General features: G+C 36.7%; 2 protein-coding genes and 1 long non-coding RNA gene across 9 annotated transcripts; 2 read left to right on the forward strand and 1 right to left on the reverse strand.

Annotated features, from left to right (window-relative positions):
* Positions 1-29,030: 29,030 nt before the first annotated feature.
* Positions 29,031-156,482, reverse strand: MCPH1 (microcephalin 1). Of its 3 annotated transcripts, XM_082756683.1 has the most exons (14): positions 156,395-156,482; positions 154,413-154,504; positions 151,913-152,031; positions 147,706-147,781; positions 147,007-147,127; positions 146,579-146,719; positions 144,654-144,746; positions 142,236-143,240; positions 136,261-136,373; positions 123,261-123,298; positions 120,160-120,322; positions 113,370-113,447; positions 32,303-32,540; positions 29,031-29,259 (listed from the first exon to the last, which is right to left on the reverse strand). In XM_082756683.1, the coding sequence occupies exons 1-14, from the start codon at positions 156,411-156,413 to the stop codon at positions 29,204-29,206; spliced, it is 2,352 nt and encodes a 783-aa protein (XP_082612809.1). In that variant the 5' UTR covers positions 156,414-156,482; the 3' UTR covers positions 29,031-29,203. The 3 variants fall into 3 exon arrangements, with proteins under 3 accessions (XP_082612809.1, XP_082612811.1, XP_082612810.1); XM_082756684.1 differs by lacking the exons at positions 29,031-29,259; positions 32,303-32,540 and adding an exon at positions 110,194-110,852; XM_082756685.1 differs by lacking the exons at positions 151,913-152,031; positions 154,413-154,504; positions 156,395-156,482 and adding an exon at positions 147,253-147,302 and having other exon boundaries at positions 147,706-148,129.
* On the forward strand, positions 65,205-110,189 carry ANGPT2 (angiopoietin 2). 4 transcript variants are annotated; one of them, XM_082756687.1, is made up of 9 exons: positions 65,205-65,964; positions 88,457-88,612; positions 90,743-90,864; positions 92,665-92,897; positions 95,369-95,496; positions 103,071-103,172; positions 103,677-103,843; positions 107,292-107,422; positions 108,879-110,189. In XM_082756687.1, exons 1-9 carry the CDS (start codon positions 65,680-65,682, stop codon positions 109,037-109,039), a joined length of 1,485 nt encoding a protein of 494 aa, XP_082612813.1. In that variant the 5' UTR covers positions 65,205-65,679; the 3' UTR covers positions 109,040-110,189. The 4 variants fall into 4 exon arrangements, with proteins under 4 accessions (XP_082612813.1, XP_082612815.1, XP_082612812.1 ...); XM_082756686.1 differs by having other exon boundaries at positions 65,215-65,964; positions 95,366-95,496; positions 108,879-110,183; XM_082756689.1 differs by lacking the exon at positions 88,457-88,612 and having other exon boundaries at positions 65,214-65,964; positions 108,879-110,183.
* LOC309876430 lies at positions 142,849-188,669 on the forward strand. Of its 2 annotated transcripts, none has more exons than XR_014317174.1 (3): positions 142,849-142,945; positions 143,041-143,146; positions 188,498-188,669. It is a non-coding gene; the product is annotated as an uncharacterized lncRNA (long non-coding RNA). The 2 variants fall into 2 exon arrangements; XR_014317175.1 differs by lacking the exon at positions 188,498-188,669 and adding an exon at positions 158,564-158,684.
* Positions 188,670-288,358: the final 99,689 nt, after the last annotated feature.

Genomic DNA, 288,358 nt, shown 5'->3' on the forward strand with positions numbered 1-288,358 from the left:
CCCGCGCTTAGCGGTTGTAATTAGCACTCATTAGAGCCCAGCGTAGGGTAAATGAAGCTCTGTCTGCTCCGGGGATGGGCTTGCTGCCCCCAGCCTCTGGCTCGTGGTGAGCCCCATAACATCAGCTGCACCAGCTGCCTTAAAGAAAGTGCACGGAGTCTCGTAGAAAACAACTGTAATAACTTTGCCAGAGGAAGTTTCACATTAAAGTCTAGTACACAGAATTATTTACTCTTTTTATTTATTTATTTATTTTAAAGTACATTTTATCCTGGAGCTTGCGAAGGGGTATTTACAGAAACAGGGGTAGTTACGAGGTGTAAGGATCCTTACAAAAGAAATGGATGCTCAGTACCCTCTGTTCAGATTCTGCTTCCTCTGCCAGACTTTAACTGGGACAAGCTTTGTCCTTGGCGGCTGTTTACCTCACGCTAACAGCTCTTTAACGTGTGTTGAAAATTTTAGCCGAATAGTCCAGCAAAACAAGACTGGGGGAAAGATGCTAGGTTGAAGTACTGTGGCAGCCTTTCTCTGAACCACCTCAGGGCTTCTGTGCTCTATAGGGAGAACTCATATTTGGCATGCACCATAGCGTTAGTGTCCCTCACAAGATACTTTATTTCTTTCTCCCCTCCAAAAGGGGAGACTTTCTGCCAGGGCCCCTGGCCTGGTCAGTATTTATATTTCTGTCCCCACTGAAAGCACTACCGTGGCCTAGGACTACCAGAAGAGAGGCGCTTCCCCCATCACAGCCTCTTTCGGCAGGCAGTCTTTCTGGCTGGCCAGAAAATTGAGGAAGAAGCTTCTGTTTTATGATGCCTGCAACATGGCCACGTGGAAGAGAAAGTAATTCACCGCGGTACAGGGTGGGGAATGTAATCCAACTGAATACAGGGAGGGGAAAGCTGAGGCCACGAGGACAGAATCAGGTATGCAGGAACGAGCACTCTTGTGGGACTGGAACGGTAGGGCAGACTGGAGAGGATCCAGACATGCTGCTTGAAAACAGTGTGAGCTTATGTGATGGCATTAAAGTCCCAGTGAACAACCTGAAGAGATGAGTTGCTGTGAAAGGAATAAAAGTGTTTATATAAAGGAATGAACTTAAGGCCTCTGATTCCATATATATAAAATCATATCTTTCCTTACAAGACCATTGTGAGGTTAAGTTCACTCAAGCTTCTGAAGAACTTGGATGCTATCATAATTACAAAATCTGCAGAAATGAACAATTCTGCCACTGGAGGATGGTTTGACTACCATGTAATAAATAAGAACTGAAGACACACATTGAAAAAAGATAAAGGAGATAAAATACCAAACTCATCAAGACATAATGCACATTCTGTGTACTGAATGCAATAGTAGCCTAGTGGAAAAGCGGTACCAAATCTCATAGCTGAACTCAAGCAGTCTTAATCTGACATTTCCTGACATAGTTAAGTGCTTGACTTCGCAACCATAATAATATTCTTTCAGTTTAGGATTTCAGGGGGCCTTTTGTGTGTGTTTATATACATTGTTCTACATGGATGTGTGTGTTTATATACACTGTTCTACACTGTTCTATATCTGTTCTACATGGATGGCTATTCCTATCTTCAGTCGGATTTAGTCCAGTGATAAAATTGAGCACTGATACACATTGAAATCATTATATACTAAAAGGCATGTTTTTACCAGCATTAGAGTGGTTGCCCCTTGGTTCCTTTGAATGTCTTTTCTGCTGTATTACAAATTAGTAATAGTTACAAATAAGACTGCTTGATCTTTGCTGTATTTTACATTCTGCCTGTTTTTAACTTGCCCCCTTTTTCCTTTTTTGTTACAGTAATGTTCAAATTTTTATTTTTTTCTTCTATTTGCTGCTTTTTCATCTTCTTAATCTGTCACCATTCCACACCAAGTGCACACACACACAAGCACATGCACATGTTCACATAATTCATTTCTGCTTTTGATCATTTTATATTTTCAACAGGCTCTTTTAACACAGATTCTTCTCGTTATCAAGTCTATGTTATCGAATGGGTAAATGCAGAGGTCACGAATTTAGTTCTTAGTCACAAGAAAAGTATATGGTCCCTTGTACTATGGTTTTGGACTTTTTAAATTTCCTAGCATAATTATGTCAATATGATGTGGTATTATGGTGTTGAAATGTCTGCAACTGAGTGAAACCCAAAATTTTCAATTCAAGAAATTGCTGTGCCACAATAATTAGATCTAGGACACTGCCTTCTTCCTTGCTTCTCTTGATTCATAGGTATTTTTTATCCTAGATCATTCTGAATTGAACCACAGGAATGTGGTCTTACCACCAGGAATGTGAGACCACTGGTCTCTAGACCACTAGACTACAGAGCAAAATAAGAAAAATGCTCTTACCCTCACTACAATTCTTAATGTCAGCTGACTAAATTCCTAGGCATTTTACTTTCAGCTGAAAGAAGCGAACACACCACATTATGAAATTAGGACTCCAAACTTGTTAAGATATTTCATTTTCTTCTTCAGAACGGTCTTGAAATTTGAAAAAATTGAAACAAGCCTGTAATGCTGGAAACAGGCATCTGTCTGCCATGCCTGAGGGTCTGAGTCTGTTTGGTGTGAACCTAACTATTTGGTGTGAACTTAATTATTCTTGTGTTAGGTTCTTCTGCCAGTGGTTGCTGCCTCTAAACTGGCCAAACTCACCAAACTCTGGAAAAATACCAGACTTCCCTCTTATAGTGAAAAATGACAGCGATTGTGCCTCTAAATACCAACATGGAATGTTAAGAGATTTTCTCATACTTAGTCCCATGGTGGTATTTCACAATTCTGTCACCCACTCACTGTAATCATCAATTAGACTTAGCAAAACCAGATAACATTAGATACAAGTCAAACAGCCTCGAGGTTTAGAATTTAAACCTTTGTAGATGGTCTTATCTTCAACAATATCCTGTGCGATGATTTATTGATATTACCTCCATTTACGTATTGAGAAATAAGGCACAGGTATTAAGGCCAAAGGAGGCCTTTGATCCAGATAAGGATTCAAGCATCTGAATTCCTGGAATCCACAACTCTGAGTGGATACCTAGGCTTTCTGTGCATGCAGGGAGTGAAGCAGTGCAGAATACAGTATACAACAATTAACAGCTAGAGCAGGAAGTTAATTAAAATTAGCAGGCTCGATATGTAGTTGTGTAATGTCAGGTAAAAGGAAAGGCTGAAGACAGCTCTGTGCCCTCAGAACTGCCTCTCAGGACCTAATTCTGAATTTCAGAAACACTACCTATACCCTTGAGTTTCACAACCCAAAGATCTCTCTCAATGTGCTTTTCCTAAAATCCCTTCTTGAGGGTCCGTCTGTACTTCCCTCTACAAGTCAATAAGAACAGTAAATACATGAAGGAGTAAGGACAGGTCAAACCTCTCCTATACTCTCCAGGCCTTCTCCAAGTCCATTCCATTTATAGCTTAGGATCTAGACCCAGATCTGAGTTCTATATATACATCAGTAATTGCCAACAGATGTATGTTACATGTACCTGTCCGTCCATTTTCCCTTTGCCCATATAGGCTTCTAACCTCCACAACATTCTTTGTCAAGCAGTAAAATCGCCCCCTTTTGTTTAAAACCTGGCTTTTTGCATTTTATTTAAAAAGTTGCATTTTATTTACCTTGAAGCTCATACAGAAAGAGACAGAAAATGCCTTTCCTCTCTCTTTACTGTGCCACTTATGAGTTTATGACATGTCTATAATATCCCCTCTAGACTGTCTGTTTTCCAGACTGAACGTTATTTGGTTTTGCCCCATATGAAAACTATTCTACATCTTAAAGGCATAGCCAGCTTTAGCTATGGCATTTGCTAATTTTTAATGTTTCACTTTGCAAGTGATTCTTCTTTTAACCAAAAATTAAATACTGAGATTTTGTGAGAGACATTATTTTCATTCTCATAGGATTTATCCATAAAAATAACTTTCAGATTCTCAGCTATAGGTCTGGTATAATATGACTCTGTTTAATTAAACCAAACCAGTAAAGGAGGGGGAACACACTTTGCTAATGGTTCTAAAACATATTTGAGGACTCTAGAGAAATGGTGATTCTCAAGACTCCTTATAGATCCCGAAGGAAAGAGTGCTTTAATGAACACAGACTTTTTTGCATTGTCTGGATCTGCATCACCCTTAATCAGCCTCCAAAATTTCTCCTTCTGTAGAGGAGTCCTTACCCTGTTTCCAGCCTTCACCCTTCAGACTCTCAGTCTCTCTTCCAAAATGCATCCGGTGTTCTCAGCTCCGCTCTGTCTCTACATGCTGTTTTCCAATCTCCTTCCCAGGCAAACCTAGCTATTTCTACTCCCATGACTCCCGTGCATCCTAGTCTCATTTCTCACACAGTGTCAGTCTCTTTTTCCTAGTGAATCCTACTTTGCTCTAAATTTCCCTCGAGAACTCCTAATCCTGTTATCCCTTCTTCTGTGTATCAAAGTCCCCTTGCTCAAGCAATTCTAATTTTTACTTCCTGCCTACTTGGTCACAGTCCAGTCTTTCCTTAACAATTCTCAGTTACAGTTTCATTCTCAACCAACCGTTCCACTTATGTCTTTTTTTCCTCATTTGGTCAAGCTCTCATTTCCTTTGTACCTAACTTGGGAGGCCTCTTCCTTTGTGTGGTGCTCAGGTGAGGGCAGAGAGAGCACTGGGAGAATAGCAGAAATAAAGTACCCTGGCACAACCTTAAGGGGAAGCAGCATGCTGTGTCTCAGAACTACACCATCTCTTCATCCTGGAGCTGAGAAGGACTCAGGCATGGTCTGCGAGAACGTGATTTGTGTGTTTCAGTGGGGAAACTTGGGAGTCTCTACTATGCACTTCACATGGATGTATCAAAGTCCTGTGATTTAGCCAAGTCTGAGCAGATTTTCACAGCAGCAGCAGAAGATACACCCATAGCACAAGTGCTTCTCATTATATAGTCAAATTTCAAATTCCTGTTCAAAGACCAAAAGAGTTAAAAATGACCAAGTTTACCAGGATACTAATACCAGCAGAATAGCATGTTTTCCCTAGCTACATTCCCTAAAAGAACCCTGTTTAGGAAACTTCAACCCCAAATTTTCATGGAGGCAAAAATAACAAAGAGAACTCCTGGTATTTGAAATCAAAGCCTATTAATAAAAGATTGTCTGACTTTAACATCAGGTGACGCTACAGATGCCTGGAGTTAAGGTTGGGTTCAGAGTAGAAATCCAGCTGAAGGACAGAGTTAGTATTTGCATACAGGAGCCCAAGAAACCTGGGATCATAAAAGATCTGGGAAAAGAATTTATGTGGTGTGCCTAGGTATCTGCTGGTGCTCAGCAGAGCCAGGAAAGCCAGTCAAACTGCATGTATGAGTTTTTAGGGAAGCACTGGTTACCTCCTTCTAGCTGAAGTTTTAGTTTGGTACTACCCACAGCCGCATACAAGGGCTTTATTCATAATAAAACTGTGTTTCTGTATGGAATACAGCTTCAGAGTAACCAGACTGTAGCACAGAAGAATTTTGCTGTAGGAATCCAAACCATAGTTAACGTGGTTATGTAACTAAGGTCCTCCACCAAGACTGTCTATATGTTGTCTCCGGACCTTGTTGCAGTGGTTTTACCCTGCTCAGCAGCTGAACTGCACCACAACCACGAAAATGCAATGGAAAGGGCTCAAGGGTTGAGGTAAGGACAGGGAGATCTCTCAACAATTATTGTAATGGGCAAAACAGACTCAGCATAGGGATATTGATATAATATATTGCCTATCACTACGAGACTAGACCAATGAGAAAAAAAGGAAACTACACTTTCACCTCCCCATCCACCCTCTTCCACTTCCTCCCCCCAAGCAGAGCAGGGGAACAGGGAATGGGGTCTGCAGTCAGTCCCTGACGCTTCGTCTCCTCCACTCTGTCACAGTTGCTCTCTGCCCCTTGCTCCCCATGGGGTCCTTCCCCACCTCTTCAAGAACTGCTTCCACACAGCTCTGTACCACGGGGTCCACCCCCAGGAGAAAACTGCTCCAGCACGGGTCCCCCCCACATAGGGGACTCCCTGGGGGGCTCCCTGCTCCTACATGGGCTCCTCTCCATGGGCTGCAGCTCCAGCCCGGGGCCTGCTCCTGCGGGGGCTCTCCATGGGCCGCAGCCTCCTCCAGGCCACATCCACCTGCTCCACCGGGGGCTCCTCCACCCATGGGGGAGCTGCAGCGTGGAGATCTGCTTCATGTGGGACCCATGGGCTGCAGGGGGACAGCCTGCTCCACCAGGGGCCTCTCCACAGGCCACAGGGGAACTTGTGCTGCGTGCCTGGAGCACCTCCTGCCCTCCTGCTGCACTGACCTTGGGGGCTGCAGGGCTGCTTCTCACTCCTCTCTCCCAGCTGCTGTAGCACACCATTTTTCCCCTTCATTCAATATGTTGTCCCAAAGGCCCACCCAGTGTCACTCCCTTGCTCGGCTCTGGCCAGCAGTGGGTCCCACTTGGAGATGGCTGGAGCTGGCTCTGATCTGACATAGGGCAGCTGCTGGGCCTCTGATCACAGAGGCCAGCCCTGCAGCCCCCTGATACCAAGCCACGGAAATCCAATATATCCATATCCATATCCATATATCCAATAAATCCATGAAAGAAAAAGGCAGGCTTGATAAAGCTTAGCAGCTTTAGAAACATTGGGTTCAGGTCCTGGCTCAGATACAGGCCTTCTATTTGCTGTTGTACAAGTTATTTTGGTTTCCCTCTTATGAAATGAAAGTAATACTTATCTCACATGGTCATTGTAATGGCAAATTAATTAAGTTTAGAGGAAGGATACTCTTGCAATTAAGGGACGGCATGGAATCTAAGTTTGCCTCCTGTCTGTGGACTTTCCATATCACCTGGCATAAGTTACTCCGTATCTTTGTGCCTCAGTCCCTCTGGTGTAAAATAAGGACAGTATTTCCTCCCCACACCTCTTATTTGTTTAGATTGTGAATAGAGCTGGTTGGAAAAATTCTGACATGTTTTTAATTGAGCATTTGCTGAGTCATCAAAATCTAGTGTTTCAATGAGAACCCTACCCAGCTTCCTGACAGCTTGCTGACCTGGTTCCTTGGCAGAGATCTGGGAAGTGCCGCGGGCTGTGGCTCTCAGGGCTTCCAGGCTCATTCTTCCTTGATAGCTGGAGCTCTCACTGTCCACAGCTGTGGGGCAGCCCGCTGAGTGGGGACTTCCGTGGCTCAAGGCTCCAGGGCAGTCCACCTCGTGCAGTTCCTTGGAGCCACAGATTCATGTTCTTTTTCTAAATAGAGGGTTGTTCCCAAGCAGAAGGAAACCATATTCTGAAATATCACGGTGTTCTGCAAAACAAATTTACCTTTCTCCGTTCAGCTTGTTGGAGCAGGACTGTCTGTTACCTTAAGGATGGTGCACTCAGTAAGACAAGGAGTATAGCCCTTTGTTTAGGAAGCAATAAACCACGCAGAAAGAAAACTGACACAGTAGTTTCAGTTAATCCTTTCACTGCCTCCCACAACGCTTTTATCACAGTTCCACTTGCAGAATACTAGATGCATTTCTCAAACCATTTGCCTACTGATGGGAATCTGGTGCAAAAGCAGAGATGGAGGAGCTGGCTGATCTTCATTCTACCTATTCCCATTCCCTGTAAAGGGAAGGCGATACCTTTGCCTTTTACAGTGAGGGTGATATCCTTGTCTGACAGTAAAGAAAAAGGGTAATGTACATAATAGTTTAATAATACATCTACCATCAACAAAACTAATTGCTGTTCATCTCCATCCTTTGGAAACCTACAACAGTCAAAAGCTTCATAAAAGATGCACACACACAGTGTCATAATTCTATATATGCTCACCTATAATCTGTGAATGAAGAGATTTAACTGGGTGGAGGGTTTCCCCCTCTCTGGCTATAGATCATCTTTAGCTCTGTGTATTGCAAGAAAGTACTCAAGAAAAGAAAAATAAAACAGTTTATATACAGATATATGCATGAAAACAACCATCTCAATGCTTTAAGACACGAATGGGGAAATCTCCAGGTCCGAAATGTCTGTCAGTTGCAATGGTAATGACTTACTGTCTTGAGACAAAAGCATAGAAATGCAAAACTGACAGATCTCAGGAGACTATCTATGGCAGACCTGTTGCATTAAGAAAAGCTCAAACATACCTAGTTAATCTTTTGCATTTTTATGAAGGTTATTAACAGACTTCATCCCTAAAGTCTCTTCAGTCTTCCTTATTCTGGAACAAACAAATCTACTTTCTTCAGTCTTTTATTTTTTTTCAGTCCACATTTTCTAAATCTCTTCTCACATTGCTTGCTTTTTCTTGACTATCCTCCTTTTGTCAATATCTTCTTAAAGTCCAAGCTTGAAATCCTCCCCTAACCAGAACAGAACAGATCAGAACAATTTATAAAGCAGCCAGAAAGGGAGAATCGAAGTGACACACCACTTCAGTTGTGGTGAACACCCAAGACCTCTGGTATTCTGCCATACCACCAGAGAAGACATTCTGAAAGGAACAGTATGCTAAAAATAAGTAAATAAATAAATATATTTTTAATTGTGAAACTGAGGACATGATACGCCATTGAGGACATGGTATGAGGACATGATACATCCTAGACCTACTCTTTATGACATCTGCCTAGCTCTTCCTGTCAGACATAATCATTTAAAGTATCTGTTGGAAAAGAGAAGTAAAAAATGTAGCTGGGAATCAACACTGCAGACTGCAGAAATTGTGGTCTTGCTCCCCAGGGCCCTGAAGGGAACTGCAACACCGATGCCAAAACGATTGGTAATGTAATCCAGAGTAAATGCAAGTAAGTAAAGTTATCCAATTCTACTTTGGGCAATATAAAATTTATTCATTTCTTATTAATCTACTTGAAATGCCTGATGGAGGAATTTATCGACTTTTTAATTACTGCTCTTCTACCAACAGTGCTTTCATGGTCTACTGAGGGCAGGCAGAATGTGCTGCGTGCACGAAGAAAACAGACAACATTGATTCGGCAGCTTGCAAGGTCTCAATTACATCAATACACTGTGCTTTATTTAGGAAACGAATTCTGAATAGTCTGTCCGTCTGACTTCGCAGGACTTTAAAATCTATTTTTGAAGGAAAAAATGATTAAAGACACTAAATGGGCAATTAGCTGTTAAAGCTGAAGCAAGCTAATGTTCTGTGCAGACATCAGGAAGCACATCTCTACTGCGTGGGTGACAGAGCACTGGCACAGGCTGCCCAGAGAGGCTGTGGAGTCTCTTCCTTGGAGATCTTCAAAAGCCATCTGGATGTGGGCATAGGCACCCTGCTCTGGGTGGCTCTGCTTGAGCAGGGGTTGGACCTGATGGGCTCCAGAGGTCCCTTCCCACCTCAGCCATTCTGTGATTCTCTAAAGTTGTTCTGAAAGAAGGTAAAAATACAAAATGCATTTAGCAACAGTAGCTCATGTCAGACAAACTTGGTATCTTTCTTTAATAAGGTAACTGATAAAATGCAATAGAGCTGTCAGCTCCTGTAAAGGATCTTATGCAGTGCCAAATGGAAAATTATTAGCTAAGGTGGTGAACCTGAAAATTAGTGTTAGAGCTGCAGGCAAGTTGAGGAACTGGCTAAAGAGAAAAGAGAACTAGTGTAAAAGCAGAGTTCCTCAAAGACTGCTCTCGAAGCTGATGCTGTTAAATGCCTTCTGTAATGATTTTTCCACAGAAAGTAGGACTGTGCTAGTGTTAATTCCTAATGAAATAAAGCTGAATAGCTGGGTGAGGACAGAGGTCTGGAACATATTTCTGTGGTGGCAATGGCCCCTCAGACTAGTGTCTGGGCTGTACTGATTCTTTTTGCTAGGTTCATATGTGGACACAATGAGATTGTTATGAAACCTACAGGCCTATTTATAGAGAAATTAAATGATCATTTATTTATTTTTCTAAATTGCTTATCTTGTTCATTTTGACATAGCTGACAGTTAAGCCAGAGGTAAAGTTTTCAGAAACATGGTTGAGGAAAAGCTGTGGAAAATCAGACTTAAGTTTTTATCAGTTTTTGTTTGTTTGTTTTCTAAGGATCTCTTAGCCATATTGATTCTTTAATTAATATATTGGGTTATAAGTATGTTGGTTAATATAACAGAATTCTTTTTGGCTACACAATTACATTTGTGAAAATTACCTCAACACTATAATCCTGTGGTGATGTGTTATTGCAATTTAACTTTCCTCTTCCCTTCTAGCAGAAGACTCAAGCACTCTAATTTAACAGAAAAGGTGGGCAGGCTTTCCTTTTTGAACTGACAGACAAGGTCACTGTCACCTTTAGGATAGTAGAGTAGTTTCTATTTATCAGCAGAACTGTAATGTAGTTCTTGTCTATCAAATAAACTTCTTAAATTTATACTCTTCCTGATGCAGTTTTGTAAAGGCAAAATGCCTAGGGTTAACTGGGTGGATGAGAACTGCAGAAAAGGAAGTGGGATTAAATGTAATCACTCAAAATGCAAGTCTATGCACTGAAGGATTAATACTAGGTATTTCTGTTAGACGATAGAAGCTTATCTCTGGGAAATGAGAGATTTCCAGTGGGTGTAGGGGAGCAACAAAGTCTAAGTAGGTTTAAGATGGAGGCTGATAAATTTGTAAATGGATTATGTGACACAGTCATCTCTCTCAGTGAGAGAGATTAGCAGACAACTGGGATTTGATGATCCAGGTGGTCCTTTCCATGTCTGTGGTCCTTTCACAGCAGTGTTGCTGCTTTGGAAGAGCCAATAGTCCCTGGCAGGAAAGAGAGAGGAGAGGAGCATATGAGAAGCTGTGAATTCCTCTAGCAAATACAAGTTTCACATCTTTTTTTTTTTTTTTTTTTTTTTTTTTTTTTGTTGTTGTTGTCTGAAGAACTAGGGACTATACAATACCCCAAAGAAATAAAGTTTTTGGACATATGTGAAAGAAGAGGAGTTTCACAAGTTAGGTCTGTGCTGTCCTCGTGACCCATGTCAAGGAGTGGGTTTTGGTCCATATGCTAAACAATCTGGGAAAGCAAATTAGAGGTCCTTGGTGATGAGCACCAGGAGGCTGGCTGGTGTGGTGCTGGGTACAGAAAATCTGAGTAGGTGATGGGAGAAAGTTTTTTTCTAAATCAAGGTTTGAAAAGTTAAGCTCTTCTTACGTATAAAGGATAGTCAAATCTGCAGAGATTCACAGATCATTGAAAAATATCTGGCTGATAACCAAAGGATCAAAATGTCTGAGTCACAGGGATGGGATTTGTACATGATGCATATATAAGCTGTTAAAAAAATCAGAAGTTTAATCTCTCAATTACTTGGGGCAAAAAGAGGAGAAAGAAGTCAAAGAATCATTTTCAGAACTAGAAATCCTTAGCTTTTGCAGGCAGGGCAGCAGGATTAAGATTTGCTTTCTGAAATATATTATATCTACCACTTATCCAAATTTATCTTAGGACATGTGCTAGTGGGCTATAGTAGCCTATTAAGTATCAACAAAAATATACACATGAGAGTTCCTGTTTTATAACTTTTTTTTTTTTTTTCTGTTCTAAAAATTAAAGGACAGTATTACATTAATAGATACTTGAAGTCATGCCATTTACTTCCATATAAATCCACCTTATTTTAGTAAAGCAATCTTTTAAACAACATGTACATCCGTTTAGAGTAAGAATCCAAATATTCTGCCCCAAAACCAAGGAGCACCAATATTCTCATTACTCTTCAGTTTTGAAAGTGAGTAATAATATATGTCTCTGAAAGAGACAGACCTTTTAGGAGAATGCGTTGTCTAACATTCATGAATTAAAACATTCAAATGAAGAAAAGAATGAATGGAATTCCTTTCACGCAATTATAGTGCCATAATTAAAGACAGAATATATATTAATCATTTCCTTTAAAACCAAAAAGGAACTTTGAAATCCCACAGGTCATTAAGTTGGCAACTCATTAAAAACAAGACATTTCCCATGCAGCAGCACAAGTGTGCTTCTTGGTTTCACAGAACCCAGTACTGTAAATCTAAAGTTAGATTCATAAGGAAAAAAATGCTGTCAAAGTGCAGAATACAGTTAAATTTCTATCCTTCTCTTGTAACAAGCATGTAGGTGTATGAGCAGATAATTTACAAGATGTTTCATCAGTCAGTACCAATGCAGTAGATAGCCACTATTCATCCAGTTTTCTCTGACAACAGAAAGAAAGGAAAAAATATCAGCAGGTCATGTAATATCACATTTCCAACTGCAGGGATCCATTTTCAGTATTACCTGGTGATTTCTTTATTTTTGTCACTGCAAAGAATAATGGCAGCGTATTCCAGCCTGAGTAATTTACCAGAGTCCTGAAAATTTAACCACAGACACTTCTCTCATGGAACTTGTTTAGGGACTCTCCAAAGTCCTAATTATTTCAGTGCAGACAGCCTCTGTGGTTACACTACCTGCAAGAAAATTACAACGGCTATTAATGTATCATTGGCCAAAGACCAGGTCAGGAAGACATTTCTCCTTGATCATACGCTTGCAGGAATTTATGTAAGTAATGTCCTTTTCTCGGATGTGTTTGGCATCGGTCACAAACAACAATTGTGAATTGAACTAGATGTCCATTGGGTTATTTGGGGGTTTTTCCTTACAGGCAATTTGACCAAGACAATCATTTTAAATAGAGTTTCATTAGAAGTACTGTGACACATTTGGATCGCATTCACAGTGGAGAAGGAATGTCCCTTTTCTTCCAGTTGGGATGAAGCTGTGAGTGCCCTGCTCAGAGTGGGGGCTGTGGGAAGTGGTTAGTTTCGCTGTAGCTCAATTATTAAAAGGCTTCCCCTGCTTGAGCAGGGGGGGTTGGACCGGATGACCTCCAGAGGTCCCTTCCAGCTTCAACCATTCTGCAATTCTGTGCCAGCAACACTGTGACTTGGGTGACAAGGATGTGGCAGGCAGAGCAGACCCACTGAAAAACCCTTCCATGGGGTTTGTGGGGTGGGATAGATCAACACGGCAGCCACCACACCCACTGATAGGCCTCCCAGTCCTGTCCACCAGGCTTCAAGGGCTTTGCAGCTCCAGGGCAGCACAGATCCCTCCTCCACGGTCTTCTGTGGAGACTTTTTCACCATAGGGCCAGGTGGGAGGAAGAATGTGTTCTGAAACAAGTTTGTGTTGCTTGTATTGAATTAATTTTTCCCACCCAGTTTTCAATGACAGGTGTGCTGTTTAGGAAAAGGGCTGCTCAACTATCTAATTAAACGCACCCTGTAGAAACTCATCGTAGTCCCTCAAGGCCTAATGCTGAGGCTTTTGATCATTCTTTTATCATGAGGCATTTTCATATTATGCCTCATCTGATGCAACTGGATGGAGTGGGCCCACTCCCCTCAGTTGTGTGTTCACACACTGCTTCCCTGGCGTGGGATTGAGATGATTTGTAGCTACAAGTTGAACCTGATTCCAGAGGAGAAAAAAACAAAACAAAACAAAAAAAATGTAATAAGGGTAATAATTCCACCAAATGAGCAATGTGGCCCACCTCAGTGTGCTCCTATGATGTTATGCTCCCTGAGAGGAGGTGGGACCACCCTTTTTGGCAATGATCAGCCCTCACACTACAGTGCAGTCTCACTCCTCTGGCTAATGGTTTCCTTTGAAGAAGCAAGAAGTTTAGGTTCCTCTCCACCTGCTGTAGATTTTCCAGGGAGGCTGATGTCCACATCCCTGTTTTACTGAAATCATCAGCAAAAGCCCCATTGGTGCCCATGGAAGTGCATTTGAGTTTCAAGACAGCATGTCTTGTAACGTAGAAGAGTGAGGAAGAAGTAAGTGACCTTTCTCCTTCAGAGTAGGAAACAGTGGAGAGTGCGATGTGACAGAAACAATTACAAATTAAATGCAGTTTTAAGAATAGGCTTTGAATTTTCTGGGGTTTCACCTTGACTATATTATGAGGTCTTTGACAGCGGTCATGCTTAAATGTTTGTGGAGATTCTCCTTGTGCTGAGGGAAATTTGTATTCTGTCAGCCTGCTATCACCCAGATACATTTTCCTTGCTCCATTTTGCCAATTTGAGTTTCCTTTTTTGCATTCAGACAAAGATTTCTTTCTCTCTAAACATTGCTTTTACTGCCTTAGGAACATTGCCAAGCTTGTGCCCTTTTTTATTCTTTGCAGCTAGGCTGGAGCTTTTAATTCATGATATTTAAATAACATTTCAGCCTGATCATTTAACTCCTTCTTAGCTCAGCTTACGTCCACGTTCAGCTGTAGATTGGAGCTTACCTAAAATAGCGCTAAGGCTTCTCCTTGAACCAAGCCTTTCCAGTGTATTACTTTGACTTGTAAATCGTGTGTTTGGCCTTTGGGCTCAGCATTTTGAGTTGAATACATTAGAGTGAACTGAATTATACCCCACAGAGATAGGGACATGCAAACGTAAAACCCTGTACGGAAGGGAGATGAATGAAATTGCTGTTTCAGGGCCATGGCTCATACTATGACTATTCAAATGAATGCTTACCAGTAAAGGAGTTCCACTTGAAAAACAAGACTGTAAGGAAAAAAAAAAAAAAGACTGAGGAACGTAAATGCTTACAAAGTACTTTGTGACAGTAAGATAGAAGCTATACCAATTCTCTCTCTCTCCCCCTAATTATTTATTTTTAAATTCACACAAATATCTGAGATTGTCCCAGGTAACTGTAATGCTTGGTGCATTCTCAATGCTCTTTCCAAGGAGGGAGAAATGTTGTTTATCAAAGTTTTGGTTATTTCTCCAGCTTTATTTGGGGCTTGTGTTCCTACCATCAAAACAGAACTGTTTCAGTGCTCTGCTGGCACAGGCATCTCAACGCTGATTCAGAATACCCTGAATGAGAGTACGAGCTGGCCACTGCCTTTTCTTCCTGGCCAAGAGATTGGGCTTGTCTTTTATCATTAGCCATCGAGCCATTGCTTCTCTTTTCTTACAGTTAAGCTTAATATAGATATAACCTGTGATGAACAGAGTGTTTTAAGCAGACTACAGAGCACTCAGTGGTCCAACGACTGCTTTTTGGTGGATCAGCTGTGATACATACAAATATATATATATATCTTTATATGTTTACATATTCCGGCTGCAATGCATCCAAGAAATAACATTCAGTCCCCTCGACAACATGCAACTTCCAAATCCTTCAAAAATGTTTTGAGAGGGGGCTGTGCTCTCTGATCCTATGCACAGTCAGATCTTCTCTGTTATAAGGAGTTTTCCAATATTTCATCAACTTTTTATCTGGACCAACTAAAACTGAGTCAATGAAAAAAGAGGCATTTTTGAAGTGTTTGAGCATTTAAGTGGGTGCCAAATTTCCACACCATGTAACAAATTTGTGAAAAGGCTGTGGTAGTAATACTTGTGGAAGCATTGGATCTTTTTAAGGAATCAGCATCTTGGTTTGGTTGTAACACAGGCAATTTGCATTCATTTTGTATACAACTTTGCCACTGCATAGATAGACATTAAAAACTAAAGCATCAAAAGAAAACAGGTTTGGATTTCTGGAGGCATCACAGCTTGATTTTATCTATGCTGTAGACCATTTCACTGTGCTCTTAGTTGTCATGCATTTTACACCTTACACTGTGGAGGTTCTCTGAGTTGCTGGAGTCCTATGGGGTTAGGACTTTCTCTTCTCATGCTCTCTGTTTACAGAAGTCATTGCCATCTAATATTAGGAACTCAACATCCCTGCCAGTTCCTAGGCCCAATTTAAAAAATGTTTGTTTTGAATCTGGTCTTTCATTACTGCTCATCTAGATTTTTGTATACATGTAAGACAGGCATAAAATGCTCTCAGTAAGCTGTTCTGTATTTTGGAAAGACATAATGGCATCTGGGATTTTCTTTTTTCACATGAACGTTTTTCGGGGCCACTCAAAGTAAACGGTCCGTGTCTCTGACCTGAGCTGATCTGCTGATATAAACTTCCTAATTCTGTGGGTGTGTGTGGAAGCCATTCCCTGTAGCTGCATCTTGCAAATATCTGTCTATTAGCATGATCTGCTGTCCCTGAGCAAATAATTTCTTATAATCCTTCATAGCATCTTATTATCCTTCATAAATTCCATAATTGACTCCACATATCTTCACCTCAAGGGTAGAATAGATTGCGGAGGTTTTAGACCATTTTCAGTGAAAGAACTGTAGGGAACTAAGGCAAGATTAATAGAAGAAAAAAAAAGGCAACGTGGAGGGAACGAGGGATGAATGACAGACGTGTCATGGAGTCAAACCATCTTTTCCCCCCGCTGCAGACGGAGGAGCCAGCAGAGGGCAGCGCCGCGCAGCGCAGGAGCGCGGAGGGGCGCGGAGTGTGCAGACACCATAGGAAAGGCCCCTTGGAGCTAGGGTCCCATCCACGGCCCTGGCACCCCGGCTGTGCCCACTTTGGCTCGATGGTTTGGATCTGACAGGCGCCTCCGAGAGGCTGCTGAAGTCATGCGTAAAAATAAGTCGAAAGGACGTGTTCTGCTTCGGCGGTTAGCATGCCAAGCGCCGAACACACACGCACTTCAAGTAAATACAAATAAACCCTGACATCGCTTCTGAGGCTGGAGAACAACGAATTCCTTGCAAAAACAAACAAGCCCCAAAATACCCTTTATGGGCTAAGCGAGGAGACGAACCACAAATGGCCGGCTTGAGCGGCCTGTGGTGCATGGCGAATATGAGCTTGTTAGAAAAGGTGCTTGACCCTTTCCTTGTGCAGAATTAATTGGAGAGCTGCTGTTAGCGACTTCGTTAGCTCTGTTTTGCTCAGCTCTCCTCATATACATATTTTCTGAGCTGTGATCTAGCATTATTCCCAGGGGCTCTCCAAGAAAGGAAGTGGAGAATGTTCTTTTCAAAAGCATGAAGTGGGAAAATGTTTAGAACTATTTATAGCTGCACTTAGGCTGTGGAAATCCCAGACATTATAAACTATTTATAGTTATTCTTTGGGTTAAAAGGGTGAAGCCAGAAATCTTATTGAAGAAGTCGCACATGCATTTTTACCCACTGGTTATATTAAATGGCAATTTCGAGCCCAGGATGGGGCTAGGCGAGGTTTCGGGAGCAGCCAGAGACGAGCTCGAGGCTCTAGTATGGTGCAGGGCCAGGCAAACGTGTGCTTCGTGCTGTGAAAACAGGAAATGGCTCCCGCACGGGGCCTAGGCCTACCGCTGAGCACCTGCCTGCTGCACCCGGTGCTGAAGGGTGTCAGGCCTTCCCTTTAGCTGTGGCCATTTACAACAAGCTAGCATCGCCCACTGCCACGTGTTTTTTTGCACTGTTACTACGTTAGAGCCACCATCTTGTCCCTTTGCATCTGCTGAAACTTTTGGTGCTTTAAATCCGTGGAGGGCCGTGCACGGGACCTTCCCAGTGAGCTCCCCATGGCACCAGCCGGCCATCACCGGCTGTGGTATTTTGGCTGTGGTATTTTGCCACGAAGGCGACAAGTCTGGCTCCTTGCACCCTAGCCCTGCGGCACTTTGGCGACACGTCAAAAATAAATGCTCTCAAAAGCTTCTTGTGCTCTTGTCCAAATCCCAGATTGTCTGGAATAAGTGAACTTGCCATAGCAATTCCAGATCCTTCAGAAAGATCTCTCTGTTGATCTGCTGACAGCTGAACATAATCAGCAGATGTAAGCTGACATCTAAACTGACATGTCCTGTGTGACCTGACAAAGACATTGAAAGCCAGCCTATTAGTCATATAAAAATGTCATAGAAAATAACACTGTTAATGTAACTAAACATTTAAATGGATGTTTTTAAACTAAAAGAGGGCAGATTTAGGTTAGATGTTAGGAGGAAATTCTTCACTCAGAGGGTGGTGAGGCCTTGGCACAGGTTGCCCAGAGGTTGTGGATGCCCCATCCCTGGAAGTGTTCAAGGCCAGGTTGGATGGAGCTTTGGGCAACCTGGTCAGGTGGGAGGTGTCCCTGCCCATGGCAGGGGGCTTGGAACTGGGTGATCTTTAAACCCAAACTACACAATCTTCCAACCCATTCACATTCTGTGATTCTGTGGATCTGATTATCTGATTCTATGTTGTGGCTGCTGTAACCTGCAGAATGGCTAATTTGAAGTTGCAGTGTTATGTGCTTTTCCACTGGTGTGCTTCATTGATAAAATTAGTGTTCAAACTCAAGTCTGTTTCTTTAAAAGTCCCTGAAATTGAACCTCATAAATTATTATTATTATTATTTAAAAAACTTTCTCAAAACTTCCAACACTTTTTACTCTGCCTATAATCTTTCATTAGCATCAGTCAAAAATAGGTTATTTCAAGCATTGAAAGTAGAATCTCTTAGTAAACACTTTCTGTTCTTTGAATAGAGGATTGAGATGCCTCATTTAAAATAAGAGTCATTGTGAACTGCTACATTTGGGCACAGGAATTCCACTTCCATCAAATTTGAGGATGGATTTGGTTTTCAGTGTCTCAGACTGGTTCACTCAGAGAAATGACACAATGTCCTGCAGTGTCCCAAAATCCAGCTGAAGGAGTTCACAGCTGTGAATCAGTTTGATTGACACTTGTCCTGAGTGGGACAGTCATACTTGGTGGGTTTTGCTGTGATTGTTCTCTCTTTCAGAGAGTTGTATTGTAAAAGGTTTTGCTAAACATTTCTACTGCTATAGTGAAAAAAATAAAGCCTTATGGCATTATTACTGCAATTTTACAAACCATAGCATTGTTACTTTTATTTTTCTTCTAAGTCAAAATATCCCGTGGTGGAAGCTTATTGCTGAATTTCGTATAAGTGTCTTTAAGCCTTGTATTTGCAATTTGTCGTGGTTTTAGGATCAACAAAGAGCTGCTGCTGCATGGTGATGCCACTAACCACGTAGGTGCTAACCTTTTAATTAAAACAAGTTTTACCTTGCTAGTGCTCTCTTTGATCCTTCCAGCCCTTGGGACAAGCATATTTCCTTTGGGTGTCTAGCTTGTCTTATAACCTTGTCTTAGCAAGAAAACAAGAGAATTAAATGCTGTAGACGAACCTGTATTTTAATAGGCAGACTTACCAGATGGCTTCTTTTATTGGCAGTAATGCAGCCATTTACAGCCTTATTAGCAGCCATATGCATTATTACTCAAGTATTGTCTAAGACAATGCTAGGTGTTTTTAAATAGCATTTTCAGAGTTATTTCTCCAGACCACCAGACAGTTTTGCAGCAGCAGTGGGCTGACAGAGCCTGTGCTGATCCAGTTCTAACATTGGTCTTAACTCTATTAAGAAGACCACAGGCAATGGTCAAGGATGAAGTAACCCTGAGCCTCTCTGGTGCAGCCGTAATAAAATGTGAAGAGAGGAAAATTACCTCTCTTGTTTCTTTTGGAAGTTGCTGTTTTGGAAAATTTATCTGTCAGTCTTCAGATATTCAGCCAGCTGAATCACGGACAATGATAGTGGGATGGAGTACATTGTTAAAGAAGCAGATATCAGAACTTGCCTTGAGTTAAAAAGGGTCATGACTTCTAGGTACCCATATTGATATTCTGCATAAAGAGTTTATAAAGTCTGTAAATATAGCTATATTCAGTAGCTCGTTGTACAAGTTATCTCAATATCAAACCCAAAGCAAAGCAGTTTTACGTCACTGACTACCAGTAATAGCAACACAGAAGCAGAGGTGTTGAGTTTAAATGTCAGCCATGACCTGAAGCTCTTAGCATTTTCCCACACTTGATTTACACCATCCAGTTTTCCCGAGGGACCCCTGTATTCGTAATTTTCTTGTATAACTTGGGACTGTACATTCATACACATTTTTTTTTCTCTGCATTGGAAAGCAGCTTAAGAATATTTATGCTTTTTTACTATAAGGTAGTAATCATCTTAGTAAATCACTGGTTTTACAGAGTCCAGCTGCTAAGTTAGAATTGGAGAAAAGATAAGGCCACTGATGTGAACAAATTATGTTAACTATGAAGAGCTGAGCACTTCTTGCTGATCCACAAAGAACAGGGATTTTTCTTACCCCAGTAACTGAAACTAATTCTGCCAAAAATACAAAATCAAAGTTATCAACTTGAGATCAAGTGTGGCTCCAGATGTTTCTTTATAAGCTCAAACATTTTTGTTTGAACACTATTTTTGATTAATCCTAGTATTATATCAGATAGAAGGAGTAGTATTAAGCAATAGATACTAAGCTTGATAGCTACTAAGATAATGGCTCCAGGAAAAAACAAAAGAAAAAACAAAAAAAAAAGCAATCAAGTACTGAATGATTCCTAGCCATTACTAGGAAGGTTCATGTGTAAATAATTAAGAAGCAGTGTAGATGGAAATACTGTGTGTTTTGTTTTGTTTTTTTCCTATGTTGGTTCGTTAGGTCTGATTTCTTGATCGTGAGCACTGAATCATAGACTGTGTGGCAGCAGAAGCTCAGCTGTAAGGAACACACTTCCAGTGAACAGCAACAAATCAAAACAGCACCCTGTAGGGATTTCACACCCAGATGCTTGTTAGCTGTGTTGCAAGGCTGCTCTGTGCCCAGCCCATCCCTGCTCTACAGTTGGCAGCTCAGCACGCTGAGCGCTTTCAGCTTTCTCTCAGACAGCTGTTCTTGCTGCAGCAGCATGGACCATTTCTAATTACAGATGTAGAGATGGTTTGTGACTGTACTGAGAGTCCTCGTTAAGTAAGCAAGCTTTGCTAGTCACTGTATGCCACAAAGAACAGCTAGAGGTATCTGTGCAAAGAGTTAGTTAGAGCAGGCAGAGCCAACTGCTTTCCTGGTGGTTATATACCCACTTCATGACCTCTGGTTTAAGAAGAGTGAAAGATTTGTGCTGAAGATATGGTTTCTCAGCAGTGTAGGAAGGGGAAGGCACCTCTTATATGGTGCAGTCATGATAGGACCACACATTTAAGATTGCCAAGAGTATTTGGATGCTGATTTCCACCTCCAGGATTAGCAAGAAGATGGTTAGGCAGTGCAGCATTCATAAGACTCAGCCTACACTACCTCAGGGTGTCAGTCACAAAGGAAGTCATAGCAGACTTGGATGTCATAGGGTTCCTCAAACTGTGCCATAGCCACTGATGCAGCATATATCTTGTCTGCTCTCCTGACCAGACATGAAGGTTCGTCATCAGGAAGGAGGTTGTATCTCTGCAGTGTTGCAGGACATAGCAGATCATACCCATCACTTCTGACTAGTTTTGCAAGGTGCATTATATTTGATATAACTGCTGCCTAGCTGGTACTATACGAAAAGGCCGTCACGTACCTGGAATTGGTTCCATCAAGGCTGAGGGATTCACCAGGCCATTTAGCAGAGTTGCCCAGCCTCCAACAGTTCTTAGCTCAGGTACTTCTTGAGCCAAATTATTTTGATTTGAATTTGTCTGGTTCCTTTTAAATTCATGCAGTCTGCTAACATCCATCTTTTGGGTTACCTGTACCTTTAGCTATCTAACTGAGGCATGAGAGGAAGCTTTCAGAGATGCACATCTCTCTTAATGAATGATGTAATCTCCTGGAGAACTTCAGTTGGATATTCAGACTACTGTTATTAGGAATCTTCCAGCTTCTGCTGACTTCATGTTCACCTAGGTTTCTAACTTAGAAGCTCTAAATTGCATACCAGGTATGAGAAACCTTAATAAAGGCATCTAGAGAACTGGAGACTTGGGTAGAAAGCCCAAGATGAAAGCCTGGGTAGATAAAAGCCCATATCTCCCATGAGATTTTTCTGTCTTCTGGGTTCATGTATGGCTCACCACTGCTACTCTAGGCATACAAGAGTTTTTGAATGGGAAGACAAAAGAGATCTGTTTCTGCAGCTCAGTGGCTCTGATGCTGCTTAGGAGACTACTGGTTAGAGACTATTGGTATCAGCCTCTCATACAAAATTATTGCTCACACATAGTAGACAAAATACCACTACTAATAACAGTAAGGGAAAAAGAAAAGGGGGGTGGGGAGAGAGAATACCAGATAATGTAAGGGAAAAGTGAGTCTGAAGTTGGATCATTCTCTAAATCCAGATTCTTTCACTTGCATCCTCATGCCCTCTAATCACTTTTATATGGGTCATCCAAATATGTTCAACATCCCTGCTCTTATAAAGGACATTCTTCTCTTCATCAAGTAGGATACTGAATGTAGCTGGGAATAAAATAACAGTGTTGATTCCCAGACTAGAGAACTCTGCTTTTAGCGTCAATTTTTTATTCAAGCCTGTGTTGCCTGGGCAATGTCAGGGAAAATATAAATTCTCTTCTGTAGGAGGAAATGCTCTGCCTCCAAACTTCTGAAATGCTTATCTTTGTGTACAGCTGAAATATGATGAAGCATGTGTCCAAAAAAGTGTATTCCCAAGTCAGCATTTCAAGTGGGTGTGAATTTCAAGCTATTCAGAAATATTCAGTCATAGGCGGGGGGAGGAGGAACACCAGATTTCTTTAAGTGCACATTAAAAGTGGCAGAGTGACCAGCCAGGCTCTTCACAGAGGTCAAGTATCTGCAAGCCTTTAACACTGTTTCCAAGTGTCTTGATTTTCATCTGAATTGACACATTAGACTGTAATCAGAGCAGGTTCATAATTGTGCCTTTCTTAAAACTAAAACCTTTACCCCTCAAAAAAACCTGGGTTTGATCAGCTTAACATTTAAACAGTACAATGCAGAATTTTGGATGTTGCTGTATTTAGCCACATTGATGGAAGAGGTTTACCCATATCCGTAGCACAGAACATTTAAAATCATGTCATCTTTCTGTACTGCATATGTACAATTAATCCTGGCTTTAAAGCTCCTCTCTGGATCCCAGGGACTGCTTAGCAGAACTCCTGTGTGACTTCTCGTTCCTGAGTGAGTGAGCTGGCATGCTTCCCTCCAGAGCTGAAAATCCACAAAGTGCTTTTCCCTTTACCTCTCCCCGTACCTGTAACCAAGTCAACAACTAAAAAATCATCTAAAGGAAAAACAGCCCTACCTAATTCTAAAAAGGTCTGAAAATTAGTCTAAGGTTTAAGCATATTATGTATTGCATATGGTCTGAGTACACAGAGTCTTTCTGGGATAACGTTACAATATTTGCTATTTGTCGAAAGTAGGCATAGGGTTGTGCAAAGTACATAGCCTGTGTCTTACCTTAATACAACGGGAATCTCTTCTGTTATGACTCTTCCATTTTCATGGCAAAGCAGAGTGTGATGGTCCCAGGCACTTGTCCACGCCCAAACACATCAATGAGCTTGCAAGCTTCATCAGGGAACGTGCAAAGCAGACAGATGAACCAGAGGGCTGGGACAGAATAAGACCAACTAAATACATCAGGTATACTATTCTTAGCTCATCAGAAGTTCAGGGTTTAGATTTCTGCCTGCCTGGGTGCTTGTAGGTGCTTTACCACTACCTGTGGTAAAGAAGTGGAGAGCTCTGAAGTAGGACATGGAGAGGATGAAGAACTGCAGAATGGACTTCTACAGTAACTTGTAAAAGGGAAGACTGAAGACAGAAGTATGAAATAGTTATTAACACATGAGATTCAGTGCTTAAGACTTCAGTGAATCAAAACCGAGAATCAAGAAGTAGTTAGATGTCAGAGGTGGTAGGGAGTGTGGGACTGAAAACCTGAAAAAGATAGCAAGTTTTTTTTTTTTTTTTTTTTTGTTTTTTTTTGAACTGAAAGAATGAAACAAGTAAAGATGAAAATGGGGAAGGCAGCAAAGAACAGAAAACTGCACAAATAATCCTAGGAGCAGGAGTTTGGTGGATGAGAAGAGCTGATGCTGCAAGTGTCAACTGAAAGAAAGAAGACAGCAGTCAGGATGAAAACTGTAACTCTGGGCTTGGGTGGCAGTTCTGGCAGAAAAGAAAGGGAAGAAATGACGCATCTCGAAGTTTCCATTAAAACCAAGGTGCCTGGTTGAGGAAAATATGCTTTGGATAGGAGGGTAAAATCAGACACACTGTGTTTTATGAACTTGATTGACACAACACTATGGAATCCATAGGCACTATACAAGAAATAGTTATGTTAGAAGAATACGAGGGGGGGGGAAACATGGTGTCTAGTCACATATGAGTGTTTCTCTGCAGACAGTGCTTCACTGCCTAATGGCAAAGCCTGTGATAACCTCACCAAGGAAGTTTTCCCATTTTGACAAGTCTATTTTTTCCTTATTCACACTGTGCTCCAGGCTGCATTCTCTTGATTTTTCTGTTGAAATATCCTGTATTGTAATTTACATATGGGGCCATCTCTGTAACAATTCTTAATAAAAATCCATCTCCTTTTACAACTTTGAAAGTCCATTTCTTTAGTTATCCAAAGTTTTGAAAAAGCAGAGTCTTAAAAGACACCCATGTATGGCAGAAAACATCTCCTCACTGGTGAGTTTCCAAGTTTCAGCTTGGGTTGTTTGGCCTGTGTTTCAAAGATCACGTCACAATGACACCATTGTGCAACTACCTCCCTCTACAATCTACAAAACTACAGATCTAGTTTTTCTCCATCTCTTAAAAGCCATAAAAGTTCAATAAAATCTGTCATGAAGAAGGAAAAAAACAACCCCCAAACCTGTCTGGACCAGCAGTAGCAATACCTTTGCCACCTCATTCAAGAACAACATGAAAGACGTCCTGGGCACTGGTAAATCTTCTTGGGAAATTAACTCCACCAGCCAGTTCTGTCTCTGGTGATAGCTCAGGTGCTTTCCAGACACCAGAAGCTACCAGGCAAGCAACACAAACTGGAATAGAAGAAGTCATGTTAAGGTTCAGTTCCCATGACCTTGGGAGCTGCAGTGATGAGGACGGTGTGGACCCACCAGGAGGCTGGGTGGGTTCCATCTCCTGCAATGCACCACAAGCTACTGAAGACCCCTCTGAGGGTTGCTGACTCAGGCAGTCCAAAAAAACTGGCTATGCTGTGTCTGTCTGCTACCTATCAGCACCTCAGCCCTCTGCTGGAGTTTGAGCTGCTCCGTGATGCTTAGAGGCTTGTTTCACATCTGCATCAACAGGGGAAAAGCTGTGCCTTGCCAACTCTGAACAAAAGCTCTTAGCAGACACCTGTGCCGATAACCTAAGCACCAGCTGTTACTTATTTACTACTGACAGTTTTAAACCATCTTCCTGTGAGCTGCTGCATGATGCTGAAGTGAAGGTGATGCCCTTCCAGAGCCCACTATTTGGTCATATCGTGCAAAGAGCTAATTCTGAAAAACAGCAATAAAAGGAGATCAGAAATAAAATTCTGCTTAATGTAATAAGACTACAGTCGTTTGGGTTTCTGTTATTAGATCTGTCATTAAAGAAGTCAGACTCCTGGCACAGACACAGAGTTTTTCATGCTTTCCAGTTTTTGGTCTGAACAAATATTCCATTTTTATTATTATGATTTTTTTTTTTTTTTCCAGGGCCGTGAGTTGCTCCTGAGGAAAAAAATCGGTTTAATCAGCTTTCTAGATATTGTTTCTGGGATACCTCCATCTTATGCTCGAAGAAGTGATAGAAGAACAGCTCCACCCAGCCACAGCTCATGTGAGAAATACTCATTACAAACACCTTTGCAGTTTTAGGAACTCCACAGTTCCTAAGTTGATTATAGGCTTCAAAAAAAAAAAAAAAAAAAAAAAAAAAGTGCTAACAACTTCCTAGTGCTGAATATGCTGATAATGCTTTACCACATAATACAGTCATGCCTAAATTCTAAATTATCTTGCAGATATCTTATAGTGGAGCTATAAACAGAATTTTAAGTGATGCAATAGGTTTTACTGGTTATTTTTATTTAAAAAGTAACAACCTCCAAAGAGTTGTCCATGGATGAGTCAGGAAAATATCCGGAAACATAAAAGCAGTTTAGCAATCTGTAGTTTAGTAACCAATACCAGATGGCTCATATACTGGGATCATTGTGAATATTTAGAGACCTTTTTACTCACTAGATCATACAGATCATAAACACAGTTGCAGTCTAAAACTGATTGCAAAAAAAAACAGAGAAAGGGAAAAAAGAGATGTGTAATCCACCCACATTAAAAATGTACAGCAGTCTTGCTTTCAAACACATCCTTGCCTATTTTACATTATTAGTCACTGTGACAATACAGAAACTGTTTTAGATCCTAGTTTGTTTTTAAGGATATGCTGTTTGAAGAAGACACCAATTTTGCTGCCATTATTTAGTTGACACTGTCTAAGATACACATTATCCAACGTCATGCCTGTGTTTGTCCTAAGTACTTCTGCACTTGCCAATGTGAGTGTCCAGTGAATTATGCAAAGTGTGGTAAAAATTCTTTTTATCTATGGAAAAGGAAGAAGGGCAGGGGTAGTGGTGGTCTGTGCAGCCAAGTGATATCATCTGTACCACCAATGCAAGTGGAATGAGTTAAAATAGGACCTGTGCTGGGAGTTAAGCTACTTTTAGGAATGAACTCAGCCAGTGTGAATCTCAGGAAGGAATAATACTTATTTTGGCTTTTCTACTTATTTTTGGTTTAAACAGATTCCTAATCAAATTAGGCTAACTTAGAAAATTCTTTGATTATAGTGATGTGATTTTGCTGGAGACATCACTGAGCTGGGCTACAGGAGCCCTCTGAGGAGAGACAGCAGCTAAGTCGTTTTCACAAGTGAATGGCAAAAACACTAACGCGGGTTAAAAAAGCTAAGGTTGAGAAAACCTCTCTTCCACATGAAAGCCTGACATTAAAAAAAAAAAAAGGAAATTAAAAAAGAAGGTTTCCTGCTAAGGTGAGCATGATGCCATTTAGCACAGCAGTGTGCAGCAGTTTGTGTATGGCAGAACCTCAGTGAAGCACGGTGCTTTGGAAAGACTCCTGACTATAAAAAATGAAATAGTACTTAATTTTGCTGCCTGTACAACATGCTAATCTCTGGATTTAATTCTAATCACCCCTGTATTTGCAGTGTCCTCATACCAAGCAGCAGTCAGTATATATATATTCAGCACACCACTTACCAACAACGGGAGACCAAAATTAGGCATTTAATTTCCTGCTGGCTGCATTTACCTGCTGCTGTACATAGTACAGGAGATTTGTCAAGAGCAGCCAGCAGATATAGGGATTTTTATCAATCCACATAATTTGAGCTAAAATTATCTCAATTGATGGATTGCTTTACCTGAAACATTTCAATTAAAACAAAAAGTATATTAGGCTTTTCACTGTCAAGTCTGTTACATGTGTGACTAATAAAGACCAACAAGTTGATCCAAGAATTTACAATTTAAATAGTCGAGATTCATCTCAAGAAGATTTATGAGAAAACGGATTTGGAATGTTACATTGCATAAATTAATAGTGACAGATTTCTATGTGTAGTACTCTTAGAAAATGACTACAAAATAAACTAGGAGGTCGTAATATTCAAGGTTAAGCAATATAATTCAAACAAATTATTCTATTATTTACTGGGAACCGTATGTTCACATGTCACAACTTATTTAAGTATTTCTATTTTGGTCTGCAAGACTAGGCAACTAGTTTCTTAATAAAAGGTTTAGTAAGGTCAAGGATGAAGAGTGGTACCATGTTATCAGTGCTGTGCAGTAATTAGGTAAATAGTTTCAGTTTTAAACAGCCTGATTTGTAGAGAGACCTGATTACCAATTTTTGTATCAAACCTATAGGTAAGATGCTGTTAAAAATGTGCATGTCAGAAAACTAAGCAAGCATAATACTTCATTTAATTATATTTTCTTTTATATTTATAAAAAAGCTATACAGCACTCAGATCTCATCCTTTCAAATTAGAGCTGCTCACTAGTTCTGAAAATAATGTGAGTCTGATTTTCCATAAAATAATCATAATTTAGAGCTTTCCCATGAAGAAGCATGTTACGCATTTTACAGAGCAGCTATGCAAATGCAATTTATGCCTGGAGAAGATTGACACACAGACATTGCTGAACTTTTTCTGAAGGACAAAAATTTGTATACTCCTCAAGTTTAAAGAAATCGTGCAACCAAATCCCTTAAAAAACCAACAAGAGGTAATAACAATGCAAAAGAATGGCATCGTTTATAAGTTATTGAACTTTTTTCCATAGTATTCATTTGAAATTGCTATTTTTAGTACAGTTTCCATTGTTTGACGGTATTCAGGGGAGCATGGAGTTTGGAAGGTGTGAGGTATAAGCTGCCATTAAATTAGTGGGTAATACTTTATTCTCTATGATGATATTATTTTGATGAACCCTGCAAATTTGTAAAAGAGGTTGTGCATTTATAGCCAATCAAATATTTCACAACATAACTTATATCCAAATATTTATCCCTGCTAAAAACAAAAACTCATACTGAAGATGATTTTAACATTTAAAACATTTACGTACATTTTTCAAACATGCCTAAAGGATTTATTGAAGAGTTCCATTTTCAAGAGATTTGAGTGTATGAATGAATGACGTGCTGCCTTAACTCATTTGACTTGGGATCAGTAGCTGTTCATGGTTTCAGACTAGATGTAAGGCATTTGAAGGCATCTGAACATAATTACTGAGTTAGGATTACTTCTGAAAAATGAATTTAGAAGTTTACAAGTTTACACCAGGATGTGTGAGTTAAGCACGATAAACCACCTTATCCTTTTACTAAAACAAACTTATTTAGCTGTGGTCATGAAGATATGGCAACATGGGCCTCCAGCTGTCCACATGGGCGCTCAGAAGAGAGGAACCTACAGAACCCCTGCATTGGTAGCACAGCTCCTGCTAACACCAAAGCTACATGTAGCTTGGGCACAATCACCCACACTGCACGGACAGCTTTTAACTGCACTAGACAGGATCAAATCTGAGATTAGAAACCATCTTTCCATTTCCACCCAGCACACAATGATTCACTCAACTTCTAGGTCCAAAGGTCTTCAACAAATAAATAGAAGCACAATGACATTTATTTGGGAAGAACTTTATTATTACAAAAGAAATAAAAAATAAAATCATAAGATAAACAATTACACAAGTAATATTTTCTACAATATTTGTAGAAAACATTTCACAGTATATAAACATGCATTCTCTTAGAAATTTTATTCACAGCTTAGTTTGTTGTTGAAGCCAAACCAGGCTTGGTTCCTTGCAGCCATATGGAAGCTCTTGAGTTATCTCACAGCTGAAAAATGTAGTTTTCCATAGGACATATTGTATGCTGAGTGACTGAATCTAAAAGGAATAAAAAGGCAGGAGTATTTAAGATCATGTGCACAAGAAACAGATTATAAGGCAGCAACATACTTCAGAGTAATTTCTGTTACAAAACAGTCCAGTGGAGCTGAGAAAACAGAGAGAATAACCCTAAAATAAATGCAAACAGCCAGATAATTGGAAACACCATTTATTTAAGTTTAAAAAACAGTGTTGTGTTATATACCTATGGGCTTTTTATTGTGGGCAACACTGAGCGAATTAATTGGCATTTGGTCCTAACAGCAGATAAACGCAAACGAACTGGATTGCAACAGTGAAGTGTCAAAGATTAGACAAAACTTCAGATTTTATTTGATTTATTTGACTAAGATAGCAATTTGTAGGGACAGGCAGCCACTGTTTTAATTATTATGTTCCTGAGAAAGGGGCTAAGCTTCAAAGACCTGTACCCATTAAGGTACCGTATAGAAACACTTCTTTTATCTGAGTTCTGCTGATTCATCATTTCAAATCTGTTAGCTGGAGTTTCCATAACCATACCACATCAGCAAGACACAGCAACAGAAAAGGCAACATCAGAATGCAAAAGAAATTTGAGAAATTTGTAAAGGGCATGCAGAATTCAGATCCTTTATGTAATGTGTGGGACTCCTGCAGCCAGATACACAGCTCCACCAATTCACTGATGGGCTGAGCTTGGTCAATCCAGCTCTATGTAGTTTAGGAGATACTGTGGCCCAGATGCAGGCACTTGGCCTTGTTGAACCTCATCAGGTTCATACAGGCCAACCTCTTCAGCCTGTCCAGGTCCCTCTGGATGGCATCCCTTCCCTCCAGAGTGTTGACCGTGACACACAGCTTGGTGTCATCAGCAAACTTGCTGACGGTGTACTTGATCCCACTGTCCATGTGACCAACAAAGTTATTAAATAGCACCAGTTTCAATACTGACCCCTAAGGGACACTTCTTATTACTGATCTCCACCTGGACATTGAGATGTTGACCACAACTCTTTGAGTGTGACCATCCAGCCAATTCCTAACCCACTAAGAGGTCCATCCATCAGATCCGTGTCTCTCCAGTTCAGAGACAAGGATGTCATGGGAACAGTGTAAAATACTTTACGCAATGATGTCAGTTGCTTCCCCTATCCACCAATGCTGTAACCCCATTGTATAAGGCCACCAGATTTGCCAGGCATAATTTTCTCTTAGTGAAGCCATGTTGCCTGTCACCAATCACATCCTTATTTTCCATGTGCTGTAGCAGTTTCCAGGAGGATCTGCTCTGCTCCATGATCTTGCCAGGCACAGAGGTGAGACCGACTGGCCTGTAGTTCTCCAGGTCTTCCTTTTTTTTTTTTTTTTTTTTTTTTTTTTCCATTTTAAAAATTGGGTTATCTTTCCCCTTTTCCAGACAGTGGGAACTTCACCTGACTGCCATAACTTCTCAAATATGATGCATAGTGGCTTAGCAAATTCATCTGCCAGTTCCCTCAGGATCCACAGATGCATTTCATGAAGTCCCATGGACTTGTGTACCTTCAGGTTCTTTAGATGGTCTTGAACCTGATCTTCTCCTACAGTTCTTCATTCTCCCAGTCCCCATCTTTGTCTTCTGCAACTTGGGTGGTATAACTAGAGCACTTGTTGGTGAAGACTGAGGCAAAAAATGTCATTGAGTACCTCAGCCTTCTCCATTTCCTGCGTAACCGAGTCTTCCATTTCCTTACAGAGGGGGCACAGTTTTTCCTTAGTCTTCTTTTTATTTATTATGTAGCAGAAGGAGAAGGGTATTAAATTGCGTATACTATAAAATGAATTGCATGCCACTCTTGATTATTATATTTGTACACCTGAAATTAACCACTGAAATACTAGTATGTGAAACTTTTATGTTTAATTTACTATATAATATTTTTAGTCCTCTGTAAACCTCTGGTATCCTCACCAAAGCACTTTTTTGGCCACATTTGATCTTTAAAGTCTTCTTCAAAGCTAGAGAAAGGCACAGTAAACAATGCCTTCTCCTTGTGCATCTCTTTCAACTCTTCACAATTTTATCTTCAGATATCAAGTAACACTTGCATTTAGACAAGTATTTTTCTCCTATGGCTCACTTTACCTTTCTTCCTTTTGCGTTATTTTCTTTCAGGTTTAAGTCATGGTCTGATAACATTAACAATCAAGAGATTAGGACTTACTTATGTAGTCTCATATAACATCGATTTGTGCTGTACAGTTACTGCCAGAGTTTGAGTGGGGTACTATCTAGAGGAGTTTGATGTGACATAGTGTATGAGGAAATTTTAATTTAAAAATTTTCTAGTATGCAAAAGATCCCTTTTTGGAAAATACCCTTTTCTTGCCTGAAAATGGGAGTGTCAGACTGGAAGTTGTGAATCTGAAGGAGATTATCAAAGCTTTTCTTTGAGAGTGAGGATACTGCAATTTTACATCTGAATCCCTGCAGTGAGATAACCTTTAGAACTGTGGTGGAATAAAGGAAAAGCAATGGACTAATAGCTCTTAGGAAACTAACAGAAGATTTTAAAGATAAACTTTTTCCAATTGGAAATCAGTGTCTGCAGAAAACTGTCTGCCAGATGTATAATATATAATTCAGGACAGGTTATCAGAGAGTGCCTGTTACTGCATTTCAGTAGTGTTATGCCAGTTTATACCAGTTAAAAATCTTATTGTGTCTCAATAAATTGACAAACATTATTTTTTTAAAATAAATTATCCTGTAGTGTTTTCCATAATCTAGTTTGTTCTAAATGAGACAATCATATACAAGATAAATTTGAAAAATATATATATTTTTGCATTAAATTTGTTCTTCATTAAATTAAAAGGTGAGTAGCAGGATCATCACAAAGAAGCCTTAGTTTTAACAGAATGTTCTCATCACAGAGATAACCTCATTGAAAACATCACTGTAACAGTCTGTTCCATCTCCTTCTTCTCCATAACCTCGGTTTAGTAAACAATTTACGGTCCATTTTTGAATACATATTCCATAATATTTTATATGGGTTGAAGTATAGTGTCTTACCTAATATCCATTTTTCTGATAAACATTTTATTTCCTGGTACTTCTTTCCTGGGTATTTTCCTATGCAGATTTTTGCCTGACGTAAGGCTTTACAAACTTTTCCTCCTGACAGCTGTATAAGTTCAATCAGATTTTTGCAGGGTGGCTGACTGGTGGGAGATACAAACATTACAGGCTGGTTTGAAAAGAGATTCTGTTGGTAGTTTCCTGTTGATAGGTGACGCTGAAGTCTGCAGATCTGTAAGTGAGAAAACAAAGAAAATGATAAACATTGTGGTATATTTCCACTCAGAGTAAAACTAATCATTCTCTTCATTAATTCAGGAAAAAAAAAAAGAATAAGAGTACATGAATACAAACTTTACTTTTCATGTCTATCAAAAACTTGGGTAAAACACACAATGAATTTTCTGTATTTTATTATTTTACATGTAGTTATTTTGATACAGAAACTAAAATTACCATATATGATACACTTGACAGATATGAATCCAAAACCAGAGCTGAGACTCTTACATCATAGGCCAGATGGCTTACCTGTAAGACAGAATTATCTTTCACCATAATCCTGCATTCTTATAACAGTGCCATTACATAGACATTGTAAAGGATTTTCTAAATAATTAGAGTATTTTGGCAGAAATACAAACCATGAAAGCCTTTACAATATACACCGTTCATCAGCTTGTATCTGGGGGCTTTACAAATATATCTAATTGACAGTCTAAATGAAGTTGTAACCTCTTTGCCCCTCCTGTCTTCCTGTACCAACTGCATTTTCTCTGAGATACATGAAGTGACATAAATGTAACAGAACTCACAGTAAACTGACTGTTTAATGTAAACACTTTTGTCTCTACAAAAGCAAAAAAGGAAGTCCCCTGTGAATATAGCGTAACCTGTAATGCTATCCAATAAAAACCTTGATTTATATGGGGCAAATTTTCTTATCTGTATATATCAGGTGGGGCAGTGGTTCAACAATTAAAACCATTTCCTGTAAGTACACTGTGCATGAAAGCAGTGCACAGAACTAGTGTACAACCCCTGGTAAGCAATATAAAGTTTTAATACTAAAATAAATGAAGAATCAAGCCTGAAATTCTTAAAAGTGAGATTGCCATTGACCTGCCAAATTAATGTATTTGACATTTATGAGTCTGTATCCCTTGACAAAATTCAGAAAATAAATAATGGTCTAGGAGTAAGATGAGAACAAAAATAAAGGTTTCATATTAGGTGATGCTCAGATTTTTTCATACAGATGAGCAACATGAGCACACTACATAGCAAAAAGGACACTGTATATATATGGTTTACATAAAAGGGCTGAACTGCAGTCAGTGAAGAGGTGTAACCAGTAGCTGAAGAAACTACTTGTTGAGTGGATTCCTTCCTCCAGTGCTGGCACACCCAGTGCTGGCACAAAAGTACTGTGAAACCAGACACTTAAGATGTTAATGCAATAGTAGATGTGCTTTGCAGATGTGCAGCTAAAACAGTCTTCACCTGGTTTACAAGGTCTTATAAAGCCAAATACTTCAATGGAGTCTTCATAGATTCTTAGATGAAAGTCAAAATACATTGCCTTAGCACTTATGACCAATTAGGCAGGTCACTAGTGAAGCATGAAGTCCGTGCTTCACAGCTCGGGTCATTTCTGTGCCACTGTCTTATGTGCTATTCTTGGACAAGTCAATCCAAACCTGAATTCTGAGCTCTCCTCCATCAATACAGAATTCAGCTTTCTGTTATTGTTAGTTCCTTGGTTGCCCTCTTGAGAATAAAACCAAACCGATTCTTTGTATTCTGAATTCAGCAAGTTATAAAGACAGTGACTGCTATAGATGAACCAGGCCAAAAAAACCCGAAGCGCAATCCAAAAATATAGCCTATATTTTCTTCTCCTTTGCAAACTTAGATTTATGAATGACATGGCACATAATCTTGTCTCATGGAAGCCAAACAGCTTCTAAATAATTTTGTCGAGCACAGCATCAAAGCAGAGTTACATTGCAGAATTCAGAGGACCCCAGCTCAGTTCAGAGAAAGAGCATTAACTCTTGGCCAGACAAATGATCACAGGCAGAGAATTGTTCAACATTCGTGCGGTGAGCATGTCTGATTGCAATTGCTGTAAATATGTTGGCATGTGATACTTTACACATGTGTAGATCTGTTTTTGGACTTTGTATGTACCACCTTTCTCCATCTGAGCAGAATGCTCCTCTAGAAACATCTGGATGCTGGGCATTTTGATGTCATGAAATACCACAAACTATGCACTGTACAGTTTTAACATATGGTATCAGATTTAAAATTTGGTAGGAGTATCACTGGCCGATGGGCCTTGTGAGCCTTTGAGGCCATGATCAGTGGATCAGTCCCATCAAATGGGACTAGCTCAGGCACATAAAACACTTTGCAATCTCCAAGGGGTGTCTACGGAGCAGTGTGATGATTTTGGTATTACTGGGACAGCAATTATTCATTTTTATCATAAAAAATATGTGCAGTCATGAAACTACAAAACTGCTTGTGTTAAACATGGTCAATGAATTAAAGAACAAATTATAGTCAAGTAAAAATAGTAGTCCCTTTGCATCAACCTCAGAAAAGCTTCATGACAGATACAGTGTGATAAGAGAAGATCTCTGAAACTGTTTATTTGGATGAATCAGCTGCAATGAATGGAGGAAAGACAATTAGCAAGAGACTTTAATGTTTGTTTACCTTAAACAAATCAGGTTTAAGTCATGGAGACAGATGTTACATTGTTTTTGTCAACCTGGAACTCCACATTTTTAAAGACAAAAATGATTAGTTATAAGAAGCTGTTATCTTCAAAATGCAACAGGACTTGTTTTAGACAGAAGACAAAATATAATTGTTGCCATCCTGCTATTTCACATATTTTAAAGAATATGATTGAAAAGAGCAGTGTTCCCACTTCCTCAACCATTTTCCCTGAAAGCATTTCCTTGCTTCCGCAATGAAAACTGTGATAGGTCTTCATATAGGAGGAACTTCTGGATGAAGTTAATAATAAATGGAAATACATACAAAGCTAATCACCAAATCAAGAAACTCAAACTTTGAGCACCCAACAACACTTGCCTCAGCTGATGCTCACAAACAGCTTGATTTATTCTCCATGTTTAGTGTATATTAAAGGAATCCAGGACAGTGAAATTCGGACATGCTATAGAGATGATTTTCTTAATCTTCCATTACAATTCTAGCTATGTGTGTTACCAACTCATTTGACAAAATGATGAAGTAGGAATACAATACAGCCCTGATATATCAGTGAAGGAAAGCTTCAGCATAGAACTTCACACTTACTTTTCCTTCACCTGAACCACCACTGCAGCTGTGCTCAGATTTGCTCAAGCACACAGGATCTCCACACACATCTTCTAGCCAGGGAAAAGCAGTAGCATTGACGTTCAGAGCTCATGGAGTATTTTGGAAGGTTAGTTTTGCTTTCTGGCCCACTAACCTGAACAATATGGTACTCGCCAGTTGCTGCAGAGGCAGCTAGCCGACCACACACTGCTGGGCTGTGGGATTAAACAGTGCAATCTAGCTCGTACACTGAATTGACTCAGCTGCCTTTGCAACATCAAAGAGTTCACGGCTCTCCAGGAGCGCTACCAGCCCTTTGAAACCATACTGATTTTGGGTAAGTGGTGAAAAAAAATAAATAATTCCTCAGATGAGACTAAGCCTGGGAAAACTTCACACCCCCAAAAATAATTATTTCCACAAATTGTGTATGTATGAGTTGGTAGCTAAAGTTACAGATGTGTCAGTCTGTACTATAACAGAGAGCACCACTGCCTGCTATGATATTGGACAGTGACACCAATTTTCCTTTCTGATCAGATGCATTTGCAATGGTCAGAAAAACAGAATCTCATAGAAGAAGAGAATTTCATAGAATCTAGTATTTACTCTTTTTGTTAAAATTTTGAGTATTGGGATTCTCATTCTTTCACTAACTGGATGAATGGCAGGACGATACCTGTTATATGTACGCATGTCTCAAAAGCATACCATTAATATAAGTTTATTGAACTTACATTTTGAAAGGAAAAATTGCTCTTGACAGAAATAAAACTTATGGAGAATGTAAAATATAAAATACAACTTTTCTTCATTATAAAAAAGAAATACATTTCACTGACTCTCCTCTCTCCTATGATTGGTTTTCAATCCCCACAAACTGAAAGATCATGTATTAAAACAAAACAAAACAAAATAAAAAAAAACAAAACTTTGTAACTTTGCCTAGAACTTTATGAAAATAGCTCTTGCTGGGTGGGGTGCAGGAACAAACACAAAACCCCATAAAAGTCCAAGGATTTGGTCTTTGTATGATGCTCAGGAAGTAGCCATCAAGTTCCACAAAGGTATTATCGATTTGTTAAGTCAAGATCCAAATCTCATAAGCAAGAGAAGATGAGCAGAAGACAGCAAAAGAGGGGAAAAATATGTGATTGTATGCTTGCTTTTGCTGGGTGAAATGCTGGAAGTAATGGAGCCAAATCTGATTTATATTTTTCATAAGACATCAATCTTTTCTCCCCCCCCTTTTATTTGTTTTGTTTTATTTTTTTTTTTTGTGTGTGAAGAAGCTGAGCTCAAGAACAAGAAGGAATGGCACACAGTTCATCATCAAGTGAATCAGAACATAACTTCAAGGTTTAAGAAAACATTAAATTGGATAAGAGTTAAAATAAACTTGCCTTCAAATGTTAGTTTAAATTCCACATAAGAAAGAGTAATTTGTTTTCAGTAATAAATTATTTTTACTTCATGAATTATGTATGTACTTCTCCTAAGGTACATGTATATCTGATATCTGAACAGATACCTGAATTCAAGCAATAGAAAATGCAAGGAAACTAATCCTTCTGGAAGTACTTGGAAAATTTTCAGTAATTACACTGCTAATGTCCTATGGACAGCACATGATTTTCAGTGTACTTTTAATAAATAGCACATGGAGAAGTTTTCAGTTTAAAATGCTCTTAGAATAATAATACTATACAGAAATTAAATGAAGTATATGGTTCTGAACTATTACAGTTAATAGAAACTGTATTTGTAGGCTATAATTCCAATGTGCTAACATCAAAAAATATATAATGTAGCCACCTGATATAATTATAATTCATGTTCATGAATTATACAACAAATGTAAGTGTTATGGTAAATCTTTATTCTTTTATTTGTCATTTCTGTTATTCAACAGAGATAAAATATAATATGTAACCCATATAGGATCAGAAACCTTAGCAATACCTATTTGAACAGGTTATTTTTTATTATTTACTGAACTTATGAAAAGCTATAAATTACATACTGATTAATGTTATTAGCAAAAATAATAAATATCAAATGCAAGTAGAAGACAAAATTGCAGACATAAGATTGTTAATTTTATAGTTTTTAGGTATCAAAAGATAAAGTATTATTTCATTTGAAGTTGTTGAGAAATTACTTATTTCCACAAAGGAGAAAAGAATCTGACCTTTGGATTAGTTCGCCATTCTGCTGCTACTGTCATAAAAAACATAAAATTGATAAAACAAAACCTTCAGCCCTTATAGTTTGATAATATAAAACTTTAACAAAAGAGGCACACAAAACAATATATCCATTTAATATAGTTAGGTGATGTTGCTGGGGAAATCTGAAGCTCTGTTATATTAATATTCATATGATTTCAGTACAGATAAATGTATGGGCCAAATGACATTTGTGTTTCCAATTTTTGTAATTTGTACAGAGACCTTGAGAAGAACACACTCAAAGCTACAGCACTGTTAGGAAACATTACACTTGCATGATTACATGCATTTTCAGACAGTCCGTCATTTCGTAAAAATTTAAAAGGAAAACACACATGTGGAACCCCATGTACATTTAAAGATCAAGGGCTCACATACATACACAAAAGTGAAGCATCAGCCTGCTTCTGATAAAGAGGGTGTATTGCAGCGTGCAGACTTCTGAAAGTCCTGTTATCCTGCAGGGAGGAATTTGCAGAATCTGCAGGGCCCTACCGGGATCAAGGAAGTTTGTGTTAACAGTGCAGTAGCTCTCCTGCAGGACGAAGAAGAAATGCTCTTTTTCATCTTTCAAAATATCAGGTTTATTAGAAGAATGAAAACAACTAACCAAAACAGAAACTCTATTTTTGTAGGAAGAATGTGTGGCATACATTTTCTACTTCAATTAATAGCTCAACATTTTAGTTTGATTTCCGTGTGATTTACTTTAGCAGTTTGCTGTTTGTTGTTGTTGTTGTTGTTTTGTTTTATTTTTTTTAATCACATTGACAGTTTAAAAATTTACATATTGATTAAAATCTCTAATTAAAAATTACACTGAAATGCTGTACTAGATAAATAAATTGGTACTCTCCCATATAAAAGAGCATGTAAAAAACTACATACTACATACTACAGGAAAAAAATTACACTCAGCAAGCTGTTTCACACAGAAACAGATCTTTGGCTCTGAAAAATCTTTTGTAAATCAATGGAACTTCACAGAGATGCAGGACCCCAGCTGGATCAAGCCACACTGTCACACGAGTGTCTCAGTAGCACCAATAACCTTATTCTACAGTTTAGCACAAAATGCATTTATCGTTGATAGAGCTGCTTTTCATCCTCGGAGCAAAGCTCAATTTGAAGCATTCGTACAAATTATTTCCAAGTAGTGCATGCAGTGCATTTCTCAATCTTCATTGAAACAACTTTTCCACTGGATAGTGATAGCTTTTGGCTAAAACAGAAGCTCTCTATCTGTCAAATTTGAGAAGCATCAGCCAGACAGAAGTGAGAACTTGGTTCTTGAATGCTCATTCAAGCTACCTCATCATCCCTGCACATGCACACAGCCTGGGACGATGCACAGGCAGGCTCCATACACATCTGTGCAGTAGAAGATGCACTGAGCCCAGAGCCAGAAGCAGACAGAGAAACTTTTAAAAGATAGGGTGGAAAATTTGCTCCAGAAAAAAAAAAAGAAACTTTCTATGCCTGCTCTTGAAAAAGAAAAAGGAAAGTAAAAGAAGATAAATGACATACTGTAAAGACCCATATTATCTGGAAACTTCTTCAAAACACAGTTTCTTCCCCTCCTCTGCATAGTCCTTCATGTAAGTGTTTCCTGGCCAAGACGTGGGTGAAGGGAAGAAAGCTAGAAACCAGACAATTTAGCTAATACTGTTTCTTTCCACGATGTGTTGGCAGACAACCTTGCTTCTCTCAAATCCCATAGACTGATAAGAAAAGTTAATTTCACCAATTTATTCTCTGAAAGACTGAGTCTCACTGGGAATACTGTATGAAAACGTTTGGCAAATAAATCTACTGTTTGGCGGACATTCAAAATTATACTGGAAGATGTTTTGAACCATTTTTTCCGGCAGAGCAAATTTTTGCAGGAAAAAAGATAACAAATTCACTTATTTTTAGTTTAATTTCCTTGTTTTTCAAAGCTAGAACTATTTTTAAATGCTATGTAACATCAACATTATCAGCTATAGATTAATAAAAAACAAATTATGGCAAAACAATAAGTCTTTTCCCTGTTAAGCATGACATCTAATTAAGGAGCTGTATTCCAGTACACATCACTTAAAAACACTCTGTTAAGACTGTAAGATGTGGTCACTTTACTGTGACTGTCTTCAACTTCAAAAACATTCAGAATTCAATACATTTACAGTCAGTTTCAACACAAACTAATTCTTTTTGAAATTAAAAAATCCTCCAATTATAGACTAGCTAAAGAAAGAAGGATTTTTCTTCTGGATGAGAAAATGTTTCAGGGATGTCTCAAGAACTTGTCCACCTTAAGTGCTGTCTAATTTCAAGAGATTGAAACTCAGCTGACCATCAGGCAGTAATGAGACTGCAAACTGCAGTTGCAATTTTGTGTCAAAATTCTGCATATAATTACCACTTATAATTGGGTAGGTTTTTACTCACTGAAATATAAATAAAGCAGCACTGTGCCATGTATCCCTCTGAAGTGGTATAACAGTGTGCCACATACAACTCCATGCCATGCATCATTGGCACACCACTAGCTTACATAGACTGCAAGTGACAAACCCCCAGGAATCCCAATAAAATTCAAAGACAGAAAGTCTCAACCTCCATGCACAATCTATTCCAACGCTTATCTTCTCTTACAGGCAGAAAGCTTTTCCTAATAATATAACCTAAATTGCCTTTGCTGCATTTTGAGCCCATTACTTCTTGTCCAAGTGCCAACGGACATTGAGAACAATTTATTCTCTTCCTATTTGCAACAACCTTTTAAATACTTGAAGACTGCTATCATATCTCCCCTCAGTCTTCTATTCTCTAGACTAAACAAACACAGCTCTTTCAGTCTTTACTCTGGGGTCATATTTTCTAGACCTCTGATCATTTTGTTATTCTCCCCTGGATGCTCTCCAATTGATCTGCATCTTTCCTGAAGCGTAGTGCCCAAAGCTAGACACAATACTCCAGTGCAGGCCTTACCACTGCTGCATGTGCTGCAAAATATTTATGTATCTTAGAGCATTCCTGTTAACATATCCCAGTATGCCTGCTTCTTTCATCAGACACAGGTGACATTCGTTCTGTTTTGGATCTTCTAAAACACTTGCTCTTCTGGCAGCAATATTGCATTGTCAATCTCATTTTATATGTCTGCAGATGATTATTTCTCCTCGTACTTTGCACATGTCCTTGATGAACTCCATCATACCAATTTCTGATCATTCCTTATATCTTGTAAGGTTATTTTAATTCCAATCTTATCCTTATGCACATGAGTGATGTGACTGAACTCAATTAGACTATTTGTCTGTACAGAATTAGGAATTTGTAAAAGTCTGTGCAGGACTGGGAGCTTAAGTTTGCAAATAATTTAGCAAAATAATTACATGCTTTGGAAAAGGATAAGCAACATGAATAACTAACTGAAGTGAAGTAACACCTTTATATTCAAGTAGTCAAGTGAACAAAGTTCATGTAGACTGTGATAGGAACAGCAATGTAAATGGCTACAATTTAAAAGCAGTTTAAGATTCTGTCATCAAATCCATATTTTAATTTGCAATATTGATAACAACAAAGCTGGCTTTAAGAAGCTGGGCAGCAGATTATCACTTACAGAATCAATCTACAGTTCTACTACACTAGGTCATGTTTAATCAGATTTTCCTGCCTGGTAGCTTAGAAAAATCCTAGATAACACATGAAGGATATGGATAGGACAGCTGTAAAATTTATGCCAATTATTGACAAGTGTGCTGGTGTGGTGGCCTCATTCTGTGTATAATGAAGAGCTGATTTGAGTATACACAGATCATCTGTGCAGGAGATATTCAGTGAGCCTTACTGAATTCACCATTTTCTATCTGGCACTACTGGTAGGACTCTCCATCTGTCTGTTTATACGTTTATATGTCTCACAACTGAAAAGGAAATGAACTAAAACCAGAAAGTCTTTTCTCTTAACTTGGACAGCTGACATTTGAACAAATGCAGTTGAGCCAACACAAATGAGAAAACCCTCAGCCTCCCAGTGATTTGCATTAGACAAGTATCAGAAGCTTTAAAAGGTACGCACTACGTGCATGGACCTGGTTTTCTTCATGGTTGACAAAGATCTATTCTTGCTGGATATATTCTCACAAGACCTTCAGCGGAAAAGATACTAACATTCTCCCTGGTTTAGTTCAAGATGGGAGTGTAGTTTTGAAACTAATCTCTTGGTCACTCCTATTTACTGAACTTCTGGTTCCTGTTGTGGAGCAGCCATCAACTGCACAGGATGGGACTCCTTTTGGATGGACAGAACCAGAAGATGTGCACGGTTCAGGGGACCTGACTGGATCTCGTTCAGACCCCTGAGACAAGAATTGTGTGCAAGGTGCTCTCAGCACATCCACTCTGCAGATCCAGTCCCATTCATCTGCACTAGTGGTATGTAGACATTGATACAAATGAGAATGAAGTCACTTTGGGCAGATGTAACAGGGTAGTGATATAAGTATGGGATGCTTCTTTTAAACTGACTACTTACCTGCACATAAATAATGAGCTCAGCTAAACTTAGCCTTTTTATTTTTATTTTTTATGCTAACAGTTGTGACTTGTCCTTATTGTTATCTCATAGATCATTCTCACATGGCAACAGTAAGAAGCTATACAGATTTTATATAAAGTATCCTCTAGGCTTATTGAACTCTGAACCCACATAAGGCTTCTTCTTCTTCTTCTTCTTCTTCTTCTTCTTCTTCTTCTTCTTCTTCACATACCAGTACCTATAGCATGAAACCTTACCTACCTTATTAATACATCATTAATTTCAGTGAAGAAGTAAGGAATGAAGTATTAATGAAGGAAAGAGCCTGTTTAATCACATGGGAGTAAACATATCTGTATTTAAGCAGAATGAAATAGTACGTTTCAAGCTAAGTGTATTTCATTGGTGAAAGGATGTACTGAAACAGAAATTCCGTAAGATAACAACTGAAATCAATTTGATATTCCCCTAGTTGAATACTACGTAAAGTCAAAACATTCGGCACGGAAGACTAGTATTTGCCCTGAATACATTGAAAGGGATAACCTTACTTTAACTAGCTTAGACTTTTCAGATACTGAATCATTTTGGACAGGTTAACTTTCTATTTAATCAACACAGGATATTGTGCAGTAATATCTTCAAAAATGACATTTGTTTTGCTGGTTTAGGGATATGGAGAATCCTTCCTTTTGCCTTTAACAGTAAATGATAAATCCAGTGTTGTCAACAGATTTGCTATACCTGGCAAAGTGCAGATGAATAATGCTTTGATAAATAAAAGGGTTTTCTATTCCAGTAATAACAAAGTCAGTGATCTTGTTGAAAGGAAAAGCCTGGCAAATGTGAAGGGTTACACAGCTGTTCCCAAAAGGCTCTTTCCCCAAACAGTTGTGTTAACCCACAATAAAAGTAATCTTAGCATTAAAAAAATCCTTGTTTTATCTTTAAAATAAGATTATATGAGTCCTTTTGCTCTACCTCAGCTGACTGAAATGACCGAAGCAAAGGCAGAGTACATTCTTCTCTCTACTCTTCAGTTTTAGCTGAATGCCATTGCAACGCCCAGCAGTAACTCAGTGTGTGCCAAACATGAATATTTTTAAGCGTCATTTGAGTTTTAAAGGCTACAGTAAGTGATGGGAACACAATCGTCTTGGGAATCTACAAATAACTTTAAAAAAGCTCATAAATCTGGCTTTCATGGCTTGCTTTTCAACAGCTTTATGAAATATGTCAAAGCTTGAACATGATCAGTTCATTTTCCTTCAAATTTCTTAGGATTGACTTTTCTCAATCTTTTTTTTTGATATGGTTCAGCGAGACAAATAAGACAGACTTGGCTTAAAAAAAATAGGCATCAGCAAATTACTTATAAAAAGTTGCTTGTTTTTTTTTAATATTTTTTTTAAAGTATCAACAGAGGAAAACAGTACCATCTAAGTAGGGCAGCCTGAAGTATTCCCTCATTAACAAAAATATAAAATGCTTCTGTTCAGCAGCCAATCTATTACAACATAACAGACCACTTAATAATGAAAAAGCAGTGTATTTATTAATGAAAGCTTTTTTTTTTTTTTTTTTTTTCTTTTTCTTTTTTCTTAAATTGTTTAAAAAGTTGCCTGGTAATGACTGAGCACAGCAGAAGCCCTAAGAGTCACTTTCAGAAGTTGTATGGAATTTTCTGTATTTAGAGTGAAACACACGCACTGCAATGAAAAGTAGCACAGAATGCTTGGTTTTTAAAATACAAACTAGAAGCTCAGTTGAAATTACACTGATATTAACAGAGAAAAACCTTTAAAGTTGTCTAAGAACTACTAAAATAAACCCATTCAAAAGATTACTTGGCATCAAACAAATCAATGCAACCTATGGAATTCTGCAGGTTGCAAATAATATAACAGGTTTTGTCAACGTTTAGAAATTCCTGATAGAACTATGATCACCATTCCTTATGGTCTACAGTTTCCCTGATCAGCAGCAATAATTGCTCCTCCATGGCAGCAATAATTACCTGTGTGTAACAACATCTCTGCTTTGTCTAATTGTGTCGTGTTAGACAAGAAGATCCCATGGGAAGTATGGAAAGCAAAGACACTTTACCCTCTAGCACTAATGGAGCTGCCAGCACACACAGCTGAAAAAAGTGTTTAAATATCTGACCAGGTGCTTTTCAAATGAAAAGTGCTCAAGAAAAGATTTTTTTTGAGAGCACCACTTTCTTCATAGGTACTGAAGGAATGATACTGCAGAAAATGACATGTGTTCTATTTGAAGATTCCTTTAATGAACTCTTGAACATTTTAGCATGGCAGTAAATGTATGATTACCAAAGAAAGGACTTTTTGACTATGTTTTGACAGCAAGTTGTGATATTGTTGTGCATAGCTGAGGGATAATGAACTATGCTGAGGATACAGAGTAATTTTAGTGTTATGAAAGTTAGTAAGGTAGAGCCACTGTACCTGACACAGTTTATTTTCTCTGCACAGAAAGGTCTACTTTCTGTTCACTGCAAATGTAATCATTATTATTACTATTAGAAATGTTTTTATAAGTTCCCTATGAAATTTGCCTTTGTTTTAAAACTGAGATTGCCAGCTATGAAATAGTTAAAAACAGAGAACTAGACAGACTTATTATGGTAGTGGACTTTCAGTGACTTCTCATGGTAGCTGAGCGAAGTTTGTAGGGTCAGAGTGCTGACCCTGTCCTCCTTCTGAGTTCCTTTCCTATATTCTTACTGTTCTTCATCTAAGAATTAGGCTGGACAGAGAGACTACTGCTTTTTAGCCGATCTGATTTTATCTGAAGTGCTTCAGTAAGAGCAGAAAGCCTTTTCAAGAGGTTGTCATTGCACAAGCAAGCAGTAAAAATTCAGACCAAAAAATACGCAGCAAGTACTGTATCTAAACTATGAGCAATTGGGTTTTTGAGCTTAGATACAGGATAAATACCCTAAAGCACAAAAAGACTCAAACAAAATTACTGAAGTTATTTTCTAGTCAAACAACTCGATAGCTTAGATAGAAGACAAATGCTCAAGAATTCCTCCCCACCCCCACAGAAGACCATACACTTTTTTCTTTTTTTTTAAAGTAAAATATTGTAAATAAATATTTACTGCCTATGGCTCTATCCCAGTCCAGAATTCCCAGTAAAAACAGTTGGAATAAGGTAGGCATTATAGGACTACAACTTTAGTCCGATACAAACTACCATGACGGTAGAAGGTATTGTTTGCATGCATGTACACTATACTAAATTGTATACACTACTTAGGTGGAATGTATGGAGACAGAGAAAAAGATGGAGAAAAAGAATTTAATCTAGCTAGCCCTGCATAAGGCAAAGATTTATAAATGTCCTGTGCATTCACTGAACCATGTGTCTATTTTTGTTTTAAAGTTATATTAACTTTATAATTTAGGAGCTGACATGGTAGTCCTAATGTTACCCATGAATTTCTTCATTAAAACATTATTTCTGATTAAAGTGTTACTGCACTCATCCTTGTCTTATGGACAAGCATGGAGAGAGCTACATTACTCAGGCCACTGTTCGAGGAAAGGAGAATTTACTTTACAGTACCCGAGTACTTCTGGGGTTAAACAGAGGAACAATGATGATGGGATTTGGAGGGAATTCAATAAAATCATTCTCAATCAAAGAAGCCCAGTGTCATACAGACCTTTGAAGGAGGGAAAAAGCTGTCTTCTACAGAGAAAATACACACACAAATTCCCAAGTGCCTTTTTGAAGATTTCACTGCTAAACAAAACTACATGGTATCACCATGCTCTTTTCTGCTGCATACCAGACCTATTATTACAAAAAAATATGGCAATTAAAAAAATAAATAATAAATACTAAACTTAGACCTACTGGTTTTTATCAATTATCATCTTATCACAGATGATTACTTCTGCAGTTTGCTGTAAAGCTGAAATAAAGTGGGAGATCAAGAGGGAGAAAAATCAGAGTATTTTGATTAAACAAGCTTTACATTTTTTCATAAATGAAATACATCAGATTTCTTATACTCATTAAAAGCTGAATATATTCACTCAGACACAATCCAGTTGTACCAATGTCATACTCACAAGGCATGCACATCAGGGTGACAGCTAAAAAGCCACAGAGCTTTGCACATAATCTAAAACTAAATCTGTATGTAATTTCCTTCCCTTTGTTAATTGAAGATTAAAACTAAATCAAGGGGAAGCCTTCTATGAGACTACTTCCAACAACAGATGACTCAACTAGCACCTGAGAATTTGTTGTACTTCTGTGTACTGAGGTTCTGAACTTCCTGTTTCAATAAAATACCAAACAAGTTGTGTTTCCTTTACAAATAAGCTATTACATCAAGCCCTGTTCCTATAATTTCAGTTTTTGTCTGCATTCCAACATTTTCTTTGGCAAATGTAGAAACATTCTAATTAAAGAGAAGAGAAAAACAAGCATCATTCATCATGGTAAGAATGAATGCTCAAGAGAACATCCTTACTGGTTACTTCTTTCATTCAGTTTAATTTGGCTTTTGAAGTACACCTAATTATGGCATGCAGTTGTCTGAGATGAAAAACAGGTAAGAGGGTTTTCACTAATAGTGCCTCATCAAAGCTATTAAAAGCAATAATCAATTCCCCTAATGGCCTACAGACATAACAACATGTGTAAAGTGATTCAAAATCATTTTTAGAACACTAGAAAACTTGAAATATACCATTCTGTACAGCAATTTTCACCTATTATCCTAACTTGCTAGATCAAAAAATATCATTTGAAAATCTATTTTTTTTTTTAATTTTTTTTTTTTTTCCAAACAGAAATGATCCTGTGTTTACCTCAGCATGACCTACGAGGCAAGAGTTATAAAAATGCTTTACGGTGCCCTATTTCCTTAATTTTCAGTTTTTCCTAACATTTAGGTAACAGACCAAAGGTCTCTTTCTACTCAACTTGCAAATGCCATGAGAAAGACAACTTGCACAGAAAAGTTAAACAGCATACCTACAAACACAACATAATTGTCTGGTTAAGTACAAGATGGCCTACATATTATGGCCAGCATATGTGGTTTCTTTCCTAAATTTATTTAACCTTGAAACTGGAAGTGCTGACTCACCAAGACAGAAGTTCAAATGTAAAAATGGCATTAAATCAGAAACTATAATTACACACATTCCATTTTGGATATTACTAAAAAGTGTCCACGTGCATATTATATCTTCATGAAGCACTGCTTCTTTTGCTTATAAATCACAGATAAATTGTCAGGGAAACACAGTTAGACACACAGTCACCTAGTTAGGGTTGTGTGCCTGACAAATCTGGAATGCCGTAGAAAAAGCAGGCCCTGTAAATGGCTGAAGCCAGTAGAAAGTGCTGAAGACTTCTGATAAGAGAAATAGCCAACACCACATCTCCAACATTCTTCAAAGAGCATAAAACTAGAAATAGTCCAGTTAATCCTGAAAAAAAAATCATAAATTTGACAAATGATCCCAGAAAAGGCAGAATGCTTCTCCTGCTTTGTCTAATTATGTGTCAAATAAAACATCTCCTACATATCTCCTACATAAGTAAGCAGCAACTGGTCCGATCCACACGGCACTGAGAATGTGTCAGAATCACAGTGTTACCACTTAAAGAAAACACATATTTTGTTCTATAAACTTGTGCTAAGCCATACTGAAAACTCAATGGAATGGGCAAAACAGCACTTTAGTTTGTGCTGTTCCTATTTTTTTTGTTTTTTTTCTTCTAAACCACAATCAACCCAGGCATATAATTTCAAACGGCAAAGTTTTGCTCAAAACATTTTAATCAACATACACAGGGTTGTTTACATCCTTCATGTTGGACTAAACCCAGAATTTCAACACTACTACTCAATAAAACCTAAAGAGTTTGACCTTGCTTTGTGTTGAAACTGCAGCTCTTTCAGGAACTTGAAACTTACCTCGAATCACAGAGGAATGTCTGAGACTAGGCAAAACTTTTGATAGACTTCTAAAGTTTTTCAGTTGTAACTGAAAAAGTACCTCTTAAATTGATTCTTAAACATGCATTTCCTTTGATTTTAGGAAATTAACATTAAATAAAAATTTTACATGTTTTCTCTGGATTCTCCAAAACATATTACTTTAAAAGGTACTAATTAACAGATACTCTTAAAACAGCCAACAAAATTCAGCCCCTTTCAGACTACCCATAAAAATCCCCTCCCTCAGGCAAACATATTCCCATTAAAAGTCTCTCTCTTCAATAGCTTTAAAAATAGTCATGCCATGAAGCAAAGCCTTTTGAAGGTCATCAAAATCTGCCTGGAATCAGTTCCGCAGGTAGAAATCCCTTGTGTCAACTATTGCCAGAGTCTTCCACTTGAAATGAAGTTGATAATGCTGAAGGACTACAAATAAATTTGGTAAAACGGGATATGGATAAAGTGTGACCTTTCAGACTGGTCAGGAACAACAGAAAAAAAAGAAGGATGGAAACATTCTTCCTTAGATCAAAAGGTCATTGGGGCAGACACTATCTTTTGTTTTGGATTTGTATAATGTGCTAGGATGCAGAGTCCTGTTTTATGTTCACTGAAAAATAATGACAAAAGTCTACCTTTCTAATAGTGAGGCCCTTTTTTGATTACAGCCTCTGGGACCATCTTTAGGCAACTATTAAATAGCAGTGTTTTTAAAAATCATGAATTTAGATGATCTTTTAAATAGTACTGAAAAATAACTTCAATATACAAGACATAAATCATTATAAGAAAAACATGACAGTAGAACTTCTTGTCTTTGGAAAAGCCTCCAAGGTCTACAACAGAATCTCATCAACACATAATAAATCACAAAGCAGTAAGAACAAGAACAGACGTATGTCTATATATATATACATACACAAGCCTAGTAACAACACAAACAATGCAAAATAAATTTGCTGAAGATGAAATTTGATTCTGCAACTATCTTATGAATAAATTTTATAACAAACACATTTTTTTTTTCATGTGTTTAGATCAAAGGTATGAGAGTTAGGAATCAAGGTGCTTATTACAACTTTTATATTTGTGAAACCAGGACTAGAAGGACAGAAGTTGGCACAGGTTCATGTAGCATTTTTTTCATATTAGCTGTGAATTATTTTAACCTCAATTTCTGGAAGACAGAGCTCAACATTTAACACCGTACCTTAGACATGTTTATGAAAGAGCCTGAAAATAGAAGCTGTATCACCTAAAGTGTACTTTCTACTGCTCTCTGGAGATTAATAATATATTTTTTTTTTGCACTGTAACTGAGAATTACATTCAGAAAAAATATTTTATTGGGACTGTAGGCCATGATCCTACACTGTAGAGACTGTGCCATGGACTTCAGCGTCATAGGCTTTTGCAAGAACATAAGTAGAGTTGCAGTACATCCTGTTGCTTATGACTAAATGAAAGGATGGAACAAGGAATTTGTTAAAAATAAGAAAACTTTAATTGAGCTACTAAGATTCATTTATTCATTTTTGATGGACCCATTACATGACATTGTGTTTTAAGGGAGTCAAATTTACAACTAATTTTATTGCCTGGATATAGTGTACTACCATTACGATAAACAAAAACCACCAAGAGCACCACAGCAGCTGTCTCTACTAAAATTACTAGACTAGAAATTTTCCTTTTCGAACATAAAGACAGTTATAAATAGTTTCCAGAAACTTCCACCATATTGTGGCTTCTTCAGCACTTCCATCTAGAAATATGGTTAAATACATTAATGTTGGTATTAAAAGAATGATGAAATGTGTCTGTGTCGTATTATAATGGTAGGAGCACATAATTCAACAATTTTTTTCCTTTTATAAAACAATGCTGCTTGATATACACATTTTACTGCTCTACACAGAAGTAGTCCTTTATAATTTCACCATCTGAATAAATGGAATGTGTTTTGGACTGACAGCATTCTGAACATTACAGATAAACATTTCCTACAAGCCTGATTTATTGTTATGCAATAAAATGTACATAAACAATTTCCTTCTACCATAACAAGTGTGGGGATCATGTGAGACAAAGCAGGATTTCTGAAGCTTTAGCTACATAGCCCCAGTGGGGCTCCAATAGCTTAACCAACAAAAAATCATTCATATGCAGGAGCCAACAATTTTTCTACCATATACTGTCATGAAAAAATTCCTCTTTCACCTTGTTCCTGTAAGATGAAAAACTAAGTCTTCTGTCACTAACAGCCCTACAAATAAATTACCTTTCGCTCATGAGATGTTGAGCATAAACACAGAAACTGTTTCTACTGAAGGATAAAAGTATTTAGACAGCACTGGCTAAAAACAGCCATATCCTAGGAATTAGGATATATTACTATCAGTTTACCCTAGGAAAAAAAAAAAAAAAAAAGAAAAAAAAAAAGAAAAAGCTGAAAGCTGATTATTATTAGTATCAAGCATTATTGCAAAGTGTACGTGACCATCTGCTAGCAAGCTTGTAATGAATCATACAGGCAAACACAATCACAGTGTAACATCACCAGAAGAGAACAAACAGACAAAGGCATATAACTTTAACCAGGCTTTTGCTACTGTGGAAAAAAAAAGACCAAAATAATACTTGTGTTTTTAAATGATTATACAACTTCTACACAGCTTCTTCAAACCCTGACTTTCTAGAAGTTAAAGGTTACAGTTCAGAAAATAATATAGAAATACGATGTGTTACAATTACAACAAGCCAGAAATCTATCAAAGCTCTATCAGCAGGATAATACAAACCTTAATTTCTTCCTAGCAATGAATATTGGCTGCAAAGAACACTCAGCCCAAGTCTGCTCTTTTTAGTCTCTATACATTAATTTCAGTTTCCTCACTCCAAATTTTGCACGCTTTTCTGGTGACTTGTTATCACACTATTTCTCATACAAGTTTATGGAAACACATCCCAGTGTTTCTTTTCTTTTAAGGATCATCTCTCAAGACACTTGGAATAAAACCAAACAGCAAACAAACAAAGACTGTAGCTTTGGTTTATGAAATGTATTCTATGTTTATATGCAGAGAAAATTCTGGGTTGGAATCAGCCATCCTGTCAACACTTGGTGCCTTCGTTTAGCAAAAACTTCACATTCACTCATTTTTCATTTCCATGCTGTCCAGACCAGTCAAACACAGGGAGAAAACTGGTGGCATACACTAACATTATAAGCAAAATAACCAGTAAAAAGTTTTTTTGTAACCAAAGCACAGCAGTACATCAGGATTCTATTAGTGAGATCTGCACATCCATAATGCTGGAAGCAAGGGCAAGAAAGTGGTAAAAATGAATGGCAGACGCCGATTTTTATCATGGAAGATTAGATACATAGCTAAAACAGAACTAGCTCGTGTGACACACGTAAATCGTTACAGGACATGATCAAGTGCTCAGATACATAAATCATGTCCATCAGCCAGGGAAACCACACAGGTAGGTGGGCAGCTTTCCCAAAATAGGTTCCTGAGCAATCATCGGATGCATACATAAAATCTAACAGGTTTCTGAAACAGTCTTGTTTGAATATGCTACATACATCTTAAAAAACATTGCTTGGATAAAATTGGCCTTTTGACTCAGAATGTCTTTGTAAACTAACATTTAAAGGACACAGTCCACAAAAAAACTATGTCTTCCTCCTTTCAGTTTGAGCCAATTTCCCTGGTATGGAAGCAGGATGTACATGAAGTTCTCATGTCTTCATTGGTAATAAAGGATAAAATTAGTGCCAGGCTCAACAATCTGTCTTTATTAAATAAAAATAGTATTTGCATTCTCATCCTGAATATATGAAAGTTTTTTTCTTGTCTGCAGCAGTGAATCAAATGAATATAGGGATTATTCTGAGTTGCACAGATACAATGCAGACAGACTAACAGCAAGAGAATATGAGGCAGACAAGTAGCGTATGACTCGCAGAAAGTGGCAGTCTGATGAAATAATCTTTGAATTAGTATTTAGAGTGAGACCATGGCAGATATAGTAACTTACTTATTACTGAAAATATGATAAATGGAGATAGAATAGGATTCCTACTGATTGTGAGTCAAAATGCTTGGAAAAAACTGCATGTGCACTGGCTTTCATATTAGAAAATGTCCACTGGCAGCCACTACAGTGAGTTTTAGCTACCAAGTGTTATTCAGCTAAGCTTTCCAGTTAAACCAGGAAACACGCTGAACAACTATAGTGACTGTAACTGCAATCCTCCTCCAGTGCTTCTGAAGGCAGGGCACCCAATTCCAGTTGAAACTGAAGATTTCAAAGGTATTCAGTCAGATATATAAATAGATACAAGGAAAAACACTCAAGGGCAAAGTCAGATATATAAAATATTATCAGATTTTACATCATCAATTTAAAAAAAGTGAAAGAAAGGTCTTTCAATGAGGATTCCCGTAGAATTCACATGTTCAAGATTGTGAACTGCACTACTCAGAGATCAAGATTCTGTCTTCCAAAATCACACTAAAACCAAAATTACCATTTTTATTATTTTGTCGTCTTCTACTGATGCCTTGCAGAGTAACATTTTTATGCTTTAACCATGAGAAAATTTGTTATTTTCCTTAAATCTAAGCCATCATTTTTACTTTATCTAAATAGTTCAAAATCCAAGACCATCAACAGAGCAAAACAGCCAAGTTTTGTTTTGCAGTATTTTTGCACTGACAACACCAATGTACCCCAAAAGAAGGTAACAGTTGCTTTTTATCTTAAAACTGTTGAGAAAAGTTATAACAGCGCTAAGCTTTCAAATATAGCCTGAAGTACTCATGCACATAAGGCATTAACAGGATCATATATTTATCCGTGTTTATGAATCAAAGATACATTTGTTACCTAGAGATGCAAAGGGACACATACTAAGATTTTTGAAAGACTCAAAGCCTAGTAAGTTCTGACATGCTTTGTGTACCATCTTTGCAAATCTGACTGTCACTCACTTATGAAAATTAAAAACATTTTAAAGTTTAAACCATAAAAGATTTAATAGACTAGAAAGTAGAGAATACATCTTACTATTCTAGATACACAGTTTAGATATCACATTCAGCTCAGAGACATCATTAAAGATGGACTATAACAGCTGAGACCAGAGTGGAATATAAGCATTAAAACCAGAAAAAGGGCATAGTAATCACTTATTGCTCTGTTTCTGTTCTCTGGCCTGTATCTTTTCTTTCTGCAGGCTTGGCAGGTGTCCCACATAACAGGAGATGTCCTTTATTACGCAGCCAAGTCTTGTGCCTCATATGAAAAGCGTATGGCGCATGGCTTTCCATATATTTTCCTAGAAACCAGTACTAGTAAACTGGAACCATGCTTCCACAGATGAAACATGCATGTATAACATGCAGACACAGTACCAACCTCAGTGTATTTGACATTCATATGCAGAACAGTTAAACAGTCTGAACAGTCTGCAGGTGTCCTGAATTTCAACATTTAGTATTAAGGACTTACAATGTCACTTCCTACTTTTAATGAGAGAAAATTAACTAGGGAAAACAAAACAAAACAAACAAAAAATAGAGAAGATACTTTTCTTCCTTTATTTCTGATCTTATATATCTTCATTTCAGCTGGTCTTCTATTAATTTAAATTACTTCAACCCCCCGGTTTTAATAAGGGGCAATACTTACTACACCATCTGCCGTCTCATTTTCTGCAAATGAATGCCTCATTCTGACATGAAAGAGCCAGCCAGCAAAGATATGGGGTTTAATGAATGAACAATTAATGAATTCACAAACACTGAGAAATCAATGGGAGTGAATCAAGTGTCATTTACTCTACAGCCTGGTTCTTGTTTGGACCATCTGTGAAAGGCAGTATCTTAAGTAGTAGTGATACCTCTTGAAAAGACTTTCAGTTGTTTAACTAGTCAAGTGAGCGTTTGGTGAGAAATCTGTTTCTTAAAAGAAAAATCCTCACTGTGTAAATTTCATGCAAATGGCAACTGGTTAAGGATTCACACATTCTAGCTTACTTTTAAAATACACTGCTGTTTCAAATAAAGACAATTCTTGGCTACTGTTCATGTCATTAACAGCTTGAAAAGCCTTGGGCCATCCTCTGTGAGCAGACACGGGGTATTTGCAAATTACAGTAATGGAGACCAGACCCACATTTTGTCTACTTCAGCAGCTCCTAACCACAGTGCACACCACACACCTCAGAAAAAGCTTCTGCCTGATACTAGAAAAGCCTTCTAAATTAGAGGCCCACAGGTTTCCCTTAAAGCATCACCTTTTCGTCAGTCCTCCAGGCTCTTAGTTTATTGAAAGCTCTCTCTTAAAAGTATGTGCTATTTTTCTTTATTGGGTGTACTGCAGGCTAAAACTGTGCACCAGCAAAGTTAGGTGAGATGTAGGTGAGTGCAGTTTTTCTCCACTGTATTGCAGAACTGGTGAGGTAAAAAATCTGAATACAAGGGAGCCTGCTTCGCATAGAAGAAAACAAAGGTTTTAGAAGTCAGAACAGAGTCCGTTTCAAGTTAATAAAAACTGTCAGCAGTCTGATTTTAATGTAAACTTTATGGATCGTTATGTTGATAATCTCTGTGAAGCACATTTTTTTTACATTATTTATTTAAATAACTATTTTTCTTAAACCTGAAAACAAAAGTATCAATTAAGCAACTGATACCTGAGAATAATTTGGTTGCAAATTTCTATTAGTCAAGCAGGTTCAATTGTGGGAAGCAATACTCCATGAAACACAATCCCACTCAGTATTTTAGTAATAGGATTAACTATATTCTCTTAAGTTTAATCACTAGAATTAATAATATAAAATGCAGTTGTTCCACTATTGCAATGAAATTTAAACCACAGTAATTTCCAATATTAAACCTCTGCTGCTAATAGTGCTAATAAGCTGTGCTTATCAGTTTGCAGGCATTAATATTAACTTTTGGCTGATGGTTTTAATTTCATGACTGTGAGAAAATGGAAGAATTATTTCAAATATATTAATTATATTTTTATCTGAAGAGGGATATTTTTTCTATAAGCACTTTTCACATGGAGGTCCAACATAAACATTTTTCTTTCTTTCAACAAAGTGATGTGGTTTAATGAGAGAAATTAAAGATGAAAAAGCTTATTATGTCACCTAATTCTTACTGCTGCCAGTATAGGATTTTCCTTTACATATTTCAGTGTTTTGGCAAACCATATTAAATTACTCATGCAATGGGGATTCCATCACTTCTCATGAGAGGCTTTTCTACAGCTTAATACATCTTAGCCTCTGAAAATATTTTTGTACTTGGTATGAAATTAAAATGAAGTGTAAGCCATAACTCCTAACAATTTCCCTGCCTGTGGTAGTCCTGCCTGGAATACCGCACAGCTGCCTGAAAACTCAGTCCTTTGCTAGCCCATCCCTTCTCGCCATCTGTTTGGGAGGGCTGGAAGGGGGTTCTGGAACAGGCACTGTTTAAACATTTCAGCTGACATCTACCAAAGGGTATAATGCTCTTAACCTTGAAAAACGTGAAAGAATTATGAATAATGCAGTTAGACCCAATTTCTTTATGGTCTGCTTTTTAATCAAGTCATAGTTCAAGTGCTGAAAGAGAAAAAATAATAAAGCTGGGATATAATAGTCTGAAAATTGTAAGAAAATGAAAAAAAAATGGTGATAATATACTCATAATAACACTTCAAGTTGAGACAATGGGACACATCTCAAAACTGGAACAACCATCACTTCTTCGATAAGTCAAACCGGAAATTTTAACAATAGAAAAGAAATCAGGTGATTTAAAACTAATTTCTCATCATCTTTTGTAGAAAAGTGGTTTGCAAAAGGTCTTTCCTACGCAGTCCACAATGAGGTTTTTATAATAAGCATGAGGCCAGCTCTTGTAATGTGTAGTGACCTGCATGCCATTCATCTCACCTAACTTCAGATGCTTTCACCTGAGCTTGTTACTCAAGAGTCAATCTCCGTATGATCAATAAGGAAATCTCTCTGGCTCTGCAAGGAAGCCTTGGGTGATCTGATGTTTATACTTAATCAAAGAATACCACATTGGCACCTTACTCAAGGATACAATGTTCGCTGATAGAAAAGGAAACTATTCTAAGCTGGCTGATTTCTAATTGTCTTGTCATCATCAAGTAAATATTTTAAATTTAATGCAAACATTTTTATCCTTAAAAATGATATTTGAGTAGTCAACAAGCAATGGAAGACAGAAATTAGTAGAACAACATCACCCTGTTTATTAATTTTATGGATCAGATTTGATGTTATTAATATTTAAGAAAAATGCTGTTCACTGGACCCTGCTGTTAATAACATCCCACAGGCTACAGCTGAAGCAGTAACAACACCTAATACATCATTTTACAGAAAAGATGAAGACTTATTTGTTATTTAGAATAGAATTCAATTGCAGATTTGACTGAACATATTGACTTAAGAATCAAGTGAGAAGATACAGACCTTCTATAATCAAGTTTATCCTTAAGTTAGGAAGTGAAGATGTAACTAACTGATAATATTCATAAATACATGTTAGAGTTTGGCTATGGCTAGCCTGAATGTGAACTTATTTTCAGACACTAAAGACATCACCAGTGACTGCCACTGAATTTCATTTCTAGTGGGACAAAATAAAGATTTTTTCAATATTTGAATTTTCTCTACGTAGTGGAACTACTCAGTAAAAATTCAGATTTATATAAAGTAAAAGGGCAGTAAAAGGACTTCCTATTTAGTTTATATTTAAAGAAAAAAATACCATTTAAATGATAGGGTACTCATAAGAGATTTGATCTTCTGTACACATTCCACTGGAGATGGAGGATTATCTTTCCAGCAGATGATTTATTTGGAGAGATAAAGAACAGGCTGTTACTCAGCCAGTAGGGTACTTATGTTAATATTTACCCAGCAGTAGGAGATTCACTCCTACCATGTGGAGGTAAGTAGTCCACAAAGGAGCCCTACTCTTGGTATCAGTGTGCAGGTAATCTTTCTTCTGTTCTGTCCCAGGTTCTGATGCCTTACTAACAAGATGGAAAAAAAAAAATAATAAAAAAAAAAGCAAGCAAGAGCATGCTTATATTACCTTCCTTTGCTTGTGCAGCAGTGATATCAATGATAAAAAGAATCCCCAGTTTTTGATGCAGAAATAGCAAGAGGCTTGGTACTGTTTTTGAGACCTATTACTGGAAGTTTATTAGAATTGAAGTAAGCAAAGATTTATCTTTATGGAGTGCAAAAATAGTATGCAGCTGCTCTATCCTCTCCAAATTGCATATCCATAATACAGTTCAACAAATATGAATATATGAAAATACACTGCAAATATTTTTCTTGCACTCTCCATAAAAAGGTTAGCATATGTACAGTATTTTTTTCTTGAGGGAAACAGATGTCAGGAACTAGGTACCTTACTGTTGCCATAAATGTCCTTTCTCTCTGTGAAAGCTTTGTTTATTCCTCTTATACAGTTTCTCACTTCCTTTTCATTCTCTCTTTGACATCAGTTTATCTTTGAATTCAGAATCTTGAACATGCTCTTCGGAAGTATGACATGCTGTTTTTATCAATGAAGTGTGCTGTTACCAGAGGTGGGAACCTTCCACTAACCTGAATGACTGCTTACAGAAGAAAGGTTTAAATCACAAGGACTAAGGCAAGATTACCGTCAACTGCTTAGACATTTTAAAAATACATTCCTTTAAACAAATGGCATATACATTTTTCTTTAAGATGTCAGTAAGACAGATTTCTCATTTTCCAAAAGCTTTCTGGATTCTTTCACAGCCTACTGCCTTTCCACATCAACATAATTCAACACTCGTGTAACACGGCAAAAGTCAAAACCTTGCATAAAGATTCTAGCTTTAAAATGTCCAAATACGCAAAACTATAACTAAAAAATTTTCAAATGAGCATGTAAACAGTACATGAGCCTAAGTAGTATGAATATCTCTGTTAATCTTTCCACATACAATCCAATAAAGAAGGGTAAATGTGCATGTGCTACAGAAACAATTTTTAAAAACGTGTTTCTACACATTAGCACAGAAGCTTTTTAATTCAGCTTCAAACTGATGGTAACCTCTTTAAACAAGTGCTGTACTATACTTTGCCCAGTATGAGGGATAGACAAGGCACAGCACTTAAAACTGTCAAAGTTATTCAGCAGTCCAGTTGTGAGATCCTTGACATTAGCTGAAATTTCCATGTTAATTTTATACTCGTGTTATTCAACTTTAAGATATAATTACACTTGTTACCAGCTAAAATTTGCTGTCATCACATAACTCTGAAGAGAATGAACAAAGCCTTTGGGCACTATAGCCAAACAATACAAAAATATTAAGGAGGAAGGACATATAGCAACTATTCTTCATAATCATGGGACTCACTTCCTACTTCAGTATGTGGGTGATTCATCTTTTAAAGATTAAAATAACATTCATTATTAGAAAAATGTTCACATTAAGAAAAACTACCATCTGTGCTATGAATGCAAACTTCATTGATATGTTGTGAGGATCTTCTTAAATAGCTGCACAGATTATTTGTATAGATTACAGCTATATAGGTATTTGTACATTGTACTTTAGATGTTCCTTGAAAATTTGGAATGATAAAGAAAATCACTATTAAACTAACGAAATAGTAAAAAATACAAAGCATTTTGCATTTAAGAAAGTTCTGGAACGTGGAAGTCATAAGGACATAAATTTCAAAAAATATACATTCATGTTATTGTTGTTCTTTAAGATGAGATACCAAAAGTTATAAACTAAATGAACAAGACCAAATATATTTTATGTGTGGTGGCATCTACAGCATCCTAAGTGTATACAGATTTAAGTATGATATATATCTATAAAGTGTATGCAGATTTAAGTATGCATATATATAAAATTATGATTTATTTTAATGTAAATATGATCTCAAATATGATCTTAAAAAGCTCTGAACAGATGTTACATAACAAAAATGGAATATCAAAATAAGTCTATAAATGGTCACACAGTCACATGAAATGTCAGGTTAACCGAGAAGAGACATCCCAAGTGTAACCAAGACAGTCCAAAACAGTTGGTCCGGTGAGTGTCTCTGAAGTAAGCAATGAAGCTGACTTATTTGGCTGAAGAGATGAGCTTTTAAAAATGGAAACAAATTTGAGGCAATTAACTAGATAAGTGAACCTCTGACAGTTGTCTAACAAGTATTAGGTTGAGTATTATTTATTAAAAGGGGCAGAACTAATATAATAAGCATCATAAACAAGTCACATTTCAAATGTTATTGAGGAGCCAACCAGAACATATTAAGAAATTCAATGTGTTGATGATGATGATCAGCATAAGAATTTTATAGACATTTATGAAAGTGTAGAATCAAAAAAGGGAGAGAATAAAATACCAAAGTAACAAAGAGATATAAAGATAACTTGCAGATTATAGATTCAATAAACTGAAGAGTGTTGGCACTGCAAAAGAGAATACAGGGCTAGCAAGCAAGCATTTCCAAGGGTAGATATAAATCCAAGTTTTGGCCAATTCACACTTCAACTAATAGTGTAGCATCTAGGAAAAACATAATTTACTGAAATAATGCATTGGATGTTTCAAGGCCATATGGAAACAGACTGAGTCACCAAGACAGTGATAACTGAAATTTTCAGTGGATTAGATTACTGACCTCTTGTCCCTTCAAAAAAAAAAAAAAAAAAAAAAAAAAAAGCGCAATACGAGTATTACTTGGTAAATGACCTCCCTTTGTAAGGAAGGGCACTCAAAGGAGACATGGAAGAACATCAGAGACAGAACAGAGAGACGACTATGAATTCACAAGATGTTACAACAGATGTTCTGGATGATTAGAAATAATCAGCAGCTGAGAAAGTGAGTGGAATCCTGAAATTTTGTTAAACAAGTAATGAGAGACCAGTGGAGAAGGTCTGATGCAATAAAAAGAATAATAGGCAAGTGGTGGAAAGAGGAGAAAAGATTGGTAAGATATTACTGTTACTTTTAAAAGTACTAAAGAACTGAATTATGGGCCTTGCTAAAAACAATATGTTTTGGCTTAATGGAAAACATAATAATCTGGCACTTGTCTCATTCAAAGAGTTTAAGATCTCAAAACAGATAAGATTTTTAGCAGACTGAAAATCTAGTAGGGTTCAAGATACAGTTCCCTGTTTTTTAAGTTACAAGTTCACGAGTCTTGTCCTTGTTGACATTTGTTCCTGAGAACTATGTTAAAATACTCCCAGTGAAAGAAAATATTGTGAAGCCAACAAACAGAACTATCATAAACTAACATTAAAGTACCAGGAACCAAAGGTGGGGACTTAATATTGAGTGTCAAAATGTAAGGAATGTAAATACCAGGAATATATAAAATACTTTATTAAGTTATTCCAAGTTTCAGAATTATTTTCATCTCAGATTTGAATTCGCAGTTCTACATTCTCACACTACAGCATTTTCAGTTATATATGTAGTTCAAATATCCCTATAAGAATCTAGCACCAAAAAATGCTTGTTCTCATTGTTGTGCCTTTATTTTGCACCTATTTTGTTATGTATTTTTTTCTCTTGCTAAAACATGAAAAGTGCTGAAATGAGAACTCGCTTATCTACTAAATCAACACCTCAAATGTTTTAGGTGGCAAAGTCTGCAGATATAGCCTAAATCAACATTTTCTTATATTACATCCATTTTTATTTATTTTTTTTAACTTTTCTATCAGAGGTCTCACAAGATCTCTGCATTTGCCTGTCAAACAGAAGCTGTGCAGCTGTAAGTAAAATGATAATTGGAAAGATAATGTTAGTGGTATTCAGGCATCTCTCTCAAAGCAGCTTAGTCATATGCTGTATGGAATAAAAGCAGGGTTGGCTGAGTAAGGGAATTTGCTGTTTCCCAGGAAAAGCAATTGCCTGAAACACATCTGGCAAAACGCTCCAAATGTTTAGTTTTGACAAAATATACACTTCATCACTTCTTATAAGGTGAGTTCTGTAGAGTGAGTATCTTCTTTCTAAAAGGGGAAAGCTCTAATTTGTACTTTAAATATACCAAGCCAATATTTGCTATTTTATGTCAAATACTATATACACTCAGCTATAACACAAGCAGGAAATCCCAGATTAAGCATCAATATTTCATTTTGCAGAATAAATGTATCATGAATGCAAACATGCCACTCCGTATCTTCAGTACAAATAAAAGATGAAGAAAACAATGAACATTTAAAAAAATACTGAGATGAAGCAACTGGTCTGAATTAAAACTTTTTACTGAATTTTGTACTGGCATATATAAGATGCCATGCCAAATAATTTACATTCCTTCCTACTTTGACATGGCTAAGAATGAGATGTTTCTTTTCATAATTGACAGGAGACAGATCTTCTCTGTCATTCAGCTTTTCTGGAATAAGCCCTGCCCTGCAAGAAGACTTGTTATTATGCCTCTGAGGCTCTGCAAAAAGGCTGTATTCAAGCATCTTCCTTCCTCCTCCTCAGTATTCAAGGACGAAAATGTATTTAACTTGCCTTACTTTTCACACCAGTTTTCTAAATTTAGCCATTACTACTTTCTTTCCCCCTGAACTCTGCATGGCTTTGAGTCCCTGGGGAGGCAGAGAAGACCACTTCCTCCTCCACAGCTGGGAAAGCTGTTCCCAAAGGGATGGAAAGGGTGAAGGATCACAAACAAATGTTCGAGAAGATCCACCAAATACAGCGCTATCCCGTAGTGAAGGGTTAAAGGAACGTATATTTATTTTGTTGGCAAGGTGAATGCTCACTAACTTGCCTGGGCAGTGGGAAAGAGCACTTCATTAAAGCAGTATGAGTCCATCAGACCCAGATGGGGAAATAGCAAAATCCTCCCTCGGTTATGCGTGTGAATATTTGCATGTTGGGGGTTGTATTTCAGCTATTGCCACTGCAGCCAGGAAGTGTCAAGGAAAAATTGGGGAAAACATCACTACAGTGTACCTCAGGGTGTTACTCAAAGAGCTGGAGGAGAAGCACAGCACAACTGGCGATTCCTGCTGTGCCGGTAAGGGTCTTCCACCAGGCATTTGCTGGCATTTCACACAGGAATACCTGCACTTTCCATACTTTTTCCCTGACGTGCTGACAGCTGCCATAGCAACTGGCCACTCATTCATTCATTCAAAACAAGACAAAACAAAAAACTTAAAAGGTAAACTGATTTCTCTCTCCAGTATTCATACAACCACAGTTCTCCCTAGTGGAGGTCCAAGATAACAGCAAGCCTCGCAGGCAGCCTCCAAGTTCAGTTTTGTTCCTGGCCCCATTACTGCTCAAGGGCCTCCCAGGGTCATGTACTGGCCTTTCCTAAAGGAAAACAAACTCCAGACCAAACCTTTAGAGACATGCCAGTCTCTCCTCAAAAACCCAGCAAAACTGAGCTGCAAGCTTAGGCTGGTGATCTGACTCACCAGCGCGACACATGGATGGCAAACTTCATAGCAACTCAAAAACTATTGATCTCATCAAGCTTCTCATGGAAATTCTGTGTAACAGTTTCTCAGTATCCCTTAAATCTTGTCTCTCATATGTACAGTCCCTTGAATAGAGGCGTAATAATTAAAAAGAAAACTCCTAAGAGACTACACTGGTGAGTCTTGTTTTATCCTTTAATATCTCACTAAGGGATTAAAAACACCTTGAAAATATAAGCAGAAAAATTCAGATTATCTTCCAGTTCTACTTATTCATTCAATTTTCCTCATCCAGCTTTCAGGACTGGAATATACCTATTTGCAACATTATTTTTGCACAGACCCCATATTCCTTTGCCTAGCTGTGAGAAGAAAAGAAAGCAGGGAACAGACCAATTTAAGGACAGTTAAACACAAGTCATAACAGGAAACTCTCATTTAACTTAAAAATAATAAAAACTATCAGAATTAAAGACAAGAACAAATTTGAATGTCTGGCTAGATACCTACAAGTGTTTCAAGGAGTCTACTGTATAAAACTAATCCATAAATCTGTCTTCATTGCATAAGAGCAGGTTTCTCAACCTGCAAAAGGTTTTCAATGTGCAAAAGACTGCTATGCACAAGGAATTAAACATTCTTCCAAAAATTTCAATGTACTGAAAAGTGGAAATGACTATATAGAAAGGTTTTGAATCTTCTTTAACAATGCAGGTACCTGTTGCATTAATTTGCTTTGCTATTGCAACAGGAAGTTGAATGGATGGGAAATGTCTACTTTTTATGCCAAACCCTACAAATATCTACATTTTGTGGAAGGTATTAGTGACTGGTATAGTCAAGAACTCCAAACATCTCTTTCCATTTCCACTGGCTGGAAGGATGAAGGATGGCAGATGAACACCTCACAGGAAGCAAATGTGACAAATTAATTGCAAATGTCACAGTCCAGCTCCAAGCCAAGCCTTCCTGGGACTCTCCAGAATTGAATTTTAGAGATTTCCCTTTCCAGAGGTAACAACATGTTATGTAAAGAAATCCCAGCAGCTTCCAACAATGTAAGCAAATACATTTTAGCTACTACAACAGTTTTTGACAACCCCTGAACACAAATTTCATGATATAAAAAGTAAAAAAACCCCTACATTCATACACTAAATAGAACATAACAAATGTGTATAGGAAAGTCTGTCCTAAGAGATAATGAGGCACATGGGGATTTTCCTTGTATAAGAGGAATTTTGGTCTCTAATCCGTGTTAGCTGGACTAGTGTGACATTCCCTTTGTTTATTTTAATTATGAAAAATCTACAGCTTCCAGGCCCAAAGCTAGCAGAACTCTCAGGCAGTTTCTCTTCATTAATCAATATCCTATTCCAAGAAGCCATTTTCTGTAATAGAGAAAGTGAACTCCTCCAAAATTTCAGTCAAATCAGTTCTTTCCCAGGGTTTGGGAAGTTGGTTAGTAATTTTCTGCTTTTTCAAGATCACTGGGAGTGAGAAGGAAGGAGAAGCTCCTTTTTACAGCCTTTTTATACAGCCAAATATTTACTTTATGAGATTTTCCCTCACCTTTTCCAGTTATTTCCCTCTTCCAAGGGCCTAGAAAGGGGCTAGCAAAAGCTGACAGAATGACTGCTGTTCACCCATGCCACGTCCTGGGGAGTGCCTGACTTCCACTTGCTCTGTAAAGGTGTTCATTTTTCAGTCCCAGCTGACTTTTGATTTGCAGCTCTTGTTAATGTTATCACTTTCAGAGTTAGATGTTTAATATAGGAAAAAAAAAAATGTGCTTGAAAACATTTAGTTCTTGAAATGATTATAAATGATTATTCAGGTCAGAGATTCAGTGCAGAGGTTGCATTTGACTGAAAACTTTTAATTAAAACCCCTCTCTTATTCTCTTTGCAAGGATGTGCCCAAGCCTGCTTTTGCATGCCTAGGAGAGTGTCTTTCTCTGTAATTACACAACATATAAACCACAAGCTAAATTACATCTTGGTTCAGTGTAACAAAAAAAAAAAAAAAAAAAAATCCTTTAAGAAGAACAAACAAGCACAGGAACTTTTTTTTTTTTTTTTAGTTATTTTTGACAGCATTTAAGAATGATCACCGCTGCAAAGAGTTTACAAGCTCTGCAAACGTAGTTGGAGGCGATCGGAACTGATTTCTCAGCCGAGGAAATTCTTAATGAGAGCTGCTGCTGCTGCTGCTGCTGCTGCTGCTGCTGCTGCTGCGGGGACGCGCGGGGGTCCCGTAACACCCGCTCCTCCCCAAGGGCTCTCCGACATCCCACGCTGGGCTGCGCGCTCGCCTTTTATTCCGGGGGTGAGCGACCCCCCCGTCGGCAGACAGCGGTTCGGGAGGGAGGAGCGGAGCGCTCCACATGTCTGCCTTCCCTTATCAACTTATCATATAAGGAAAGGAGAGTGATTGATTCATTTACCGAGCGGTAAAATCAGGACGAAGCTGAGCAGAAGGAAGCGTTGAGGCTTTTTGGGGGGAAAGGAAGGCAGAGCTTGCAGCCACGGTGCGACTGCTCTTCCTTTTTGCATCTGACAGCTGAGGGCACGACTGGGGGGAGGACGGCGTGGGACTGGGACGGCCAGAAAGTCCAGCCCTCGTTCAGACGACACATGGCAGCAGAGCACTGAATTTCTGCACAGGTTAACTTCGGTCTGGGCTCCTGTCAGCACACCAAGGCGCTGCGGATCTGCTGGCTGGCCACAGGAATTAAAATGCAGCTGACTGTTTACTTCACTTGGAGCTGCAGCATTTTCCTAGCTTCGGGATACAACTCCTTCAGTAAAAGCACGGAGACTATTGGCAAAAAGCAGTACCAGGTTCAGCACGGGTCGTGCAGCTACACCTTCCTCTTGCCTGAGACAGACAACTGCCGATCTTCCAGCTCTTACGTCTCTAATGCTGTGCAGAGGGACGCACCTCTAGACTATGATGATTCAGTTCAAAGACTGCAACTACTTGAAAACATCATGGAAAACAACACCCAGTGGCTAATGAAGGTAGGATAATATTTCTATCCTAAAAATTATGTTTATAATATCTCATTATCTTTTTTTTTTTTTTTTTTTTTTATGTTCACAAAACACATGATCTAAACTAGCTTTCTGAATTGCTTTTCTATCCACAAGTTGTTTCAAAGTATGAGAACTTAATTTTACAGACTACCAAGGAACAGATAACTTCACTGCTCTGCAGAGTTTGTGCTTTAAAGTTTGTCATTGCATTTGAATTGCTTGGACACATAGTGATTACATAGGCAGTCAGACAGCAAGCACGTCTGAAAATTGTGACATGAAAGAGCCAGCTAGTAATTTATAATGAGCTGACAGGGGCTATTTTATATCTATTTAAGCAATATAGAACTTGCCTTTATCTGAGGCGGGTCTTAAAAATATATATTTGAAACTTGATCTCAAAATTTGCATGCAGAAATTAGCATATGTAAGCCACACTGACAAAGTGTTGTAATTCAAAGTGAAGACTGCAAGTCTGGCTTGCAGTGAAGTTAGCCTGGTGAAGTGACAGAACTTCAAGAAAGTTCATTGGCGGATATCCTTCTCATCCTGTAACACTTCCACTCAAGTATAAAATATTAATGGAAAAAAAATATTCTGGAAAAGGTGTTTTGGATGCCACATAGCTTCCTGTAATGCCACTCCATTGTAACTGAAGGAAAATAATATTGATTGCCAAAGGGGCAACGTGTATAATTAGACCTGAAACATCAGAAAAAAATCATACTGCATAAATTCTTAACGCTACCAGAAAATAAACCTGATCACAATTTCACATCTTTATAGGAACTCACTTGATCCTAAATGGTATACTATTCAATATATTTTGATTTAACAAATCTTTATTTGACTGGTACCTGAAAAGGTGCAATAGTATAGTTTAATTGCATCATAAATTCATAATCCTAAATTCGTGCCTTGTACCAAGATACTTATCTTCTAAGCAGTAAATATTTTGAGGACTGAACAGAGCAATTGACACAGGAACTGGAAACAATTGTTCAAGTGATGACATTTTTTTCTTTAAGAATGAAATATTTGTTGCAAATGGAGAGAATTCATAATTATCTGCAGTGAGTAGCCACTTTTTGATTCTAAGGTTGCTTCATTACAGAAACATTTTGCATTAGGGTTCACTTCTCCCATCATTTACAGAGGTACAGAATTAGCATGATAGAATCAAAGAAACCTGCTAGAGAATTTGCGTGAGAAACAGAAGCCACACTTCAAAGCAGAAACAATAGTGCTTTCATCTACCTGAAAATGAACCTTAAGGCTTAAATCAAAAATGCACACACTTGAAGCCTGAAGTGTGGGCAGTTAAATTTGTCTTTGTGGGCTTAGGATGCTTAATGGAGACACCCACATTTTTAAGTGTTGGGTAAAATGTCAGAACAGTAAGATCAGTAGTTTTTGTTGTTGTTGTTGTTGTTTTTTTTTTTTTTTTTTTTTTTTTTTTTAATTTCTCAGGCAAAACTTCCCTCCACATATGGGCTTATCTATCTATTTATTAATTTACAGTGCTCACTATTGTAGTGTTAAGACCAACATTAACAGATGTGCAGTGCAGGATGAAAAACACACAAAGTAAAACAGCCTAATCTCCCCAGCTGGTAAGCAATTTCCTAACATAAATAGTAAAATCACACACAACGCTTCAGTGCTAAATGCCACTTAAGTAGGCAAACACAGTACCATAAGTGACATCAGGTAAACAGAAAGTAGTAAGCAAATTCCAGCATCCTTATTTAGTAAAAACTATGCTTTTTCCTGTCAGCCTCTGGGAAGTCAGCTACAAGAGGCATAGGATAAGTATATCCAACCAATTCTTTGGGGGAATCAAAAGGCAGATTCTATTTTAAAAGACAGAGAAGGGTTTTATTTGAGCAAAGATTTCCAAGTAAGATGCTTTAAAATAGTCTGATTTTTTTTTTTCCTAGCCATTCCACAGCTAAACATCCTGTAAAATAACTACTGTTTGTCTTTTTCACTATTTTAACACCTGCTCTTTATGTCATCTGTTTTGTTCACAAAGAGGCTCCAACAAAAGTAGCTTTTCCTCAAATTTGCTTTGCTAGTGACACCTGGTCTACTAAGTGAAGATGAAAAGCAAACAATAACCTTTAAAGTTGCTTATTGAGTTTACTTGCTGTGGTTTTTATTCCTTAAGATCACTAATACACATTCCTGGGTTCATATTTCAACTTACCAAAATATAACACCAGATTTGTCAAGGCTTGCCAAAAAAATTTGTTCACTTAGTTTTTGTACTATACTGAAAGTGTAATATAAGATTGTTTTTAAAAATAACCTGATGCTAATTTCTCAGCAATTGCACAAAACCTGCTTTACGTCTTGCTTTAAAAAAAAAAAAAAAAATTTGCTTATTTAAGAAGCAGTACCCATTTTCTTTTGAAGTTTTGTAAAAAAGAAAAAGATGCAATTTTAGTGTGAATTAATATTTAAAAGTTGTTCCTGAACTGTTGCACATCCCAAAACATTTTTACACTCCTCCCCCCATCCTGCCTTTAATCCATCAACTAAAGGAAACATTATGTTTCTGAATGAACTCTAGGCTGTATGAATGGAACAGCATGGGAAGTGTGCGTTTTATCTGGTTAATGGACAAACACAATGGGAAGAAAATTTGTTAAGCAGGGCCAGGTTCTTTTCTGCTCTGGTCCTGCATACAGAGCAGAAGACTTTGTTCTGTCATTACTGCAAGTTCAATTGGTTGCTGCTTCATGAACACATTTTTTTTTTGTCCAAACAGTTTTAACGCCTTACACCATCACTGTACAGACGATACACTGTACAGACGATACACAACATTGGAATGTCTTTCAAAAGGAGATTACGTTTAAGCATTCGGATGACATATTAGAACAAACCACTGTTCCACCTAATCCAGTGTTTAGCAGTAAGCCAGTAAGCGATGCTGCAGAGCAAAGGCCAAAACTCTAGATCAACTGTGCAATAAAAAACCTGAAATGAACTTTCTTCTTTGACATTTGCTACTTTGGGATCAATTTGTGCAGACGTGTAAGATGTGTATTTCTTAAAGGGTGTGTATAGGCAGGGAGAATAAGCCTCTCGTTAATAAGATTTTCAGTTAATTTGAGAGGGTAGGAGGTTGGTATACAGATACGATACAAGACTGGAACTTTTAAATGTAGTTATACATGTTGAGTATTATCCTTGAGAATTTCTTTATATAAAAAAGCACTAGGTTTTCTAGAAGACGTGATTTTCATAAGGTCCACAATTAAAAATATCTCTATCTAAATTAATGGCAATGCTACCATTTGGATCATAGCAACTCTACTGCAGGAACTCCATTTTTTTTTTTCCAGATATTTGGCCATTGAAATAACTGAATGCTGACTTAAATTTACTTCTTAGTACATAAACTAGATCCTACCTTAGACTACAGGAGGTAGGACTCTGTCCAAAGCAATAGTGTAACAGAAATGGGTCATGTTTTGTCTTTCCCGTTAGAAAAAATTGAAAAGAATTTATGAACAAATTGTTGATAGTGTATGGCATATAGGGTAATTTATTTTTTAGTTTATCAGCAGGTCAAAAGACTAGAAAATGAAAGTCAGGAGTCAACATTAAACCTAAAGTCAGAACTTCACCTTGAACCATCCCAGCAGACTAGGAGGGGAACACTTTGCTGATAGAGATGTAGCATCTCTGAACTGAGATTTGTTTTTCCTTATCCTGGAAGCTAAAAACCCTTTGTCATTTTGAAAAATGTTTCTTCTCTAGAGGAAACAAATTCAGATGTTTTAAGATGTATGGGAGTGGATATGCATAATATTTTATGAATAAGTACCAACAAATGGTTATAATTATTATAATACAGTATACAGTGGTGGCTTAAAGCATTAAGGTACAGAAGTTCATATCTCAAATATGAAAAAATATTCTGACATGCACCATCCAGAAACATCTGCATGCAATGGACAAGGACAAATACATTGTACAGCGCTGGATTTTGAAATACGCAAGAGATGATTCTGACTCTGAATCAAGGGCTGCATTCCTTTCTTAAGTAATGCATCTGTTTTCACTTAAATGTGAAAAGTGCTTGTTTCTGTCTATCAACTATGTATCTGCGAAGCAAAAGAGTACTGGCATGACCAAAAAGAAAATACTGTTTTACTTTGAGATTAATACATGTTATTGGATAAAGTTTCCAAGCTAGTTTAGATTTTTTGACTCTGCAGTTTATTTTTATATCTCCGATAGGTAAATTCTTGTAAAAAGACTCCAAATGATACTTTTGCATGTGCTTAAAATTGTTGTAAATAATATTTCTAACACTCCACAAATTCCAAATTGATGGAACAGGTATGAAACAGTACAAAAACAAAAAAGAAGAGCAATAGATTTTCTTGTACACACCTACAAGATAAAATTGAATTTGAGAGCTCATCATCTCCAAGATGTGATCAGGAAAAAATATGGCAGACAGATGCCTGTTTTACTGAACCAGTCTCTTACTAGCATTCAAAATATATTTTCAAATGCTCTGTTTGTTATTAATATGATCACAAAATTATCATCCTTGACTGGTCCAAGGTCCAAACAGCAAACTGGGAGACTTTCTCCATTAATTATTAACAATAAATACTCTTAAAAAAAAAAAAAAAATATTTTCTGTTCCTTCAGGTGCACATATAGGAAATTAGCCTGGAGATGCTTGAGTTGACAGTTTCCAGTCCTTTGTGTTTTCCTACCCATTTAGCATAAATATACTGCAACGCATCACAGCATAGTTGTTAGAACATCTTAGAAACTTTTGCTGAGAGACTGAATTCCAGAATGTTTTTTTATTATTATTATTTATTTTTATTTTTATTTTTACAGACAGTCATCTTGTTACTGCACCTTATTTGTTGTTGATTATGAATTAATTCAATAACATGCTTCTCCTGTAATCTGCCAAGGAAAACAACTGATACCATTTCTTTGATTCCTAATCAGAAGAAACAAACTATCACATATATGTTCCTTAGAATACATTGAATTTTGCCTAACAGGCACAGATAACCATTTCTAACCTTCCAAATATGAAGTTTTCAATGGCTGTAGTGGAGTGTCCTTTTCATACTACAGTATTTGCATACCACATTTTACATTAGTCTATTTACAATACTTTTGACAGTAAACCAAGGTAACTCAGTAAATCACTAGTTATTTAACAAACTTTTACGCACTTTAATGCAAGAACCCCCTCTTGCATCTATTGCTTCATGGGATTTTACACAGCTCCAGCTGAAAGCCAGAATGGGGGGCAAAGACTCTGCCGAAATACCGTTATAGGGCTAGACATGCAAAGTGCTGCTAACTGATTTAAAAGATCTCAGACCTTAGATTAGGATCTGCAAGGAGAAAGGTGTCACTCCCTGATCCTTCTCTGGAGCTTAGCAAACCCAGAGTTTTGTCAGATGTCTCAAATGATAGGCATCATTAGTTTATGATAATGACATCATCATAATCAGCTCTCTAGAGTAAGTTCAGTCTGTCTTTTCAGCCTGGAAGAGAAAGCGGAGTGGAGAAGTGGAAGATTTACCAGCATTGCTAAAGAAGTTGCAAAAGCTAGCATGCTGCATAGCTCTCATCCTGGCATGCAACGCTGTCACTAAAGTTTGTAAACCCCAGAATCAAGAGACAATATGTGGAAAGTAGAAGCATGGATTATGCTACAAATATGGTACAAAATATATAGATAAACATTATGTATGCCATTTGTTAAAACAGCTTAGGAACAAGAGTTGAATCTGGACTGACAGCCTTTCCTTGGAGTTTGGTATCTCCCTCTTCCCACATCCTGACAGAATGGAACAAAAGATGCAAGTTGCAATTCAGAAAAAAAAAAAAAAAAAAGTGTTCTGGCATCTAGTAAGAGAATTACTGATGGGAATCTTAAGGATACAAACTTCAGATTTTCTTAAGCACGTAGGGAAAATGAGAGAAGATGGGTCTTGAACAAAAAAATATTTCATGCCTGTACTAGTATATGAAACAAGGATGTCACACAGAGAAAATATGTTGGCAGTCCAAATGCAACCTAGTAAATCTCTCAGCAGAAATAAGAGCTAAACTACTGAGAAAAAAATTTGTCAGTAAACTATAAATATGTTTATAATCTTCAAGAAAATGAGAGCTCCTATGGGACTGAATAGGAACCTTTAGAAATAAGCACAGTTTTTTTTTTTTTTTTTTTTTTTTTTTTTTTTTCTGTCGTATTTGAATTTCTCAGAGTAACTAAATATTAATTACAGGTGAAAAAATAATAGAAAAGATCAGATAATTTCACAGGGCTGAGCATCTGGAAAAAAGAAAAAAAAAAAAAAAAAGAAAAAAGGTATGGCACAGTAATTTAATACCCAGAAATGCCTTAGAGATATGGCACATTCCACAGTGGAACAAATTAAACCAAATAACCTCACACACACACAAAACCTGAAAAAGCACTTTACAACTGGAAATACTGTGATCATTTCATTTCCTTTGACAGATGAATCTCTAGGAAATGGGGTAGAGGAAAAAAGAATCATATTTATTCTCTAGGAACAACTCAAATACTGTTTGGTGAATCTAAGTCTATTCCAGGCAAACCGAGCACAGAGGAAATGTTAAAGAATTCTTCAAGTTACAAAATCCAGATCCATATTTTGTATAAAAAAATCCAACACCTAAATAGTTCTGCAAACACTCACTGTGTCAGTTTTCAAGCTTCCTAGGAAATTATACATTACTATTCTTTAAATGCTTTTTTTTTTTTTTTTTTTTTTTTTTTTTTTAAATGCTTACTACATTTTCCAGGCCAAATAATTACTGAAAATCCTATTAGTTTTCATCTGTCTGTACAACAGGTTAACCCTAAAATTAAGATGCTATTTACAAAGCTCAGCAAATGTATCCTGCAATTTGCATGATTGGGAGATAGCTGTCTGTTCTCATTCCAACTTCCACCAGTTTGTGGCTTAGTCTGGAAGGAGACAGAGGAACTACAGGAACTTTTCTAGTGTCTTTACACTGCCCATACCAAGCTTTATCACTTTATCTAATAATCTTCCAAGAGCCAACTGAGGTCACAACAAGGTCTTGCTGCTAAAAAAGAGAAGGTGACAGATTACACAACCTTCTCTCCATTAACTCCTCTCTCTGTTAGTAAAAGTATGAAAATCTAGTGTAATTCACAGAATAACATTATTCACAGAAGCTGTAAGGAGAGAACCATTTTTCTCTCTAAATGAGTGAATACTTCACAGTTCTTACATGCCATTAACTTTCTTTGCAGTCCATCTGTCTCTAGGGATTCCTATTAAACCCCAGCAGCATATACTGCCTTACCTTTGCTCAATATCTTTTTAATACTGTAGGGTAAAATAATCTTTTCAGCTTTGTATTTGTATTCAGGACTCCAGCAGCATGTCAGAGCATAAAAGATGAAAACTCTATAGTGTACTTTTGCTATCGGGGGAACAACATATCGACTTTCGATGCTGGTCAGTGATTAAAATCAATGTCTTGTGGTAAAACAGACGAGGCCTTAACAATTTTGTTGAACAGCTAGCTATAATATTTTATTATTTAAGTTTCCAGGAGGGGAAAATAAAAATAAAAAGAAAAAAGGAAAAAAAAAAAAAGGATTTTCCTGGATAGATCACAACTGTCTCAATGTTAGGAACTGAAATTCTTGAAGATGCATTACATTTTAGACTCTGTAGTACCTACTGATGTTGTAACTTCTGAGGTACTAAAAATGGTTACATGCATTTCAAAAGGTGTTCAAAACATCAAAACATACATGATAATATATAATTTATCATTTTCAGAAGTAACATGTTAGACAATTCTGTTGTGGGACAGCATAATCAGTTACACAACTGACATCATTTGAGCTATTTCAGAAACAATATTTTGTATGCTTTTTGAAAAAATTGTCTAAAATTCATGAAAACACACTAGGCAAATGTTTGATCTATACGCCATCTAATAGGACTTTTTGATGGGAAGAAAAACTAAGGTTCTCATATTTGGCTAAAGAAAAAATGTACCTGTAGGAATATATTAGGAACTTTAAATCTCTAGTATACTATATCAGCTTCATCACTATGCTTTCTTTTTGATTCAGGCCTGCACCTGACACCTGTGATCCTGGAAACAAAACCTCTTTTGTTCCATTCTGTCAGGGTGTAGGAATGGGGAGACACCCAGCTCAGTGGAAAGGCCATTTCCTGGGCAATAGTGACAGCCCTTACCCCACCAGCAGCTCCCCAGTCCCCATAGGTGTTAGGTGATGTCAGTGTACCGGAGGCACTACTTTCATCATATGACCTGATGTATATACAGTCTTACCCTGAGGCATATGAGTAAGCTGAGAGTTTTAATTTTTATAGCTGCCACCTAAAAAAACATTTTAGTTTTGTCTCCCTCTGAAGAACTTGTATGGATCATACCAAGATACTTCATGTACTTCCTTTAGGTCCTTTTGTTTGACGTCAACATTGTTGTGTATACTTGTTTTTATTTCAGAAACAGTTTTAATTCCCATTGTCCATTTGCAAGGTGTAAACTACCTACAAGATCCTACTTCAAATCCAGTTTCAAAGTGAAATATAAAGCAGCTCCTTAAAGAGAATGTCCCAACCAGTCAAGAAGTAATAGCCTATTTTTTCGCTTCTATTGGCCATCAACTGACAATCTATTTCAGTCGTGAAAAAGTCAAAAATCCAATATCACAAAAGCTGCAGATCAAGACTGAAATATATGTAACTATGGCAGAGATACTTAACATACTTTTATACTGCATTAACAGATAACCTATCCATTCAACCAGTTCAATATTAATGGAAATTTTCTGGTGAATATGTAGTGGAAAAAAGTTTCCATGGTTTTGCTTTTCTTCTCAGAAAGCCTTTCTTTAAACAGGGTAATTCAAATGTTCAAAGGAACAGCAAGTTTCATTTTCTTAATATAACTCTAAAGTGGATGAAGTAGGCAAAAGACAGCTTAAGTGAATGAGTGAAACCAGACAAAATCTTACATTTTTATGGTTTTAAGGAACTGACTTAAAAAAAATGAAGCTTCCTTGGATGAGGTCTGAACTTTGACCATAATAATTATTCTTTCATTTTTCACTTAATGTCAAACTTCCATCCTGATGCTAGGCTTTCTGTCTCATATAATGATTACCTATAAAGCAATAGTAAATGTTATATATATATATATATATAAAATATATATATTATAATTATATAATATATATAATAACATTTATATATATATAAATATATATATTTATATATTTATATTTATATATATTTATATTTATATATATTTATATATATATATATTTATATATATATAAATTAGTCAATCAAACAAGACCCAAACTGATGTGACTGCTACTGGAGCCGTATTGGGAATGTTTTGTGAAAAATACTCTGACATGATGAAGCAAAGTACAAGTAACAAGAGGGTAAACCCCAAGACTAGTAACCTAACCCTTAGAAGGGCTATAAACTGCAACAAATGTAAACAATCTGACCCCTGCTGAAAGCTTATCACATACAAAAAAGGATTCTGACAATATAGGACAAACAGTTAAACTGCTGTTTACTAGCTATAGAGAATGTTTAAATAAAATTTAGTAATAACCTCATATATATATATATATATATATATATATATATATATTCTGACACTTTCAAGTTTGATTTCATAGAATTATATAATGGCTTGGACTGGAAGGGACGTTTAAGATCATCCAGTTCCAACCCCTCTGCCATGCATGGGCAGGGACACCTCCCAATAGACCTTGTTGCTCAAAGGCCCACCCAATCTGGCCTTGATTTGTATCTAGAGAAAACGTATCCATGTCATGAGATCTCCTTCTTCCTTATGGCAAGTTTCATTATCTTAAAAAGGTTCTGAGGACAGCATAAAAAATCCTAAACTCTACTCTAGGCAAGTAGAAAAGTTACCACTGACTTAGTGAAACTGAGATTTCATTTGAGGTATCTATAAATTCATTTGTCTCAGAAGGCAAAATGCTTCATGCTTCTCCAGTCAAGTCCTTCACCCTCACCATTTTCCTCAGTATGTTTCCTTACAACTTCACCATGTTGTTTAAATTGCTCATAAGACAATTCCTGCCCTCAGCCAGCTTCAAGCTCAGTCTTCCAACCCTCTTTTACAGCTCGTTGTCTTTTTGAAGTCTTAGCTTTCCTTCACAACCCACCTAACAAATCCATTTTTAAGTTCCTTTTTTTTTTTTTTTTCTTCTTCTTCTCTTTTTGCCTTCTTTAAGACCATTCATCTTCTTCCTGGCTGTCCAGTTTGAATTCCCTTTTTGCTATGTTCCTTGCTCTCAGTTTTGGACTCTTTTGGCTCAGTTTTGGACTCTTTAGTTGTTGAATTTTCTTTTTGACCCTAACCTACATGCATAATCTCCTGAGTATTAAGACAGACCTCTTTTGTTTGTTTGTATATTTATTTATTTATTGCTGGCGGCATGCAGTGTCAACAGCCTTGTACTTTTTCTGTGGCTAGATCTGGTTACTTATCTTCGTAGTAGAGTCTTGCATCTAAGAGAATCTCTTGAAAGTGCATTTAAAAGTGGACCATCGGAGTGGACCATCCGATCAGATCTTGACAGACAGCTTCCTCTCCTAAAATACCCATCCTAAGTGCATAGCTTTGGTTCTCAGCCATTTTTGCTGAGAGTTCCTCCTCTTCTATTATAATCAATACCAATAGCTTTGTTTGTTTTGAGAGGATCTGGCTCCTGTTTCTGGTCTTCATAGAAAGGCACCGAGATGCAGCTGTCTGGCTTTAGGCTTTCAGGAGCACTGACTGGAACTCAGCTCAAGAGGTGACTTTCCATCACTAATTGAGTGCTCTGTGGGACACCAGAGATAAAGAGGAAGTTTTGGAAGCAATGGATGGAGAGGCTTTTCTTCTTCGTGCTGTTCCAATAAACTAAACGGCCTGCTTTTGGATAGATAAGCCTAGTTATTGAGGAAAAAAAAAAAGGATTACATAATTTAAAATATTTTTTCTCAAGCATCTGTGTCACGTTTTGTTTCTGCAGTATGCTGCCTATATGTGCTGATCTTATTTCCAAATATTTGTGCTTGTCCACTCTTAACACAGCTTCCTGTTTTATCTTTCAAGCATGGAATTCCTCAGAAGCTTTGCTTTTAAGACTTTTAACTGTGCTAACAGAACAACAATGGGAAATAAACAATTACCATTTGATGAGAACATACCAAGATGTTCAGTTTTTCTACTAAGCAGAGATGAACACCTGAGCTTCCTTTACTTAAGGCAGAACTTAGTGTTTTCTGTAGTCAGTCAAGTCCATTTTGGGTCCCGCTTCCCCTGTTTTAGAAACCTCAGGGAGGCTCTTTGGCAGCTCTGGTCTGCCAAGCAAGGTATTTTCAGACTGGTGATGAAATTTGGCAAATTTGTCAGACACATCACCTTCCCTTGTCTATCTAGTTATCAGAGATGGAAATAATGGAGATAAAGATGCAGCATGGCTTACAAAAAGAACTACAGCATGTGAGAGGAAATTTTTCTTTTTGGAAATGTACAGAAAAATCAGTTTGTGATATCTTAGTAGAGAAATTATATCCTCCCAAACTGAAATCAGCAGCTGATCTGTGTGCTGCCTCAGTCTTGAACATTCCGAAATTGGCATGTCTTCAGCTCAGATGACCAATTCTCTCTTAGTAGCATCATCATTGAGGCTTCTTCTTCTTTAAAAAGTCTTCTAAAAGACTTAAACTATATTTGGAACCAGTATGGTGCAAAGTTTAAGAACTACTTAAAATACTTTCAGTTTCCTTTATCTGTGAAGTTAAAAAAAAAAATACACTAATGATTTTTCATGCTGAAAGATGCTCTGTGAACACAGCTTGGAAACAGGAGACACCCAGTTTTATAGCTTACAAAAGGGACTAATTGTGTTCCACAGCTTCCTAACTAGTTTGATCCTTGAACTCCGAATCATTCTTCCTTCTGGTTGGAAGTGGAATGCAAGATGACTGCTTCCCTAGAAAGCAATGCTGAGAATGAGCTGTGAATGCCTAGCACTCTTTCACTTCCCTGATAGCATACTTTGAAAAAGAGGACCATGCTTCATTGTTTCTTCAGAAAATTGCACTATTATTTGCCGTTGCAAATCATAGATTTCATGAAGTGTTCTGTAAAATAGGCTGTCCTATAGAAAGAGGAATTTATAACAAACTTGAAATCATAAATTGAGAGAAAAAATATTTAAAAAATATTTAATGAAAAGTTTATGCCAGGTAAAAATTGACTAAAAAAATATAAAGTATATAAGGCTATGTATTTAAAAATATCATAAGTACCCCCAACAGCATATTTGACAGTAAGTTTATTTCAGCTGCCTGTAGCTCAATGGAATGGAGGAAAATCCTCAAATGAGAAAGGATTACTTTAGACCTGGGATAGCACCTGTGTTTATTCAAATGTGCTTTTACAGCAGAATTTCATTTTTATATGAGTCTGAAAAAGTCCCGGTTCACTGATGGTAGCATGAAAGTACAAAATGTGACTAAAAGCATGTAGGCTTGTCTCTAAAATGTTTGAATATCCAATCTGTGAAATTCTAGCTCAATGCTATAACTTAGTATTTCAAAAAATTAAGGATTGGCAATATTTCTTAAGCTGTTCATAAATAAGTAATCCTGTTTCTGAAGGTTTGTGGCTTGTTACACATAACGAGGAATATTTATATTCATTTCTGTGAATGGCAGAAGCATCACTGGCTTTTTGTCTTCCTGGCTTCAGTGCTACTGAACTTCGGCAAAATGCCATTCATGACTCAGACTATTTATTTATTTATTCTTTATTTTTAGACTAATGGGAACTTTATGAATTCCTTCCCTGATTTCTAAGAGAAATACCACTTCGCTATAATCTTGAACACAGCAATTTGTAATATTAGATTACTGCCTTAATGAATATCTGCAACTCTTAATGAGAATGGTTAATCACCAAATAATTGATTTCAGGTCTGAAAATACAGTTGTTAAATCTTACTTAAAATGATTTCCCTGCCCATACAGAAACTCAGACTATTAAAAGATTTGTGAAGATGGACATGTAGTTTCTACTAACAATATTTTTGAAAACACAAGAATATTTTTCATTTGCATTTTATTTACATCTCTTAAAAATGAACATCTGTGTGCCATGTAAGGTGTAATGCATCACATGTAGTATGAAGAACTTATATTGCCCTCCAAGTGACAAGCCACCCAAAAATACATTATGTTCAGTTAGGTGAGCAGTAGAGCGATATACATGTATATACAAAACAAGCTCAGAGGCTGGAACCATGGGAGCTCATCTGTAAGTTTGCCTTTGGGTTAGTTTCAGATCTCAAAGCCTCTTCCCTTTCCCTGTTTTGCTTTTTTTTCTGTGCCATAGCTTTAACTGTAACTTTTGTAGTTAGTTCAAAACACATAGAAAGTATGATGATGCCAGTGTTAGGAACAAAATACTTTGAGTCAAGAGCACACGATGAAAGTAATTCTTTATAAATATTTGTACATTTATTATGCATTTATTTTCAAGCAATATTAATGAAATTTTTATTTTTTATTCAAGTAGATTATTCCCAGTGAAGGCAGGGATTTTTTCCTTCTGCTAGAAAATCATCTTACTCTAATTGAGATGTAATTAGACATGAGAATAAGTTAGTAAGCTTTAAATTACTCCATAAATGGCATTAACTGAATCATCTTCTGCATATAATTTACTTCAAATTCTTTATTTACTATTCTAAGAGTTAGTATTTAAACCTTCAGTATTTTATTACACAATATTAACTTCAATATTTTCTAATAAATCACAGCTCACTTTCAGCTAGTATTCATTTATGATGTTACTTTCACCTTTTGTTTGCTGACAGGAAAACGAGATAAGAGAAAAATCTTAGCTGGAGGTCTGGACAGGCAGACATGCTTGATGAAGCGTGTAAAAAGCTAATACCGTAGAGACATCTCAAGCATTCCCATATACATTCCCAAAAGATTTTTTTTCCCTCTCTTGAGAAACAGCACATAGTCCATAGGGACTTCCTGTCCTAGGGGAAAGAAAAAGCAATTTAAATGTCTCTTTTCCAGACATAATCACTTCTGCAGTGCACTATTTTCTTCTAAAAGTTACAGGCTTCTGAAACTGATTACTGACTTTCAGAAGACATAGGAAAATATATGATTTTGATAGAAGATAATTTAAAATAACTGAAGGTCTGGTTGATGGGGGTTGATGCAATGACTTTTAAAATTTTTTCCCTTAGGTCCGCCAAGATAAATTAATCTTGGAAGGGATAGTTATTCTTCCTTTATTTATTTATTTATTTATTTATTTATTTTCCCCTAACTTTAAGCAGTTTTGGTAGCCAAGTATGAACAAGTATGAAAAGCTAAAAGAGAAAAAAACTATCTGCAGAATTGGAATTTTAATAGTATTCTGTCTTCATAACACCAATACATTGCAATGATATGGAAAGATATATATACACATACATGGAGAACCCCACTCCATTCATTACATATGTGCACATTAAGCAGCATGTGAGGCATATATATGTCTAACAGCTTCTTCTTGCCTCTGTGAACTGCTGCGATGAAGCTGCTGTGTTTACATTTAATTATACTGTTTTCTTCTCTCTAGAGAGTCTACCTTACATTTCACTGTTATCCACGTTCAACAGGATCCAAAAAGATCCTATCCAAAGAATCTTATCCCAAGTACACCTTTTCTAGTGTGTAAACTTCAACTATACTATAAATAAGCAATTTGTATATTTAATATTTTTATTGAAAATGAAGTCTGTTGAAAAGTCTTTGACAAAAGACTTGCATTTTGTCTTTATATACAGAAATTTATCTGCTATTCAGAAATTTAAGTATACATGGATGAGCTTCTACAAAATGACAGTTGCATATTTAGAGTCTGAAAAAAAAATGTTTCAAATTATGGGCTAAATTCTGCTTCAGATCACTTATGAGGAAACCAGACACGGCCAGAATCCAAAGAACGCTGCCACTCTGAAAGAAGAGCAGGCAACTAAGACAAAGTATGGATGGGTTAAATGTGACTCATGACATCTGGAGTATGAAAAGTAGGAAGGTATCCTCTATACTTTGAACAAATATTCAGAAAAAGAACTGAGGAGACTTATCATCATTTTCCTTATTTTGCCCTGTCATTAGAACAGAAATGGCTGCCTTAAGTTCATTTTCCATCTTGTTCACTTTTGTTTGTAGACTAAATATCTTAGGGCCCAAAATCTCAGCGTGGTGAGTACAGGTATTGAAAGGGCCAATTAAGTTCCTCTGGTCTAAATTCACAAAGTATGTTGTGGAAGCACAAGACATATTTAGATGTAAGAGCAACTTAACAAGCTTTTGACAACTGAATATATGTCAAACACTGTAGCTTTGATGCACATTTTAAAAATGCCTTGCTGTAATTGATGGTCCACTCCTTCCCCACCTTTTATTTTTTTTTTATTTATTTATTTTTTCTTCCCCTTAGGTTAGTGCATCTGGGCTTAGTCAAAAGTCCAGTGACATATGTGAGAGACACTTCAAGAAAGAGAGCAGGAACATGTGGTTGGGGGGCATGGAAGCATATGACCTCTCCATTTGGCCAGCCATCAGCTGTTAGATAGAATGAACTCTACCAAATGCAGCTGAGCTTCATGTACCACACAAAGCAGTTGCTGAGTTTATGAGGCTAATGACATTTTTCATGCAATAAATTTCCTGATTTAAATACAGGACTATAGAGGTATGACTACAGATAAATTTGACCTCTTTGTTATTTCTCCTAGCAGGTATAGTATTAGAAAGGATGCTTTATTATAAAAATAAAGATTATCTTGCATTTCAGTAGACAGGCTTTAAGAAAGCCTAAAAATGTACTTTGGGAATTTTCTCAGACTTACAGATAAGTCCCTGGAAGTAGTAAAATTCTTAGTCTAGTAATCTATATTTGATTCAAGGAAAAGATACCTTGATAGTTTCTAATGATTTTAGGGATGGATGAAAAGGATAATGCTGCCCCAGCCATCTACCTACTTCTTCCACAGGACACAGCATTACATAGAAAGTCGTGATTAATATTACCACTCTTTCTGAAAATTAATGTTACAGTTGACAGAACCAGATTATAAATACTAAAAAGAAATCACCAAACTTTCTTTGGAAAGACTGTTTGCTCCAATAACTGACAAATTCTATAAAATGAAACTAGCAGCCAGCGTTATTTGTACTGTTTATACAGGGTAGCATTTGGCAAAGAAGGGAAGTATGTACTCATATAGCTATGTAATTTCTACCAGGAACATGAGAGCTTAATTAGTGTAGACTAACCATTTGGCAGAAAAGAGCAAAAGCAAGACCTCCTTTAAAACTTTAAATGAAAAAGGGGTAAGTTAAAGTGTCTACAAAATGTACAAATAATTTGCTGATTCTTTGAAAAATCATTCTGTAACATGGACACAAACTATACAACAGAAACGAGGAAGGCTCTTCATTTAAATAAGAAGTGGCAAACTGTTGCTGTCATAAACAATTTATAACATCTCTGCCAATAGTTTGAAAACAAAGTGCTGTTAACACATACCCTACATGTTGTCTTTTCTTTCTTGCCAATTTAAAGCTTGATTTAAGGAAAAAAAATAGACAATCTTGGTTATAAAAGTAATGTTTTGGAATGGGCTCCAACACATCTTTTGGCAACTTTGTTAAACATGACAATCTGAAATTGAAATCCTTAGAGAATTTTGTCTTTTTAAAAATGCATCACAATAACTATGTTACTATTTTTTTTTTTTTTTTAGACTTACCTACCTGTTTTTGCTGTTTAAGCACATTTGGAAAAATGTGTCTTCTTCCCTCTGTGCTTTCATTTCATACAATTTAAGCAAAATATAATTTTTCATGAAAAATTCCCATGAGCAATCACTTAAATGCTAGGAATTACACAAATATATGCCCATCACACAATCTTCACAAGTTTCATTTACATCAAAAAAAGAATTCCCCACACCAAAATCAACATAACATTATCACAACACCAATGAAGGTGGAAAATTTACACACACTCCGCCCATTGTGCCTTTACACATTACAATACTGCATTCTCCATAATTACTGCATTCTGGAGATAATAAAATCACAAAGTCATAAAGGTTGGAAAAGACCTCCAAGATCATCTGATCCAACCCCTACCACCACTATCACCCACTAAACCATGTCCCTAAGCACCAGTTTCAACCTTACCTTAAACACCCCCAGGGACACTGACTCTACCACCTCCCTGGGCAACCCGTTCCAATGCCTGGCTACTCTTTCTGAAAAGAAATGTCTCCTCATTTCTAACCTAAACCTCCCCTGCCATGACTTGAAGCCACTCCCTCTAGTCTTATCGCTGTTTACCTGTGAGAAGAGGCTGACCCCAGACTCTTCACACCTTCCTTTCAGGTAGTTGTAGAGAGCAATAAGGTCTCTCCTGCGCCTCCTCTTCTCCAGTCTAAACAACTGCAGTTCCTTCAGCAACTCCTCATATTTCCAGGCCCTTCAACAGCTTTGTAGCCCTTCTCTGGACATGCTCCAGCACCTTGATGTCTTTCTTGAAGTGAGGGGCCCAAAACCGATGTCACCTATTTCTCCTTTCAAATTAGGCACTAAGCTATATTTCTGTCTCTCTCCTCTACACTTTTCTTCTGAGAAGATTCTTTGAATTTCTGAAGATGCTTCATTAAGAGTCAGCTATTAGGTTTTGACAATTATTTTGTCCAAAATAATCATCATGTAATGAAGGTTAACATATATTAAGACCAAAGTCTTATATTCAAGCTTTTTGTTGAATTAACAAGATTAAAATTTATCTTCCCCAAAGTAGTCATGTAACAAAGAAGAAATCTGACAAATAAACCCTGTTGCATCTTTAGAATTGGAGCAAAATATTGAGAAGACAGACAATATTTTGCTGCACAAACCAAAATACCAAGCTACCGAACTCTTGGACGGGAACTGGAGCACTTCATTCCTGTCCCCTTCCTTCTTGTAAATGACCCCAGCTATTCTCCCCTGCTCAGAAATTCTGAGTGTGCAACAATGCTTATAAATAAAGGAGATTGCTTGGCAGGAGCTGATGGAGAACACTCTGCAAAGAAGTGAGCACAAAGAAATTCACTCTTCCAGATGGCTGCAAATCCTTAATATTGGTGAAATTCAGTCAACTACCTTAACCAGAGCCCGTATCAAAATAGTCTTGTACCCACTTTCAAGGGAATACACCTTTATATAAAAGTATGCAAATGTTTTGCTCTCACTAAGATCAGGGGAAGAGGATAGGCATCTTGGATGAAAGTAACTCTTGTATTCATCTTAGAAGACGAAAGTAAGCACCTGCCTCTAAAGCAAGCAAACACACAAAAACAAACAACCAAAAACTACACACAGAATGAACAAAAAGCAAAAGAAATGTAGCTGTTAAGAATTCTTATTTTCTACAGTTTCACATTTTATGGCACAAAGGGAGTGGATTATAAACCAAGAGAGATGAGTGCATATCTTTATTCAGGTCAGGAAAAAATATTTTTATGATATGTACAAGAAGAGAATGCACAGAAGTGGAAGAGGATTATTGAATACAAAGAAAAGAACAGAGGAGTTTATGCAGGTATGCTTTATAGGATTTTTAGGGGGGAAAAAACACAAGAAGCTACAAAGCCACCTAATAGATCCATATCATTTTGATGCTTCATCTTGCTCTAAATTAGGATAAATGAACCAGATCATGAAACTGGCCATAAATTTTAAAATAAATCCCTTTTCCTGTTCATATTTCATATTAGTAAGCACTAATACCATATTTCCTAAATTATCATTATCATTATCCTAAATTATCATTAAATTATCATTTCTCAGTTGAAAAATAGATTTGAAGACAAACTCTTAAATTGGAGTCAAGAGAATACTTCAACAACTTAGAATGCATCACATGAATGATATATTATTTGAAAAAAAGAGCAAATGATACAAAGTTTAGATGTTCAGAGTTAAGCTTATACTTAAAGATATTCAAGTAAGATAAATTACGAAACTGCAGATCTGTTTATCTAAACAAAACTGCTTTCTAAGGTTGCAAGCACAATTATAAGGGGTATAAAAATCTGGCAACCAGAACCACCAGATGCCTTAAACTGTAATCACAGTTTTTGTGTACTGTAATCAGAACAACCTTACAGCTGTGGGGAATTGCCTAAGTGTACCTTAAAATGTTTACCTTACCTTTAAGCCCAGAATTAACTCTTTTTCTAGTAGTAGGTTTTGGAATAACTCAGTGATAACATTTTCAAAGAAGCCATGCAATTCTGCAATCCTGTTTGCAGATATTTGCAGATATCTCATTTTGACCACTATCTGTAGCAAACCTTGGAGAATGAGGTTTAACATCCACAATTACTTTCTGAGATATTTTGTTATTTTTAATGCAGTGGAAAAAATCAAAAATGTTGATCAGTCTTTCTTCACTGAACTACTCATTGTCTCCTTTATTTCTATTGTAGGCCTTTTTCTATATAAAAACAAACAAACAAAACCAACAATCAAACATAAACAAAACATATTTTCAATGCTTTCTCATATGGTAGCTCTCTGACACCCAAGATGCCTCACTGATTGATTGTTTTTCTGTGAACATGCCTTGATTTTTCAACATGCCTTCTAACCGTGGATGTACATTATGTGTGCCAGGTGAGGCCATACCTTTGATTTTTATAAAAGTGTCATAATACATGACTGTGGTATTGAAGGAGATAAAAAGCATGTCCTGTAATTTTCTCTTGAGAGAAGTGCATTTATAGTAAAGTTATTTTACAAGATGTCCTTGATGACATCCAGTTCTCCAGCTTCAACTCTAAAGTTAATTTGGACTCAAACTGTTTAATCCCCTTGTGTCTAGCCTCTTTAGGGAGACACACATTAATTGCTCTCAGTCTTCATGGAGCAGCATCTAACTTTGGTGAAAATGTTAATATTTTATTTATATAAAAGCCTTCAGAATCTTGCATATCTCCTTGGTCCATACCAGATTTTGGAATTTCTGTTGCACATTGTAGTTCACCAGCTACATAGACTGAATGGAGTGAACAAACAGATAGTGTTTGGAAAGTTTGGTCACACTGGGTGAAGAAGAAATAATGTTTGAAAGAATACGTACTAACTATTTATTATTAACTAGTATCCTCTTTGTAGGTCAGCATGAAGCTAAAAATTATTATTGTTCTCTTGCTCAAACAATGTGGGAATGATCTTGCTTATGTGGATTCCCTGAAGTACAAAGCCTATAAGTTCTGAGTGTCTAGGAACTTATTTTTGCTGTTAAACAGCAGGTAAAGTCAAATAATTTTTTAGCTGTATTAGAATACAAAGGAAATAACCCAGTGATCAATAATTAGTATATCAAAGAAAAGTTCATTTGTAGGTCTGGTATTTTTATAGCTCCAAGTGATGATCTACAAATACAGTATTTATTTCATAAAGAATGAGTACAGGTGAACCAGAAAGCTAGCTCATTTTATGGAGAGTAGAGAGACAGAAGCTGAAAATGAATTCCATCTCTCTACCCCTAATCAATCTTCCCTACCCCACTGCCATCCCAAAGAACCCTTTGCAACATGTTGCTCAGACAAGAAAATCCTAAACAAGACACTAGAAAGCCAAACATTGTTAACCTATATAATGAGATTATGGTTAACAATAACACATACAAGGATTGCTTTGCTATTTGTCTTTTAACTGTATTAAATTGAGCATCTGCCCCAAAAGTGCTAAAGCCTTGGCAAAAGTATGACCTACAAATGGGAATTTTTAAATTATTGTTCTGAAATGCTTCTGCTTGCCTCTCTGGAAATTTCCAAACTCTGGAAATTTGGAAATGCAGACTTAGGTTCTTTTTATTTTCAAAATAAAAGCCTTTCTTGACAGATTTTTTTTTTTTTTTCATTTCCCTTTTACAGATTAACAGTTCTTACATTTTGAAAGGGCACTTTTTGCTTTCCACAGCTACCGAAATCCTAATTTAGAGGATTTATATGCTAAAATGACTCCTTTTTACCTCCAAGGGTTCATTTTTTATTAAAGAAGGATCTGACTTCAGGTTTAGGCATATGTATTCTGACTTCCAACACTAAGAAAGAAACAAACACTGGATTCTAAGGCAAAACCACTGAATCTAGATCCCTAGAAGTGAAGCTGTTTTAATGTATAATCTAACTAGAAAGGTATGATCAAAAAGGGTCAAATTCCTATTACTGTAACCTGACTTAAGATTCCTCAAGGTTATTTTTCTTCAATGCTTAACATTTTCTGGAACCATTTTAAGTAACGATTTATTAGTACACTTGAAAAACTGAGTATACACATAATTTTGCAGACATCAGTGAGACTAAAACTTGAAAGTAATATACCCACAGAAATATGACATCACTGATATTTGAAATAGAAACTTGATTCTAGAAATTTACCATATCAACAACAAAAAAAATCATGTGGCCTGGATTTTTAAAAGAGTTCAAACATCTGTAAATGCAAGTAAAATTAAATATTTACAGAGTTATACAGAACATGATTTTAAAGAAGCATTAAGAAAAATCAGACTTTTTTGGATAATTCAGACACATGGAAAGAAGGACTTCATGACAGGCTAATGGAATTTTCTCCTTGGTTTCCTTGAAAGTAGTGTATTCTTTTATGAAATAACTAACAAAAAGGCCTCATTGGTTTAGCCACAAAAAATGACTTTGGAATCAAGTATTTAAAAGAGTTTTTACATTCTGAAATAATAGGAATTTAAAGTATTTATGGGTTTTCCTACTGTTTCATGTCTTTATTTGAATTCTCTCTGATAAAAATACACACATAACAGTGTTAAATGACATCCGACCTCCTCTCTGACTCCTAGTCATGTGATGAAAAATGCTTTTGAAAATATTTGAGTCTAGATACAGGAAGATGACTAAACTCCTAAGCTTTTGTCTTCTAAAAAAATTCCCATCGCTGCCAAAGCTGGTGAAGCTCCTCTAGTGGTTACAATGGTGGGAGCTCTAACACAGAAGAGGTTCCCAGTGTCTGCAAGCATTCTCACCGCTGTGCCTTCTATCTACCTCCAGCATATCTGTGTTCTTGTCTTTAGAAAATGGGTGGCCACACATTCCTTGTCATATTTGTCCTTCCTCTGACAGAGCTTAATGTTGGGAAGCTTCACATAAATGGATAACAGACAAGGACAAAAAGCAAATTTGTTTAGCAAGGCAGTCGGCAAGCTTACTGTACTGCCACCCCCCTTCCAACATTTAAAGAATGCAACTATCTTCTTCTCTCTTTCCTTTCCCATGTAGCTTGAGAATTACATCCAAGACAGTATGAAGAAAGAAATGGTAGAGATCCAGCAAACTGCAGTGCAGAACCAGACTGCAGTAATGATTGAAATAGGCACAAACTTACTAAATCAAACAGCTGAACAGACCCGCAAATTAACAGATGTTGAAGCACAAGTAAGTAAATTATTTCAACCTAAAAATGCTTCTGCTTCCCAAATACCTATAATTACACTTAACACAGTCTAGTGTTACACTCTGCAGTTCAGCAATTAAAAGTTAACCAATACCATCAACAGCTCTACCCCAGATTAAGAAAATAGTAAGATTTGGCAATTTATAAATCCATTTCAAGCTCAATGTTACCACTTGAAAAACTTCCATTATGGAAGGATTTGAAGTATGTCTAGAGAAGTATGTTTAAAGATAATGTATGTGAAAATACTAGTGTATGTCCAAGCGTGCTCTTAGGTAAGCATATGCTTTTATGCACCCATTGTGTATCTCTGTTCATTATTCATGTCTTGCCACCAGATCTTAGCTAACAGAGTTCCTTCCCACTCAGTCTTTTTTTTTTCATTTGCTAAGCTAACCTTTTTTTTTTTGTTTGTTTGAATTTTCTTTTGATTTTTTTAAACATTTCTTATACAAATTGTATTTTTAAAGACTCTTTTCATAGATGCTGTAAGTGGAATAACAGTTCATTGCCAGCACAATGCATTTTAATATTCTTATTTGACAGAGGGATAAACGAAACAACTAGAAATGAATCAAGAAAAAAAAAAGTTAGGAGGTAGCCACTGGAAATGTACATTCACACAGAAGTAAACTTTCCTACTGTGTATGTTATTCTCTAAACAATTTCAAACAAAAATATTAAAAAAATTATCTTTAATTATTGCTTTAATTGGAAAGTATTAATAACATAAGGTATCTTGTGAAATAAAATGCAAATTTCTAAGATGTTCTACTTAAGTTAAGGAAAAGTTCAATGAATGTAGAATGCTGTGTATTTGTAGTTTTGCTAAGTAGGTAGAAAAGTTCAGATATATAATTCCTAGACAAGTAGTGAAAATAGTACATAGCACATTACATTTTATATTTTAGAAATAGTGCATACAACCTAAAATCCTTGTTAGGCATTTTTATGTCTGTATAATTCATCCAATGATATATGTTTTTAACCTAAAATAAGCCTTTGTGCATTTTTTGATAAACTTACACTTCTCAGTTCACAAATTTGCTGAGTTCAACTTTCTGACTTTATTATTAGGGAGCCCAGTATTTTGCACATGCTGAGAAAATGTATTTTTTCATTGACAGTAATTATTTTATGGAAATTATTTAGTTATTTTCTGCTTACAGGAAGAAAACCATGACTGTAACTTTCCTTCTCTTCTTGAAATTAGTGGTGGCTGGGTTAAGGTCTTAATTAACAACATAAGGAAATTAACCAAACAATTGCTCTCTCAAGGACACTTACTTTTTGGCAATAATTTTCAATTACAGTTAAGTGTGAAATCATGTCCTGAATGACTGTTTAACATGAAGGACATGAGTAATCAATTCTTCCTGCCAACGAAAGCCAAATTCTACTGAATTAAAAAAAGCTGTTCTAAAACAATGAATAAATATTTCTAGAAAACAAGCCTCAAAGTAATGCAATCCAATACCAAACAAAAAGCACCTTCTGTGTTTCTCAAGTTCTTCCTTTAAAGATACAAATAGATTTAGATAGTAGAGAATACATAGAAAAACAGGTAAAATTATAATGCAAGGAATGAGTCAACAACCAAAGTGTGGTCACATAACAAACTCTTTAAAATGTAATTTGGGATTAAGGAAATTTGCTAAAAGGGAACCACTGAATTCAGAGGACTGGGCCAAGATTTCAACCAGTGGGAGAGACGCAAAGTGATTTCTTCCTACACTAGGTTGAGAAAACAACTCAAATTATTCTCTGATTAACAACCACAATAGTGCCAGTAATGAAATAAAAAGATTATAATGGGGGAAGCCATGACAGCAAAACTAACGTCATAGTAACTCTCAACCTCTGATCAGAAATGCAGAATAATATTGAAGAACTCCCAATGATCAATGGTAGTGTAACAACAAAATTCATGCAACCCTGTGTATTGTACTTCATTCTAATTTTTTGAGCATTTGTGCCCAAATGTGTTCAAAGAAAACTTTTGAATTAGAGACTTACATAGAGATTTGCATGACTTCTCAATATAAAGATATTACAATCAGTTTAAAAGATGTTATCTTGATCTGCAAATATTTTTTATAAATTTTATTTAGGTATTAAACCAGACAACCAGACTTGAGCTTCAGCTTTTGGAACACTCTCTTTCAACAAATAAATTAGAAAGACAGATTTCAGATCAGACCAATGAGATAACTAAATTACAAGAAAAAAACAGGTAAGTTGGCATATCAATTTGATAAAATATTTCCTAAAGTGCCCTTTAAATGGCTTTAGAATTGAATTTTATTTATATTTATATTTTTAACTTCAATGTGGATATTTAAATTGCTAATACTGAAATTGTTACTAACATTTTTCAATTTGTCTTTTTTAGAAACTGCAAAATGCTGATAAAATTTGTAGATTCTCATTCCTCAGTTATAACCACCATAGTAAATTCTTATTTTTGTGGATATCCTTCTATACAGCAGCATCAATTTTCTGTTGTGATAGGATCATTAATTTTAGTAAATTTAATTATTTCAGTTAAAATCTACATTGAAGAGTTCTTGAAGAGAATTTTTAAGTATCCTTGAATAGACAATTTGTGGTTATATTCTACACAGGGGAAAAAAATCTCTTGGTTCACAAAGGGACAAATGAGTTTAAGACTACTTCTGAAGAGTGTAAGATTTTTCTTTAGAACTGAAAACCCTAATTCTGTGACGACAGAAATTGATCTAAATACCAGGACTACTTGTACTGGGATTGGCACTGAAGGAAATGGTACTGAAGATTACCCTAAAACAAACATATCAATTCTTCGAGTCAGTTTAATTTCTGGTCTCAAACACCTCTTCTGTGAAACTGGAGAAGTGAAGAGAAAAACAGATTGTAGCTGCCCTTATTACCAGAAAAATGCATTTTATTGTCATGGCCACAGTCTTTTACTAACCTGGTGAGAAGAGTCAACTACTGCTCATATACAAACTTCAAAAGTAGTCAGTCATATGAAATTCAGACCAAAAGCCAACTACTTCTGCTACCCATTTCTGTACTTTACTTTTGGCAAGAAACAGTTTATAGTAAAATCCAAAAACAGAAATACAACAAAATGTAAGTTTTCTCCATCAGAAACGTGTTTCAATGAGAACCATACATGCAAGTGTTGTTTTTTTTTGTTATTATTATTTTTAAATGTAAACACAAATACATTATTTCTCACCTAATAAAAGATGATCTGATATTGCTTTAATCTGTTTGAAAAATAACTAAAAGGTTCAAGATTTTTTTCAATAACAGTAATGGAGTTTAGGCTAACTTCTCCTTTCTGGTCATGCATCTTTAACATTACCTCCCATGGTATGCATTAGAACCACTGCAATAACATTCCTGCCAATCACCTACTCATACCCGCTCCAGAACTGGAGATAGGAACGTCTTCAAGGAACTATTTGCACATTTCCATTTTTAAAGGCTAGAACATATTATAAATAATATATACTGCCCTATACAAATATAATATACTTCTATATATTTATATATAGAAATATATATTTATTATAACACAAGACACATGAAAAGTTCAAAGGTTCATCTTTAGAAGATTTTTTTTCCTTTCATAGGGTGAAAAATGTGAAAACCTTCACTAATACACTTAACCTCTGAGGGAATGATATTCAAGGCATAAGTAATAAGTAATGGCATAGTCATAAGTAATGGTCATAAGTAATGGTTACTTTGGCACAGTCATAAGTAATGGTTACTTTGGGTCTACATATGTTTTATACTGATTCTCCCCGTAGTTCTAGCATTACTCTTTTCAGGACTAAATTATATCATTCCTTTCATAATGTCAAGTCAGGACCCAATTGCTATACCTCAAAAGCTTGTCATAGAGACTATACCAGATATTATTATTTATTTACCAATTAGTTCTATAATAAAATAAAACATATATGCAACAGGCTTAATACTCTTTACATTAATTCAGAATTGTTTCCTAAGAGTCTAATTGTAGTTTTATTTTATTAAGCTTTCTAGAAAAAAGAGTTCTTGAGATGGAAGACAAGCACACACTTCAGCTGAAGTCAATAAAAGATGAAAAAGATCAGCTTCAGGTCCTAGTAGCCAGACAGAATTCCATTATAGAAGAACTAGAAAAGCAGTTAGTTACAGCCACGGTAAACAACTCTGTTCTGCAAAAACAGCAACATGATTTGATGGAGACCGTTCATAACTTGCTTACTATGATATCGACACCAAACTGTAAGTAAAAGAATACATGCTTATATAATTTAAGTTACATACCCCGATTTGCATACATTACTACCTCTAAAGCTCAACAACCATTTTTATTTTTACACTCGTGCTTCTCAAAACTTGTATTTTTTGCCTTAAATTAGGTTGGATCTTAGGAAGAACTTATTTACTGAAAGGGTTGTTAGACATTGGAACAGGCTGCCCAGGGATGTGGTGGAGTCACCATCCCTGGAAGTCTTTAAAAGATGTTTAGATGTAGAGCTTAGGGATATGGTTTAGTGGGGACTGTTAGTGTTAGGTCAGAGGTTGGACTCGATGATCTTGAGGTCTCTTCCAACCTAGAAATTCTGTGATTCTGTGTGATTCTGTGAAATTCTGCATCTGAGCTTACTGACTTATTTTTTTTTTTCTAGGGGAAATATATTTATGTTTTTTATTTTCATTATTTTGCTCATCTTCTGAGAGTTATATTGGCTTGCCTGCCCAGTTCTCCAGAAGTTCGACAAAATACGGTGATGCCAAGTATTCATCCAACATGGCATTCATTCATCTGTCAGTGCACTCTCCCTTAGCCACAGCTCTAGGCTAGACTACATAATATAAGATCGTAGCTTTGATTCCTGCTCACAGCTATTACTTCTGCCACCTTGCATTGTTCAAAATACACAGAGCTGAGCAAAGAAAGGACAATATGTAGTGGCTATTAAAGTCTAAATCATCAACACTGGCCCAGATTTTAGCATCTATGTATGCCCCAGACCACAGAAAGAACCAGCCCAGGACAGCAGGTTCTCCAGTCTTTCACTGAAACTTCCGTATTCATCCTAAAAATCAGTCAGCCTAACAACTTTTATAGGCATTAGCTTCATCCCTAATATGCTTGGCAGCCCAGCATCAAAGCATAAGCTTCCACTTTTATGTGGGTTCACATACTCCACAGAAAAACACATAGACCATAAGCTAAAGGTTATGGATAAATGTAAGTTAAAAGTGAACATTTTTTTCATCTTAAACTTCATGTCTGATATCAAATTTTGACAAATTTAGAAGTTAAAGATGTGCTACATAAAACAGCAATGAATCTATCATGTTTGCCTGTAATCTGGACTAGAAATCCGCAAGAATATAGAACCCCTAAAAACGGATTTAAAATAAAATACCAAGAAAATTTCACAATGGTTCCTATTACAACATAAAAGACAGTATGGATGGACTATACTGAATTACTCTAGTTAGCTCACAATAAAGGAAACGGGTGTTCAGAAGTGCTTACTTTTGATAGTGTCCTAAATAATATGATGATGTAGATTTTTCTAAACAAAGTGAAATCTCAAGTTTTTTTTTTGTGTTAGTAACTGGCACTATCCCCTTAAATAAATACCATTAGCAAAGCTGTACATGTTCCTGCTGATGTTATCTGCTATGCTAGTGCACAAATAAGTAAACAAGTCAAAGTTGCGTTGGCTACAACACTGTTAAAGCCAGAGTGGAAAAAATAATGAATGTTTGCCAAAAAGACAAAATTAGCAGGGAAAGCTTCTAAGACAGTTTACAAACAATAGAGTGTGGAAAAGCAATTAAAACACTGAATGTGTTATTTTTGTATTTAAGGCAAAACATGAAAACAGGTAAGTAATGAATAAGCGAGCTAAAGAGAACATAACATTAAGCAACAATAATACATGCATGTACTTATATAGCACCTAAAACTTTGTACAAACTGGCTGTGTTTCTTAGATTAAAAGGGAAAATACACAGAACCAACCCCAGAAGGGTCAAATATGAAATATCAGTCAACAGGCTAAATGCCAGGAAATTCCAACCTCCATAGTTAATAAAGAACTGAGGCAAAAAGATGAGCCTTAGATTGTTCTGTAAAACAAGACGGCTTAGGCATATTAAAATGTATTTTTTACAGAAACGAATTCCAGAAGGGATGTTTCCTTAGTGGGTTGGCCCGAACTGCCAAGCTTCAGCTTGGTACATGCAGCGTTGTTCCTGCTCAGCATGGGGCAAAAACCTAGCTAAAACTTTGCAGTTACTCCAGTCAGCTGAATTATAAAAGACAGAATAACTCTTCTGTTAGATTTCACAATTTTGGAGTACTGGTCAGCTTTAATACAATCAGTTTCTAGTTAGATATGTTTGTAATAGTTAATGCAGGTAGAAGTTGTCATGCAATCTAAAGGCAATGGAAGCTGAAAGATATCATTGCTAAGCTGAAAGATATATCCTAAGTTTTCTTATTCTTAATATTAATAGCTGTCATCACTTTTCAACCTATCATGCAGTCATGCTTGCATTGGAGTAATGTCTTTAAAGTAACACATAACTAATATCTTAATCTGACATTTCTTTCAGGACCAGGCATATTTTTGTTACTGCAAAGCTATAAATTGATTACATCAGTAATCACATCTTAGTAACTTTTATTCATCTCCTCTTAATGCCTTCCATTTCTATTGCATTTTTAGCAGCTAAGAACAACTTCATAGCTAAAGAGGAACAAATCAGCTTCAAAGACTGTGCTGAAGCTTTCAAATCTGGACTCACAACAAGTGGAATCTACACCTTAACAGTTCCTAACACTGCACAGGAAAAGAAGGTAGGATGGCTATAAACAGCTACCTGGGCACAGTATGTGTTAAAAAGTTATTTGATCTAGTAAATGTACTATTTTAAAGGCAAGGTAATAGTGAACCTAATAGTGAACCTTACTACTTAGATTTTGTTTGTTTTTTTAATGGGCATGACATAGATCTGAGTATCTCAAAGGAAGATGGTTCAGGTGAAATCTTGGCTTAGCTGAAATGAACAAGCATTGCTGTTGTTCACTTCAGCATGACAGAATTTCATTCTTTTCCACATAGTTTCCACATGGTTAACATGATAAAAATCAATACAGAATTTTATTTCTTTATCACATCTCTAACTCCAATAAAATTGCCCTACGCAATCAGTGGGACAAATCACATTGACTGCCTAAAATGCATGAAAGTCCTCAAATAAAACAGACCTTTCCTTGGAATATATTCCTGTCCCATGACCAAGACACACTAATGTATGTCAGGTGTGAGTATTTTATAGCCATGACATCCATTGACTGTACTGTAACAGCTAGTTTATTGTTGGATGTTAAAAGAATATAGTTTTCCATCAGGTATCACATTGAACTGGCTCTTCCTTTGAAGTTTGCTCAATCTCAAGGCCATAATATCATTCCTCAAAGAAAACCCAAAGTTAGCACTTGAGGCAGCCAGGAGGGCCAGCAATCTCCACTACTGTTCTTAGCTCCTTCACATGCCCAACTCCCTCCAGGTGGTGAAAGGAGGTAAAATCAGACTTCAGAAAAAGAGCACGCAGGGATGTGTACTCATATAAGCACTCTACTAGTACTGGACCCATGTATGGGATCCAGTTGTTTGTTATGGTGCTTTATGGGCAGTTGTGTAACAATTAGATTAGTAATCAGATCAGAACAGAAACAGGATAACAGCCATTTATCCTAGAAAACACAGCCATGATTAAAAAAGGTGAGATTTTGCAGTGCTTTCACAATAGATTAGTTTAAAATCCTCTCTGGATGCTTTTATTTATTTATTTTTGAAAAAAAAATAATGCATTTTTCAGTGCTTAATTGAATTAACTTAATTGTCAATTTAAGTTAAATCTATGCGCCATCCCTCCATAGCAGACATCTGAGTGAAAAAGGGCAGTGACTGGATAATACACTGGTTGCCTATAGAGATAGAATGCTCCATTTGGACATTGTGGACATTTGGATATTGTGGACATTTCCTTATAAAAAAGTAGTTATTTTAGGGAATTTAACAATGTGCTTGCAAAGCCATAAAGTTTTAGGCAATTTATATGATCTGAGAACCTACAGCAATTCACATTTCTACAAAACTAAAACCTGAAATACTCTATCTCTGAAACAAAAGTACAGTTGCAAATTTCTGAGACTGTACAACATTAAAAAGTTCATATTTGAACATAGAGGCCTAAAACATTTAGCTGACCCCCCAGATCCCAGCATTTTGACTGTTGGGTGATTCATTAGGTTAACAATAGTTTAAACTTATTTAAATAAATGCATAATTTAATAACATTTAATTATTTAAATATTATTCTGCCCACTTTGTATAGATCAAAAAAGACAATTAAAAAGAAAGGGAAAACTTTCCTTGCTATTTTAAGTGAAAATTAAGAGACTATAAAGCTCCAATCTGATGTAGATTTTTATACAAATACAAATGCATAAGTGGTGTTGTCAAGGGAAGTGAAGGTTTAGAGATAATCAACACGTTACACCATTTTCAACTGTTTATGGCCACTCAGACCAGGAAACAGAATGACCTTTTTTATTTGCCAAAAGTGCTGCACTGCTGTTTGTGTTTTCATCTTTTCCTCTTGTAACACCTTCTGACCTCTCAACAAGCTTATAAACAACTTCTGTGTAATCTGTGTAACTGATCCCACTCTACTAATTTGTCTCCCATCACAATACAAAACCAAAGAATTGAGTATGAGCTGAAAGGAGAACAATTATTTCATTCCATTAATATTTTCAAGCTTTTAAGCTTTCCTGTTCTGCAGCAGGACAAAAGCTAAGTCCCTTTAAAAACAAGGAGGAAAAACATCGGGAGACTGCTGACACAAGGAAAAATGGCAGAGGCAAACCCACAAAAGTCAATAGCTTCATGTTTACTGCAGTTACCTGAACCATTTAACCTCATTCTGTTAATTAGACAGACTGTCTGAGCCTGGGCGACCCCAATATGTTAATCTTAATCGTTACCGTAACTATTACCGACATAGTATCCCAAATCTTAAATCAGTGGCTGAGCTGTTCCTCATTCCCACCCCCCTCTGGGCAGAGCTTCCATCCCAGAACTCACTCACACACTTTCCAAGCCAAGGCCTGTTTTAACCAAAACTTTCTTGCAGAAAGTGTTATGTGCAAGTTTGAAGTTACCAATAAAACCAAACCAACCAACCAACCAACCAACCAAACAAAAAAACACCTTTGCACATTTTTTCTAACCAGTGATCATAAGAAAACTAGCTAGTCATTCCAAAGGGGTCCATCCCACAAGCAGTAGATCTAAAATACACATACACAAAATATTTCCAACCCCAAGCATTAACAATTAATCCCAAGCATTAAGTAGCTTCTCCAATACAAAACAGATGAGGAGACGTTTTCTGAGATTTGGAAGTCTCATCATCTTGCTCAGCTTTTAGTGGGTAATAGGCATTAGGTGAAAGTATATATATATAAATATATAAAAAATAATATATATAATGTATAATAGCATAGTATGTACAATATATATTTATTTAATTATAATAACATACTATAGTAGTATAAACTATGCATTTAGCTTTTTTTTTTTTTATCCAGAACAATGAAACTAAGGCTGCCATTCTTACCTATTCATATCCCTAGGACCTAGAGACAGCAGAGCACAAAATCATTGAGCATCAAAAACTATTTGAGAGCATCATAACTCAGAAGTGTTCAGAAAGCATTCGGAAGTAATGCAAAGGGAAACTGCACAGATGTAGCAATTGCAGCTGCATTGGCATAAAAACTGTAGTGGTTATTCATCCTGATAACCCAGCAAGAGTCTTACCATTCAGAAAGTAGGTCTGAAAACACTTATATCTTTGGAATGGGGACTATTTCTGGTTATATATCATACCTTACAATATTTTCAAAAATTGAGCACTGATCCTCAGCTGAAGGTGAAAAACAGCTGACCTTAGCTGTCTTGGTGCTACAGCTGCCAGAACTCTAAGTACTGAGGCAGTTTACAAGATAAATCAAATATACTCCCTGCCAATTTGTTGTAATTTGAGATGTTAATCTCTTTATTCTTTTTGGCATCTGTTTGAAGACTCCTGCTGCCTGTCTAATCTTGGTATCTATTTTTGCTAGTTCTATGAAATGTTGCATTTCTTCCTTTTGAACATAACCCTCAGCTAGGCTGAAAGGTCAGAAGAGTTGTGTTTTAGTAATAAGAGTGAAAGAAAGCCTCCTATGCATATCATTTTACTGGAGACTGAAGGTTTTTTTTTTTTTTTTTTTTTTTTAAGAAAATCTACAGTCCAAATAAATACTTCCTCTCCCTGCGTCTTTTGCATACATCATTAAGAATTTGTTCCCTCTGTGGGCTGACCCAGCAATTTATTGTGTTTGTTTAAACTAAGCCAATCTTTCCCTTAATCTTCAATGTACCACCTATCTCCATCCTTAAAAATATAGTATATAAAATTAATGTAATTATTTTTAGTAAAAAGTAACAAATCAACTTACATAATTATTTTTCTTTATGCAATCTTTGCTGTAATGTTTCTTCATTTACTGTATACCTTTCCAAATAAGAAACCAAGATTGTATGCAAAATTTGAAGTTCCTAGTTTCACAGTAAATATAAATATAAATTATTTATATATTTAATATAAATTCTTCTAGCATAATGATCTGGAGAACAAAGGAATGATTTTATGAGCAAAGCTAAGTAGGTGAGGGCTTGTGAGAGAGGGTTTCAGATTGCCAGTCAAGCCAGAAAGCAAAAAGTTTCACAGTGTGATGCTTACTTAAAGTAAAAATAATATTAACATTTTCGCTAGTTCAAGGGGGCAAAAGTACAACCACAAAATACAACAGTTAGAAACCATACACTGAAATCTCAAACAACAATTATCTTGTCATCTTTTACAACAGCTATTATGACATTAGAAGGAGATGATGTAAACCAATACAAGCCCTTTTGCTGTGCCACACTTTCCACATAATAAAGGAAAGGAAAGGAAAGGATTTCAATTTCGAACACCATATAACTGTCATCTTTTAGAAGCAGTTACAGATGACTAACATGATTTTATTTGGTGTGGAAAAAATACTATGAAATTTACCTAAAATTTATAAAATCATTATTGGAAAATCTACATGAGATTTTTATGGATGTCTCTTCTTGAATTTCTCATTAGGTATTTCAGTTCTTACTAAATTGCTTCCCCTTTCAGAACAAATTTTCACTACTACAGCATTTATCACAAAGAGACTATTGTGTCTATAAAGTCAGTTGTCTTGCCATTCACATGTAAAATATTTGTGTTATATAGCCAGTATCTATTTTCTGTAAGAAGTGCAGTTTGAGAGTATTTTAATCTCCTTAGGACTGAATATTGCACTATTTTAAGGCATTTATATCATTAAATTAATAATTTCAGTTGAAATGTAGATGATATACCCCAAGGAATTTGTATGTAACATTCAAAACATCAATTAACATCTACAACAGCAATATCAGACTGGACCATGTAAATTAATACCTGGTCTCTCCCTATAAGCAGTTAAAAACTACACATTTCACAGAAGGCTGAATCAGTTCTGTTCTAAATCTGGTTTACTATACAGTCTTTTCAGTGGCATGAATCTTCAAAATCAACAACTTTCTCTACAAACAATGACATTTGACCACTTTTTTGATCAGCATTTTATCTTACAGAGACACTTAATAAAAGTATCTGCATCAGCTTTATCCCATGCTTAGTAAACTTCTTCATAGCCTTTTGCGGCAATCAGTTTTCATATATGCACTGTACATCATAAAATATCTTTTTAAAACAGATCAACCTCTTTGTATAATACCTTATCTTTAGAATGTTATACTTTCCTTTTCAAGGCAATTTTCATTTTTATTATGTTCAATTTATATACTATTACCAAATCATTACCAGTCATTAAATACAGATGTTAGTTAAAAACAAAACAAATAAGCAAAGGAACCCCAGGCTTTGAGGTATAAGGAACTTCATGCAGCAGTACAAAATAAAGTTGCTGCTTTCAATTAAATTCTATTCATATGACATACTTTAACCAGTCCCTAATTCAACTCACTTTATTCCTTCTAAAATCTCTTTCCTAAAATCTCCAGTTGAATGTCTCACAATCCTCTGATGTTGAACAAAGAGTCTAGACACAACCTTAAAATACAGCACCTGCTTTAGATTTCCTATGTATTGTAGCCTACTGAAACACTAATATGTTTAATATAATCAGCTCTAAGGGCTTGCTTTCCTTTCAGAAACCTTTCCTACATGTCTACCAGTTCAAAGAACTAAAAACTGCTAACACCAAAAAGACCATCTCCTATAAATGGGGAAAAGAAAGACGTACAGCTTCAGTGACAGTCAGTCATGATTAGACACATTGTCACAAGCAGCAGTAATGAGTTATGCAAGAAGGAATACCACCAAGCAATTTATTTATTTTAAATAAAGGAGAAATCTCAAACTAATGATGAGATGCTCATGTATTAGATGCTCATGTATTGGAGAGTGACTCTTTGCTCAATCAGAAAATGACAGGACAAGGGGGAATGGTTTTAAATTAAAAGAGGGGAGATTTAGATTAGAGATTAGGAGGGAATTTTTCACTCAGATGGTGGTGAGGTACAGGTTGCCCAGAGAGGTTGTGGATGCCCCATCCCTGGAGGTGTTCAAGCCCAGGTTGGATGAGGCCCTGAGCAACCTGGTTTAGTGGGGGGTGGAACTACATGAACTATGAGGTCCCTTCCAAGCCATTCTATGATTCTGTGATTCTATGTTTGTTTTTTATTTTATTTTTAAATTTTATTTTTAAATTTTATTTTAATTAATCTTAACAATGAAATATTCTAAGTCTGAGAAGTCAAGTCTTGACACCACTACTGTAGATGGGAAGATTATATTTTGCTTATTTAATGATATAGCTAAATAGTTACCCTACAGGTTAAAATTTAATGCAGTTTAACACTGAAACTATAATTTCAAAACTTTCAAACTTGAAATGATTCTGAAGAAGTCTCAGAACTTCAATCTATTGGCAGAAAGTGCTAAAAACCACACACATAAACAAGCTTCCAAATAAGAGCACCTAGAGCATTAAAGTATGAAATCTCCAAACAGAAATACTTGTACAAGAACTTTAAGATTTTTCTGAGTATCTGTACTAACATCCAATATATGCAGATACTGATTTCAATATGACTTTCAATTATACTGTTTTACACCAGTCCTTTTCTATTGACTTCACACATCCCTTAAGTTTTGCTAGTTTCAGAAAAACAGAATTAAATGTAATAATTTTAAATCTTCATTAAAAAAAAAAAAAAGATCCTAAGTATTCACAGATTCTTCTTGTTAATTTATTCCCTATTTTTCTCAAACATGACTCAAAAATTACCTCCAAATTTTCAAAAGATTTTCCTTCCATCAGCATCTTCCCAGTTGAACCTTTTCTCTGTTAGAGTTCAGTGAGTATATACCAGTCATTTCCTGTTTTATTTTAGAAAGAGATCACCTGAACAAGTCACCTATAAATTTTAACTATGCTGTACTGGGGATGCATTTATAGTGTATTTTAATACAGAGTTCAGTAAACTTCCTACTATATGTCAATCCTTTCAAATGTACAGCAATAACTTGGTAAAGTCAAATATGATCTATGAATATTTGGAAACATCATAGTATAGTAGCTACATTTTAGTTCTGGAATATCTACAATACAGATCATTTGTTGCAGTCTGAATAACAGCATGGCTTCAAGATTTCAGCTAACAATTCTACACCTAGATTCATTTCTGGGGGACAGATAATCTGCAAACATATTGAACAAAGACAGTGGAAATAAAAACATTTTTCAGATTGTTCATTGTTTGAATTTAACAGTGTGTGTACTCTGGCAAACCATGGGGAATTTGAATGACTCTCTCCCTCAAAAATAAAAAAGGCTGAATAAGTAAAAGCATCTTTCAGGAGAAATATTTCATTGGGAAAAAATGTAAGTGCAAGAGGAAAGTACAGAGTCAGAAGCTACATTCATTTTTTGATTGAAAAGTCTAGATCTAAAGTTGATGACCCATTTAACACTAGCCATCAGCTGTTTTTAAGGTGCTTTTTGTGTTCTGATAAATGCGATGCATAGTGAGTTATTTGTGGACACCACCAATTATTTTATGAAGATTATGAAAATCAACATTTCTAGGTTAATACACATTGTACACTTTAAAACTTGCCACTACAGAGAATTATGCAAAGTATATGCTCTATGTTTTTTTTTTTTTGTTTTGTTTTGTTTTCCACAACACTGCATGAACTTAGACTGTTACATACTTACTCTGATAGGCCTACTGTGACATGGAAACTAATGGAGGAGGTTGGACAATTATGCAAAGGCGTGAAGATGGCAGTGTGGATTTTCACCGGACATGGAAAGACTACAAGATGGTAAACAATATTTTCTGAGGCTTTAATATTAGTTATTGTAATCTGAAATCTGATATTAAAGTATAATAGCATCCTTAGATGCTATTAGCATCCTTAGAAATCATGAAGAGTTTATAAATTGCCTTTATCCTTAGATGTTCATTTAAAAATGTCAGAGTAGTATAAATTGTTTTCTGACGCAGACTTGCAAGTGTGGTATTTGTTTTTAAAGAGTGACTTCACTTTTCATTAATAACTATTCCATGATATGTCCACATTTTTGAGTTATTTATATTTGTGTTGCTAGTGGCAACTTGCTCCAAATAATCTATTGATTCACTAATTCAGATTCCTAAAGTTGTCATTGCTGAAATCAACTTCTTGAAATATCCAGAACCTTCACAGACTAAAATTATGAGTTAACAGACTGTTAAAACGGATCAAGTGATCACTTCAAACACAAATAATAATAAAAAATCCACACACAAAAAACACAATTATTTAAATATACAACTTGAATTACAGGGATTTGGTGATCCTGCTGGAGAGTACTGGCTAGGAAATGAGTTTGTTTCTCAACTGACTAATCAGAAGCGTTATGTTCTCAAAATACTCCTGAAAGACTGGGAAGGAAATGAAGCATATTCTTTGTATGACCAATTCTATCTAGCAAATGAAGAACAAAAATACAGGTAAGCAGGAAAGTCTGATCTGAATAAAATAAAAATAAATAAATAAATAAATAAAGATCTGAAGAAAATTATTCTAAACTGTGTAGATGCATTATCTTGTTTCCTACAAATTATGTGCTTATTTTCCAATTCACTCAGAAAGTAGCGCTTGTCTTGTTTTTCACCTGTTCCCTAAAATATTTTAATATTTTTATTTTTCAAAGGAGAAAATGTACATTTTGCTAGTGCACACTGTGTGTGCGTAACAAACCAGATGCACAAAGATGAAGAGATAGTATGGCATAGTACAGGATACACAAACTAATACAGCAGATGGCAGTGCACAGTTTTCAGGTCAATAAGAACAAGTCTGTAGTTGCAGAGGAAAGAGGGGCATAAAAATGCAATTGTACATCCATCTTCTGCTCTAAGCATGTAGATTCATCTTTACACAGAAAAATAACTGCCATGTTCAAATGTACACATGGGGTAACTCTCAAAGCTCCGTAGTAGAAAGGTATGAGTGGGAAAATAGGTTTTATTTTATTTTCACATCACAGGCAAGTTTGTCAAAGAGAACTTTTAGACAAGTTTAACCTCTAGATTTGCTTTTCTTCTTGTCTCAACAAAATTTTGTATCTTGCAGCTGGGTAACTGTAATTGACATTTTAAAGAGAGAATTCCTAAAATCTGTTGATGAGTTACCTTGTCTTTGAGCAGACAGTTAAACAGTTAAATGTTTCTTTACCAAAATAACATTGTAACAATTCCTAAGTTTTAAACCAAAATTAACATTTACCATTTGTTATTTGAATAAAAAACAAACAAACAGGAACCATTTGCTGGATCAGCATTGCAAATGGCTTTAAGATTATCAAAGTCTATCAAAGACTTTGATATGATAATGGCAAGAGACTATCAAATCATGATTCCAGGGAACCAATAGATTTCTGAAAGGTGAGTGACAGATAGACAATGCTGCAAGGAGATTTTCCACTTCAGCCTTTCACCAGAAGTTCACTGCATACAGAGCTAATGCTACCTTCTCATTCTTTTAACCATTTTCTTGGATTCTCAAAGAATGAACTTCCTACCTATGAAACTGAGGCTAATACCAAATACTATCCCAACCCCTACAAACCATCCACTTTTAACAGGAATTTTAATGGACATATTTTTGCTTCCATAGCTCATTAAAATATAAAGCTTCACAGTTTTTTCTTACATACTTGTTCAAAAAAAATGAATAAACTTTTAATATTATCATAGCTTTTTAACATAGTATCAGCCACAACTGAATTATATGGGCAGTTCATACTCTGACAGGCTCTTTGTCTGCAGTAGATATTGTATGATGGTATATAGAAGAATTCAAGACTCTGCAGTATAACAGATGTTTTCCTACTACGTGGTCTGGGAAACATTTCTTTATATGAATCTTACAAATTCGTTGAGCTTTACCTGACTGGACAGAGAAAAATACCTACATTTAGGTCAATTTCTCCAAGGTCACTAGCAACTATTTGATGTAAACAAAGTCAATCTGACAGCCAAGAGAAATGAAGTTGTTACTTCAACTCGGGTCTTGTATGCAAAGCAATCTAACGCTATCAGCATCTCCCTCCCCCTGAATGTTAGATCTTAATGCCTTAGTAGTATACAGCTGTCTCATCTCCAAAGCAAATATTTTTTCATCTGGGAACAGTTAGAATCAACAGCAGAGATATTTTTTTTTTTAAAGTAATGCATTAAAATACTTGGTAAGACAACCTTTGCAATATGGGTCATTACCCTTGTCCATTTACATGATTAAAAAATGGTTACTGAAAACTAAGTTGGTTGTCTGTACATAGATATTAAAAAAAAAAATCCAAACACAGACTGCATCACAGAATGCAGTAGTTTAAAGAACATATTTAAAATTATTAAAAAAAATAGAAAGAGATTATTCAATCAAGAACAACTTTCATTATATTAAAAACATTAAGACTTCATTAAGAATGCAGTTGGTTCATAAAACTGACATTTCATAGAATAACAGAAAAAACTGAGATCAGAATGGACTCTAGCTGAGTCCAACTTCCTGATCTCAAAGCTATGAGGTCAGACTATGTGCCTTAGGGCTTTATCCACTTTGGTCTTCATTACCTCCAAAGATGGAGACTGTACAACCTCTTCCATTGCTTGTCTGCATGGTGAGGATTTCCTGACATCTAGTGATGAGATCAGAATCTCATTTCAATTTATATCCACTGATTCCCATCTTCTGTTGTAAGCCACATGTTTAAAAAATGATTCAGTTCTATGAAACTCTGCTTTATATTAAACTTCAAATTATGTTTGCAAATCAAGCTTAGACTCATACTCTGTGCTCAAAACCTTTAGTAATATGTTAGAAACTGGCTTACAGGGACCAGTGTTTAAATTGAAATTTTTAAACTTGCCTCAAGAAAAAAAACAACAGAATATTTAGCTTTTTGAGATTTTTGAGGAAATTTGTAATGAGCTAATCTTTTGAAATGCAAATTCATTCATTCTTAATATTTTTACATAGGAAATATAAAATGGGTTAAAATAACTTATCTATTAAATTCCCAAAGACAACTTCTATCATAATCAGAGAATTACATGGAAGACGTATTACATGCTTCTCTGGGGAGAAGCTGGTTCTCAGAGTCAGTTCTACTCCTTAAACAAAGAGAATAGCTCTGAGAAAGGTAAGCTATTGATACAGAAATGCAATCAGCAAAGGGTCATGGTGGGAGCAGAGGGTTTAAGTCCACACAGGTCAAGACATTCACTTTGAATTGCATAACATAGTCACAGCTGTGTAACTGCCTTCCCAGGTCAGTGCTGCAGTATCTCTTCTCACTGTGTCTGTACCTGCATAAGGAGATCTAAACAGGAGCAGCATCACTGAAAGCTTGACTTGCTAGGGAAATGAAACAAACTTAACAGGAAGAGGAATTTGGAAAGTGGAAAAGGAAATATTTAGAAAATCCTTAGTATCAGTTACTAGTTGGTAATTGAGAGTCCTGGTAATGCTCTTATCTCATAAATGCCACGTTGTAATGCTACATTGCAATAGTGTGGTAATAGCAAAATAGAAACCAAAAAAAAAATTAAAAAGATTTGTTTAAGCTTTTTAACTTGATTTTAAAAAAACGCACACAACTACTAACAGAAGTAAGAAAGCCTAATTAAGAAATTATATATGAAAAAATTATTATCTACCTGCTGTCATTTTCTTCTAATATGGCATGAACAAGACAGCCATCTCTACTAACGTGGACACTATTCATTAGGATATTGTGCTGACCATTTCCGCTCAGTACAACAGTGCATTAGCGAGAAGAGAACTGAACTCTTCGAACAGGATGCTTACTGCAAATTATTTCATCATTATTTTGTAGATCAACTGTCATTAACTTCCACAAAATATTTGTTTTTCCATTCCTCACTTCTGCAGGATCCACCTTAAAGGACTTACGGGGACAGCAGGCAAAATAAGCAGTATAAGCCAACCAGGAAATGATTTTAGCACAAAGGATGCAGACAATGACAAATGTATTTGCAAATGTTCACAAATGCTAACAGGAGGTAGGAATGTTTTTTTCTTTCTCAGTCTTCCTATTTTTATTGGCACCGAAATTGTCTATGAGATAAACAGTGATAATTTTGACTTACTAAATTTTGACTATTGAAGAAATCCAAAGCTGACAGAAATGCTAGAGTGGTGACTCCAAATGAAATATTTTACCATTTGACAAAAGTTAATGTAAAGCAAGAGAAGCTAAAATTGGGAAAACACACACACACACACCAGTCCCTCAAGCTGGGGTACAAGAAAGTCTGCAATTAAGAGTGACAGCAGATTCTTCCAAGAGTGAGTTAACAGTCCCAGAGATTAAAACACCTAAAGGCCTTCAAAACTTATTTTAGAGATCCAGTTGGTCAGTGAAATGGCTCCTGATTTTTAGACACAAACACATTTCCTAACTATCCAAAAGAGAAGAACCTCCCCAAACCTGCCATATGAAATATATGCTACGGAACGGTACAAGTATTTGTACTTTGAAGTGACATTGAATTGAAATTGAAATTCTGTATTTCAATATGATCCTGAAATGTCAATGCATGCATTTAAGATAAATCACTTAAGAGGCAAGTACACTTCTTTAATAATTGTTCACTATTTATTGGAGTTCTAGGTGATGTTTTGACCTTGAACCACACAAGTCATGCTCTAATTTGTCAATCTAGAATTCTATATTCTGAAATGTAAACAACTTCTTTTGTAAATTTGACTTCTCTTCCTGCAATCTCTTAAGAAATGGTTTGTTTCCCTATAGCACAAAAAGAGTTTCTGCTTATCTAAAAGGATAATTGGATTGCTGCCCTGTTAAACAGAACATGCATATTATCACCATCATAACAAAAGTATAAAAATATTATCTTATTAATAAAAATAATTTTTCCTTATGACCCACTAAGACCCACTAACAGGTCAGGACCACAAGGTTACAATATAAGTTTGGGCTGCTTTTTTCTCCTTCTTATCAAGTATCAACACAGTTTTTTGAACTTATCTGCACACAGAACTAAAACAGATAACTGAATTAATCCTCTAAAAACAACTGAAAAGGGAATTTAAATCTGCAAAGGACAGGAATGTACAAAAGAGAAGATGAAAAGCAAAGACAACTCAATATCATTACACTTTAAATAAAGTTTTGCCCTCAGATAGTCAATAATAATTTAATATTGATAATTAATTAACATAGCTTCAGTGTCTTCTCTATGCAACTTTAAACTCCAAAGGATTACATAAGCTTTAAGAACATGTAGTTAATACCCAAATACCTTTTCTTACTGGGTTGGAGGCAAATATTTATATTGACACTTTCAAACCAGGGGAACAAGAAACTGTTTTTAGATTTGTTTCTCATTTTGGGACAAAAAAAGAGTTTAATGTCTTCATATATACTATTTTGAAAATTATTTGTGCAGATATTTTTCATCTGCTGACATTTTCCTTTGTTTTCTGATCTTGCAGGGTGGTGGTTTGATGCATGTGGTCCTTCAAACCTCAATGGAATGTATTACCCATTACGACAGAACAACAACAAGTTCAACGGTATTAAGTGGTACTACTGGAAAGGTTCAGGATACTCTCTCAAAGCCACGACTATGATGATTCGACCAGCAGATTTTTAAATGCTTTTGCATTCTTATGTGAATTATGTATTGTATAGTCTTCAAAGACTTCATTTGCCAAGCATATAAACACATCTGCAACTTGTCTCATTTTCAAGCCCAGAAAACATGCGCTAATGTTCTGAAGGGATCAGTTCATTCCAATCCTTGAATTGCAATAGCCTTGATCCACTAAAGCTCATATTATTCAACTAGACACAAAGTCTAAAGCATCAACATGATATAACAGTTATTTGGCCAAATGACTGAATAAAAAGAATATCCAAGAAACTGTCAGACAACTGAAGGACTGTCTTTTACCGATCATTTATGTTATGTATGTGTTAGTAAATAACTGGAACTGTGAAAAATATCTAAACTAGTTTTAGCAATATGTATTTTGCCTCATCACTGAACTTCAAACATTACTCTAATATAAAACACTTAACTAGGTCTAGAACTATTTATCTGTGTGTCTGTTTGCCGTTATGTACATAGAAATTATATTCTGTAATTAGCTCAATACTGTAGTTATTACATTCTTTCCCCCATAACCTCCTGAACAATTTCTTACACTTATTCATTTTTTTCCCAACAGCCTGTATTACTTTATTTAACAGAGGACAAATAGCGTTTAAGTACTTTGCATTTATTCTTGAGAAATACCATGTACAAAAAACACCATTTCTTTCAGTTTGCACGTATTACAGTCACTATCTTTAAGTTACAAAAATCCCTGCAAATTATAGTGTTTCTTTACATTGTTATGAAAATTGCACTTTTTATTACCTTGTCATTTACCTGTAAAATAACTGACCAGTGTTTTATAAACTGAGACAACAGCATTAACACCAGATGTCTAGTTGTCTATGACAATCAGTCATGGTGCCGTAGTCCATCTAAATATTTTGTAAAAATAACCTATCTTAAAAACCTTATACATGTTATTTGATGAAATTCAATTTATGCCTGTGACTTAAAGAAATAAGTTTTGATAAAAAAAAAAAAGGGGGGGGGGGGAAATCTGAAAGTTACCAAAGGTCATACTATAATTTTATTATTATTATTATTATTATTTTTACAGTAAGGTTCTCCCTCAAAATTTTTCATGAAGAAGGTAGGCCCTCAGTGTATTACACAATGTGAATAAATGACTCTACCAGGTAATTTTTGACTTTTTTTTTTTTTTTTATTACATAATTTAATTCTCATGCTTAGTCTTTGCTTTAAAGTAATAATTTTTATAAATTTTTAATTTCAGCAGCTGACTGAATTAGCTACAAGACCTCATACCATTAGCTAACATTCCTCATACCAAAACAAAGCAAAAAGCCCAGACACAAGATTTCTGGAGGCTTACATAATAAAAGGCATTGTATCTTAAAAATAGTAAATGATTTTGAGAAAGATGGACGTAAACTTTTCATTTCAAACTGGCAGTCATTAAAACTCTGTTGGAGTACCCTACCGTTTACAACACCACCATTCTTTGCTGAAAATATATACCAGCATCACTGAAGAGCATTAGAGACAAAAAATACTTCTAAATATTACTTCATGACCTGATTTTAAATAAACCCAATGAATGTAAATTAAGTCATCATCTGAAGGGTTGTACAGTACAATTTCAATATATTTAAGATTACTCTAAGTAATTTATTTTTTCTCGTAGGAAACTTGTAAAGATACACCAAATTAAAAAGAATACTTCACAAAATTACTTTCATGAATTTCTACATGTCTTTAGTCTGGCAGAAGACTACCAATATAGTAAAGGGTTTGAAGCACATGATGTACAAAGAGAGCTTGGGAGAGAAAGCCTTTTTTCTTCAGCCTGGACAAGACAAGAAAAAAGGGAGACCTTACTGTTCATAACATCCTGACACAGAAGACGGAGGCAGACCCTACCTGTAGGTGCACTGCAGTGGAACAATAAGCAATGAACACAAATTAGAATTTGGGAAATTCCACTTAGATAGTTGGATTTTTATTTATTAGCATGAAGGTGGACCTGAAAAATCCCTTAGTATCCTGATCTAATTAGATCTGCTTGGAGCTGGGTACTAAAACCGTCACAGGTACTTTCTGGCTTAAGATATTTTATGATTACATGAAATTGAATAGAAATAGCATATTTCCTCCTCCATCGCATTTAATCAGATAAATAAAATACTCCCAACATTTCTGATAGTAAGTATATATAATCCAATAATAATCCAGTCCAATAGTCTAAAAAGGCTTCTTAAAAATTGTGATTGAATCTTGTACAATATGAATACTTACCTAGCAAAGAAAAATAATACTAACTTCTGGTTGATAATAACTTCCATTATTTTAATAAGAAAACATGATAGAATGGCTACTCTAGCCATTCTACGATAGAAAGTGCATGGCTACTTTCAATTTGCTGGGAAAAGAAAAAGTTTTTATAAAGCAAAAGGCTCTTTCTGATGACTATTCCAGGAAAATGATTAATGATACTGTGATAGACATTTAACAGATCAATTGTTAAATGATTTTTTAACATGGAGTTCATCATCAACATGAATATAAAATTATAGAGTGAATCTGTTTTAAATGATCTCATTATCTAAATGAGACTGCATGGATTAAGCTGCAAACAGCAAAGTGAAGTGAGAGGAGGGCAATTCAGACTGAATGCAATAGGAAAAAGAAGGCTGCAACCATTCCTTTGGTTTAATACAAATAATTAAAACACAGTGATAATATAACTCCCTTTAGATTCCTTCCTGTAATCTAAAAATAACCAGTACATAAAAGTAGAATGCCCTTCCATTTTCTCTAATGCTCGTTAGGAAGCAGAGAAGAAATAACAAGAAAAGAAAGGTAAACTCCATTCATACTCAAACAAAAATTCTATCTTTAAATATGAGGTATCTACACTATCTACAGTAAAACACAATAATGACCCAAGAATGGAAAGATGACAGAAATATCACTTTCAACACCGACTCTGTTTGCTGAAGAAGCACCCTGCAAACAAGTTTCTCAGCACAACCATGCCTCCTCCATTTTATCTCCTCATCATCTCTCCACTCCTCCTAGATCTACATTGGGAACAAAAACTAAACAGAATCTAAAAAACAACACCAGCAGGAATCATTTCCCAAGAATGCTATTTGAGTTGTTACTGATAGCATACTTGGTTATTAGACAAGGTTGTCTGAGAAGAAACTCAAAGCAGCTTGATCTGAAGTACTGCGGTAGGGTGGTTTTTTGTTTGTTTGTTTGTTTTTTGGTACAAATGCAGAAAAAAAAAAAGGACATGCTTATTTCTTTTTCACATGAAGCATTGCCATTAAAGTATTTGTTATATTAAAAGTTTGCTTCCCCCCTTTAGGGAAAAAATACTACTTTATAATGAACGATTAATTTCTTGGGACTTGTTTCAGAAAAAAAAAGTTACAGTTTCTCTTCACTTTGGGAAATTATAGCTTAAAATCATGGAGCTTAAAATCAAGTCTTCGTCTTGAACAAGTCAATTTACATAAACTATGGATTTAGATGGAAAGTTAAAAATGACTCCTTAACAGTCAGTACAACTATGGTAAAAATAAAGTTCAACCTCCATTAAATGTTCTGTCCTCAAAACCTGTAAGAAACTTTGAGAAACAAGTAACAGATAAGAATATATTTATCTAGCTGCAGTGTAAGAGAAATTGTGAAACCTTTTTTGCAAAACTATTGGAGTGATCAATCAGCAACATGCTAGAGTATTTTAAATCCAAAATGAAATTAGCATTTAAACAGTTACAACACATGGAATGCAGATATTTAGATCTGCACAGATATACCATGCCTCCACAAACACGCTTTTGCGTTAGTTTGCAACTCAGTACTTGAGCTCAGTAATGATCATTAAAGAAGGGACAAATGCTTCATTTTACCTACTAACTAGTGCTAGAAGTCCACAGTAATTTTACATTCTGAAAACTATTTTCAGACTGAAAATATTGACACCATGATGTGACACATCTTCTCACTAGACAATAACATTCCTTTCCAGTATATATATGTGTGGGTAGAAATTAGATATGCCACAAGTAAATTAAAGTATATTTATATTTAGGCAAGATGTCAGTTTATTCCATTGTTAATTGGTGAATTGATCTTTTGCACCTTCTGTGTAACGTTTTGCATAAGTTTCAGAAGTTAGTTGTTATACACACTTCAAAAATTAGTAGATGAAGGAGAAAATAACTCCTTATAGTATATTCTTTAACAAATACGTTTTTTCTTCATAGCATTCATGATCATTATACCTTTGTATAGGGTCAATAATTTTTCAGATAAAAGTGTGTTTATAAGTTTAAAGGGCAATCAAACTTACAGGAGCTGCAGGGAAGTTGGATGAAAGTTCATATGGTTCCTCTGAGATCCAATGGCCAGCTTCCAAAGACCACAGAACCTAAAATAAGTGAAATCATATGCAGAACTTTTATAATTTCTAAAATAGCAAAATACTTGAATGTGTAATTAGAACCAGCAGTGCAGTTAAAATAGTTGGTCTGATATTTCATTTACCCAAACCAAATGATTCTCAATAAATAAATAAATAAATAAGAAAATCAAGCAATCTGAAAAGTACAAATTTTACAAATAAAACAAACCATTAAAATACCTGTTATATTTCTATACATGGCCACGTTCATTTTCAAGGATATTAGAAGAGTCAACTTTTTGCATTGTGATACCAGAATAAAATTTTTAAACAGGCAGTCAAAAGGGAAGAACATCAAAAATTGCCATATTATATCAGTTCTGATCTCTTGATTCAGTTCATTATTGAACTTCATTTTTCCAGCCTGTCAAGATCCCTCTTGGCACACCCATCAGGTGTATTAAACACTTCTCCCAATTTTGTATTATCTGAAAGTTTGTTGAAGCTGCCCTCTGTCCCATCAGCCAGATCATAAATGAAGATTTTGAACAATACTGGACTTATTATCAACTCCTACAACTGTCTGGGATTATGAAATTATTATTTATACTACATGTCAGCCTGCAATGATGAATAGCTCTGATTCTGTTAGGTATCCTCCTCTGCCAACTGTACATTATAGATCACAAAAAAGGTTGCTAACAGAGCAGAGTACTGACTGTCGAGAAACTACATGATCATTTGTGTTCAGCCGAGCTCCAAAATCCTGGATGGACATGATCCTTGCAGACTTGTGATCCTGACACTGGACAACTTTCAGACTTCTGTTCCCATCAGGGCCATCACAAAATGGATAATCAAAGAGTACTTCAAATGTTCAGGGATATCTTTGCCTACATAGGGACTCCTCATTTTTACATATTGAAAACTGAAATATTTCCTCTGCCTGTCACAGAAATGATTTTCTATTGTTACGATGAGCAAATGAACATAGTGTTTGAACTATGATCTTACTCTAAGTGTCTTTTATATACTACTTCAAATAGGTGTATTTTCAACTTCTGAAGTGTACTTTTCAAAAAAAAAAAAAAAAAATCTAAAAATATTCCATCCAGCACTTTCTGTAGGTTGATTTTCTATGCCATTCTTGAAAAAAAAAAAAAAAATCATTATAAATTGCAGCTGGTAGACCATCTATAATTTTAAATCCTCATAAGGAGTGTTCAGAGACTCGCTTAACTGGTAAATGCATCATCCTTATGGGACCAAAGTTCCTACCATGGGGCTGCCCATAAGTCATATAAAAGATGTTTTGCTGCTAATTTCTAGATAGTTTAAATTCTGAAAGACGTTGATCAACCTCTGTTAATCATGAGTTTATTCTCCTCAATGACTTCATGAGTGTGAACTGAGCCATATAGTTTCCCACATATGTAAAAGACTGGTAAGCTCTTTGGAAGTTTTCCACAATCACACAATTCAATAACTTTCTCCTTTTACAGATATTTGAACTTTGCAAGGTACTTCCTGTAATTATCACTTGGCAAGACTTCATTGAGTCAAAAAAGCATCATTACCCACCAGTGACAGACAGCAGAGTTCATACACTCAACCTTAAAAACATATGCACCCAATACCTTGCTGCTCCTACAGCAACAGGTAGTATTAAGTTAACAAGAGGTATATATGTACAATCTCCAAAATGGTATACATGAATTTTGTTAGAAAGTAAATCTCTATATTTAGGATCATTTACCTCTTGCAATCACATTTTGCCTATATGGTTCTCCAGACTTTTCAAATATATTATGTCTGTTTCTCACTGTTACCGTAGCCATCCACCACTGTTGCCATTATTCACCTTAGAACAATCTGAATTTCACCAGTACATGAAAGTACCATCATGCTCGATTCACAGCTTTTTTTTTGTTTGTTTGTTTGTTTGTTTGTTTTGTTTGCCAAAAAATTATTTTGGATAAAGTTGTTTTTAAATCCATATATTATTAGTTTTCATTTAAATTACTTTATTCATAAAACTTCATAAGCAGTATTGTGAGATGTTCCCTTGGACAAAAATTGGCATAATACATAATAAGCATGATATGTTTATCCTTTACTATGTTACAGATCACAAAATGAAACAAGATTATAAACTAAACAGACTGATAATAAGCTATTAATGTAAATCTTATTTTCCCACATACAATTCTGTATGTGGGAAAAAGTCCATCTCTTAACTTTCCATAAAGAGTTCTTTTGCCCATATTCTTGCGCTACTGGAAGCAAAATGCAAACAATTTAGAAAGCAATCTTAGCATTATCAGAAACAAATTCTATAGTCTGTCGTCTGAAGTAGCTTTTGCTTGACAACTTTCAGGGGAACCAGCAATCTCTTATGAAAACTGCTGCAAAAGCTGATGCTTTGTGTAATATGGAAAATAGTATTTACTTGAGTGAGGAGCAGAGGTGTTCATTTTTGTGGGCTGTTGTTAGTGGACAGCAATTTTTTGTTGATAATGAAAAGTGGCGTATCTTCATACTTATTGTTGAACTTCATTATTACAAAACCAAAAGATATTATGTTTACTTTTATAAGACATAAAACTAAATATTTGAAAATGCAACAGCTGTACAGAGAAAATAATTTTTATAGCTATTATAGCATACCAAGCCTAAACATCAGTTAAGTACATTAATAAGTCAATCAACTTTAAAATAATTCTAAATGTAATGCATTGCTGTGTTTAGCCAAGTAAAGTGCAACAACTTACTAAAAACCATTCAATTAAGACGGCAACTTAAGATTTTAAGTTATAAATTTTAAAATGATACTTTTGTATACTTTTACAATTACTTGTTTACAATTTACAATGACATTATTGAAATCTGTTAGCTATACACTTATAGCTGTGTACATTTATTGCAAATAAACCTGTTAATCCAAGCCAGTTCTTTTAATGACAATATAAATCAACTTTAACTGAACCAAGAAAACTGCAAATTTTAGAGAAAATCTTAGAGATGTGCTGCATGAAAATAATTTTTTCACAAATAATCTTGAGCCAAGACAGATGTAACATATTCTATAACATGAACATCATGTCCGTATAGCACCAAAATGATGTTTGTACCAAGAGTAATTGGCAAACAAAACAAATAGATTAAAACATAAACCCAAAAGATTAGTTATGATTAAGTAATCCCATTTCATTTTCCAGGCCAATTTTACAGTAATAACGTCTATCAATCCTTGTAGTATTTACAGAATTTTGTTTAGAATTGAATTTTGTTTATCTTAACAGAAGATGGATTAATGCTTGTCTATCATGGCTCTGGAATTGAGTACAAAGGAATCATATCTACTTTCCTAGATAAAAAGTAAATTAGATACAGGGTTCATGAGCAGGTCCTGCAGTAAATTATTAAGTCACCACTCACTACAATATTCAGTTTTCAGTGACACAAAAGCAAGAACTCTCCATTTTCAGTTGCTAAAAATTTGTTTTTGACTGCAGCAAAGACCAGTTTTCAACCACTGTATTTTCATTGCAATAGGAAAAAAATGCTTCAAATTCATGTAGGGCAAAAACAAGTGATGATTTATAATATTATTCTTGAGAAAACTGCTTTTTATTGTTAAGCCATTATGTGTTCTTATTCAACTGTTCCTTCAGTAGTGGAAAGGAATTAAGAAAAGTTGTAATACTTAAAAATATAAGTGTATATATTGAAAAGAAAGAGCTGTAGAGAAGTTTTCTAATACACGGTTACAAAATAAAATGTAACTTAAAAAGTTATGGTAAAGCAGCACAGCATATCCACGTGTGCTGGATATAGAAATATTGGAAGTTATGAAAGAATAAGTAATAACATCTGACACATACTTAATTTCAATGGTAGTAGAAGGCAGTCTTGCTGATTAGAGAACACAAGAAAGGAGGAAATGAGGGAAGAAGAAAGTGGAAAGGCATGATTTATTCTGTGGACTTCTTATACTCTTAAAAAATGTTTCCCTTTACTTTGATTAAAAAGAGTCTGGAATCCAATCTTCTATTACCTAATTTGATTTTCTTTTCTTTTTTTTTTTTTTTTTTTTTTTTTTTTTTTTTAATCAAGCATGGACTATTTTATTTAACTCAGTAGCAGGCAACTTGTATGGCATGGAACATCATGAAGTGTCCTGCAGGTTTTAGAGCTACAAGGTCAGCATTGCTGCCAAATTTTCCTCAGCAAATCAGGTTGTTCTCTTATCCACACCATATAGGAAAATTTATGTCAAACATTAAGTTCTTAAGTGTCTGAAAACAATGTTTGACTAGTCATTATTTAAGGCCTCCCACTAGCACACTGAATCATCTTATATACATCTTATATACTTGAATAATTCATCTTGAAATATATGTAAAGGAAGTACTAAAAAGATTAAATGCCTAATGATAAATTTGATAGCTCTCCAACAATTGTATTTAAAAAGACCATCTTAAGATTTTTCAGGGAAAAAAAAAAAAAAAGAAAAAGCAGGCTAAATTCTCCCTTTATGTTACAAGTCAAAAGGCAATGAAAAAAGAAAAAAGAAGAAAAGAAAATAAAAAAAAGAAAAAAAAAGAAAAAAAAAAAAAAGAAAAAAAAAGAATATTCCAGTTAGTTTAAATTTTAAGGAAGGTCTTCTGCAAGACAATTACCTCTGTCGAAAAAAATGTCTTGTTTTAAAAGTACTAATGATTTCTCCAAACAGACCGATTATTTTAAGAATCCAATCTGAAGCATTTTACCAATGAGAGTACTTATGGTAGGATTAGCTACAGTATAGAAAGGCATTTAAAGGATTGAGTGTTTTAGTATTATAAAAAGGAAAAGATTATTTTGCTTAAATGGAATTCCCCTGACTCGTTTTCTGCAGAAATCCTCATAGTTCCTTTGATTAAAGTGTTCAGTCAACTACTCTGGGTAAAAAGATGGAAAAGCTATGCAAACAATTAGAAATAAGACAAGAATTGTCATATGTCATAAGGCATATTTTTAACCAGATTGTCTAGTTAGACCCCTTTTCTCAAGTTTGTTCTTAACACAGCCAAAGATGGTCTTTTTTTTTCCCCCAAAAGACACACTGTTGGCTCATTAGGATGACCTAAGATACAATACCTTTTTTTCAATGGAAAATTAATTATCAAAAGCTTCAACTTCTTAAAACCTCAAAGGATACCATAACAGCTTCTTTAAGATATATAATATATAGGAGAAACTTTTTTTTTTTTTTTTTTAACATGAGTAAGTGCCATACATCGTGAAAACAAAAAGGTAATAGATCATTTTGTTTTCAGCCCAACAAAAACATTTTAAATAATTTATTAAAAAGAAAAAGAAAAAGAAGAAAAATAATAAATAAGTTATTCTACAACTCTCTACTGTAGATGAATTTATACTTCCATGTAACTTCCAACGTTAAAGTTTTACAGATCTGGAAACATGAGGAAAGGTGAAGACTTGCCTTCTGTTATGCCAGATTAACTGGCTTGCAGTGGATCTCTATAATCATAGTGAGCAATTGAGATGGTTTGATCCTGACTGGCAGGTAAGCCCCCATCCAGTTGCTGCTCAGTCTCCAGCCCGCAGCAAGATGGGGGAGAGAATCAGAAGGGTAAATGCAAGAAAAAAACATCATAAGTCAAGATAAAGACAGTTTAGTAAGTGAAGAAGAAAAAAAGAAGTAAAAAAAAAAATAATCAAAAACAAGCGCTGCAAAAGTACAAGTTATGCATGAGCATGTTGATGCCCAGACAGTCTGAGCAATATCTACTTTGGGAAAACTTCCCCCCAGCTGAGCATGACATTATACATGTATGGCATGGAATATCCATTTGGTCAGGCTGGGTCAGCTTTCTTGGCCTCTTTGCTCCGAAACTACACGTTGGTGGGGATAACTGAAAAGCCAGAGAAGGCCTTAATGCTGTGCAAGCACTGTTCAGTTAAAACACTGTTGTGTTACCAACACTGCCTTGGTCACCAGTCTAAAACACAACACCATATGGGCTGCGATGAGGAAAATTACATAATTCCACCCAAGCTAAACCCAGTACAGCAATTCATGATTATCTTCTCTTTACAGTAACAGTCTGGTAACTTTATGTGGTAGTCCACAAGAAATTTTGAGGAAATACAATGTTTATTTGATCTGGGCATCTGGGAATTATTTCTGTAAATTACAAAATGTCCAAACTACTCATCTACGACGTTTCCTTTATTTTTTTTTTTTTTAAACAAAACCAAACAAAACAAAATGTTTTCCCACAATGCAGCAAAATATCTAATAACTTCCTCTTATTTTTATTAACCAGTTCTGAACACAATACATATTTAAGGACAAAATAGAAATGTATTAAAATAGTACACAAAAATTCAAACTGAATAAAATAACTTGGCTAACATTGAGCAGAGATGCTTTGTTTATCCTCTAATCTGTCCAAAATAATGCATTTGTCATGAGATGAAGAGTCTTCAAGCATTTCTAAAATATACACTGAAGTGCAGTACACAAATACAGTGGTTAGAATAAGTACTGAAAGACAGTATTCAGGGTAATGCAGAGCTTCAAACAGACGAGTTACCTCTAATTGAGCAAACTCTTTATGGAAACTTGAGTATCTGAACACTGCACATAGCGTGGACATAAACATGGTTGATATTTCAGCTATACAAAATAAATTAAACTTATTTTGTACTAAAAATGTATATTTCTTACCCATTCATAAGAAACAATCCAACATCCCCGAGCAATTCCCAACATAATATTCAAGGTACGACGAGGACTCCCTGTAACTACATGACTTGTTGTTTCACATACAACATCTGAGAACAAGAAGTCTCCAAGTTTGTTCACCACCTGAATTACTGTATTTTGTTCCCTAAAAAGAACAGAAGGAAAAGAAGACATGTTGAATGGATATGTACGATAATACAAGCATATATGCACAAAACAAATTAACTCAAGTTTTCTTACATGTCCACCTCTTTTCTTTCCTCACCAATCATTTCTTATCCTTTTACCCTTCAGACTCTATCCATTTACTAATCCAAAATTTATTAGCCTTTCCACAGAATCCAAACAGACCTTTTTTTTTTTTTTTGTCAGCACACAATCATATCTACTTGCATATCAAAGCTCTTTTGTACCCCACATCTATCTCGTTTGTTTAAATGAAAGCTTTTTGAGTTAGGAATTATCTAACATACTGTTTGTGTATAATGCCCAGTACAACAGAGCTTTGTTCTTGGTTGCTTCTGCAGTACTATCAAAAAAGTGTTAGTAAGAAATGTAAACAGTTAGACACAGCACTCTTCAGAGGATGTCATTAGGAAGTATCAGATTTTCATCATTTGAATAAAATGCTATGTTTAAATTTAGAGAGAAGTCTTAAAGTTCTCTCTTGCTACCTACACTGTATCTGAGTCGATATTTCAATTAAAAATACAGTTACCCTTAAATAAAACTGCCACCTTATGGACTGTGTATAAAATACAGAATGGCCACCTACAAGTGGAATTTTAAGTTGAGTTCTCTACATAGCTACACTGAAGCACATGAATACGTCATCATGAAAACAGTGAGATCTTGGTATCTCTAGAGAAAAGCTGTTGCATAAGAACATACTGTTCTCATTTGTGATCATTGTTATAAATGAACAGTAAAGATCTGCAGAGAAAAGCCTGGTTCCCGTGCCTTCTCTATTCGCCTCAGCTGACTTCTTGGAAATGTCTATGGCATGCTACTTAAGACAAAAATTTAAGCACAACCTTGAACAAAGTCTTATGTATCTCAGTGATGATCTTCTAAGGTAAAACATTTAAATTAATTACTGACATAACACAAGCAGTCAGAACATCTCCTGAAGACTCTGGGATTGCTTCATTCTCACTACATTTCACTTCACAGAAAGTAATTCAATTGTAATTCCCCAAATATCCCAGCTAAAGCAAATACTACTTAGAGTAATTCTAACAAAACTTGTGAAACATTCTTCACAAAGAAGGCAGCAATTTGCTTTGTTGATTTTTTTTTTTTCCCCCAAGAAATTTCAAACAAATAAAGGAATAGTAAAAACAAACTGGATAGCTAATTATCTTCATACAAGTCAAAAGTGTACATGGACACACTTAGAAATGGAACCACTGATTAACTGCCTAAATCCTGCCACTGGTTACTGTGAACTCTGGCCTTGGCTATGTGCATAATATCTTTTAAGTTACACTGAAAACTCACTAGTTTATATATTGGTCAGCTGAAAAAAACTTCCAATAAGAAAAAAAACAACTGGATGCAAATTTACAGCAAAATTTCACTGAATTTGGGACTGAGAAAAACAAGAAGCTACTGGCTGTGAGCAGCATTTAATATCATCACAAAACCCAATGCCATGAAACCACTGAATTCATGCATCTTGACATTTAATTTCAAAGGAACTACTTTTGTAGCTGTAGTTACTGAGTAGTAGAATGGGATTTTGGCCACTGGGCTGTCCTTTGGAAGACTATTTTCTACTTTTTAGTTCTTTCAGAAACATGTCTTTCCTTCCACCTGCTTACAGGTTGATGAATCCCTACAACTGTACAGTGCCAAAAGCACAATCTTAATGAAAAAGTTCTGAAGAACAGCAATTTTTAATCACCAGATACTTTCATTTTATGAAATAGTATTATATTTTTAATTTATTTAATTTACTTATTTTTAGAAAAGTCAACATATGTTAACAGAAAATAAATAACATTAATGACCTCTTTCAACAAAAGAAATTTTCTCCCCAGCTGCCAGGATCTGTTCTCTTCTTTGAGGCACATCACAGCCTCTGTTTTCAACTACCCTTTTCTGCACTGGAGTTATTATCTTTCCCCCCCTTGCAGTGATCCTGTACTGCATGACTAGCAAAGTATATTTACAGTCTTGGTGTTATCTGCATCCACTCACATTAAATACAAGGAAAATACTACTACCATTTTGCCTTTCTGACCTATATAGTAGTATATTTGTTAATTGCTATTGACAACCATTTACAAAGAATTTCTAAAAGTACAGCCACTAAGTGCTGTTTCTGAGTGCTTGCTATGCAACTGTCATGATTTAATTACTTCAATCCTGAAACAGATTTGAGGGTAGTAGAAATATCCTGAGTTTTGAAAAACAATTTTAAAAACTGTAAGCAAATATAGTATAAAATATGGAATTGTGTTTTTCTTGGATATCTTTATGCTTTAAGAGTTTTAAGAGAATGATAAGAGCATGCCAGAAAAATATTAACTCTTCCCAAATATGCAGTGGCAGCTGCTTCTAATGTTTTGAAACTAAGTGGCTAAAAAGCCTGGAATGGCTTTTCAGCAACTTTCTTCAGCAACTATTTATATAAAAGAAAACATTTTAAACTGATGTTTCAAATCGTCTTTTAAAATTATTATTATTTTTTAATTTTTATTTTTTTTTAGAGAAATAGAGCATATGGGGAAAAGGCTAAGTCTTGGCCTAGGAGTCTGAATCCTTCACTACATAAAACTCTAATTTTCATGTTTCAGAAAAATTCAAAACTTGGTTAATATTATGATTTTACAACTCTGAAACCCTGTTGAGCTCACCTATGGAACGATTCAGTCTGCACCATAAGAACACTAACACACATACGTCCCTACACAAAGTAGATAGCAATGACACACATAGGTATGCATGTGCCAGAATAACAGAATAAAATTTTAACACATGTCTAAAAGATGATTTTCATTTTTTATAGGCATCAAAAGATTATCAACACTTAAGTTTAACTGCATGCTGACTAAAGAGTCAAAACGTTTAATACTTACTCAGAAGACATACTCGTCATAACTAGTGTTCTTGTTGGCTAAAGATATGAAAGAAACAGGAAAACATCAAAAATATGAAAAGGTTTATCCTTTGGAAAAAACACTTAAATTAGAAACTTTCCCATTAAAAGGATTAAAGTTCATAATTACAGTACAATGTGTGGAAGAGGCTGTACTAATCAACACATATATTAAAAAACATTAAACTTTAAGGAGACAGAAAAAAAAGGAAACCTCTTCATCATATCTGGTATCAAAGCATCCAGCAGCAGAAAACAAGAATAGAATTTTCCATCCAAAAAAAAGTGAAGGATTTCTAGTCTAGCATGCTACAAAAAAAAAAAAAAAAAAAAAAAAAAAGGAAAAGAAAAAGGCAGCTGAACTTCAACAAAGAAACCCTGTAATTTAAAATGATTCCAGTTTCTTCCAAAAGACAGGAAGAAACTGGCTGAGATGTTGAAGAAACAAGATTATATTTATTTTAAAGTATAATTCTAATATATGTTCTTTTGCTCTCAAATCAAGCCTAATGAATAAAAGTTGACCAAATAATAGCATAACAAGGCATATTCAAAGATTACAGCAAGCCTTAAAACAGCAAAACAGGCATCTTAAAAATTATTGTCTCAACAGATTCCCCTAGCTTATGTGCAAAGAGTATTTGTCCCACACATTTTAAATAAGCATTTTATGAGTTAGAATTAAAGAAAGCAGACAAAAAAGAAGTATCCTTCAGTTGTCAGTGATAAATATGAAAGTCTTTAGCATGCACAAAGGTAGGACAGAACAGTCTTGGAGACATGCATAACTGAACATAAGATGATCATCAAAACATAACATGGTCAACAACATAATCATGTAAGAGGAGAGTTTGAAATCATGGCTAAGACCTATGTAACTATAAATACAATTATGCGACTAGGTAAGCTATGTAACTACATAAACATGCACAAGTATGTATACATAAACATTTTAATTTTGCAGAAAAAGTAGTTCGATTGACTTTTGTATAATAATTTCAAAACAACTCTATCTATTTTTCAAAATCAATATATGAATTTGGTATTATTTCTCTAGACATCTACCACTCCATAAGAAATAATCATTCCCCTTTTAATTCCCCAATGTATTACCACAACCGCAAGGTGTAAGCTCCCAAAGTCCCTGCTAAAAAATTCAGAGCTTCAGACCTTTAATTCCATGTTTCAATCAGAGTTAGAGCAAAAAATAATATAGTATTGCAACAATATAGAAATATAGTATTATAGTAACAATATTAATCTTTCAATCATAATGATATAAATCCCAGAACTGAGTTTAAATACTGAAATTTTGTATACAAGTAAGGGTTCTTGTGGCAGAAGGACTGCAGTATTGGGCACTGTACAGAACATGTTTGGTTATATGATTTAAGTCAGATGTGGGGCAACACTTTACAGTAGTCTTAATACATGTTGTTGAATTTACTTTATGGGATTCTGGAATACAAGGGACAAAACATGGCTTCAAAACAAGATTTTACTTTTCTCCAGTCCTTCTGTGCTGAAAACCTCATCTATGTCAAATATGCATGCTTCAGTGTAGGTATGCTTCAGCATGACCATAATCTCCTTCAGTATTTGAAGCCAAGCCTCACTACCATCTGAATGAAGCTCTTTGGCTAGAGGTCTGCAGTTAAATCCACACAAAACAACTGCACTAGGTTCTTGGAGCCCTTGTATAGAACCAGCTCCAAAGTGAGATCACACAGTCACAGAATTTTAGGGGTTGGAAGGGATCTCAAGAGATCATTGGGTCCAACCCCCCTGCCAAAGCAGGTTCCCTAGAGATCCTGATGTGCTTGTTCAGAACATGCACAACAATACCTGTCCTCACAGCTTTTAATAAATGAAAAATCATGGAAACATTACTACTCAGACCACTGATTTTTCCAAAGCTGTGTTAAAAGAGTTTCTATAAACCAAGGCCAGAGCAGTTGGAGATCCTACAGCTGCTTTTCAGGGCAGAGATGTTTTTTAACAGTTCCTTAAAACCTTATATCAGGGAAGTGAAAATACTGTGTTACATACTAACAGGGAAACATGCAGCTTGTCCTGACACCACCCTGAAAAGTTTGCTTTTGAATTATAGCTTTTATGCTACACCATACAGCAAACGAAATGGTATAGTGAATATTCTGGTATAGTGAATATTCTAGTGAATGTTTTGTGAGTGCATCTCAGTGCAATTAAAAGACTAAAGAATTCAGAAAAAAAATGCATACAGAAGATAGAAACTGGAATACATTTAATTCCTTCCAAACTATTATTTCATCTTCATTTAGAAATACATATTTCTGCAAGTTAGAGGTCATTTTCTAAACAGACAACATTTTGTTTTATTGCTTCAATAAGACAAGCAGTCCTCTTTAATACAGTTACCAAACAGAAAACTTCGCCAAACTATGTTTTAATTTTCAGTTGTACATTTTTCAAATTAATTGCTTTTTCCCCTCCCTTGCTATGCAATTTTTCTTCTATGTTATTTGTGTCTGTTTTATTTTCCATTTTGCTTTTATTGCAAAATGTTCTTTTGAGTTAGCATTGTCTTTTCTGACTAGCAAAAAGACATCTGGTGAGAATCATTATGAGTTCTAATGCACGTTTGAAGCAGGATTATTAACAAAACATTGAAAAAGATGGTATTAAGTTAACAGGCCCTTTTTATTTATAATTAGTCTCTGAATCTAGAGAAATTACATATCTGTACTCTAAATCAGAACACATTTCTGTCTGAATTGTTTTTTAGGTCTGGAATGCTGTCTGTATTATGAAATAGAAACCTATAGAACAGTTACATGTTTCACCTCTCCTTATATGTTTCTTAGGAATACAGCTGCATCAAGCATTTCTTTTTAGAATATGCCAACAATAAGATTTTTCCAAGTCCTCTTAAATGTGAAGCATGGAGCTCAGAGAAAGCAGTACTTGTTAATCATCCTTATACATAAAACCCAATGTGATACTTCCTGCATGTTAACTGGCTTACACCACAAAAGAGGCAGCCAACCTCAAACTGTGTTTTCTTGCTTTTAAGTTTATGCAGGTGCTTCTTGGAGCTGTAGGACGGTAAGAGAAAACCTTTTTTTTTTTGTGCAACCCGCTTTTCAAAAAAAGTGAATTCAAATTTTGTTTCTTTAAGAATGTCATGAGATGCTTGCCATAAATGGCAAATGGACATTAAATATGTGTCTTCCTGGCCAATTCTTAAGAAGAACGTGCATTCAAGGTAAGAATTTACTTGATAGGATTAGTTTTACATTTGTGACTGTTACAAGTAACTCCAGCCTAAGTAAAACAGATCTCATTTTGTCTCTGAGTCAAGAATCCAGATCTTTTTTTTTTTTTTTTTTTTTTTTTTTTTCCAATAAAGGATATCAAGCAATAAGTACCACTCTTGAATTGCATTATGCCTTAACGTTGACAGGTTCTGAAAGAAACGAGCTTCAGCATACTCTCAAACTCAGGAGCATACTACAGTGTGGTGGAAAGAAAAGACCTTCACCTTCAGGAGTCAACAAGATACTTCCTTTGTGTGGTTTGGTCAATATGCTAGCAATAAAGGACTTTTTTTTTTTTTTTTTTTTTGTAATGGAAGGCAGGGGAAAGAAGTTCATTCATATGCAAATAAAGTGCAAGGGAGAGAGCATTATGCAATCTGGTTTGTACTCTTCCAAGCCCTTTTTTCTTTGGCTATTGTAGCTCCATCAGATGGTTCTGAAATATGTTCAGAACTCCTAGACATGCTTTTGATTTTTACAGCTGTATTCCAGGTGTCACTTTCTTCAGTCCTACCAGTACATTAGCTAAAAAACAGAGCCACATGTAGCATGGGAATATTCAAGAATTAGTTTAATTTCACTCTGTTTTTATCTAGGAAAGTTGTAATGAGAGAATCCAGAACTTTAAATCTGTTTTTAGAAATGCTCTCTATATTGTTCTACATTAATTTATTCTATTCTTGTAGTTGTGGCTCAGAGCTGAGAATAATTGGTAATTGTAGTGAATGATTACTATTCAGTAGTTTAAACAGCAATTATACAAAGCTATAATTTACTTTCTGGCTGACCTTCCTCCACTTATCAGTTCTTGATAATGATATCTTTTTAGTTTCCTCTGGCTGCAAACTGAGTTTCAACAGTAATCTCGACCAAAACCAAAACTCTGCTTTTGTCCTAAAGAGATGTGAAAAATGCACCCATCCTAGCCAAATCAATAATACTATGGGGAAAGATGGAAAAAAAACCCACCCACCACCACCATCAAAGCAGGCTATAACAAAGCAAAAAAATATAACAATGTGACAGGTGCCTGGGAATCAGGTTTCCCTCAATGCCAAAGATCAGAAAAAAAAAAAAAAAAAAAAAAAAAAGAGAAAGCCTGTAATCACAGACATGGGAATCCCCAGAACTTCTGATGGCAAGATTAAAGATGATCATTAGCTTGAGACTAGTGCTGCCACTTTACAACTAATCGACATTTTCAGTTTTCTACATGCATCCATAACAGCTAACACCCATATTTAAAACAAAAACAAACAAACAAAAAAACAAGCAAACAAACAAAACCCTGGGGCACACAGTGCTTCAGCAAAGGAAAGATATCACAGCAACTCAAGGGACAATTCTGCATTTCAAGGGGCAGGTTCATTTGGATGTGATCACAAGCAAAGGCCGTGACTGACTTTTTCTGGCAGGTTAGTAACAGGGTAAGGGAATCATAGAATCATTTAGGTTGGAAAAGACCTCCAAGAGGTCTCATCAAGTCCAACCATTAACCTAGCACTCCCAAGTCTACCACTAAACCACATCCCTAAGCACCACATCTACACATCCTCTGAACACCTCCAGGAGAGCAGAGCAGAGAAGAGCAGCATAACATGATGCTCCTTTTTGGGAAGATGTTCCTTCCTACTCCTTTGACTGAAATGAATTGGGAAGCCTGGTTCTCTGAACCAGAAATTTCACAGTCAATCAACACGATTTGAAAAAAAAGCCAACAAGCAAGATTAGCATCTCTGCAGTGGTGTCCAAAATGCACAAACAGGAGTGATTCCCATTCTGATGGGAAGCCCAGTTTTTTCCAACAGGTAAATATGAAGGCTTGGCTCCCTGCTTGGCATTGCTCAGGAAAAGCAGCAGCCCAGTTCTCAAATGTCTTTTACTGGTAAAGTTTTGCCTCTACACTGTATACCATGAAACTTGAGAAAACATGGAGAGGCAGAGACAGAGAAGTTCAAGAAGTGGATGCTAAAAGGTGGAGAAAAGAATCTAAACAAAAATATACCTAACATAGAAAATTAAAGTTATGTTTAAGAAGTGAAGCCAAAGAAATTACAAGGCAGAAGAAAGAAAAACATGAGGCAAAACTGTTAATGAGAAAACTCATACATCCAAGCAGAAATATTTTAAAGACTACACTAAGGCATAAACATATTTGATCATTAGCAGCAAATAATTTCCAATGTGTACTCACTTTTCCAAATGATCTGTGAGAAAGTCAGGCACAGTTAATTTTCTTCTGCTGAAATTTTTAAGCACCCCAAAGGAACCCCTTTAAGATTCATAAATATAGTTTGTGTCCTTCTGTGAACAATTTCAACAATTTAAGCATGGTGTAAAAGTGAATGTGTTTCATCTGTTCAGACATTAAAGCTGCTTATGCTTTAATAACTGGATCTGATGAAGTGAACAATTTCTCCAGACACTTGAATTGTGACTGACAAAAAGAACTTAATAAAGCTTCAGCTGTGCCCTGACTGAGATTAAAAAAATATCAAAGGCAGTGGGCAACAATAGAGCAGCTTTGGTGAAAATTATGGTGTGATTTGTAAGCCCTCATCAGCCATCTGTTAGCCACCTTCTAGCCACCATCTGCTAGCCACCAAGGCACAAAGAAAAACAGTCCCATTGCAGATGGGATGTAGGGATGGAACTATATACTATTACTGTGAATGGCCACTGATTTCAGCATTTCTTATTCTACTAGCACAAAGTACATCTATTAAGGAGTAATGTGGTGCAAGATTTTTTTCTATTTATATATAAATAGAAATATATAAATATTATTATACCATTCAGGCTTCTTTGTGAATTCATTCTTAGTTCTACAAGGATGACACTGGTAATCCATATATAGCTTAATTTTGATGAAGAAAAGAATGGTAGTATTTGTTAATCTTAAACAAAACAAAACAAACACAAAACAAACAAACAAAAAACAACAACCTGAAGACATGTAAAATGCTAATGAAATGGAGTTTAGGAAGTATTTTGTTCGGATAGTTTTATGATAATTTTCAGTTCCATCAACTAAAGGATTTCCACCCTATACAGTCATAGCAGATACCAGTAAGTTTATTCAGGATATTCATTTTTCCAAGAGTTAAATTTACTTTTCTTCCTGGTGCTAAGAACGAAATCTTTGGCTGAATCTTTGCCAAATCAGCTGCAGTCCAGTGGGCTGTTTGGTTTTCTGGCATGACCATTATGACCCTAGTGTTAAATGTAACAGCATAACCCCAAACCAGAAAAGACCCATGATTTACCAGTAACTAGAGTTAGTCATGCCAAGCATACACATCTTCAGCAGTGAGGCATGCATGTCTCTAGCACTAAAGCAGAGAGTGTGTAGTCTCCTTTCTCACACAACATTTATGCACTCTTTCCCTCATGACATGAGTGAGAAAAGGAGTTACTTCGGTTTCTTGCTCCTAAGCCTCCCTTCCACCAACAAATTCAAGAATGCCATAGACTTTTAAGGAGAGAACATTGATGTATTTCAAACAACTTGGGACTCTAGGATTTTCTTCTCAGTGCATGCCCTTATTTTTTTTCTCATTTATTCTGGAGAAGGCTCTAGAACTACTTCCTAGTTGCCTAAAAGTATGTTCTGACTTTATGTAAGACTTTATTATTATTATTATTTGTCCAAAAATCATCATATCCATCAATCTTCTGAATAGAAGAATCACAAAGTTTTTTTTCCCTTATTTCATGAATAAAGTTCTGAAAAGGATCCAATACATAAATCTGTTGACTGGAATGAAAGTTAGTGACTACTTTGTGTAAGAACCCGGGTGAATTCAGCTCTTGGATATTAATCACCATGATTGCCAAGATGACAAATTGCAAAGTCAACCATGACCTATATCACTGTCTTGGTACATGTTTCCAGTGTTCCAAACAGCAAAACCTACAAGGGTGAGAACAGCAGCTGCAAGTGTCCCTGTAAAAACAGGAAACACTCTAAACTTGAGTTGAGATGAGTTTGAACCTTTTGCCATAGAAAGGGAGTAACTTTAAAAGATGTGTTTTTTTTTTTGTTTGTTTTGTTTTGTTTTGTTTTTTGCTTTTTCCAAAGTAAGTAGTAGATCATAAGATTTCAGCAGATAGACCAGAAAAGCTAGCATGAAACCTGTCATAAATAGAATGATTTCTAAGGTCACAAGGCCTTAATGAGCAGGCCACCAGGTTCATCTGCAGATTTTCCTGGCAGGAAAAAAGTACTCACTCTAAGGTGCAGCAGCAGATGCCTGCAGTACAGCTTCTGTTCTGGAAGCCCTTGTCTAGATGTAGGAGATCTGTGGGGGATCAAATCACTAGATGGACAAAGTTCAGAACCAGAAATGCATTGCAAAGGTTGGGTGAAAGTACTCATGAGATTAAACATACAAACAAGACGTATAAAATATGCTCAAATCATGGGATACAAGAGTACACTTTACTGAACTATCTCCTGAAAATAAAAGCTTAAGCACTTCGTCAGTAAGTGCTAAGTCACCGTGGCAGTATTTTGAAAGTTTTGTTTTCCAGTTTTTACGAAGAATATTTTTTTTTTCAGCAATTTTAGCCATCTCATATTAACCTTGCTGATACCTGTTTTATGTTTACCTATAGATTGCTCTTATAGCATTCAGTAATTTAAAATCCATTAGGCCAATATGAAGTTCTTTTATTTATTTCTTTTCACTACTTAACATTATTTCTAAAGAAAGAAGTATCTTATCAAACGAGTATCTGCATATTCCACTTGTATGAAAAAATAACATTTCTTACTGATATGATATTTTGCTCTCAAATGCTAATAGTACTATAAAATCTGAGTGTTTGAAACAAACTAATGATCACAGCTACATTTTGGATACAGCAGCAGCATAAGCTGATTTACCAGTAAAAATAAACTTTCTTGTTGTATTTTAAGTGGCCTATTTCAGTCACTCCAATGAAGCTAATTTTCTACAGTGACTTAATAACATTAAATCCTTCAAAGTTGTCTCAGTGTTGCCTGCTCAAAACCTTGTTTCCCACCTTCTTTGTCTTTATGTTGAGTCAGCTAGACAACCACAGGTAAACAATAATCAACTATTCACTTGTAATCAGCCAGAGTTGGTCAGGCACGTTCAGGATTACTTCACGAAACGTTCTGGGATCAAATCACACCAACACACATTTGTTTGGTCAATATCAAAGTTTCCTGATGGTGTCATGCAAGCACACATTACGGGCAGCTATATTCACTCTTCTCATCTCTACAGCCCAAAGCAATCAATTTGAATAACTTTCAATGGGCAACTGTCCACTGTCCCCATTACATCAAGTGTTTTCCTCATATCAGAAATGTGTAGATCTAGTTTCTTCACTGATAACTGTAAATGAGCTTCTATGCTTCCACCTTGTACGATTCACACTGGTTAAATATTCACTTCAATTACAAAGTGAAGAAACATTTCTATAATCAGTGTTTAAAATATGTACCTATTTGAAGCAGCTTAAATCAAAGTTGTAAGGAAAACATAAAGAGATACAATCTGGTTAAGTCAGTCAAATGTATATTTTGAACATAGACATAAAGCTGCTTTCTTGAGTTTCTGGCCAGATGCTTCACATTTTACAGTTGCAGATTTTTCAGGATGTCAAATTTGTTTTGCCATGAATAAAATATTTCCAAAAAGAAGGATTTTGGTAACAGGATCTAAAGATGGCCCGTTTCACACAATTTCTCTACAGGATGAGCCTAAATTCTTGTAAAAATTTTCCTTCTCTCAAAAATCTCCTAAGTTCAGTGTTAACAACTTTACCTTCACCCAAATCCAAGAACTACAGAAATGAAAGCCAAGATGTATCTGTTTAAAAACAAAACTTAAGGGAATTCAGTTAAGTCCATACTATCGTCTCTGACAAAATATGGTTTTAATTATCCCTCAAGATACTTTTTTTTTTTTTTTCCCCCACTTGGTTAAAGAGCTTGTTCTACTCATTCAAAAGATGGGATTTTAAGGCTTTTTTGGAGTGTAAATTTACTGCAATTGCATTTCTGGTGATGTGACACTTTTAGGTCCTTTCAAAGATATCTATAACTATCTCATATCCCTCTAAAAAAAAAATGAAACAACTTTTTATTTGAAAAAAGAGTGGTTAATTTGATATGCATAACAAATTGCTTTCTCCCATATGTTTAAATTGCAAAGTGTTTACATTTGTGACATATGTGACAAATGTTGTGACAAATGTAAACATCTTGTGACATAAGCAGTGAAATGAATACTTAACCCTCATACCAACAGATTAACACTGGTGTAACAAACGTTGGAATATTTTTGGCTTTACAAGTATTTCTTTTTTTCCTCTATATGCAATGCACCAAAGAGCCACATATTTAATTACATGGAATTATTGAAAAGTGCACCACAATATGCGAACGTTTTATTCTATCACTGCAATCCAGAATCATTAATTTAGATTTCTAGACCAGGGAAGCCACCTGCTGACATTCATAGGCATTAATCCACAGTGTCTATCCACAACAACTCAGCATGAGAGATCTGGAACTGTCCTCAGGTATGGGCTGCTGTATCTCAAAACTAGGACGTTTTACAGGAACTACTTATAGCTTGATATATATATATATATATATATATATATATATATATGTATATATATATATATATATTTTTAAACCGGAAAAGCTTGTTCCTGATGCCATTAAAGATTCCTGAAAGTCTTACCTATCTTCCCCCAACATGCCTGCAGTTGCCATTATAAACTGCTTTGTCTTCATGCTTTTGTTAGTTTATAATACACCTTTAAATAACTATGATTAGAAGTCTTCCATGTTAAGAGTACAATAAACACATCTATATAAATAGTATAGATACAAAAGGAAATATGAGAATTGCAATCTAAAACTGTGACATAAAAGTACTTAAAGTCATTATAAATTTTGACTTCAGCTAAAATACAAAAGAAAAAACCTGTTTTCCTCTCAAGGAAAACAAATGCATAACACGATAGCATAGCAGACAAATATACAGAACCTACAGCTTTTGATTTATAATAGATTAAAGAAACTACAAATGACAAAGTGAAATAAGCATGAAACTAAACAATGCAACGTTTATGCCTTGCCTATTTCCAAAAGATTTTTATTTTTTTTTAATTTACTATCACACAGGAAACTCCAAATGCCTACTGAAATGTATTCACTGTAAGGAATGAATTACAATTGTAGTGCTAACTGTAGCATAGCACTGCAAAGTCTCAGGATGGACACTGTCTACAAGTTACACTCACCCAGAGAGCTCTTAAAGAGCTTGCAAAGATCGCAAACTCTGTTTCTAGAAAAAAAAAAAAACACTGCAATTTACATCGCTTTGCAAATTAACAGACTTACAGCTTAGTAACAAATTTAACAGACTACTCTTCACAATGGGTTCCCAGGACACCAGCAGCATGACCTCAAGCCTTATATTGGAACAACTTAGTAAGAATGCATATACTCTGGAATTAATATATTGTAAAATATTAAGTGTTTTTTGTTTGCTTGTTTAAGACAGAAAAGGTCCAGAGATACACACTTAATTCAATTCAACTATCATTACTATCATTCAATTAAAATAGCTATGAAATTACTTTTTTTTTTTTTTTTTTTTTGTACTTCTATTTTAGGATAAACTTATTATTATAAACATCAGAAAATCCTTCATAATACTATGATTCAATAAAATCCCATTAAATCATTCAATAAATCCCATTAAATATACATATATCCATATTTGTGCTATTCCTCTTATACTTTTTGCTTCAGGTGAAGGAAACAAACTAATATTTTCTAACTTAATATTAAATATTTTCTAACAATATTAAATATTTTTCTAAATTAAAAAAGTGTTTATATTTATTAAAAAAATCGTGTTCTTTTTTTTTTTTTTTTTAAGCTTCACGAAAGCATTGCAATTGGTACCAGAAAAGCTTTGCAACTTATTCTTTACAAAAATTTAGATACTTAGTCTAATTTAATCCAAAACAATACACTATTTACATTTCCTAGGGATCTCCAACACTGCCTTTATGAAGTTTGCACATGTGTATATACGTGTATATATCTTAAATAAATATATTCACAAACATACTAACAGACAATTGCTGGAGGAAGAGAAAATAGGATTTTTTTTTAATTTTTTTTTTTTTACATTGCAACAGCCAATTGGCTAGTTAAACATCATAAAAATTACAAAATCACATTCATAACATGACACAGAGCACATGCTGCTATGTTACACACATTTGAATCTCATTTTATTATGTAAGGCCAAAGTTTGGTTCCTGCTCCAAAAAATAGGAATGATACTGCCTTTTGGTTTTCTTTGTTGTGTAAAGGTTATGTTGGGATCATTTGTTAAGAGCAATAAAATCAAAACTAACACTACTATATCAGATGTAATTATTCATTAGAAGGAATGAGTACCAACATATCTGACAAATCTCCAAGCACTGTTTCTGCATATCACCTTAGAAAGAGCCATCGACTGTGGATGTATAAATTTATACTTCACAGCATTAGTAAGATTTCTGTTACAGGAAATGAAACTCTTCTGGACAGGTGCTTTAGCTTAAAAAGTAAGCAGTCTTAAAATATTTCTACTAGGACATAGACCTAGAGTGAATTTGATATATATATTCTATATAATACTTACAATTATTAGTTATACAAATAATATGTTTGTATATATTTAGGAAAAGAAGGTGAAGAGATAATTAAGAAAAGTAACAAGCAATAACATGCAGGCAGGAAGTCAAATTGTAATTTTAACCCAGAGCAGATCACTGAGCCATGGAGAATAATACTCTATTTTCAAGCTGTTTAAAAGGTTGAACAGTCTGGTAATTGTATCTGCTTGAAATTTTTACAGAAAGAAAGGCATTAAAAATCTTTGATCAAATTCTTTGAGACTCCACCAACAGCTACCATTGAAACATCTAATTTGTTTCATATCATTACATCAGACATCTTTCAGACCTCCCATTCTTGGATCAATTCAGTGCTTGTTTTAATTGTATGACTTGCTGCTATACTACTGATGAAAAGAGATTCTATTTATTTTCCTGTTGATGAGATCTATATGTAATTAGAACAAAACTTTTGCAAGGGAAAATGACCTAAAAAATATCCGGTGCTGACCCAGTCATCTCACTTAATTTGTTCCCATGCAAATTGAGCTCAAATCGTAAATTTAGCTTTACCCTGAATCTAGAAGCAACTATTGCATAAATCTTTATTCTGCATATATATCCATGGGGGGATGATCCACTATACATATATAAATATATACATATACATCCACATACACACATATAAAAACATAAAATCTATTCCATTCAGTAATTTATCCAAAAACAACAGACATCTTTTCAGGTTAGATCAGAGATGTTTGGACTAAAAAAGCTGGCTGACCAAGCTATACAATGTCATCTTGGCATGACTGCCACAAGTTTTAAGAAAGCTGAGTTTGAGGGTTATATGCATCGTATCTGAAAACCACTCACATAACAATTCAAGGAAAGTAAGACTCAGAAAAGTTAAAATGGATAGTGAATAGAGCATGCAACTTCTATTTGCCTGTACAAAGGCACTCGGATTGTTCAAGAATGAGCTTAACAAACAATATGAGTAGTTAAACTGACCTTTTGGAGTCTTCGAGTTTTTCTCACCCCCCCATTGTGCTTATTCTTTTGTTCATTAAAAACTTTGCAAGAGCCATCAGTAACATCACACTCTGAAACTTCATTTTCATCACCTAGAAACCAAGAGTAGTACAAATTTAGAAACTCAAAATGAAACCGTCACCCCTTATTTTATCCTAGTACATAGGTAGAGCTAAGTACCATTAAAACAGCTAGGTCAGTAGTTTGCACCAGTTATTTTTCCATTTTGTTTAAGTTGTGGAAGAACGACACTAAAACATTTGACTTCATCTTTCAGTTTCTCATCTTGTGAATAAACTAATTGTAAAACTCCAGATTTCCAACATTTTGAATACTATATATTAACCTCAAATGGATAATCAGCTACATAGTTTTTTACTTCAAAATTTGCAATTTGTGTATGAATACACAAAGAAATATTTCAGAGTTTGAAGCACCGGTTGCTACATTTTTCAATTCCTATTGAAATATGAGTGCTTTCAGGACACACTGTGTTTATGTGAAATAACCTGAAGGTCTGAAACATGTTTTCAAACAGTTTGTAAGTGAATCTAGCAAGCTGTTAGCAGGTAAGGATTGCTTGCACATGTAGTAGGCATATCAGTTATTGAGAAAAAGGCACCATTCATAAGAAGGTGCTGTACTGTGCATACCAAAAAGCAGTATTTTTTCATCACTTATTTTGTGAATTAACATATTTAATTCTTCAACACTGTCAGGATTACTTTTATAAATAATAAATAATAAACTTCTGGATTCATTTGAGAAATTAACTTGCTGGCATAAGATGAAAAAACTTTTTTCCATCTTTTGATCAATGGAGTTTTAACTACTGAAGATTTAAGAAGATCTTTTTCCCAAATTTAATTCAATCGAGTCTATTTTAGGCTGTTCATTAATTTTTTCATTTCAAAGAAATGATTAGACCAGTTAAAGAAAGTTTAATAAATAGTGATTGAAGTGGCCTAAATTCAGCTCATCCCAAATAAACTTCTGACAACTTTTGGGAAATAATGAAAGGTACTATCCATATTTACAAGTCTAACAGCATGTACAACTCGCGATCGCATTTTCCCTCTGTCAGCTACTTAAATTCTTAATTCTTGATGTAACAGAATACAAAAAAATGACTACACAGCAAATTATAAACATTTTCTGATACTGCTGATTTACTTTAAAATGCTAGCCTTTAAACTAAGTCAAAATTTCATCACTTTTTCACATGAAAGTTGCAAGTTTCATGGCAGTTTACACAGCACCACTGTAACATTTGTGTAATAGAAGAAAATGTGGCTTTCAGGTACAATTATTACATTAAACCCAGTATTTACAAAGTCACATTTAGCAAAGGGAGAATGAACCACTTAACTAATTTAGTTTTGTTTGGCATTGCACTAAGGCAACACATAGAATCACAGAATATCCTGAGTTGGAAGGGACCCATAAAGATCATCAAGTCCAACTCCTGGCACCACACAGGTCTGCCCAAAAGTTTAGACCATGTGACTAAGTGCACAGTCCAATCGCTTCCTAAACTCCAATGGACTTGGTGCAGTGACTACTTCCCTGGGGAGCCTGTTCCAGTGTGTGACAACCCTCTCAGTGAAAAGGAAGTGTGCATTGTTTTTTTTTTTTTTTTTTTTTTTGGGGGGGGGGAAGGGGGGAAGGGAACAGTGTGAAATGATGAAATACTCCTGACTCTCTTGACCCAAATGCTCGATCACTTCAACTCTTACCCCACTTGGGATTAAAGCCCAAAGACCTGGATGCTTGGATCTCTTCCCCGTTAGGGTCCACTCTCACTGGTTCTCTGAGTTTACAGGACAGCAGGAACAGGTCTTCTGGTCATCAGCTCAGGGACCTTACATAAGTAAGGACTAATCTTTGCAATCCAATTCCTACTTCCTCTCTCCTGACTACCAGGACTTCCCCAGATTTTTCCATCCTCTAGGTCTAAATCTTCACTGTCTATTGCCCGTTTTTCTGCTGGTTCCTTTTATCTAAAAAAGCAGACGCTCAGTCGTAAGTTTTCATCTTCAGTAGCTTTTCCTAGGGTATTTCTGATGAAGCTGAGAGAAGTTTTTGAAGCAATTCCATCCACTGTTATCTCTAAATTTAGTCCAAATACTCGTCAAACTCATGACGCTGTGATTAGGTCCCCCAAATCCTCATCTAAAATCATTGTTCAGTGAGTGGTATCAAAATCAACCTTGAGAGCCCTCTGAAGCATTATAACATATTAGACTGACTCTGAATTGCAATTTAAGCTTCTCATCATTCATGATTATTTATCACCAGTGAGAAGTTTTGAACCAGAATATTATCCTTAAAATTTCCATTTTCTTTGAGTTAAAAATCAAAGTAATGATTAGCTACCAGTTTTCATTCAGTCAAATCATGCCTTTTTAACATAAATTTTATCTATGGCATTCTACTTTGAGAATATCTTCAAGTGTCACTGCAACCAAGCTACATCACATCTATTCTGTACTTATCCAGAGTTAGTCACCCTATTTTTTTCAGGATGGGCAAATGTCAAGTTTTGGTTATTGAGAATGCAATTTCTTTAAGTTTTCTAAAAGCTTATATGCCCACCATGTTCTTAGAGAGAATTGTTCTGAAACAATTTATCTATTTTGTTACATGCTCTAGGACAAATGTCATCAGACTTTGTAAATTTGACATTAACATAATCCTCTATTTTGAAATATTTGCCCTTTTAGTATAAATAATTAGTTACAAGTTAGTTCCTACTAGTAAAAAGTTTGTCATTTTCCAAAACCGAAAAAAAGATGATAGGCAGATATCTAAGCAAGTTTTCAAATGTGTGCTTTTAAAGACATAGACGGTATTTTAGCTGTATTAAGCACCCAACTTGGCATTCTGGACCTAGAACTTCATGTAAAAACTCATTCATCTAAATTAAATTTGTTAATTTTGGCACCAAATAATGGACTGATATTCCTGATTCCCCATCTTTATCTTGAGCTACATCCATTACACTATAATTGATGTTAGTTTATGCCTTTTGGCCAACTAAGATTGCTTTCCACATTAACCATCAATATCTAAAATTCAGTCAGCTAAGCCTTAAGTTTTTTTTTTTTGTTTTTGTTTTTGTTTTTTGTTTTTGTTGAGACTGGAAAAAATTCTAAGTCCCAGTTCATCCTCTGATTGTGGGATGACCAAAAAAAAAAAAAAAAGCATAATCTTGCACTCCTTGCCCATTATTATTAATTGTGGTAGCTTTGAGCTCCTGTTAAGTCATCAAATCTAAGTATTACTCTTCTAAACCGTATAGTTCAAATGCCAGCATCAGCCCTACTAAAAGTAAGTGGATGGAATGGATTACAAAGTAAACCGATTTACAATATGAATGACAAGGAAGATCTTAGACTCTCCTAGCAACGTAGATCGTTAATTTTCCCAAAAGATAGCATTATTGTGTGCCCATAAACTGGTATTTATGACAGAGTAAAGCTAGCATTTTGCTTATCTTGTAACTCTGAGACATCTAGGTACTGACATGCAAACCCCTGAACTTGCTGATTACAGAACACTGAATTTTGTCATTTATGGCTGCTGTAAATTAGAACTATATATATATATTTTTATTTAATCTCTAGAAACAAACTTGAGAAAGAAAAAGTGATTTGGAATAGGGGTCTTTTAATATATAACTCTTTTTTAATATAACTCTTAATTAATTTCACACCTTTTATCTGTGACAGTTCTCTACATGATTTATAACTTGGAGTAAGATGAAAATAAGCAGTTATGCCAGTGCTGTTCAGCAGAACAAATGGACAGACAGCCTTGAATGTACTGTACAAATGAGCTTGAAGTTTGCTACAACATAAGCATTACCATTTGCCAGGTTAGCCTCTGTATTATATTTTTACTTGAAAATAAAGGGTTCCAAGTAGTCAATACAGAGAATACTTATCAAATCTTACTTCTTGTCATTAAAAACACTGTGGAAGAGTGCCACTAACTTACAAATGCAGTGTAAAACTAGGGAAGAACAATGTTAGATATTTAAATATATTTAGATAACCTCTAGACTATATATTAAAAATAATTATTTAGCTTTTAAAAATAGTACATCATTTCCCAGTTTTCAAATTATGTAGAACATACAGAGAACAGGGCAATTTACTATTTATTTACTAATTAACATGGACAACAAATAACTTACTTGAGCAAAAAAAAAATCAGAAAACGTTAAACCTGTATTTAATAAAAATGCATGACTCCATATTACAATGTCACAGTAAGTAAGTTTAAAACATTATTTTAATTTTTTTTTTCACAGAACTTGAATTAATAGGGAAAACACGACTCATTTTTCATTACTGTTCCCTTCCATTTTCAAGTGAGCTCATCTGAGCTGTCAGACCTGAGGTTCTACTTGACTACACAACAGATGCGCAAAGCTTAAAAAAACATATACTTAGAAAAATGGTCATCACTGATAAATCACAGATCATTAAAATCACTACAATCATTAAAATTACAAAGTCTAAGTGAAGCTTACAGAAGTTCCTAACTAACCAAGAAGGGTAAAAAATATAAACATCTGGTAACTGTTGTTTGATGAATACTGTTTAGCCTTTCCTCCTGGGAGCTTAAACAAGTTGTCCAGAAATAAAAGTATAAGGTATTAGAACATTGATGACAATTTGATCACTAAAATTTGTCGTTTACAATTAACTCTCAAATTAACTAACATACCAAATTTTAAAAGTAGTAAACATTTTCTCCTCCTCCCCTTCCATCCCCCCCAAACTTTTTCTGATTGTTTAATGAAAAAGCAAACTGTTCTTTGACATCAAGAAATGCAACAATCAAGGATCATCTATACAAGTACATTGCTACATGGCATAAAACATGCACAGTGGGTTCATACATTTATGGTTGTACACTTATACTTGCATGACATACACCCACATAATTTTTTTTTTAACGTGTTAAAACATAGATGTATTTTGTAAACGAAAATAGTAGGTCACAGTTAACTTGATTCTCACAGGTACGTACACAGTCACCTTTCAACATTTCCACTGGATGATTTCATAAGTCTGAAACCAAGACTTTGTTCAGTGCTTTAAATAACAAATTTTATATAATTTATTAATGTAGTTTCAGAATTTTCCCGAGTTTCTGAAATTCAATATTCTATTGTATATTTACACTGAAATAACTTATGCTAAACTAACTTGAGAATGCTCAGGTATAAAAATTATTCTTAAATTATTAAAAACTAAGATGAGTTCCATATAAACAAGCCTTAATTGAAAGAGATGCTTACTTTGCACCTCTTTTTGTTCCCTATGTGAAGTTGGACTCAACAACCTTGATGGGTCCCTTGCAACTCAGGAGAGTCTGTGCCTCTGTGCCCTCAGATGTCTCCTATCTTCATTACAGCAAAAGTTAGAAATTGCTAAATGAAATAATTTTTTTCCATTATAGAATTTGGTGTTTTACCTGCAATTTGAAATAGCAATTTTAACTTGTGAAATAAGAATAATTTTGGCTATGCTATGACTAGTAGTTACTTATAAAAAGTTTACATGAGTACCATAACATTGTGAACATGAAGGCCTCATTTTCTTTAGGTCTTCAACAGCAGCATAGTTCACAGAATACCAAGCATTAAGAAAAAAAGACAGCCCACGTACTTTTGTTGCATTTTGAGCACAGTTTCCTTATCTCTTGGTGGCTTCTTTATGTTTGTAACATATGGGAATACATATGTGTGTTCCTCTGGCTCCTATGCACTCATTTATTTATTAAGTGAAAAGTCAGTACTGCAGCATTTTTTTTTTTATTTTGGTGTAATTCTGAACACCAGAATTACAGTGTTTTTTCCCTTGAGAATGCAACTTAGTTGCATAAGAATTTCTACTGAAGTATGGTATCTTTTCATTTTCCAGCTCTATGTACAGACTTACCAGTAGCACGAGTACAGTAATTCATATCAGTTCTGTAGGATTTTTCATGAGCATGGTGAGGCTGTTTATTCACAAGATCTGAATCTAGAGCTTCTGCCATCTCAGCTTTTTCACCATCAGACATGCAATTTAATGGCACACTTTCTGTATGTTCAGCTGGTTTGAATGTTTTCTTTACCGAAACATCGTTTGCTTGAATAGACTTTCTTCTGCTTTTCTCAGCAGTATGTGGCTTACAGGAACTCATATCAATTGAGCCCATGATTCTTAAAGACTCTTTGCAAGAAACACCAGAAGGATTCTGTGATTCTTGTGGGACTTCTACCTGTACTTCATTTTTATTCAAATCATATGAGGAAAAGAAGTCATCATAAGAAGCATCTTCAGTGCACTGATCGTTGCTGTAAGTATTAACTCCTTTCAAGAACTCATTTCTAGACCCTGATGCACGCAGTTCAGAAGACAGTTTCAAGCTAAACAGTGTTTGTATTTTCTTCCCCTTCTTGTGTTCCGGAAGACAATCACTTCTGTCAACAGGGAAACTTCTATCACGTGAACATGTATTTAAGTCTCTGCTGCTCACAGGTGAATTAGAGAGACTGTGAATCAAAGCAGGAACAGTATTTAACTTGGCTGTTTTTCGGGAAGGAGTAAAATAACCCAAGTCCTTGATTTGGAGAGGAGAATATTTGTTTGCAACTGAAGTCATGGTATTTTCATCCTTCTGATTTTTCTCTGGAAACTTTTCTAGATGTTTTTCTAAATTGTCTTGGAAAGTATGCTGCAAGATCTTTTTTTTACTTAGGCTTCTGTTCGGTTGTTTTGGGATTAAGCTCTTCTGGTCATAGCTACATGAGGGAGAATTCACTGATGCACTCCTGGAAACATGAATATGAGTCTGAGTATCACAGGTGGGTTCTGCTATTTCTTTTTTCTGTCTCTTTGGTTTATCAGTTCCCCAGAGATCATCCACACTTGAGTTTAAGCAGACTTCTATTTGTTCTTCTGCAAAATATGAAAAGCAGCAATATAAACATTTAACAAAACAGAAACAGTACAAAATTTCTCAATAGAATACATATGAAATTCCTGTAAGAAGTCAACAAGGATTTAGCCACTTATCTGAATTTTTTTTTAACTGATTCACCACCTAATATTAACAGAAAATCAATTTAGAAACAAAGCACATTCTATGCTGACGAGAAGCTATGCTAGTTTTAACTACCATGTCTTCTTAAGTGGTAACAAGCGTCCCCAAATCCTGTTCTGCTTTCTTGAAACAAAGCAGAGAAGCTTTTTTCTCTACGCTAATACGTGAAGAAAAGCAGAATGATTTTACATTGATTATTTAGTTTTCAACTACCTTTGTCATTCTTACTACCACAGCATTACCCACCACCTTGCAGTTTTCCCAGAGTTAAGATGAAATGAAATACATCATGGTATCATAATGTATACATCAATAATGATAGATTTTCTGTATGATGTCAGTATACTTTTTTTTTTTTTTTTTTTTTTTTTAAAGTGTGAGATACAGTTTACTGTCTGAGTAGAATGGAGTAGGCAGTGCACTCAAGTGGTCCTCATTATGAATTCTTCTCATAAGCTGAAGCTTTCTTCTCGTTACTTTTCTACTGAAATCCAACTTAGCTTTCTGCTCACGTGACTGACAGGAGACATGAGTCTAATGTACATTACTCATGGCATACATTATTCATTAATGCTGTGATATTAATACTGACATAGCGCAACAGCCTTCACAAAAAAACTCTTCCTTATGTCCTCCTGTGATGCCAAAACACAGGAACTAAAGCCTAGCATTCTGAGCATAAGAACCTTAATTAACCACTTGAATTCAACTACAACCATGAAACATTTTAAAAGCTGATTTATGTTTACTCTTTTTATTTCTGCTGTTGTCTTCACTTCCTGAATAATCAAGCTGGAGAATGCATTAGGTTTTCTCTTGAATTCAAGCTTTTCCATTAAAAATTTGGAGGACACTTCAGTTCTGAGTTCTCTCTCATTCACTTCTCTTTTTTATTTCCACATCACACTGTTTAATTTGTACTCTGTGTTATATACAAGATCATGGTATCAGTAAACTGATAGCATGCCAGAACAAGACGATGTTAAGGGGGAACAGTGCAAAGGAGAGGAAATGACAACAGCAGCACAGCAGTAGGGCAGAGAATTTACCCAATGTGACTTCTCACGCTCCAGTTCCTTCTATTCTTACTTCTATATATTTCACCAATAAACAAAACTAAAATTATTAAACTTTAAATATAAATGGTAGGGAAAACATACAAAGTTGCTTTTCCAGTGTACAAATCTATCACCATGCAAAATAAGATATACAGCCCATGTACTAAATGTTTAAATTTAGTAATATTTAAGTAAGGTTGTGATAGTTACCTTGTAACGATGCATCTTCTGCATTTGTTAAACAGGTAGACAGCGGGCAGTCTCCTGGTGAACTACGAGGAGGTGTTTGAGACATTTGTGAAGCTAGGAGTTTGTAAATAATAAATTAGTTAGCCCTATGTGCAAACATACATATTTCCAGAGCATCTATTCATATTTCAAAACAGCTCAATTTTAAGAGATAAGTGGTTGCTTTGACAACTAATTATAACCATGTAATTAATTCTAAAGAATCCTTAACGATCCTTAGACTCGAATTTACATACTAACAAAAAAGCTATTAGATTTTACAAACTGAATCAAATTTCTTCTAGAAACTCAGTACTCAGAAACCAAAGAATGATGGCAAACCTTTCATGAAATATTACGGACATATCTAAGCCAGCTGAGATGTTTTAACTAAAGAATCTAATAAATTTTGCAATTAGTAGCAACGCCTTGTTATAGCAGAAATGCTTTTCAAAACCTTTGGAAGCTTTACCTTCAAACTTCAAGAGAAAACAGATACAAGATATACTAAAATAAATTAGATTTAATTTTTTAATTGATGTGTCACTGGTTCTATACTTTCCTTCCACAATTATGTTTAGAGGGATAAAATGACAGTTCAGTTGACATAGACTTCTTAAAATGTCAGTCACTACAGACTTTCCCCCACAAAAGATGTTCCACATTTCAACAGTTTTTATACTAATTAACAAAAATCTAATGAGTTAGGCCTCATTAGTACTTGCACACTAAGGTAAGCTCTAACAATAACTTGAAAACTCAAGTCTAGATTTATTTCACTAGGATCTGTATTTTGAAGTCAACTCTTTTTATTCAGTTAGGCTTTTTTTAATATCATTCTTCAGAACCTTATTAATTTTGAACTCCTTTTTAAACTGTTGCCCTGAAGTAGTAATGTTACAATCTTTGTCAATTATAGTATTAATATTAGAATTTAACAGGAAATAAGATTTAGAATCTTGTAAAGTTCAACCAATGTATAATATCAATTCACAAACTTAGAAAGTCTTTTTTAATTATTAGAATTCCCAAGAAGTGTTGTGTTCCCCAGCAAACTACAGACTGGTGAACCTTACCTCTGTGAGGTGAGGAACTAGATGATCTTTAAGGTCCCTGACAACCCAATTCATTGTATGATTAAGAAATTCCTTTTTGCAAAAATTGTCTTCCATTACTACTTATATCCTGTCCAATATGGAAACTAAAAAAACAGAAAGCATTCTTACCAACTCAAAACATGGGAAGAAGGGAGTACATCCAGTCTCCCTTCAGATATTGTTGTCAGAGACACAATCTACACAAGAAATGAGCTTTGAGAGCTCACAGATTCTAAGTTCAGTTCAAATCCAAATGACATAGAAGAAAATTTATACTCAGCTTTCGGGTCCAGTCATTACGCTTAAAAGGAACTCTGGTCAAATCATAACAAAGCAACGGGTGCCAAATATAGGCATAGCCACAAACATAGGCAAAGTCACAGTCCTGACACCAGACTGCAGGAAGAAATGAGCACCACCCTTTCTGTGTGCATCCCTTTCTGTGATTAGCATCCCTTAATGTTACCCAGGTCAGTGGAATTCAAAGCTCAAAATGTCAAGTCTTCATTTCAAGTGAGTTGTGGACTGATGTTTTGAGAAATGCTATCCACATGACTAATGCTGTCTGATTCCAATGGTCAGATCACATCCCCATAAAGTATTTTGAATCACAAGTTATGTTTAATTTAAATATTTATATATTTCTAATCAAACATTTTCATTTTGAGTCTAGGTAAAGAAATGTTTCAAGAAAAGTAAGGTATGAAAATAATTCCAAGGGACAGAGCAAGAAAAGAGTGGAAGAAATGTAGCAATAAAGATGGCAGCTATTTGTACGTGTTCATGAATAAATAAAATTTAACTTCTTACCAGTAGGAGAAAGATTTTCTCTTTTTTCCTTCATCTCCTTTATTCTTCTTTCCATTCCACTGCTTTGATTTCTTATTTTATTAACAGGGCTATACACAAGTGAACCATCATCTTCAAATAATAAAACTGGTGTATCAGTTTCTACACAAAGAAATTGCACTTGTACATTAATATTTGCATGTTATACCAGCTTCAGAATGAGTTCTCTTTTCTTAAAAAAATAAAATAAATAAATAAAGTCCCTTATACCTAACCACTACAGGTACCTTAATATCACAAACTTGCAAACAGTTTTGTAAAAAGTAAAATGACTTTACTTGTTATAGTGAGATACATAAAAGTGTAAAAATAAAATTTAAAAACTACTTTTAAGTGCTTTAAAGAAATAACTTCAAAATATCTGAAGATTAGTCCAAAGGAATACTTACCTGCATTAATTCCTATCTTTTGTTTAGCTAATTCTTTAGCCATCTTGTCCAGTCTTCTCTGCAGCTTTTTATCATTTTCTGGAGATTTTTCTACAAAGTCTTTTGGCTGCATACATTTGTGCTAGAGGATACATAAAAAGCTTAAGTATGTGGTAAGAATTGGCCAAAAGTAACTAGACTTCCTACTTGCCTACTTTTATCACAGTATTAATTATCAATGTTTAGCACTATGCTATTTATAATCACCTCTTTAAGAATCACGGACAATTGCAGAAGTTAACATTTTTCAAAATGAACTGTAATGAAGACAGAAAGGTTAAACAGATACTTGAGATTAAATGCCATCTAAGCCATTAATTTATTTATTTTTTGCTTGCAGAAAAGCTAAAGCTCAGATCTTTTTTATTTTATTTTATTTTTTTCAAAATCAGTATTTCTGCATTAATCACAGCTCAATGAAACACAAAGCACACTGCAGTCATTTGGTTTCGATTAGTCAATCATTATGTAATCTTAATTTAAATCTTGTTTTTTTTATTCACCAATATAAAAGCTCATTTTTTATTATCTGTTCTTAAGGTGTCAAATATCACAGCCATAGTCTACCTTTAAAAACCTATTGAGATGGACAGAGTTTACAGAAATTCTGAAAATGAACAGTTTCTATGCCTAAGGTCAGGAAATTCAAACTTTACTCACTTTTAGCAGTAATCCTTCATTATTGTATACTGCAGGAAATAAAGACTCATCAACATGTATTCCAGTTTCTCGACACCTGTAAAATAAATTAGAGATGCAATCTTTAATTTTTAAGAATGAGAATCTTTGTTGCAAAAAAAAAAAAAAAAAAAATCAGCCCTGTAATAATTAGACCCTTCCCAATTGCATATCTTTGTCATAACTTCTGCAATGCTAAAAAAAAAAACACCAACAACAAACAAACAACAACTTTACATTAAAGCAAACAGAAGACATGATAACATTGTCCTAATGATATCCTCTAAACTGCTGCTTCAATGCTCTGAAAGTCAAAGATTCTAGCTCATATGTTATTCCCACACACATTCAAAAATCACTGTATTAAGTCCTTCAGATTCATATGAACCTGAAATCTGGCACTGACTTTTGTGCAGACTGTAGGTTTTCATCTTTCATTAGCTAGTAAGACACTAATCTACAGAATGTTATTAAAAACAAGAAAAAAAAATCCAAAGCTCCCCTTGTGGCAAGTGAGAAGGTAGGCTTCATCTGGCTTTTACTTCTTACCCTTTAGTTTTGGTTTTCTGTGTTCTCTTTGTGTAGGCAATGCTTGAAACAAACCCCTATTGTGGAAGGATCTATATTTGTTTAATAATTAAAAAAAAAAAAACACAAACTGACAACTTACCCCTAGATTGCCCCTATCTTTTCTTATTCAAAGACTGACTTTAGATTGGTAGGACACGTTATCTTGGAATGTCATATATGCGTACACCATGGATGATGTTGAGGCAAGAACTTGGTTATCGATACATTAATTAAAGTTATTTTAGTCAAAATTTGTAACATTTCATTCCTGAATAGTGTTTTCACTAAATAATACAACTAGTTACATGAAAGACTGCAGAAGACTTAGTATACTACTAGAATTCCTCCAGCAGTCATTCAAAACTGTGATGCTAGCGACACCTAGTGTCACACTGCGTTAAAGTCTGTATTCATCGAATTGCAATCTAACGCTTTACTGTTTTGAGAAGAAAAAAAGAGAGCCAAACCACTACACATATTTGTCAAACTATCTGAATTTAGAGTTCTCTGGAGTATCAGTTAGACATTCAATCTGTTTGACTTCAGTGGCTATTATTAAATTCTAGATAATGACCGACACAGATGTAGAATACATTAAAATTTAAATTAAATCAGATAATTAATGTAGTTAATTCAGAGAAACTAAACAGAAAAAGGGTTGAGCATTAAAGATCTTATAGAATTTTTTTTAAGCTTTGCAGACAAATCAGAGTAGCCTTACTGAGAACAGACAAATAGAGTTTCACAATCATGTTTAGATTTGGACTAAGTGTTCTTACTTTGGACACAGATTTTAGTAATTCCATTTTACCTAAGGATTTATTGTTTGTTTGTTTTAAGACTGCTCATTAAGACCTTTGAGTCAAAGCAGCACTAAAAAAACAGCTCAGTGATCCCAAAAGCATCACTCATTTTGCATTAAACTTATAATATATTTAAATGAATAGCAAGTCCACAATTATTTTAAAATATTTTTAAATTTCAACTATCATTTTAAAAGTTTTCTTCTATATAAAATTACTTCCTGTTAAACTATGGAACTTCATTGTGTTTAGATGCAAACAGATGCTCATACTACAAAGCAGAAGCTTCCAATAAAACCTCGGGTATATCACTGGAAACAGCACTCAAAATAAATTGAGGCAACATTCACACAGACCCTGACAGTCTATATATATATATATACACACACACACACGCATATATATATAATTTTTTTTTCTCATGGAGAAAAGCAGACACTACACTTTTTCAAATCAATGGACATGTTCCTATGAAAGGTTCAAGTACTGCTCAGGAGAACATAACACTAGTGTACATGCAGAATTTTTTGGAAGTAGGGCCCCACTAGCTGTTAAGTGGGAAAATATTTGGCATAAAGCAGAAGAGTAAGGAAATGCTGGAGTAATTGTTTATGAGTTGCTTCCTTGTCTGGTGTTTTCAGAGCTCAAACATCAAAGCGCAGGCTCCAGATTAAATAGAATATACTCCAGCATCCTGTTTCCAATATCAAGATGCCCAGGAACATGTAAGAACATGAAAACACAGCAAAACACTCTCAGTTTACTTTGTTATGTTCGACAGATTTATGGTTTAGGGATAGCCTAAGACAATTTTATTAAAAAACAAACATAGTATTAAGTGTTTAATTGCTTCAGTGTTTTGTAAAACCCATGTAAATCTTTGCAGTCTATACTGATTCTCCAACAAAGAGTTGCAGCCTAACTATGCTTTGCTAAAAATCATTTACTACTTTCTCTGCATCTACCTCCAGCCAGATTCATGTCATAATCTCCAATTCTTCCACTGGGGAATGGATAATATACATTAATTCCCTCCTACTCAGTCTCTCTTTATGAACCTTTGTTTTCACAGGAGTCTCTCACCCCTCCACTCTCACTTCTTCTGAGGCTGAAGAATTCTTGTCTCTTCAATTACATTTTGTGATAAAACTATTTTATACTTTGCCATGCTTGCTGCTATTTCAGGCAATATTCTGAACATAACCATGGCCTTCTTGCTTCAGCTACAAGGAGCATCACGCTTGCAGGCTCTTATTCTGGTGGAGGATTTCAACCACATGGTTGGCCAATGGCAGCGGGCTTGGAACTAGATGATCCCAAAGGATCATCTAGAGGACTCTGCCAACCCAAGCCATTCTACAAGTCTATGGTAACATAATGTCATCCCACTACACAAAATTTCATGCTCTATTTCATTTATTTTTTGATAACCACTTAGGTAATACTATGGAAACATTTCTAAAGGTTTCACCCACCCAACATCTTCCAGCACTGTTGAGGAGACTCTTATGGTTGTAACTGCTATAACAGAGATCACATTTCTGTGTGACACATCCTGGTCTATCCTCTGTGAGCTTCTCTTATTCTTATTCTGCTGCTACTGCAAATGCTACTCACCTGGACTTTCCTGGGATTCTATTTTACTATAACACCTGCATGTCCTTGAAGAGTTAATAGTTCCCGTGACTACAGTTTCAGATTTCATATTTATACACTTCTCTATCTCAGAAGCATATTTAAAATATAAGGAAACATCCCACTGGAATGACCATCATCCTTATGTGCACTCAGCTGGAGGTCACAGAAGGAAACAGTCACATAAATAACATTTTGCATCCCTAGTGCATTTTTGAGAACTTACAAGATTTCTTCATTAGTGTTAAGGCTTGCTGGATTGTAAAGTTATAGCTTCTATATCTGATATATATATAATTATATAAAAACAGGAAAATTCTGCCTCAGCATAACTGCATGAATTTCTGTTTTGGCTCACAGACTTGCATTGAAAGCTTTGCAGTTGTACTGGCCTACGCTTAATTGGCAGCAGAGCTCAGTGTTGCTTCCCCCCCCCAGCACTTAACAGACTGCTAATTCTCTATGCATGTGATACCTAACTGATATAGGACATGGCCCATCATCACAGTAATTTACAAAAATAAAGAAAAGGAGTGTTAGAAACTAGTAGTTGTTTTTTCCCCCATTTATCTGAAATCTAAGTTAGGCCTCACAAAACTTCTTAAAACTCGGAGGGCATGCCACGAACCACAAACATTTTCTCATGGATGGTTTCAAAGCTGACATTTCATATTTTTTCTCTTTGTTTTAACTATTTCCTTGTGGTAGATGAAAATCTTCAAGCGGTGCCATGCTGAACCTGCCAAATGTCTTAAAAGCCAGATATGGATCATTTTTTTTCTTGCTATGAGATACTCTCTCAATGGGGGAATAATTACAGAACTGGTACAAGTGTGCTTTTTCATGTGGAAATGGAAGAATTCTGTTCAACATAAATATCTGATCTTCACTGCCTACGTATGTTATCTGAGAGCAAAGGAGTAGAACATTACATTGTTAAAAAACATACCATGAAACTACTTCAACACATTCATTTTTCAACAGATAACATGGTACCTTTCTATGGAAGAAAGGCATTTTTGTTTTAAGAATAGTGTCATAGGAAAGTAATCAATTACTCACAGACTTATCACTGTTTCAAGTACATTAAAAAAAAAAGGTAGTATACTTTAAGTATTTTAATAAATACCAGAATCTATTCTCTGGAACGGGTCACAATCATTATGCTCAATGGTACTCACTTCTCCACCCATAGTACAGAAACTATTTTTACACCAGCCTTCTGTGCTTTTCTCCATGTAGCCAAACGTCCTTCTTTGAAGACCACGTGAGTTACGTGCTTGTTGAAAGTTTTTGAAACCTGTAGAAGTAAACAGAGAGCAGATCTTTGAGTCTGAAAATCAGACAAGATTAATGAAATTATAGATAGCCTGTTTTTCTGGATAGAACAATAGCATAAAAACATTATATCAAGGACCTGTTTGATCTTTCCCATCTTTGCAAGGAGCCTGAAGCAATCAAAGCCCAAGTCTGATTAGCCAAGCCAACACAAGACATCCCTAGAGGGCTGGAGTAGCCTTTTATTTTCTAACTTCTTTTTTCTAGATTACTATTTTCATTTGCCTACTCTAGCTGTATCACTAATCTTACAACATTTTTATTTAAGTAGCCCAACATTATTTCTTATGTAACAGCCAGTACAGAAATTAGCTGTCACTATCCAAAAAATGCCAGTTATATCTTTAATTTAGTGAAGAACTCGGACTTAGATTACAGCTAACCTCATCGTTTACACTCATTCTCAACAACAGTGATCGCTTTTAGTTCTGTGGGAAGGGAGGTTGATGCTGCTAAGAAAACTAATCACATGGAAACACTTTAAAAAGAGTGAGAAATACAGAAAGCTTAAATCAGTACAGCTAAGGTCACAACTGACATTTTCACTGTGATAAAGTTACCAACCTTTACTGATAACTAAATGACAACCTTCTTAGTTCTAGAAATCCGTTCTTTACAACCAAAATTTCACTTCATTGGAACTAAACATAAAGCTATTTGATAAGTTGTTGTTATTGTACTGATGTCACCATGCTATTAATTCATATTTTACAGCAGCATCTCCTCAACACAGCCAATTGGAAGTAGTTGTGCAGATTTCTGTTGCATTCTCAATTGAGTCACTACATTTGGCTCCAAACGTGTTGGACCTACTTTTGTCTTTAAGCAGACTATTTAGCTTTTCCAAATAGTTTTGATGGCAAGCTTATTTATTGCTCCTCTGAAGACAAAAAGCAAGAGATTCAAATATCTAGGTATACATGACCAATGAATCTTTTTCAGAATATGTTATGACTGTAGATACAAACACGTAGTCCCTTATGCTAGCATCATGCTCAGAGCCCACATCCTAAGGAGTCGGGATGCTTGACATGGCTTTGCTTCCAAATTATGGAGCAACACTACCTTAAGGCCTCCCTCTCACTATGAAGAGTCAGTCAAGATATTGCTGCATGCAGCAGTCCCCTCTCCAGTCCCATCCCTTACCCTGGGGGTCCTCTGTTGATAAGTTGACCTTAACTTGGTATGTCTGAACGAACACTCTAGTGGAAAACAAAATGAGAAATTTCTTTCCTGAAAGAGCGAGCCAAGCCAGTTTCTTATCATGTGCTCAGCCATAAAAAAGGGAAGGAAGTGTTGGCCAGGAATGAAATAATGATGGAAAAGGATCACCCCCTTTCAAAATGATCTGCTGAACAGATGCATCTGTACCATTCATCTGTACCTTTCACCATACCCAGCTACTTTAAGATCAACTCAAAATACTTACAGAATTTTGAAGCCTTATCATATTTTCCACAAGAAAAACCTGAAGCCATTAGAACAAAACTCAGTAGATCTCACAGCACAGCCCAAAAGAACTAGAGATTTTTATTACTCAAGTTACTTATTGTGAGTTGTATTTCCTTTTACAACAAAAACAGTTCTATTGTTCTGGCATGCTACCTCAGCTAAATTCATACAGTGAGACAGACTTTGGAGATGTTAGCAAAACTTCCTAAATGACAGTGAGAGACACCTACATATGCACAATTAAAAAGCACTGGGAGTGCACAAGTGTTATTTAGAGCATAATGTGGGTTGTAAAAATCTCCATTAACCAGTAATAATGTGCAAGAAGGCAAGATGCTAGTTTGACTTCAGTGTCTAGTTGAAATTTTACAGCTGGCAGTTAAACACATTTTGTACCTACAGCTCAAGTATATTTGATATGGAAAAATCACCGACACATCTTAGATGTATTTTTACTAGCACTTTCTGGAAGAGAACCGTATTTGTAGGACAGTGAGTAGAAGAATAAAATGTAACAGTACATAGGTTAGAAAACATTGTAACAACAGACCAGCTGCCTTGAAGTTAAAGAAAACAAAACATGTAAATAACTTAGATTTTCAACCCCTAGATTTGGTTTGTCCCCTGTATAGTATAAATAATACTTGATGAGATATATTTGCTTCTGTATTAATATGCAAAGAGGTTTTTAAATAGATAATGAAGCTTTAAATACATTTCCCATCTGCCACTACTAAGAATTTTACAGTATGTTCATCTATTTGAATCTGTGATTATTTTTTTCCTGCCCTTTAAAAACTCCTACTACAAAGAAATAAACAAGCAGAACAAATAAGCTAGTTTTTGAGTAAGAGTTTTCCTATTCTGTTTGCTTCAAAAAAAAGTCCTTACTTTTGCTCCCATGTCAAGAAGTTGCTTCTCAAAGGCTTTTGAGTAATCTTCTGTTCTGTTAGATGACCAGACTTCTACAAATGCACAAATACCTGGATCAGAAGAGAAAAAACAAGAGCCATTTTAGTTCACTACAGTAAAGCTAGTTAAACTACCTTTCCAACAAAAATTTGCTTTAATACATGCTGAATGCAGTAGCAAATAGGTGACATTGGTGGTAGGGTGATGGTCTTTTCCAACCCTAATGATTCTATGATTCTGTGAAGTATAGCTTTTAATAAACTGAGCATCACATGTTAGCAACAGTTTTTCTTTTCAGAGTATTGCTGTCCCTTAAATTAGTTGAAATGTAACATACTAAGACTTTTGACAGTTCTTACACAACTTTTCACTTTTTGACAAGCAAAGCAGCATCTTTACACAACTGGTTACCCATATGACTAAACCATTGCCAATCTTCAGGTTAATCAAAAATGTTAAAAATAGGTGTTGTAATATAGGCTACCAAACATAACAAAATAAGTCATGGAATTATTCTTTCAACAAACCTCCATAAAACTCTGCAGAAACATCATTTAACAATTTTCAACTGACTTAAAACTTACTTAAAATTCCACATTATTGATATTGAATCACCCTGAAATTAAGTACTTATCACAGGGGCTAACAAAGTTTCATGTCAGCTGCTTTATGGAACGTCAGAAATATCGCATTTAAGCTGCTTATTCTATCAACCAGATTAAGAATCTTTTTGAGGAATGAAATCAGCCTTCACTGAGAAAGTCTTAAAAAAAAAAAAAAAAAGTCACAATCCCAGATGACATGGAGGGATAAGCAAATGAAACTTGTAATAATTCCTTTGTTAGTATGACTTAGGATGACCTATAGCTGGATTGGCCATACCAATTTCCCCTTTGGGATAGTGGATCAGGAGAAAACTGGAAGAATGCCAGTTCACCAAAACCAACTTTAAACAAACTGCAGGCCAGACAGTTCTCAGAACTCATGAATAAATTTGAAAGCATCAATTTAAATTTTAAAAGTACATCCTTAGCAAACACTGTTTAACTATTTTAGTTACTAGGGATGCCCTTCCAAATCATTTATTATTACATAGTAGCACGTCTTCTTCTTAAATGTATAACACAACAATGCTCTAACTGTAGTAATTTATAGAGAATAATGTTTGAAATTGCTATATATATATATTTATTTTTTAAACTAAGAGATTTATGAAACTTAGTGAAACCAGAAGGAAGAAAATGATGATCAGTAATATAACATCAGATATCTACGGGACTTTAAGTCAAGCCTACTCCAATTCACTGTTTTTACCCATGTTCATTTTGGTAGAGGACCAGGACAGCTTTTTGTCAGTTACTTTTTTTTTGCTTGGTTGCTCTGTTGTGAAAAATGTTGCACTCATCTTCAAAAAAAAAACACAATGTCTTCTTGCATCAAATACTTTGTAACCTTTACAGTTACAGTTCTGCCAGAAAAAGGGGTTGGAGCCTACCAGTGAGGGTCAAGCTAGGACCTTACAGGGAAACTCTACTTCAGCGTGTACCTGCAGCAGGATCAAAGGCATGGTGTACAGTAATTAGCCAATTTGAGCTAATATAATCCAACAAGAGACAAAACACTGTGTAGTTTTCCTACTGCAGGAAGCAAGCGAAATCAGGAAGCGTTTGGAGGCGTTTTGACCTCGGAGCTGGGTTCTTGGAGAAGGCCACTCACGCTACAACATCTCAAAGGGGGCAGCAAAATGAAAGTCAAGAGGACAACCTAAGGAGGCAGAAACTTAGAAAGAAGCTGGAGGAACCGAGACAGGCCACGGGGCTCGGGCAGGGGCGGCTACGGGCCGGTGGCTCCCTGCCCTCTCCGAGGTGGCTGCCAGCCCAAAGCCCTGGGACGCCTCCTTTCTTCCTCCCTTCACTCCCTCCCCACCCCGGGGGCTCCCTTCAGGGCGGCCGAGCCGGTACCTTTCAGGACGGGCTCCATCGGCGGCCGGGCACAGCACCGGCCCCGCAGGCTCCGGTAGCCGCCACCGTTCAAACCCGCCTCCGCGCCGCTCCGCCGGGCCTGCGCCCTGCGCCGCGCCCCGCCGCGCCTGCGTCCCGGCCGGGAAATGGCGGCCGGGGGCTGGCCGGGGGGCTGGGGGGCAGCGCCTGGCGGAGGCTGAGGGGAGGCTCTGGCGGTGAAACTAAAAATATAAGTCGTGCATGAGTAAAATAAGGGCTCTTTCCCAGCAGCTCGGGCTGAGTGTAGTGATGGGGGAGCTAGCGGAATGTTTTTCAAAGCTGCTTTGAAAAAGGGAAAGTTATGGCAAAGCAGTGCGTGAGGTTCGTGGTCTGCTCTCTTCATGGTGTTTCTCTGAAGAGTTTTCTTTGGTAGAGAGGTGTGTAAGGAAATCAGCACCCTCTGAACCCGGTGTGTGACGAGAAAAAGCACTGAGCAAGCCAACAAAATGGGGATTAGCAAACAGGAGTGACCAGGCAGTGTTCAAGTGTCCAAAATAGCTTGAGGGCAACTGTGCTACTGAGGACAGTGAGCCCATCCTTAAGGAAAATGGTTTCTGTGATAGAAAGCTGGAGTGTAGCAAATGTGATGACAAAGGGAAGTAAGATATAGAAAGCCTGATGTCTTCCCTAGTGCAATAATAATAAAGACATTAGTGAGCATAAGGACATAAACAATGAGAAAGAAGATGCACACCTTTTCTAAAATAAAATGGTGATGCACAACTTCATTACATGGTGTACACAGCTCAGAAGCACTGATGTTGCTGTAGTGTTACATAAACCAATGCTGTTCTGAAACCTTCAACGTGTAATCCTCTTCATCTGAGAAATGATGAAGCAGAAATTAAGAAGCAATAGAGGGGCAAAACAAAGTTACTGCACGTCAGTGCTTCCTTAGATTCAGAGCCATTGCTAAATTAGTGATTATGGGTAGAATTAGTAAATAGCTGTGAACTTTCAATGGAGTTTAAAAACATGAAACTGGGATGTTCAGGAAATTAGTAAGCTCATCAATTTCTGTACAGCATGTATGAGTAAAATTATTTCAAAATAGGATACATCCACACAGTCTCTTTGAATTTGTGTGGGATTGGAAACTATGACATAAGAAAACTAGTAAGAAAATGATGGTGCTATCTTCAACGTACTTGTGAAAACTACTTTTTTTTTTTTTTGGTAAATAGTTTCTAGGTATGTCAGTGATATAAACCCACTCCATCCACATAACCAAAGCTGACAGAAACATCAAGATCCTAGAGCCAGCGATTCTAATAAAACTTTAAAATAAAATAAAATAAAATCCAGACTGAGGGAAATTTCAGCATAATTAAAAAATGCATCAATTTGTACTTGTGTCCAAGCATAATATTTAATCTACGATACAAGTCTGAAAGATCTTCAGTAAAAACAAACAAACAAACAAACAAACATGGGATGTGTCTGAGCCTTTAACTGAAAAGTAGCAGCAGGTTTTATAGTAGCTCTAAATAGATTTTAAAGGGGGGTATGCTGAAATGTACACTTAGAGCTGTATATTCTGATTCTCCAGTCATAAAGACAGTGAAGTTTAGTGGCTACAAGAAGCTGTTACATCTCGTTATCAGAGCAAAGGACTGCTCAAAGAACGTTGGGCTTCAGATATCCACCTTTTTATTACAGAGGCAAGTAAGTACCATACTGAAAGTATCCAATGAATTCACTGAGTTTTCTCTGAAATGGTTTTGACTTCATAGTTGTTTCAGGCTCTACTAGACATGGTTTCTGTACAGTCAGTACTTACTATGACAGAAGTTACAGAATGCTGCACTGTGAAGAAAGAGTTTTCCAGGTTATATTATGCCTGAAAAGGAAGGAACAGTAAAAGTTGCATTTCACTTGACATCCTAATCAAAAAGAATAGCTCTTGTTCCAAAGAAATAACAGTTCCCTGAATTTCTAAATGCTTCCTAGGCATCAAAACAATTAATGGTGTGAACTATGAATCCAAATTACGCTGAAAAATTTGAGGTGCATTACTTCCCCCAAAGCAGCAAATCCCAGTGAGTCAATCTGTTTATTTAGCACCTGTGTGCTTGTATATCAAAAAATATTTGGAGAGGTCTTCTGTCCAATGCTTCATGGCCATTACAGGTGCACAGGTGGGAAGAAATGCTTGGAGAAGCTGCAAATGGGCATGTTGCCTGCATGGAGAAAGCACCAGAAAGCATCTCTGACTGTCGACTTCAACCATTATAGAGTCTTTGTTCAAGGTAGGCTCCTCATTTTCGCAGTAACTGTAACAGTTCTTGTCAGTACCTTTTCCAGTTTGAATGTGACTCTCTTAAGTAGCATACAAAATTGTAGTGTTTCAGTTGCCATGTACCATGATGTTAATACTGGACTTCTAGATATACTTTATGTGATTTATCCTAGGATCACACGTTTGTTTTCTGAGGGCCACTTAATTATTCTGTGATAGACTAATATTTCCAGCTGATGAGGTCTGTCATTGCAGCTGCCTGTTTATTAGTTTCTAATTTCACTGCATTCCAGTATGTGAGCTCATCCAATTGTTTCTATGTTCCGGTTTTAATAAGGTCTCTGTTCAAACCATCTGCAAATTTCATTAGCATACACTTTATTTCCAAGCTTATAATGAAAATAGCAACTAAGTTTGGATCTTAACTGGATCTAAGACTTAACTGGAACTAAGACTGGATCTTAACTGCTCATTCAGGATCACCATTAGAATCTTCCTCAGTTCTCTCTCTAGTGTGATCCACCTTACCCCTATCTACCTTCCTTACTTAGGACATCTTGAACACCACCATTTCTTCATGTGAGGTAGTAACTTATGGCATATCAAATGAAACAGTAAAGTAGATTCAATCTTTCTTGCCTTTGTCCAGAAAATATTTTTCTTAGAAAAAAAGAGGTAATATGGTAGTGTGATTACTGGAATCTAAATTTATATCATTGACAATTATAGTCTTTTCCTTCCCTGTGCTATATGTTGCCCCCCATATTCCTTTTGGTTTCTCTTCTCCTACTTGTTATAAAAGTCAGCAAAATCATTCCTGACCAGTTTGTGCCAGGAAGACATCTTTGAGCCCAGGTGTGGCCAGCTCCATCTGGTTAGAAGTGAATTTTGGTGACACACCGGGAAACAAGACCAAAGTGATGCTAATATAGCTCAAAATTGCAGCTATGCTGTTGAAACAATACTGTGACACTGCCATTTTCCATACTGAATAGTAATCTGACACTCATGCTGTCAGTAGTTTGTATTGACACTGTTGTAGATACATATAGGAGTCACACCTCAGTAGTCTCAGTGGCATTCTAGTCTCATTGCTTCCCCAGAAGCAGAATGCCTCCGGAGAGTGCCAACAGTGGCTTTTTTGTTTTCCTGTTTTCCTCGTTTGACTGATGCTTAAAAAGACGTGTTTTGGCTTTGTACTTCTATTCCACAGAACAGTGAAAGTTCTGTTTTGCAAAGTAGTTCAGTCTAAATAGACAAAAAGAAATTCTTATATTTCTACTGTTTCTCTTAGTATATATTATGTAGAGTATTAGTTTATAGTAATAAAACAAGGAAACAAATATGTATATATTTTGAATAGCCAAAGGATCTTTGTGTGCAATATTATAAAAAGAATGTTGTATAAGCTTATCAAATACATGTGTATTTATCATTGTCAAAAACCTTTACTGATAGTCTTGTTCCTTATTTGTGTTTGACAGCAGGTGGAAAAAATTATGAGGGACATTTATTTCTTGTCACAAAGAAGTGTAATATTCTTACAAAATTGTTAAATGTTCTCATCAATGACATGACTGTTCATTTTCAATGCTTATATTCATGATCAAGAAAATTACATGTGCTAAGTGTAAGGCCTTCTTCAGAAAAGGAAAAAGCAGTTTTGTTTTCTTTTAGCTGAGGCAATGGCACAAATTTTATTTTCTCTTACCACTCTGCAATTTAAGAAATCACTCCTTTTAGAACCACAGCTAATCTGCTGACACAGCATTAGATTTGAGTTTGTGAAAGGCTGATAATAGTATAGAGACCTACCCTTGTAAGTTTTAACTCACCCAGTGAGACAATGTCTTTGACATACTATGACCCTAAAGGCCTATCACAGAAGAAAAACACAGCACCATGCTGAAAAATAACAGCCCATCATATAACTGAGAGCATGACTTGACAACATGCTAATAAGCAGGTGTCCATGTTGTTCTTGCTGGTGTGGAAGGCTTATGCATCTGCCCTCCAAACAGCTTTTATTGCCTGTGGTTCAGGCTATGGCAGCAGCTGTAAAGGGGTAGAAAAGCCAGTTTATCTGACCTCAGTACTAAAATTCTACGGTGAAGGTTTATGATATTCCCAAGCAATGAAGAACTGGGCTACTGACCAAAGACTGCTTACTTTTCATCCAGTTCTATGTGGAGATGCAGATGTAGACTATGGAAGACATTAAGGTGTTAAGGATAGGTACCCAAAATACTTCATGATCCTATTGTAACTTGGTAAAGCAGCCCCAAAGATACCGTTTAAAAACAGTATCCTTTTGTGTATGTTCAGGCCTGTCTTGGTGATACATGTGAGAGCAATTTAAGAACTTTCCACCTTCTGCAGTGAGCTCCACAGTTTATGTGAGTCTCAGGAAAAGTGATGGTAGGGTAAATTCGGAGTTCAGGCTGTGAATTGAGGCAGAAAAAGTGCTGATTCACCTTGGCTGCTGCTGACTCAGCTCCTGAAGCAGTGCATAGAAGAAAGAGAACAATGGTAAGTGTAAACTTCTTATATCTCTCTGACATGAATGATCAAAGCTCATTTGAAAGCATCTCAAGTGCTTTACCTCCAGTCAGAGCTTTGGACAGGTCTTATGGGTGAAGTGGTACACATAAGAAAGGCACACACTGTTACTGTTTCTTAGGAATAGACAGCTAAACAATGAACACTATTATTCATGTAACTATGCTTTGCCTACACATCGTTGGCAGATCATGTCTCCTAAGTTAAGTGACTAACATGATCAAAGGTATGGAATAGATTTTGTATTATTGAATTGGCCTAGAAATGGCCTGGAAAGTAGTCAACTGAAGGTGGATATAAGAGGGGCCTACAGAAACATGAGTGGCCTGAAGATTGCAGCTGGGGAGAGTGGCTGTTCACTTGCTTTTCCAAATAAAGGACAGGGGCATCAAAAGAAATTATCAGAAAGCAGATGCAGAACAAACAAGAAAAGTGCCTTTTTGTTCCACAGAAGAGGAATTTGAAATGAAGAACTCCTGGCAGACAGGTGTTGTGGGTTCCAAAAGTGGACACAATTCAAATGGATGCTGGAAGGAAAACATACCAAGGCTACTAAATATATCACAACTATGGTTAGTTTAGGAAATCCTGAAGTCATAGATAGGTTGAAAGTCTATCTGAAAGAGGTTGCTGGGTTAAGTAAGCTCTGACCCAGAATACAGGCATGTGTTTCTTAAGTTCAAATATGTGAGAGCCTTAATGCTCTAAGAAAGGAATCCATTATATCTGTGAATGACCACAACTAGAGGGACCTGAATAGGCCAATGGAGACCTCATTAAATTCATCAGGGATGTATCTGAAGTCCTACACCTGGGCAGGAAGGATCTCTGGCAGTAATACAGTCCAGTTTTGGGTCTTCCTGTACAAGGAAGACATGGGTAAACTGGAGCAAGTTCAGAGAAAGGCCATCAGGATGACTTGTTCTCTGGGGAAAAGGCTGAGATAGCTGGACAGCAAGCAACACAGCAGGTTGCCCTGGGAAGTTGTGGAATATCATTTCTTGGGGGTTTTCAAGAGCCAAGTGCAGAAAGACCCAAGTAAATATGTTCTCAGTTCAGCATTGTTCCTGACTAGACAAACTCCCCAAATCCCTTCCAAACAAACTTATTCTTTAACCTATGAATTTTCAGGATCACCTCCCTGAACTAGATCACCACATGACTTCTGAGAAACAATGTCAGTGTGAAGCAGGGGACAGGGTGGCATGTTTAAGGAAGGAGCTGAAAAACATCAAACTTGGATCAATTTAAGATGCCGTGGAACAGCACGCTCACAGCAGTCCATGACATCTTTTTCCTTATGCTGTAGATGAGGTCAGTGAAAATATTTTTCTAGCCCTCACCCCTTGCAACCCAGTATTTTTAGAGAAGAACAGATCATCATTAAGAATGCTGTCTTCCAGAATGTTAGGGAGCACTTAGTTTTTATTGCAGTAGGTATTTATAAACAGTATAGATAGAGTCAACTTGAGTTCCCATTACCTAATGCCTTTTTGTGCTTTATATCTTAATAGAATAGCTGGTCTCTCTCTCTCTATATATATTTCTTTCACTCTTTTCTGTTTCTCTGTCCTATTTAAATATGTCATACAGTATCAGGAATAAAAGCTGCAAAAATGTTTTTACATACCTCTAGCCCTGCTTAGTTAGTTTTGTCCATTATTGGAGTAAGTGGAAGAAACACAACAGAACTAAGTATAACTCTCGGTACTGTTACATGTGCAAACAAATTATAGGCTAGCAGCAAAACTTACTGTTCCAGAACAAGTGACAAATGTTTGATAAACAAACATTTACCATTTTGATTGTTTCCATTGCTCATCATATATTTTTAGTCATCAGGGGTCAAACTAATCCTTTATGTAACTCTAGTGAAGCTAGTAATGAACATGACCAATCCAATATTAAGTGGAAGAAAAATCAGAAATGGATTATAGGGAAGAAGGTAAATGGCAGATTGGAGATTTGGCAGTGCTAAAGATTAACCCATTTGCTTTTCAGCTTTTTGAAGTTCAATTCAAATTCTCTTTTCAGTGGGGCACAGAGGGAATATTGTTGGATAATCATAATACTACAAAACCTATCACAAAAGTAAGCAACTTTGTCAGACTATTCAAAACATATGAAACAAGGTAAAAGAGTGCTCCCCAGTTAGGAGTGATCAGTGCCGTTATGTATGCTTGCAGAACACTTGTGAATTATATTTTTTATGATGGTGCTTTTACCCTGTGAGCTACAGATATGTAGATCACGTTGTAGGGATTTGTAATATGAACATTATTTGTTATGCAATAATCCATGGATAAGAAAATATAAAATGACATGTATATGTACGAGAAAAACTTTAGAAATCCACGGACTAGAAAATATTGAAAGCCACTGATTGGTAGCAGGACTGGGATTTAACTTTTATAGGGTATCCCAAAGTTTAAAACAAAGATTATTTTGGACAAAGTCCAAGAGTAAGATTATTTTGACTATCTTGCAATTTCAGTTCCTGTATTCTTTCACAAAATGTGGTTCTGATATATTATGTAACAAAACTAAACACTAAAACATGTGAACTAAAAGATTACTTTGTTCTTGCTGTATTATGTTAATTTATCACACTTATGTTTCATTACCATATGTAAAGAGATGTCTGTTGGAAAAGTTAAAAAGTTTTTTCTTCCATGTAGCCCAGCAGAGCTACGTAACATTTTTGAAACTGATTTTTATTCATCCAGTTGAAGAGTTCACCTTGGTTTTGTTAGACGAGAGAGTAAGACCTGACACTCATCTGCTGAAGATATTAAGGGTATGGCTCACAGTAAAAGCAGTCTGGGCATAAGCAGCAGGCTCCAGGCCTGTGATTTGACCTTTTATGGTAGCTTTGGGCACCTACATTTTGGTGTGGTTACTGTATGGAACAACTTGTTCTGAAGATACAGTGCCTATACAGCAGTCATCATTCAAGTCCACTGTCCATTTCCAGCACAAAGGCTTAGTCTAATGACTGACCAAAAGTAACTGCTCTTACCTAGAAGCAAATGAATGATTACCCTTTCTTAGTGACTAGTGAGATAACATTGTTTATAAGAGGCAAAGTATGTACACACATTGTTGCAGTGGAACATCAAATTCATTGCATGTTCATGCCCTTTTTTAACTTCTTTTATCTTGCTAAGTTGCAGATTGTCTTACAAAATATTGTCCACCTTCCTCTGAAAGAAGGTATTTAGAGATGTTTGGATTGAGCACCTAAAACTGTTAATTGGTTTGGAAAAATCAGGTCTAAACTCACATTTTAAAGGAAGGTGGAATGTTGAAGCAAAGATGTAGTTTATTACACACTCTCATGTAGGACCTGCAGACAGCAGAAAAATTGTATGAGTCAAAAAGCAAGTGAGTATATTATGAAAAAGTCACGTTACCATACTTGCTCAAATAAAAAGTAGTATATAAAGCCTCAAATGAGATTGTAAAAGGATTCCTGCTCTAGGAACATACTCAGCGATGTAGAATTCATCTGCTTTGCTTTCCTGTTGGAACAAGTAGTTCTTACTGGCAATATATTGGGTTATAAAAAGGATTTGAATGTCTCTCGAGGCTGAGGAAAAGACAAAGTGTTATTACAGAGAGAAACTCCAGGAGTGGCAAAGCTAAGGAGAAACAATAGGATGAGTGAGGTCTATGTCTTTTTTTGGTGAGGTCAACAATAAAGGAAACCCCTATAAATGGAGAACTTTGGATACGATGTGTCTTATTAGAAGCACAGTAAAAATACTACTAGGATGATGTATGCTTTATGCAGTTTGACAGCTCTACTACAAATTAGGCTCATCGTAGTTCTCAGTATGATAAATGTCAGGGGCATTTTTGAATGTCATGACAACACCAAGGATAACATTTGCTTCCTCCTGTTTCAGATGCATAGGCGTTGAATAGCTGGGCATATGATTTTGTTGTGCAGTACATCCACGACCAGATATCTTTGGGGGTGAAACAGACCTAAGAAATTACACCTTCCATTCATACACATTAATTCCATTCCATTATTGTTTGATGATATCTCTTAGTGGCAGCAAGCTGTTCAATTTTCACGACACATTGTAGTCTGCATCTGGGTTAAAGGTACTGTCTTCTCCTCCAAGACTCATTTTTGAGAGTGTTACTTTAATGATCTGATTTAGAGTGAGTTGAGAGGGTCAGAAGGAGGTGTTGTAGATGAGAAACTTCTTAAGTGTGCTTCACTCTCAAAGACAGCATATTATCAACTATGGTTTCATTTTTGACAGCAGTGTTAAACGTGGCCTCTGGTCTTTGCATTATTTAGTGGTGATCCATGCTTTTCCAGACTGTGACCATATGTTGTATGAGAAAAAATAAACAAAACAGAAAACACAAACCAGACAAAACAAACCAACAGATCTTTATTCATATCTGGTGCCAGAGAGGAAAAAGGAAAATCGCAGGTTCCAGACCTGTCTGTGATCGTAACATCAGGATCACCTCGCATGGACTATGAAGCCAGAATATGACATGCAGTGCTGCAGAAGTTATATCTGATTGTAGAAGATGAGAAATGTACATAATTTGGGAGTAAGAGGGGTGGGAGTGGGGAATGGAAAGCAAAAATCAAGAGAAAAAAAACCTTCTGCTAATAAAACAAGCATATTCAGCTTTAGAAAATTAAATTATATCCATCAAATCACAAGAAAGAAGCACACAGAAGATGGTCTTTACATGAATCAAAGCTGATCAATGCTTCTGGTGACAAAGAGAAATTCAGGAGCATCATTAATCTGGAATGCTTCAGGGAAAGCAGTTTCTTCATTTTAAAAAACTATTCTTATATAACTTTTCAGTCTCAATTGATTTTCACAAGTCACCTAGAAACTAAGAAGGAAACACAACTAGCAATTTTTGCAACAGTTTTATTTTACATCATAGGAGTGTTCTTGCTGTCCTGTTCTGAAAGCAGGCTATCTGACCAACAGAGGTAAAAATCTTATTTACTAAATTTAAGGGTAACCAGAGTGATTCACGGATAATGACTGACGGATTTCATTGCTGCATGTAAACAGGTACCAAACAACAAGGTGGTGGTGGTAGGGGGAATTAATGTAAACACTTTTACTCTTTAATGTGAGAAACCTGCAATAATATATTCTCAAGGTGTAAGGAGATGCATCTGTTTTACCAGTCTAATTTAATTATTCCTACTTCCCTGTATCATAATAATATTATAAGAATTAATTAGTTAATGTTCGTTCATTTTTTTTAATTTATTTTCATTTATTTATTTATTTTTTTTCGGGGTGCCCTTATGTCCTGTTACACTCAGCAGAAACATTTCAACTCCAGTTTCATTGTTTCGAGAGGCTGTAATTCATTGTGATAAAATGGTGCGGCTCTGCTGTTTTGACCAGGAGGTCATTCTGAGCGTGAAGTAAACAGGATGGAGAAGTACATATTCTTTAAGGAGAGAGAGCTTTCCTCTCCCATCAACAGTATTCGCAATACAGAAAAAGGAAGCAGAGAGAGCAAGCGGGGTTTGGAAAAGTGAGAGGGTAGCAGGGAAGGGACGTGGCTGAGGTCCAGGGAAGATTGTTAGTAAGGAAGCAAGTCTTTGGCAATGACTGTTGGCTACACGCTTATTCAGAAACACACACAAAATATATAAAAAAAGGAAAAATCATCATGGGAAAAAAAAAAAGAAAAAAAAAAAAAGTTGTGAAATTCTAGAGGGAATCATCAGCCTTGTAATATACTTACCAAATTGGCCAACTGCACTCACAAAACAAAAACACTACTTAATGACTGCATGAGTTCTCATCTAAATATGCAAAGGAGAGAAGAGGGGGCTTTCCTCAGTAGCAGAAATGCATAGTGTAAAATTTCCTGTGCTAATATTGCCCGGCACCACCATCCACAGGCCCACCAGCACAGCACTTCTCTCTGCCACCTGGAAGGGGTCAGTCTCTGCTCACTGGAATGGCTGCTTACTATCTAAACTGAGTCTTCCCTTAAACAAACACTGTAGCAGTAAGCTGAGCTAACCAATAATTTTACAGACCATTAAAAAAGTAAAATAATGATTAGTATTACTCCCTAATGGATTAGAGCTCTCTGTCCCCCACTGCCAGAGTGCTTAATGCACTTTCCTTTGACATGCTGTTATAACACCTCCCTTGCTGCTCTTTTGACCTTGCCATTGTCCTGCCTTTTCCCCCTTGAAAAACAAACAACCCAAAAAAGCCCGGAAACTTCATTTTGGACCAGGAGCAGCAGCTGAGGTTCCTCTGCAGCTCCCTACCCCCTGGTTCTTGGCCAGCAGCTCACCAGGGCATTGGAAGAGGAAGGTGTGGGAGGGGGGTCAGGTCTAGAGCATTCCTCTTCCAGGCTGCTTCTGAGGACCCGAGAATAAATGGCAGCTTTCAGCAGTCTGTGTTATGTGAACAAAAAGGTAAGCACTTGTGGTAGGTGTACTCATAGCTCAGGTTGAAAATTGGAGTCCTATGCACAGCTTAACCCTAGGCTCTTACTGTTCTCTCATGGAGAGTGACAGCTCTCCTTCCTAAAAATAAGTACAATCCTGGTCCCACAATATAAACCTGCTGACCCTAAAGAAGGCTTGAAATTTTTTAGTATGGGTGATATTTCTGAGTGCTTGAGGCATCTGCACTTCTCCTGCCAAGGTTGTACTTCTCAGCAAGGTTGGTATTCATTCCTCAGCTCAGAGCAGATGAGGAATTAACGACCCACTGGAGACGTGCGGGACAATTCATACCTTTCATTGTGAGTAGAGGCTGGGAATAAAAAGGGATATTACTGAGCTGGATTTTGCTTCTCTCCAGATACAGCTCTGGCAGGGCTCCTGCTCTTTCTAGGCTTTCCTCAGTCTCAAGCATAACCTTTTTTTTAATGCAGTAAACAACGTGGTTCAGTGCACTTAGTGAAAGGTAGCAGCGTTGGCAACAGTGAGATGGAGCAACAAATTTGTGTAGTTTAGACAAACAGATTGACATGGCAATAGGAAGGCCTTGCTGCATCTTACAAAAACCTATGGAAGGGTTAACTCGTACAAGGACACCCCACTCCTTGGGGTTTAGGAAAGATGTTTGAAGGACTTGCTGCATGGATGCAGAAAGCACATAGTGATCTGGGGCTGATCATCAAAAGCATCCTTGGCTATCATAGATCTTCCCAAGAAGCACAGAATTGGAAACATTTTGGACTTTATTTAGATAGTCTCAGTTCCTACAGAGATTGTTTGTTATGATATATGACTTTGCTGTGTATGGTACAGCTGTTGTCCTGGAGATTTGCCAGTGACTTTGTTTTAATATTCTGACATGCGGTTCTACTTCCACTGGGGGTAGCTGACTGATGTCCATATTGAATTATTTCCTCTGTTCATTTTTGTGGCTCTTTTTAACTAGTTCAGGGTTACCAGGCTTTGATTTAAGAAGCATATTAGGTGCTGGTATAATGGTCTTAATAAAGTTCTATAAAATGTATTGAGCATATATACTAAATATGGAATTACCTAGCCTTTTATATTTGTGTTTATTTTACTGGATTTGTTTGTTTATTTCTCTTTTTATTTATATGACTGGTCAGGATCATTTTCAGGATCCACATTACGGAAGGTCAGCAGAGTCCCAGGTTCCTAACAGAAAATGAGATGACATCTGCTGTTTTAAAGGATTTTTCCTTTCAGGCCCTACAGTCTTTTGGTTCAGTGGTTCCTCTACCATTAGCACTAGTTCATGAAAAAACATTTTAGTAATTTTAACTTTCAATGTTCTTTTCCAATATTAGAATGCTTTAGCTCATTTTGTATTAAACCCTGACCTCATTAGGAGTCATGAAAGTCTGCTTCAAAGAATTGCATTTGTAGCATCCGTCTGTTTCCCAGGATATCAGCTTTCGTGAAGTGTGTTGTGTAACTGGTTAAGACAAGCTTCTACCTTGAATGGCTTGGAATGTTGTTTCTCAAGCTCATTATTTCTTCAGTCAACTAATAATTCTTTACAAGCTCTACTGTAATACAGAACACATGCATAAATGGGCTTTCTGCTTTTCCTTGCTGTCCCATAGCAACTCCTTAATTAAGTCTATAGGTTTGTGCATAATTCTCCACCTTCGGTTTACTTGCTGTCTCTGAGAATAGGTCAATACATAGTTGATTTTATTCATCCCAGTCCAATGATTCAGCCTGTTTAGTTTGTAACTTGCATTTTATTTTTTTTTTAAACAGTCAAGGGCAAAGAAATATGCCTTTGATAAGATAGTTTTTCTTCTGTGTGTTATAGCCTTTTTGGATTTCTTAAATTAATGTCTAGAATATAGTGTAGGTCTCCAGGTGCCTTCTGATATGCAGCCTTAGGAAGTTTTTCAGGATGAAGATAATTTTCACTTGGGAAACTGTAAAAATGATACAATGACCTTCTTAGTTCTCCTGCCAGATTCTTTTATAGGCAGAGTTATATAGATCTCTTTCGGTAATACGTTTTTGCCGAGCACTTCTTTTCTCCTGGTACTAATGCAAATACCACAAGGAAGCATGCTGACAAACCATAGAATTCATAGGTAAAATTATCCTTCTTAATTTTTTAGTGGATAGTCTGCACTATTGGTTTGTGGGTGAGCTGATTATAAGGATCCTGACTCTGCACTTTTCTGCAATCTGCATAAAATACCTATGCTGTATTCAATTAGGAGAATGTTGCTAAAATTAGGACTAAAAATCATGATTGTGTTGCTCCAAACACTATACATTTTTCCCAGTTAAATTTAAAAGTGAAAACAAAACAAAACAAAAAAAAACACCACCTGGTTTAGTGGAGGGCTGTTAGCGTTAGGTCAGAGGTTGGACTCGATGACCTTGAGGTCTCTTCCAACCTAGAAAATTCTGTGATTCTGTGATTCTGACTGGTAGGTGTTTACTTTAGGAAAGGCTGAAGAGTCATGGAGGGGATGTACCTCACATTAGCAAGCTGTGTGTTATACATCTGTTGCTGAGGAATCTGCCAGAGGCAGCATGTGCTACCAGGTCACTCTCACACCCCTGAGAACAGGACAAGGGAATTCCGGTGGTCATTCTTGCAGATGCATGAGGCTGAGATGTTCTCTAGACCAAATTTGGCTTGTAACACAAGCAACAGAACCAAGCAAATTCTAATAGGCTGTGTTCTTCGTTGCTTGAATTATATTTGTGTAGAAATAGATATTAATACAAAGGGAGTTCATGCCTAACTATACATACATATATCATGCTAAACTATACATAATATATCATTATGATTCTTTACCGTCTTATTGTTAATAATAATCTCTGAAAAGAATACTGTCAAAAGCAGTACATACTTTTATGGAAAAGGGCAGCAGCTTTGGTGTAGAAACAACTAGATGGTGCTCCTCTGCTTTGAAATTTGTCAGAGCTGCAAGACAGGTAAACTAGATAAAGAAGATGTAATCTGTGGGAAAAAATAAAAGCATAATCAGAACCATCCTGTTCATAATGTTTGTTACAGATGTCTAGAAACATTTGCTAAGTTACAATTAAGGTTGTAATTTAGCAAAGATAGAACAATTGCTTTGCAAAACATTACAAGCTTCACATATTGTAAATTGGGTGCTTAGCATGGTAGTTATCTCACATATATGTAAGTATAATATTGTGTGGCATGCCTTTAAAAAAAAATCATTGAAAATGTTTTTAAAAGGATTTACTCTAAGAGATTTTAGCAAATTAACTATGTGACTTTATTAAAATGCAAGTCTCGTTGCAGTGACAGATAGAAACTGGGTAAAAAAACTGCATCAGGGACAATATCAGAATGAATCCCAAAGCCTAAACAATTGCTAAGTAGAATAACAAATTCAAAAGTACACCATTAGCTTGACAATCACAGTTTCAATTTAAAATTCTAAGAAAGCAACTAACTCCTAAAATGTTAGATGATTTTAAGATGAGAGAATAGATTTTCATGATCATTTACTATGTGCTTCTGATTATATGTTATAAGAAACATGATTATATGTTTGGTTTGTCACTTCTTGCGGTGCTGGGGGTGTGTGCTCACTTTCTCCAATTTTGCGAGGTATGGTATTTAGCAGCAACATGGAAAGATGAGTTGAACCTGTAGGCAAGAGTATTCAAAGAGACTGATGAAAGGCAGCAGACAGGGCCAGAGGTTCATGTTATTGTCTTGGTAATGCTCAAAACACTTATTTCTTACATAATAGAATAATATTTTGGAGGGTTAGAAAGGGAATCTTAAAGAGCAATTCAGAATGTGTTTCTCAACCATTTTGTCAGAAAGCTGAAATGTTTTGAACAAACAGAGTTGCTGTGTCAGTGTAGGTATTTCAAGGCTTGTAGAAACTTATGGTAATGTTGTTTGATCTGGGAGGTATTGCCCCTTTTTCCTTTCACTCACATATATGTGAAAATAATTTGCTCTGTATAAATTTTATAGCACTGAAAACTACCTTATCATTGTCATGTTTTATCACTTATTTACATATCAATAACAAAATCTAAAGTTTCTGCAAATACTTTGAAGTATCTTACATTTTATCTATTTTTCTTGTAATATGGAACAGCACTGCCACTTTTATATTCTGGCATCGTTTAACATGCAAAGGTCTGTAGAATTTGTTATTTATCATACTGAAAGATAAATACAGCCCCAGTATAAAAGAGGAAAATGAGAAATTGCTACTGTATTGCTGTATGTACTTGTGAAGTATGTTATTTTCCAAAGGGAAAGTGTAGCTCTGTGTAATTTTACTAAAAGCAGAAGACAGAAATACAGAATTTTTTAAGTTAAGGTCACTTTCTAGTTTTACTGATGCTATGTCAAATAATCAAAATCATAGACTGATCAGACTAAAACTTATATATATATTTTTTTTCATATTGGTTTATAGTAATTTGTGATTAAAAGTGTGTTAGGTTTTACTGGTCACTTGTCATTATCAGATCTTGAGAATAAAGGATATTTGAATCTTACAGACCTCCTGTCTTGGTACTGGGGTTCTTTTCCAGCATTTTTTACTAGTTTAGAATTGGAGATATTATGATAAGAGTTCTGAAATTAACGCATAACAGCTATTTCTTCCCTATCCCCTTGACTGCATTATCTGTCAATCCTTTATTAAGAAATTCATTGAATAACTAGGAGACTGTTCAACTGATGAAGTAGACTTTGTCCAGGAATCCTCCTCTCCCTTTTCCATGGTTACAGGATGCAGCAGGGCATTATCCAACAGCTCCTCTCCCTCCAGACATCTGCCGTAATCTCTACCTGACTCTGAACTTGTCCAGACGTGCGTGTCTTTTCTACAGTTTCTGTACCCTGATATCTTGCCAGCTAGTTTGGCTCCCTATCCCCTCTGGTCCTCTGCACTTTTTGCCAGATTTCCTTCAGGGTCCCCTGGCTCTTTTTTTTTCTCTCTGTCTGGCGGTTTCTTTGCCAACCCATTTAGGATCAACTTGTGTCTTTTTTAGTTTTGAAGGTCTACAGTTTTTCAGTGCTCACTGAACACTGAGGAGAACACTCACACTCCATGTACAGATTTTGCTGCTGGATTCCTCCTGGCCCACAGCCATCCAAATGAGTAGCTGCATAGGAGGTCTTACTCTGCACTGGCTGAAGCAAGCTCACTAAGCAAAGAAAGCATCTACACCAAGCCAAAGCTGTTAAGATCAGAAGTTTCTACAGAATATGTGTAAATGGGAACATTGTAAGTTTTCCAGCCTGGATAATTTTAGATGTATTTACAAGTAATTAGATAAGACATATCTTAGAGGCCTTAATTCAAGGTATTTGATTACCAATTTTTTTACAGGCAAAATAGCCCTCAGAGTACCTTTCACCTGAGTTACAATCTACCTTGCCCTATAGTTATCCTCAGGGAGAGTAGAATCAGCCTGACAAAGATACTCCCAAAGTTTGGCCTCAGAATGAAAAACCATTTCAATTGAAGCTAATACATTTTTTTCAAAGATTTTATGCAGCTAAGTGCAGAATACTGTAATAGGAAATGTCAAACAACTTAAATAACATGCTATCCCACCAATCTTATCTATAAAATGCAAGAAATTGCTAGATGTAGGTAAGTAATATAGCATATATGTTGCTTATGTCTATGAGTTTAGGCTTCTGTCTTCCTCTCTAATGTCACTTGTCTTCCTAGACTTTAAACTGTTGAAGATGTATGAATAGTATCTGTTGAAAAGTCTGACAGTGGCCTCAGGGTCCAATGGTAATACTCATACTGGAGGAGAATGATAAATCTGTAAATCACTTTGGACATCCTATAAAATTTATTCACAAGTCATTATTTTGAAGTTTAGGACTAGAAGGTATAACTGTTTATTGTCCATTCTGTTTTAATCCATTTGGGTATATCTTAGTTTTTCTTTTCCTCTTTTTCAGATGTAATGGTAATGAATTTAAGGTTCTGCACTATAATAACCATTCCAGCAGCATGGGTTCCAATTTCAAAGGAGGGTCTTCATAAAACTTATCTTTCCCCAGGCTTTCTTTATAGCTAATTGAAAGCGTCCTGCAAAAGGTGGTTCAGAGCTGGACCCTAATTAAGCTACTCTGGTTTTTATCTTGAAGAACTTTCTTTTCCTCATTGATTTTAGAAAGAACCCACAGAGATTTTTCTCACAAAGCTTTTAAATTCATCACCTATATAAGGCATTTATCTTAGCTGTTGAGTGAATTAGCTGTTGAGTGAATTCTGTGTAATAAGATAGTGAAGATAGTGATCTTCTCAGGCATATTAGAGTTTATTTAAAATAGCAAGTAAATACTGGACAGTGAGTTTGTTACCTCTAGTTGATAGAATTAATTATTGGTCTGCCACACAGATAAATTACTGAATATTTACAGCATTGTAATTACCTTAGAGCATGCATAATGAACATAATAAACTTTGCTACCCTGATAAATCCATGGAAATCAGTACTATTACTCACTAAACAAAGTATCCCTAAATCTTTGTGGGCTTGTAATCTACTGCACTTTCATACTTTCTAAAGAGAAAGGCACAACCTTTGAAATAGTGTTCAAGACTGAATCAATTGCTGAACTGAAATACTTACCAATAGTTTAATTTCAACAGTTTTATAGAAAATGTTGCACTACAGATACTGGCATTTCAACATCTGATTTCTGTTCCTTTTTCTTTTCAAATCCAAGGACATTCTCATCCAAGATTCAGGCTGGTTGTTCCAATGGTTCTCCTTTGTAAAAATTGTGCATATCTAGCACAATGAGGCAAAAATATCCATTCAAAAGTGTAGAAACAAGGTATCTGTAGTAAACATTTTTTCAGTCCTAAGCAGAAAGTTTTGTTTTACATAAAAAGAGTAAAAGCATTATTTGCAGCTGATTTTGTCTCTGTAGATTCTTTGTACTGCATGAAAGGCCTTATGCACAGTCAGAACTTTATTGTTATTTATTTATGATTTTTATTTGCCATCTGTCTGTTCAGTCTTCTCTGACTTGCATTTATTTATTTGGTTTTGCTAAAATGAATTAGTATAGGATTGTTTTTAAATTTCTTTTGATCATGGCTTACCAACGTCTTTTTCTCTTTTGATCATGAAGAGAGGTATGAAACAATTTATTTGTGAAGTCCTTTTAAATAAAGATAAAACGGATACATATCCAAAATATCTTTCCCAATATGGAAAGCACAGAGGGAATGCATCACCTCTTTCAAAGTTAATCTTGTGCATATTCAAGGCATGTAAATAGAAAAAAAAAAGCACCCAGGTAAGCAAAAAATTAGCTTTAAACTCTTGTCAAAAGGATCTTCAGGGTGATATAAAATGTTTTAGACTGGCGATGTGATTAGGATGCACATATATAACACCTTTTTATTTATTACAGTGCTGTGTAAACAAGTTTCATTGGACATTTGACTAACTTGCCTTATGGTCTAGTAGAAAATTATTATTTTCTGCTTACACTTCTGACTCACAAAGAATCCAATCTTGTGTTTGTACCCAAGCAAATTTTAAATGTATATTACTGTGTTGGGTCTGTCTGAGCTGGAGTCACCTTTTCCCTGCAGCAGCGCACACAGTGCTGTGCTCTGCACTCGTAGCTGGAACAGCACTGATATCACTCCAGTGTTGTGTCTATTGCTGCGTAGTGCTGGCACAGCATCAGGACTCCTTCCAAGCCCCCAAGAGCCAGCAGGCTGGGGGTGGGCAAGTGATGGGGAAGGGACATTGCCGGGGCAGCTGACCTAAACCAACCAAAGGGATATTCCATAACACCTGATGTCACACTCAGCAATAAAAGGGGGGCTCTCGTGGGGGAGGGGGCTGTTCCTCCTGAACAACCACTACATGTTTTGAGGCCCTGCTTCCCAGGACGTGGCCAAACATCGCTCGTTGATGGGAAGTAGAGAATAATTTTTTATTCCCTCTCTCTGTGCTTCCATGCGGACTGATTGTTTCTTTTGTTTCTTTTTTTCCTCCCCATTCCCTTTCCCTTTAATTAAACCTTTCTCATCTCAAACCTCGAGTTCTCTTTGTTGTATTTTCTCCCCCTTCCTCTTTGAGGAGAGGGGGAGTGGGAGAGTGGTTGTGGTGGAGCTCAGCTGCCCACCTGAGTAAAACCACCACAATTACCTGTCTTCATAAGCATCCTGGGATGAGAATATGAACGTTCCCTACAAAAATAGAATGATTAATTGGTAAATAAAGGTTAAAAACAACAACAACAACAACAAAAACAAAAAACACGAAACTACTTTTTTTTTTTAAAGCTAAGAAGTGTTAATATTTAAATACTTTTTTTTTTTTTTTTTCATTTATCTTTTTTTTGATTTTCTCATTAGCTTAGGTGGTCAAAGAGAGAGAAATGAAGGCAGAATAAGTCCATACTCTGCTTTTATCTCTGTCTTCGCAACCATAGGGAAGCTTGTGATATAATTTAATATCATCATGCATCTCCTGAAGTTCAAAATTGAAATTTTCATCAAAAAAAACCTTCCCTGTCTGTACAAGTACCTTTGCCATATTTTTATGACAATCCAATTATTTGATCTACTTTTATATAAAGACATGGTATAAAGCAGAACATCAGGGGGTATGTACAAAGACTAACTTCAGGCACAGGAGGCTAATTTCCATAGGCTTCCTTGGTATTTGGTGGAGATTATATAGGTTTCTTTATGCAATATGTCAAAATAGAAGTCTATTTACTGCCCTCTGGAGAAAATGTTCCCTCTATTGTATAGAACAAACCTAGAGAAATAATGTTCTTGTGTTTAAAGTCTTGATTTCTTCTCTTAGAGGCCACACCTGCAGCACCCCTGCTACCAAAACCTTGTCATGTAAGCCCAATACACCAGGGCCTGTGAAAATGATATGTCTACAGAAGGTTGCATCTTCCTTGTATTCCTAATCAGGTAACTTAAGCAGTTACATGCCAGAATGTCACACATGTTGGTCTGTCCTCTGATCCTTACCAATAAGATTTTGACTGGCTCATGGCTCGCTGCCAGGCAAACCTCTGTGTATTTGAGCCCCTCCTTTACACAGTGCACCACTATTCCTCTTTGCTTTTCCAGCCTGGCTTTCCTGAAAAGTATGGGTGGCTGTTAAAAACCTGGATGGAAAGCCATTGCAGCACTTCAGTCATGTTAGGAATCCTGCCACATTTCTGTATCCCTGTGAGATTATGTCTCTGCAGATACACAAGAATTTCTGATTCCTCTTGTTCATGTCCCTCACTGCATTCATTTGTGAACAGGCACTTGACAGAGGCCACCACTCACTCCGCACTTAGCAGTGAAGTGCAAGAACCTCCTCCACCATGTTTTCTTCTGGATGCATTCTCACTTTCCCCTTGGCTTTCACTTCTCTTCAGGTTATAGTAACCCTCATTATGTATCTAGTCATGGACCAGACGGGGAAGATGTTTTTTTAGATGAAAGCAGTAAAGGGAGAATTAAAACAGCACATTCATGCTCCCATGCGGTAAGGCAACCATATGGGGCCTGATGCAGCAACAGTTACATAAGCACACATATGCCTGCAAAGAGATTAACGCTATGGTGCAGAATATTTAAAGATATGTAAAACATTGGAAATCCATAGTAAGAACAGAATCTCTGTTTTAGCGAGGGATTTGTAAACTGTGCTATCACTCTTCATGTTGCCACACACAAAGATGTATTTATCCTTGGAGAAGTCCAAGGTTTTGAATAAGGTGATTGTCAATGGGGGATTTATCCCTTCCAAAGTTTTAAATTCTGAAAATGTGTACAGTTCAGGGTTAAACTTCTAAATTGTGAAAAGAACTTGGATCAGTGCTTGATTTACAGAAGCACTACAAATACGCCTTCAATTCAGTGTTTATTTGTGACACGTCTCCTGGCACGATATCATTACCTTGCAGTCTTTGAAAATGGTTATGGTGTTTGTACCTGCCCAGGAGAACTAGAGTAACTGCACTGTTAGTGTAGACATCAAGAAAGGATATGCACCAAATTTCAACACCCACTCAAATCCCACCTCATCTATCAAAACAGGCTCTAAATGAGTGGAAGATCTGGCAGGGTTTCTTTGGCTTCTGTGTGCATGGGTTGTTTCCATTCTGTGCACATTTTTAGGTATAGCGCTCAATCTTCTGTGTATCTGATGTGCCTCCACATAACCTTATTTACATCAACAGAAAAAAATACTTCTCTGATAGACCTTAGTTTAAAATGCCAGACCAGTTCTCACTTATCTCGCTTCTGTCCAGATCAGCGAGTCAGACAAAGGACTCATCCATCATAATTCTGAAGCCAGATTCCTGTTTGGTATGAAACCAATAAAGCTGCAGAAAAAAAGTGTGACCTAAGGACCTCAACCTTTCCCTTCTATAAAGTTAGAATACCCTTCTCCAAGCACCTGTCCCAGCTGCTCTCATAGGAATAGCAGAGCTTGGAAGAGCTGAGGATAGGCTCTGACAGATTTTTGGCTGCCATGACATTTGGCAGAAGCTAGAATAAATCACTCAATCTCTGATCAGGAGAAATTAGGTTAGTTTAGGAAAAGGAGAGCAGAAAACAGAGAGGCACTTCTATCTTCAGCTGAACAAAGTACAAACTCAGAATATCCTTCCCTTTTTCATCAGACTTATAAAAAGCTTTTTTTTTTTTTTTTTTTTTTTTTTTTTTTTTTTTTTTTTTCTCCCCCCAGTATAACATACTGGGAGGGATTATCTTCCACAAGCTTGTTGCATGTGGCTGTGGGCACCATGGGAGAAAAAGCCTTGTGAACATGGATAAGTGCTCAAGTGAATCTCCATTTTAAGTTTCACCTCTTCAAATATATTTTATTTGCTTCCCATGTTTTCCTGAGGCATGTATTTTTTCTCTGTTTATGTACAGTGACTTCATCTATCCTCTTCACTACTCTGCCTATATAACAACTCTTCCTCTCTTATGTTTTCTGCTTTGACCTCTCAATGCTTTGACCTCCTCCTCCAAATACATTGTTTCTGTATCAAGACAGGGAAGCACAATCACTGAGAGGAAAAAAAAAAGACAGTTAAGGCTCTTCAATGAACTAGGGAACTAGACTGCAGGCTCAGTCCCAAATGTGGGTACCTATTTCTGGGCATGAAAGAAAAGAGATGAAATGTTGTTGAGGTTTTTCTGGCTGTTGTGTTGTTAAGGCAGAAAAGTGAGAGGAGAAAAGATTGAAGCTACCAAGGAATTACCATAAATAAGGGGTGTTATATTTTCCTAAGGTTGATATAAATATACAGGATTGGATCAAAGAAACACTTTAGTTGGTTACCGGCATGTCTTCAAGCAACATTACAGCCCTGAAGTTTGGCTAACCACGTATGTCGAAAAGGGGTAATAGTATACATTTATGTGGAGTGAATAATACATGAATCCATGAAGATAATTAAGGAGTAATTAGCACCTGAGAAGCCAAATGAAAAGACACATTTTCCCCCAAGGACTGGAATTATTGATCTAATTAATAAAATAAAGCATCTTTATTCAAGTTCAAATTCTGTTGCTCCTCACAGTTACTGAGATTTTTTTCCCTGTGATTTAATGTTGACCAGTACCCGTGTTTTTGCATGATGCCTTATGTTGCCTAGCCTTTGTAGTGCTAAGAGCCTACTATTTCCACTTCTATACTTCACTTTTCACTTGGAGCTCCATAAACTCAACCAAGTTGCTGAACACCTAGGAGGGGACACTTGCCTGGGAACTCCCATCCCTTCTCTTAGTTGGCCACTGGGGAGTCTTCCCCTTCCCTTTCTCTCTCTCTGTCTCTTCATTTGTTTACTTTACCCCAAAGTAAAGCTCTTACTGTTGCTTGATGCATTACATTAGGTATGGACCCATCTAATATTAGTGCATGGGAACCTGTCAGAAAAACAAAAACAAACAAACAAACAAAAATAGTCATTCTTTTACCCATTATAAAATATTTAATTAAAGAGGAATTTTCAGGAGAAACAGAAAAATACATCTATAAGTTTTTGCAGGGTCTCAATGTCTTTAAATCTATTTAATAAAAAGCATTCTTCAAATATGAGTCTTGAAGTCATCTAACCAATGACAAGTGCTTTCCATAACTAGTTCAAGCTCTTGTAATGACTACAGAACAACTTCCTGTCATTTGCTTTCAAACATTATTTGTCCTTGTAAGTACTGTGTGGAGGATTAACCTAAGCTCACAAGTGGATCCCATTGATTGGCTATGAGGGGAACCACAAAGGACTTAATTTTATACTGGATTCTCTCACAGAAAAATAGTAGCCAGATGGCTGACTATTTAAAAGAAACACAATTTTAGATTTTTCTCAAAAGTGTCAGAGTGATTTATCTAGGAAGAGTTCTCATTTTATCCATGATGGGAGTATAATCAGAGCACTCTCAGAAACTTGTGGGGGCCTTGTTTCCTCTCCTCCCTCCAGGAGAAAAAAAAAAAAAAAAAAAGAAAAGGAGAGAGACAGAAAGTGAAATGAGAAGTAGAAGAAAGAAAGAATGAGGGGGTCTTTCCAAATTAATCTCTATTTTTTATTATTATGGTGTCTTTCCAAATTAATCTCTATTTGTTTCCCAATTACAAGTTGGCTTTGCACTGAGAATTAGTAGTAGTCTGTAGTCTTTTGTTTAAATTCATGTTATTTTTGTTTCTGAAGTGGAAGGTATTGTCACATCTGTTGCATTTTTTTCTAAATAAGTTGTATAGGTATCTTTCCCATGTCTGGCATAAATCACACAAGCTATGTCATTTTTTATATCATATAACAATTTTTGCTATCATTAGTAATTCTACACTTCACTTGCACTTCAGATATTTCCACTGGTTTTCTTTTAAGGTCTAGATGCATACTTTCTTTAGTCTGGCCTATACCAGAGATGATGATGTGTTTGTAATATTGAAATCCATATGAGACATATTTTTGCTTCCCCATTTGGCCCGTAAAGTTCGGCTGTGATTTCTTTTAATATTCTACGCTACTGATTAGTTTCAAGATGCACTTTTTCCTCTTGAAAAGCAGGGGAGAAAAAAATGTCTTCCTAGAGAAATATTTCATTCTTCCTTCTTCCACCACAAATGCTGAATTTCTGTCAATATGGCCTGGAGCCCAGGACAGGCAATATTCTTTAATGTACCGGTGACAGGATTAAGATCCAGTATTTTGTGATCCATCAGTGTAGAAATGGGAGCTGTATACCATTGGCAGGGCATATCATTGGAAAGAAAATGGCATGTGTACAGTACTTTCTATCAATCACGTTATTCCTGAAATATCAGACCTTGCACTTGTCGTATTATGTGTGAAAAAGCAATTTATATTTAATTATTACATTTCTAAAATGTGTTAGTGATCATTTCAATCTTCTTTAGATGTCCACACAGTTATAGTGCTGATATTAGAGGATTTATTTTACTGCTGAAGAAAGATGAAAGTGACACTAATAATATATATTTTTTTCTATATAAAAAATAGTCTTTTTTTGGTAAAGTCTAAGAAATACATAGAATGTCTGAGGGATAATGGAGAGATTATGTTGTCATTTGTGTGCAATGTATAAATTTAAGGCCAAAATTATTAGATCATCTAGTTGTTTATAACAGTTTACAGCATTTCAAACTAGTTTTCTAAGGCACATCTTTTACAAATGGATCAAATCTTTAATTGAAGATTTTGTCAGTAATAGGAAAACTCAGTCTTTACACATTCTTATCAATGAAATTTTATGCCTTATCTTTCTCATGAATTTCTGTGGATTCCACTTCAAGCCACTGGTTCCCACTTTGCTCTCTTCTGTTAGATTAAGTAGCCTATAACACCTGGTGATTTCTCCCTGACAATGCACTAATACTCTGTAATCAGATCATAGCTTCCTCTTTTTGATAAAACTGGATAGAGCTATTTTGTCTCTCACTGAAAGGCATTTTCTACAACCCTCAAATTATTCTGTGTTCTTTTCTGTAGAGCTGAATTTTCAACTTTTTCTAGACATTACTCCTAAACCTAGATGCAATCGTGGGTTACTCTCACCTGTACTGCACACAGCACTGTGATTGCAATGCACCAGGAGTTTATGTTTAGTTGCTAGTCTACTATGATTTTTAGATGCATTTTAGCCACTGCTTTCCAGGACACAGCCTGCCATGCTTGTAGCCTTTACCTGGGTTCTTGGTTTCCACAAGAGTCATTTGCATTTTGCATCACCAAATTGTATTCTGTTTAAATGGAGACCAAACATAGCAAGTGAGAGAGATTGTTCTGCCTGAGTCCTTTCCCTCATCATTATTTATTACTCCACTAACTGTATGGTCATGTGTAATGATTTTTAACTAGCTCACTGGTGAAAATGTTGAATAGAATCAGGCTTTGAACTGGCTTCTCTGTAACTGCATGAAAAACACTCCCAGTCAATACTGAACTTTCCTGTGACAACAGTTCTTGAATATATTTCAGTTAAGCAGCATCTTAGAGTGGGTCTTAAAAAGGTTGCCCTCGGGTTCTCAAGTTCTCAGCTTTGCTTTTTATCTGTTTTTTAGCTTGATCCCAGGGATGGTCCAGCTGTACTTCAGAGACTCTTATCCAGGATGAATCTGACTTTGCTTGCTTAATAAGTTCATACTTTTTCAAAAGTTGCTTTGAACTCTTTGCATATACAAGCTTTGACTATTATAAGTTCCCAAGTAACAATGGTTTTCTCTCTGAGTCAAATCAAAAAATATAAAAAAATGCAGCCACATAAACTGAGTAGTATTTCTGGATCCCACTATGTATAACATAGATCAGACAGAGCAGCTCACATTCCTTTGAAGGAAGAGGAGAAGTGGATAAAGACAACTTGACAACAAGTTGGTTGAAAGAAGAAGAATAGTGGTGGAAAGACATTGTCTGTAATTGCTTGTAATGGTTCCCAGTGACTGATTTTGGAGGTTAATCTCATGTAATAGTTTAATTAATGATTTTGGCAGAAATAGTAGGAATGTGGTAATGAAATTTGCTGATGACAAAAATTGGAAAGTATTATCAATATGAAGAAGAAATTGGATGACCTGAAGGACTGCAGTAAGAGGTCAGTAAGAGACTGCAGTAAGAGAATTTTCATTTAGTGATGAAAAGTGCCAGGTCATACATTTAGGGACTAACAACAAGAATTTCTTCCAGAAGCTTGGACTCATCAGTTGGAAATGACAACAAAGGAGAATGATCTGGGTCAGCCATGGTGTAACAATAGGACAAATCTGTGAAAAGGGCAGGTAGCTCAATGTATCTGGTAAAGTATTTCCAGTAGAGAAAGGTGAATACTAGTGCCATAGTACAGTGCACTGGTGAGACCCTCATCTGAAATCCTTTTAAACAGCTCTACCCATATTCAGGTTTTCCTGAGCATTGTAAAATTAGCCTTTCTGAAGCCCCAGATATAGTTCAGTTTATTTCCACCAGTTTAGTTTATCCCATGCTTGCCTGTTGCTATGCAACCTGTTGTTCACAGTGTAGGAATGAATTTATCTGTGTTTGTCAGTGGTGGTACCTTGCTGAATGATGAGTATTACTCTCTCCAGGGCCTATGTACACTTCTATATGCAGTTGTGCTGCATGATATGCAGCAGATTATTTGTATTTATATAGGTTCCACCCTGTAAAATCTTTATCTTTGCACAATCCTGATTGATAGCTACTAACAATATCCCTAGAAGAGCATAGGATGGTATATTTAATGATAACTTGACTTTGTGTCTCTGGTGTGCCTTTGGCTTAAGTGAGAATAGAGTGAAGACAACTTTTAGTGCTTTTAAAAATCCAGAAGGCTTTCACATGAAGTCCACTTAAATCACTGAATGGCCATATATTGCAAGTAACAGTTTTGCAGGAGCTTATCAACACCTGAAATCTTCACGAACCAATCAAACCATTATAGGAAAAACAAGGCTGCAAGAGGCTGAGAAGAATAATGGCTTGGCATATGGCCCATGGGCTCTGCAAAGCTTTTCACCAGCTTGAGGAACCACACCTTCTATAACCTAAGTTTAGATTCTAGCAGTCTAACAAAATGATTCATTATACATTCTGACACTGCAAATAATTTTGTTTTCCATTTTTGGGGAGGACACCTCAGAAAGCTCCTCTCAATCTAGGAACACCTGTTCTAGCTACTGGAAGTCTAAAAACACTGAAAAGTTTGGCTTAGATGTTGCTCTGAATTTCTCTGGGTTGACAAATTCCCCCACCAGTAAGTGTGGAAGACCTGAGTCTCTGCTTAATCTGCATTCTCCAGGCTTCTGAGTTGTGTGCTGTCAAGTGACACTCATGGGCTTCAGGAATCCAGTCCCTATAGAAATTCCCTGTTACGATATCTGACCCCAGTCCTGTCTACATAGTGGGGTTTTCTTCAGACCTAAGTCTGGAAACCTTAAGACCTCCAGTTTTTATACACATATCACTAATCTCTTAAAATCATGAAATTTGTAACCCTGTGTCCAAGTTGCCTTGCATTTGCCTGTTAAACCTGCTTTTGATTAATAATTTTTCACATGAAACTTTTGCATCACGGGGCTTTCAAATTAAAAGGGGGGAACGCTTCATGATATTGTCGTATTTCAAAGGAAGCTCACCCTGCAGTTATGAAGTGTCATTACATATCCAATAACAACTGATGAGACGCTGATGAAATGTTGCAATACAACATGGCCATTTTGCTTTATCGGATAAAGCTCCACAGGTGGCAATCATAACTCTATTCACATTGTTCCAGAGGGAGAAAGAAAACCCTCCTACGTGCCTTTACAGCTGAGCTGGCAGGCAGTTTTATCATTTGCTCACAGCTGTATATTGTTTTTTTTCAGTCATGGGATTTACTCCATCATTGGACTAGAATAAGTTTTTTGTGCAGTTGGGCATGGGAGGATGGATTGAGCAGCATATCTTCAGAAAGAACAAACTAAAGCTCTAGTGAGGGCTGTATGGTCATATTTTTCACACCTATGCAAAAGCTTCACGTCTCCTGCTGAAGTTTTTAATTTTCTGCTTTCAAAAATAATGTTTCAGATGCGGTAATGCAGTAATACTTCTCATGCTTATCACTGAGTTCCTGCCTCTCCACTCCTAACAGGAGTCAAAGAGAAATAGATATACCAGATATATGCCTTTCTCTGCTCCCTGACACACATTGTTCCTTGTAAATGCAGGAAATACAAGGAAATGAAGGACAAAAGAAAGCTATAGTTAATGCAGTTTTTGTGTAAAAGGTCACAACTGAGATTTGATACATGACAGTGTAAGTGTTCTTCAGGAAAAGGTGGAAAGAAAGAGAGATAGTAGTAGTTCTGAATTAAAAATATCCTTTCAATATTAAAAACTCTACAGATTATTTTGGTTAGCAGCTACAGAGGAAGTAAATCATGGATGAGAATTAATTCAAAAGTGGAAGCAATACTTTCACAAGAGTTTTAAGAAAATTATTCACAAAATTCTTTGATAGGCCAGTTGAGGAATACACATTTGAAGTGAAACATGCATTAACTAACTGATGCCTCCACTGAGTATTCAGCCTGTACTCAGCCTCTATTCTGCTTGCATTCACTGAGCAGTGCAACAATACCATAGCTTCAATTGATCCAAAAGTTTAAATTACCCCCTGTTATCCATGGAGTTCTTAGAGGCTTGTTCCTCAGCTTCATTGCCCATGTAATTTTATCTAAGTATGCAACCATAAGCAATCCACCCATTCATCCACGTACAAAGGGGACCCATCAGAGATGGCTTTCTCAGTGAGAAGAGGGTTCTTCAGTGCCTCCATTTGCCTTCTTCCCCCTGAGTGGGAACATGGCACCTAAGGAAGTACTGGATTTTCTCAGCTAAACCTAAGGAACTCTGTTTGAAACAGATGTAGCACATTCATAAGGCAAAAATTGCCTTTTCTGGTACCCAAGAGAATTACCTTGCTGAGAAACACTGCTACCACAGCTTCAGGTGGGTTTTGTGCTAGGGAGAAAAAGTGTGAAAGAAACTCTCATTCTTTAGTAGAATTAAACCAGTTTAGAAGTAGGGAGTGTGTTTTAAATTTCTTGCTGATCCCTGGAGAGCCATCCGATCTGATGGGGGGAATGTCTCAGGGAGTTTCGTAACCTGCTCTGGAGGACAAGTCTTGGCCAAAACAATCACATTGGTATTTTAACCCTCTGTATGTCCAGTCAGGACCACAGAAAGTGAACAAATAAATTAATGTCTTGAATACTGTGTATAAGAGATATTAGTTCTATTAGTATAGTGTTGTTAATCATAGTAGTATTAGTCATAGTGCTAGTAGTTGATTTCTTCTTTCGGTTATTCTCCCATCTTGTTTAAATTGTTTATTATGAATTTGCAGTTTGCCTTGTCTGACCAGCAAAAGAAGGAGAAACACCTTTGGAAAAGTTTTAAACAACCCTCATTGACATTTGGTATGCTATTCAAATAGCTGCTGGCTAGGAAGGGAAAGGGAAATGTGCCAAATAAAGTGACAAGGGAGACCAGCAAAAAGAAAGATTTGCTGTTTGCAGAGTTGACTGTTTGGTTTGACCAGAAAAATAATTATAGATGCCCTAGCCCTTAAGGAAACAGTACTGCAGCATCATGCATCACAAACACTGCTTTTGGAAATCAATATCTCAGAAACACATTTGAACATTAGAACTTCCACAGTTTCAAAGCAGTCCTGCATTATCTATCTGTGATAGTTTTTACCACAGTGACTTCTGTCTTTTCACCTAATTAGTGAGTAAATAGTCAAATGTACAGATTGTACTGAGTTAAATAATGTCTTAACCATAACTCTTTTAATGTGATAATAAAAATGATGCATAATATCACAAGTTCAGGTTTATGGTTTTACCCAGTCACAAGCAAGACAGGAACTTAACAGTTGCTTGTGGTTTACTATGCTGAGTGTGTGAATAAAATGATAATTATGCCATAAATTTAGTGTGGAAGTTTACATCTATATTGTGATGTTTCTGATTCAGGTGGTTTCTAAATTTTGCTCTGCCAAATTCCTGAAAGTCAATATTTTATTGGTGGTTAGTCCTTCTTTGTGTCCTGACTGAAAATGATGTTTATACAGGCAAAGAAAATAAGATGTTTGGTATGTAAGTTAGAACAGTATTTGTCATCAGAGTATAGTGAGCATGAACTAAAACTCAAAAAAATTAAATATTAGTTTTTAATGAGCGGTACTTAAAATATTATTATTTCTATATTTATTTTTGCTTTCAGTTTTCTGAGATAGCTTAGCAGAGAATTTTGTTTACCTGGAGTCATTCAGGTTTAGAGTAAGCAAAGCTCCAAAGAGATGAAACCTCTCATTTTGGCATATGTTTTAGCAACAAACATTCCTAGTGAAACTTCTGGAGGACTTTTTAAGTCTAATACAATGATTAACTTACCTCATGGGTTTACATTTTTCTTAAATATTTCTGCCATCATACAAACCACAGGTATGGTTATATTTAACAAGTTCAATATCTATAGATTGTAATACACTGAGGATAGTGCCATACCTTTACTTTTTAAATATTTTTATTTCATCACAGTTAAAAGGTCTGTCACAGCAAGAATTTATTGTAATGTGGTGCTCCAAATAAATAGTGTTGATGTACCCTGATGTTTTGAACACATCAGAATATTAATTGTTCAGGTGGCATATAGAATCAAATCTGCATGCTTTCTTGATATATATTTCTTCGTGCAAGCACAAATACAGGCTAGGAGGAGAATGGATTGTGAGCAGCCCTGAGAAAAAGGAGCTGGGGGTATTGGTTGATGAGGAGCTCAGCATGAGCCAGTAATGTGCACTTGTAGCCCAGAAAGCCAACTGTATCCTGGGCTACAGGATGAAGGAGGTGATTCCTCCCCTCTACTCCACTCTCATGAGACCCGGCCTGGAGTACTGAGTTCAGTTCTGGGGCCCCCAGCCCAAAAAGGACATAGTCCTGTTGGAACAAGTTCAGAAGAGGACCACGGGAATGATCAAAAGGCTGGAGTAACTCTCATATAAAGGCAGGTTGTTCAGCCTGGAGAAGAGAAGGTTCTGGAGAGATCTCATAGTGGCCTTCCAGTATATAAAGGGGGCCTACAAGCAGGAGAGCAACTATAAAAAAGCGAGTAGTGGTAGGAAAAAAGATAACGATTTGAAACTGAAAGAGGGTAGAATTAGATTAGATACTCAAAAGAAGTTCTTTCTTTACTCAGAGGATGTTGAGGCACTGGCACAGGTTGCCCAGAGAAGCTGTGGATGCCCCATCCCTGGAGGTGCTCAAGGCCAGGTTGGATGGGGCTTTGGGCAACCTGGTCTGGTGGGAGGTGCCCCTGCCCATGGCAGGGGGTTTGGAACTAGATGATCCTTAAGGGTGCCTTCCAACCCAAACCATTCTGTGATTCAGTGATTCTGTGATATTCTGTCCCAGCTTCAGGAAGCAACATTCTTTCATCTTCCTCTTGTTGTGTAAAAAGAATCATGAATTGCCTAAGAGAGGTGCTTTTATCTAAACCTTTTGGAAGTGCTGGTACATATAAGCAGACCTTTCCTATCATAGCTTGAATAAGGTTAAAAAAAAATTGTGCTTGACTACAAAGCTCATCTGTGTTTTGAATTCTGAGCTGAGTACAAAGTACCTATGTGTTATGAAATCAAAATCAAGTGATGATGAAGTTAGGGTTATGGGATGAGCAGTTCAGTAATGTTTTCTTCTCTCTTTCTCTCTCTTTTAGGTTTTGTACAGTTGCAAGCACAACGGTTTTCTGGTCCAAGTTTGGAGTCTCCAAATGCTACCATAATAAATAGTGGAAAAAAAAATGTAATTCTTCCCATTGATCATTCATCTGTTATACTACTTTCAAATCCAATTTTAGCTCTGTTTTCTGTAAAGAATACTTGATGATTAGAATGTTCCATCTGAAAAAATAACCCAAACAAATCTATTTTATTATTTCTGTAGACCATACATGCAAACTTGGAGTCATGGGAATTAAGCATAGTGGCATATCATGCCCGTGTAGTGTACCACTGTCTTCTATTCATTAATGTACAATAAATTGCCTTGAAAAGATATGTAGTTATTTAACTATAGTATTTTTTTTTGGTGCAAATTGAGACAAGTAAATACTGTACTGTAACAGTTCTCACATCGCTCTTTGCACTTTTTTTCTTTTCAATTTATACCTTTTTTGTGGAGGTGTGGCATGATTTTTTTGGGGGGAAGAATATTTAGTGTAAATCACAGCAAGTGGTTTATGCTGTGAGTTTATGAATTTTAAGCACTGTGAATAACAACTGCATTAAATGAGCTCTTTATGTTCCAAGTCATTCTATATCAAGATAGAATAACTGTTATTGAAAATTTAAATTTCTTATGGTGTAGCTTTATGTTATATAAACAAAAGATTAAAAACAAAAACAAAGAAACAAACAGAAAAACACACACACACAAAACCCACCACAACTACAATTTCCACCTGTTTGTTCATCTTCACCTCTCTCATATTACATAGGTTGGCCTGACTTAAGTCAAATGGTTACCTTAAAAAGACCTCTGGATGTTTTTCATGATTTGTCTGTATTACCAATTTAGTGGTTGGCATTCTTCCTTATGGGTGGATACTTATCAAAAGCCTCAGTAGGGCATTATAAGGTGTTCCTCTTAAGAATGCCTCTATTCTTGATATTAAAAAAATAAATAAAAAATTAGCTTCCTATCTGCACATGAGAATGCTAGTCATAATCTGTCTGTCAGGTAGTATACAAACCCAGAAAAAAAAAAGTCTCTGAGTGGTTTAGTCTATTCAGGAGACAGGAGGATGAATGCTTGAAATGGTCAAGCATACAACAAGTGACTCAAAATGGAAGAATGAAAGTCTTGTCAGGTACTTAGCAAATATTCTATCTGAATTTAGTGTAGGAAGGTGAAGGTGTAAATTTTGTTAGAAAACTGAGTAAGTGGACAGTGGAGACTGACCTTATGGAACAAAGAGATGGAGATAAAAGTTAATATTTTGAAACTGAATGAACTGGAGCTTAAAAGGGAAACATAGTTTGTGTTTTTGGTGTTAGAAAAATACAAGAATGAAGTCAGTTATCAGTGTGACCGTGGTAGGGTTCAAGCCATAATTAACCTGGCTTTTACTTTTATTTGTGGGTGGTACTGCTCTGGTGTAGGGTGACACAACATGCAATTTCAGTTGTGTTTTCAAAGATTGTTTGTCTGAAGAGTTTGCAAATGCTACAGAAACCACTTGAAGCAAAGATGTTGCTTCTGGAAACAGACTGCAGATCATATTTCTGGGGAAAAAAAATCCCTTTGCAGTGAGTAAGTGCTTTAAATAAATATATTTATTTGAAAATGTTTCTCTGGGACTTGGTTCAGTCAACTGGAGAATAATGTAGGAAAGCGTGGACCAGTCTATACTACCTTTCTGTTGTAGCTGCCATTATGTTAAGCATAAAAGTGGATATAAAACACATATTTAATCTTCTGCAAATGGATCTAAAAAAAATCACAGTGCCAGTTACTGTCACAGAAGATCTGTGGCTTGCTACTGGAAAAATATTTTAAAATAGAAAAATGTCATTTTGGTTTACAGTGTAACTTTGACATTGCAAATGGAAATAACATGGAACATATTCCGGATTTAGTATTGTGAGACATTTTAACCATGAAACTTTGAGGAGGACATATCAGGAGACATATCCTGGAACAGGTTCAAAAAACTGTCACCAGTCTTTGCACTGACATAATACAGGGGCCATGGATCTCTTCAGATCTCAGACTGAGGTGTACTGTCAAGGTCATTAGCTATCTTTTTGAGTGCTCAGGGTAATGCTAAAGCAGAGGTCTGTTGATTGTGCCTGCTTTCTTAGTTTCCCCCTGTTCCTTCCATGGTCACTTTTCACAAGCCAGGGCTTTTTCTTATTTTTAGAGTTGTTAGCAGTTCTTCAATAAAGGCTGCTACTCCAGCCAGTGCAACCAAGCATCGGAATTACTGGACAGCAACTAGATACTACTCTATCAATAGGTGCTTTTTGTTTTCTCAGAGATTTCATTGAACTTCAGAGATTATGAGGCAGGATGAATGTACTGCATGCATATGTATATGTAAAAGCATACCTACATGTATTTTGAACAATAGTCTATGAAAAAAAATCATGTATGTATTCATACATAAGAGTATACCAAGGTTAATTGCTATAGTGTAGTTATACAAATGCTAAAATGTTTTCCCCAAACTGTGTACTGCCATACTCTGATGGTGTTTGAAGTGACTAATTTATGTTTATGAAGTGATTTTGTATAGAAAAAAATATGCAATACAACTGGCCTTTGGCCATCTCTCCTCATAATTTCATGGGACCACAGGAAGTCGGGTATGGGAGAAAAATAATCCAAAGTCTAAAATCTAAAAGTAATTCTCTAGGGTTTTCTGCATGAAAGTAATCTAGAAGATTCTGTAGAAGAGTGAATTCTGGCTTATTTATTGCGGCAAGTACTGGGAGGGCAAAGTAAGAACAGTTGGTCTATCCCTGACTTATCCATTGTACATGTCAATAGTTTTTAGCACAATTCACATTTCAGAGTGTTCTCAGAGCATGTGATCAGATTCCAGTTTGTGTAGGACTAGAATAATATTTTCTTCCTTAAAGAATTCATAAAAAACAATGATTACAGACTCACATGGAGGCTACGATTGGTCAGCCAAAACCAATCCTACTATTTTTGATCTATTCTGAAACATACAACCAATCTCCACTTCTACTTCCACTTAAGACAATTCCTATTTTAGCACTGAACTAAAATACATTGATTTTATTGACTCAGAGATGGCTTTCTGTGGGCATTTGTATAGGTGAGGCTTTGCTTGCCCAAGTGTTCATAAAGGCAATTGTAAAAGCATTGTGAACTTATCTTAACTAGAATTTCATTCTAAATAGCACCATTTTTCTATATTTTGAACTAACACTGCAATTCTATGTATCTAAGAGGGAGGCAGAGTACTCAGTACCTGCTTGGAAACAGTCTCTCCTTTGGGAGCAAGAACTCCAAATTATTGATACAGCACTGGAGTGATCTTTCCATTAGCTGGTATATTAGGATAATTCTACTTTATAGCAAAATGAACGACTTGCTGATGCACTAGAAAATGACAAGACTTATTAATGATTTTATATCAGCAATGTAAAATTCATAGCATTAATTGATTACCAAAGGTAAAGTCATTACTACCATGATTAAATTATAACTTTGTATCATACCAAAGATTTCACAACTCTAGCTATAGTTACATTCTCTTGAGATCAGTACTTTTTCATATTTACATATTACTTGACTTAAAATTTACTGAATAAAAGTAACATTTTCTTTTCCAATATGGGTAAATGAACTTTCCATGCCTTCTCTTGCATCTGAACCCTTACATAATGAAAAGTAGAAGAGATCCAGATGAAGACCCAGCAGGGGTAATTCTGGTTGCAGCGGTGAGAACACTTTTTATGAGAAAAGCGAGTTTCAGTTCATATTCTGGATCATTTTTTGGAACTTGAAATTTCTCTGTTCCATGAATCTTCTAGCCACTAGAGAGCTGGTCTAGCCTGGCCCACCTTCTCACTGTTTTCTGTTTTCAGCATCTCAGTTTTGAGGGCAGATGGCGTATCTTTCACCTCCCAATAACTGAAAGCCAGATGGTTAATCCCACATCTCTTGGGCTGAACTCAGGCTGCTTTATTTCCTATTAGGTGGGTACTCCAACAGCTAGTCATTATACTAATGGCATACAACTTACAATCGTAGCAGATGAAATTAGTTGTATTGTTGATTGCAACTAGTTTCTCAATCTTCCAATAAAATGGGTAGAGGTTGGGTTTGTGCATGCTGAACCTAGTTAACAATGGCATATTAGGGAAAGGAGGAGGTGCATATCTCTTTGGAACAGGCATTCTGCATGCAGATTTCTGACTGAAATGGAGCATCTAGGCAATCAGGCAAGCAGAGATGGACACCCAGCGAAGACTGGTATGTTTTTTAGGACTGTTTGGGAGTTAGAGATGATTATTAAGCATTTATATCTCAATTTAAGCAAGACTGAATAACTCCTCTTGGGTGAAAATTTGAGAATGAATATGCTTAAGAATAGTTTAAGAGTTTTTAAAAGATGATGGGGTAATAATTTAAGGGTAACTGTTGCTGTTACAGAAGGCATATAGCTCCATTTGAGCCATTCAATTGAATAATGGCAGTTTATTGAATATAGATACATTATTACAATTTATTCATACTGAAAATCTAATAAGTTGTCTTGCAAACAATCAAGATTCATGATAGCTGAAGTGGTAACGTTCATTCCTCCTAGTGGTGTGAGAGAAGAATTTGGACAAAAGGCATTTGGTATTACTGTCTTAAATATCATAGTGAAATCAAGACTCATTTGAAGAGGTTTCTGTGGGAAAACAACTTCAAGTCCCTGCTCTTTTAGATTCATATCAGGGAGTTGGACTCATGTCTTTGAGTTGGTTACTCCAGCTTAGTGTTCATCGAAGTAGGGTGGGTGCACACCTCACAAGGTATGCAAGACAATCCATTGGGATGCAGGAAGAAAGTATGTTTTGTAACATTAATAAATAAAATACAATAAAATTTTAAATCATGTTTATTTTATCTTTATCTCATCCATTTTTTATTTTTTTTATACATATGAGCACATAATTACACACATATAGGAGTACATGTAAATAATTATAATACATAAGAAAACATATAGTAGTACGTGTAAATAATGTATAATAAATAAGAATACATATATGGGTATGCAAGCTCAGATTTTTTTTTCTGATAGGGGTGCACAATTAAAAACATCTGAAGACCACTGCTCTGCTCTGGTTTATATGTGTAAGAGCCTTTCTTCTTGGTCTAATAAATACTAAATTACAAATACAAAGAAAGCACCACCCACAGGAAAAAAAAAAAAAAAAAAAAAAAAAAAACACTGAGAAAGATGGTCTCCTATGACACTGGTGCAAAGAAGGATCTAATTGCTAAAAATTTTTTGCTAAAATTGCTAAAAGACTAAACTGCAGTTGCAAGTGCTTCGATTTTCTGCATTTCTTTCTGCATTTCCACCATGTCCATAGTGGATATCAGAAGTCTTTCCCAGTAAGTGTCATTCATGCCATTCCAACAAAAACATTTGATGAATGGGCTCTCCCTAACAGTAAATGTTTCACTGAAAGAATTCCCCAAGCTTTTGCCTGAAGTTCTCTGATTTATTTTATTTTTAAGTATTTATTTACTTAGAATTCATTATAATGCATTACATTACATAAAAATGATAGGCACAGCACTGGTGAATATAAATAATATCTGTAAGGCAGAGGAACACGTTTATCATTTTCATGTGTATGTGAGCTTACTCTCACACTCTCAAGGCTTTGTGGAAGAATATGATTGGATGACTTCTAAAATTAATGACAGTTGCTGTGCAAACCATAGTTTAAAGGATCACATGCATAAACATACATATAGAGGCTTTGTGTTATCTATTCATTTTTTCTTCTGAATGTCCAACAAATAAAATTTTTATGCATTGGATGGCTGATTCTGCATTTTACATAATGTTAATAAATTCAGAAAATACAGAAATGGCACTAAGTGTCAACAGCTCTGCTTGTCTATGGCAGGTTGAATAAATCTATCATTTTTACAAGAGTGATGTACATGCAAGCATCTTTGTCCCACATTTAGAAATACTATGTATTTACCTTTGATGTTATTTGTATACCAGTTTTATGACATACTCTTTTGCCAGTACAAGCAAGTTGGCTTTGAATGTGCACATGAGAAACCTCAGTTCTTGTATGAGAAGAAAAAGATGCAATGGACTTTATGTAATTTAGAGAGGAAGTAAATTTACACCATCAGGATTACTCCATCTATATTTACATTATAGGCATAAGGACAATAGTGTCTTAGCTCAGATCAGGAGTGAGCTTTTGAAGTGAATCTCCTGACCTCCCCCAAGTACTTTAGTTCATATTGTGTGGTGGCCTCAGTACATACAAAAAAATGGATTTTAGATAAAATAGAAATTGCAAGCAGAAGTCCAGACATAAATAGGCATTTGGGCAGTGGGATCAGAGTATGACAAGTCCAATATAATAAAAGCCATGGATGTCCAGTCCCTAGCGCTAACTGTTATAGTATACAGATTTTCTCATTTGTCTTCAAGACTTGCTGAAGTGGATATAAGTTTTGTATTTACTTTGGAAGAGGGTTGTTTTCCTACACAGTTGTTCCAGTATAGTTATAATGATAAAAAGTTAGTAAAGCAGACCATCTCTCAGCAAGAAAAAACTATCCTGAAACGTCATCTGGAGCTATTGCTGTAATAAGCTATTTGTCACACATAAACAACAACAAGCCACTCAACAGGTCCTTCAGAGTTATCATCAGCCATATAGGAACCCATCTTCTGCTCACTCTTTTCTTAGTGAAACAATGGTTGAAGCCTTCTTGGAGAGCTTGGGTCATATTTATAGTAAATACGGGGCTGATGGACATTTGAAGCTTAAAAGAACATAGTTCACTTTTCACTGCTCGGTGGCCAGGTAATGGCAGTTCCAGCCAATTCTGAAAGCAGTCAGATTTCTGATAAGATTAATCCTGCTGAAGTCTTCTAATAAATGAGATAATTATGAAAATGTTTTATAAGGTTCCAATTCATTATATTTTTTCTGCTTTGTGCTGTAGGGAACATTAACTTTCTGAATGGGTCAGTTTGAAAGTGCTCTCTGTGATAAGGCTGGGATACAGCTTGTCTTCACTAACTTTGGTTGCTTTGTGCACTCAATTTAGAAAAAGGCACATTTCTTAGCATCAAATCTGACTTGTAGTACCCCAGACACTCTCAGGAGCTTTGCATAGTATGTACTATTAAATGCTGGGAGCCATTCCTTTAAGCAACATAAAATGATATGTTGCTATAAGACAACAGCAAACCTTTTCTCTTGCTTTCATTAGGATCTGTGGAGGAAGAAATCACTATTAATTATACGACTTAAAGTGTGTGCATTATATTGGAGGAGATGGGAGTTATGAAGACCAACATGGATTTTGTCTTTCAGCTTTTCCCGTTCCCTAGTGTTTTGCAGGTTGTTAAACTTTATATGCTTCCAGGGACTGAGGAAAACTAATAAGGGCCTATAAATGCAGGATTTATATTTGTGAATAGAATTTTGTCTTTTTGTTTCAAAAAACTGTATTTAATTATTTGAAAGGAGGGCATATCAGTGAAAAGATATGTTCTTTATTATTAACTTTTATTGCCAGTACACTAAAGTGATTTTTGGGTAGTGGATAATGGCTGTCATCTCCAGGGCATACACCATCTCTACTCCGCTTTAATTTTAAGTCACTCTGTTTTACCCTTGGTTAGACATTGCACACCCCAGAGATGATGTCTATTCTGTGATCTCATCTCTTACTGTTTTTACAGGGTTTCAGAAAAGAGTAAGGAGCACAATTGTTTTGATTTCTAGAGTTTTTATTTTCAAAGTAAATTTTCTCATTATTTTTAACAAGTTAAAAAAAAAATCTGGAAGAAAAAAAACAGGCCCCAGCCAAACAGCAGTGGTGGATGGAAACAATTTCTGAATCTCTCTCAATATTTTATGTTACTGACTGACTTTTCTATGAGGAAATACATAACATCAGAAAATAAAGTTGCATTTCTTTCAGACCTACTTTGTAAAACTACCTGTGCTGAACCATTGGACTTAGACTAATGGTCCTGGGGTTTATGTCAGTCATCATCATAAGCACATTGTTAGGCACAGGGGCTCTGTCTCAGATAGTCAAAGACTTATCTCTGCCTGCAGAGTCCTACCTGGAATGGTTGACCAAGTAAAGCAAGGACTAATAGTCTGCTCCTAGTGGTGGTCAAGATTAGATTAGATTTTCTTTCTCCCATAAACTAGGACAGAAGAAAAGAGAAGAATTTGAAGCATGGTGTTTGCAGTCCTCTGTACACTCAGTCGATTGCTTAGGGCTTCAGTGCCTGTGCTCGGCATCTCTGAAAGGTTATTAATAGCAAAAATGATAGCATGGTAAGCTCCAGAAAATCTGAATATATATGTTACTTTAGATCTTTTCTCTCACCCTGTCTCATATCAAAAGAATGCCTATTTTAGCAGCCACTTTTAATTTCAACTTTTAAACTTTTGGAGTGAAATTGCTCGGAGAGCTATCCTAGGTTCAAAACTCATGTTAGCTTTAATTTTAAAGTTCTTGCATCTTCTCTTTTTGGTCTATTTTTTCCCCATAGTATAAATAGATCTGTTAATGGTGCTTCACACCACTGTCACTTACTGAAGAGAGGTAGTAGCTTTTCATTATAAGCCTATCTTCCATGTCTTATCCTAAGAAATCCTTAGAATTTGTTCTTTCTGCTTCAAAATTTGCATGTAAAATTTGTGCCCAGAGGTTAGCTTTTGACTGAATTTGATAACATTTAAGTCAGTCTTTTAATTTAGTTTTTAATAAAAGGTGAAAGCAGAAGGTGACATAATGATGGATGTCTGTACTATAGTGTGTCAAGGCTTTTCAGTTGCCTGTCTTTCTGCCAGCAAATGGACATGTTGTGATCCTAAGTGCCAAGAAGTTAAAATAAAATGACATTTCTATTTCCTAGTGCTGGCAAAACTGAAGTTTGGATGCTCAGAAAACACTGATGACCACTGGCTCCCTTAACACCTGACTTGTTCCAATACCTTGCTTCTGTTAGATTTTTAAGAAGTTTGAAAATGAAACAAAATGAATCCGCAAAAACTTTGGAAAAAAAAATAAAATCCTACTTTCCTACAGCAGGCTACAGAAAAGAAAAAAAAAAGCATGGTATTGTTTTGCACCAGGAAATGCTTTTTTATTATGGTCCCAGAAAGAAAGGCAGTCAGAGTTTGTAAAGTGCTGTTTGTTGGAGCTAACACTATAAAGAAAAAGAGAATAATACAGACAATCTTATGTCCCTTCAGATGCTGAACTCCCGTTTGTGCAGCATAAAACAGGTCTCCAAACAGGGCATGGCATGATCCTGTCCATGGAAAGCATCCCCTGTTTTGGTCATTTGAGCTCTTAAAGAGTTTTCTTAAAAGAAAACTATTCATGATTTCTACTGTCAGACTAAAAAGCTGTTCACAAGATAACTTCTTGCTGCTCTTTTAGATAAATACAAGGTCATGCAGGTGGTGTAGTAGCTGGTACTGAGTGGGAGCTACCCGCAGGCTCCTCTGTTTTAACAATCTGGCTGGGTTTATCCTGTGGCCAGTGGAGATGCACAGAACAACAGAGGCCAGAAGGCCAAGCTGTATGTGCAGGATAACAGAGCACAGCACAAGTCTGTGCCCACTTAGGTTAACCGTTACATGGATCACTAACTCCTTGATGTTATTAGGCTTGTTATTAGGCTTTTGTTTCCTGATAATTTATTTGGAAGCTTTCAGGTGTACTTTGCCCTTGTTTTCTGTTATGCATGTTGTTTTTGTCTTTCTCCATTCACCTGGGCAACACTGAACTTCTCCTGTGCCTGCCCAATATGTGCTTGTATTGCTATGCTCGTGCCAGGGTATTTCAGAATTCAGAATATCAGAATGTCCAGAATATCAGAAGCTATTTTTGCTTATGTAGGAAGAGTATCAGAATGATTTCAATGAACTACAATGATTTAGGGACAATTTATATACATGTATATATATATGTATATATATATATTTCCTTTTTATTTACATTAAGCTTTATATTTACATTAAGCATTAACATTTCAGTCTTCTAGAGACGTCTCCTGGGAAGGATAAATTTGAGTTCTAGTATGAATGAACTAAATTAAAACAAGAGCCAGAAATAGAAAAGGTTACCTAAAGCCTATCTAGATTTTAGCTTGGTGTCTAAGGGCATGCTTTCCTAGTACAACCAGGCAGTTCCCATCTGGAAGTATATTGTTCTCTGTGTTTCAGCTGCCTCAGATCACTCCTTGGTTATGGCACAGGTTTTGCTGCTGGACTACTTTCTATAACACTTGGTAAAGCTAAGCCAAATGCAACTTTGCCTAAATAAACAAAATGAAAATTATGAGCATCTCCAGCAGACTGGGGTCATCTGTGCTGTCACAGTGTGAGAATTACACTGGAGCTATCCTTAATAAAGAATGTTTTACAACCCCCCAGTAAAAGCAACAGAAATTTTAAAAAGAAACAATAATTTTGCCACTTTTTATGCGATGCTCACAAGTGAAAGATATCCCTGTGTTATGACTCAGAGCCTTTGAGAAAAGTCCCCTATGACTCTGTACTTTGTCACCTCTCACATATCAGCTTCTGATGACACCTGTGCTTGCTCTGGAATTTATGTCTAGAATTTCTGGAAGTGAATCACAGTAGTGCACAGGTTTGAAAGCTTTTAGGTATTTGTCTATAATGCCTTGCTGGAGAAACACTTTCTCCAGTAGTGGAGTTATTGCATTTTTGCTCTGGGAATTCCTAAAAGAGTTTGTGATAGTTGCCAGAACTACGGACTCATTAGATGGGGTAGACAGGCCAATAGCAGCTCATATGGTTGTGTGTCTGGAAGCCAAAGAAATATCAAGCTGTGGTTGAGGATGAAGATTTTTTTGGTGGGTGACAAGGTCTGGAGCAAGAAAGCACGCCTGAGTTGAGAAGGAACTTACTGTTTGGATACCAAGGTATATCTGCCTGGGTGTATTACTGGAAACTGATGTTCAATGCTCACGAGCCCCTCTAAACCAGGTTTTGGGCATACATAGGTGAAATGCACATTTTGCAAATTGAAGTAGTGCTGGCAATTAATTTACAGAATACATATTCAATACATATTCAAAACTTGTTGTATTTGCATCTATTTTTAAATTCAGCTCATCTTCCAAATTGTTATTAATAATAGATATCTATTAAAAATTGTATTTTTCTTAAGATCAAAACTCTATTATGCTAGATCTTATGCTTACAAAGACAGTCTTGCAGCAAAGCTGTCTGTAATAAATAGACTGTAATAAATAAAGAAATAACTTTGTTTGAAAAATCTCATTGAGTTTCAGTGGGTAAAGTCATATGCATTAGCTTTTTGTTGTTTTTAGTGAAGTTGTTTATAGGCTCTAGATTTAGTTAAATCAGGCTGTTGAAGAGAAGTATTAGTATTAATTAAAATCAGCTAAAGAAGCAATATATCTGGTTCACATGTTTGCTGATGTCAGTGCATCTACAAACAGAAATGAACCCTAACTGATTCTTCTGCAGGACTGCATTCTGTATGATCTTTCCCTGAACATATGGTTTTAAATCTATACGATATATTTACAGTGTATATTGGGCTTATGTGACAAGGGCTTGGTAGCAGGAGGCTGAAGTGGTGGCCCCTGTGAGCAGAGCCCAGCAGCTCCATGTCAGATCAGAGCCAGCTCCAGATAGCTCTGCAGGCCAGAGCTGAACCAAGTGATGTTGGTTGTGCCTCTGTGAGAACAGATTTCAGAAAGGAAAGGAAAAGAAGCTGCTGCAACAGCAGCAGGGAAAGAGAGGAGTGAGAAAATGTGAAACGGCCCTTCAGCCCCCCAAGGTCAGTGCAGAAGGAGGGCAGGAGGTGCTCCAGGTGCCAGAGCAGCAGTTCCCCTGTGGCCTGTGGAGAGGCCCCTGGTAGAGCAGGCTGTCCCCCTGCAGCCCATAGGTCCCACATGGAGCAGATCTCCACGCTGCAGCCCCCCCCATGGGTGGAGGAGCCCCCAGTGGAGCAGGTGGATGTGGCCTGGAGAAGGCTGCAGCCCATGGAGAGCCCCCACAGGAGCAGGCCCCAGGCTGGAGCTGCAGCTCGTGGAGAGGAGCCCACACAGGAGCAGGGAGTCTGGGGGGAGCTGCCGCCCACCTGTGGGGGACCCGTGCTGGAGTAGTTTGCTCCTGGGGGATGGACCCTGTGGTACGGAGACGTGTGGGAGCAGTTCTTGAAGAGCTGCTGCCTGTGGACAGCCCCTGCAGGCTCAGTTGGGGAAGGACGGCATCCCGTGGGAGGGACCCCATGGGGAACAGGGGCAGAGAGTGACCGTGAAGGAGTGGAGGAGACGAAGTGTCAGGGACTGACTGCAGCCCCCATTCCCTGTTTCTCTGCTCTGCTTGGAGGAAGGAGGTAGAAGAGGGTGGATTGGATGGTGGTGGGGTGTTTGTAGTTTGCTTTTAGTTTCTCACTGCTCTAGTGTGCTATCAATAGGCAATAACTTAGGTTAATTTCCCCCATGCTTAATCTGTTTTGTCCATGACAATAATTGATGAGTGTTCACCCTGCCTTTATCTTAGCCCTTGAGCTTTTTCCAATGTATTTTCTCCCCCTGATCTTCTGAGGAGGGAGAGTGAGAGAGTGGTGTGGTAGTGCTGAGGTGTCCGTCAGTGTTAAACCACCACATGACAAAAATAAGTCATACACCACTTTGCACAGGGGTGAGGCATTATCAGTATGGTGACTGCTTCAGAAGCATTCCAGTCACAAAGCACTCAGCTAGCATAGTTATAGGCATCACAATTTCTTTCTTCAAAGGAGGGAGTAGCCCAAGGACACTAAAGTTAACCTCATTCACAATAAAATACCTTGAAAGCTGTAACTTCTATTTGAACAGGCACCAAGGAAAAAGTGACAAATGATTCCTTTAATGATGCTCAAATACAGAGGAAAGTACTTATATCTGAGCTATAGTTTATACTCATCTCTAAACTATTTATGTTTGATCATCTCTATTGCTTGACTATCAGTAAGAAATATCCCAAAGTGTTACTTTTAAAATTTATTCTGTCTTAATAATATTTAACATTTGAAACTGTTCCTTATATTTTAGTTGTTCATAAGTCCCTGTAGAACAATCATGGCTGCATCCATGTCAAGTGTGAGTACAGAAAGCAAAATACTGGTTCTACTGAAGTTAAGGAAGAATTTTCCAGTGAAAATTCTATTACATAGAGAGAACATGTCACACTTAAACTCTGTGAAGTTCTCTTTTTCTGTATTTAAGTGTGCTGAATATCTGTTTAGTTATCCTGTGAGATTTTTTGCATTTACCAATTTTCCTGTTTATTTCCTGTAGCCAAACATGACCTTTCTCATGTTCCTCCCTCTAAACTTAGGAACTGTCTTTACTTCAAGCTTGAGTTAGCTTCGGTCATCTAAGAGTTAGATCATTTCTCCGTTGTCGTCTCTCTCCAGTAGAAGTGTTACTTAATTCATTTGCAGCCCTCTGCTCTGGCATCAGCCAGGTCCTGGTGCCATCATGGTGATACTGAGAATTTCAGCACAAAGATGATGGAAACATGCTTTGAAACACATCCAGACTCACAGGTTTGAAAATGTTAGTGCCTCATCTGGAAATTTGTTGAGAGAAAAGCACACAGTATGTCCATATAATTCCTCAGGTTGACAAATGAATCCAGGAATTTTTGGTATCCAAATCTTGTTGGATATTTAACAGTTTTACATGATTACAATTAATTTATAAGCTTATGCCATTAATGTGGTTTTTATTCCCCTGTCGGACCTTCAGAAACCTAGGAATTCCAGGATGATATGTACTGACAGAACTATTCGATCAGTTCCTTTCAATCATGCTGACCAAAAAATCCCAGATTAAGATTGGGTGATAACCTATATATACTTAAAAAAAAAGAAGCACACAGATATATCAGATTTGTAGGTACATTTATTGCTACATAGAAAGTGTGAATTGTACACTCCATTTATATCTCAGCTAAGCTCTCAAAATAGCAGCTATGTTGACTTATGTAATGCACAAATCTTCTACTGTGCAGGTGGTTTTACAGAATGTAATCCAGAAATGAAACACAGAAGTGGTGCAAATGCAACTCAAAACAAATTTATTCTAAAATTTGAGTAAATAGTCATGGATTTTAGGCAAAAATATTTATCTGGTTCTACCCATTATTCCTTCTACTGAAGTCTACAGATACTTAAAAACAATAAATAGTAAGAAAATACTGTTACTAACGTTGCAAAGATTTGTTTTGTATATTAACATAGGAAGGATTTCATTTTCTCTTGATACACCTACAATACTGAATTCATCTTCAGTTATTGTTAAACAAGCAGAAAATATGTAGCTTAGTTATAATATCCCAGAAGTACCTGTTAATTGATAAACATCTGCCCAGAAAGATACTAATTTTCAGGCAAAAATTGCATAGTTGCTTGATATCCTTGCATTGAATTACAATGTGACTGAACTAATGGCCTAAATATATGGAAAGGATGTGAAAAGGCAATGGAATATCTTCAGAATGTGACAGTCTTCTGCACCAGTATGAAGGCAATAGTGTTCCTTAACATTTGTTTGAGGCTAGAGTGATCAAGAGCAAGGCACTGCCAGGAACTGCAGTGGATCATTCTGTCGGTATGAATATGCAGAGTTCATCCCAAAGAAGACGGTTTTCAGATGAGTAACTCCCATTTGACTGAAAGGGATTTTCACTGTAGAGTGTATACAATACACAGCACAAATCATTGATAGAGTAAAATAGCCAGGGTAGCTGAAAAGCACCTTGCTTTTCTGTAACTGGGGAAGAGGTAATTTTGTCCACCCCACTTGTCCAGCCCACAGGATTTGTGGGCTAAACCAGCATTCTGCCTTCCTTCCCCTGGGAAGCTGTGCACTTATACTTCATCCAGTGCCTTGCCACTGGAATTGCTGCATGGTGAAGAACATGGGAATGACATGCAAGCACTTAAGTCCTTGAGTCCTACTCCTGAAAAGGTCACCTGGTCTTTAATACCTTCTTGCTTGCACATCATATGATGATGCTCTTGTTACATTATAAGGCTGCTGCAACCATGATGACATGGTCTCTCCTGGCTGAGCCATGTGAAACCAAGTCAGTTGGAAGCTCATAGGAATAATATGTTTGCCAGGCTTGAGACTGTAATTGAATGTTGGTGAGATTCTTCCAATTTGTCACTTCGAAACAGATGAGCTGATGTTGATAGTCTAAGATTTTATATTTTTTTTTATTGGTACATAATTTAAACTGCACTTTCACCTCAGGTCCAGCCAATGTTAACTTATATTTGTAAATGCTAATGTTAGAAACAAAGTGTGTCTGTCCATCTGTGAAATGCCCATGACACTTTTTCTGCTCAAGTATAGGAGTAGAAATACTTAGCTCTCTGGATAGTGACTTATTCCAAATGAAACACAATATCTTTGTGATAATACTGCACATCACAGCTGTAGGTTACCTAAATAGGCATTATATCCATTACTGTTCTGTTACATTGTTCAATACAGCTATTATGTTCCATCAGAAATGGGAAAACATGTATATTATGAGTAGCAAGAAAACCAGCAGGTTGATAATTGCTCTATGCTCACTAATGTGAATTACTAGCTGGCTCATCTATAATTGTAATTAACACCTCCTGCCTCAGCTATGCAATTAGCTGATGTTGCTACAAATTTTTGCTATATATTTAATCTTTATCTTGTTTCTCTGGCCCACTCTTGTATTAAATTTATAAGTGAATCTATAAACTATACATGGAGCTGCCGTGGCACTTACTCATTAGTCACAGGAATTGTAACGAGAGGCCTATGTGCTTAAGCTGGCTGCATCTCCAGGGAGTTCTCAGTAGACACACTCCATCCTGGTTTAGTAAATGTGCCTGCTGTGTATCCTTTCACATTTGCTGTGTCTGTTCTAGCTTAATTTGAATTCATGTGGTGAGCTTTTTGTTCCTACCATCACTTTATGAACTTCTCTTCTAGATACTGTGTTTTGGGAAGTCCCAGACAGAACTGGTAAGAAACTTTATGGCAAACCCTTTTTCCACTAGAAAAGATTTGTGGGGACAGGTCCAAAAAGGGCCTGCTTAGGCTGGGTTAGGTGTCACCTGCCACCTTATCCACCTGCCTGGCTCCTGACTACCAGACTCAGGAGCTGTCAGACTCCTTGGAAGCCCCCAAGACAGATGGCCACCAAGTCCTGGTCCTCCTGCCCCAGGGCCATGGGGCTGCCCCCTCCCACAGCCTGCTTGGCTCATGGGGCTGCAGCCGGAGGGGCTGCAGGTGCCAAGCTTTCACAGGTGGGCAGCTCGCCTGCCTTGGCAGGAGTAGGAGCATTTGGGCTGCCCAGCTCTCCTGCTCCAGCACTGCATGCAAGCTTCCTGGGCAGATGGGCAGGCAGGAGGCAGGTTCCCTGCACAACCACTTCTCTCAGCAAGCAGGGATCTCCACAAGAGCATTTTTGTTTCTGAAAGAATATGTACAGGGGCAAATTGACTCATGGAGAGCAGGAGCATGAATTTTCAGCATGAAAAATCATACTGGATCTGTTTTGTTCTACATGAAGACTCCCTTTGTGTACAAGCAGATCATCCTTTCTTTACAAGCTATTGGATCCCATTTTGGGGCTTGCCCACAAATGCAAGACAGTGCCACCACAGCCTTGCTTGCTGTGCAGTAATCTCTCATTGTGGAGAAGTCCCACAGCATTTCTACTGCTTTATATGATGGGAAAAATTAACCATACCAATCGTGCATAGTACTGGGGGAATTTTGGCCTGATTTGCCAAAACCAAGTTCCTTTCAGGTGCCAAATTCTGTTTCCAGCAAGTAAGCAGAAGCGTGAAAGACACTGCCTTAGGCTTGGCATCACAAAATGCCCTCCAGGCATTCATTCTGAGTATTCTGGCATTCTTTTGGATGAAGGAGATAAAGGAGAACGGATGGAGTTCAATGCAGCTCTTTTCAGCTCAGAGATAAGTTTTTGACACTAGGTGGTACTACAGACAAAGGCCGATATTTGCAAACTTTGACAGTTAAAGATCGGCAGCTCTAAACCTGGCATCTAATTTGGTGGCCTGATTATCAGCTTCCACAGCTCATATTATGCCTGAGATAAATAAAATCTATTAGACCAGATTTTGGAGTGCAGTGCTGTGTGACATCTAGCTCCCTGCAAAACCTGTCTGTTATCCCTCTGGATTTTGTCAGGTAATCCTTCAAAAAATCGGTGAAACTATTTGACGTAGTTTAGGGGTAAATGTAACATTACATATCACTTGCTAATACAAAAAGGCACGTATAACACTTTTGAGCCTTCTCTGTTCGATTCTGAAAATATATTTCTCATGAGTAACACAGGGAGTATTTTGCTGCTTCAGCTGCCCCCTGAACACTTTTCACTGTAGAATATATTTTACGGCTTTATTTAAAGCATGGGGATCCATCTATCAAGGGCATTTCTGAAGATATTCTCCTTTCTTTTAACAGCAATCTCCACTTTCAGATGGATGAGCACATTATTTCCTTGAATTTTCACTTCTGTTTCTCAGTTTCTGCCTTTTTCATTTCTGTTTCTCTGCAGCTACACTGCTTGATTGAGGCTCTTTACTCCTTCCTGTAATGTGCAGCACTTATTTGGGAATGCAGAGTCTTACATTTGTTATCTGAATGCATAGAAGCCATTAAACGTGACTTTTTTTTCTTTTTTTTTTTTTTTTTGGTGAACAGGTAAAGTAGAAGTAAAACTTGTTTGGATGGTGAAATGTGTTTGATGCCAGAAGCAAGGAAAAAATCTATAGGCTGGTTTTTAAACTCCCTCCCTCCCCCCCCCCCCCCCCCCCCCCCCCTTTGGTATTCTGGCTTTTAACAATCAAGATTTTTACTGTTTGTTACTGCAGAAGTTAGAAGTTAAAATCAATAGGTACTAGCCACCTTTTCACAGGCATCACAATGAACTGCCTACTGATCCCATGTGATTAAAACCACACTTAAAATGTGTTTTATTAAAAATACTTTATATTTCTGTAGAAAAAGACATTAAAGTGGTTACAGCAATATAAGAAAGTTGTTTTTTTTAGTTTGTTTGTTTTTTTTGTTTGTTTTTTTTTTCTGAAAAAAATACAAGCAACACTAAAACTATACTATTAAATACATAAAAATTGTTATCAACAGTGGATTTAAAGTGAAAAGATTAATTTTTAAATAAATAAACATATTGACAAGCAACTGAAGAGCAGATAGCACACTTCTGGGCATTGTATAAATAAATAAAGACGAGAGAACAGCTTTGTTCAAATGCAATTCAAAACATAACAGAACAATAAAAATTGTTATTCTGTGTTTTTCCCAAACCAATAAGCTTTTCAAATTAACTTTGCTTAGTTAGATGTTCACAAGTATGTGCACTTATTTAAAGATTATCTTTTACTGAGGTAAACTGGAAATTCATGCAGCTAGATTTTTTTTTTTTTAATTCTACAAACATTTTCAACAATATATATATACATATATAAATATGTAATGGAAATAAACATATTAAAAATACCACTTCAGTACACAACTACGTGTTCCACCGTGAACTCTTTATGCTGAAGAACAGAATAGAATCTCTAACTCAATTGCAAATAATTTGTGCCTTTTTGTTCATAAAAGGTGAAAGCAAAGTGGAGCTAGCTGAGATCAAATTTCAGACAATTAGGCTGAAATTTTGAGTTCTTCCCTGTTATAATTTCTGACCAAGCAAGGCTGCAAGGTGAGGAATGGCTTGGGCTGGTGATGTTTGTGTGTTGAATCCAGAGCATATGTAGCAGACCCAGATATCAATGGGAGTAGGCTCGATTTATTGTGATGAGGTTCACCCATTAGGGTTTATTTGACTTACTGTCCTCAGACAAGACCAAAGCTCACAGAAACTTAGCACTAAATTGTGGATTTACAACTTTGCCAGGTTGCTGTGCGTGTGTGAAGAGAAGCTCTTGTGGCAGCTGATGGAAGCATTATCCGAAATCAAATGCAATGCCCCCGAAGGAAAGAACAGAGCCGTGACAGCTGCCACAACCCTTCACAGCAAGCACCGTGCTCTGCGGGCTGACGAGGTAGGGCAGGTGGAACCACAGCTTCACTCCTTTGTTTGGTGTGTCAGAGCATTTCTGCTGCTTTTGAGTGCTCCAGTTTCTGTTTGCTGAGAGCAATAGACTATTTTCATTTTTTGTCCGGATGCTAAAACTTGGGAGACACAAACAAACCACAAGTGGGACAACCCTTGCTATGTTCCTAATATAGTTACTGAGGTAATCCTAATTATATCTTGATTAGGTTTACTTCATAAATGGCTGATGTCTGCTTTTATAACTATTTCATTCACTTTCTCTTTTCCTTTTATTTAAAATGAGATTAAAAGTCTGCTAAAATATATTTGGCAATAAAAAAGTATTTGGAGAGTCAAGAATGATCACATTAAAAACATTTGACTTAAGTAGCAGATTTTAAATAAAATCAATATTGCAGGAAGGCAGCGGTCTAATTGCAATGTAATTGTGTGTCCAAATGCTTACCTTAAATTAATCCAACTGTAGGGCTAAACTCATCTTTTGTAAAGAGAAAAACACTGCAAACTCGTGACTTTAGTTGGCTTTTTGTGGGCTTCTTCTGTGGGTTTCTAGTTCCTGAGCAGGTTCTCCCTAGGGACACAGGTGGTGAGAGCAGCTCCACTAGGCCCAGGATCTAGCAAGGCCACTGCTCGTGGTGACTCAGTGCACCAAGACCTTGTTTTTCAGAGACAAGCAGGCAAACACCCAAGCTGTTTCTCTAAGACCTGGTACATGTACAGCATGGATTATTATTAAATTCCAGCAAAGATTTTGGAAAATATTCTGAGTAATCATCACCTTGCTGGGACCAATACTGCTTAAGATTAGGGCCTCCGAGATGGGGCCTTCAGTGAATGCCTTATCAGGCTCTTCAAACATGGTAGTGGTATTGTTTTGGCTGGTCTTGTCTTCTGCCAAATGGTACATGCAGATCATATGCCTTCTGTTCTTGGGGCAAAGAGCCATGTTTGCTGAATGTGCAGTTCTGGTATGATCTATGAAAAGTACTGTAATGTTGCATTTTTTATCAAAGTCAAGATGAAGTTTTTAGCAATAGAACACCATTTCCAGATGAAATAACCAGAATGCATCTATTTTACTTTTCTAAGGAGCACAAACACACTGGGATATCTAAACCATGTTTCCTCTGTCATCTTCTAGTGTCAGCTTTACTTCATTCTCTCTGCTCCACTTTCCTTTAATACTGCAAAATTGTGATACCTCTTCTACAAATGATACACATAAAAATGAATTGTCTGGGCTTATTACTAAGAACTTTCCCCACACCCTATCTTAGTTTCCTTGGCAGTTAGAAATATGTTGCAGAAGATGGTGGCCATGTAAATCCATCAGTACATCCTACAGTTTCTGTACACACTTATGTAGGAGCCAGGAACCATGGCATTGCATTCTGCAAAGTGAAAACTTTGAGCTTCAAAGGCACTTAGGGAGCTGACTCCATTGATTTCAAGGACTGAATTATCTTAGAGATGCTGAGTTTTAGGAAGCTAACTCTCATTGACTTTCAGTTAGGATCTTCAGAGTTAAATCTTGCAAAATGCTGAGTATTCCTAAAATTCAGTGACTAGCCACAGCTCTCGCTGAAAACAATTGGGTTTGAGGCTGCCTAGCACTTTAGAAAACTGCTCAGCACTTTACTGGGTCAAGCTTTTAAAAATGTTTCTGTCAGGTTCCAATTATCAGTTTGAAAATTCATGGCCACTTTTGGAAATGCTTGCAGATCATGAGTGTGCTGCTTCAGTATGGGATATTAAAAGTGGTTCAGTAACAGAAAGGTTTTATAATAGACAGCCAGACATAATCACTTTATTATGAGGCTCTCCTAACAGCTCACGGAAAGCTTTGTTGTTCTCTAAACATTTATTCACATTTAAAAGGTGATCATTCTGTCTCTCTTAAAGAACCACAGCCTTCCAGTATATAAATAGTGTTTTAGTGCTACAGAGTATTGACTCTGCACACCATAATACAGCGTTATGTCAATCCACCTGACAACTGCAGATCTTGTCCATGTTTTCACTATAATAAAGATCTTTATAAAACCTTTTCTATCTGGATGTGAAAAAAAACTGTGATTCAAATGTCAAAGTTATTTCATCCTACAATGAACGTTTTCTCTTTTGTCAGGCAAATGATCTCATTAAAAAAATAAAAAATAACTGAGTCAGTGAGTTTTGAAGAGTCTGACTGAAGTGGACCCCAGAGCTGTATGTCAGGCAAGAAGGCTCCCTGAGCAGAGTGGGGGAAGAGTTTGGCATCATGGGATGGGATTCTAGGAAATGGTTTGCCTCTGGGATAATGCTTCCAGCCCGTCAGAAGGAGCACAATCAGTATGAGAAACAAAAAACTTTAAATGAATCCCACCCCTTTCTGTGAACTACATTTTTCTCTCAGGGCTTTTTCAAGATTATGAGAAAAAAAAAAAAAAAAAAGCTGCATATAGACAGACATTCTATTCCTAAATGTATATAAGGACACCCTGAAAATACTTTGTTAATGATTTCAAGCACAGGAATTTTTCATTGTAAGGTATGAGATTCATACCAGGCTGCTCATAAGACTGAATGAAGTGCTAAAGATCATGCCCAGAAGTGTAATTTGGGAAATTTTCAATTAAAAAAATGAAGTCCATTGACAATTTCCTTAGGATTTTGCAGTTTTAGGATTGAGCATCATCTGCTCGGTTTTCAGGACTGCAACTTTCAGCTGACTCTATTTTAGACACTTCCAGCTTTTCTCAAGACGTGCCAACAGGCACTAGACTGTATTAAAGAATATTAGTTAAAAGTGTAAAGTTTGTTTAAACAGTGACTAGTTCAGGTCAGGTTGTATGGGGCTTTGGGCAGCCTGATCTAGAGGTGTCCCTTTCCATGGCAGGGGGGTGAGATGATTATTAAAGACCCCTTCCAACTGAAACTAATGATAGAATCATCGCTGTATTATTCTAGTTTTGAAAGTAAAAACAAACTTTTTATTATTACATATTTAAAAGATATTTTAAACTAAATATATAGTCTAAAGACATTTATATTTTAATAAATTGAACTTATAGCTCATTATAGACTTCCAAATTGCTATATCATACCTATTCATTTATTTTATTGATTAAAAAAACCCAAACATTTAAAGGTGTTTTTATCTGAAAATAATGCCTGCATGTATATTTGCACAGATGAAAAAGGCAAAATTAAAACTGAAGCTGTTACTTTATTGCAAATATACAAGTAAACCTAACCTTGTAGCATTTTGTTCTGTTTTCAAACTTCTTGAATACAAAATATATTTCAGCTTTTGTTTCCAGTATCAGCCAAAAAATTTTGTTTACTGTTGTTTTTTGTAGTCCAGAAAAAATTATACTATCATCAAGTCTCATCATAAGTATAATTAATGCCAGTTCTACCTTCTGGTTTCCTATGATAACAATTTAAAAATTGTGATTAATAATAAATTTTTAAGTATTTGATTATTCCATGGATTATTTTGCAAGTGTTCTTTAATTTCTTCTGCATTAATTCATGACAGATTTATATATGGTAATCAGTCTGAATATCTAAAATAAGCATTAATGAAATCCTAACAGACAGACTTAGCTTTTGGCCATGAATAACTAGAATAAGTTCAGATAATTTTTGGTACTCTAAAGGTTATTCTAAATGCCATAGTTAAAGAAAGTTTGGTTTGGCAATGAATAGTAATTGCATAGTAATACAGTAGTAATATTTATATAGGAGTCAAGGGTATTTCAGATAATCTTACTAATATCACTTTGAAATTGCATTACTTTGGGAGGTTTGGCCTTAATATTAGGTGCATTTTAATAACAGTCTAATTTAGCTCTTCCATCCCTGCTGGAAATCAAACAAGCCCCTTTCTTGTGAATTAGTGTTAATAAGTCTTCAACTGTGGGATAATTAATGACTCACTTGTTCTTGCCAGAACAGTTCAAGTGGGTTCCGTGCAGCATACTGAGCTATTATCCTCTGGTGGGATCATGCATCATGTCAACTAGTTAAAAGCAATGGCTGCACAACAGATTTGGAAATGATATAATCAGAGGACTCCAAACTTTTAGACCTTGCTGGTTGTTGTGGAGTTCGGCTGCCCACTTGAGCGGAACCACCATGGCGCAGGGGAACGGGGGAATGGGGATTATGGTCAGTCTATAGCGCTTCTTCTCTGCTGCTCCTTCTTGGTCACTCTCGTCCCCTGTGCTGTGGGGTCCCACCCACAGGATGCAGTCCTTGATGAACTGATCCGGCGTGGGCTTCCCACAGGCAGCAGCTCTTCCAGAACTGCTCCAGATATGGGTCCGTACCACGGGGTCCATCCCTCAGGAGCAAACTGCTCCAACCTGGGTCCCCCACGGGCAGCAGCTCCTGCCAGGTCACCTGCTCCTGCATGGTCTCCTCTCCACGGGCTACAGGTCTGGCCCGGAATCTGCTCCGGCGCGGGTCTTCCACAGGCGGCAGCCTCCGTCGGTGCAGGGCCACCTGCTCCACCGTGGTCTCCTCCACGGGCTGCAGCGTGGAACCCTGCTCCACCGTGGTACTCCATGGGCTGCAGGGGGACATCCTGCTTCACCATGGTCCTCACCACAGACTGCAGGGGACTTCTGCTCCAGCGCCTGGAGCACCTCTCCCCCTCCTTCTTCACTGACCTTGGTGCCTGCAAGGCTGTTCCTCACTCCTCTCACTCTCCCAGCTGCTGTGTGGCGCAGCGTTTTTTTTTTTTTCCCTGTCTTAAATATGCTCTCACAGAGGCGCAAAACAACATCGCTTATTGGCTTGGCTCTGGTCAGCAGTGGGGCCCTTACCAAATATGGGACAGCTTCTAGATCCTTCTCACAGAAACCACCCCTATGGCCCCCTGCTACCACAACCTTGCCAGGTAAATCCACTACAGTGGTGAACATTGCAGCCTTCTGCAGAAGATCAGTTGAAAGATATCGCACAATGTACTTACAGTGATAATTATAGCTGAAAATTGGCTCTAATTTATCTTAGTTCAGCTTCATACATTTGACATAATCACACTGCTTACTCCCTTATTTTGGTAACTATCTTATGACTAGTTGGTGGTCACACATGGCACACCACTGTGCTAATTCCTGCCCAACAGATAAAGTGGGTGGGTACAACCCCTCCAATATTTGCAGTTATTTAGCTGTGGCTTTCCCAGAGCTGTAGAGAGGGGAGAAGACAAAACTCCTCCTGTTTAGTCCTTTGTTATTGTGTGCTTGGATGTAGCATGTCTGCACAGCAGTTTAGACCCTCCTGTGTCCTGACATTCAGTTGCTGGCTGTATTGATCCTGTTGGCTATCTCTGGTATCATGTTAACACTGAGAGGGTCTAGCTAATAATCAGGGCCCCTTTTGTGTATACACAAAATAAAAACATGGTCTCTGGTCAGATAACCAAGTAGACTATATTAACAAATGTAACTACAGCTTCAGGGGCTGTTAGTGTTATGTCCAAAAGGTTCATTTGACAATGCCTGTATTTATCTCCATCGATGGGTTCCTTCTCTATCCATTAAGCTCTTCCTGTAGGAGACTCTCTTATGGACATATAAAGCATGTCCTCATTAGAGAGTTTATACAAATGCTTCTTCTGCTCCTGGCTGGGCTCCCATACCCTTTTCTAAGTTCTACTTCTGTCTTCTGTGCTTTCGCTTTTCAGAGGTTACTTCTAACTGCTACATTTGCATCTCATCCCTTCACATTTAATGTCACTCCTTGGACCACCACCTTTCCTGTGTAACACTTTTATTTCTCTTCTTTCATCTGTACCTCAGATTTTGCCTGTCTGTGATCCCATTCTTCATACCTCCAATTGGGAATTATTTCAAGGAATAACAGGATAATTTCACACATGCCCATGCTTTAATTTCTTTACACATACTATATTAACAGGATATGAAGCAAGGGTAGTTTTGTTAGGAGTGGGTACAAATAAATGCACAGGAGTATTCTCAAGTTCTAGATCTTTCACTTTCTTTTTTTTTTTTGGCAATATTTTACATTTCTATATTTTTAAGAAAAGCTTTCTTGTCTCTGTCTTCTCCCTTCTCTTATACTTAATCTCATTGATTTTCTCTACTGTATGCTCCCTGACACATCCTGTTGGACTGAACATCAGGCCACATTCAGCAGTGAATTTTTTCTGCCCTGTCATTGGCAAGCATTAAGATCCATGCACACAGGCTCCATTTGCACATATTTAAGACAGTGACTAATAATGCTTAAATAGTTGTTCAGATTACTCACTGTCTTAACTACGGTGAGAAGTACAAAAAGAAATTGTGCATTTACTGATCAGCTTTGTAACAAAGCTCAGAGTAGTCTACCAATTGAAAAGCAGTTTAACCAGAAGGCTACTGTCAGCTGTATCAAATACATGCTCTTCTTTTAAACTGCTGAGATCTGATGGCAGAATGGAATCAGTGTCTTCAGCTGAGCCTGTTCTGCTCATTCTGTCTCACCAGACCTCATCCCTGACTCATCAGCAGAGCTTGACTTCCCTTACTGGATTACTACTGGTGGTGATTTTCTGGAATGTAGTCAGTATCCGTGGAGGGCTAGGATAGTGGATGAAACACACTTCATTTATGTAAACCAAAATTTGAAGAAGGTCTTTGATGGAAAAAGTGTCTTTTATTAAGATGCTAATCTACAGATCTTTCAGTCTTCATTTACTAACTAGCATGTGGTCACAAATGGTTCATCCAGGAGAAGAATATTTTAAATAACCCCTTCTGAGAGGTACAAGGTACGCTGGAGACTATCACTTGTCTCATGTGTCACTCTCTGATTTTTACTTTGCATCTGGAGATACTGCATATTTGTTGATGTATTTTATTTTGGTAGTATCATTGTGATTATGTTTCTGTGTAACACATGGTGAAGCAGAATAAATACATACTTCATCCTTGTTACAAATCTTTTCTGTCTCTTCAAGTGTGCTATCAGTGTAAAGCAGGCATCTCTTAACTATCTCTCTATTCTTCCTCCACAGATGTTCGCCATGTGGTGCTATAGTAACAAATGGCCAGGCCATTTAGAATAGATAGAATAAAGCAAATTACTTGAATCATGTGATATCATAACGCTTTAAGTCATTATGTTCAGTAGGTGTAAAAGTGATTGAAAGTACAGGGGGCAGGCAGTTATTAGGATTTCTTCTATAGCCAATACAAAGAAATGACTGAGTCCGGTGTATCATTTGACCCATTTATAGACATGTAAAATAATTCGTATGAATTATATCCTGAAGAGTTTACTTCTCTCCATTGACTATAAAAAGACCCTAGTGGAAGTAGTTCAGACATAAATAATACCTGTGTCAATGCCAACACTAATAAACATTTTAAATACTAATATAAAAATGCTAATAATACCAAATACTAATAAACAACTAATAAACGTTTTTCCAAGCTGAGTTCTGTTGCCCAAACTTAGGTGTTTGGACTGGTTTTCACTGGGATAGAGTTAATTTTCTTCATAGTATCTCATATCGTGGTATGTTTTGGATTTGTGACCAAAATGGTGTTGGTAACACACTGATGTTTTAGCTCTTTATGAGCAATACTTACACAGAGTCAAGGTCTTTTCTATTTCTCAAGCTGTCCCACAAATGAAGAGGCTGGGAGTGCACAAGAGGCTGGGAGGAGACGCAGCCCAGACAGCTGACCTCAGCTGACCAAAGGAATATCCCATACTATATGATGTCATGCTCAGAAATGGGGGAAAGATGGATGAAGGTAGGATGTTCTGAGTGATGGGGTTTGTCTTTCCAAGAAACTGTAGAGTGTGATGAAGCCCTGCTTTCCTGGAAATGGCTAAGCATCTGCCTGCCAATGGGAAGTAGTGAACCAATTCCTTATAGAATCATAGAATAGGATCATAGAATAGCCCCAGTTGGAAGGGACCCACAAGGATCATCAAGTCCAACTCCTGGCTCCACACAGGTCCACCCCCCAAAAAATATTTTGCTTATTTTGCTTTGCTTACATACTTAATGTTTGCTTTAACTATTAAACTGTGTTTATCTCAGCCTGTGGGTTTTCTCAGTTTTACCCTTCTGATTCTCTTTCCCTATCCTGCTGGGAAGGAGAGAGGGAGCAGCTTTGTGGACCTTCCTACCAGGGTTAACCCACAACAGTGTTGAATGTTAGCTCAAGAGTGCCAGATATCCCCATTTCCAGTTGCCAATAGAGAAGGATATAGGTCTTCAGTAGGTTCAGTGTCATTCCTGCTAACTCCATGCAGGTGATTTAGACATCGTAGAAGATCTAAAATGGCTCTAGACACCTGGATTATTTCTCCTGACATCTAAAATGAAATGGATGAACTCTACTCATAATGATTAAAGTTATCTTTCAGGATTAAGCTGGAGGAATTTTTAAACCAGTGGCCTCATAAAGATTCCTATGGGCTTTTGTGCTTGAAATAAGTGTCAGTGGAATCTGGTTCACAGATTTTTCTGATGGACCACCATTACATAATAAATGCAACTGTGTAGGTGCTGATTTTGGTCAAATGCTGAAAAATACTAAGTGCAATACCACTGAAATTAGTTTAACAAGAGTGGGATTGGCTGATATGAAGTCAGAGTAAGATCCCACAGAAAATATTCACAGTTCTTATGGTAAGCACAAATTTCTTTGTATGGTTTAACAGAAGTTTATGACTTACTATTTGTTAGTACACAGCAATGGTCCATGAAATTATAAAAAGTAAAAAACAAAACAAAACAAAAAACACAACAACAACAACAAAAAAGTTATTATTGTTATTACTGTTGTCATAAAAAGTTAATTGGTCAAGTATTTTTAAAAATGTACTTTGATTTCATTGCTGTCATTCTATATTGTTATTTACACTATAAACCCAAGTTTTCAAATTGAGAAAAGCTTTACATGTTTCATTAATCCTAGATTGCCAAATTAAATATAGACAAGCATGTTAGAGATTTTCTATGTATTATCTACAACCTTTATGAAACAAAATGTTGCTCTTCCAGAGTAAAGTTACTGGCAGATTTTTCTGTGCACTTAAAATACTTGGTTTTATGTCTTTTTCTCTTTAAGTTTTCAGATGACTGGTTAGCCTAAGCTCAAGATTTTACCTTTTCAGTAAGTAGCATTTATATACAGGTATTCTGATATAGGTTGCATACAGATTTTTCTCTGCATTTTTCTCTGCATTTTTTGAACTGTCGTTTTTGGAAAAAACGGTAAGAAATATTACCTAAACAAATTATGTAGAGAAAAAGAGAAATAAACATAATCAGGTAAACTTTTATTTTTATTATTGTAGTTCTGATAAAAGTAATTATAACTGAAATGCTGGCTTGAGACCCATCTCTCTATTTGCATGAAGAACAGAAATAGAGATGAGTCAAAGCTTATAAGCAGTTTAAATAAGTCCTATATCTGACTTTGTGTGTGGACATAGAACAGAAACATGGTGGTGTATTTTTTGAGTCCCTTTTGGCCATGCCCCTTTTACTGTTAGACAAGAAGAAAGGTGCAGTATCAGAGAGACTTTTTACATTCATTTAGCCATAGCCAATTGCGTTTTTGTCCCTGGTTCATTTAGAACATTTGTTCTGTGTGTTGTTCCTTGAAAATCAGAAATTCACTTTGGCACGGTTTATAAATCAGTTCTATATATGTGTGTGTGTAAGTAAGAGACACAGGTACACACAGAATCATATAATCATATAGTTTGGAAGGTAATGTGGAAGTTCATGTAGTCCATGCAGATCTTGAAAACCTCCAAAGAGCTCAGTTCCTCTGGACAACTTTCTCCACTGCTTGGCTGTCCTAATGGAATATTATGATACTCTTTACTAGCTGTCGTGGTTCCGCTCGAGTGGGCAGCCGAGCTCCACCACAGCCGCTCTCTCACTCCCCCTCCTCAAAGAGGAATGGGGAGAAAATATGTGAAAAGGGCTCAAGGATTGAGATAAGGACGAGAAAATCACGCAATAATTATTGTAACGGGCAAAACAGACTCGGCATAAGGAGATAGTAAGATTTATTGCCTACAACTAACAAGCGAGAGAAGTGAGAAAACAAAGGAAAAAAAAACCAAAAGCACCTTCCCCCCCATCCACCCCTTTTCCACCTCCTCCCCCCGAGCGGCGCAGGGGAACAGGGAATGGGGGTTATGGTCAGTCTACAGCACTTCTTCTCTGCCGCTCCTTCTCGGTCACTCTTGTCCCCTGTGCTGTGGGGTCCCACCCACGGGATGCAGTCCTTGATGAACTGATCCGGCGTGGGCTTCCCACAGGCAGCAGCTCTTCCAGAACTGCTCCAGATATGGGTCCGTACCACGGGGTCCATCCCTCAGGAGAAAACTGCTCCAACCTGGCTCCCCTACGGGCAGCAGCTCCTGCCAGATCACCTGCTCCTGCATGGGCTCCTCTCCACGGGCTACAGGTCCGGCCCGGAATCTGCTCCGGCAGGGGTCTTCCACAGGCGGCAGCCTCCGTCGGTGCGGGGCCACCTGCTCCACCGTGGTCTCTTCCATGGGCTGCAGCATGGAGCCCTGCTCCACCGTGGTACTCCATGGGCTGCAGGGGGACATCCTGCTTCACCATGGTCCCCACCACAGGCCGCAGGGGACTTCTGCTCCGGCGCCTGGAGCACCTCTCCCCCTCCTTCTACACTGACCTTGGTGCAAGGCTGTTCTCTCACTCCTTTGACTCTCCCGGCTGCTGTGTGGCGCAGCGTTTTTTCCCTGTCTTAAATATGCTCTCACGGAGGCGCAAACAACATCGCTTATTGGCTCGGATCTGGAAAACGATGGGGCCCTTCCCAAACATGGGGCAGCTTCTAGATCTTTCTCACAGAAACCACCCCTATGGCCCCCTGCTACCAAAACCTTGCCACGTAAACCCACTACATTCCACCCCTCGCCTCTGTTAATAGCATATTTAAGACTACTCACAACATACTCTTACTTTACAATTATCACAACAACCTTCACAAAATTCACTTAAATCAAAAAGAAAAAGAATTCACTACACCAAAGTAAACATAACATCATCACAGCACCGACAAGGTGGACATTTTACATACACACCACCCCTCGTCCCTTCACCACACTAACATCTCACAGTTACTGCTTTCTTAAATTCTTCACAACTTGTACATTCCTAACAATCATCCTGCACATATTTTTGCCCGTTACTTCTACTAACTATCATCCTTATATCAAATTCCTTGAGCCCCACGTTGGGCGCCAAAAAAGACTGTCGTGGTTCCGCTCGAGTGGGCAGCCGAGCTCCACCACAGCCGCTCTCTCACTCCCCCTCCTCAAAGAGGAATGGGGAGAAAATATGTGAAAAGGGCTCAAGGATTGAGATAAGGACGAGAAAATCACGCAATAATTATTGTAACGGGCAAAACAGACTCGGCATAAGGAGATAGTAAGATTTATTGCCTACAACTAACAAGCGAGAGAAGTGAGAAAACAAAGGAAAAAAAAACCAAAAGCACCTTCCCCCCCATCCACCCCTTTTCCACCTCCTCCCCCCGAGCGGCGCAGGGGAACAGGGAATGGGGGTTATGGTCAGTCTACAGCACTTCTTCTCTGCCGCTCCTTCTCGGTCACTCTTGTCCCCTGTGCTGTGGGGTCCCACCCACGGGATGCAGTCCTTGATGAACTGATCCGGCGTGGGCTTCCCACAGGCAGCAGCTCTTCCAGAACTGCTCCAGATATGGGTCCGTACCACGGGGTCCATCCCTCAGGAGAAAACTGCTCCAACCTGGCTCCCCTACGGGCAGCAGCTCCTGCCAGATCACCTGCTCCTGCGTGGGCTCCTCTCCACGGGCTACAGGTCCGGCCCGGAATCTGCTCTGGCAGGGGTCTTCCACAGGCGGCAGCCTCCGTCGGTGCAGGGCCACCTGCTCCACCGTGGTCTCTTCCACGGGCTGCAGCGTGGAACCCTGCTCCACCGTGGTACTCCATGGGCTGCAGGGGGACATCCTGCTTCACCATGGTCCCCACCACAGGCCGCAGGGGCTTCTGCTCCGGCGCCTGGAGCACCTCTCCCCCTCCTTCTACACTGACCTTGGTGCAAGGCTGTTCTCTCACTCCTTTGACTCTCCCGGCTGCTGTGTGGCGCAGCGTTTTTTCCCTGTCTTAAATATGCTCTCACGGAGGCGCAAACAACATCGCTTATTGGCTCGGATCTGGAAAACAATGGGGCCCTTCCCAAACATGGGGCAGCTTCTAGATCTTTCTCACAGAAACCACCCCTATAGCCCCCTGCTACCAAAACCTTGCCACGTGAACCCACTACACTAGCTAAATGGGTGTTCCCCACAGCAGATGCAGGAACTCATGTTCTCCCTACCTTTTACTAGGTATGTGTTGATTTACATAACTATTTAATTTAAGAAACAAGGCAAACAAGTTTATTTGTGTCTCCCTGAAGGATTTCTCTGAAATTTATATTTAGGTTCTGGAAGGTTTCAAGATTTGTTTATGTTGGCTAGAGAAAGTCAAATGAGTGCATGTGATATCTTCAGCAGTTTAAAAGTCTTTCTTCTCTATGTGGTCTTCAAATAGAAATCAAGAAGTAAGTGTTCCTGCCTTTTCTGGTATATGTTTTTAATTTCTAACACTTAGATGTATGGTGGTTACTTCAAGTGCTCCTTCAAGTGTGGATTCTGCCTCACCATTCCAAGTGGTCTCCGTACATTTTACCAGCTCATGGCTGCCAATGTACGCTAATAAGCTCATTTTAAAGTTGATTTTTATAGTATAACAAGACATATTTCAGAACTTATGGGAGATTTGATCACAGTAACTTATTTGCAACTGATCCTGAAAATTTAAATTATTCTTCTAACCTACTTCCTCAATATGTTCTAATTTTCTATATGTATCTCTTAACATCAATGCATCATATTCCTCTTCAAGAACACATTAATGGGTGGGATTCATCTGTACAAATGATTTAGGTTTATAGTTTATAGTTCTATGTTTATAGTTCTTCCTGAATTAGTCACCTCAAACTCCCTTTGTGGTCATTGCAGAGAAATAGGCTTTCCCAGAGTGTGTTGTATGTTATCCTACAGTATACATCAGAAGTAGGTCAGATGAATAACTCCCTGAATGTGCCTATTGCTCTGTATCAACTATAAGGGGAGGCCAGGTTGAGAAGCTTGTGTGTTATGTTCACACTGTAACTATTTAGAGCTATGAAAAATAAATTCTACCCCCAAAAGCTGGTGTTCAGTTTCTTATTAGTTTTTTTTTTTTTTTTTTTTTTTCACAAAAGTTATTTCAATCCAATTTAAATTGGATTTTTTTTTTTTTTTTTGATTTGTGCCCATAAGTGCAGTAAAATAAAATTTCCATAACTGGATAATTTCTTCTCTACTTCTGAGGTATCCTTTTTTAGTATTATTGCTTTTAGTTAAGTTGAAGACCTGTCTGCATTATTCATTTCTCATATGGTATCAACATAGACATTCATTAGTCCTATTTCTCCAAACAGTGATTTAGGAGAGACTAGTATAAATATTCGGAGGACAAATTATCCAGTATTTTTTCAGAATAAGTGATAGCAACGAAATCAATAACAAAAATGACAAACAACAATAATAGTGTTAATATCGGTAATAATAACAAACTGAAAAGAATAATAATACAAAGTAGATATGAACATTACTGCTGTAAAACAAACAATGACTAGGCTAACAATTTTTTTAATTAAACACAAGATTCTGGAATCTGTTCTCACACACTTGTGCTGAAAAGCAGAGAGTAAGGTTTGCAGAGGTCACCTTCAAGATTTCTGAGGAGACACATATATACTTTTGACAGCTCATGAAATCCTAAACTTTCATTTATTGATAGTAACCATATCTGTAGGAACAATTTATTTCAAGAGACAACTGATTCCATTTGAGTTCTGATGCTTGTTGCTCTCGGTGTTAAAGTGCAAACATTGTTTGACCCAGGTAAAATAGCTTTTGCTACTCTTCTTCACCTGAGCTGGAGAACACATCCCCTCTAAATCCCATCTTGGATTGTGTGCCCTTCAATGCATGACTTTGATTCATGGAATTAACTTTTTTTTTTTTTTTCCCTTTTCTTTTAGTATGGAGATGTTAAAGACTTTGCGGACATCTATAACAAAAAAAAACAAACAAAAAAAAAAAAAAAAAAAAAAAACACACACACAAAAAAAACCTGTCTGAGGACTTTTTTAATTCTGTAATAGAAAAGGCTGTGTTACTGCAACTAATATGCTGTTAATGTACATTTGCAATATGTTCTTGCTGTACGATGTAGTCCCTACTGAGTTTTAAGTGCACCAACCATTCTGTCCTGCTTTGTTAGCTCCTTGCACCTGTAGTTCTTTAGGCACTGACATTTCATCTTCTGAGCATGTGTAGAACTGCACTGTGCTGAGCATGTAGATTTAGGCTAAGTGTGATTAGGATGCAGAAGCTGGCTGAACCGATTACAAAGTCCTCAGAGGAGCTGGTTTGATGGGCAATTGCAAAGCCTTTATACCATGCACTACCAGCATACAGTGCCCACCTCATGTAATGGCCTGGAGTACTGTCTAACTGCTCTGACTCTAAATTGTCTCTTGCTTTGGACAGGACACTAACTCCATATCTATGGAGTTAATGCAGAAGCATTTATCATAAATTTTCACTGGGAAAAATACACTCCCACAAACAAACAAACAAACAAACAAACACACCAAAAAATCAAACGCAAAAAGCTTCCAAGTGAAAGAGTCCACATCTTCCAGCTTATGTCCTACACTGCAGACTCTCTTTTTCCCTATTCCCATTATCTAGAGTACTTTTTATTATTATTTATTAATATTATTTTTTTTTTTAGTGGGACTATACATGCAGACAGGAAAAGCATATATGCACAAGTACTATTGATAAGACAAAGGAATACGGGAACAGCTAGGTAAAGAAGGCATTGAACTTAGGGTTCCCTGCCCTAGCTGAGTGCCCCAGTCTTTGGACAGTTATATTATGTGTAATGTGGATCCATCAAGGACATCATAGTTCTTTAAAATCAAATCCTTTACTTTATAGCCCTGTTAAAATGAATTTGTAGAATATAGTAGAATAAAAAATCAGTATCTTGCAGGGTGCCTGTCTAACCATCCGTTGTGTACAAGTGAGAGCCTTTCAGACAACAGGAGTGCAGGATTCCTCTTACTGCGTTTGTCCATTTGTTAGATTCTTAGTTCGGACAAGCCAGCTGCAAGAGTGAAAGAGCTGCTTGATTTTCAATGTCCATTTAGTCTTCATTTCTTCTGACCCTGATTACAAGGATAAATAACAAATTGGTACAAATTCCCACTTTTTCTTTGACTGTTGTCTCGTGAGTGTTAGTATTTCATTCGTTTCAACATATCTCATATACCAATGGGTACTGAGCACTAAGAAGCTTTACTTTGTGCCACGTTAGGCCAACATTTGTGATGTTATATGCTGTCTGTCTTTTTTTGATTTGTTTTCTGGTTCTTTATGTGTAAATGGGACAGATCATTTCAATGCCAAGGAGGAAATAGGATACCACCATTTTTATCACTTTCAGATCATTGCTCAGACATGGTTTATAATCTGCTAGTGGTCCTACTTCTCTTCTTTCTCATTGTACTTATTTATTTCACATGGCATCTCTATTTTAAACCAGAGCTTCAAATCAATACCATAATTAATATTCTGTGCTGCTGAACCATATTTTGCTGTGACTTTGACAACTGTTTGTGGCCTTGGGGTGTCTATGTTAAAATCTTTGAGACCATCATTAGATTGTTGACCAAATTCTTCCCTTCTTTTTTTCTATTTTATTCTGTTTGTTGTGGAATGGTACCATCCTAAGGCTCTGCATAACAACCATTGTATTTCCTTCTTTTTATATGCTGCCTCCTACTTCAATTTTTCACCATCACAACACAATGTTCTTTTGCTTTGCTGATGGCTCCCAGCTCTCCCTCTCTGTCTCTTTCTTGATGCTTCAGCTGCAGCCTATGCTTTGTCGCAGTGTTTGGCAGAAATTCAGAACTGAACACCTTCATTTTCAAGTGAATTTGAAGAAGATGGAAGTAAAACTAATTATCTCATGGCACAAGCTTGCAACAACACCTTCTGCAAACATGTAATTTAATAGTCCTGTGTTCTTTGTGCACTTAAAGATCTCAATATTATTTTTGTTATTATTTTAAAGACTAAATAGCATATATATGCAGATGAGAGATGGCTTTAGAACTTAAAGAATCATGCTGGAAAGAAACCATTTATGTTCCATTGCCAAAGTGATGATGTTTTACTCACTGACAATGTTAATCTTAGACTAGCCAAAGAATGTGTTTATGATGATGTTAGGAGTGTACTTATTCGAAATGCTTCTTCACAATTCATTAATTTATTCCAAAATACCATACCACAGTACTGCTTTTCTGTAGACAACTCAGGTTTTCATTTTAAATTTAATATTAAATTTAAGAGTTATTGATGACTTTTGAGTCATCAAGAGTTATTGAGACACTTTTACTGACCTTGGAGAGAGTACGATATAGCATTTTTCCTTCATAGATTTTGTTAGCCTCTAATGTTTGTCTTAATGATTTTTGTTGCCAGTTCACTTACTTTTTATGAACTATTCTCTCACCTTTGTTTTCCACTTATGACAAATTCAATGACATTAAAATTACAGTTGGAATTTTGCACTTTTTTGCTAAAATGATATAACATAAGTGATATTAAATTTGTACAAAAATTGATGAGGAAAATATTGATTCTCCAGTAGTTACTACAGTAAAAATTTTACTTTTAAAATTCTAACAGCTGTTGAAGCCATGTTTTGCTTGACCCTGGCTAATACTTTCTATCATCTTGTTACAACAGCTCTTACGCTGCAAACACTTCAGTGTGCATCTGACTTAATTCTTGTTAACAGTCATTTTGATCATGGTTGCATTATTCAAACTGAAGGAGGCCAAATGCATACATTACTTTACATGGCATTTGCTTTAGAAAGTATTCAGAACATTTAAAAAGGTTATGTTTCTCTCACCTATCTCTTGTCTTCCAACTTTTCCTTTCACATACCTTAAGGTTAGCTTCTTAACTTCTTTCTCTAATGGTCAAACAAACCTTTGTTTGACCATTAAGGCGGATATTTTGGATAAATCTTTTTTTGGATAAAGGTGAATCTTTTATCTCTTTATTAGTCAGATTTTGAAACTCAGCTGGGACCTAGTTCCTGTCATAATACATTAAGTAGTTTCTGTTGTTTAAAGAAAAGAAAAAAAAGTGACTATATTATTAGTCCTTGAACATTTAGTAAGTAAAAAATGCTAGTATTTTGCTGAAGAGAGGATGGAAAGTCCTGGAGAGTTAAGCAAGCTTTTTGAAGCAATGATAAAAACTGTGTAGACAACAAGTCAGTAGTCCTTGAAGAAAGGAAAGTGCAGAAAGCGAGAGAAAGCAGCCTGGCAGCTCCTCCTGAGCAGGATTTGCTGTTTGTTTGTCTGTTGTTGTGATTGCTCCCATTTCATGTTCTTCGTCTGCCTTTATTCCCAAAGCTTAAAAGAAACTAAAATGGGAAGAGTATTGTGACAATATTGGCATTGTTCCTTACCAGCTTGGAACATGTTTAAAAGTATTTTGTCCAGTACACATGACACACAAAGTACCAGTGTAAAGATACAATTTTAGGTTCTAAATTAATAAAATACAATTAGTTAAGATAAAAATGCTCTTTCTCAGGTAAATGGAGGGAAAAATGGAGGTTATTTGCCTTTCTGTACTGGATAGTTTTCATGCTAACTTGTACAGATTAAGGACATGATGAAGAAAAGAATCAAAGTGCATCAGAAATCAGATGACTGTGGCTTCTTGAAAGAAATCTGCATCCCAAACATAGGCTTCTAGTTCATTGCAGAGGCAATATTAAGCGATGAGCAAAAAACCCCAACATCCTGCATCCTACACAAACCCCCAGAGTCCTACCCAAAGGTATCTGTGTGTCTGTAAAGCACAGTTATTGCTGCCATGCTTTTTCAGAATTCAAGAAAAAAACAGGATCTTCTCTTTGTTCTGGCTCTCCATTATAATACATTGTCAACAAATGTCTGCCACTGTTATTTCAAAGAGAATTTTTTCTTTTTTTTTGGTCTGTGTGCTTGTTTTTTTATTGATACTGGTGTTACTTAACATACTATTTATAGTAATCACTGAAATCAGAGACCCAAACTGAAAAGCATCTTTACCCAACCCCAGGGAAGATTCCAGGACCAAGTTTTCTGTCTGAGTTATCTCATGAGGCCCTGACTCTCCAGTCTAAGACTAGCAGAGATACTTACCCTACATATTTCCTACGTCTCAGGACTAGGCAGCTATCCTAAGGCTCTGGGTCGAGAATTTTGGGTATCATACAGACAGTGTGGAAATCCAGACAAACTCCTGCGAGTGGGAAGGTAGCAAATTACTGCAGAGCAGAGTAATTGTCTGTAAGGGCACCCTTTGTGCCTTTGAAACACGAGGCCTGGCCTCCTTCAGTAAAACACTTATCAGTGCCCACTCAAATCTAGTTGTAACTGCATGGGGCTGAGCGAGAGAAACGATGTCCTGAGGCATCCTTGTCTAAACCTAATGAAAACCAGTAGGATTCTTCTGGGCAGTTAGAGAAAAGGGGAATATGACATGAGGAAGCTGAATTGCACAACAGTTCTCATGTCTACCGAAGAAATGTGTAGCATGAACTACCCGTACAAAAGGTAGGCTAAAGCAAAATGTAAAGCAAGTCCTCTGGCAGAAGAACTCTATGTACTTCTAAATATGCTGCATTTGGCCCTCCAAAAATAGTAGGAGTATGTCTGCTACTAGGGAAAAAAAAAAAAAAAAAAAAAGAAAAAAAAAAAAGATTTCTCACTCTGTGCACAGTACAGTAAAATGATTAGGTTCATAGACAACTCCATTAATTTCAACAGTACTAACATCATACATAAAGGCAATATAACGCATACTTAAATGCACTACATCTACATGCATGGCCAGTCTGGTATTAACTACTCAATATACCCTGACTGCATGTCCTGTTTGGGTCCTATGTAGTATTACTAAAAAGTGACATTTCTGGAAAAAGTTCCTGTGCCCTCTAGTCAATGTCCTCCCACTTATTCTCACTGTGTGCTTGCACTCAAGAGCCTGAAATTAATTCAAAATATAGGAGATATATTTAAAGTATAACCTATAAGTCAACAGGGGCATCACATTAGGCTGACCTAATGGAAATTATTTCCCTTTATGAGCAAGTTCCAGAAAAATCATTTTCTATGTATATTTGACTGCAGGCAACTTGAGTTTAAGAAACACCGTCCATGTATTTTGTCAGCTGCAAAAGGATATTGTTGCTTAGGTAAAGCATGATATATGTTTTTCTATTTTATACTTTAGTCTTTTGAAAAGAAAATTAAGCAAGCTGTGCTTATCCTGTTGTTATGGTTTCAGGCTACCTTTAGCAAGTTACCATTTACCAAAGCATACCTCAAGGTACCTTTAAAAACAGCACTAAAATTTTGCTCGGAGTCCAGTACATTGCATATTGATTAATTTTGCTCTACAGCTGTGACTGCTTAGTGCTTTACTGTGATGACATACATAAATGGGGCTGCTATAGGAAGATACTGAGATGCCATTAATGCCTCTTTCAACACAGTGTGGGGTGACCTTGCTCAATTTTTTCATACAGAAACAACAGCTTATTCTGTATGTGTGTCATTCCTTCTCAAGATAAATTGTACAGGACAAAGTAAAAAACAAAGTTAATGCAGGTCAGTACAATATGCAGTATAGAAAGCTGCTAAAATACTGTATGACAGTATTTATGACAGATGGCTGTACCTTTTAGGTATGTTTTTCTCAGTCAGGTGTCTCCCTTTGAGTTTTAAATTACTTTATTCATGTGCTCAGATAATTCTGCCTGTGCAGTAAAAGTCCCTCTTGTTCCCAGTGCTGTGAGACCTCACACTAATTCTTACAGAGATCAGAATAGTGCAGTCTCCTGTAAAATCCTAAAGGTCTTTGGGTCATATCTTTTCTGTACCCACTTCTCTCTCAAGCTTACTAATTAATTAATGTAATTAATTAATGAGATTTGACATCTCATGCCCTATCTGCTATGTTCTTGTTGGTTGACTTCATGGAGCTTTAATTTCTGCTCCCTGTCCTTACTGAGCAACACTGTGGGGTTTGGGACTTCTTTTGTCTTCGCATTCTTCTTTTATCCAGGGTTGTGTCTACCTCCTGAGACTGCCTCAGAGCACTTCAGAAAGTCACTGTAAAGTATTAGGTCTTTTAATTTCCTTTGTTTTGACTGAACTGTGTACTGAACCCATTTTTTTCCATCCCTATGCACTTAGTAAAGCCTCATTCTGATTTAAAGTGCATCCATGTTAACTGTGCTAGCCTTTATTCCCAGAATATTCATGCTCATTTGATCTTGTTACCACTGGAAGATTAGTGCAGCTCCTGGAAATATTTGCAAGTTTCTTTAACTTCCTGTGCTTCTCCACTCAACTTGCTGCTACTCACACATGTCAATTTAAGCCCATTCAGAAGTGTGTGGATTATTTTGTTGGTCTGAAGGACTGGAGCTTTCAGAATTAATTCTGTTTCTTTCCTGAATATTCCCAACTGTGATGCTGATTATTTGTCACTGAAGCCACTTGTTTTTACTATTTCATGCTTGCTTGCCTCTGATTCCTTTGACATTACCTGTTTACCAAGATGCTGTGGCTGCTAATTACAGATTTTGAGTGCTTCATATCCCTGTATTTCAGCTGTAGTCCAGGCATTTGTTAGAATTTATGTATGTTGAGAGAAAATCTTATGAAAGCCAACTTAACAAAATGCCATTGTATCAAGGTTTGGGGACAGCAAGGTTGCCTGGCAATCTGTATCTAAAAAGGGGAAGTCTGAGCATGAAAGGACATTAAATTCATGACTACAGTTTTCCTTTTTTTAAGCTTTGGAGAGGGTATCACAAACAGCAAAGAGGAAAAAAAAAGTAACAATGCAAAACCAGAAAAAAATGTGTCTCTTTTCATATTGCAGGGCAGTTTGGTTTTGCTGGTCATCACTCTTAGTGATCACTTAAGTTAGAAGGAACATAATGCTTTCCAAAAGCCATTGTCTGCATGTACCAATGTGCTTGACCTTCATTTAAAAATGGCTTTGATTTGTAAAAAGGAACTTGGAAATGTTACATTTTTTTTTTTCTTCAGTGTCTGTACCAAATAAGGTCAGGACTCAGCACCTTTCATGGTGTTAATTTAACCATGGAAAAGCTAATTATAGTCAGTTACCTCCTCATTAGAGCTAAAATGCTTAGTAGAAAGTTTCTGTCTAGAGGTTTTGCCTCTTTTTATCACTGTCAGAAGCTCGAAGTTTAATCTTGCATTATAAAGCTTCCACCCGCCTTCTAGAGTGACTGTTTTACTATGTTACTGTTCTAATCTTATTGCTCTTCGTCTTGGCAAAAGAAATGACCTGGCTAGTCCCTGCAATAGCTTAATAATTCAGGTATTGTTTCCTAGTGCCTTTGAAATGTTTAACAGCAGGTTGCTTACTGAGAATCTTTATTTTGCCTTCTTGACAGTTTTCTAACTTCTCTCTTATAAATGTAAATCAACATATGCATACAGTAGACATTCCAGCAAGTTGCTACAGCCATACCATCCCACAAACAGGTAATATAGAGTATAAATAAATTTCTGCAAATCAGCCACATATTCATCACACTATCAGACGTTTCTGGTAGCTGATACATAATATTCCCTCCCCTTCCTCCTTGCTACTATTTGCTTGCAACGTACTACTAATTTACACTCCAATATTTGTAAAGTATGTGTCTCCATTAGGGTGTGTATTATACTGCCAGACATGGTATATTGAGAGGAATGAACTCATTTATATGAAATAAGAATCAATCATAACCTTGAATCAAATCCAAACAAAACATTTGTAAGATTCAGGAAGCTTTGGCTAACTTCATTCTTGGCTATTTCATCTACCTCTATACTTTTAGCTAGTCATTTTCAGTGTTAGTCTTGCTTGGGAGGGGAATACATTCAATTTTCTAAGTTTTGACATTAAACATTTAAAATTTAGCAAAGATGTCTTTAGGTTGAATTAGAATCTTAAACTATAATATTTTTCCTATGATAAACTGTGGTGATGGATATAAAACAGAAATGTACATTCTATAGCTCTTCTGTTGACTTTCAGGGCATCAGAAATGGATCCTTGGAATTTGGACTATTTTGAAAGACACTTTAAAATCTTTAAGCAGATGGGCCTCAACTCCTTGCTGCTGATACAGACTGGAACACAAGGTAAGCAGTAGCAGTGTTGGAAATACTGTGGATGGATATCAATACTTAAGTGATCTTTTTTTTCCTCACACAGGGCAGAGACTTATTTCAGGCTGAGTAACTAATTGGTTATAGTATACTTCCTGAAGTATGAAGAAACTAATTAGAAGCCATATTTTTGTAATTAGAATTTGGGAACATGTTTTCACATTTTCCTCAGTTAACCAGTTAAATCATTGCTCTATTTGTAGAACCCGATCTTATTTTAATGTGGTAATGTTTTCATTATATGTAAAAATCACAGGTTTGTAGCTGCTGAACTATGACCATATGTCACACTGATACAATGAAGTATTGAAATTGAAAGCTAAATGTAGAATTATCTATGAGCAGAGTGAAACTGGATATCATAGGACCATATATGATATAGAATCATAATGATGATGGTGAAAGAAAAGATGAGCAAGCAGACTTAGAAGTGTCAATATTCTGTAATGGCATTTTTTTTTCCCCTCTTTGGTCTGAGAATAGAAAGGTTTTGGCCAAACCCTGTTGACAGGTACTCCTCCTGTGGATGATCAAAATGTCTAATACTTCATATTTCTCCTTTACGCTAATATTTGTTATGTGCAGCAGGGAGCAGAAAAGCCCCAGAAGATGTAAAAATACAATGCAAATCTGAGCTGCTGACTCTCTGCAGCTGCTTGGGGCTGACATTTGGTAATAAAAGTTGTCTAGGTCGAGGGAAACACAAAATGTAAATAGCATGACAGTCAGAAGAAAATAATAATTGTAAAATCAGGCTGGTTTTACTAATCTGCCTGTAAGTTGTTCTTCATAACAGGAGTAATGGATTTTTAACCTGGAAATGACTTAAGTATACTAATTCACAGCATCATTACAAGATATTTACAGACAGGATGCAGTTTCATGTTTACGACAAGTTCCATACTTATGAATTTTAATTCTGTGCTGGTTATCATTCATTCTTTCATTATCCAGCTGTGAGATCAGTGCAAACCATATAGGGTAGCTGTAGCTCTTCTACAGCGTGAGTTAAACAAGATGAAAATTTTGTGGTAAATAAGAAATTAGTGACATTCTGAAGACTTGCAGAAGAGACAAAATGATCAATTTCTTCATACAACTGAAGAGCATCTGTGGAGCGAGGCGGGAGGGAAGTGTAAGCGTTCCACTTAAAATAGCAGCTGGTTTCACATCACTAACTGACAAATCTGAAATTGTGATTCACTGGCTAGAAAACTTTGGCATTCTAAACCTGCTATTAACCTTCTGCAGAGGGCAATTGGGAAAAAAGCACAGGCAGAAACAATTCAAGCGCTAGCAGCACCACCATCTTCAGAAGAAATCAAAAAGCTGTACATCAGCTTAAGTCACCACTCACCAGACCATAAAGGCATTCCCTCTTGCTCCTCTTAATTATGGTGCTGCAGCATTTATTCACAGGCATAAACTGTGATTTGTGTCCATTTGGGAATATGAAACCACACCAGTTGATTATAGTGGTACAATTACTATTCTCCTACTCAAGAGAAAGGGTGACATGTCAGACCGAAAATTGTCAATGCTGTCTTTTATCTATTCCTAATAAAATGCTAGCAAAGCCCTTGTCATTCAGATTGCAGAATATATGTTAGGTCTATTTCTGCCCAGGAGTCAGAGCATTTTGAGAGCAGGCTGTAGTACCCAGATAAGATCTTTATTTTATAAAACAGTGCCATGCAAAGGAACACAAACAATATCAACTGAAATACAGGGCTCTTGCAGTCTTAAATGAAGAATATTGCAGAATCTTGTCAGAAAACAAGGGTGATCATTCAAAAGTCATCATTATCCATTTATTACCTCAGCTTTATCTGTGAGATAAATCTGCTCCAGTACTCTTTCTGGTCACTTCAGAGCACCAAAGCCTTTGATGAAATTGGAGAGCAACTATTGCCTTTCACAAGATTCATAAACTTCTTTGGATTTTTAACAGATAGCAAGCTGATTGACAGGGTTGTGTTATTCATCTTGCTGAATGATTCAGAAGTCTGTGTATTTCATACAGGTTTTTAGGAAGAAGTACTATACTAGACTGAGTTCCTTATCACCAATAAAAACTTCTCATTTGTCAAAGTCAAAGCTATTTTTTGTCCAAGAAGTCTCATACAAGAGATTTTCTTGGAATTACCTCTAGAGTTGGGAGTTAGTTTTGGATTAAGACAGATATCTACATTTAGGAGTCTGCAATGTGAGTGTCTACTAACATGCAAAGAAATAGTCCATGTTCTCTTGAGGGGCAATGGAGACATTGTCAGTACAGGCAGGGTCTGACACCAGGGTCTGTCCAATCACCCTGTCACAAGCAGGGCAGCCAGTGGCACTAGGGTGATTCCTTGCCTTGCCTTGCTTTTCCTTGCCTTATCTGTCCTTCCCTGCCCTGCCCTGCCCTTCCCTCTTTCTCCTTTCCCCTTTCCCCCTTCTCCCCCTTTTCTTCTGTTCCCTTCTGTTCCCTTCCCCTGTACTCACAGTCTTGGAACTTCACAGTCCATTCATTCCTTACATCCAAAATATTGCACTCTTACATGTTCTCTTATGTTTAGTTATATGTATTTATGTAAGTACTTTAATTATTACTTATGTATTTATGTAGGATTGAAATCAGTTTCATATATGTTGGGAAGAAATTTAGGAAATAGGAAATACAACATTAAATGTGATAAAATTAAGTTGGTCTTTTATTACTAGAGATACACTGTTGGTTCGTTAACACACCAGGAAAATACAAGCTTACTTAAGCTTACTTAGTATCCATCCAAGTGTAAAGAGGGGTGAAAATTACTATTAGCTGTTTTTTTTTTTTTTTTTTTTTTTTTTTTTTTTTTTTTAAAGCCAGTAATTACTAATTAATGACTTAGTTAAAAGGGCTTGGTCAAAGTAAAAGTTACATTGTTCTGCAAACACATTAATCTTTGTGACATGAGGATATTTGAAATGAAACTTGGGAAACTCCATTTTCTTTCCACCCAGCTATGCAAAACTTCTTTAGTCTTGGGCATACCTGAACCAGTCCATGTACTGTTAAAACAGTATCTTCATTCATCTTCACTTTAATATAATTTTGGTAACTTGTACACAATCCTTATATGAATCAATCCAGTTTTTACAGTATGCATGAGCAGATAACAGAGTGGCTGTTCCCAAGTCCCAGAGCTCCTCCTCCCAGCTCTCCCATCCACATCATAGACCAAGGAGGCCCTGTATCATTCTTTTATCTCTCTCTCTTTTTTTTTTTCTTTTTTTTTTTTTTTTTTTTATCTTTCTTGTGTCCCACAAATGGACTAAGAACAGTGAACCAAAAATTAATTATACAGTTCTTGCAGAAAAATCCTTTCCAGGCAGCTGTTAGTGATTTTTTATGCAGTAAGGTTATTCAGTGTCAGCAGACTACCTTTTAGTTGGATTTTGGAGCCATTATTTCAAGACCATTTTGAATCTACTCTTAGCAGCTGCAAAAATCAAAATGTCATCATTCTGCCCGTATCACTGCCTTCCCAAAGCTTTTTGGAAACTCTGCTCTTAACTTTGCTGTGTTCAAATCTTAGTTATGGAAATTCTGTGAACACCTATGCTGTTAAAAACAATTCAGAAGTGGCCTGATTTGAAAACAGGTTATATTTTATGTTGATTTTTTTTTTTTAACCATTTGCAAAAAGCATTCGGGAAATGAGGAAATATATTTAAGATTAAGATTAAGTTATAATTGCAGGCTAGGTGGTTGTCATTCAAAGCTATCTAGAGAGCTGATAGACTTTGCTGTGTTACATGAAATGGACATGACAGCACATACTAAAGCATATATATATATTTTATATATATACATAATACATTTTAAAAGTACTTTTTATTTATTTATTTATTTATTTATTTATGTTAATTAGTAAATCGATGCCTAGAATGAAGATGAGAAACTTGAAATAGGATCCTGCATACCAAGACCCTTCCTGTAAAATATTGATCCATACTCATCAACTCCCCATCATCAGTCCCTTCAAAGGATTCTCTGGACTCCTTCCACACCTTGTTCTCCTTTCTTAGATGAGCTGTCCTGCACTTCTCTGAACTATGGTGATGGGATGGAGTGCAGGTGCTCAACCAAAAGAACTTGTTGTCTTCGTTGTTTAACACCCAGTGTTCCTCTCAGGGCATCTCACATCATTTTTTAGAAGTGTCACATTGTGAACCCAGCTTAAAATGTGAAAAAAAAAACCAACACACCTTGGAATGTCAGCCCTGCTGTAGTCTCCCTTTCTGTTCAATTCTCTCTCCTCTGAGATGAAAACTAATGTGCCAAAAAGCAAGCAAACAAACAAACAAACAAACAAAAAAGGTCACCTGCATTGTTCCTTCGATCTGGTTTACAAGATAGCTAAACAAATATTTTTCAGCGATGAAAGGGAGGATAACGTGGGAGCACGAGAGCAAGACTCTTCCTTGTAATGGTATGACTGTTTTACATCAGATTAAAATATTTAATGAACTATTTTTAGCCTCCTATTATACTTACAACCCAATATTAGCCCCAAGCTTTTTCTGTATAGCTCCTTCCTAGCCAAGATAATCACAATTTATCTTTTTTTTTTTTTTTTTTTTGTAGTTTTATTTTATCTTACTAAATTCAGAGTGTTTCCTTAAATGAGCTAAACAATTCTGAACATGGTTGCATTTCCTAATGTGCACTACTCACCCAGCTTGCTCTTAATATAAACTTTATGTGTGCCCTCTCTTCCAGCATTCAAACTATTAGTGAAAACCCAAAACAGGCCATAAAAGATGTTGATACCACCTCCAGGGATAGCCAGAAACTACTGAATGCTACAGTTTGAACATTTTATTTTGTCCAGTCATTCTACTACTACAAGATAATTTTAGCTGCAGTTTGTTTCCATAGTAAAGATATGAAATATCTTTTGCTTTCTCCACTGACTCTACACTGTCAAATAAAATGAGATGATTTTGACAGAATATGCTTTTGTACTTCCTTCTGAGATGTTGCCTACCTTACTTGCTTCAGGGTCTAATTAAATGGTTGTTTAATACTTTTCCACAATATCTTTCAGGGTTCATTATATACCGTTCTACTTTTCACTCACTCTGAAGATACAGATTATATTTACTATTCTCCAGTCTTCCAGTGTTTACTGTCATCATTCTGTCTCTCTCCTCCTCCAGTTCTCTCAGATAATTCATTGCAAATGACTAAAGGATCACTTTTTCTAACTCCTTTAAAATTGTGGATTGAAATCCATCCCATCACTGTCCTGAATGCATCTCACTATTCTAAGTGTTCTGTAGAATCATAAAATCATTAGGGAATCATTAAGACTTCCAAGATCTTCTGGTCCAACCATCTCACCGGTGTCACCCACTAAACCATGTCCCTAAGCACCACGTCCAACCTTTCCTTGAACACATCCAGGAATGGTGACTCCACCACTTCCCTGGGCAACCCGTTCCAATGCCTGACTGCTCTTTCTGCGAAGAAATGTCTCCACATTTCCAATATGAGCCTCCCCTGGTGCAACTTGAGGCCATTCCCTCTAGTCCTAACACATGTTATCTGTGAGAAGAGGCCGACCCTCAGCTCCCCACACCTCCCTTTCAGGTAGTTGCAGAGAGCAATAAGGTCTCCCCTGAGCCTCCTCTTCTCTTTCCCTCTAATGGTCTACTACTACGAAGTTTGTATTAGATGCATGGTTGCTATCAACCTTTTTGTCCAAATATTCATATAAAAAAGGCAGTAAATATTTTGGTTTTCTTAGTATTATTATTTATTCACATTCCCTATTAAATAATTGATCTATATTTTCTCTCAGCTTGCTTCTAGTGAAATGTAATGTACTCTCTTTTTATATTGCTTTCTTTGTGTCTTGTTCTTAAACCATACCTTTTTTGAAATTTTCCATATATTATTTTGCTGTTTGTTTAGGATCCCCTCATTCACATGTTCATGCTTCTACATTTTATTTTTTTTTTTCAGTGTGTTTGTGTGCAATTCTTTGTAATCAGTTTACTCAATATATCTGAATGCTGCTATGGGGTCTTCTGCTTTTACCATATTATCTTACCTCTGTGTCACATTGTCACTGCCCGTGATACTGCCTATTTAGAAGCTGTAAGCTCTCTTACCATTCTTTCTGCATTCGCTTGATCCACCTCATTACTTTTCCGTGTTGTAGCGATGAGTCACTGTGGTCTTTCTTGGGCATTTATACCTTATGCTGGGCCCTCAAAAAATTCTATTGCAGAAAGATCTGTAGCTGTGTTTGTCCCTCCTGCCTTTCTCAAAGGAGAAAGAAAAGACAGAATGTTAGTTTTTCCATGAATACAAATATATACAAATAGATAACCCAATGGGAGCTCCTCAGTAAACTTATTTTTCGGTGTGAATGAATTTTATTTTTGCTCACTAATTTATATTGTTTCATTGTAATATTGTTTATATAGTACTTATGAGTCATTTGCTGGAAGTATAGTTTTGTACATCTTGAAATTTACTTGCCTCACATAAGCTGTCAGTTACATGGTGTCCAACTACTCAGTTCTCAAGTGCTTTGCAGGGTAGTCCTCAGGAATTTCTCTCTCACACACACACACACATTCAGATTACTTATGGTGTACTGATTATTTGCATTCCTGATATTTCTGGAAAGTAATTTGGAAAGTAGAATTTTTCTCTGATTAACAAAAAGTCAACAGCTAAGGTAATTGTTAAGTAAAATCTTGAAATTTAATATTCACAATGAGTAAAATATATACCTTTATATCTGCTTGAAGGCAATATTCAAGCTTCCATAGTACAAGAAATGTAATAATAATAATAATATAAGAAATGTAATTGAACTGTGAAGTGAGCTCTGCCAAAGCACATGAATTATGTTATTCTCGATTACTCTTAAAAATACTCCTATGTTCTTCACGGCCCTTACTGCACGGACTTATTTTGGTCCTGCATTACAATAATTTCCTGCCTTTTAGAATTGATTGTCTAAAATGCTGCCATGAAGTTTTCTTATCTGTTCCCTACTACCTTTGTCTTTGAATCCACTTGGTAACTTCTTCTGCATTTCCTGTTGGATTCAATTTTCTCATATTCCATCCTCTAACTCTTCCCTGCTTTCATACACTCTCAATTGGCTCAATCCAATGCCATTTAAATGATCTCTTCATTTTTGATATCTTTGTTTTCCTCTTGGAGCTCACTTACATCTTTGGTAAGCCAAATTCCACCCTTCTCTTTGAAATTCTTCTTGCACCAGATGACATAGCCATCAAACAAAGAGATGAAGTGAATAAATGTTATAAGCCTCTTTCTTGACAAACCCATCCTCTATTTGGCATTACATGCTCACACTGATTTACCTTTCTCTCTAAATTTTAAGCTCTCAGAAGTTGGAAGCTACATTGTGCACACTCTCTGGGCTCAGCATGTAATTCCAACAACAATGATGATATGACAGAAAGAAAAAACAAGAAAAATTCCTAATATTTTACAAAAATGAAAGAGAATATGTTTATTCAGACAATATGTTTATTATTCATCGTGCTTTAGATATGATTCAATTATTCCAGTACTAAAAATTGTATTGATGATGATAGTAATAATACAATTATTTAGGAATAAATATTTTATATCACAATTTAATTGATTTAAATGGAGTACTCTTTTTTTTTTTTTTTTTTTTTTTCCCTAGGATTAAGGAAAACAGTTTGTAAGACTTTTAAGCATAAGAATCTGTCTGAAAATTTTAAACTTATTAATGCTGATGAAAAGTAGGTTCTTGAAAGTACTGCCAGACCGTTATTTTATTTTATTTTTTTTTAAGAAATGAATGAACAAACATTTCAGAATTGTCTAGGTCTGTATTTCAAAATTTAAGATCGTTTAGAATTGAACATTAGATTTAGCATGTTTAGATGAATAGAGAGAATGTCTTAAACCTATGTGAGGCTGTGGTGGTTCCACTCGAGTGGGCAGCCGAGCTCCACCACAACCGCTCTCTCACTCCCCCTCCTCAAAGAGGAATGGGGAGAAAATATGTGAAAAGGGGCTCAAGGGTTGAGATAAGGACAAGGAGATCACGCAGTAATTATTGTAACGGGCAAAACAGACTCGGCATAGGGAGATAGTAAAATTTATTGCTTATTACTAACAAGCTAGAGAAGTGAGAAACAAAGGAAAGAAACCAAAAGCACCTTCCCCCCCCATCCACCCTCTTCCACCTCCTCCCCCTGAGCGGCGCAGGGGAACGGGGGAATGGGAGTTATGGTCAGTCTACAGCACTTCTTCTCTGCTGCTCCTTCTCGGTCACTCTCGTCCCCTGTGCTGTGGGGTCCCACCCACGGGATGCAGTCCTTGATGAACTGATCCGGCGTGGGCTTCCCACAGGCAGCAGCTCTTCTAGAGCTGCTCCAGATATGGGTCCGTACCACGGGGTCCATCCCTCAGGAGCAAACTGCTCCAACCTGGGTCCCCCACGGGCAGCAGCTCCTGCCAGATCACCTGCTCCTGCGTGGTCTCCTCTCCACGGGCTACAGGTCCGGCCCAGAATCTGCTCCGGTAGGGGTCTTCCACAGGCGGCAGCCTCCGTCGGTGCGGGGCCACCTGCTCCACCGTGGTCTCCTCCACGGGCTGCAGCGTGGAACCCTGCTCCACCGTGGCACTCCATGGGCTGCAGGGGGACATCCTGCTTCACCATGGTCCTCACCACAGGCCGCAGGGGACTTCTGCTCCGGCACCTGGAGCACCTCTCCCCCTCCTTCTGCACTGACCTTGGTGCCTGCAAGGCCGTTCCTCACTCCTCTCACTCTCCCAGCTGCTGTGTGGTGCAGCGTTTTTTTCTTCCCTGTCTTAAATATGCTCTCACAGAGTCACAAAACAACATCGCTTATTGGCTTGGCTCTGGTCAGCAGTGGGGCCCTTACCAAACATGGGGCAGCTTCTAGATCCTTCTCACAGAAACCATCCCTATGGCCCCCTGCTACCAAAACCTTGCCATGTAAACCCAGTACAGAGGCTACTTGGAGTTGCGGAAAGGTATGCCACTTAAGAAATTTTGAAAAATATATTACTAAATCCATTGTAATGTCAACAGGAATTATATTTCAATGCTTTGTATATCATACGGGTTTTCAAGTCAGATCTCACATACATGCAAAGAATAGAAGGCTGATGTAATTCTCAACAGAATGTAAATGCTATTTTGCAGTTCAGAGTTTCAAGAGTATCTTTATCTTCACATAAATTCATTCATTCTTCTCTCTCTTTTTTTTTTTTTTTCCTTTTTCAAGTGAACTAGATGTTTTCCATTACAGTTCTTTATTTGGTGTTAGAAATCCAATGAGAAGAAGATTTTCTTGAATGGGGCAATGGTGGTAGACCCTTAGCACTGCATGGAATAAGTAATTGTCAGGCTTAAAATTCTGTTAAAATGCTGTGATGTTGGTCAACCACCCAAAAACATGGCAATCTAGAAGGACTTGAAAGCAAGTCACATTATTAATTCCTTTCCTGTCAGAACTTAGAATTTATTATTTTTTTTAATTTATATAATATAAGTATATAAATAATATAAATATAATTTATATTATTAATTTTAGAGACAAAGTGCAATATGAAATTACTTTTAAATATCCACTGTAATGTAGGATCTCATGTTTTATGTCATTTCCTAGAGGCAAATGGTAAACAGTTTTGAGGAATGTTTTTTGCTTTTTTTTTTTTTTTTGTCATTCAGACAACAGTATATAGCTATTAAAGGTGACCCTTTGAAAAGGAAAACAAGGATTAAGTATTTGTTGCTATTTGCTAAAGCTTTGTTTTGAATGATGAGAGGAAGCTATATTTATGAACAATAAAATATTATCCTACCTGCAGAAACCTTCAGTTATAGAAATTGTAGTTTGATCCAGGTTAGAGGGAAGTAAATGACAATACTTGCATAGAGGGCAGTAACAGCAGGATACACCCAGTGATTTATAAAACAGTTTGAGTAGAGACCCAGAGGGGAAAATAAATGGAAACTAACTAAATAAAACATTTGTTTAAAAATATTTTTTTTCACACCTGACTCCACATTAGTAAAACTAATGTAGACTCTAAGATGATGTATGTAGATCCAATACAGGGGTATGTAGATTCAGTTCAGTCAATAATAATAAAGATAAATACGTGATGCTAGGTAGGCTGTATAGTTGTTTTGGAATTACTTGTTTACATCCCACACCAGAATTCCTATTTTGGGACTTGGAATACATGATATTTTAGAAAAGCCAAGGCATGTAAGTGTTTTGTCCATTTACAACTGAGTCTGTCAATTACTAAAAGCCATAAAGTGACTTTTCAGTAATATTCTCTGTGCTTGATCACATTTGACAAGATTCCTCTCACCTAAAAGCAAAAGACTGGCAAACCTGAAAATAATTCGGATTGTCATTCCTTATTTTATCTAGTACAGGCTTAGAAACAGTACAAAGCCTTAAACTACTTGTGGCTAAGTTTAGGTTCTATTGAACAACCAACAAACATGCATTCTAGCTGTAAAAAAAATCAAATCAGTTGAGCCATAGAACAGGTAGATGTGGGCTAAAAGTGATTTAGGCAATGATGAAGATACTTACTCTACTCAGATCTGCCCAAATAAAACTGATATTTTTATCAGTTTCTAAGGTATTGAATAATGGTTCAATATTGATATTGAAGATCTTGAGCTTCTTGTTACATTTCAGCAAATGTATGGTATTCAAATTCATGAGGAAGACTTCACAGGCTTGTTCAAGAAATGAATAAATGTTTCCTTTGACTGTGATACTATATTAGAATGATCACAGAATCACAGTAAATAAGTAAGAAAATTGTAAATAAGTAAGTAAATAAGTAAATAAGTAAGAAAATCATTTACCCTATTCACTTCCCTCAAGTTTTAGGACTACCCTGACAGATGTTTGTGCCCAGAAATGAACTAGTGACCAATGTTATTATAGATTCCTAAGATGATAATTATGCAGGAAGTCCAAAGGCTTCTCTAATATGTTTTGTTTAAAAGTCAAAAGAAATGGCTTTTGTTGTTTTGTTTTCAAGCTTTTTTACACAAATAGTCACAATTACACAAATGGTTCTTCTTTTTCTCCTTCTTAGGGGTAGGAAAGCCAGGATTTTCATGAAATCAAGAAACTGTAGTTAAAGCTCAGCTCACTAATATATAACTTGTTTCACTGTAAAATAAGGAACATTGGCAAGTACAGTGCGACTTCCTCTAATTTTCCGCTTTGTTTTGCTTGTTTTTCTGTCTGTTACGCAAGTCTTTGATGGGGCCATTAATTTGCAGGGTGAAAAAAATTCTTTACCTATGGAGACAGGTATAATACATCCACTGTTCAAATTTTTGAACTTGTATGAAGTGTAATTGTGCCATCTGAAAGAAGAGGTAAAAACCAGAATCTAAAATTGCTCTTGTAGAGAAAAGGATAATTTTAGCTATATTTGAAAAGTGAATATTTGCAGTAAAGCTGATATTAAATATCTTTGAAGATTGATTTCTAGTTTTCATAGCTATCATGGTTATGAAGTTATTAAGATCATATTTGAAACAGTTTTTAGGAGTTGCTGTTTTTCAACACCTGCAAAAGTAAAATGAGGTCAAGGTTATACTAGTACATTAGTGTCTAGATTGACGATATAGACATACTCTATTGATTTAATATGCCAAGCTGAGAAATGATGTTCTGGATCTAAATTTTATTTTCAAACACACTTACTGGTTCAGAGAATTTAAATCTGGGGATTTGGCCTATGCTTGTTTAGCAATTTTATATCATGGAAGAAAATAAAGTCTACGAACATTATTAATTCTCATAAACAAAAATGTCAAGTTTTAAATTTTTCCTTATGTTGATGTGATACCAAATGCAGAGCTCTACTCATTCCATGCTTCTAGCCCTTATTGCTGACAATTTTGTTACAGAAGCATGCTGTTATTTCACTTGAAAGACATTCTTTTTGCATTGCCCTGTATTCAGGGCAAATATCTAACTTTCAAGATCACATTGAACAGAATAATGATCAGCCTTTCCCAGAAGCATTGTACAGTTCAAGGCTAAATACCTTTTTGTTCAGCATCAACTTTCTTTTTAAACACAATCAGGAAGTTGCTGCCTATTTCATATATGATGTTTGGTGTTTATTTCTCTCAAAAATTCAAAGTTACTTTCTTTCCATAACTGTTATGTGTATGATGACAATAAATCAATCTCTCTAAGGAAAATTATAATGCCAAATAGAAAAAAATTAATTTAGGTAACTATGACTGATTCATTCCCTCTGTCCGTGACCCAAATACATATTATAATCTGTTCAAGTGAAATGAGTTTAAATGAGTTGAAAAAAAAAGGTCTACAAGCATGAAAGGTGTGCAGAAAGGTGAAAAATTGTACAGTTGATATGCAATTTGCTTAAACCACAATACCTGTTGTCTTTTGTTCTATAGGAATCTCCTTCCTTTCTGTCTAATACAGAACCCTGTTTGGAAATATTCTTAAGGATGGTTGTGACTTTACACAAAGAAACAATGTGTGACTTTAGCAGACTTCCCTGTTCTATCTCTCATTTGTAATGCCATCCTTCCCAATCATGCTCGTCTCTTCTGATATACTGCCTCTCATGTACACTGTAAGCTCTATAAACGTCTCTATAATGACTAGCTCACTGAAGCCCTGCTCCTTGATGGCAGCTACCATAATGCAAATAATAAATAATAATAGTGTCTGCACATAGCTACAGCAAAGTCAGTGAAGCAATACATGTTCATGGATACACAACGATTCTAATAGCATATTACACTGGGGTCAAATCTTTCCCTTTATCACATGGCACCACGTCAAAGCAGGAACTACAGTTCAGCTCCTGGAGTAAGATCTATATCTGAATCTTTACGAAGCTCAGTGAATCTCTGTGAGCATACTTATCCACTCTTTTGTATGTATTGAGTGAAATACTCTTATCCTTTGTAGTTTGTATACCTCAGTGATATTACCTGATGTCAACTTCCTCTCTTTTCTGTAAATTAATGATTAAGCAACACTGGGAATCATCTTCAAAATAATGAACATCTGAACATCTTCTGAATAATGTACTCTGAACAATATATGCTTATCTACTATTCTTAACTCTATTTTACTTAAATACTGTACCTGTGCCAAATAAATATTTTAAAGTGCTGTAAGAGATTTCAAACAATGTCTGTCAACTTTGCATAACTGTCTGACCCCGCATATTCTGAACTCTTAGCATTCCCTTTAGAAAAATTTTAACGATGTTTTTGAGATGCAGTTATTGAAGGATCTGTGATCTTTACTTTTTTTGAATATGTGCTTCATTAGGGTGAAAGTCTAAACTGTTGGCATTTAGATGCCGTGATGATAGTCGTACTCCATGTGTTTTCATTCAGTAAGGCTATGTGTTAAGAAAAGACTTTATTTTGTAGCCACACCTTTGCCAATATATTTGTCTCTGTGAAAAGTTATGGTATTTAATAGTAACTCTTCTTGCTTTTCAGCTGCCCTAGATTTAAAGTCACAAAAAGAAGTAATTAAATTTAACAGAAATTGCAAATTCTAAACAAAGATATTTATGTGTATGCCCATGTGCTGCATTCTTAAAAGAAACGCTAAAATAACACCAAGATTAGAAAAGCAGTTCTTTTGCTTCAAAGGTTTGATTGTCAGTAGTGAACTAGAAAAGGAAATATTTTTGATACAAGACTTTTTATATACACTGGATCCCTACATCAGACACCCTAATTTACATTTTGGAATCACTTTCTGTTCTGATTACTTGCTCTTGCTGAGCAGTGAAAAAAAATGTCGGATTAAAAAGTACAATAATGGAGCTATCTTGCCAAACTCATTGCATTCAGACAACTGTGAGGCTTCCTCCTCTCACGGTAATTTGACTGAGAATATATACCCACTGTGTTGAGATTTATGCACTGGGAATGGAGCACAGAATTATTCCAACAACTTGCCAAAATTCTGAAAGCAAAAGCCTTTCAAGTCTAAAGCAGTATTGCTGTTGTTTAAATGCCATTTGTAGGCAATAAGCAAACTACCACTAATATATTCGGGTTCAGTACTTTCACTCTACAGCGAGTGCATTAACACATAAAACAAAAGTAACTGGTCCTCTGGGAAATTCAGTAGTCCAATACAGCAGGGTAGTTATTTCTGGAAAGCTATTTTTATATATGGAACACTACTGGGCTGTGTAGGCCGCTGTAATATTTTGCTATTAGGTGAACACATTGAAAGATTTTAATTGGCATGTGATTTCAGTTGTCTTCCCAGGGGAACAGTGTTAACTTTATGTACTGATTCAGTTCATTGTACCTGTAGAACCGCTGTTAAAGGAATACTGGCAGCCTGGATCTTTTGAAAGTAGATAATATGACTAATTTTCCAACACATACACACAAAAATAAGCAGCCCCTGAGCACCTTTTAAACAGAGTGCCTTTTATTAAATTCTTCATATATTTCACCTAAGATTTTATTTTTTTTTAAAGATTGTTTTTCCACCATTTTGTACACTGTCAATAGCCAACATTGCCTGCACACAAAAAGTGGCCCATTGTGAAACTGAGTTTTTCCTGCTGACCACTGGATAGACATACGTGGTAGCTGCGCAAAAGGATTCCTTTTCTTATCTTGAAATATTTCTGCTCTTCAGAGAGAAGAGGATCTACTCTTTTCATCCTGGTGCAGGACTGAGACAGAATTATGTGAAAGGAATACAGTTAATTTGTTACTCATGGAAAATAGGTACAGTTAAATCTGCAACTGATGAAAAACTTACTGAGATCCCATAACTTAGTTCAAGCTTTGTTTGACATGCAAAATTGGCATTTTGCTTGTTTTTTTGGCAAGACACTTTTTAGTTTTGAATACAGAGAACAAGCAACACACGTGGTGCTTGGTTCTTCAGCTCACATGAATAGGTTCTGGTATCCAGTTGTCAGGTGATTCTGACAGTTTTCAGGAAGAAAAAAATATCCCACATAGATAAAACGCTCCTTCAGAACAGATAACTTTTCTCTGCAGTCATTACATTAGGTGAACTGCTATGATTCAGTGAAATGCTGAAGCTATTTTTCATGTATCATGCCAGGCAGTAGTGCTATTTGTCTCTATTAGGGCTCCCTGCACAGCCCGAGTGGGATGGCCATTTACTCACTGTGTAGTGCTTATTGTACTCAGTTGTGATAGTTAGTTCTCCCTTGCCTCGATTTTCTCCTTTTTCTTCACCTTAAATGCAAATTTACCCCATCATGAAAAGTTACTATAAATTGCTTTTTTTTTTTTTCTTTTTTTTTTTTTTTTTCCCAAATCTAGGCAAATAAATTAAAGCCACTCTTTTCAACTCAGCCACCTCTTCTTTGGTGATTCCTACTGCTTAGGTATTTGAAGCTCTTTAAACTCCCTCCCTTTAAACTGTGCCTGCTTGTGCTCTGCCTCGTGTTATGGCAGTCTCTTGCCGACACGTATTGTTTCGTTGCTTCCCTGTGCTTATTCTGCCTGCTTGTTACCTTTCCTTAGCCCTGTTACATTTACTTCACAAGTTTTTCAGGTTCTTTCTGTATTTGCACTGTGGAAGCTGGGCTATATGCATAAAGCTCACCATAATTCCACAATAGCTAGAATAGATACTTGTTACTCTGATAGAGGAATTTCAATCTGATGTTCCTTTGAGGTTACTTTGAGCATGTTAATTCTTAAAAGACTCAGAGGAAGCCAAGCTGGACACTGCTGGTAAAAGTTCTGGGCAAGAGCTCTCAGCTGGACAGAAAGAATTGCTTCCAAAGTAATGTTTTAATTATTACTAATAACAGCCAGTACTGTGGTGGAAACACTGTCTACTCATTATCTTGACAACTGGTCAAGCTGGGATCTTAGAGACAGTGTTCAAATCAAACCGTAAGCCTTCGTCCTTGGCCAGAGCGCTAGAGGTGATGGAAAGACAGAGATGGCACAGAAACAGAAGAGCTGCTGGTGACAATCTGAGCTCATGTGGTTCATGTGAATGCCAAATCTGTTATGTGCTGTTGCACAGCTTGGAATAGAAAAAGGAAGGGAACCATGTCCTGCTGCCTCATAGCTATAAAGCCTCCAGGAGACAGGTAAGTTCCCAGTAGTGCCCTAAATCATGATTGGCCCCTTTGGGTATTACTGGTATGCAGCATTGTTATAGTGGTCTCTGTCCCTGGGCCTTAGCACTGCCTGCTTGCCATGTGCATACAGGGCAGGCAAAAAGGGTATAACAGGGAAACTTGTAAGGGGAATAGGACAGACTGTCCCTACAAGAGGCCTCCTGCATTGAGTACATTTTTTGTTTTATTTAGGGGAATCATGACCTGAAAGTTGAATCTACTGAGTGTTGAACAAAGATTGGGGTACATTTCACCCATTAACTGCCTGTCTGAAGAGTAGGGTGTCCAATACATACTTTCTAGTTTCCTTTGGGAAGAAATGGGGAGTTCTAATGATCCCTGAGGGAGTACTTGATGGATCTTGATGGCCCATCAAGTTGGAGTCCTGCTGGAGTTGCCCCAAGTGCATGTTTTATATGCCTATTTAGGTTGGGCTTAATCATCTTGGGAGGTGTATGTATCCCTACACTGCCTGAAGGGCAGCACAAGTGAGTAGCTAAGATAGCAACTAACTTTTGTATGGGTAGGTCTAGGTTGAAGTCTATGCTAATACTGTGCCATAGACAATCTGTTTTATGGTAACATATACCAGCAACTTCTACTTTGAAATTCACCTACGATGATTGTATTTCTATTTATTTATTTATTCATTCACTTATTTACTGGTTTTCTTCTCTTCTAAAATGGCTTTTTATCAGCAAAGAGTGAAGTAATTCCTAGAGTACCACACTTACACTTCTTGAAACCAACATGTTGTCTACCTCTCCTCTGTGACCACGTGAGAAAAGTAAAATCTTCCATTTTCTATACCACTGAGTTGTAACTTTAGAGATGAATGACAATGACAAAAATGAAAATCTATTTCTCCCAGTGTCTTTTTTCTGTGTCACTATTCCTTTGAAAAAAACCAGAGAGACCACTAAGGGAAAATCCTATTTACTCAGAACTGTGTGTTTTGAGCTGGAAGGGGAGAAGCAACATTTTGCCACATTTTGCCCTCGGTTAGTACTACAGCCAGACTCAACATGTTATGCTTTCTCTAAATTGGGAGTTTTCACAGCCTTTCTTCCATCTCATTTGTCTGAAAATTTAGTGGAAATATTAAACTTTAGGCTGTGAAATTTTCCAGATGTAACTGGGATCCTCTCTGAATAAAGTGTTACTAAAAATGTCAACTAGCTTTACGCATATAGAACTCAGCCTACAATGCTCTGGGCATGTATTAGTGCTATGGTAATACTGAAACATTTCCATTCAGTGTGTCAGAGTTTACAAAGATTCAGGTTTTAAATGGAAATTTTTATATTTAGATTTTTTTTTCCCATTGTACGTTATTTTTTCCCCACAAGTTTGTTTGTAATAGGAATATAGCATATATTTTTCATCTGCTGAGCTATGTTTGGTTTAACATCTGTAATGTCTTCTCCCAGTCTCCCAGTTTGATTATTGAATTTTTAACCATAAACATGTAATTTCAAAAAAAAAAAAAAAAAAGACATTTAAGTGCACTAAAATTTCAGTAATAAACTACAAGTTTTTGTTGTTGTTGTTTGTTTGTTTATTTGTTTTTATAAATATTAATTTAAATAAGATGCTCTGGAAGGGCAAGGGTTTTTTTTTTTCATCAGTACTTGACAGAATGCAACTATCTTCTCCCGACGAGTTGTTATGACTAGACTTGTGCATGTCAAAAATAATTCGAATTTCAGCTCATGTTCTTTTTATTTATGCATATATTAATATTCCTGGCTTTAGTAGCTGGTCAATGGAAATTACAGGCTCTCTTCTGTTTTGATGAGTTAATGCCACCAATAATAACACATCATCCAGCTTTTGTCGGTCAGAGCTAAGATCTTTCTTCTCTAGTTGAATTGAAATCTCTTTGCTTATCTCTTATTAAGTCCTTTTAGTCTCATTATTAAGACTTCAGTATAATCAAATATTTAAAGTTATATGAAAAAAAAATGCCTGAAAGACCCTAATAAAGTTTTGGATCTGAGTTTGGATCTATGCTGAACTCTGGGGCATCATGGGGCCCTGTGCAGAAGGAGGTGAAAAAATAAGCCCTAAGCAGTAGATTCAAACCAATGTGTTACTTTTCCCTCTGGCCTCTCTATTGTAGAGACATCTTACAACAAATTCTGGCATATGGAGCTCACAAAAAGAAAAAAAAGAATTCTTAGGAGACTGTGGGTCAAAGTACTGACTAAAATTCTGGGCACCTTAGGTCATATCTATGCACAAAGCTGTACCATTTTTTCTGTGAAACAAAATGAATATTTTAAGAGGCTTTGTATAATTCCTCTGTGGAGTCCAAATTCAAATTAGGTCAGATTATGTTGGTTTGGTTGAATTTGCAAATATACTAGGAAAAGTTGTAAATTGCATCTGAACTACTGCAAGAATACCCATAAAGAGGTTTCCACCGAGTTACATAAAGTAGTTTTCAAAACAGCTTGAATTAAATAGATGCAATTGCTGTTTATAAGAAAAATCCTTATTTTTAGCACATGCACCAAAGCTCAACAGTTGTGTTGATTATTTGGGGAAAAAAGAAAAGAAAATACTTGGCATCAGTCCCTTAAAGCATTTTTAATAGTTTTGTTTGTTTGTTTTGTTTTGTTTCTGGTGGTTTCTGTTTTAAGATTTGAAGGAAAGTTCCATAGAACTAGCCTGCAAATGTTACTTATTTATTTATTAAAATAAATAAATTTATTTTCCCCACAGCTGCTAAGATTCACACTAAGCAATTTATTAGACTATTTGCAGCACACTCCAGCTATAAGTTTACATGGTATGATATTAGGAATAAAAAAAGGATCTTAATCTGTATTTAGCTCTATAGATCATGTGATATTGGAAGGAAGAATAAGTAAATATGGAATGCAGTTGCAACACATTTTAAAGAACTTTCCTACATGGGAAATGTCTGGGCAAAGATTCACTCCTGTGGGTAAAAGGAGATACAAACTATAATATTTACGTTACAGTAGTAACCAGCTGGCTTAAACCTACTCAAGACCTAGAAGGTCCCTTATGACAAAATTTAGTTCAAGTTTAACAAGTTTAGATTAGAGAGAGAGAGAGAGAGAGCTTTTTTTTTTTTTTTTTTTTAAGAAAAAAATAGTAATACAAAAAAGTAAAAAAATCATATATAAAATCTGATATTTACTTCTGACAATTTGCTTTAAGTTTCTTTATGATATAAACAAGTAACTGTTTTTTGTTTGTTTTTGTTTGCTTGCTTGTTTTCAGCTGCCTGTATTCTTGGCTGCATATCGCTGCAGGGACAGGATTAGGATGAGAATGGTAACCTTGTAGGACATCACATGGAGTCAATGCTGGCCGTGACAGGTGCTGTGGGAGAAGGTGCTCTGTACTGAGCCTCTACTGACCTTTCACTGGCAGATAACACTAAAGGGAAGAAAAGGCTGATCCCTGAGCTTTGTGTCTAGGTTAGAAGCCCGAAACTGGAAAATATATGAAGTTGTGTCTGGTGTTTTGTTATCTGTTGTTTTAGGAAGAGGTATGAATTTTGCCCTGAGAGAAAAAGAATTGAGTTGATGTCCCTTTGCTTCTATGCACAGAGGTGACCCAGCAGTTACCATAACATGCCAATTTATTAACCTCAACCCCCCAAATCCAGCCCATCTTTAACAGTAAAGAGATGGGATTTTCTCTTACTGAAACTCTTTTAATCCGATCTTGTAAGGTTGCCTTTTTTCAAGGAGTAACCAAGCTCTCTGTTTAATGTGTCTTTCAATCAATACTTGTGAGGGCAAAAGTCTCTAAGGCATCCTTTGTTTAAAAACGAACTGTTGGGTCTGCCTTTAAACACTCAAGTTTTCTCAGTGTGCTTCATCTGGATCTCTCAAAAGAGACATTTACTTTCCTTTGTAGGGTGGGGTCAACATCAAGCAAATTTCTGGTTTTCAAGGACTTTACAGTTATACTGCAGGGCCTCTGATATGCTGCACTTTATATTGATAGAAATATTTTATATGATTGCAGTCCTGGACTTAGTGTTCGTCAATTTTCTCTTAATATTCTAGTTAGAGATTTCAGTCTATGTGAAAGTCATATTCTGGTTACTTACAGAAATATATATAAAATAAGAGCTTCCCTAGAATCTTCTAGAGCAAAGCAGTAATGGGGGTAAACAGACAAGACACTTTGTCAATGTCTTATTTCATAGCTATTCTTTTCATAGTGGTAGAAGCTTTTTTCTGCTTATAAAAAGCTTACTTAGGTTGTAGGTAAATGAAAAAGAGGGAATAACTGGTATAAAACTGGAGCATATTAATTGACTGGTCCTTTTAAACAAGCAGAAGTTGCAAAATGAAAAACACATGGTTGGAAGACTGGCACATGCCCCTCTGATTCATGAAGGGGTACATTTGTGATAGTTGAGATGGGGCTAAACTGCATTCAGGGATTGCCTGACATGCTAACATTTTAGAAATATTGGCAATACATCAGAGGTTTGCTCATTCCTGTGTCTATGAACTGAAGGAGTTAGGATACACCAGATATGCAGATTGCCTTTGCTGCCTGATGAACAGATAGAAAAGAACCTTCTTTAAAATTTGTGGAGTTTAAGCCTTGCATGGATTGTTTTCACAAATGACCAATAACATTATCAACATTTTAAAAACTATTAATATATATTTTTGTAAATCTAAATTAATCAGATTGACCTATGAAAAATATTTGAAGATTCAAAGATATTTTTTATCATTGCTACATGCAAAAAAAAATTGTTTTGAAATGTAAGTAGGATTGAGAATATGCTATGATATCCTAATTCTCATAATCAGCACCTTTTGTTTGCAGAACTTTGATATATGTGAATAACAAAAATACTAGAAAGGCTAGAAATAACTTCTAAGAAGTCCCAGGTCCCGAGTTCCCAAGGTCTGTATCACACATGTCCATTTAAACTTCATCTACTTCCTTCATCAAGGAAATGTGTAGCAAAAGATCAAATGAACAAGTCCTGATGCGGTCACTGAAAGTGAATTTCTTAAAAATGGAAGGAGTTTTTCACAAATGCCTAACTATTCATTATTTTCACTATTTACAATCTATTTTTGCAAATTTTCTGGTACAAAATTTAGTGAGAGAATGTATTATCATCTGTGTGAGCAGTGAGTGAGTGACTATGGATGATATGGCAATGGAAAAAGTACAAATTTGTTTATTTTTACTCTGGAGTCTGTGAGTCTTTAGAACTCTGTCTTACATTCAAATTATGTGCAAAAGTATTGAAAAAATGTGATCCTATGGTAAAAAGATTTAACTGCTTTACAAAGATATGCACCTCTCTCAGACAGGCGTGGAGATCTGCAAACTGAAAAAAACAGAAGCATCTTTAGCTCTTACAATGGAAACTACACCAACATTGCTGCCTTGTGTTGTTTTGACCTCACTGTGTTATTCCAAAAGAAATAGACCAGAAACATTTATAAAAGTAAGTAATGTTAAACTGTAGTTTATCTTTGAAGGCAAGTCTAGCTTTATAAGGAAAATAAGAGCCCACAGTGATGGGGAAGGGAATAATTTTTGCTGTCTATTTTGGGTAGAAGAGGCCTTAAGGTGCACAGTTGAGTAGGTGGGGTTTTGGCATGTGCTCATTTGTCATTTCTTGTGGGCTAGCTTTACTCTCTTAAATATTTATTACTTAATCCAAAAAAGTAATAATAGTAATGCTGTAACATTTCTCTGGCTGTGTTCCCTCTGCAGGGTAATTACTTGTGATGAGTGCTTAAAGGCACACTGGACCCAGCTTGAATCTCTGGCTGGAGAGAAAATGATCAAGATGATTCTTACCTGTCTGAGTTCCAGTCCCAGAGCTATTGTGGAAATATTTCATTTTCAGGACCACAGTAACAGAATTTCAAATCTCAAAGCCTTTAATTACAAGATTAAGAGCTTCCAAGCTAGCAAAAATAACTGAAATGTCATTTCTGGTTTTTTGTACACTCATTCATTTATTCACTTAGTTAACAAACTAGAGCCAGATACAGCACTTCCAATAAAGCTAGTTGTAATTTTCTTTACCTGTGTTTATAGTCCCTTTGAAAATGTACACTGTAGGCTGGGAGTGATTCAGCTAGCTAAAATACTTACATACAAAATGATCTGTGGAAATACAAAGCCCATGTATCAAACAGGAGGGCACTACTTCATATCAGTATATTTTCCAAGAGGTCAAATTGAGACACAGAGGAAGAAAACAAAGGAATTCTGAGCATCTCCACCATGTGACTGGTGAGTCCCCTTTTGGTCTCTTGTCTGACAAGGTCTGCTGGAGCACTTTTGTGTTCATTGATGCTTCCTTTTGAGCCCTCAGGCTTGACTACAATTACTAGGTGAATATAAGAAAGGGAAACTCTTTGTATAAAATAGTATCCTCCAGGGCCAAAGATGGGAAGTGCTATCAATAGTCTCTCTCATTTCTGTTAACAGTGACCCAAATGATGGATATACTGAATTGGATGCATTACCTGAATGACACTGTCTTTTTCGTTTATTTATTTATTTTTCTTTGTACTTCTAGGGTATCCAGCTTTGCAGGAGTAAGATAATATTCTGCTCCCACTGAGGGTAATAATAATGCTTTCACAGCCTTTTGGCATTATATGTAGATGTGGTCAGGTTTCACTGAGTGCTCCGATGCCATTAATGATCTGCTTTAGCCTTGCTTTAGAGCTAAGAGGCCACTGGTTCTCCACCATTACTTCAGAGTAACGACAGAATGACTTACACAGATGCATCTGTTAAACAAAGTTCTTAGTCTTCCTAATTCTTCATTCATTCCTCATGGCAGTTTGTATGTGAGATAATTGGGATCTTACATAGTAGGGGCAAAAAAACATCTGTCTGAGCCATCTATAATTGCTTGCTGTGTGACAGTTTCAGAGAAATAGCTCATCTGAATTACAAGCTTTTCTTCCACCACTTAAAGGAGTGGTAGCAAAATAAACAATAAATGTGCTCTATATCATTATCTTGAATGACAGGTTAAAAATTTCAACACTGAAAAATAACTTCAGCGATTATTTTTACCCTGTTAAAATATTAATAGGGTTGCAAGTATTTATTGTTGTGTATTTTAAAGTGTATACATCACCAGGGCATAGAAATACCTGAAGCAGTTATCAGTGGACATTGTTAACAGTAGCCATGTGTGTCAAAGCAGACTACAGTGGCACTACACTGAAGGGCATCAATACCTTGTAGCTGTGAGAGTCCAGGGGTAGGTTCAGGTGGATCAATGCAACATTTTAAGCGTTAACTCTGGTCATATTCAGTCCTGAATTCATTTTGTATCCATTACGCATGCATTATGAAAGTTCTTGAATGTGTTTTGGAAAGTGATTGCTCTTACAAGAAGTGGCTGGGGCAACCAAGTCTAACACTCTCCATTTGATTAGTCCTCAAGACCTTCAGAAGAGTCCCAGCATTGCATGTAATGAGGGTCACTGAGGCATGTGGGATACCCAAGTTCAGGCTCTCCTTAGAGTAGTCTGGACTTGACTGGGCCTGACTGAGTTATTGCTGTTTCCTGTCTGGTGAGGAAACTGGGAATGGAAGGAACAGCCTGGGAGCTTGCTACACTAGGTTTCTTTTTGAATCTGCACTTGACCAGATGCTCAGGCTTTATATCTTCCATGACTCTTAACTACATGTGAGGCTTCTTCACACTACAGCACAAGACATCGTCAGGGTCTTATCTTGTAACAAGTGTGATATACTGCACAACTAATCTTGGCAAGCATCTCAGTGCTGACTATTTGTTATTTTGCTGAGGTCATAGGTAAGGCTTTGTGCTGCTCTGTGAGGGAGGTTAATGTTTTGTGTGCAGTGTGTTTCATTATCAGCTGGAGGCAGAAGAAAATTCCTTCCGGAGACTCAGAAGCTGTTGCTGTGTGGAAACATGCTGCGTGAACAATGGATTATGACTAATGCATTAACTTGACATTTTCCTGCTTTTAGGGTTAGATATTTATGAGGAATTACATATTTATTTATTTATTTGTTGTTGTCAAAAGCATAGCCAGTTCAATACTAGGTAAATTCAAAATTTATAGGTGTATACTGTCAGAGACCAGCACTACCCAAATTACCAGTTTGTTTAACGACTCTTCTTCTAACATCCCAGTCTTCAACACTTCCTTATCTCTAATGTCAAATAATAGTATTGTTCTCTCACGGGAATCACCTATATATCCGCTTTGCAAAAAGGTGATGCACATAAATTTTAATTCTTTGTGGTTTTAGCCTCTTTACCTGTTTCCCTTTCCCCCTTCAGGGGCCATTATGTCAGATATATTTTCAAGGTATGTTCTTCTGAATGCCTAGGTTATTCTCTGCTATTTGTTTTGTTTGTTTTGCTGGATACTTATTCTTTAAATTCCATCTAAGTTATCCTCATTTTGTCTTTCCATTTATCTGCATAGTTCTTTTTTTTTTTTCATCTGTCTTCACTTGTCTTCACTTGGTCTAAATTTTTGGAAATATTCTGTTGACATACTATAACCACTTTTTTTTTTTTTTTTTTCTTTTTTTGTGCCTTTATTTCCTACTGAGAAATCTATTTGTGTTAGCTATTGTCTATCTGTGCCAGCTATTGTATCACATGTATGATACAACTGTGTCAAGTCTACAGTTTTAACTTCCATGCCCCTTTTTCTCCAAGTTTTAAAAATTATCACAATCACAGTTTTCCTGCCTTTTTCAAGTTATGGTAGTGCTGTAATTTTTTTCTGATTCATCCTTCAGTCAGAATGGTGAACTTCCATTGTACTTTATTCCATTGCTTCCCTCTATTTCTTACCTGAAATAGAAGCCTTGCCTGAGTATAGACTCTCCTCAAAGTAGTGTGTGGCTGAACCTTACTGAAGTGCATATGCTTTACGATATGCATGTATGACATTGGATCAATTGTTTTACATTTTCCATTTTGGAGCTGCATTCTGCCAGTCTGCTGAGGCTTTCTGTTGTCCACCGAAAGACTACAAATAAGTGTTCCTTATACTCAAAATGGCTTTAGCCATGTTTCCTGGCTTGTCAAACAGCTTCTATATTGTATGGGCAAAAATGTTATAGTGTGGGCAAATTCAGTGATTTTGCTAGCTACAGGAGTGGGAAAAGAAACACATTTCCATGAAACAAACATATTTTGAAAATGTGTTTTTGTTTTTGTTTTTGTTTTTCCTTGTTCTCATGTAGATTGTAGGGGATCAGTTTTATATAAAAAAATGATTGGACTTTCATGTTTCTGGTCATAGGGACAATTTTATTCTGATTCAGTGATCCGTTGTTACCATTTTTGTTTTACTATGTTTGTTCCAAAGGCTTCTAGATACCTTATAAGCAGACAAAGTTCATATATAAAAACTTCAAATAACTTCCAATGCTTGGACACATGCTGAAGCAAGAAAGCATAACAAACAATAGGGGATGATAACAGAAGGAAACAGGAGGAAAATGACAATAAAAGAAAGCAGTCATTTAGGCTGGCTGTTTGCACAATGTGGTGATCTTGAACCATCTGGAAGTTTGTTTTAATAAATAAATAACATCTGTTTCTCTTCACCACTGCACAACCTAATCTTTAGTAGTTGCTTGATTTCTCAAAGAAGGCATAAAGAAGAAGTGAATTTAGAATGATGTGTAGTCTTAGTGATACAGATGAGTTCTTGGAGACCATCCATGAGGACATTCAGATACAAGGTTAAATATGCCCAAGCTGAAGCAGTTTCTGAAGGGATATAGCTATGCGTTGATCAACATCATTTGATAAAGTTATTTAAAATCCAACAATCTTCCTTGCCTTTTGAGCATGAACCATCCCACCGTTCTTAGTGTAAAGAGCTGATGTTTAAACTGTGATGAAGAGGCATCCATTTTGTTCTGCTGCTACAATCTACAAAGTGATGGCTTTGAAGCTTGAATTTCAGGCATTGGGTCCTTGGTAGAATGAAAATAGATTAGCTGGAATTTTAAATGCAAATGCAAAGTTATTGATGGCTTCGTGAAAGTGACATGTGCCAAAAGCAATTTGACAGATAGTTTATTATTGATAGGTAATATAATATCAGATCTACCATAGATTACTGCAGGATGAAATTGCATGCATTATTGTCATTTGAGAAAAGGACTTGACATGGAAAGCAAAAGGAAATTTCAAACATATCTAACCCAACCTAAAAGATTCATAAGAAAAGTTCAATTTATTTTTAAGGGGTGTATTTGTAATGTACTTGTATATTTGATAACAGATTAATAAAGTTTTATTTTGTGAAATTGAAAATAAATTGATCTTGATATTTTGGGTCAAATATTGTATGTAAAATCCTAACCAATCATCCTGGAGAATTAAATTCATAATCACCTCTGTGCCTTCATGTACGAATATAACAATTATGTCATTCTCTTTTGTATAACCAGCATATCTGATACACGTTAAATATGCATTGTCATGCCAACAGGTCCTTCAGCAAAGGGAGCTTACAGATTTCTAAAGTAAAAAATCATTTGTTTAAATGACCTGCAACCTAACATGGTTCATGCTGCTGTAAATCACTAAGCCTATTCTTCAGAAAGCTTGCAGAGCCACAGCTAAAGTTTGTTTTAAGAAAATGTGCTTTGAGGAGAGCGCATTAGTATGACTCATAATAGGAAAATAATATTCACATACACATTGTGTATGTGAATTCACAATGTTATTATTAAAAAATGCTTTTTATTGTTTTGTCTATGTTTAACCTGTTTTCCCAAATGAACACTTGCACTAGATACAGTAAAATGAGACAAACTCTTTACCAAGGCTTTCCCAAAACATCCTCAACTCACAGCATCTCGGCTTAGAATAAACATACTTTTACACATACAAAGGAGAAGAGAGAAAGAGAGAAAGAGAACATACTAATATCAACTCTAATGCTGTTTTCAAATGAAATTACCTGGTAGGTAGTGGAAAGCATCATTCAAAGAAGCTGAGAGTGTAGTTACAAACATTTTAACAACAGTTGGATGTCATATTTGGCATTTCTTCTTAGATGAGGACATAAGGGGCTTATGCTGCACTGGCAGTGCCAGCATGCACACCTGTGGTACACGGAAGGCAATGGTTCCACTCCAGGCACAGCTGTAGTAGTGTTAGTGGCTTGTGACTGTGTTATGACAACTGATTTGTCTTTTTCCTGTGTGACAGATGATTCTCAGGGCTATAGGAATGATACTGGATGTTCTCAGTTGCTATTTCACCTCATTGTGTGTAGTGTTCATCATGTGTGTTTACATTAATAAGGATATTTTTCAAGTAATTTGTTGTTGCTTAATTTAACAAAGGATCTTGAACAAGATGCTGTGCCTTCATTAGTTCTCATGTGGTTATTTTAATGTGGTCATGTAGGTTTTGAGACAACTGTGGGCATGTATGTGTGACATCTACAAAGATGTATGACATCTTTCTAAACGTGGGAAGTTTTTCACCTAAATTGATTTCTATTTTTTGAAATTAACTTATTGAAAATATATAGCAAATGTTCTGAGAAAAAAAAAAAAAAAGAAGCTCTAGTAATTGCTTAGAAAATTTCCTCTGTGTGAAAATTGGCTACATATGGCTGTTGGCTGTCAGGTTCTTCTAAAAGTAGAACAATTCACCATAGTGATTTTATTTTATTTTATTTTTTTGGAGCATTACGCAAACTATAGAACCATAGACTTATAGAATAGTTTATGTTAGAAGAAATCTGTGGAGGCCATCTAGTGCAATCCCAAATCAAAGCAGGACCAATTGGATGAGGATGCTATGGACCTTGTTCTGCCAAGGTTTAAATATCTCCACAAGTAGGGATATCACAACCTCTCTGGGAAGGTCTATGAATTGGTCTCAGTGTTTTTGCTTTCTTAAAGATGTTCCTTCAAACTGGAAGCAAAGCTGCTTCTGAGGGTGCCTTTCTTTAGTCAATAGTTATCACTGTAGTACTTTAATTTAGATGTGGGCTTCCTTTACTTACTGAAAGGCTTTGTTGACATTGCTAGTCCTAAATCATGGTTGCTGCACTTAGTTTCTTAAAAGAAACTCTGTTTCTGCCAAACTTTGTCTTAATCTTGATTATTCTAGATTCAGAAACATTTAAATGCTTTATAACTTTCATCATATTTGGGTCATGCTCCAGTGATATGTATTTTCTATGACTTGCGTGCTCAACAGTATTTATGTTTTACTGTGATTTGCCCAATCTTGGGTTCTGTATTTTTAGGAAAGAAGATATTAGATTTTTGTCATTATTCCCTTTGGTGCTACCTGGCAGATTTGGATTTACAGAAGGCATGTAGGGTGTTATAGCTGCCCACCTTCTCAGTACCATAGAAGAAAAAAGGCTGCATTGTTGTGCTGATTGTTCTGTCTCATGCCCCGGTAAACAGCAACCTTATCACCAGTGGCCCTGCTGGTTCTGCAGCTTGTCATCAGCAATGACGATGATTCATTTTTCTATTTTCCTTGCAGTGCTGCTAAAGACTCCACTAGCTTTAGGACTGTTACCAAGTTTAACAGATGTGAAGACTTTCTCTTCCCACATTTGTTTGTTGACCTGCTTCAGAGAATCATAGTAGTATGAGGCTGGAAAAATAAAGGCAAGAGATTTATAGCCCATTTAATTTTGTATTTTACAACTGTGCAGATGGATGCCCTCCATATCCTTCCAGTTGATGTTATAGTATGGAATAGTATTTTTCTTTATTTTCTCCCTCTGTGATACTGTTATTTTGTGCTCTGGGTGCTGCTTTTTAAATTTGATGTGCATATTCTTTTTGGACTGGGAAGAGCATTATCTATGTTTTATTACATCCTTGTCCTTATTCTGTATTGCAGCCAGAAGGAATGTGTCATTTTCACTAACCTCCTCTCCTTGTAGGTATTTTCTCTTTGCATTGCTTATTTTCAACTTTCTCAGTTTCCTACGCAGCACATTTTGCAAAGTGTGCGGGCCATATGTGGACTCAAACAATACCCTCCTGTACATCTGAGGTAAAGGGATAGCTTGGACAAATATTGCAAGAAGTCCCTGAAGAAGGAGGAGATGGTCTAGGGAAATAATTACTGTTAATAAGGAAAGCCATTGAAGAGGGACTTTGCAGGGGAATCAAGGCAAAGCCTATTTCTTCCAGGTAACACATGTCACTTATCTGAGTAATAACATTTCCTTGAGAAGAGAGATTTCAGGTGGCTTGCAAGTGACTGAAATGGAAATTTCTGCCAACTTTGCTAAACCCCTGGCAATTGGCATAGTTGTTGGGTGAAAAGGCTTGTGGAAATTCAGTTGGGAGTTGCTGTGGAAATTTCCGTTTAGAGAGTCCATGGCTAGAGGGAGGAGACAAATCTCAGGAAGAAAGCTTTGTGCCCCATTGAATCAAGGAATGATAGCTGCTGTCAGCTGCTGCATGTTTGCATCATAAAGGAAGGCACCAGGATCCTGGTCTAAGGAGAGGAAATGTGTCAAACCGAGGGCCAGAGGAGGAGATGTCTTCACTGACAAGTGGATGGAGATGGTTTTGTGGTGATTTCCTTATCTTTGATATGAAGGTGGGGAAAATTTTCCAAGTACAAGGCACATCTTAACATCACAATACTTAGATGAAGAATGTATCTAAAATCAACTGTAGTACTAGAAATAAAAGCCTGATTTCATTTTCTCAGAACTTTTTTTTCTTACTGTCTTTCAAATGTTTCTGTTAGCAGAATTTAATCCCAGTTCACTTTACCCTCAAAAGAAATATATTTAAAAGATTACGAAGTGGGAAGAAAGCAAAGATTTTTTTCCATCTGATAATTCAGCACTATAGTCAAATGATGTAGTGCAGAAAAGGGAGCAAATAAATAACTCTGAAATGATCATTACACTTCTTTTGACACAAGCTTTCAGGTCAGATTCAATCTGAATGAAAAACATTTCACTGTGCCTAGGATGGATGGATTTAGGTTTAAAGTGAGCTACAAAGCAGGTTAGAAATTCAGTGTCCCTAAATCTGCAAATGACTTCAAAGGAGCCAGGGCTTCCCATCTGTGTTTTAATGCTTATTTTGCCATGAGCCTTTCTTTAATTATTATTATTATTATTATTTTATATAGCTTTGAACAAACCACTTAATCTAAATGGGAAAATATCAGTGAAATCAGAGTAATAATACTTATTCACAGCATTATGGTGATGTTCGATTAATGAATATTTGCAAATAACACCAGTTTACTCATCCTCTGTATTCCTCAATGAGCTTGATTTCTAGGTGAATTGCAGCTGGTAAATGCAATACTTGTAGCCATAAATATGACAATTTATACCATAACATTTCAGCCACCTTATTGGTTTCAATAACTCATATAACAGAAGAGAAAACAGTTCTATTATTAATAAAATGTTATTGCTACAAGTAACAATTGCATTCAGCTTATATTCAGCTCTTGCATTCAGTTCTCAGCAGAAACAATGTTAGAGCCAGAAATCTTTCAGAAATCAGTCAGTTTTGAAAGATAGCAGAAGTTATCAAAACTGTTTGGATAAAGAATTTAGGGGTCTTTTCATACAAAGCCTAAATCTGAATCCCTGGAGACAGGTACAGATTCATAGGGCTTAGTTTCATAGTGTTTAAGGCTGAAAGGGGCCATTAAGCTATTTAATCTCCTGAATATCACAGGCTATTAAGTATCGAACTGTAACCCTGTATTGAGCCCAATAGTTTGATTAAAACATTTCTTTTAGCCTAGCATCTAGTCCTGACTTGAAAATATGAATATAGTGAGAATCTACCATTTTTCTTTGTAGTCTGTTCCAGTAGATATTTACTCTCACTGTTAAAAATGTGTGCTTAATTTCTAATTTGAATTGTCTGGCATCTCCTTCCAGCCAATTGGTTCCTGTTACGCCTTTCTCTACAAGATTACAGTCCCTTTTAATACCCAGAATTTTTAACTCATGAAAGCACTTACAGTCCTTAGTCTAGTCACATCTCAGTCCTCTTTTTTGATGAGACAAACAGACCAACCTCACTGACAGGCATTTTCCCCAGCCCCTCTGTGGCATTTGAGTGTCTCTTTGTTACACAGTCCACTTTAAAAGCATCCATTTTTAAAATGTGGGCAATAGAGCTGGACTAAGAGAAGTGGAAGGAAGAAAAGGGGGTGTGGGGGTCTACAATGGAGAAAGAGGTTCCTCTGGAGAACAATTTCTTACTGCCTAAATTTCAGTTTCTGCTTTGACTTACCTGCTAGAAAGTTATCCTCCGTTTGCTGTAAGGAAGCGAAGAGAAGCAGGTCTGGTCTCCCCAGGACTAAAGCAGGTCTTTGTGATTACTCCTCCACTGCTTGCCTTGCTTTATACCTTTTTACCATAGCATCCCCCTAGGTGTTTAGCCCAACCTCCAAAGCTCTTCATGGACACCAAGGTTAAGATAGCCTCATGCTTTAGAGGTGGTAGAACCTGTTGCTAATTCATAACTGTCAGCTTGGAGATGAAGAGGTAAAGGAATGAGGGGGAGACTCATCCTATCTTTAGAGGTTAAGTATTTGCAGTAGTTTTTTTTTCTTACTTATTCCGTAGAATTCTTCCATTGGAGGGGGAGAATATTAGAAAAAAATATTGTTTGAATGAAATTAATTAAGTTGGCATAGCTGAGTGACTGATGACTCATAACAAGGGTAGGCCTAAGCCTGCAGTGCTTACTTGAATGAACATTCCCACTGGGCAAATGCTTCCTGCACTTACATTAAGGCAACCCTTTGATTTGAGTGGAATTCTGGAGATATACATCAGATGTATGAGATTTGGTCCATTGATTTTTTGTGAGGTTAACAACTACCTGGACAGATTTTAAATTAAGTTTTGAAGCTACACATTTTTATTAAGCTGGTAAGTCCCTTTAATAAATCCTGCCAAGGTATCTGCCGTGTTGCAGAGAAAGAGGATTTCCAAACACAAAGACATGCAAGTAGTATAGTATATCCCTAAACATAGCTTTTAGAGCTTCTAAATGTTGTGTAAATTATTTTTGCCCTTTATGTAGACCCAAAATTCTTGGGATAATGGCTAACCATTTCTAGGACCATAGCTAAATATAACTAACTATAGACTGTATCCTGCTGTTTTGTTTTATACATAATAAAAAGGTCAGAAAGCCTAAGAGTAATTGCCTGCTAAATGCTAGATTAACCCCAGTTATTTGAACATGTATTAATTTTCTCACATCAAAGAAACAGTAGGATAAGGGTTTCCTATATATTGCCTTGATTGATTGGTGAAAATTTTCTTCTAAATCATCTGTAAAGTATATGAACTAAATCCAATAAAAGACTGGTTCACTCCAGTAAAGGCTGGAACTAAGAACCACAAAGCCAGGAGCCTCTCAGAATTAGCTGGTAATACCGCAGAAAGGTGGAATCATAGACTCATAGAAATACTTATGTTGTATTCTTCTCAAAACATGATGTATTTACCTGCAGTGATGAATCAGGTATATCCCACCATGTGGGATTTACATCCACAGTCTGTACATAGCACAGATATTCTTAAATGAATGAACCAGGACACAACTGTCCTTTAAAATACACTTGGCACTGGCTGTATTGGTAAAGCACTCACTCTGGGCTTTATTTGTGGCTAGAGCTGCTTAAGTATTTTGTTTTAGCAAATAATTTACTAAAAAGTGTAAAAAGGTCACAGGAGCAGTAACAGAAGCATACACAACCCCTTCTCTTCATACAAAATTACCCCCTCTCTTCTTCCTGCCAGAAAGAGATTACAGGTGCTATCATATTTAGCTGCATTGACTTCAGTGCATTTACACCACTGCATGTGTCTTACCTCTAGCATGGCTCATTGATACAATTACAAAAATATTTTGTAAAACAAAGAAGTAGGGAGGAATTATAGCTCATCTACATGGTGAAGAAACAAAATAGAGGTTATGTTGTTGGTTTCTTAGAGGTTGTATGACACCCTTTAATTAATGGAGCAGATTTTAGTATCTTTCCACTTTATAAAGACATGAATTAGGAAGCAGTATGGGCTAGCATTCAGGTCTCGACTGTGGGAGGACAGCCTGCAGATGACAGGTGCCAGCACGTGGTATGGTTGGACTGTTCTGATGACCCACAGATAAAGCTGGGCACAGGCAATTACACCTTCCATACACTGAAAATAAACTGACATGTAATTACAGAGCTGATGCGCCAGACAATGAGTGGTCTTTTTGTGCTGGATGATGAATGTAAGGTCTATATTCTTTAGAAACTTAGCTTCTGTTTATATTTGTACCAACTATAATATTTTCATGTGTTCTCAGCTCTGGTCTCTGGTCCCACGAAAGGTCTAATGGTGTAAAATAACTTGCTGGAGCACAATGAGTTTGTTTTTCGTCTTGCACTTCAAGTTTTTGCTGTACTTAGTTGAAAATCATCAGAAGGACACTGTAATTTTCTAAAATCAATATAATTAGAGAAAAAAATTGATGTACTGAAAAGACGACAATTCAGAGAAATGCCAAGCAGGACTGAAATGCTTAATGAGCTGCACCCCGGGCCTGGGTGCCTCTGATGGAAACCTTACCACCAGCTTGGCTCCCCCAAAACACACCATTTTATTTCAGCAGCTGTATTAGGAAGAATCTGTACCATGCCCACTGCCATTTCAGGGAACTGCTCACGCTGAGAGACATGACACCAAAATGTCAGACTCGCACCTCATTTTCTCATGTTATTAACATTTAGCTCTGCTGCTAAAGTGAGTGTGCAGCACTGCAGGAAATTCCTCTGTGACCAACAAATTTGTTCTTTTAACAGTTTATTTCTGTTAAGAGTTGTATGTTTAAGGTGTTTTGACTTTACACTGCTATTGACAATCTATGATCCTATACATAGGTTTTGTCCTTTCAGAATTAACTACATGGCTGGGACAGGAGCCTCGTGTGTACATTTGCTTTTTCCATTTTCCCTCTGCTGACCCAGATCTTCCATGGAGCAGGGAATTAGGAAATTAGCCGGTCAAGGATGGCTTGATTCAGACCTCAGCTTTTTCTCTGACCTAACCCACGAGACTCAACAAGGCAGATCCTGTGATGGATGTATCCCTGCCCTTCTGCACCAGCTTAGCTCATTTCACCATGCTGAAATGAGGACAGTACAGGACAGATGATGTGAAACTCTAGTGCTGTCAGTATGTCTTCTGCTGCAACTTCTGCTTGGGATTAGCATGAAGGGGCCCAACCTTTCCCACAGCACAGCACCCGGACCTCTCTGTCCCTTCACATGTGGTGTCTCTCTGTGGGGAAGAGATTGGACACAGCATTGCAAAGTGGTGAGCTAAAGGGACCCTGCAGGAGACCACAGGCTGGGGGAGATGCTGTGTCTCATACTTCTGTGTGCCAGTTGGTGGTTCTATAGCTTGGGAAATGTGCCAATATACACTTTTAATCGTTAAAATAAAGCAAAGGAAAATGTTTTGCTTGGACTGTGGTTCTCTGGATACAATTCTATGTCTCTCATTCAGCTTCTCAGATTACAAGCTTTTACAGCACAGAAGATTTCTGTGTAGCAAAACAAATAAGTGGCTTTATTCTGACCACTTCTGCTAATTTCAATATTAAATAAAAATGATCCTATAGAGTATCATTTTTTAAAGCAGAATAGCATATGCTTGTTCAGTTCTTCCTGCTGCCAATATGTGCAGGACTGAAGTGTTTGTCTTGTCAGGGAGCTGCTCTCCAAGGAATACAAGGCAGCAGCTATGGTGTCATCATGATGTCAGGGCAGTGTCCTCTCCAGCAAGGGCACCATCCCACAGTGCCCAAGCAAGGGGAGAGGGCAGGTCTGGTGAGGGTCACTCAACCTAATGATCCCCAGACAAGTCCCTGGTGATGCAGCAAGTCTGAGATCACATCAACAGGTCGGGACCAGGGCCAGGCTCAGGCATACCTGCAACATAGTTCAGGCTGTGACTGAGGGCAACCACTGTGGCTTAAATATGTGAGGCCTGATAGGACTCGTTTCAGCTCTTTCAACATTTTTTGTCCTAGCAGCCTGAACCCAGCTTATGCAGCTGTCCCATACCGCAGGAGGCCTCGAGCAGAGGCAACCAAACCTCTGGGTAGGGGACAGAGACTACAGAGCAAGGGGATGTGCATAGGGCACAGACCCACCTGTCCTGCAGGATGGGGAGGCCACATCTTCTGTAGGACATTGTCAAATGGGGAATACAGACTCATCCTCAAGACGATCAATATGTACAAGAGGCTCAGCAACAATCAGGCTTTCAGCCATTACATACCACTACCTTGTGGTTATCTGTTTTGCAGGGTAAAGTTGAGATGGTAACAAGATTACTGTCTGTATTTGAAAACAAAACAAAACAAAACAAAACAAACAACAACAACAAAAAAACAACAACAACAACAACAAAAAAAAAACCAACAGCTCAAAAATAGGTAGTCTGCATGGAACTGCTTTGTAGAAAGGCAAGCATATTTGTATTCCACTCTAGGGAGGTTTTTAAGCATTATTATCATATTGTGATGCTATGCTACAATTAATCACCCCTTTTAGTGATGCTGCAATAAACTCAGAGGTTTAGATTTTCAGCTTGTGTAAATCAATATGGGTCTATTGACTTCAGTGGAACTGTGCCAGGTGAATATCTGGCCCCAGACATCAAATGAAGCTTGTACAAAGATGTTTAATAAAGCAAGAGACCTGTGTTTTCACAGTACATAAATGACTTCACAGGTTATGCTGAAGTCTCTTGTGGCACCTCTCCTCCAAGAAATTTTATTTTAATCACTCTCATAAAGTTCTCTTAACTGCAACAATAACGCTAAATGCCTGACACAAAGCAAAGGAAATCAGATTTCTGGATAACTACTGGAATGAAATTTTGTTCTTGGGTTTTTGTTTTTATTTATTTATTTTTCCCCTATGATTTTTTTTCCTTGTTATTTTCCTTTCTTTTAGTAGTGTTGGTGCTCAAAAAACAGTTTGTTCATTCTTTTCACAGCCAGACTTCTGGGTGGTCATAGCGAATAAGGCCTATAATATAAAGTGTTGATTATTTAGTTTAATCAAGAACTGTTCCATAAAACAGAGCAACCACCCAGTTTTTCATGTTAGTAATCTTGCTTCATTTTCATCTAGTAAGAGCAGATGCAATCCTACATTAAATATGAAGGAACTGAGGAAGTATTCAAATACAGAGTTGTTTAAACAGTGATTTTTGGATAATGCATCACACCAGTGCTTGTGGGACTGTGTGTGAGGAAGTCTCATTTAAACCACTTGTGATGATACTAAAATCATAAATTTAGCAGCACAAAGATAGTATTACTCAAATGCCTACACATCTGAATAAAAATGCCTTCTTATCTCTTTGAAATATCAAATATGTTTAGCTCTCAGAAAAGTCAATAGGAACTGCACATGCTCAACAGATATGAACATCAAATAAGCATCTGTTTATTTGCCCAGATATGTATATCTACACCAAATATGAGGCACTACAACAAATTTGATCTCTGTCTTCAGTCAAAACTGCTTCTTGCTTGCACATCTCTCTGTATGTGATTAAACAGCTGATTCCATTTTATTTTGTTTTATTTAACATTTATACTAATTCCCTTTGTTAGCCCATGTAAATTCTAATCAGATTAATTTTAGACAAGTTGTTAAACAGTAAAGTGGAAGCAGCTTTATTGACTTCCTAGGGGTTTTTGTCTTGAGCCAAGTGTAGTCTGGAGAGAACTATAGTGGTAAGAACCATAGACTGCATTGACATATCTTAGAGTAGTGCCATTATTTCTACATACAATATAATATACTTAATGTAACACCAAGTCTGTTGAAAAATTCCAGCATTTTGAGGTCCTTAAAAAAATGTGAAGATCTGATTTTTGTACTTCAAGTAGGAAGGTCATTGACAATACAGGAATTAGCAACATTTTTTAGCTAGAGCAACTTGTAGTTGACATTTAAAAACAAGCAAGAACTAACTGGGTTACCAACTGTGAGCAATTTGTAGGATTTGGCTTGATTCATATAAGCAAAGAACTGTCCAGGATTCATGTAATAACTGGGGTTTGATGCATTGTCATCCTCTCCTTCATCCTACAACGATCTCAAGGTCAAGGTCTCCACTTGGATGGACTAGCATTAGCAGTCAGAAACTGATGAATAGGGCAATCTCATTACAACAGAACATGTTTTACTAAATTGAAGACAGAAATATCCAAGCTGGATATCAATAAAGATAGTGAAACACTGAAATAGGCTACCTACAGATGCAAGCACTCCTCTTTCACTGGAAGTTTTTAAAAGGATTAGAGTCCTTTTACAGACCCTTATGTAAGAGAGGCAAATGACTAGTACGAAAACCTTCCCAACTTTTACCTTGCTCCTGTATGACCTATAACAACAAACTCTGCTGTGATCTCTACATCTGAATGTATCAGCTGCAGCTGTTGAAAGGGAAAGGTTACTAGTTGTCCCCAGCAGAGTACTGCAAGGGTGACTTGGATTCACCTGAACACAGGCTGACAATGACAGCAACAAGCCCTCTTGTTCCTTAGATCAACATCAGTAAACCTTTTCTGATAGAGATAGCTGACAGCTTCTCTTCTTTATGGTGTCATTACCTATATACTGGTGATGACTGAAGCACTAGCAATTAACATCACCAGGAATTAAGAAAAGCTGTGGTTTTCCTGACCCCCCAAAGAATCAATACTTTTCAAATAACAGCCACAGGAACAAAAGGGTAATATTTGTTGCTTTGAATTGCAGTAAGGCAGGAGCACTGTCTTGCTGATGGTCCGTCATCATCTTGTGATGTGTTTCTTATTCATGACGGATATTCTGCTGGTGAAATGGTAATATGAATTGGTTTCTGTTGACGTATCTCATATAATTCTGGATGTAGTATCTACATGCCTATAAACAAACTCATCAAAATCTGATTGAGCTTGTTCTGGATACCCTCTGATTAGAAGATTATTACCGTCTTCTCACTTTTTCATTTTTTTTTTTTTTTTTACTACCATTCGTTTTCAGAACAAGGAATCATCTCATCTCATTTAGTAAACTTCTAGAGAATGCAGAGTAAATTCACAGTGACTTATGTGAATGATATAGCTCTTCTGTGTTCTGTAAAGAGTAAGCTAGCAACACAACTTCCTGAATGACTTCACAAAGCCTGTTAGCCTATTTAAACCTATCACAGAGCCTGAATTTACCACTTTAATCTAATAGAAAATTATTATGTCCCATATGATAATTGCAGAGATAAACAGGAATGTGTTTTCAGCCCATACTTCATAATATTATATATTCACAATGTATCCAGAAATTAAGCCCAACCAGTGCATCTTTCAGAGAATCGTGTAATAATAAATTCCACTGCTTGTATGACATATAGTCAGTTTTTATATTTGTCTGCTATATACTACTTGGTATCCAGAGTAAGGAATTATTTTGTCACTTGGGCAAGGGAATTTATTTCTGTAAGTTTTCAGACACTACAGAAGACATTTCATGTACTGCAGCTACAGTTTCACTTGCAAGCATTTCGTAGTTGTATTCAGATATTTCATTGCTCTGTCATAAGAGTAATGTTGCCTTGCACAGCATAGTAGAGTTGTTCCTCCTACTCCCTAAAATAGTCCCATACACTACTGCTATTGTAAATAAAACAAGCATGTCATGGCACAGTTCAAGCACTCATGCACCATCATCTATAAATTCCCTGGGACAATTTTGGCCTGTATCAACTAATTCTCTCCTAGATTATGCTTGGGTGCAGTTTTGGACATTACATGGGCCATTCAGACACATTGTGTCGCTTGCTTTCAGGCCCAGAAAACAGGATGGGTCCCAAAGAATAAACGTAGCCACGGTCCCCTGATGAATATTTCAACTGCAAACCGATATGAATGCAGCTATGTTCATGCCAGAATAGCTCTCTGTTCCACCTCTCTCTGCTTTATAATATCACTTTCCAAAGTCCAGTGTCTTTCCTTTATGGTTTGGGTTGGAAGGGAACTTAAAGATCATCATTTTCAAAATTGCCTTTCTGGACTGCTGAACTCCTCAAAATCTCCAGGCTGTTGGTATCATCCTTTTCCTAAGTTTGTTGAATCATAACAGACATTGGAAGTCCCACACTTCCAATTCCCTTTCCTCTCTGGCAATATGCTGACTTAGCTGTTGACACTAGTGTTGTAGGACTTAGGTGCACAAACACAGAAGGGATTTTCTGAAACTCTAATGAGAGCTGTTGAAGAGCAGCATAGAAACAGCTCCTTCCCTGTTGTCAGTATACCTAGGTCCACATTCTGTTTTGCTTTTGTTTATCCCAAGGCCAAAAGAACACTTTCTTCATGTAACTTTTATCTTAAGCTTATGTTGTGGTTCCGCTCGAGTGGGCAGCCGAGCTCCACCACAACCGCTCTGTCACTCCCCCTCCTCAAAGAGGAACGGGGACAAAATACGATGAAAAAGGCTCAAAGGTTGAGATAAGGACAAGAAGATCATGCAGTAATTATTGTAACGGGCAAAACAGACTCAGCATAGGGAGATAGTAAGATTTATTGCTTATTACTAACAAGCTAGAGAAGTGAGAAACAAAGGAAAGAAAACAAAAGCACCTTCCCCCCCATCCACCCTCTTCCACCTCCTCCCCCTGAGCAGCACAGGGGAACGGGGGAATGGGAGTTATGGTCAGTCTACAGCGCTTCTCTGCTGCTCCTTCTCGGTCACTCTCGTCCCCTGTGCTGTGGGGTCATACCCACTGGATACAGTCCTTGATGAACTGATCCGGCGTGGGCTTCTCACAGGCAGCAGCTCTTCCAGAACTGCTCCAGATATGGGTCAGTACCACGGGGTCCATCCCTCAGGAGCAAACTACTCCAACCTGGGTCCTCCACGGGCAGCAGCTCCTGCCAGGTCACCTGCTCCTGCATGGGCTCCTCTCCATGGGCTGCAGGTCTGGCTGGGAAGCTGCTCCGGCAGGGGTCTTCCACAGGCGGCAGCCTCCATTGGTGCAGGGCCACCTGCTCCACCGTGGTCTCCTCCACTGGCTACAGCATGGAACCCTGCTCCACCGTGGTACTCCATGGGCTGCAGGGGGACATCCTGCTTCACCATGGTCCCCACCACAGGCCGCAGGGGACTTCTGCTCCGGCGCCTGGAGCACCTCTCCCCCTCCTTCTGCACTGACCTTGGCGCCTGCAAGGCTGTTCCTCACTCCTCTCACTCTCCCAGCTGCTGTGTGGCGCAGCATTTTTTTTCCCTGTCTTAAATATGCTCTCACAGAGGCACAACAACATCACTTATTGGCTCGGCTCTGGTCAGCAGTGGGGCCCTTACCAAACATGGGGCAGCTTCTAGATCCTTCTCACAGAAGCTACCCCTGTGGCCCCCTGCTACCACAACCTTGCCACGTAAACCCACTACGGCTTGCTGTTGTTACCACCGTTCTTTTTTAGCTGACTCTTCAGTAGGCTGTCAGTGTGACACAACCTATTCCTAGAAGTGAAGGGATGCCATACCTCCATGGCAATACCTAGGCCAATTGCCCTTTCTTAGAAGCACCTGTAGATGTTTATATGCCAAGGGGCTTTTTAGTGGATGTGTCAGAGGCTTAAAATCAGCCTGTGAAGGTTTCACAGTTACAAGCAGAATACCCTGGGGTCAATACTATGTCCAGTCCTGCTTAACATCTTCATTAATGATCTGGATGATGGGGTAGATTCCACCCTCAGTAAATTCTCATATGACGCAAAACCGAGGGAGGAGTTGCTGAGTCACCAGAAGGCCATGCTGTCATCCAGAGGGACCTCAACAGTTTGGAAAAAAGGGCTGACAGAAACCTCATGAAGTTCAGCAAGAAGTGCAAAGTCCTGCACCTGGGGAGGAAAAACCCTAGGCACCAGGACATACATGTACAGCTTCACAGGAAAGGACCTTAGGGTCCTGGCTGAAACCAAGTTGAACATGAGTCACCAATGTGCCTTTGCCATTAGGAAGGCTAACAGTATTTTTGGCACCATTAGGGAAAAAGTATTGCCTAGTACTGAAGTATTTTGGTTTCTCACTGTTGTAATCTGCTACTGATAGGAAATAAACTATTTTAATCTCCCTATGCTGAGTCTGTTTTGCCTGTGACAGTGACTGGTGAATGATCTCAGTCATTATCTCAGCCCTTGACCCTTTTCCATTGTATTTTCTCCCCCTGTGCTTTTGAGAAGGGGGAATGAGACAGCAATGTGCTGGAGTTTAGGTAGCCATCAGTGTGAAACTACCATGTCTTGGAGATCTTCAGAATCATAGAATCATAGAATATCCCAGGTTGGAAGGGACCCATAAGGATCATCAAGTCCAACTCCTGGCACCACACAGGTCTGCCCAAAAGTTTAGACCATGTGACTAAGTGCACAATCCAATCGCCTTTTAAATTCAGACAGGCTTGGTGCAGTGACTACATCGCTGGGGAGCCTGTTCCAGTGTGCAACCACCCTCACAGTGAAGAACCTTTTCCTGATGTCCAGCCTAAACTTCCCCTGCCTCAGCTTAACACCATTCCCACAGGTCCTATCACTGGTGTTTACAGAGAATAGGTCGCCTGCCTCTCCACATCCCCTCGCGAGGAAGTTGTAGACCACGATGAGGTCCCCCCCTCAGCCTCCTCTTCTCCAGGCTGAACAGGCCCAGTGCCCTCAGCCGCTCCTCATACATCTTCCCCTCTAGGCCCTTCACCATCTTCGTCGCCCTCTTCTGGACACTCTCCAACAGTTTAATGTCCTTCTTGTACTGTGGTGCCCAGAACTGCACACAGTACTTGAGGTGAGGCCACACCAGCGCAGACTAGAGTGGGACAATCACCTCCCTCAACCAACTAGCAATGCTGTGCTTGATGCATCCCAGGATACGGTTGGCCTTCCTGGCTGCCAGGGCACACTGCTGGCTCATATTCAACTTGCTGTCAACCACAACCCCCAGATCCCTCTCTGCGGGGCTACTCTCCAGCGTCTCATCGCCCAGTCTGTACATATAGTCAGGGTTGCCCCATCCCAGGAGCAGGACGTGGCACTTGCCTTTGTTAAACTTCATGTGGTTGGTGATTGCCCAGCTCTCCAATCTGTCCAGATCTCTCTGTAAGGCCTTTCCACCCTCATTCGAGTCCACAACTCCTCCAAGTTTGGTGTCGTCGGCAAATTTGCTCAAAACACCTTCTAGTCCTACATTCAAATCATTTATAAAGACATTGAAGAGGACTGGCCCTAAAATGGAGCCTTCAGAAGTTGGACATGTTCCCGGGCAACCTGCTCTGAGTGTCCCTGATTGAGCATGGGTGTTGGACCAGATGGCTTCCAGAAGTCCCTTCCAACCTCAAATGTTCTGTGTGATTCTGTGAAGAGAGCTGCTAATGGTATTGCATGAAATATTCTGTAACTGCAACACCATTATACATGCTAATGTTTATCCTCATGTATTAGTTTTCCTCCCATTTTTATATGTTATCAAGCACAAGAAGAATCTTCTGCGTTTTTCCAAAGACAGCTTCCATTTGGGACCTTGAATTCAAGATTTCTCCCATACATTGTGACATAGACTTGGCTTATTGGCTGTGGTTAGATTTACTTAGATGAAAATCTGGACTTCTTTGTAGGCTGACAGAATGCTACAGGTTTCATGAAAGTTAAAATGACACAAAGTGACTCAGATCCCTTTTTAGTAGTAGCTAAAAGAATCCAGCCTGCTGTAGTCTCCAACTCTCTCTTTTATCACACATATTGAAAATCCAGAAGGTAGCTTCTGATTCTGCTTCAGAACCAAAAGCAGCTCTGGCACAATCCCTGGACTTTCTAACATGTATTTTCTCTAAACACTGTAATGGGTTGGTTGTTTTTTAAGCTAGGATAACTAGCAGAGAGTGAAAACTACAGATTATGATTATTTAACAACTGATTCAGCTGAAAGATCTAAACATTTGACTGAATACATCTCTCTTTTCTTAGTACCAGAATAGTTCTCTGCTGTGGAAGGAGAACGCTTCATTAACGCTTCAGAAAACATTCATACTATAACACCACATTAAATATCTGAATGGAGCCTACAAGCACTGGACAGATTTGGGTAAATCTCAAATAAATTATTCAGAGCATTGAAATGAACCCTTTTCTGTTATTTATCAGGCTTGCTCTTACTTTTTATAGGAAAGCTGCTTTCGTTATTAATATTAACAGTCTTCAGGGAAGCCTTGGATTGAACTACCAGCTTCCTATTTTAGGGGAAATACCTAACTGTGTTCCTCTCACACAATTAGGTTACAAACTTGGCTGCAAACTTAGTATGTGAAACCGAGCCCAAGTGAAAATGTGCTTCTTCAAGAAAACTGCATATTGCCAAAACAGAGTCCTGTACTCATTTAAAGTTTATTTCATCAGGGAAAAATAACCTGTGGCTTTAGAAGTTATAATCATCACAGAAAAACCTTTCTATTCATTCTAAACTTAAGGCCAGATAGAGATGGATATATCCATCTCATCTAGTTTATGAGATGGATAAGATTAGTCACACTGATAAGATCTTATTAATGTGAGTGTGGGGTTACAAATCAAACCACCAGGATTTACAAGTTTCCTCATGAAAATGTGCTTCCTGCTTTGTTACATAGATAACCAGAAAAAAAAACCACCTTATACTTCTTATGCCTCTTAAATTTCTGATATTTAGAACATGCTTTGGAGGAATACAATTTACTTTGTGTAGTGATACGCTGTTGGGGTGTCATCTTCCACATTATTAGTGAACCAAGGGTAGATTCACTGGTCTCACCAAGAAAACCAAGAAAAAAGCACCTAAAAGCTTCAAATCTTGCTCTGTTCCTGGCTTCAAAGGCTTGCTGGCTGCCCTTTACAAATTTTGTATTGATATGAATTGCCTTTTCCCTGTCAGCTATTTATGGGATAGCCTTATCAGAGACTGACTCCAGCAAACTATGGATAGCACAGAATTTAAGAGGACAAAGATCCTATTACAAACTCTCCCTCTACAGATTTCATTAAAATACTTTTCTGTCATAAATAAGGAACTTAAACATTTTATGTGAACCTAAGTAGCTGGGTCTACTTATCTGCTGATAATAGCGTTACTTTCATTCAGTAAGCTATACAAAAATTTATGTACTGCATGTAGCTCAACCAGATGAATTCAAGGACCAAGAGGATGCAGAAAAATAGAAGTCTGTTCAGGATCAGAACTGGGTAAAAGTGCAGTGATGTGTTTCTCCTTTATACATATTCCTTTGGAGAAGAGTGGGTGACAGCATGGTTCAGTTATAGCTAAGGCACTAGAACAATAGTTTGGTAACTACTACAAGTTAAGTCACAACCATCCTTAGAAAAGGTTCTCAAGGGCTCAAACTTGTAGCCAGATGGATATAACATTGTCATTGGTTATGTTTTAAAGAAGGAAGTAAAAGGAATGACATTATTAATTTGTGGATACCTGGGAAATTGAGTGAATCAGTAACTCACACAGTAACCGTGTTTGAGCATTTATTCTCTGTCATATTAGAACTTTTCTGTGGTATGATTGTTCTAGCAGACTTTTCAAGTTGCTTTAACAAGAACCAGCAACTAGAAGATGCATCAAAGAAAACAGATCTGAAGGCTCAACCCAGTGGGACTAAGTAGCTCTTTTCCATAGAACATGGCATTCTTCTAAGTAGGAGGGTTGAACTCTGAGATTCAGCTACAGAACTAGAACACAGACAGGAATAAAGAAGGACTGAAAGAAGGGGCACAGAACCACTGCAATGCTGTGCCAAATGAGATATACAGGGACATACATACTTCTAGAGAGAAGTACGAATTGTATGAGCCAAATCCATATTTTGTAATTTTCACCAACAAAGGCAAACAAGCAAACAAACAACAGGAAATCTTGCAGACAGAAGAGCAATTTTTAAATTATATTTTATTTTTTAAAACAACAGAACCTCTTAGGTAAGGGCTGTCCATAATGTTCACATCGACCTGCCCATCAAAGTTGAGCAGATTTTATAGTTCAGCTGACTCCATTCTTTTTCCGAATAAAGGTGAAGTCTCTGAAGACTGAGAAAACAAATTCAGCAGGAAAAATACTTTGATACTGTAGTTATGTCTATTCCAAAATGACAGGTTTTGTTGGAATGAAGTTATTTAAGATAGTGCCCTAAATAGCAGAGGAGATTTTTCATTCTCCTGAAATGTAATTGGAAGAATTATGTGACACAAGTGCATTCAAAAAAGAAACTGGAACTCTTTGTGGGTAGGGTTGTAAAAACATGGAGTTGTAATACAACAAGCAATATTTCTGAGCTCACAGGGGAAAACAGATAAGGCAAAGGAGATGTTTTGTGACAGTAAACAACACTATCAAGAAGAGTTTTTCTGGTGCTGAAAACTTACTTCTTAAATGTAAGATATGAAATTTCAAAAGATGCTATGTAATTCTGCAAGTACTATATGAAAAGGAATACTTATGAATACATATTCTTAAACTGAATATTTCATTGGCTTTCCACCTTTCTCAGATTGCCTTCTGGAGAAATGACACCTCTTGATGTAATGTTCACAGAAAAATGTTAAGGTTATTTCTTAGCCTATTGCTTCCATTACATTACCCATTTACATCAGTACAAAATCCAAACCAATATAAGGTGCTTTAAAATCCTAGTAAAATTAGCTAGAGGAAGGGCCCATTCAAGCCCTTTGGCATATGAAAACACTGAGAGAGGTTCTCCAGGAGCTCCACTGAGCTTTGGAGCTCCTGGAGAGATCTGTTGCCTGTTGGCCTCTGAGCACTAATTTGAGTTATTTTCTGGCACTACCTATTCTGCTGGAATGATTGTTGATCCCATCAAACATCCCAAAGTTGAAAGGCTTCTCAAATCACTTAGGGTGATGACAACTTTCATTTCTTCTAAGCTCTGTGTTCTGGGCTAAAATCAGTACTAGATCAGTACTGAAAAACCACTTTAATCGTTTTAACAACTGAATTCTCAAGTTCCTGTTCTAGTAATTTCTTAGTATCTGCAGAATACCTCAGGAACCTTTTAGGATCTTCAAGATCCTTTTTTATTTGGTACTTAGTTTATTATTTCCTGGCTGTATATTGATTAGTTTGTCTTTGTCATTAAGGAATTAGAAAAATAGTGTCCTAACACGTCTTTTTTAAAACTCAATAAAAAAAAAAAAGCTAGTTACTGAAAAAAGTCTTCTCCGAAGAAAAGACCAGTGATAAAACTGCTTAAATGAAAAGACTTCAATTATTTTGAAAGTGGATATTAAGCATGATTAGATGTTAGAAAAGGCTTCCTTTGGTATCCAATATGACTATAAAATTATTGACTTCAAACTAGTAATTTAGTTAAAAATAGTTGCAAACCATGTTAACTGCCATGCATACCAGATTTGAGCTCTGAATACTTTACTTAAATGTTATCAATATAATGCTTTCTCAATTCCATATTCTGAGACAAAATAACATGGGAATTTGAATTTAAAAATATTTGCATTTTAAAGTATTCGTTCTTAAGAGCAGCATTCCTGTACTATTATGTGTATCTGAATAACTCTCTTGTGGCACTATCTTAAGTCAGGCATTTTCTTAAATAATTTAACATAAATTGATAAGTACAAATGTATGGATTTCCTAAGCATATTATGATCTGGGAGCAGGTAGTAGCTATAATTATTTGTTAGCTAATATTGTACACAGAACTATTATGTTTGGAGAGTTTTATAACCTTGGACTGATCTGCAGTAAGCTTGCAAATTTAGAAAGCAATGAATGACCTTTGAAAATGGCTGAGACAAAGAATAATTATCAAAGAAATCTCCTGATATACTGTGATATATCCCAATTTGTGCTTAACAATGATTATTTTTTAAATGGTAGCAGTTAGAGTATATCTACTTTGTCTTCTATGTATGTCAGCATAAAATCAATAAAACTTGTAAATAGCAATTAAAATGCAATAACAATCCTACTCAAGTTTCTTTTTTTCTTTTTTCTTTTTTTTTAAGTAATATGAAGAACTAAGATGATCATTATCTCCTCTATTAATTCTACCCCACAGTAAGCTAGATTTGCATATTTATGCCACGAATATTTATTTTACTGACTAATGCAAGCCCCCCCTTTGCCATATAACCATTGGGGTGCACACCTGGTCTAGAATAATTCAGTTATTCAGCTCAGTGAAGAAGTTTTTGAGCTAGCACATTTCACTTTGTACATACAATGGGGAAGGATTGCATACCCAGTCAGGCACCAGGTTTCAGAGACAGTCTTTTCCACTGTGTCTCATGACATGACTAAGGTGACTCTTACATTGGTGTCCAAATATAAAGATGGGTCTGGGCCAGAATTATCAAGCTGTGATAAGCATCTCACTAGTATTATGCAAGTTACTCCAAAGAGATGCATTAATCCTGTTTGAGCAGCCAAATATCTCCTTCTGTGCATGTACCCAACCTAGTACACTGCCAGGAGCTTTTGATGCTGATAATGTCATTAATGCTCTTACCTAAGCAAACTGCATTTAGAAAATGCTATGTAAGATGTTCCTCTCTGTTGGTAATTATAGTTTGATAATCATCACACCACAAAAAAAGTGTTTCAGAGACTGTTTCAAGAAAAGCAACTTGAGACCCCACACAAATTGTGATGTGAGCTTGTGATTTCTCAAGATTCAAATTAGGAGAGGGGAAACATGCATCTGCAGTGGAAAAAATCTATCCTGTAAACTGAATATGAAATTACTGATAAAAAAAAAAAAAAAAAAGGACTTTTTTTTTCTGTATTTGAAATTATTTGTGAATATCTAACTGGATTGTCAGTATAATGACATTTTCTATACTTCCTAGCAATCAAATGAGACAAGACATTATACAGCAAAAGGAACGCAGAAGTCTTACTGTGACTTCCAATAAGGTTGAAGAACTGACTGACAGATAATATGGTACCCTATGGTAGTTCTAGACAGAATCTGAATTAACAGTTTGGTGTGAATAATGTGTTTATCAAAACTGGCCTAGCCCTGTTCACAAATTGCTGGACTGTTATTTTTTTTTACTTTGTTACTTAGACTGTTGGACAAAATTATTGTACTGATAGCTTTGGCATGAAGAATTTTGAGCTACCTAGGAACTTTATATTCCATTGTTGGCATAAATATTTGGAATTTCCTATTTGATTGGCTTTTGAATGGCCAAATAAATTTTATGATATTTTAAAGTTTATTTTTTTTAAAGTTTTTTAAATTAATTTTTATATTATTTTTTATTTTTTTAATATTATTTTTATCTTTTTATTTTAAAGTTTATTTTAAAGGTTTTTTTTGTTTTTGTTTTTGTTTTTTTTTTTTTTTTTGGCAAGATAAATGGTAAGGAAAAAAATGGTAAAGTAAAAACATATTTTAGAAAGAGATAGTTATAGCTTGAAGGATTATAAGGATATTTAAAACTCACCCTCTTCTTTCCATCTTCCTTTAATTTAAAATTGTTTCCTGGCTAAGGAAACAATAAGGTTTTGAGACAGATTTATTAGCTGTCTTGACTGCTTTGGATTCAATCCTCCCTTGACCCAAGAAAACTAAGCAGTTAAAGACTTTTGCACATACCTATCTTCAACCTTTTCTGGTTTGTCTCAGCTGCAAGACTTTGCCCAGAGTTTTCGTGAATCAAGTTGAATTCATAGGTTACCCAGCCCCAAAGACCTGGTGATAATGAAGGCAGGAGGCATTCCAGTGACTTCTGTATAGGACCTTAGCTTTCTGCAAAACACTTGGCAAACTAAGGGCTGTCTTCTTACTCAGAAGTCTTCCATTGCTCAGTATAAAATAAAGCATTTTTTGAAGAAGCACATGTATCAAGTTTAATGGTCTTTGGTTTGCATCATAACTTATTACCTCCACATATTTAATCTTAGATGAAAAGCATGTCTTTGTATAATATTGTCTATCAGATAAGATAGCCACATCTATCACTGCCATTAAATGCAAGTATTGCAAAGGGAGATTGTGGGGCTTAAGCTGGCATTGAAGCATGTACAATATACTAGTAGGAGTTTTATATTAATAAATGATAGATTTATATGACCAGCTCATTTATTATGTCTGGATTTAATGATCATTAAAATACCTTCAAGGTCTATGACTTTTGCTGTTTGATCACGTCTCATACTTTACCTCAGCTAAGTGGTCATTTAGAGGTTTGCTTGTGAATTGTGTTATTCTCCAGTTTTTTCCCTTTCTTGTGATGAAGTTAATTTAGAGAAGGCTGCTGTAAACAATTAGAAACCGCAGACGAGAGACATGCTTGTTATTAGCCGCAACGTTGCTTTTTATTTATTTATTTATTTGTTTGTTTATTTATTTATTTATTTATTTTTCCCAAAGCTAAGGACAATGCTCAGTAAAATAAGCCTGGATGGTTGTTGCTGTGTTGCTAAAATTATTTTTCGGTGTACCAGAGAATATCTTCTGAGAAATGATTCCTAAAGTAACACATTTGAAATAAGCACTATTTTTCTTAACATGCAAGATCAGCCTTATTATATCGTGTTATATGGGTCATATGGGTATAACCGAAGAAGCAAGATACCAAGGTTTAGGATTTGTAAATAACTAATAGAATGCCCCACTTTTTGAGCAGTTCTGCTTTAATACCCTGTGTGCCAGAAATCCAGGGAGCCAGAAATATTCAAAGAAATAGATGAGCCTGTAATAATAGTGGACATATGGGACAGGCAGAGCCCGTGACTTGACAACTGTCATGTTGAAATTCCATTTTAAAACATACTAAGTGAGTTATTCACTGACATTTATGATGTATTTTAATATTCTTATCCTACTTTTAGTGTGGGTTTCCCATTCCCAACATCTGTGTCTGCAATTTGTACTCCATGTTTGCTTGGCAGATGGCCAGATTTCAAAAAAGTGCTTGAGCCTTTAGAGTGCAACTTTGATGGAATTTATGAATGTGTGAAAAAAAAAGTGAAATCCCCCAAACCTGTGTCTATCAAGGTAAGTGTCTGAGTATTTATGAGTCAAGGACTAAGATGGTGAAGTACACCGGGGCTTTGATTTCTCCAGTGCCAGAGCAACCTTGGCTCAATAGTGTCCTTCCATCTATTTAATATTCAAGCTTGTTCAGAATTCACAATATTAGGAATTTCAGTGCTCAAGTCCCCAAGGGGTTACTCTACTAAGAATGCTTAGAAGAAGCCTTGCAAACTCTAACCACATTGAATTCAGCAGAAAACACATAAAGTAGCTGTATTCATTCAAAAGCATAGCTAGGGAAGGTATGGTGCCCATCAATAAGGAGAATGGCGAGTGAGTGTGGAAAAGGTCAATCTTTTACTATTTAACTTTTTAAATATTTACACAATAAATTAAATAGCTGTGTTCACTGACCTTTTGAGCATCAGGGAATGTAAAATGTGTTTTCCACCTCCTTAATTTTATTTTCTATTTTTTCCTGACAAGTTAAAAACTGTGCTGAGGAAGGTATTTTCTCCAGCCTTCCTGTTGCAGCTGTAGCACAGTAAAGCAAAGAATACCAGGTTAATAGGTAATGAAAGGCAGCGAATGAGTAGGAAGCTATATCTAAATTAGTGCTTACTCAAAATCTACGTATTTACTAAGAGGGGAAAATCTTAGGGCTGTCTTTCAGCACTGCTGAAAGGTTGTGCCAAGGGCTCTTTCAAAGTCAGATACATAAATGTCTTTAGAAGTCAGAGTAAGAACCCAGAACTGTTTTCTTTAACCTCCATGAAGTTATAATCTTGTCTATGTGTTCTCTCATGAGAACTGGAACATACCTGTTAAACGTGGTTTACCACCTGTGTGGTACTGAGCTTCCTGACAGGGATAAACCACAACAGTGTGTCTCAGATGCAATAGGACTTACACACAGATGTTGTAATTACATACAACCTCTCAGTTCTGAACAATAATCTAGCACTATTCAAATCTTGTTACATACTTCCTTTATAGATGGACAAATCAGCACTTACAAAGGTAGGAATAATCCATCTGATGGTGGACAGTCTTAATCTAGCAAGTGTTTCTGTTCAGAGAAGCTTAGGCCTGGAAAGAGCTCTGTTAGGAAGCATTTCAGATGCACCCATTCTAGAATTTGAGGCTTCTCCACACAGTAAATGCTGCTGTGAAAACATACCTGTACCAGCTCACCTACCACATAGAGATTTTAGGTGTTTGACTAAGACTTCTGCAATCTTCAGCTGGAGGTAATGCCAAACTTAGTGGTGTTTTGAAGTAGCAGTTCCCATGTTTAAGTCTCTCAGATGTTCTGTATATTGCTAACTATTTCAATCAGTGGTATTTTTTTTCTTGATTTCCCTATTGCCTAAGGAAAAGATATTTAAATGGCATTTTTATTGGTGTGGCTCCAGCTGATATGGATATTGAAAGAGAAAACTATCATAATCTAAACTTGTGACAAGAATGTTGAAGTTCTGTTTAAAAAGCCTATGAAAATATGTCCAAAATGTCTACAAAATTACTAAGTTTCATAAATTATACTGCAGTGAAGAACAGAAAGTATTCTCCACCTTCAGAAAGTATACAGCAAAACTAGTCCTGTAACTGAAAAGCAAAATGTCACATTTCTCTTCAGGCTAGTCATTCAGGATTATACCTGCGGTTTTGATTAATATTTTAGTAATGTGAATGTGAGGTATGGCCCTCCATCTCACGCCATGGAATCATAAATGTTAGGGCAAGTGATCTCGAGAGCTTAGCGTGTCCATTAGCCTGTTCCAAGGCTAGATAAAATATCTTTCTTTCCAGAAAGAATTGTCCAATCTGTTCTTAAATATCTTTGACGGAGATTCTACAGACTCCTTATTCAATACCTCCAAAACTTTACAGCAAGTACCCAAGAACACTGAAATTATCTCTGGGTTTCTTGCTGTGCTGAGAATGTACTCAAACTTCAAGTTTTGAGCTGACTTCACTGGATCCTCACCAAGATGTAGATGCAGATGAAGTAAGGACAAGAGCTTGACCGAGGGGTTTATGGAAAGTGAGATTTGAATTGCATCACTATCAGTAGCCCTTTAAATTCCAAGGGATTTGCTGATATCGGTAAGGTTATGTTTGGAACATATTATCACCCAGTATGAAAAAAGGAGATCAGAATCTGTCCCTTTAATAAAACTGATAGGGCAAGAAGACTCTTTTTGAGCTAATGTTTAGATATGGCTTAGCATATAATTCTGCATGACATTGTTAGCTGTCACTGAGGTATTGGCCAAAATAATAAAAATATTTTTTACATTATGGTAATTACATTCTGATAATAGACACAAGGGGCTAATTTCTTGTAGCCGTGGTAATATAGTACCTCTATTACAAAATGAACTTATATTCTGTGCTGTCATTTCTTGTAGAAACAGATGAAAAATCCGAATTCAGTTTTTATGTAGTTTTGCTGTCAACCACTTGCTTTGCATAACTGGGGTGACAGACACACTTTATTGTAGCAGCAAAACCACTTTGTAGCACGTTTTGTATAATAGTACAATGGGCCTGGATGTTGGCCAACATCAATAATGGAATAATGAACTAATAAAAGTAGCAGGGAATTGTAGTTGTTTTAATGAAAACAAACAAACAAACAAACAACAACAAAACAAAACAGAACAAAAAACAACAACAACAAACAAACAACAAAAACATTTCATATGTTTCTGATAGCTGTTCTGTTCATCAGTTGCTGTTAGGACACAGGACTTTTCTAAAAAGATTCTTAGACATTTTTTCTTCTAGAGGTAAGATAAGACACATGAACATAAGTTTCTGATAGGACCCTACAGTACAGAACCCACTGCTGTCAGAGAAAGCACTGTCTCCTTTCTGACCCACTGCTCACTGGAGCAAATTGGTGTATGCAGTCCAGTGTGCTGTAGACTGAGCATTCCTGTTGAAAATTACTCTCTAGCCCTATCAGAAATCAGATGGGAAGTCTGTGCTATAGGGTTTTCCTACACTAAAGCTTTCCTCCTCCACATTGCTCACTCACCTGATCAACAGAGATTTGTCTACATGGCTTTCTTGTTTCATTGTTACCAGCCTGAATGGGACAAATAGAGGAAAAAAGCAGCATCCCTCAGTGGAGTTCTATGAAAAATGTCAGTGCATACCACACTATTAAGACAGGTTTGTATTGATGTGATTTCTCTTTCTGACAGCTGATCAAATGCTCATCTAACAAAAATCATTGCCTCTCATGCTGTTGCTTTGATGCAATGCTCCTGAAATGTGATTTTGCTTGAGATACATTTTTGGGGGAGGGTTTTTTTTTTTTTACTCGATGAGCAAGTAGACAGAAGACACTTGTTGAAAACAAAAATGACTGATGAATGCAATCCAGATGAGATAGTTGGAATGATAACTGCAAACAGAGGCAATGTCCAATCCGAATAACATTTCCTTAGTCACTGAGAAAACTTGCAACAGGAGAAGAGAGCAACAGTTTACTGACCTTCATACTTCTTTTACACCTTGTGCACGCTATTATTTCTTAGACATAAACATTGATAGGAAGAGAGTGATGAGAGAATGCAACACTGTTGAACACATTTCTTATCATTAACAGCCACTTTGCCTTTTATTTCTTAGGTCAAACTGTGTACTTTTTTTTTTTTTTCCTAAGAAATTCATATCTTATTTGAAACTTAACTCATAAATCCATCAAAAACATTAGTAAGACAACTGTTTACTTCAACATTTAGAGGGGCTCTGGGTCCACTTGTGAGCAACTAAAAATATCTGTCTGGAAGATGGGAGGAGAAGAAATTACTTAATTAAAAAAAATAAATATATATTCTGTGATATATATATATAAAGTGACCAAAAAGATGTAAATTGCTCAGTCCTGTATGATTTATAATACTATTTTAGAAAGCTTTATTTGTATTTTTCTCCATGTTATGGGCCCATATCAAATACAAGAACTGTGTAATGAAAAGTTGGACATAATATTAACTCAGGATGTAAATACAGTTTAGATCTGACAGGCAGTGATTTTAAATATGATTGTAGCATGTCTCCAGATGATAACCTAAATTTTCAAATGGGGAAGACTAAGAAACATTGACATGTAGAAATTGTCCCATGTCCAAAAAGAGTCGAAAGGATGATCCATGAAATCCCAGGCTGCTTAGCTTCCCTTCAGTTCCTGGTAAAATTATGGAGTGAGTCCTTTGGCACACACTTTTTGTCACATGAAGGAGAAGGCAGTTATGGGAACAGTTAGCATGGATTTCCCAAGGGTGAATTATGTCTGACAAATGTGATTGTTGTCTATAATGAGATGACTGCATTTGAGGCTAGAGAAAGAGAGGTCCCTCAAATGTCAATTATATCAACTTTAGCACAGCTTTCAACACTGCCTCCCACAACAATCTTGTTGGACACTACAGTTTGTAGATTGTTTAAAAAGCTGATTAGATGCTCTATGCTCTGAGGGTCATGATTAATGGTTTATATTAACCAAGAGGCTGGTAACAAGTGGGGTACCACAGGAGTCCACCCTGGGACCTGCCTTGTTTAACACTGTGGGCAGGATTGCTGTTCAAAAGGACTGAGGCAAGCTGGAGGAATGGGACAACAGGAACATTATGAAATTCAACAACGACAAATGCAAAGTTGTGCACCTGGGGAGGAAGGGCCCCTGGAAGCAATCCAGGCTAGGACTCACCTGTGTAGGGGACAGATTTGCTGAAGAGGCTGTGTGGGTCCCAGTGGTAGACAGCTAAGCCTGATCCAGTAGTGAACCCTGGCAGCAGAGAGAGACGAAAACATTCTGGGCTACATGTATATTAATAGGAACATGACCAGTACATCAACACTAATGTTTCTTCCTCTTAGCATCCATTGGACCTAATCTAGAATACAGTGCCCAGGTTTGCTCCCTTTCCCAACTCAGTTCCTCCCATGCAACACAAACTTCAATAAACTGGAACAAGTTCACTTACCCTTTGAGAAGACACTAAGGGACTTGGGCTTGTTTATCCTGGAAATGAGATGGCTTTGTGGGAATCTAATGGCAGCCCTGGTGCCTACAGGGAGGTTTTCAGGGAGACAGAGACAGGCCCTTCATGGTTGTGCATGGTGAGAAGAGGATGTGATAAGCTGAAACTAGAGTTTCATGCTGGTTATGAAGATAATGCTTTCCCCACCAGAACAGCCCATCAGTGGACAGCAGATTGGCCAGAGAGACTGTGCAGTCTCCATTCTTGGAAGTTTTCAACACTCAACTGGAAAAAGCCCTGAGCAACCTGGTGTGACCCAATAGCTCATCTTGCTTTGAGCAATGGTCATCATTGACTATCAGACATTTTAATACTTCCTAGACTTGCAGAAAGGATAATGGTTTTAAAACAGTTACTCTATTTTCTATTTAAATAATGATAATAATAGATGACCTTTAAGGTCCTTTTCAACCCAGGCCCTTCTATAACTCTATGACTCTAGGTGAGTTAGTGAGTCCATGTGACCATGTTTGAGCAGAGGGGTTGGACCAGATGGCCTCCAGAGATCCCTTCCAACATCGATCATTCTGTAATTCTGTTATTCTTTATTTTATTTATTTATTTAATGAGTGGATGTATTGTAGAGTATACCTTTTAAACATACTTAAAAACAAACAAACAAACATACAAAAAAATACCCACCTGGAATAAACAAGATGTTGGACAAGTAAACAGTGCATATTTACTATGTAATTTTGCAATTGTTATCTGATGAAAAAAGAAGATTGCTGAGGAAGAATAACTCATTATATATATATAATATATATATTATATAGAGATGCTCAATATATAACTCACATAACATGAGTTATATATTGAGCATCTCTAATGTTAAAAAGGTCCCTTTTCCTCTCATTTCAGGGAGTGTAAGACATAAGCAAAAATACTGAAATGTATGGAATTTTAAAAGTGTAAAGCTTTCCCAATAAAAGAATAATAATTTGTCTCCCAGAAGTAACAGAATACCAATTGCAGTGAGAATCAACTTTCTTTGAATTAGATTAGTTCCACATAAAAGCTTGATATATTGCTAGATTAAAAGTGCAAACTAAAAGTGGGTATGAAAAAATATATTATTTTCACATTATTTGTAAATTAGATAGAAAATTAAGATGTTCTGTATCAAAGACTAAGGAATAACAAAATATATGAAAGAATCCTTACCAACAGTCTTGGTATTTCCCATTTTTATTTTAAAACAGTCACCATTTGATCTTTTTTTTTCCTCTTAAATCTTTCCTCAGAATTTCCCATTCTGTACCAAAACATTAGTTCTCCAAATAAGCCAACAAATGTAATATTATTCATGGCTCTTAAGTTAACTTTGAAAATATAAGACTTAATTTGATGACTGTGTTTATTTAAATACTTAGAAAGTCCACAATCAGAGAATCGTTGTATCCTTCAGAATAAAACAGGACAGGGAGGGCAATCATACAGACATACATATACCTAGTCTTCTTACATCAGTATTGGTGCTTAATAGATATGTTCCTTCTCTTTTTTATCAGAGGCAATCATATAACCTCTCCCTTCATTATGCAAATAATATTCTTCTGGGTTTTTTCTTCTTCACTGATCTTATCCATGCTTGTTTCCATATGATTTCTTTCTTCTTGAATGTGAATGGCCAGAATCTTAGATAATCTTGCAGATGAGTTTTTACTTGTACTTTGTATATGAATACCTAATGCATCCTAAGACTGTATTTGCCTTTTAACATTCATGTCATGCTGGTAACTCATAATCATCCTGACTTTAATAGTATGCTCTGGTCTTTTATACTCCTTAGTTATTTCCAGTGGATGAATGCACGGTTTAGAGGAGGAATTAGTGTTAGTGTTATCTGACATATAATTATTTAACCTTGACATTTTTACCTTCTCACTGTTGGCTGCTCTTGCAAACAAAACCAACTAATGTAACTATTATAAAACTCTAAAATTCCTGTTGTAACATCTCTATTATACCATTTGACTTTGCAAGCAGTCTGTCTTTAGATAAGATTTATAAAACATAGATTAAAAAATTTACAAGATGCAATCTCCTCCAAAGTTTGCTTAACATTACAGACATAGAAAGCTATAGCCCAAAGTATATCCAAATGGCAGCAAAACCGTATCAATCAGAATATTCTTTTTGTGTTGCAACTAATACAGCATCTTTGATTTTATTTTCATTATACAGGCAACAGAACACTTAATCGTCATTTTTGGTGAGCAGAGAAATGCAATTAAAATGGGTTCATTGAAAAAACTTCTTATTCAGCTGTACTTATACACGCAATTGTCATCTCAGAATAATTCATGAGCTTGTTTTCTAAGTCTTCAGAGTTCAATTGCTTGTGTTTTCATGGTATCCACATACATTTTCATTTTTATAGAAGTCCACAAAAAGATCAAGTAAGGTTATGCCATTGTTTCTATTCCTTCATGTCCTCCCAGTGGCTAAGCTTCATGAAATGCAGATAACTTGTCTGTCATTTCAGGATGTTTGAATCTCATCTCTTCAGAGATAAAATGAGCATATTTAACTTATCAAAGATATCACCCAGATATGTCTGAATACACAGTCATCTCTGGTCAGACTGTAGTGCCAGCACTGTGTTGCCTCCCAGAAATAAAAAGACCTGATTTCTGAATTTTGGTATTTTCTATGTTTTGATATTCAGCTCAAAACATTTTTGTGTGATAGACATCTTACCTCAGTAAGGAGGAACAGTGCTTATGCTCAGAACATGCTTTTTTATTGAGCTGATAAGGATGATAACTTGCATTCAATTCAGAGGATCATTTTCACACATTTAAATTTTATTTATTTATTTATTTATTTTGGATAGGATAGATTTC

This window comes from Aythya marila (genome assembly GCF_965140915.1).
Source record: "Aythya marila genome assembly, chromosome: 3".
Taxonomy (NCBI): Eukaryota; Metazoa; Chordata; class Aves; order Anseriformes; family Anatidae; genus Aythya; species Aythya marila.

Excerpts from the sequence above, each read along its gene's own strand:
- ANGPT2 (XM_082756686.1), top strand. The coding sequence starts at position 65,680 with ATGCAGCTGACTGTTTACTTCACTTGGAGCTGCAGCATTTTCCTAGCT. Across the intron at positions 65,965-88,456 it reads ACACCCAGTGGCTAATGAAG|CTTGAGAATTACATCCAAGA; the intron begins GTAGGATAATAT and ends TTTCCCATGTAG. Across the intron at positions 90,865-92,664 it reads AAATTACAAGAAAAAAACAG|CTTTCTAGAAAAAAGAGTTC; the intron begins GTAAGTTGGCAT and ends TATTTTATTAAG.
- MCPH1 (XM_082756683.1), bottom strand. Across the intron at positions 152,032-154,412 it reads TTCTTGACATGGGAGCAAAA|GTTTCAAAAACTTTCAACAA; the intron begins GTAAGGACTTTT and ends TTACTTCTACAG. Across the intron at positions 147,128-147,705 it reads ATGAAGGATTACTGCTAAAA|CACAAATGTATGCAGCCAAA; the intron begins GTGAGTAAAGTT and ends TGTATCCTCTAG.